The 288,358-nt window shown below is 35.0% G+C and overlaps 7 protein-coding genes across 9 annotated transcripts in view; 4 read left to right on the top strand and 3 right to left on the bottom strand.

Annotated features, from left to right (window-relative positions):
* Positions 1–5,287, top strand: part of LOC120356265 (E3 ubiquitin-protein ligase SPL2-like) — an 8,034-nt gene extending 2,747 nt beyond the window's left edge. Inside the window, exon 2 of the mRNA XM_039445176.1 lies at positions 4,995–5,287. Within this exon, the coding sequence (XP_039301110.1) occupies positions 4,995–5,273 (279 nt within the window). The 3' untranslated portion in view covers positions 5,274–5,287. The remainder of the gene's footprint in view (positions 1–4,994) is intronic.
* A 33,805-nt stretch (positions 5,288–39,092) lies between these two features.
* LOC120354741 (nucleolin-like) lies at positions 39,093–46,499 on the top strand. Its single transcript, XM_039442240.1, has 5 exons — positions 39,093–39,264; positions 41,378–41,563; positions 41,923–42,060; positions 42,326–42,377; positions 46,424–46,499. Exons 1-5 carry the CDS (start codon positions 39,093–39,095, stop codon positions 46,437–46,439), a joined length of 564 nt encoding a protein of 187 aa, XP_039298174.1. The 3' UTR covers positions 46,440–46,499.
* A 1,551-nt stretch (positions 46,500–48,050) lies between these two features.
* On the bottom strand, positions 48,051–74,838 carry LOC111058622 (rRNA N6-adenosine-methyltransferase ZCCHC4-like). 2 transcript variants are annotated; one of them, XM_039445147.1, is made up of 9 exons: positions 74,569–74,838; positions 64,397–64,589; positions 63,624–63,771; positions 62,650–62,847; positions 56,486–56,711; positions 55,296–55,406; positions 53,123–53,277; positions 52,134–52,259; positions 48,051–51,042 (listed from the first exon to the last, which is right to left on the bottom strand). In XM_039445147.1, exons 1-9 carry the CDS (start codon positions 74,672–74,674, stop codon positions 50,911–50,913), a joined length of 1,395 nt encoding a protein of 464 aa, XP_039301081.1. In that variant the 5' UTR covers positions 74,675–74,838; the 3' UTR covers positions 48,051–50,910. The 2 variants fall into 2 exon arrangements, with proteins under 2 accessions (XP_039301081.1, XP_039301090.1); XM_039445156.1 differs by having other exon boundaries at positions 55,296–55,361.
* A 214-nt stretch (positions 74,839–75,052) lies between these two features.
* Positions 75,053–109,798, top strand: LOC111058624 (DNA polymerase theta). The gene is made up of 24 exons (XM_039445142.1): positions 75,053–75,244; positions 77,486–77,597; positions 78,002–78,113; positions 78,345–78,460; positions 80,158–80,282; positions 81,667–81,795; positions 83,404–83,608; positions 84,597–84,729; positions 85,507–85,659; positions 87,386–87,598; positions 88,530–88,663; positions 89,976–90,284; positions 92,034–92,207; positions 92,718–92,868; positions 93,799–94,042; positions 94,856–94,985; positions 96,044–99,617; positions 100,333–100,514; positions 101,015–101,107; positions 101,849–102,011; positions 102,424–102,575; positions 103,359–103,623; positions 108,619–108,770; positions 109,291–109,798. Exons 2-24 carry the CDS (start codon positions 77,517–77,519, stop codon positions 109,432–109,434), a joined length of 7,134 nt encoding a protein of 2,377 aa, XP_039301076.1. The 5' UTR covers positions 75,053–75,244; positions 77,486–77,516; the 3' UTR covers positions 109,435–109,798.
* Positions 109,799–111,991: 2,193 nt separating this feature from the next.
* Positions 111,992–116,576, top strand: LOC111048629 (nuclear transcription factor Y subunit beta). The gene is made up of 3 exons (XM_022334554.2): positions 111,992–112,119; positions 113,612–113,803; positions 115,608–116,576. The coding sequence occupies exons 1-3, from the start codon at positions 112,114–112,116 to the stop codon at positions 116,466–116,468; spliced, it is 1,059 nt and encodes a 352-aa protein (XP_022190246.2). The 5' UTR covers positions 111,992–112,113; the 3' UTR covers positions 116,469–116,576.
* A 719-nt stretch (positions 116,577–117,295) lies between these two features.
* LOC111048630 (organic cation transporter protein) lies at positions 117,296–131,069 on the bottom strand. 2 transcript variants are annotated; one of them, XM_039445117.1, is made up of 10 exons: positions 130,604–131,069; positions 129,113–129,284; positions 128,356–128,459; positions 126,907–127,061; positions 125,512–125,680; positions 124,699–124,840; positions 123,910–124,057; positions 122,864–123,046; positions 119,132–119,316; positions 117,296–117,776 (listed from the first exon to the last, which is right to left on the bottom strand). In XM_039445117.1, exons 1-10 carry the CDS (start codon positions 130,831–130,833, stop codon positions 117,588–117,590), a joined length of 1,677 nt encoding a protein of 558 aa, XP_039301051.1. In that variant the 5' UTR covers positions 130,834–131,069; the 3' UTR covers positions 117,296–117,587. The 2 variants fall into 2 exon arrangements, with proteins under 2 accessions (XP_039301051.1, XP_039301059.1); XM_039445125.1 differs by lacking the exon at positions 122,864–123,046 and having other exon boundaries at positions 130,604–131,061.
* Positions 131,070–143,929: 12,860 nt separating this feature from the next.
* On the bottom strand, positions 143,930–286,700 carry LOC111048632 (ski oncogene). The gene is made up of 5 exons (XM_039445106.1): positions 285,592–286,700; positions 149,295–149,572; positions 147,893–148,043; positions 146,127–146,307; positions 143,930–144,337 (listed from the first exon to the last, which is right to left on the bottom strand). Exons 1-5 carry the CDS (start codon positions 286,447–286,449, stop codon positions 144,087–144,089), a joined length of 1,719 nt encoding a protein of 572 aa, XP_039301040.1. The 5' UTR covers positions 286,450–286,700; the 3' UTR covers positions 143,930–144,086.
* Between the last annotated feature and the right edge of the window lie 1,658 nt (positions 286,701–288,358).

Raw genomic sequence — 288,358 nt, 5'->3', positions numbered from 1 at the left:
AATAGTAACCATGAGAACAACGGAGATTTTCCTCCTTCAACATCTAGTATTGACTTTCCATCATTAAATAATAGTGGACATTATTGCAATATGTTATTATTGCAAAGATATTGCAATTAAGGACTGTATTATAAGAGAAGATGAGTGGAAAACTGTTACAAACAGAAATGGATGTGGTAAAAATAAGACTTATGCCAAATCTGTCGGTAGTAAATACCAAAAAAAATGACAAATCCCCTTACGTAATATTTATAAATATTGTTATGAATGTGTACTCTTCCAGGTCAGATGACAGGTATCCAACCTTAGAATAGAAAAAAATCTTGAAAAATATTCAAGACTAAAAATCGATACGGAGTAAAAATATCGATATCTTCTACTGTCGACACTTGACATTATCGGCTCGGCTTGGTTGTAATTGAAAAATGAATGAAGTGAAACCATAACCTCAATCTTCTAACAAGAAGCCCTATAAAAACAAAAACAAAACAGTTAAAAATATTATTTTTGTATAAATTTGAAAGTGTCGGGGCATTGATTTATAATAATAATAATGCAATATATTTTCGAAGTGATCTGGTTGGAATTCATAAATATATGATGTAGATTACTGTTTGACAATTCTTCAAAAAAGGTGAGTTTTCAAAGTTTCATATTTAGTGTAAAAATTTGATTTTTGGGTAAAATTTGGGCTTCCCAGTTTTATTTTGTTATCCTCTTTCATTTAAAAAAAATTGAGTAGATATCTCTAAAAATAGCTGAGATACAGAGTTTGCTCGCACGGTAAAATTTAGCCAAGAAATTTAATGATAATAATATACTTTGCAGATAAAGAAGCTCACAATAAAGAAGCTCACAATTTAATGATAATGATATACTTTGCAGATAAAGAAGCTCACAATAATTTAAACCCAAAAATAACAAAATAAAGAGCATTCCAGAATGTTTGCTCCTTCAAAATTTTATTAGTATGTGAATATTTCATTTTTTGTGATAATAATGTGTAATATTCTTTCTACGAGGGTTTGGTTTTGAAGCATCTAAATTTGAAAATATTTTAGGGATGAAAATTTTCTGAAGTGAAGAACTACACGACTTAACATAAATTGAAAATTCAGTAAAATTGATAGTACCTATTTAGTTCCAGTATCAATAGGGGAGACCAGTACACAGTGGGCCACCGTACACAGTGGGACACTGTTCAAATATCGCGCTGTATTGCTCACAGCTGATTCATCAGCTGTACCCATAATGCAGTTTGGTCTAGGCCTCCTCCATATTGGAGATCATTGTTGTAACACAAGACAAGCATTCGCTATCCTGAGGTATGTATTTTAGTCATATAAAAGTTAATTTTCAATTGTTTTAATTTACTATGGGAGTGCCCTGACTCCTAGTTGGTATTCTAGTAATGATGGGCATTATCTAAGGTACAAAATCATGTATGAGTTCTTTCCTTCAGATGAAGGGTGACTTCAATATTCACCTTGAAATCCAGAACGAACTAAGCTCCAGGTTTACATGTCTACTCAGAGAATATGGGCTCTACACTGCCAACAAGACGCCAACCAGAGGTACAGCAGTCCTGGATAACATTGCAACTAACCTTGTTGAAGAACAGCAAAAGAAGAAGAGTGAACAACAAAACGATGTAGTTTGCACAAAAGAGTTAGTGTTGCCGAGTACATCTACCTGTAGTGCACCAGCCGAGCTCACTACTTCTCAGCAATCAGGCCTGCAAATGAATGTAGACCTTCCCACAACATCTGAGGCTTCTTCAATCTCACCAGGGAGTTTTGAGTCTCTGCTATTGCAAAAAATAAATAAAAACGACGAGAGACAAGCAGACAAGAAGACGACTGGATACGAGAGCAAAAGTTATTACAAGTGATGAATGGATAGGCCTAGAGACAGAGAAAGAAAAAAGTGGAAAGAAACTGAAAAATCAACCTAAATCCAATAACAAAAAACCAAAAGATCCTACCTTGATTGAGAACATAGACCTAGATGTGGGAATTGCAAGTAAAAAGAAAAATAAAATGTCTAAGAAGAGTGACCTGTGGGCATATTCAGATTCCGAGAGTGATGATGACCTGTGTCAAGACCTTTGTCAAGATGAAAGTGACTGTGATTGGGAGGAATTTCGTAAAATCACTGACATGGGAGAAGAAGAAGACCGAGAATTTGAAGAACTTATTGCCCCACAAGACAATAGTCCAATCATTTACAAGCCTCAACTAAATGATTGGGTTGTTGTCCAATTCCCATTGAAGAAATCAGTGTCTCATTTTGTTGGGCAAATTACAAGTTTTTACGACACAGAACCACAAGTGAAGTTTACAAGAGTAAGAGAGAAAACTTCAACAAGTACGACCTTCAACTGGAAAGAACCAGGAGATTTGTCCATTGTCAAATCTACTGACATTATAGAGCACTTGCCAGAACCCCAGCCTGGGCAAAGGGGAGAACTCATTTTCCCTATGACTTTCGAAAAGTACAACATGCAATAGACCTGAAGAGGAAAATGTAAATAATGTACATATCAAGTTTTATTATTATTAGCCTACTTCCTATTTTAAAAGACTAAAGTGATTTATTAAGAAGAGATGAAAATGACGAATTGGAAGCACTACACTATAAGGCAGAATAATGACACTACACTATGAGGCACAATAACATGATTGAGACACCATCACCATTTTGAGACACCAGATTGAGGTACCAACACCATCACCATCGCCATTTGTTCAGGTATGTAGGCTATCTATCTATGTAGATAATTTAAACTTGCTTTGAAGCATTTTGAAATTGAATAAACTAGTTTTTTACATTGTTAAATCCAGAAAATATTTTAAGTGTCAGTACATGTTTCATTTTATGTCTTGTAGGTTAAATCTGTTATACTCATATTTCACAGCTGTGATAAGTTCTAAATAGTGTGTTTGTCTTTTCGGTCTCAAAATTTTATAGTTTTTCAAAGTTTGGAATTTTCTAATTGATTGTGATTGATTTAATTTAGTTTAGAGGTATTTTTTTAATTTAAACATGATTTTTGTGTTTTGAATTGTAAATTGAATGTGTAATTGATGAATGTTAAGTGACACATAACCTAGCTACATTTGGACTGTTAATTGTATAAATTAGAATTGGAACCGTTTTGTGCTTATAAGCCTTTGGTACTTTTCTGTAAGTTGTGTAATTCTGAATGATTAAAATATAGGTAAATAGATTCCTAACAGTCAAGTAACCTTATTGAACAAAATATTGGATTTACTTCATCTTGAATTGCTCAAGAAGTTTAATTTTGGGTTTAATTCGTCTTGTATTGCTCAATAAATTTAATGATAATGATATACTTTGCAGATAAAGAAGCTCACAATAATTTAAAACCAAAAATAACAAAATAAAGAGCATACCAGAATGTTTGCTCCTTCAAAATTTCATTAGTATGTGAATATTTCATTTTTTGTGATAATAATGTGTAATATTCTTTCTACAAGGGTTTGGTTTTGAAGCATCTAAATTTGAAAATATTTTAGGGATGAAAATTTTATGAAGTGAAGAACTACAAGACTTAACATAAATTGAAAATTCAGTAAAATTGATAGTACCTATTTAATTCCAGTATCAATACTATCCAACTAACCCAACTCGATTCATTGATATAGGTGATCTAGGTTAACTGGTTAACTCAGAGTAAAGTCTAGCCAAATTATATTAAAAATTGATGTAATTTGTGAGCTATTTACACTGCTTTATTGAATGGATGATTTATTGATTACTATTCCCACTTCAGCTATGGGACAATTTTTGGGGGAATTCAGTTGATAGCTACAAAATCTTCATTATCCAGAAGAAGATATTAAGAGTGATTTGTGGATCACGAGCAAGAGACTCTTGTAGACCTTGTAAAGACCTTGACATTCTTACACTGCCTTTTATATACTATCTTATATCAATTGCTAGTTTTTGTTAAACTAAACATTCACCAATTTCACTTGTGCACAAATAACCATGAGTACAATACGCGTCATAGAAACCTGATTGCCTACCCAATTCATAGGCGCACATTCATGGAAAAACTCCCTTTTACGCCGGAATGAGATTTTACAATAACCTACCAGCAGCCATTAGAGACATAAATTCGGTAAAATTTTTCAAAAAAACAGTCAGAAAATTTCTAATTGAAAAAACCGTGTACTCCATTTCATAATTTTAATTTAGTAGAATAGTATATAGACTATATAAATAGTTATTTTGTATATATCAAGGCATCATATGTATAATCATGCATTTATTATTATTTTACTTGACAATACTGTATAGTAATTATATAATAATTTAGATTTAGTAATATTGACATGTCACCAGTCATATGAGTGAAACTCAAAAACTTGATGTAATGTGACAATGCAAAAATAAAAATAAACTAGTAGTTCGGAGAACAGTAGACCTCGCTACACTCACTAACATCTAAATATTATAAATATAGGATCATAAATATAACAAATAGGTTCTACTCTTTGTTTCTACTCATTCGAGTTATCTACTCATCTACATATTTATTTTCTCTTCTGAATGTGGCGATTAACCTGATCTTATCAAGTATTGAAAATTTAAGTAGGTTGGGTTTTTGAAGTAAAATTTCCAAGACTAGTTATGGCTGGAATATCGGATATATCTGATTCATATTTTCACACTCATTATTTCAATTTATCAACTTTTATTTTTTATGAGTTAACTTTCTCACATGCGCAGTCATCCGGTACACTTTGGTATTCTCAGATCCTTTAAGGATTTTGGTTAACTTAATTTTCGTTACGTAGAGTGGAAACTTTCGTTCATCACCTAGATCAAGCATTAGAAAGGCAAAATGTACAAAATCATGTGGTTCATCTTGCGTTGAATATCAGCTACGGTATTAGGGGGAACAGCTTGAATTTCAATTATGTCAAGTTGAATTTCATTCGCTTCACCATCTAATATGTTTGCAGCAAGCCGAACATCTGAGCCAGCGGCAAGTGGAATACCTGGCTGCTATTCCAATCGAGGAAGATGATTCCGTCGCAGGCGAAGACGACCTGGCCTGCATCACCTGCGAAGTCCACAAGCGCTCCTACATTTCAGAGCCTTGTGGACATTTTGTTATGTGCGGAAGGTGCGTGAGTGTACATCGTCACTCGGTGAACGACAATGACTTAGACGTGCCATTAGCAATAACGTGCCCCGTCTGCAGAAGAACCTTGGCGGGGTACCGAAGGATTTACCAATAAAGCTATTTTACCGAGAATGAGTTGTTTTGCTTAAGTAATCTTTCACCTATGTATTTCGAAGCCGCCAGACGCTGACTAAAAATGCCTAAAAACATATTCCTGAAATATCCTGTTGTGATCCAATCCCACCAAAATTAATGATGAGTTCAAAATAATAGAGAGAATAATAGTTAATTTGAATGCAAAATGTTTTTATCTCTCATAGTTTTCCAACTATTACATGAATTTTGGTAAAGTACTCTCACTTTGGGAATATTTCAAGTCTATATTTTCCGTTGATGAACAATATTCAATTGTTAATGTAGCTTTTTGAATACTAGTAGTTCTGCGAACAGTAGACCTCACTCATGAATAGCCTACAACTTTCAAACTAATGAGAAGGGCCATTAAGAAAGTACAGTAAATTGTGAAGATTTATCCATGACTTCTATTATTTTCTCCTTTGAAAGTGCTAAAGACATTGTTTCCAGGGACACTGGACTTATGAAAAGTGGATTCAATGTTATGGCGGCTTGTTATGCCTAAGCAGAATGTTTACAGTAAATTGTGAAGATTTATCCATGACATCTATTATTTTCTCCTTTGAAAGTGCTAAAGATATTGTTTCCAGGGACACTGGACTTATGAAAAGTGGATTCAATGTTATGGCGGCTTGTTATGCCTAAGCAGAATGTTTATGCTCACAAGTCGGTTTCTGATCTCATACTAAAACGAAAACAAGAGCTAACTAACTCACAGCTAAGCTGTTATGTCTCTGGCCGGTTCGGTAGGTCTAGAAACTATTCATCTATGAAACAGGGAAATATCGTGTTGAAAAGGGAAGAAATGGTGCAATCAAGTAAATACAGTATGATTTGGAGCGGCTCAGACGTTTCAAGGTTCACCGCTGACAACTCTTGTCCTCTATCGATAGCATTCCAACAATACCATTCATTCAATACAGCACATTTTAGAGCGGCACAATATTTATATTCAAATTATATTAAAACCGGAGGTCTTATGAAAGATCGTTATACATACGTTTCTGCGCTTTGCTTCAAGAACTTGAATACCAACTTTCATCCAAATCGGACAATAACTGCGACTGTAACTGCGGTACAAACAAACAAACAGACAAAAGCCGATCGAGTCGAAACTAAGACCTCACTTTCGCTTTGGTCAATAAAATTATTATGATTGTCAAATGTGATTGAAATTGATAAATATAAACTATTTAAATGCAATTTTCTATATATCACCATGGTTTCTTGGGCAGAGAAATATTCCCCAATCATAAGTTCCTTCCCAATGGGAATATTCCCGACTCACATTACTACCCTCAAAAATCAGCACTGACTACCCTGGAAATCTCCCCATCTACCCACTACACCCTGTTCCATGCCTACTCCCATCTCTCCCCATCTTCTATCTATCTCACTTGTTTCTAATCGACACAGGAAGCACTAGGTCATTCGTGAGAACATCATAGGTATGGAATGTTACAAAGAAAACTGAATCGAGGAACCTTTTGAAGTAGCAACAGCGCATGGTATTTCACACGAGAAATACAGTACAAAAATGTCTCTATTAGAAAAATCGAAACACACGTTCTATCTTTTCGATTTTCATAGAAATTTTTACCTTCTTCTCGGACTTGACAATATGAAAAAGCTGGAAATAAATTTAGATTACATTAATGACAGTATTGATTTCAATGGAATTAAACGGCCTATTCATTATTTTAACACTGAAAAAAATGATTCAAAAGTGAATTAGCCCTACCAAAAATCAAATGACTCAAGTAAAATCATTTCTGATACAAGCTAGAACTCAATCCATTACAGAAATTCCAATTGAAAATATGAATGAAAGTGAAGCTATAGTATCATACAAAAACATTTCCGGGCTTGAAATTCCTCAGTGTCTAGTGAAAGTGAAAGAAAACAAAGCCTATTGTTATATTTTGAATCCCACTACGTCAGACAAGAACTTTACCATTCACAAACCAATGTCAGTCAAATCGCTTGAAAACTATAATAGTATATAGTAATAGAAAAACTATTTCTAATATTTTCAGATGGGTACCTTACCTAATTATACAATTATTGTATAATTAGGTAAGGTACCTATCTGAAAATATTAGAAATAAGATTCCAATAAAGGAAAATGTAGAATATATAACTGATAATGGTAGTAAAGCAAGAGAAATAGTAAACTATTTGAAATTTATCATCAATCATGTAATAGAAGCTAAGTTAGATATTATTAGTGTGGCTAATGATCTAAAAGAGGACTAGTGAATGGCATAGGAGCCGCAATAAAATTAATACGGGAAATTTGGACTCTTATGATGGTGAAAGATATGATTATTTACATAAACATTGACAACTAATCAAAACAATTTGATTGATCAAATATCAGCCCAATATTCATTGAGTTCAGAACTTATGGCTGAATTTAATCAGACTTTGAAGATTGTTAATTATAATTTTAATGAGTAGTAAATTGAAATTTGTAAATGATAAACATAGAAATTTATAGATGTGTTAAACCAATTGAATATCATTGTATTAAGTTTGATCAAAGATATTGAAAACTCTTTACCATTCTGTAAATTGAATGTTTTACATCCTAGCATTATTTAAACTAAAGAATTGTATTATCAGATAACCAAGATTGCTGGTTATCACCAGAACAAATTACCATTAAACCTGAATTTAAAAATATGTGGGAATTCGAAAATTTGATAGATGTAACTGTAAACTAACGTCTAAAGAAATCATTTAATTTTTGAGCTTACCAATCGTAGATGAATCAAATTATAACTTATACAAGTTGTTTCCTGTACCTAATATGTTTCAAAGAAGGGCTCAATGGAAAAACCAACATAGTCCAAAAAATGGCAAACTGTGTTTATGTTGGCAACCATTACTTTTTCGGATGTAGTTTGACATGACGAAGCATACAGGGGAACAAACAACTCCTTTCTTTGTTTTTAGCAGTTGAAAGATATGTACTACAGTGGAAGAAACAACTCAGTCCAGTTGAAACTGGTGAATAAACAACTCAGTCCAACCCACGTGGCTCTGACGCATGCGCAGTAATGCATCATGTATAGTGTACTGCTGTTTGAAGAAACGTTTGGTTGCGTTTGCGGTTACGGTACGTGCTTTATTTACGTGTATTGTTTACGAATTGTTAGTGGATTGTTAACGCAATGGATAGTGATAGTGATGAAAATGTGTAAGTGAAGTTAATTCATCCAAAAAACTCAAAATAACTGGCAGAGTAACTGATGTTGCTAAGAAGCTTCGTGTTTGTTCGTTTGAAACCGGAGAAGACTGTCGATGTAAACGATTTAAGTGCTTCAAAAACATATCACCTGCAGAGAGAAAAATACTTGATCAAACAGTTCAATGACATTGGTTGTGAGGGGGGTACTGATGCTCAAAATAGTTATTTAGCTGGACTCATATCAATACATCCTGTTCTTCGAAGAAGGTCCAGAAAAGATGAATGTGAAGCAAGATTTAATGACAGCTCTTATTCATATAAAGTAAGATTAGTTCGAGAAGGCTCTGGTGTTGAAGTCCCTGTGTGTTTTAAAGGTTTTCAATCATTGTTTGGGGTTAAGCCTTTCAGATTACATACAATAAAGAGGTCTCTAATTACAACCGGCAAACCACCTAAAGATAACCGAGGGAGACATTCCAATCGACCACACAAACTTACAGAAAAGACACATGAAGCAATCATGACTTTTTTCGGCTCTTTAAAAGGACGCCAAGCCCACTACAGCTTGAAGGACTCAAAAAAGTTTATTTGCCAGAACATTTAAACCTCAAAGACTTGCTCGGGATGTTTCTTAGTATAAATCCGGGAATAGAAATATCATATGAGACATTTCGGCAGATATTTGTGTCCAAATTCAACATATCTTTTGGTTACCCTTGGACAGACACTTGTTGTTTTTGTGATGAACAAAATGTGAAAATTAAAGAAGTTGACAGGGAATTATCAGCTGCAGAAAATAATGTTGAAGAAAAATTAAAACTGGAAGATAAGAAGAAGAAACTAGTTACTGAAAGAACATTACTTTTTGTGTAGTTGAGAAGTTGATATTGTGGTAATTATTCATATTGAATGAAAGAAACCGGTCTTTCTAATTATCAATAAATCAGTGGTTTTTTGACAATTTCTCAGTCTTTTTCATTCAATATGAATAATTACCACAATATCAACTTCTCAACTACACAAAAAGTGAAACTGACAATTTCTCAGTCTTTTTCATTCAATAGAAAGAACATTACACCTGAAGAAAGCTGAGTGGTTCTATAGATTGAAGAAGAAAGCAAAAGAAGAAGCTAGAAAATCTGTAGAAGTTGAAGCCATAGCCATTGATTTCGGAAAAAACCTTCCTACTCCAAACATATCGACAAGTGAGGTCTACTTCAGATGGCAATTGACATTTTATATTTTTAATGTACATAGTGAGGGTCGGTGGTTCAACCTCAAGGAATCTGGATGACAGGAGTTGAATGAATGTCTGCCGGCCAGGATTAAGTTGATGATGATACCACTTCACTTTTATAGCACATTACTTCACAAAACTTCTTATCACGGATTCAAGTCAGAAGTGTTAAGAATTAAAATTCACAGAAAAACCCAAAATTTTGATCATGAATTTTCCTTCACCCATCCCTGTTCGGGCGCCAGTTAAGGTTGTCTAAGAAGACAACAAGTTTTCAAAAACAAATTTTATCCACCAAATTGTCAGACATAACCCCAAAGTTCAGAGTTCAAGAACGAAAACGGACTAAGCATGGTGCACAGGCGGCTAATTGGTTTTCTTGAATACTAATGCTGACTAAGCTCACCACTACTAGCACACCTATAACTTGGGTTCCCATAATAGGCATATTACGGTATTCTAACAGAATCATAATATGTGACAACAGAAACAACAGGTAATAACCCAAATATGCTTCCTCAACACAAAAATAAGACTTGTATACAATTTATTAAAAACAATATAAAATTACTAAAAAAACTGTACTATGAAAAAACTTTGAAAAACACGAGTACATTGAATTATAATATGATTATATGATATGTTTTTATTTGTATTTGGAAATACATACTATAGAAATAGATACTTTTTTGTTATAATCTTTTCTAGATTTGTTATAGTGAGTAGGGATAGATTAATAGTTGGAAAAGTAAGATAGTAGCATACACTGAGAACAACAGGCAGCAGTAAAAGCACTCCTAAATCAAACAAGAGAAAGTGCTAGAGCAACTGTGCCTTATTCTAGTCATCATCTTGAAGCTGAGCAGATTGAGATATTGCCTGTGGTTAAGATAGATTCTGTAGTGCGGGAGATTGTATTTGATGACACAAAGCCAGAAAACACTCTCATGGTACAGAAGATTGTTGTGTGCTTAGGTAGACATCTTGAAAGGTGTTCTCATGAGGTTGCCTTGGAGCTATACCTGAATTTCTTCAAAAAATTTCACTTGACCATATTCCAGCAAGTAGCACCTGATTTAGAGGAATGACATAGACATAGAGGCCATGCCACTGATTGATAATCTGACATGGGCTTTGGACCTTGTCTCTCACGATGATATAGACAAGTATGAGCACTTCAACAACAAACATGCGTGCTGGACTGGGGGGATAATCATGTGTTTTGTAGGGAAATTTCTTGGTGATAAGAATCACAAACAATGGTATGAGAATCGGACAGCTGCATATTGTACCAAGTGTGGAGTACAAAGAGATGACCCTCTGGTAAGAGAGATGAGATTCAGTCTAGCGTGTTGCAGTAGAATCTATGAAGCAATCTCCACAAAGTCAGGCTTGAGAAGGAGATTGTTCCATTTCTTCCGAGGGCGGGCACTCCAGAGTACAGGATTACTTGGAAATGCACTCACTGCCACTATGGTGTTGCTGAGAGGTGCAGACATGAAGTTAGTTTCATGTACATCTCATACTACATTGCCAACTTGCATCCAATCCTTTTTGGATGGAACGAGATGGGAAAATACCTTCCAGCTTACTTGGCTGCCGCTGACAAGTACCACTTTGAGACCGAAGCCCGAGTATAGCTCGGAGCAGCATTTAAAAGCCCATACTAACTGCTCCATGACCTATACTCGTTGTTCAGCTTTCTAGATCGATTCTACTATATTTTCTGAATCCAGTGATACCAACTTTGTCTTTTTCAAGCTTATAGAAGACTTACTACGAACGAAATACAGAAGGCATGTCCCTTCCTCGGTTTTTAGGTTAGAGTTCGAATGCAGTCACGAGAAATGCTTTCGATTCGGTCAGTTCGGGTTGTGCTGTATTGTTTGTTTACGGTTCCAATTTTGAGTATAAAAATTATATGAGTTTTGTTTTTGTTTTTTAATGAGTGATAAGGATTTTGTCTAAGACAACTGCTTATTTTCTGATAAGATAAATTCTTATTTTGTGATAAGACAAATGCTCTGTTTCGATCAGTTTGGTTTCTGCTGTGTTGTTTGTTAATGATTCCAATTTTGTGTATAAATAGACTATTATATGAGTTCAATTATTATTTTATCATGAGTGATAAGAACTTTGAGAGATTTGTAAATAGTTGTTTGTTTGAGGAATCTGATGATGAAATAGTAGGTGATGATAATACTTCAAAAAATGCTGTACTGAATGAAAGACTGAACAAAATATTATTTGACTCAGGATCTGATTGTGAAATTGATGATGATGATAATGATCCTGATTTTACTATACAATCTGATCATTCTGATGAAGAACTGTCAACAGAAAAAATCCCTCCAGTGCAATCAACACCAGACACAATCAATAATCCCACACCTGGACCTTCAGCAACTCCAGCAAGCAAAAGAAGGAAAACCAAGCCATCAGATAGTGACTTAGGATGGACATTTGATGACAGTGATCAACCTGATTTGCCAGAATTTGAAGAATTTAGTGGTATTTCTACAGCTGGTATTGATGAAAGTTCAACCCCACTTGATATTTTTTCTATTTTCATGCCTGAGTCTGTTTTCAAATCTATAAAATCCGAAACCAATAAATATAGCAGAAGTATTGCAGACAGATTGAAGAGAGTGGACAAATTGAGACCTAACAGTGTGTGGGGCAGATGGACAGCTGTAAAACTGCATGAAATCTATTTATTTTTTTCCATAATCCTGCATATGTGTATTGTTCACAAACCAAAAATCCGCGATTATTGGTGCACTGAAAAGTTTGTAAATACTCCTTTTCCATCTAGTGTGATGAGTAGAGACAGATTCCTGGCTATTATGACAAATCTCCATTTGAATGATAATGTTTCGTATATACCATACAATGAACATGGACATGATCCTATGCATAAGATTCGCCCTTTCCTTGACCACTTGCTAAAAAAATTTCCAGAAACATTCTCTCCCTATGAAAATCTAACAATCAATGAAGGTACTTGTGGGTTTAGAGGTAGGATACGTTTCAGAGTATACAACAAGAATAAGCCAGATAAGTATGGCATAAAATTGTATATAGTTTGTGACTCCAAAACTGTGTATGTTCTTCGGCTTGAGGTTTATTCTGGCAAAGGTGCAGAAGACAATGCAATCACCTCTCTTTTTCAACGTTTACTGAAAGATTATCTTGATAAGGGACACCCAATTTTCATGGATCGATTTTACAGTTCACCAGCAGTTTTTGATTTTCTATGGCAGCGAAAATGCAAAGCAGTTGGAACGTGCATGGTAAATAGAAAGGAGTTGCCCCAGACTGTTGTCAAGAAGAAACTAAAAACTTCGGAAATCATCTCCATGCAAAGAAATCATCTACTCTGCACCAAATGGAAAGACACAAGAGATGTTCTCATCCTAATGATGATAATACAGCATTCCAATAGAAAATCCAAACTTCATTTATCACTATTTGATTTCATATTTCTTTTTCATTGGGAATTCAACGGGGATGTAGTCTAAACATTTTAAGTTTGTTTTAATATGTGACTTATTGCTTCAACTTTACGCCAATTTTCTCCAGATCTAATTGCAATTCCGAGGAGTTTGAAATATTCTTTCTGAAATACACTGTGAGGTTGAGGTATGATCAAAGGGGATTCATTTGTTGGGTGGAGGGAAGCAGAGGACCAAGTGCCACTAGTCTGTTCTATGAAAGTTCCATATTATGAATCGTCAATGGAATACAGGAGTACTGTCAGGCCTGATTGGTTTTCACGGTTTTGTGATCACAAGTACCGTATGGCCAATTTTGCAGTCTCTTACTTGACTTCAGAATAACCCCTCAATTATTAGTTCATTGGCCAACAAGGTGGCGAGAACTTTAAGACGAAGTGATCTAATACGAATTAATATGTTGACTTTTGTACAAAGCATGATTAATCATGGACTTTCCTCAACCGTGGTGTTCACTTTCCGAGTAGCTTTTCCTGACACTTATTTAAAAGTTGTATTTAGAGTGGCTATGTTAGTATAGAGTCTAGAGCATTATGATATAAAATAGTAGGCATCATTATTGATTACTGTGAACGTTTCTTATAAGAGTGAAATTGAAGACCATGCTCATTGTGCTCCAAATAATAGCCTTTGATTCGAATGTATCAATATTAATGAAAATAAGAAATAATGCTATAAAATATAAAATGGTTTTCTAAATCAAGCTTTAGTTTGTCCAGTACGCGATTATGAACTTCTGAACTTCAGAGAACTGTCCATTTATAAGAATGAACGTTTCAGAACGGACAGGATGTCCTAAAAACACTCATGGACTTTCCAAACGTTACCCCTGACATTACTTCATGAATAGCAGTAACATAAATTGTATACATTGTGTACATTGCTACACAAATAACAAAACAGATACAAGAGATAGAATAAGCTACAATATTATAAGTTTGTCGGAAAGTCCACGGTTGAATTATTTTATTTCGTACGAAAGTCCATTATGATGGTACTGGTCCAACGTTTGAGCAGTATCAGTTTCTCAAAAATCCGAGAATTATATCTAGTCCAGTCACTATTATACATTGGTGCTTGCTAATTATATTGTAACTCTGACTTTCTAATAGATTGTTTGGATACATCGAAGAAGACCAGGATCATTTTTGCAACGGTCTTCTTCCAGTTCTTATTCTTCAGTTTATGTTACTGCTATTCATGTAGTAATGTCAAGGGTAACGTTTGGAAAGTCCATGAGTGTTTTTAGGACATCCTGTCCGTTCTGAAACGTTCATTCTTATAAATTTATAAATTAAATTTATAAATTTATCCATTAATGAACAGATCTCTGGAGTTCAGAAGTTCATAATCGCGTCATATCAAATCAGTCATAAGACAGAAGAAGTTTACATCCACCTTTTTCTAAGATTACACAATTTTGAGAGCAATGAAATCATCTGCAACTCTCCATATTGAATGAGAACTGAGTTATGATTTTTCAAAAATAAATATGATTGTAGGAAAAATTCAATTCCAGTTTTCAATCAACAATAACTTCTGATTATCACTATCCCCAATGTTTAAACTTGAAGGTTTCCGGATCTAGCTCATCAGTAAAAATTTCACTCACTACTATGAATTAGGTTATTGAACAGATGCTGATGTAGCTCTAAGCTCTAAGGGGTTACTTGATTTACATTTGGTAAACCATAAGCTGCATTTCCTTAGCGACAACTATGACCTGGGAATTTAACCGACAAGTTTCGAAGAAGGGTCTGAATTGTTACAGATGAATTCAAGATTCGGTTCTTGTAAACTTGACTTCAAGTTTGCAATATATTCATTTCACCCAAACGTCAAGAAAACTCGAATTCAAGGAAACTTGAAACTTGACTAATGTGAACGCTACTATACGACGACTTCAGCCTGCGCGATTGAAGTCGTCATAGCTGGAGCGCAAAACCTATATTTATTACATTCTATGATTCATTAGATATCAATCTAATTTATATCGCAGTTAGAATTGTCGCAGTTTGACAATAATAATAATAATAATAATGTGGCGTTTAGTCAAATTTTCTTGACGTTTGTGTGGATTGAATGTATTTTGAGAACTTGAAGTCAAATTTACAAGAACAGTAACTTGAATCCACCATAGCATTGCAGACCCTTCTTCAGGTTTTGTTGATTGAAGTACATAATATTGAACATGATTGACTCTTGGATTCAATTTGAATCTTGAAGGTACAATCCAACCTACAAATTGGTAAATGAGATAAAAACAGTTTTCAGTCAATGTAGGATGTATAATTCCTCAACTTAAATAAAAAAATATGATGCAGATGAAACAGAAACCTTGAGATTAATTAGATTTTCCACTTCATGATATACTTTTGAGGCTATGAAAACTTGAATTCTAATAAACTTGATTTCAAATGTTCAAAATCGTCCATTCAAATCAACCTTAAAAAACTTGAATTGTAGGAAGCCTTATCAATGTAAACGTAGCTTAAGGAATTTCACCATGTGGAGTTATTAATATCAAATTTATTCATTCTATCATTCCAATTCATTTTTTTTAATGATCATTATCACTCATAATTATTTTTATTACTTTAATAATAAAATAATTACTGATAACAGTATATTAACTCCTTAATAAATTATTATTCTCAAATAGGTAAATAATAATCTTCAATCATTTAAGAAAACCTTCTTTTCTAAACATATTAGTCACGTCAAGGAAAGGTTATAGAGGGAAAAGTTGGGAAGACAATTTTCGACCCCGCAGTTCTGTTTAGGGTAGTCAGGAGGTAAACATATCAAAAGTCCTCACCACTACCACAATGTGCTAAGGAGGTGGTGGTGGTTTAAAGGTACCATTTCTTGGTTTCTCGCATAAAACTCAAAAACTTTGTAACTTATCCTAAGGACTTGACTGTCATTTAACAAATTAAAGCTTACATGATTTCCTACAATATTCATTCTACAACTTTCTTTATATCCCCTCTAGTTTTCGAGATATCCGCTCTTGAAGGTGTGACATTTTTGAAAAAAAACACGTTTGGCACCAATGTTTGTCTATTTTTGCTCTTACAACTTTTCAAAAATCGACGGGAAAAATCCATGCTGATTATGAGCTTACAAAGTATTAAATTCTCTTCAATTTGATGTATAACTCAACGCTTTTACGAATTTCCCTTCACCGTTCTCAGCAGCTTTAGTGTTGAGTGTGGAATCTCAATTTTTGCATCAATAGACCAATATTGCCAAAGGAATTTGGAGGGAATGCTTTAAACAAAATTTTCGACTTTGCAGCTTTGTTGAGACTAGTTAGGAGGAGAACATATCATAAGTCCCCATTCCTAACTCATGTGCTAAGGGGATGAGGGTGGTTTAAAAGTAGCATTTTCCAGCGTTTTGCATCCACGTTCATATCTTGAGAATAATGCGTTCAACCGACATAAATAACAATTTATTATTTATTTTATTATTATAATTTTTACAAGAAGCACTGAATGGGAGAGAAAAACTAAGGATACTCCTTGTACTATTCCTCTCCCAAATTTAGATAATAATTTAAATGTCCAAAATGAGATTATGATTCCACTTTTCTGAAATTTAGTTCTTTTTCACTCAAAAACAACTAAAACTAAGAATTTTGAAGGTTGAGAAACTGGATAGGAAACAAAAATATAACACTCACGTAATTTTCACATAATTTTCACGTAATTTTACAAAATTACGCAATAAAAAATAAGGCTTGATAATTTCTCTACACTTTTTGTTCAGTGGAAGTTTGTGATATTCTCAATAGGTCCCGAGACATTTGCTCTTGAACGTGTGTAATTGTTAAAATAGCAAGTTTTTATCCAATGTTTTGCTCTTCCATGGCTTATAACTCTCCAACAATGCATAATAAAAACTGATACTAATCGTAGGTTTGTAGAGCATTGAGTTCTCTTTGGAATGATGGATTATTTCACTATTTCAAGTTTTCCTTTCATTGTTATAGCATTGATATATTTTCAAATATTAAAATACATTGACTCAGTTGTCAATCGAATTTATTCATTGAATTTGCGTTGTACTTATTACACTTGTAGTCCAGGCAATGAATGCTCAAAAAAGGGTATAGAAGGAAATGTTTGGAAGACAATTTTTGCCCCCGCTCACTGTGCTAAGAGAATAGGGGTGGTTAAAAGTGCATAGTTTTTTGAGTTATATGGGAGAAACCAAAGAATTGTATCTTCGAACCACCCCCCCCCCTCTTAGCACAGGGGTTAGGGCTGAGGACTTTTGATATGTTCACCTTCTTACTACCCTGAACAGAACTGCATGGTCAAAAGTTATCTTCCAAACTTTTCCCTCTATAACCCTTCCTTGACTGGACTATTGGGATTATAATAATTATTATACTTGCGGTTGCCAACCTTTAATTTTCATAACCAGTTAGTACTTGGCTAATGTGATTTTCTGATGTGATTTTTCTTCCAACCGTTCTAGAGTTGAAACTTCCTGCATTGGCATGGAGGGGATCTATACAGAACTGGATTTCAACACTATCTTTGAGTTTTTGAAGACAAACAAACTTCCACATCTACACGGCTGGAAAGAGAGGAAATCTTTTCGAAGAAAATGCGTGCCATTTGTTCTGCAGAACAATGAGCTGCATTACAAGAAAAAGGTGAAAGAACCGAATGGTGAGTGCAGATTGGTGCATGTGAGGGTTATTATTGAAAAGGAGGAGCGTAAGAAGATCATCAAGATGGTTCACGAAGGTCTTGATGACAATGTCCATGTGGAAGCCTATCTGCTCATCGTGGAATGTCCACGACATTTGAAATCATATGAAAACGGTTCTATTGGCCGAATTTCTCCGGAGATGTCAAAGAATACATTGGTGGTTGCAGTTCGTGTAGAAATGTGAACCCAAGAAGACTAAAGCTGGTACCAGAGCTGCAACCAATCACAGTCCCACAAAAGGTGATGAGCCAAATTGGGATCGACCTCGTTCAAATGCCTGAGTGCAGAGGCTTGAAATATATTGTTGTGGCAGTAGATTATTTCTCAAAGTGGGTGGAGGCAAGAGCGATTAAAAGCAAAGAAGCTTCAGAAATAGCGAACTTCATTTATGAGGATGTCATTTCTCGTCATGGTTGCCCGGAAGTGCAAATCAACGACCAGGGCAGAGAGTTCGTGAACTGTGTGTATGAGGAGTTGAGGAAATTGGCAGGTATTGAACAACGATCAACCTCTGTATACCACCCACAGGCCAATGGATTAGTAGAGAGGTTGAATAGAACAATAAAAAGTCTCCTGATGAAGACATTGCAGGAGAAAATGGATATGGAATGGCCAGATGCCCTCAATGGTGTTCTTTTTGCAATTCGCACATCAAGGCAAAAAAGTACTGGCTTCTCGCCATTTTACTTACTCTATAACCGAGAACCTAATTTGCCTGTTGACAGACTCTTCAATAGGGATAGAGACGAGCACATCAATAGTGTGCCGAATGAAGAGGAAAGCATGATAGATATGGATGAATTCAGGGCTCGTTTGGATTGCTCTTTGGAGATGAAGGCTGCAACTGAGAAAAAAGCAAAATCCAACATCGCGGTCACATGCCTTTTGTCTCCATGCTCTTATCCCCATCTTTCGGAGATCATCCTCCACTTCATCACTCCATCGGTTGCGTGGTCTCCCCTGTCATCTTCTGCCTTCCATCCTGGCCTTATAAATTGCTCTTGGCATTCGATGTTCTGCCATTCTCTCAACATGACCAACCCAGCGCAATCTTTGTGATTTAATAAAACGGACCACATCCTCACCCCCAAGAATTTCATTGATTTCATTGTTCGATCTTCTTCTCCACACTCCATAGTCATTGACACCCCCATATATTCGCCTGATAATTTTTCTTTCAAAAATTCTTAGTTTAGAGGCATCAACAGCGGTGACGTTCCATGTCTCTGAGCCATAATAGCCCAGTCAATGAAGGTCCAAAAAAGCAGTTTCGATCCGAAGATTAAATAAAAGCTGGATTTCCTACCATCAATAGAACCCTCCCAGAGGGTCATTCTCCCAAAAGTCCCAAAAAATCCCCTTGGAGCTTTCCGCCCCAACCCCCTAAAACAAGAAAAATGCAGGTAAACACGGGAAATCAATTATCTCTGTAACCATTGATCGGAAACAGTTCTATTATATGCCATTCGATTTGTCACATTCCACTGGTTTTTTTCAATAATTGTTACGTTGAAGAGTGAGGCAGTTCAATCCATTTGGAAGTGAAAGGAAATCACAGTGCGATTTGAACAGTGGATAGTAACTTTGAAATTCAGTTGCTCAATCCATTACGGCTTGATACTATCATTTATAATATTATAGTTGATCAGAAATATGGATTGTCTATAATGTTTATATTCCAGTTAGACCAATCTTCTATCACAGTCTCGCTTTCATTCATGAAAATGATAATCCTAAATACGTTGGTTACCTTGAAAATGTAGCTTATCTTACGTCGAACAATGTACAATATAAACAATTTTCATTAAATTACTATTATGATAATCATTGGAATTTCTGCCTGTGATTGAGAGAAAGTCATTTTTGAGCCTTGAAATTCATACCTAGAAAAAGTTGCATTATTACTAGAAATTTTGTTATTTTTACTATTTATTATAGGTACTGTACATTGATTTTTGTGATTATAGAGATCAACTACTTTATTCTGAATCAGGATAAGGATAAATAGGGAAATTGTGAGATGGGGATATCATCCATAGTTACATAGCATCAATTTGAAAGCTCTGATAATAATGATTTGAACGGAACTGCGATTCTGGCTTGGTATTGCCTCTTCATGTTCAGTGAGAATAGTAAGCTTCAGAATAATTCGTTCTCACTACTTGTGATAATATTTGGTAACATTTGTTAATATTTGAACCGAATGTGCAACAAATTAATCTACTTTCAGCTTGAAATTTTTTTTGTTCACGTGATCTGATGTTATTCATTCCATTATCAAGTGTTTAAAAGATAAAGAGTGATGAAACAAGTTGAAACACAAGAAAAGCTAAGAAAATAAATTTTGAATCTTCATTTTTCACAAAATAAGGATAAGATGAAGGAGTCGGACACATAATATATCATGAAACTTCGTTGAAAAACATCAATATCTGAAACTAGAGTTATCAAATTGTGTTACCTCTGACTCGTATGGAGAAGGCACACTTCAAATTAATATAATAAATTCTGTGAGAAAACAACGAAATCCTGATTTTTATCATGAGCATGGTTAAATCAAGAAAATTGTAATATTTTATTGTATTTTAGAGTATTGAAAAGTGGAAATCTATATACAGCGCATGTCAAAACAATAGACAAAATTGATTGTTTCAAGCGCCATACTGTAAATGAGATGCAATGTAGACAGCAGTATTATTCTGTTTACTATGGTGAAGGGAGTCAGCCGCGTCGGCTGTTTCCCCTTCCACAGCGTCAACTTGAATCGCAAATACATAACAATATACATCAATTGATTCGCAATGAATGTGGCAACAATAATTATTCGTCACATTGTTCTTTAAAACTACTTGCTTAGAAGTTAATCGGAGAAAACAAAAAAATCAAATCGAAAAACACCTAAATTTTTACATATATATTATTTTATTAAGGAAACTGTTCGATTTATTGAGGGAATAAATTCGACTAATATTGTAGTCCTTAATTTAACGAATCGAATGGCATATGATAGATTTCTTTCCGATTAATGGTTACAGAGATAATTGATTTCCAGTTTGCTGTTTACTATGGCTAAGAGAGTCAGCCGCGCCGTTCCGCGTCGACTGTTTCCCCTTCCACGGCGTCAAATCGAATCGCAAATACATAACAATATACATCAATGGATTTGCAATAAGAGTGGCTACATTAATTATTTTCTCATTTTTCTTTAAAACTACTTGCTTCGAAGTTAATTGAAGAAAACAAAAAAATCAAATTGCAAACCCCCTAAATTTTTACATATATATTATTTTATCAAGAAAACTGTTAATTTTATTGAAAAAATGAATACAACTCATATTGTAGTCCATAACGTAACGGATCGAAAGGCATATAATAGAGCTGTTTCCGATCAATGGGTACAGAGATAATTGATTTTCCGTGATTACCTGCATTTTTCAACTTTGAGGGGTGCTAGGGGGGAAAGCTCCAAGGGGATTTCTTGGGACTTTTGGGAAAATGACCCTCTGGGAGGGTTCTATCGATGGTAGAAGATTCAGCTTTTATTTAATTTTCGGATCGAAAAAACCTTTATTGACTGGGCTATAAGTGATTATTGGTCGGATCAGCGTTTTGTAAATTTTCAGTTTGGTTGCCCTGGATAGAGACCGAGAGGTGATCAATTTAATATTGGCATAATTGGCACGATTGCCAGCTATTACTCTCTGCTTTATTTCATCACTCAATCTGTTAGCATTATTCACATTGGCACCAAGGTATGAAAATTGCTGTGTACTTTTAAAAGCTAATCCTCCAACCACAAAGTCGTTCACCACTCTTCGTGCAACATTTCTTGACATTGTCATATGCTTTGTCTTTTCCGTATTCACTTCCAGACCCATCCTCTTTCCTGCTGTCAGAAGCTCCTCAAACATTCCTTTCAGCTCTCTCTCGTTCCTGGAAATGAGCACAACATCATCAGCATATGCGCAGATTTGTCGTGATTTGTAGACAATACAGCCTGTGTCGTTAACGCTTTCTAAAACCTTCTGAATAGCAATATTAAACAAAGTCTCCGATAGAGCATCCCCTCTTGACAGCCTGAAGCGAGCTCCACTTCTACTCTCCACAAGTACCTTAGCGCCAGCTTCATTCAGCGTCATTTGGACTAACCTGACAACCTTCTTGGGCACTCCTTTCTGCTCCATATAACAGTATAGACCATAATCCAACATTGATAGAAGCCAAAAATCACAGAAACAGGCATATGATAAGAGACACCGCACAGCAACTGAGAATATCAAAAAAGATGATAAAGTTCTTGTGAGAAACATGAGAAGAGACGACAAAAAAGGGTTGTGGAAACAACTGCCTTGGAAAGGTCCATATACGGTGGTGGAGATGTTCCATACACATTGTGTCCCACACAGCACAAAACCTCCCTGGGACATTCTATTTTGGTTCCCTACATTCTGTAAACGTCCCAGGTCATGTGGGACGTTCAGAAGACCTACATAGAATATTCTCAGAAATACATTTCAACAGACAAATTTTTTTCTGATATGAGATATTATATTAGATGAATGTTAAACATATTTATATAGCACTATATAAGTCAAATTTTACAAGAAATCTCACATAAGTTCCTCATGCTCTGTAAACATCACAGTATACCTAAGGAATGTGCAGATCATGTTCTCGGGAGGTACCACAGAAAGTCATTGTCAAAGTTGATTCGAGATATTTGCACATATGCTGAGAATGTTCGAGGGACATATCATGAGCATGTCTTAGGATATGTGGGATGTTCTGAGGAACTACAATGGATATTGTAAAGAATTTCAACACAAAATTTAAGTTTTTATTATTATATTGCATGTTTATGTAAAACAAAATAAGAAACACTGTGAAATTTTACAAAAAAACTCATATAAATTTCTCATTTTCTGTAAACATCCCAGAACTTGTAGAATGTGCAGATCATGTTCTCAGAAGGTACCACAGAATTTCATTGCCAAAATAAATTTGAGATATTTTGCATATTTATGCTAGGGACGTGTCATGGACCTTCTCTGTTGTGGTGAAGTTGATTGACTTATTTAAAAACTGAGATAGGTACCAGTTTTGGTTATTTACCATTATCAGTTGAGCTATTTGCATGAATATGCTGAGAACGTTCCAGGGACATACTGTAGATACAAAATAAAAATTTTCTGAGTTGAGTCAAGGGATCGAGCTAGAAATATGAAATTCACATCATTCATACAATTTCTATTGTAAAACACAATGGCATTCACAGAATTGATCAATTTGACATTGTTGTTGATATATGAATAGAAGTGGAATTATCCATATTTATATTGTAATAGTTTGTGAAGTTCTTGACAACTTTAAAAAGTTATCCACGTATATTTCCGTCAAACATAATAATTTCATTGCTGAAATAGATTTGAGATATTTGCATATTTGCTGAGAATGTTCTGGGGACGTATCATGGACATATATATATAGGAACCTTCTCTGTATAGTATAGTGATGTTGATGTTATTGTTTTATCTAGCCTATTAGATAAAAAGACTATAGAGGTCATCATTACAACATAAATGTTTATTAGAAAAAATGAGATACCAGGAGATTTCTGCTTGACACAGAGAGATGAACAGATATTCTTCCAATAATATTCTTCATTATTTCGTTGGGCGCTCGTAACTCTTCAACCCCTCATCTGATCAAAGCGAAACTTGGCACACATATAAACCTATATGACATCTAATATGTCTGTAAAGCACGCTCTTATATTCCACCCCTGGTCGTCACAACGGTCCTTCAAAATTTAGCGAAAATATACTTCCAACTTGTGATATAAGCCGGGGTTTGGGCTGAAATTGACATATATGAACTATATTTGAGTGTTATTCTATTTTTAGGACGAGGGGAAGCTAGATTCTAAATATTTGAGGAGTAATGAATTTTCAAATCTCTTATCACTAACAACTTGGAAAATTTAGCCATCACAATTTTTAAATAAGAAAAAATCAAGGCGAAATTATGTGTACTAGATGTAGAATTGCATTGCAAACATTTTTTAATCAGTACATATTTTTGATTAGAGCCATAGTTTTTTAGTAAAAAGCATTTTTGCTTTTTTTGTACATTATTCAATCGAATCAAACAAAAACCATTAAAATTCCATATAGCTTACTTGACTTTCGGTGTACAAAATTGTACTTCTCACTTTTCTACTTAATTCTGTCAATTTGGAAACTTGCCATCTAATATTTTCGAAGTATTCGTCATCAATCAACTGTACAGAGTGATCAAATACCGGTATTTCACTTTTCAAGAAAAAAAAGTTGTATAAATTGAAAACATTGGTTTTGAAAGTCGCGCTACTCGTCTGCGTATGACATCCGACATCAAGTACCAACTGATAAAAATGTCTGTAATTACATTCTTCTAATGTAACTTGATAATAGATAAAACTCAAATTTGGTCAATATTCTTGATTAATGTTCAGATGCTGATCTATTATTTATCTAATCAGTGTTTTTATAATATGAAACGAGTTTGAGTTAGACTTCTGGTTCTGATTTTAATTTTCAATCCTGCTAAATCATGCTACTCTACTGCCAGCCACACCAAACACGACCAAACGTGACCAAACGATCAAACACTACGGGTATTGTGTATAGTGTTTACGGTTGTGTTTTCAAGGTAAGTTTATAATAATTATAATAATATCTATGTTGAATAGTCATTATATTCGAGTAAATAGGCCCATAGGTATTCTATTACAGCTGATACAATTATATTAAAACGTAATTAAGTACTTTAATCTAAGTACATAATTAATTTATTGGTCTTGCACGTTTGAACATAAGATCTTGCTAAGAAAGGATTATTATTTAGAACCTTTTCTAAATTTTTGCCTCATTTTTTTATTACTTTAATAATAGGCTACCATACTCAAATAGTTTAGTTATTCAACAGTTGATTGGCCTCAGCTTCAATATCTTTTATTATAAAGAAATGTGTCAGGTTAGGCATAATAATTATGGTTAAATAGAATCAATTTCAATGTTAGGAAGTGATATTTATCTTAGTAATCAGAATTTGAATAAGTTTTATCCTCCGGTGAAGTTGGGCTAAAAGTTACTTGAATAGTCACTTCAGAATAACCTTTAATTATCAATATTATTGGGGAAAAGCATGAGGTTATGTTGTTAGAAAAAGCCAAGGTAAGCTAAAGGTTAAGTTTAGTATTAGTTGGGTACCGTATTTTGAATATTAGTTGAGTCGAATTAATTCTCAACTCATCCTTCAACTTAACATAACCTTACGCATTTTTGCAATAATTTATTGTTGATTTAAGGTTAATATCACTTTTTGACACTCAAATTGATCAACAAGTGAATCAACAATTATTGTAAAAATGCGCAAGGTTATGTTATTAGGATAAGCTGAAGGATGAGTTTAGAATTAATTCGACTCAACTAATATTCAAAATACGGTATACCCAACTTATACTAAACTAGTCTAACCTAACACCTATATTTCTTTATATAAAAAATTGGTGGTGAGACCACTCAACTGTAGAATTACCAAAGGGGGTATCTTGCTCCCCCCATTAAAAGGCTAAATTATCCTTTACTGGCCAGTTTAAAGTAAAATTTGTAATTGCAATCAATTTAGAATCTTATTCAGATAATTAAACCACATAACTTACTTTTTTAACATAGGCCTACACTTTTAACTTAGGCCCTAGGCTATTATTTTTTAAATGGTCCAAGTTATTGAAATTATTACTTTTAACTGTGCTTCAACTATTAGCAGGCTGCGCCATGCATGTGTTTTTCTGTAATGAGAAAAAAGTTAAATCTGTCATTTATTAGGCGTTAGTTTATTTGACAGGGTGACTTACTTCAGTCCGGGAATTGTTCGGGATTTTTATACTGGCGTGAAATCAATTGGAAATTTCCAGGAATTTAATAATTATAATTGAGCCTCCTGGAATGTAAGCAGAACTTGATCTTCCTTGAGTGTATTTTCCAAAGAAAATGTGTAAATTTAAAAAATACACAATTCCATTCTTGCAATTTTTAAGTAGGCAGCATTACTTTTAAAACATTAAATTAGTGATAAAGATGTGAAATCACCCGAAAGGACATGTTTTGATGAAATTCTATGCTCTCTATTCGATTTATAGTAGCATAGCCACCTCTAACACAAGGCCCCGGCCTATGATATTGCAACGTCGCAGTGTGGGTCTAGAATCTAATACATGATTGGTGAAAAAGATCAGCTGGTATTTTTTTAAATCTTTTTCACCAATCAAGTATTAGATTCTAGGCCTACACTGCGACGTTGCAATATCGTAGGTCGGGGCCTTGTATTAGAGGTACTATGATATTAGTTTTGATAGATTTTTGACCATCAGCAAATCAACATATGTTTATGTAACATATTCAGCTCTGTATAAAAATTATTTAAGTAAACTAATTATTTTTCATTTTTCAGGTTTGCGAAAATATTCAGACATTAAAATAATGCTTGATTTGATTTTGAGCAATCAAAAAATTATTTTGGATCGTTTGCAAAACTCTCCTGTCGGAGCTCAAAATCAGCAGCCATCAGTGGAGCCCCAACTTCACAATGCCATGTCATTGCTGCCATTGAAAAGCTATGAGGATTTGATGGATGTAGAAGAGAAGTTATTGAATGTCAAGGGATTCAAAAGCGAGCTTGTAAGTTTTATAATTATGACTGAAAGTTTTATAATATTATGACTGAAAGGGTTCACACAAATCTGAAAAGTTGGGGGAATTGTATAAAATGTTTCTAAACTCGGGAAAACATTGGTGGAATGATCGAAGAAGTGGGATCCTAAACCTCAAAATCTTATTATTTGAATGAGAATTTTCCAAAATGACTACTGCTGATTGAAACTTATACAGGGTGTTTCAGAAGTAGTGTCGAACATTTTAGGGTAGCCTATTGTTCCTGGATGATAGGAGACTACAAATGTTGTATTTGAAGTGGCCAAAACTCAGTGGTTATCCTTATAGCTGCAATTTTGTTTTTTTTTGTTTTCACTTAGGAATTTTTATCTCAAGATGAAATGTTGTATTGATCTGAAATTGGGCATGAATATTTATGCTATGAAGACTAAGGGTTATGAAGACTATGCTATGAACAGGCAGTTTTGGCCACTTCAAATACAACATTTGTAGTCTCCTATCATCCAGGAACAATACCCTAAAATGTTCGACACTACTTCTGAAACACTGTATAGTGAGGTTTTTGAGAGAGAAACGTTACTGTACTTATTACACCAACAATTGGAAGCCAAAAATTTTCTGGGCTTGTATACTTATTCTTTTTTTTTATTATTATAAAATTTCCTGGGCTTGAATACTTATTCTGATTTGTCCATCATATATTATGTACTTTTCTAAGCAATGAACAGTAGACTGCTGAGAAGTGGGCTCTGTTTCTAGGCTCCCAATAGGTGGTCCCAACAGCCAAGCCGAAGGGGCCCGCAATATTTTAGAATAAAGATTTATTTTACAGTTGTTACTCTTATTTTGACTTTTGGGCTCTTGGCATTATGATTATGGTAAAGTACCAATCATATATTTGTATCACATCAGCTTAGGATTCTTAACCTATTAGGGGCAAGCTAACAAGAAAATGTTCAAGTTCAGGTCTAAGAATAAGTGGGGGTTTCAGTTGGGCTGAAAGAACTGAAGAAGGTAGGGGGACATGATATGAAATCGATAATATATCGTATGCTGCCAGTTCTCCTAAAAAACAATATCGCCGTTATGTACAGTTAGGATGAGAAAAGAAAAAGAGAATTTTCGAAATTGCACCAAGTTATCTTTGGTAAGAAAAACTTTCTATCTAAAAGGTAAATTAACCTTGATAAGGTGTCATAAATTAATGATCACTTTATAAGGTGCCTAAAACTGTCTTCATTACCTCACAGTGATCGAAGCAGAAAAATATTATGCTATTATAGTGAGGTCCATGTTATAGTGGCAATAGATAAAGATAGGACAGCGTTGCTGTTTGTCTGCCTTGATTAATTATATTTCTACATTGTTAAAAACGGATTTGTCAACGTTGCGGAACTAGAAAAGGATAGTTTTATCTGTTTGTCGAATAATAGACAAGGATAGCAGCACCTTTGCTAATCAAACACTGCCATTATAACGTGGACCTCACTATAGCAAAACAAACATTTCTTGAGTTCTGTATAGAAAGCCATTTTGTATTCTGTCCTGTATTATTAGGGCATTGCCAATTATTGGGAAAATGAAGAGATGAACTTTTGGTTTATTATACAATTATACAACTATTGTATAATGTATATTATACAACTGGTTTATAATAACTTCAATATGGAATAACTGTTGAAAAACAACATAGATTTGTATTGATTTTATGAATATTGTATCAATTCATCTGTGTTTCAACACTTTCAAGAAACATTGAACTATTTCAAACAGTATTGATGCTGAAATATGGAAATAATGACTCACTTATGGTACAATATCATTTCACTCTCTAGTCAAAAGCATCCCTTTGATGGACTGGTGCTTTTGACAACATAGTGAAATGGCCATCACGCCAAAACATGTCATTATTTTTCCATATTCAGGTCTCAATAAAGTGTGAAATAGTTCAATATTATATACTTGTGGAAACAAGGATTCCATTAGTTTCAATTTTTTCAGATTCAGCAAGAATTTTAAAAAACGAATAAAACAAAAATAAAACTTCAATCAGCTGCAATTTTGGATACAAGTATCATAGAACGTTTTTTATTGATGTCATCTTTCTTGTTTTAGAAAGGCCTTTAAAATTAGGTACCACGCAATGGGTTTTTACATTTAAATATTCGAGTTACAACCCCTTATGAGGGGTTGAAGTTCATTTGTACGTCAAAAGGAAGAGTATTCGACCAATAACTTATCCTGAAAGTTACAGTATTATATCTACAACAGTCTCCAACTTATTGAAGGGTTCCCGTACATATGACTCACTCTGTATAGTTTATATCTGTTAATATTTGTATGTAGGATTTTTCTATGTGTAGTCGGCAAACCTGGTGACTGGCAACCAGCTTTTGTTCTAAATGAATCCTATCGGTTTATATTGATACCAAACTTGACATAAAACTAGTAGCAAACCACTAGCGAGGATGAGTGCAGACTTTGAGTGACTTCGCTTCAGCTCCTGAGAATAATGTTTTTCATACTATTTCAAGTTTGTTGCATTTTTTAGAGCTCTTGCAAAATCTCACCACTTTGGAAAAATACAATTTCCAGCTATTAATGTCCTGGTTTATTTTAGGTCAACCGTGTTTCTTCTACAAAAATCTGCATTTGCTATAGTTATATTTGCTGATTCAAGGTTTTTTTTCAGGAAGAAGAGCTCAACAACTGAAGAAAATGAATCAGATCATTAGGATATGTAAATACAGCAATAATTGAGGAGCTCCATTCCAAAACCTATCATTAAAAACATAGATTGTTGGCAAATTGGAAAAACTGTGATTTAAGAGGCTGCTTTCAACTACAAGAAACAAAATTATGTCTACTTGAATTTGAATCATATTGCACTTAAATTTCAATCATACTGCACTTATAATAATGAAATTATCTTCTTATAGGTACTGTACATTTTACAATGTTTTGTAAATAAAGTTTTTTGTAATCATTATAAATGATCTTTGATTTCATTCAAATCTCAAATATTCCATCTATTATAAAGTTTTGAATTAATTAATATTATTACAATTTTTAATAATGACTAAAACTCATATAATTTCAATCCAAAATTGGAATATATTCAATATATAAAGCCAATTACTCCAATAATAACTATACATTACATAACATTCATTATCTTATTCATTTTCATACAGTACACAATTCCAATTGAATGCAGTAATTTTTTAATACAGTATTTATGTTTTCAGTCAGTACAGAATAAGGAAATTGTTGAATCCTCAATTTCAAATATAACACTAACAAAAGTCTCAAACATTAAAAAATCACTGCATTCAATTGCAATTGTGTAATGTATCCTATCCTCTACGGTACTATTAAACGAGCAATTCATGTTTATATGTTTTTATTATACCGGATCTCAAAAATGGCTCTAATGATTCTCAAGAAATTTGTAACATTATTATTAATATAGGTTAATAATATAAAAATTATATCGCACTAGGTCTCATCCCTGGGACAACTCGCTGAAGGACATGAAAAGGATAATAATTATTCATCATTGGAAAAACAGCTGATAATTTCGTAGTCTGTGGATAATGGAAGTGAGCGAGTGAGTGTGTCTGTGGAAAATCAAAATATCTCATCCCCGAAATTCACAAGCTGACATATAGGCAGCTGTAAAATATAAGCTTGACCTAAAAGATAAAGAAACCTTAAGGGTTTGAAAGATAAAATTAATCATTATTAATAAAAAAAAACAATCATATTCAAAATAAAAACATATCTTTGCAATGTTTTTGAATTCATCAAAAAAGTTAAATTCTCATTTAGCCCATCAAATCTAATTTTTTTTTAAAAGATGCACTCAGCTGCTGGGGTGGGCTCTTTGCATGTTTATTATTTTGTTTAAAAAGTGGTGAGACCATTTTCAGTGTTCATAGTTTATAAATAACTGTGTTCCAGGGACATTTCAAGGTACATATAGAATGTTCTCAGGATGCCCGCCAACTTCTAGAGAACATCCCTTGAAGACTTACTGAGAATGTCTTAAGAATGTTCCACAACACCCCTGGGATGTGCTCTGAGAATGTCCCTGGAACCTGCTAATTTTGGACATTCGCTCCTTCCAGGGACATCCCCAGGACATTCCAAGGTACATACAGAACGTTCTGGGGATGTCCCTAAACTTCTTAGAGAACGTTCCTAGAAAATGCTCAGAACATACTTGTGCTGTGTGGGGTTCTAATGAATGAAGAAGGGAAGGTGCTGAAACACAGGCAACAGCTGAAGAACTTGAAGAAATGTTCCAAGGAAGTTGTAGAACAAGAGGCACAAGAATTGATTGTTGTGAAGGAGATGAAAAGCGAAAGGCATTACTACCCAGTTGATATCCCATGGCAGAAAAGAAAATGTGAATTATTGAATATTGACTTTGTAAGGCCATACACATGTATATGTTATGGTCGAAAATTGCCTCTAAGAGAACCACCTTTGGGCATAAAGAGTATTATTGGAGATGGCAATCGTTGGTTCCGCGCTATTTCATACCTTGTTAGTGAGAGTGAAGAGAATCACGAAAGGTTTCGTCAGATGATAGTTCAGTACATGTCATCAAATCCCTCCAATAGCCATTTGAAAAAAGCTTTTCCCAATTATAAAGTTTAGTAAAAGTTTCATTAACAAAACGGACGATCACCCAAATGAGTACAGATCACTGTACATTAATAATAGGAGTGGGAATCATTTTGAAGTAGTATATTCGGTGAAACATGTTTAACTCATAGGTACTTGGAGGCAGGTCTATACTGGTTGTGAGCTTCCTCATCTTCTCAAATGCAATTGCAGCAAACAATGAAATGAGTGGTATTGAAGGAAGAAGATAATATGAAAAAATAGAAATAATATAACAGTATTTGAAGCTGCGCCCATAATGCTATACAAATTCAAATGAATACTCCGGAAAAATACAAAAAGTGCAACAAGACACTAAGCTTGATTCAAAGAACTTCTAATATTCTATCAATAGAGTTTAATTTATTTCGTATTTTGAAAGTTTCATGAAGAAAGGAAAAACTCAGTGCTGAGGGGATTCAGGACATCACATTTGAAATCACAACTTCTTTGCATGTTGAGAAAACCAATTTATACATTTCCAATGAATAGGCGACGATTCCATTTTGTAGTATACTTTTCAACAAACATTTTCACCCACCCAAACTTACACTTTGACATTTTCTTGAAATCTATAGCAGCTTACCAAGTTTTGAGATCAAATCCAAAACTGTACAGAACCTTCTAACACCGTTACAAACCTAATTTTACAAAATAAACTGATGAGTTTACTTACTTAACACATTATATAAATATTCAAAAAACATGTTTTTTTTTATTTTAAACAGCATGAATTTTCAAATTTCCATATTAACATTGGTATAATGGGTACCCTACCTACGTTCGCGATGATATGTTTCATGGACCATATTCATTTATTCACCGCGAATTGAGAAAAGTCATTGATAAGCTTTATCTCATGTCACAAGTCCCATATCTGTAAAAATTTCAGGAGCACTCCACCATCTATGCAAAGTTTGATTTTAGATTCCCAATTATCAGGCTTCAGATACAAATTAAACAAAAAACTTCAAGTGGAAAAGATTGAGCTTGAAAATCTCTACAATAATTAATGTTCAGTAACATTTTCACCTAAAATTGAAAATAAGCTCGAAATTCGAGAAAATAAGATTATTCAATTGCAAACTGTTGGCAACTGTTGATTCTATTAAATCATTCACTATGAAGAGATAGCAGACTTTGTGTGTCTGCAGGGTTATTGTCCTGTCACCAGCTGGCTCAGATCTTAGAAAAGTAGACTTGAGATGCGTGGGAACACTATCGTCGGTTGATCAATTTTCATAACGGCAAGGGAAGTTGTGTGAGTGCACCACACAATATTTTTTTAATTGATCCCAATAAATACTACTTTGTTACATCAATAAAATCAATCAATAATTTTCTCAACTTTTTAAGAACACGAACTTAATACGCTCTTTACTAATTCTAAATTTCTTTTCGCCAAATTTTTCTAATACTAGTACAACTTTCTAGTTCTTAAACTGAATTTAAATATAACAAGTTGCCATTTTCAGTAATTATAATAATTTTAACAGTATAATTGGAAATTCTTAAAGTAAACCGTGTTGCTTTCTTTCAAATTGAAAAATATTTAATCTATTATTCCGATTTTGATTCTTCTTTCTAATGTGTTTTCAAGTTCTCATTGTTAAGCTTCTCATATTCTATAGTTTCTTTTATTCCTGTATCAATCAGTTCATTGAGTTTACGCAAAACTTGTGTTTTGTCAGTCTTTCTTATTTCCATGCACCCTATTTCCACTTAATTGCTTATAGTATTATTATATAAGCCTACTCTTTTCAGCCATATTTGGTTTTTTAAGCGAAATAATTTTTGTGCAAGGCAAATAAATTGTTTTTTGTTCCTGTATCGCAGTAGTCCTTGCAAATATTGTGCTGAGGTAAATTTTGTAAACTTGGCACAAGCTTTGCTCTGGATTTTGGTGGTCGGGCTTGGTCTGCTGGAGGACGGAGCACGCGCGATCATACAACAGCGAAATTTCCTAAACTATAAAAGAGAGCCTGTGTAGGTGGATCGTATTGGAAGTAGGAGTGTGGGGAAGTCTGACTCTTGCATTGTGAAATAGTAGCAGTCCTTATCAAACTTATCTCTTGTTGCGATAATAAAGTACTTTCAATTCCTCACTCAGAAATAAACACGTTTTCAACATTCTCTCTTTTAATCACAAAGACTGTCAGTTATTATACTTTGACGTTTAAGAGGAATTGCATTCTCTTTCCCTTTTCTAGATTTAATAAAAAATAAGAATCAATCAATTTAAAGTTTCATAGTTTCAATCAATTTAAAGAAAAAAACCAACATATGTGGGCCTTAAATTCATTAGACAGCTTCCTACTCATTTGGAAAATTGTGAAGATGTCGATGTTTTTGAGGAGTTGAAAAGTTTTTTTATGCTTGGAGTATTCCATACCACAGAAGAGTTTGTGTGTAGAGAGGGTTCCTTTGTGTGATTTTTTTTATTATTTTTTTGTATTACTGTATGTATTATACATTTTTGACAATTCCTATATATGCTCTGATTAGAGTCTCTGGGAAGCTTTAAAAACAAACAAACAAGTCATCATTATACTCAACTAAGAATCAATTCAATAGCTAAAGTTTATCCTCTCCTTGTTTCAATCTCCATGATATGAATGTGAGAATAGTATAAACTATAGTACAGTGCTATAATCCCCACAAATTATTCATATCTTCACATAAAACACAGTGGCTCGTAGTTTGTAAGAACTCAACCGCACGATAATAGTCCGCTGGAAATTGGAACAGATGAGTGCAACGATGTCAAATGACAGTTGATCGAAGATGTCCACAGCAAATTGACAAAACGTTTGGTAAGGCCTATTTGTGCGGGAGGGTGAGGATGACTCGGCTATTCCAATCTCCAGCCGATTGTTTTCGTCGGTTCACTGAAGTGTAATTTTATCTGTGAGCTGGTGGCGATTATAATTATTGTCACAAAATTCCAAAATTGCCCATTTGTCACTGTGCGCTGTGTCCATCGACATGTAGTAACACAAAAAATAACAATTACAGTCGAACCTCTATAACGAACCTCCACTTAACGAAATCCTCTACACAACAAGTTTTCATCTGGTCCCATAACATTTTTGAGTTTTGGCTTCCTATTTACCTCTATTTAACGTATTTGGGACCTCTCAACAACAAAGTTTTATCTTGACTTCAACATACAAAGTGTAGTGTGTATAGGAAGCAGACGGTTGTTTTCAAGGAATTGTTTAGTTTCAGCAGAAAGGTCAATAGACTAAAAATAATGGCAATTCAGGTAGGAAGAAGATAGTCAATAGAGGGTGAAACACATGTCGGAAATTGAATGCAAGTTACTGGAAATTGAATTCCAAGAGCTTGTCATTATTGTAGACCAGGCAGGTGAATGACTGGACTTCCCCATGCTTGCTTTTGTCACACATTTCAATTCTTTAAACTGACTATGATGATGATAGCTGTGACGAACCTGAGGAGAAGAATCCGTCACATCAAAAAGTTCTAGAGGCCTTCCTAATTATCAGGCAAGGATTAAAACTGAAAAATAGTGTACCAGACATGTCTGACTGTTTGAATAGATGTAAGTCGTTTATCAAATATGATTTTTTTATTCAAATGTGAAATTCAGCCGAAAATTACTCACTTTTTCAAATATAAAACAACAAAAAATAGGAAAGTTGAGTTATTAAAAAACATGCAAATATGACACAATAAAAATAATAATTGTTAGGGTTAGTTTGGAAAATCATATCCAAAGAAACAAGCAATACGGATTTATGGTGAATGGAGAGTACTAGCACCAGGTGCATGAAAGTCATTATAAAAAGGAACTTGATTTCTTCTGTATATACTGTGGATATCGCAAATTATGATTGGTTCCTAATTAACCATTTGACAGATTATTTATCTATTCATTTGTCATATCTCGTGAGTATGAACTAGAAGCAGGTGTGAGAGTTTTTATCTCTTTATAATCTGGATGAATTTTAATCAAATGCCCTTTATTTTTTATTTACGAAGATTTGTCATAATTAATATATGTATTTGGGGGCAGGTTTCTACTAATGTGAGTTCACTTCTGTAGATACTGTCTATGGATGGATTTGTTATTCATCATTTTACGTGAATGTCAATATTATTTTCGTAGATTTGTCATAAATATGTGCTTGGAGGAAGTTCTATACTTATGTGGAGGCTTACTTCTTTCAATACTGTTGATGGATGGATTTGTTATTCTTCATTTTACTAGAATGTCAATATTATTTTCGTAGATTTGTCATCAATATATGCTTGGAGGAAGTTCTATACTTATGTGGAGGCTCACTTCTTTCAATACTGTTGATGGATGGATTTTTTATTCTTCATTTTACTAGAATGTCAATATTATTTTCGTAGATTTGTCATAAATATGTACTTGAAGGCAGGTCTATACTGATTTGAGCTTACTTCTTCCAATACAGTTGATGGATGGATTTGTTATTCTTCATTTTACTAGAATGACAATATTATTTTCGTAGAATAGTCATAAATATGTACTTGGAGGCAGGTCTATACTGATGTGAGCTTAGCCCACTTCTTTCAATACTGTTGATGGATGGATTTGTTCATCTTATTGATATTTGCGTATTTGCTTACTGATATACAGTCGAACCTTTGTATAACGAAGTCGATTATCGCTGCAGAGAGGTATTCGATTTTGAGAGGTTCTATCATGAAAACTGCCACGATCCTATGGATCTTATAATATCGTATCACGGCGGTAAATAAATGGATATGGTACATAAAAAATATCATCGCGAACGTAGGTAGGGTACCTATTAGGCCAATATTAATATGGGAAGTTGAAAATTCATGCTATTTAAAAAACATGTTTTTTAAATATTTATAGAATGTAATAAGTAAGTGAACTCACCAATTTATTTCCAGAAAGCTTGATTTGTACTATTAGTAGAGTTCAATCTATTAGATGGAACGCAAAATACGGTTATTTTGTCAATAACTTCACTATAAATACTGTAATAACTCAACTTTCCTATTTTTTAATGTTTTATATTTGAAAAAGTGAGTAATTTTCGGTTGAATTCTGCATTTGAATAAAACATAATGCTCAATAAACGACTCACATCTATTCAAACAGTCGGACATGTCTGGTACACTATTTTTCAGTTTTAATCCTTGCCTGATAATTTTGAAAGCCTCTATAACTGACTTCTTGATCTTGAAGGGTTCTTCTCCTCAGGTTCGTAACCGCCATCATCATCATAGTCAGTTCAAATAATTGAAATGTGTGACAAAAGCAAGAATGGGAAAGTCCAGTCGTTCACCTGTCTGGTCTACAATAATGACAAGTTCTTGGAATTAAATTTCCGACATGTGTTACTCCCTCTATTGACCTATCTTCTCCCTACCTGAATTGCCATTATTTTTAGTCTATTGACCTTTCTGCTGAAACTAAACAATTCCTTGATAATAGTCGTCTGCTTCCTATACACACTACACTTTTGTATGTTAAAGTCAAGAGAAAACTTTGTTGTTGAGAGGTCCGAAATTCGTAAATAGAGGTAAATAAGCAGCCAAATCTCTAAAATGTCATGGGACCAGGTAAAAATTCGTTGTGTAGAGGATTTCATTAAGTGGAGGTTAAAAAAGACAGTGGGCCTAAAGACACAAAGCTTTTTGGTTCGCACGCCAAATAAATTTGAAACAAATTAACATCATGGTTTCTTGAAGAAATTAATAAAACATAGTTTGATCGACTTTTAATAATTTCATTTTATCTGTTAATGAGAAAGTTTTTCCTGGAAAAAATGTGGACGCCCATAATTTGATTTGCATGGTATTTGTTTGCATGCTTAAACCAGCCACTGCTTCATTATTTATGTTTTTTCCACAAAACAGTGCCGGTCCCAAGCCCGGATAAATAGGTGAGGGTTGAGGATATAAAAATAATTTATGTCCTCGTAAAGCAATATTACAGTTACAATATTACTTTTACTATACTACTTATACTCGTATTTCTACTACTACTAATTCTAAATGCTTCCATTCCTAACATTAGTGGCAGTTGCTTGCACAAGTTAATAGATACGCTCATTTTTGTGTACACTATATTTTTTCTATGTTGAAACTATATCTGTACTAAGTAATCATTATTGTCAGAAATAATTTTTATTCAAACCCCCAATCTCATTGTGGGCATACCTGTTTAATGTCTACACGTCTACACACATTTTCCAATTATATTTGAGAAGATATCAATAATTATTGTATTTCATAATAGTCATTTGTAATTGGGAAAACATCAGATTTATTTGAAAACAGACAATTTTATTTGATAAGTAATCACATGTAATTGAGAATAGTTATTTGTAATAAGAAACAGTCGAATGTAAATGAGAAGGTATCTATTGAGAATGAGAAAACTATTTACTTGCTTCATATGTGTTCTACATTACCAACAGCAACAGCACTAATGTACATTATTTCAATGGAAAGCTATCATGTATTCTGTATTTCAATTTGTGAACAAGAATAGCTGGGTTATTAATTTGTTTTCTGAATTACAACTGACATTTTCTCAATTAGAAATCATCTCTAATTAAATTGAAATGATTCTTTCAAAAATACAATTCACTATCCTAAATTACAAGAGTGATAACTTCTCAAATACAATAATTGACTGTTCTCATTCAGCCTATATCATATCTGACATTTTCTCAAATACAAATATTGTTTCCAATTACAATATTACCAATACTTCTTCAAATACAATAATTGGAGAACGTGTAGATCTGAAAGAGAAATATATACTCAAGGAATGTCATAATTTATCTATTTTGTTGTGGTGAGAAATACTGTCACCTGCTAGGCACATTTTCTCTTATAATATTGGCACTACTGCTCACCTAAACGTCATCAGCTGTGACATCCAGATGTCACTGAATATCTCAGTTCTGGAGTAAAAAAAACTGGTTTGACCGGTTGAGGCGAATCCGTAACGGGCACCTACCCTTATATCACGGCCTACCAGAATCTAATGCTACACCGGGCCATGATGAATCGACCCTTGTCTCGGGAGCGGAAGGCCCGATATGTATTGTGGGACCGGAACCTGATGCGGTTGAGTCACCAGATGGAAGCTGGAAACATCAGCATAAAAGATTTCCTATTGGCAGCAGCAGGAACAATCGAGGAGAATCTGAGACATGACGATGAAAATTCATCGTCAGATAATGAAGAAGAGGAGGATGATTTGGGCCCACCAGTGGCGCGCAACCCACCAGTTGGTTAGTGCATTTTATATAATATTTCAAATCTTGAAAGGTGTTCTCATGAGGTTGCCTTGGAGCTATACCTGAATTTCTTCAAAACATTTCACTTGACCAGCAAGTAGCACCTGATTTTGAGGAAAATGACATCGACATAGAGGCCATGCCACTGATTGATTATCTGACATGGGCTTTGGACCTTGTATCCCAAGATGATATAGACAAGTATGAGCACTTCAACTACAAACATGCGTGCTGGACTGGGGGGATAATCGCGTGTTTCATAGGGAAATTTCTTGGTGATAAGAATCACAAACAATGGTATGAGAATCGGACAGCTGCATAATGTACCAGGTGTGGAGTACAAAGAGATGACCCTCTGGTAAGAGAGATGAGATTCAGTCTAGCGTGTTGCAGTAGAATCTATGAAGCAATCTCCACAAAGTCGACAGTCGAAGGCCCGATATCGTTTGTGGGACCGGAATCTGATGCGGTTAAGTCACCAGATGGAAGCTGGAAACATCAGCATAAAAGATTTCCTATTGGCAGCAGGAGGAACAATCGGGGAGAATCTGAGACATGACGATGAAAATTCATCATCAAATAATGAAGAAGAGGAGGATGATTTGGGCCCACCAGTGGCGCGCAACCCACCAGTTGGTTAGTGCATTTTATATAATATTTCAAATATCCTTTCAAATCAATATGGACCTATACAATACTTCTAATAATAATGCATTCTTCAGCATAGAATGATACAAATGCGGAATTTCATATAACTAGTAGTTCTGCGAACAGTAGAGCTCTTGCATTTATAAACTATAGCCTCTTCTAATACGAGAATACCAAGGAATAGTGAGGTCCACGTTGTTGACCGAACGCAGTGAGGTCTGTTTTAATTGAATGGAATTAATAATCTACTTAAAAGCTGATTTATGATGACTAATTCCATAGTCTGATTTTTACGGTAATATTGGCGTCAAAAGGAGACTCCTTTTCCTTTTGTATTATCCTTAAAATGATTTTTTTTAAAACCTTACACACGTCAATGCGAAATCAGAAAGGAACATACCTTCCGACAAAACCTACTGTTTTGAAAGTGCATGTTAACAACACAATTTAGTATAATTAATATCAACAGTTCAAGTAGGATGAAGACAAAAGAAGAAATTGATAATATATTATAAAACACATTTCTTTTTTGTTTATTTTTCAGAGGGCGGTGACAGACACTCAGCCATCACTCAGTGCCTCTTATTTTTCATATGTAGATATATGCGATCATTTGAAGAGATTGGCTGCAAACGCCTTATGAAGGAAGTAGCCCCAGGCTATAAGATTCCTTCTGCCAAATATTGAAAAAAGGCTCATTAATAAGTTTGAATTATTATGTGCTGCCACATATAAATATATGCTTAGCAGTTCAAACAGCATAACAACTGATATTTGGACGGAAACAATGTCTGAAAATAGTTATTTAGATGTCACTGTACTCTTTTTCAAGGGCACAGAAGCCATGAACTTGACATTAGCAGTGAAGGAGTTGAAATTGAGTCACACTGCCGATTATATTTCTGAAGTTTTAAAAGAAATATGTCAAGGATGGGGAATTCAATGGTCAAATATACAATGTGTTGTTACTGACAATGCAGCAAGTATTGTTGCTGCTGCAAAAAGATTGGCAGGGGAGAAGAGCCAACTGCCCTGTTTTGCTCATACATTAAATTTGACATTGGAAATTGCAACATACCATGAATCAATTAAAGATATCATAAAAAAGGTTAGAGAGATAGTAAAGTGGGTAAAAAACAGTGTTAATAATTCCGATAAGATGAGAAAAATTCAAATTGATAATGGAATCGCTGAGAGGGCAACGAAAAAGTTGATACTGGACGTCAAAACACGCTAGAATTAAACTTATTATATGCTAGAGAGATTTCTTGACTTAATGAGAACAGTCTCTGAATTGCTTCTTGGGTGCCGGATATGTTGACATCAACAGAGATTGATGTTCTAACCTCCTCATTCCATCCGTCGACTATGGTCGACATAAAACTTCGTTGTGTTGGGAAAATTTTCTATCAGTACAGACTTAGTTGGTAGACCTGCAAACAGGTTCATTCTACTGTCGAGAGATCGCAGCACATAACCAATGCCTTGAAACGTCAGACTTTTGCCGTTTTTGCTTCAAACCGTTAGTTTGAAAATGGACGAAAAGCAGAGTGGCCGTTCTGAGGGACTTCACCCATGTGAGTATGATTTTTATCGTCCCTTATCAATTTTTTTGTCGATTTGGTGATAGATATTCATTGATAAAGGTTCAAGGAGGATGATAGGATAATAAATTGAGTAATACATTCGTTTCAAAAGCCGTGGTGATGTCTCAAACTTTTATGTCTACTACAGTCGACATTTGGAATAAAGCCACTTAACTAATTGAAAAAGTCTAATTTGTAAAATTTGCTTTTTTCGAAGGATTGTGATGTTTTATCCATCATCAATGACTTTGTTGTGTGAATTTACAATCAACTTAGAATTCCAATAAGAATTCTAATACCTAGTAAGTTTAATTTTATAGTATATTCAGTCCTGATTGTTTTTCTGAAGCAAAAAGTTTGCAAATCAATGAAAGGCAATGAATTCTTACATTTCAGGTATGAAATAATATTTTTCTTATCTGCATTGATTCAAATAGGATTTTAATCTACCATTAATTTTATTTATCATTTGCTCTAGAAATACCATTCTTCAATTGATTGGAATTTATTTTCAGATTCAAAACGATTTGAAGAGTTTGTGGACAATGAACTCAATGACGAAATTAGCGATCTTGATCTATCAGATGATGATGATGCTGATCCTGATTTTCAATTGATTGAGCGTGAAATGGGTGCTGAGGAGCCATCCTCTTCAGACGATGAGAATGAGGACAATAATTCAATATCACAGAACTTGACAGGTGGGTCAATTCTAAGTTCTCAAACTATTAACAGATTTTACAATTTCTTGAATTTTCAAAAGTAGGTTTATAAAAATTTTAATGTTGGGCTGGACTAGTTCAAAAAATTAAAACTTTTTAATTGAAACCAAATTTATTTTCATGAATTTCATATTGTATTCTGTAATAATATTGTAATGAAAAAATAATGTTTTGCCTGAGAATGAATACTCTCATTTCCTGTCACTGTTGTCAAAACGGGTTTCACGTGATTTTTCATAGCATCCAATTTATAATTTTTTCCTTTGATATCCATGTATATTTGACTCAATTTTAGTATTTCTATCCAATAACAAAATTTTCCTCTGTTTTTGTTACAGAGTCAGTGACCTCTCGACCATCAACAAGTGACAGCCAATCAACTGAGCCAGCTGAACCACTTCAAACTAAAAGAGCTTCGAGAACAAGGCGTTCATTTGATCAAGCTACAGGGTCTCGAAATACACGTGATTCCATTGGTAGGTCCAAGTTCAATTTCGTTTAAGATTTTAAATTTTTTTCTAGTAAGTCTTGAGTTTTCAAATGGAAGTTATGTGAATATGATTTTATTTGAAATGAAACTGAAATCATCTTGGATTGGAAAATCATGCAAATGTTGGAAAAATATATATGCTTGAATATCCTCATTGCCTGATTGTATTCAGAAATGATTTTATTTTTGTCTCATGTCATTTGAAATTTGTTACTATTGGCTCTTAATTTATTTTTTGTACTTTTTTCCAGCTCAAGATGGAAGAAGGTTCCAGAGGAAGGTTCCAGCTCAATATGGAAGAAGGTTCCAGAGGCAGTAGAATGCTCGTTTAAGAACGAACGTTTTAAGAAGAAAACGTCTATCCAATACAGTTTAAAAGATGAGACATGGCAAACACAAAATGTATGCAAACGTTTCTTCTTAACAACTTTAGGGTATGAAAGCTTTGGAGAGTTCTGAATCAGCAGACAAAAGACAGTTTTGCTAAACAAGTAGCAAAAAGTTCCTCCACTCAGAAAAAGAATTATGATGAAGATTACATCCCTGAATTACAGTCTTCTAGTGACTCCGACGAAAGTCAGGATTTTTGTGCAATCCAAGGTAGGCCCTATCTCAACAGTACTGACAATCTGCTAGAAAAAGGAAGCCAATCAATTAGTGAATCGGCGAATAATGATGATAAAATGAGTGCAAGTTTTGAAGGTCCTGTTTTAACCGAACTCCAGATTGTGGCTCCAGACATTCCTCAAGAAATAGGCCTAGATGATTTACACAATGACATTAATAGTGAGGAAAGGCGTGCTCCAGAAGATGAACAACAGTATAACAAAAAAGGAACATTAAGGAAGAGGAAAAAGTATGACATTCCTTTAAATGAGAGAAAAAAACAAAAGATTGCTGCAGATGCTGAAAAGCATGCTGTTAAACCAGACTGAGACAATAATTGCTTCCGTAAATGTACTACAAAAATATCCGAGGAAAGACGTTTGGATTTGAATTCTAAATTTTGGAAAATTGAAGACCCAAGGGCCAGAAAAACTTTCATGCTGCATCATGTATCGACTGTTCCTGTAAAACAAAGAACTGTACCTGGAATCCTTGAAGATTTTAAGAAGAAAACGTCTATCCAATACAGTTTAAAAGATGAGACATGGCAAACACAAAATGTATGCAAACGTTTCTTCTTAACAACTTTAGGGTATAACAGCAGAAATGATAGAGTACTACGAACAGCTTTGGAGAGTTCTAAAAACTCTGTCACTGCTAAGAAAGATCAGAGGCAGTATTGAAACACCTTACAATAGAATAGATGATGGGCCAATTGAAAAACATATAAATTCTTTCAGACCAACAATTGCCCCAAATAGGTTATATTTAGCTAGTGACTTATCATTCGTGAAAATGCATGGTGACTTCATATCTAGATATGGAAATGTTTGCTCCTACGAAAAATACCGAACAGTTGCTAGAAAGATGAATATTTCGGTAGTCGAACTTGGACACGAGGAGTGTGAAGGTGAAGGGTGTGAGGAGTTTAATATGCACAGCAACACACACAACAAACAAAATCTGGATGATTCCTGTGAAATTTGTAAGAAATGGAAAAGACACATTGATAGGGCAAAGAACTCAAGAAATTTATACAATTGTGATAAAGAAAAAGATGAAGACGTTTTTTTACGCATATCTTTTTCATCGACGTGGCTATACGTAGTTTCTTACAACGCAATTCGTGCATGCACTTTCCTGTTTCCTTCTTCACACAAATATGGCGTAGCATATCAACATCAACGTTTTCCAGTTCTTCGGTTTTTTGTCACCTTCAATTCAAAATTTTCAATTCTCAGTTTTAAATTCATGTTTATTCAACGTAGAATGTTTCTTCCAGTGCTTTGATAAAGTTTCAGTATTTTCGGTTCGTTAGTTTGTGAAATATCTTCAATCATCAGTATTTGGTATGTTCCAACACGTTTCATTCGTCACGAGTGCTTCGAATTTTTATCTTCAATTTAAATTTATTCACTTCTCAGTGTGAGAACTCAAATCATTTTCATATTACTGATTATGAAAATCAAGTTTCCAGAACATTCAACATTCAGCAACAAGTTTATGATTGAACTGAACATGCATTTAGCGGTAGGCATTTTTGGTAGGGCTTGAGGCCCATTTTCGCTTCATCGTTTCATTGAAGTAATTCTGGTCTCGCGGGACATTATTACTGGTGTGTTGCTTGCATTCCAAGATCACACTCTCATCATTTCACGGTGCAGTCAGACGTTCTGCTCTGTATCCGTTTTGTTAGGTTAGTCAACTAGCTACCTAATCATTCATTGCTAGATCGCAGTATTAGCAATTTTCATGTCTACCCCGTAGATGGTGTATCAGTTTCAACCAGTTCTTTTAGTGATCTACGAACATTTGTTACATTTCATTCACCATGCCAAGCATTTGGATGGTTGTCTATTCAGACATTCACTATAGCATCAGTGTTGTGAATTTTGGCCGTCGCCAACTCAATTAACTTTGCATTTCATTCACCGTGCCTAACTTTTGGACGGTTCATTCAATTCAAATTCAGTGAATCTTCAGCTACGTTACTTTCAAGTTTATGTGTTGCATATCTCAACTGTGTCACACCGTCATTGTGTCAGTCTTGCCCGTATTGCACTGACAATAGTTAACCTGACATTACCCACTCATCGCTGTGTCGCCGCCGTTCCTGTGTCGTCACCACTGAGCCATCGCTGTTGGCTATCCTGATTCGTCACCATTCCAGTCCGGAGTCTGTCGCTCGGATTGATTCTTGTCCTGCCTGCGGGTCATCCTAGTCGCCGCTCTTCATGGTTCGCCGTCCAGTCCAGCTCCGGTAGCTCGCTCTGGTCCGCTCCACTTCGTGGGTCCATCCAGGTCTCCACCATCGTCCGGTATCATCGAGGGGGTCTCGATGTACTGCCCATCCAATTCAAGATTGGATCTCATGCTCTTCATGCATTTGATAAGTATTCTGTATCAATTTTGAATCATTATCAGCATTTTTCATTATTTGTTCAATTGCCTTGTTTGTTTAATTATTATTTGACCTTTTCAGGGTTTACTTGGAATTATTTATTCTAAAGTCGCGATTCCCATTTGTAGACACAACTTTTTACCAATATTTTTGGAAGTATTGCAAGTATTTGTACTTTACATTTTTCATATTGACTTATTTAAATATCGATCAATTTCCAATTAACTTTTTGTTTGTGTATTTAATTTGATCACATTTTATGACTTATGACCTATGTTTTACTTTTATCTTATCATGATATATCTGATCATATCAGACTTATTGATCTATCATTTAAAGTTAGTCTAGGCCATTGTCATTTACGTTCTTGAATACAGTGTCTGTTTCATTTCACTGTATTACCTATTTTATATTGTCTTTAAAATTATTTAATTACATTGAATATATGCTTTTCAATTGACGTTCAACTCATGATTATTTAGTGTATCTAATAAAACCTATCCAGAACTACAAAGGTTTTAATATGTCCTGAAAGCGTTTGTTTATTACTCAACATTTAGTATTTATATTTAATTGTTCTTTATTGTCAAACTACATTTACCTTTTGTATTTTTTGCGATTACTCATTGACCTGACTTTTCTCTATTACTTATTGTCATTTGAAGGTTTATTTTCTCTTTGAATTTATGCACTAGCTCATTACGGAGCATTACATATAGTAGGTTTATACTTATTCATTAGTCACAAATTGTTTTTTAATTTGAATGACGAACGATCTCAATGCTAAAATTATAACATTCAAGTCCCAGAATTTATTACTGTAGGCACTTTATTCATAAATGTATGTTTGCCATATATAATATATAAGTTTTTCAGTTATACATTTTCAGTATTTCAGTACATGCATCATGGTTTGTAATGTATCAATCAATTTCACTAGGAATTTGGTCTTGTACCTAAATTAAATTTCCTGTTATCAAGTCAGCATTTATCAATTGACAATCTCAATTTTTACTGTTTCAATTTTTTACTATGTCATTTTTTATTTCTCGTCAGTCAACTGCCCTGTGTGGCATTTCCTAAATTTAAGACAATATGTCACGTTTCTCAGAGTATATAATAAATCTATTGAACTGTTTTACTTAAACCTTATTTTTTTATTTGGCGTCTTTCCCAGCTACCAGTTTTATTATAAATTATCATTCATTTTTTGGCATGTTGGATTTGTGCAGTAGTACAATAAATATACAATTCATACATCTTAACAATTTTTATTTACAAAAGCATTTCTTACAGTCCACTATTATTTCATTCAGTGGCACAGATCACACAATGGAAGAAGGTTCCAGAGGCAGTAGAATGCTCATGGCAGCACTGAATCAGCACACAAAAGACAGTTTTGCTAAACAAGTAGCAAAAAGTTCCTCCACTCAGAAAAAGAATTATGATGAAGATTACATCCCTGAATTACAGTCTTCTAGTGACTCCGACGAAAGTCAGGATTTTTGTGCAATCCAAGGTAGGCCCTATCTCAACAGTACTGACAATCTGCTAGAAAAAGGAAGCCAATCAATTAGTGAATCGGCGAATAATGATGATAACATGAGTGCAAGTTTTGAAGGTCCTGTTTTAACCGAACTCCAGATTGTGGCTCCAGACATTCCTCAAGAAATAGGCCTAGATGATTTACACAATGACATTGATAGTGAGGAAAGCCGTGCTCCAGAAGATGAACAACAGTATAACAAAAAAGGAACAGTAAGGAAGAGGAAAAAGTATGACATTCCTTTAAATGAGAGAAAAAAACAAAAGATTGCTGCAGATGCTGAAAAGCATGCTGTTAAACCAGGCTGTGACAATAATTGCTTCCGTACTACAAAAAATATCAATGTACTACAATCAATTACAATGTACTACATATCAATTACAATTACTACTCATATCAATTACAATGTACTACAAAAATATCCGAGGAAAGGCGTTTGGATTTGAATTCTGAATTTTGGAAAATTGAAGACCCAAGAGCCAGAAAAACGTTCATGCTGCATCATGTATCGACTGTTCCTGTAAAACAAAGAACTGTACCTGGAATCCTTGAAGATTTTAAGAAGAAAACGTCTATCCAATACAGTTTAAAAGATGAGACATGGCAAACACAAAATGTATGCAAACGTTTCTTCTTAACAACTTTAGGGTATGACAGCAGAAATGATAGAGTACTACGAACAGCTTTGGAGAGTTCTAAAAACTCTGTCACTGCTAAGAAAGATCAAAGAGGCAGTATTCAAACACCTCACAATAAAATAGATGATGGGCCAATTGAAAAACATAAATTCTTTCAGACCAACAATTTCACATTATCGGCGAGAGCATGCCCCAAATAGGTTATATTTAGCTAGTGACTTATCATTCGTAAAAATGCATGGTGACTTCATATCTAGATACGGAAATGTTTGCTCCTACGAAAAATACCGAACAGTTGCTAGAAAGATGAATATTTCGGTAGTCAAACTTGGACACGAGGAGTGTGAAGGGTGTGAGGAGTTTAATATGCACACCAACACACACAACAAAGAAAATCTGGAAGATTCCTGTGAAATTTGTAAGAAATGGAAAAGACACATTACATTGATAGGGCAAAGAACTCAAGAAATTTATACAATTGTGATAAAGAAAAAGATGAAGATTTGACTTCAATAATCTACTGTGCTGACATGGGAAAAATAATTATGTTGCCACGTCTAGATATGTTTAAATCAGCTATATTCACTCACAGAATAATTGCATATAATGAAAGTTTTGTACCTGTTGGTAAGAAACAGAAACATTCAAAGCCCTTCGCTGCTGTTTGGCACGAAGACTTATTTGGAAGAACCAAAGATGAATTGATTAGCACATTCTATCAGTTTTTTCTGGCAAAACGAATTACTCTGTGGCTAGACAATTGCACAGCACAAAATAAGAACTGGTCTTTGTTTTCTTTTTTTTTTGTAATAAATTCTGATGAAATTGCTTGTGATGAAATAATTATACGGTATTTTGAACCAGGGCATACATTCATGGCAGCCGATTCATTTCATCACAGAGTTGAGCTGTCAATGCAGAAAATCGGCAATAAATTGTAAGATTTTGAAGATTTTGTTAAAGCTGTAAAAAATGCATCACCTAACACTGAAGTTTTGGCCTTGGACCTGAAACATTTCTTTGAATGGAAAGACTACTCCTCACAGTACAAGTTGTCCAAGACAAATCCTAGGCCCTACCTCCAGGATATGGTTGGAGTCATATTCACAAGAGGATTAAAAACTATCAAATACAGGAATGACTTCCTCACTGATGAGTACACAGAATTTAACTTCCTGTCTGCTTCTATTACAAAAAGGTATTCTTCCACATCCACAGGAAAAAAACAAATTTATTGGCATAAGTGCAGCGAAAAGACAGAACATTTTGAATAATCTTGGTGGTTTATTCGAGAAGAACCGGATCAAGTTTTGGGAAAAACTACCAGAGAGTCAATAGCAGTATCAATAACAGTACTGATTTTTTACATTGATTATTTTAGTTGTAGATGATTCACGTTGTAATACAAGACTTCAAACTCCTAATGTAATATTTGAAATACAAGATTTTTACTCATAATGTAATGTATTTATCAATGTTTTTTATGGATTTCCTACTTCTATATGAGATACGACTTTATTGCTTACATCATTTCAGCATACAATTCCAATGCACTTACTTAGCCAGAAAGTCGTATCTCATAAATTTTGCAAAAAATAAAGAAATTTGAGATTTTTACGTTATAATTAGTTGTAGAAACACTATTTGATATGATTAGTAAAAAAAACATCAAAATATGTCATTTTACTTTGTGCGGGATAGAGCTGAAGTAAAATCTCTCTGCCCAACAATTACGGTTTTCTGAGATACGTCTTTTACGCTTAGGAGGGCAGTATAGTCGACATCAAATATTTTGGTTAAAAATTGAAAAAAAAAAATAAACTCATCATTTTCTATTTCTTTTGACTGTAAAGAACATAAATGTAATGCAAAAAAAATGATTCAAAGAAAAAAAATCATTTGGAATGAGGAGGATACAACAGTCATTATCTCTGTTTAGGCCGTTTGAATTTGCGAACAAGGAAGTATCAGGTGAGAAGTTTCTCACAATTTCAGAACTGTATGGCATAAGAGTTGGAAAAGTTTAAAACTTCGTCAGTAGATGTGGGACAAGTACAGGACTGCATCAAGAGAGAACTACAAAAGCGATTTGGAGCGATTGAGTATAATCACCATGCGGCTGTGGCTACACTTTTAGATCCACGTTTCAAAAATCTCCAATCCCGAGATGCTCTAGCTTGCAGTAAAGCTATGAGGAAATTGAGAGATTGAAAACCCGAATAAATATATTTCATTATGTTGAAAGCGATGAGCAGGGTGCTGAAATATGTTTCTTTCAAATCCGACCCATTCATCAGTTTGGATAGCGAACAAATATAAATTGAAATACATTGAAGGAAAACCTTATAACATTGGCGTATTTAATACAAAGCGAGTTTAGCTTTGTATTAAACTTAAGTTGTCTTTTAGTTTCAAAATGAATGAGTTTTTTCAATAACACAAAAAATTGTTTTAGCACTTGTGACAACACATTTCGTAAGCGGGCTGGCATAGCTCGAATTGACAGATAGCAAGCAGCGATTACTATCGATAAGATAAGGTGCCAGTCAGCTATCATTTGTTTCATGCAGCTTTAATAAAATAACGATTTTTCTTTTCAATTCTGTGATATAAATGTGAATCTTTCGTGAAATTATTTCTATTTTCAATTATTATTGTATCCTCTCTCGGAAAGGTGTTCTCCAAATTTTCCCTCTGGCTCCATGTTTGATTTTGTTTCACGGAGATACTTGTTATATATCTCACTCAATTGAAGGAGCTTACCCCTCATCTCCATAACTTTGGGGAAGTATCGGCCTTTTCTCTCGTTGTAACGGTACTCTCCCGGCAACTTGGAAGGAGCCCGGCTGTTTCGTTCACTTCTCTTCTAGACTCTTCTCCGGACTCTCGTTATATGTTGAAGTGTGCGGACGGAAATTTATTCGTTAGTGAAAAAATTGAATAAACGTGTATTAGTGCGAGCGTGCTGATAAACTGGAGGACAAATCTGATCCTGATGCTCTACCGACAGAAGCATATCCAGGGGCAAAAAGCTTAATCCGGTGAGTTCTTTCCAATTAATTGAAATATAAGTTACAAAAGGACCCTTAGGTGGAGTCAGTTCCCACTTAAGCTCCTTCAAATTTTCCGAGCTACAGTTCAAGGTTGAAGATTTACGATAATACACTCATAATACTAGATTGCGTTCAGTAATTTGAATAATCCCTCAAGGAACAGTTGAAATTCATTACTTAACAACTAAGTCAAAGAATTTTTAGCTTCTTCTTTTTCAGTTCCCACCAATTATAAGAGAACAATTAAAAGATCGATAATTTTCACCTATAGTAATACTATATCTACGGTAGTAGTTACATATTGATATAATATAGTGATTATTGTTTCATTTCATCTGTTTTTGCAATGTTTTGAACTCTTTTTTGAAAAAGATGAACAATGCGGAATCTTCAAACGTGATAATGTGTACGAGCATTGTAGAATAGTGGAAGTTCTCCATCAGGTTGATGAAAGTAGACATTTCCAGAGGATAACTGAAGAGATTGATTGAATTTACTGAGACATCAGATTCTCATGAACACGGTTTGAAGACAGTGTACCAGGAAAGAATTCAGCAGATGTGGCCAAACGATAAAGTACTTTACCCCGGGATCAGCTGAGATGTTCGATTGGCTTACTTCTTCCATGTGTCTTTTTCCTTTTCTTAGCAGCTTTAGAAGTGTTTGTTGAAGATCTCCTCTTCAATTCAACTGTCTTTTCAACTATTTTCTCCGGCTTTTGAACCTGAAAAATTAAAAGCAATTCAACAAAATGGAAACATAGCACATATATGTGTTCTGGCACAAAAACACATTTCTTTTTAAAAGATAAAGCTAATAATAGGTTTAAAGTACTATGAAGAGTATGTGAACCATGCCTTCTATGAAAACTGGAAAAATGGAATTATAATAAGCAAAGTGAGCATAATTTTCAAAAGGCTATAATTTAACTTTCTCATCATACAGATAACATATTCACAGATTCATTTCTTCAAATGAAAATTGAATAACAACATTTGCATAACACAATAATAGCATCCCGATTGGCAATAGACTACTGGTTGTATTTCATACAGCGAAGATCTAATTAGCACAAATACACCGCGCTGGTGTAGGAATTTTCGTTTTGTAGATTACGCAAAAATGGGTATTTTCCAGGAAATGCTGGAAGCGATGAATTTGAATCGACATAATCTATAGTCAGACTTGAGCTATTTAAATCAAAAGATTACAGTTTTAATTACAATCTAGCATCAAATTGGCTAATTAGCAATATTTGAATGAATGATAATAGACTGCGTGAAAAATCATACATAAGTATCCTCGTTTCAAGTGACATTCCGTGTCAAGTGGTCGGTTGTTGAGTTCGACGTTGGGACAATCCATGGCCTTCTTGATGGTCTTCTCATGTTTTGCAGATGTGTGGGGTAGGCCTATAGCGTTATTCGTTTTTTACTAGCACAAGGCAATAGTTTATCAGAAATTCACCGAATAATGAGTTAGGTTTGAACAGGAAGTATTGTAGTCTAGTGGACCTTCGCCAAAAGGCAAAGCTACAGGACCCGGACTGTACTAGTCTTTCACTGTAAAAGTGAATAAATATCGTCAGCTGACCCGTGAAAAATCTATTTGATAATTACTTTCCAAAAACTCGCCAGTGAAAACTACCAGAAAGCTTTATTTCAACGTTATCATATTCATATCATTAGTTGAGTGATTGGTGAACACGAGTAAGCTTACTATTACTTATTATTACTTATTATAGATTATTATTACTCTCATGGTTTTCAACTTTTATAAGTTTGTTAATGTTAATAGGAATGAAAAAACACACACCTTTGTAGTTTGCCACATGTGACATGGATGGTCTGTGAGCGCACATCTATTACACTCATGACAATGCTGCCATGATTGTTTGACACAACGATTGCAGACATTGCAGTGCTTGTAGGGCTGCCCATTCTGCAACACAACATTCAATACTAAATTATATTATATGAGAACAAAACACAGGCTATTTGAATTTATTTTTTGTCAGTTTTTACGAATATAGTTCAATTCATCATTTTCAATTATGTTCCAGTTTTATGATTCAATGACTCAATGGAGATGGCTTGCAAATACTGTAATGAACTATGACGATCAAGGAAAGAAATTCCAATGATGAGCTTTATTGAATCGAGAAAGAATTAATTATGTAGTAATATTGCAATAATCTAAATTTTCTACAGTTAAAAATATGTCTTCCTAATTTTAACATCGAATAGGTTACAAAGATTGTAAAACTCCGCTTCAATATAGACCTAAATCACTTTGTTGAAATATTTTTAAAAACCTCAACTAATACAAATAATAAAATATTTATAACTCAATTTCATTTTCCATGCCAGACTGTTTCTCAATAGAATCCACTTTAAACACCAAATAGCAGGCCCTACACTTTCCTTACTCCAATATAAACTACGGTTGATCAATGGGTGGCTCGTTGGAGTGTGTGATAACGCGCGGGTCTAATAATCAAGAGAACCCGAGTTCGAATCTCGACCGGGGCACAACAGTTTTTGACCACAGCACAATCACATAGATCGTCTTTCGGAGGAGACGGTAAGCCGTCGGTCCCGACTACCTAAAAATTAGTCGTCATCTCTCATCATCATCCCTCTCACTCATTACCCACGCACAAGCCTATGAGCTTGTGGACACATCACCCTCACTATTATCATTATTAATGTAAATTGATCAATACATGATATCATAGAATGCTAAAAATAATAATTACCAAGCATTTTAATTGGAAACTAGTTCTAATTAAAAACCAAAATCACCTTTGATGGACATATCTTGCACTTGAAACAATGCTTATTATGTTTTGAAATCCAACGATTACACTTTTTACAGTATCGGTACCCTTCACTCTCAGGAAGCACAAATTTTGACGCATCCAGGTTTGTGAACATTCTTATCACAGACGTTTTGTCACCTGTCAATAAGAAAAGTAAACCATGATTTAGAGAAATGCTACCGGTGCTACATTAATGCCTGGTTTCACCAACCGTGGTCAAGGGATTGGTTCTATCTGATGATCAAATCAACAATAACTCGTTCCACCAACGCCAGTTACGTTCAACCACGGTTAAACCGATGATCAAGTTTGACTGCCGCCGAACGGGCAATCAAATTATTTAAACACGGTCAAAAGAATGGTTCGATCAGTTCCTTGCTTGTTTGTAGTGAAAAATGTCAAAATTTTTAGTGCGATTGAATTGCGTTGTAGTAAGTTATTTATTAGGTTCGTTCTCGGACTCTTTTAATTGGTAATTATTATAGTAGGCTATAGAAAATGGAGGAAGATCTTGAGGAAGAAATAATGTACATATAACTTCTTGAAGATATTTCTCGTGACCGCGTGAATCTCAAGAGAAATAACAGAGTTGAATTAAATATTTGCTCTACTCTTTTAGTACACAATATAATATTATTCAATCCTTGGATCAACCTTGATGCTTCAATGCTGCTAATCAGAATTGAATGCTCTTTCGTTGTTTTGTGCATACAAAAAAATGCCAAAATTGATAGTGATTTGTAAATGTCTTTGACTAGAGTATCCAATTATTTATATTTGAAATATTATTATAGATTTGTGACCATAAAAACGTCTGTGTTGCATTGTCAGGAACTTGACATTCTATAACTTACAGAGCAAAACGACTGTGACAGTTAATGTGCATTGCAGTAACCAATGCAATTCGATAAGGCCGGTAATACCAGTGAGTATAGAATGTAATTACATTATGTATTCTATACTCACTGGGTATTACACGGTAATAGTTGATCATAAGAAAATACGAAATCATATTTTCATAATATGATCGAATATAATAATAGAACTTTTTATTTTTATTTTTCAACACATCGCAGTATTTATATATTACTTCAATCAACGCCTGCTTTTCTTCGGGTTTGAAATTTACTCCATTACTGTTTTTTACCTTATCCATTTTGGTTGTTTACACCACAACAGACACGATATATCTATCTGAACATTTGAGTTTTAAAGGTTAGAATACTTGAGCAAAAATATAAGAATCAGATGTAGCCAATAGCAAGCCAGCTAACATGTTAGACAACTTCAGAAAAGTACAGCTACGAGAGTTGACCAAGTTCAGATTTGACCGACGGGGTTTTGAACAATCCCGAGGTTGGTGGAACAGTTATATGTTTCAACGAGTGATCAAATTTTGACTATGGTCTAACTGACCATGGCTAGGCAATATTTTAACAAGGTTGGTGAAACCGGGCATAAAAGATAGTCTTATTCAGAAGTGATTAAGTGATCAATTGAAACATTGCAGAAAATATGATGGAAATAAATATGAATAAGTCTTAAATCTGAGTATTAATGATTCAAATTCTAGAAGGAAAAATTAATGCAACAGCTGATATCACAGCCAGGCAATAACACAACATACGATTATTAAACGAAAATCCCAATTAAATACTGTAAATAACCCCGAAGACTTCTGCTACTGCAAATATTGGCAACAGGGTAAACAACTAGATGGAAATTCGATGAGCGCTACTATACAAAAATTATTTGTCAGCCCGGAAATCGAACCCGGTTCCTCCTAATTGCCGGTCAGGAATGCTTACCCTTGAACCAAACTTACAATCTCTGGATAGCAGCGCTCATTTTATACGAAGCCAGTCTACAAACTATTTACAGCATTCAATTGGGATTTTCGTTCAATAATAATTATTCATTAATTAGCATTTGAACAAAAACTTCCAATTTATTTCCTTCTGTAGTCTGTAGACATACGATTATGATTCACATTACATAGGCCTACAGTAGGTAATAAAGAGGATGAAGATAATACACTGTATACAGTAATACAGTGTATAATCACTAATTTGAAGATTTAGTGGAGGATGTCATATTCATATTACGATGAAAATAAATGATTCAGTAATTAACAAATTTAACAATGATAAACTCACTTTCGTTGAATTTTTTATGGTTTGTATATTTCACGTCATAATCCAACATAACCATATCGTGCCTCGCTGAAACAACGTCATTCTCTTTGAAATACGGAAATATCCACACAACTGAAACATACATAAGCATACAAGAGCATGATCAAGTTCAGTGACAATGGAATTGCATTTCTATAAAATTATTTTTCTTCGTTTAAGTTACAAAATAATATAGATCTGATTTCTAATCGCAACTTGAAAAAACTGCAAATTAAATCAAATCTATTATCAACTCAACACGTACATTTCAAAGTTATAATATGGAATGACAAATGGCCAGAATAGAATAACCTTCCCTCACTCGTATATTAAAAAATACACATTTATTTTTAAAAAACATGTGGATGTTTCATACTCATATTATTGTTGATCAATAATTATAGATTTTTATTTAGTTTTCAACCAAAATTGTTCATAGCCTGAATCATAATATACTGTAAATAACAGTAAATGCTCAACTGAATCCTTTGAAATGAAAAAATTGGACAAATGATTTGTAGGTCACACGTCACACGTATTTCTTAGAAAATGTAATGTTTCTAATTTGTCTAAACAATTCCTCAATGTATAGATTCGTTTACTATTTGTCCAATTACAGAAGTAGTTGGTTCCGTGTTCATTTGATGGTACTTACATTAGTTATACACTAACTTATTTCTCATCATTATACACTCAATAAGCAGGCACAAGCCTAGAGCTTATGGGCGCAACACCCTAGACAAAATAATATAGTTAAGTTTAGTAAGAGGACAAAGCCTACTGTGAATAATTTATTTGGAGATCAATGAAATATTCTATTCAATAATCCATTTTGTACAATATTTTTCCAGGAATAAGCCAAGGAGACTTGAAATACAGCAATTAGAGAAGAATAGATTAACATTTTTATTCAATATTTACTTTCCCTAAGAGCTGTACGTTAAAGTATAATTTTGAGCACATTTACAACGACATTAGCAGTCTAAAGTTTTAGTAAGTAATAGTGAAAACTATTAATAAAACTACAAAAACTTATTGGACTTGAGGTCAGTCTACTGAGAAAGTCAAGTCTAAAAGCGCTCTAAGTGAAGAGTGATAGGTTTTTAGTAAAATTGCATAAAAATGACTGTTATATATTTCTTAGTTTTCAAATTATCTGATATTCCACTTACCAGGTAGAGGATTATCACGCATCTGTTGTTGATAAACGGAGTCTAATTTAGTCAGGGTGTAGGCGAGAGGTTCTGACCGAGCACTGAAAGGTGGATCCATGAGTACGACAACATCGTCGCAATGAAGGAAATCTCTCACCCTATCGAAGGTATGCTGCCCCTTCATAGGAAAGCAATTCATCATGTTGAACCAGCAGAATTGGTGATCACCACTGTAGAACTGGATCTAGGATTGGATAAAAAAATATATATAAGTTTTACAGAGCTTTTTCAAAAGGGTATTGTCGAATGATTTGATTCTTATTTGAGCGACAATCAATGAAAAAATAATAGTTTAGCTTATTAACGTGACAAAGAAAGAAAGAAAGAAATATTTATTGCCAAAATCATTAAACACAACTTTACAAATGTGAAAAATATAAAAATTTTCATATACTTAAAATTAAAATATTTTCCATTTAAACATTGATTATAATATTATCATTGGCGTTACCAGCAAAACTAAATAGTTTGAGCGATGGCAACGAGTAATCAGTCGGCTATAATTAGTGGCTTGAGATTCAGTCGAAAATAGAAAAAATATAATAAAGAAAAAAGAAACATATGGAATGTATGAAAAACTAGAAAAAAAAATAATAAAATTTCAATCCGAAAAGAAGAAGTACTAAGAGTGAAATACTAAGAGAGTAGAAAAACTAGAATGAATTCATAATAATTTAAAAACTCAAAAGAAAAAGAGATGATTCATGTAATTATTAATCTACAATTCACTGTACATATGTAATTATAGTAACATTTAGTAACATAATGTAATTCATTTGTAGCATATATGCAATTCCTTTTGTAAGCAAAAAGAGGAAAACAATACAATACAGTACACATGACACAAAAAATAAAACTTAAACTCAGAGAGAGAAAAATTAATCTGGGAGTATAGCCCTACTAATAATAAATTCAGAGGAACTGAGGAAGACAGTATATGTACATCAAATTAAAATATTTTAGGTATAATATCTTCTGTCTTTATCCAGCTTTCAATTTTTAATTTAAGTGCTTTTGTAGGTTTTCCTGCAATGAAATGTTCTGGCATAAAATTAATAAGCTTTTTTGTTGTATAGTTGAATTGTCTTCTGCATATAGTTAGATCTGTTCGAGGAACAAAGCATCTATTTACTGATCTAAAACTATAATTAGTTGAATGAGGTGTAAAAAGATGTATATGGTTGCTGATATATTTAACAAGATTTCTGATATACAGTTGCCTAACTGACAGAACTCCGAACTCCATAAAAAGTTGCTGGCTAGGGTACCTTCTATGCACTCCTAGTGCTGCCTTGAGTATACTCTTTTGAATAATATTTAGTTTATTGAAATGAGCATTAAAAGCACCACCCCAGACCCTAATTCCATACTGAAAAACTGATTGGGTGTATGCAAGATAGACCATTTTACTTAAAGATTTCTCTTTTAGTAAGCTCAGTTTATAGAATTTATGAATCATGAATTTCATCCTGCTACACATCTTATCTATATGCTTATTCCATCTTAGATTTGGGTCCAAAGTGACACCTAAATACTTTGTTTCAGTTACCCTCTCTAACACAGGACATGGACAACTCATATCATCATTGTTGGGGTCATTCAAGCAAGTCCTTTTATGTACTCTAACTGCATTTACATTATCTATTTTGTCAGTTGGCTGTGTACTCGAGTTCGGAGAAAATGTCATATAAACACTTTTTTTATAATTCAATGTCAAAACATTCTTCACAAGCCAAGACCTCACCCTGCAAAGTCCACTGTTAGCAAGAGATATAACACTGTCCCACGAGGATCCAGTAAAAGCTAATACAGTGTCATCCGCGTAAGACAATATCCTACACCCCTGAATAGGAAGACTCAATAAATCGTCTATGCAAGCTAGAAATAGAATCGGGGATAATACTGTTCCTTGAGGTAGGCCAAATCCTGACAAAGCTATCTTATTCTCCCTTCCATTCAAATTAATCACTTGTGTTCTGTTTTCCAAATAACTAGCAAATAGTCTTAATACTGGACCACGAAAGCCATTTCCTTCAAGTTTCTCAAGCAGGTTTGAATGAGGGATGGTGTCATACGCCTTAGCCAGGTCCAGGAATACAGCTAAAGTTTTTTTATTTGACTTATAGTTATTTGTTATTATATTTACAAGTTCAGCCATGGCATCCTCAGTGCATTTATTTTCTTGAAAACCATATTGATATTTGTTTATTAAATTGAATTTATTCAAGTATGGAACAACCTGTTGTTTTATAATTTTTTCAAAAACTTTGGATATATTACTTATAAGGCTAATTGGACGATAATTGGTTGGGTTTGTTTTATCTCCTGACTTGTGTAATGGAATTATGTTGGCAATTTTAAAATGACTTGGGAAATGCCCTGTTTCCATACATTGATTGAAGATTAAAGTTAGAGGTAGAGCTATGAAGTGGGCTATTCTTTTAAGACAAACGCTACTTAAATTATCGAAACCAGGAGCAGCACTATTTTTTAAACTATTTATCTGATTTATAACTTCATCATAATTTGTGGGACGTATGAAAAATGAATTCAGAAATCGAAAGTTAGAATTATTACCAGTTTCTTGAGGAAAATTTTCATTTTCTTCAAATGGTTTTTCTGCATATGTCTTTCCCACCTGTGAGAAATAATTATTTAATAATTCAGGATCAATATCAGGGGGGAGCTTATGACGTTTAGTGTCTAAAATTTCCTGGATGCAGTTCCATACCTTTTTATTGTTTCCTTCACATGATTTCAGTTTGTTTTTATAGAATTCGAATTTAGCTGATTTAATAAGTTTATTTAATAAGTTTCTATAGGCTATATACCTCTCTTTCAATGTGACATTAAAAGGTTGTTTTTTCAAGGCATTATGCATTTTGTCTCTTGTTCTTATACAATTTACCAGGCCTGAGCTTATCCATTCTTTTAGGGGTCTATTCCTCCTTTTTAATTCTATTTGACTAGTTGATAATTTTATATAAGATAACAACTTATTTACGAAACGGTCAACTATATTATCTAAGTTAGTAGAGTTATCCAATTCTGAAATCTCATCTATCCAGGTTTCTTTTTTTAAAAAATCCAAGAGTTTGTCAAAATTTATTTTTTCAATGAAATTATTGGAGTTATTCGATTTTTCAGATGCCTGTTTTTCTATTCTAATGTGAAAAGTTGTACAATAGTGATCAGTTATAGAAGTCTTTTGAATTACTCCTAGAATGTTTTCTTCACTAATTTTTGCACTTCTATAAAATATATGATCGATACAGGTTTTCGTATTATTCATTACTCTTGTTGGCTTGTTAATAAATGACTTGAGACCGTTTATCTGCATCAAACTTATATATTCATTTGATATTCTACTGTTTTGCAATAGATCTATATTCAAGTCGCCCACCAAGATAATTTTTGTATATCAGTTGTATATCAAGATCAGATAAGAAACCATCAATGTCAGCGGCAGGAGACCTATATACGGCAATCAAATTTATTATTGAACCATTCATTTTTAATTTCATTGTAAGAGTATCCGCTTCTTTGTTTACCCCAGTGACTTCGTTAAATTCTATATTATTCTTTATAAAAACGCATATACCATTACTGTTATTCAGTTGCCCTGGTTTGCTTATTGCAGTAAATCCATCCAAACTATAGTCAAAAAACCCATTATCACTTATCCAAGTTTCTGATAATACTATGATATCATAACTCACTTTACAATTATGTAACATATAGACGAATTCATCAAAATTTCTTCCTATACTCCGAATATTCATATGAATAATATCAAAAAAATCATTGGATAACTCATTCTCAAACTGATTGGGGTGAAAATTTAATATATTATCAATCTCAGCCGTATTGTAACATTCTAAATCTATAAGATCATCGAAACTATAATTATTATTTGTCATATATCTTGAAAGATACCACTATTTTCCTCCGTTTCCTATGTATGTTGTTCCTGCTGCTTGTCCTCCGATCCGTCATTGTTGTCGGTTGATGTTAACTCCTTCAGTGTGTGGGTGTCGTATATCCGAATCGCTCGTGAAGCTTCATCCTTCTTGACAAATATCTTCCCATTCCTTATCCAGTTGAATTTATAGTTGTTCTTCTTTGCCTCCATCTTAGTTTCGTTGAATAGGTGTCTTGTGTGAGGTGTCAGATTTTCGTTTACAAATACCGGTCCGTCTTCAAATTTTTTATCAATGTGAGTGCTCCGCAATCCATTACTGTTGTTTTGTCTCATTTCTTTTTGGTATGCTTTATAGTTTGTTATCCAATTGTCTCTGGTTTTTCTTGACGCGAAAGCAACAATAATAGGAGGCACCTTTCTCCTATCTCTGACAGGAATTCTATGAGCAGCCTCAATTCCCAGATTTCCTTCATTATTTATTTTTAGGACTCTTGTTGTTTCTTCGATTATTTTTTCAATATTCTCATTATTTGTTACCGGTATTCCATGAATTTCCAGGTTTTTCATTCTTCCATATTGCTGGAGCTCTGTTAGGTCTTTTTCCAGCACGAACAATTTTGTTTTCAATACTTGGTTTTCCTTTTCCAAATTAGAGTGATCCACCTTATACTTTTCAATCATTACATTATATTCATCGATTTTATTAGAGAAAAAATCCACCGAGTTTCTTAGGTCAGAAACGTTTTCATTTGTTTTTTTAATCTCAGCTCTTATCTCTTTCATTTCTTCACTTATTGCATCTCTTATTTCTTTTTTTAGTTCAGCGATCAATTCTCTACTTAATGATACCTGGTTGTCTGGCATATTTATTAAATTATTATTCTTAGAAATCTTACATGTATTGCAACGCCACCTACTTGTAGCTTGTTTTGATAGTTTCTTGAAATTACTTTCCGTAAACTTAGCACATAGGTAGTGAAAATGAAGTTTACATGAAGAGCAAATTAATGTAGTTTTTGAATTGAAGACTTTATTACAATTGCACTCGCATCTTTGCATAGCGTGCAATCTTCATGAAACCATTTTTATCTTCTTACTTTTATTTACTATTTGTTAAAGAAAACCCAAAAGTTAAAGGAACACCAATGTTTAACTGCGTTACGGTATAAAGACATCAATTATTAATAAAAGAGGTAAATATTATTTAAGAAAGGTAGAACGTGCGTCAGGAGGGCTATCGAGACGACTTAGGATATTGGAGGCCCCTGAAATACGATGGGATTAAGGAATAGGTGATGACTCAGAAAGGTAATAGAGAAATTAAAAATTTTAATGTAAGTTAATTATTATTGGTAATAATTTATAGAAAGAAGAAATTATTTATAGAAGAAGAAAGCTATTGACTGAAGATTATGACATGAAGTAACCTTACTTTTCGTTCAGTCGATAAGCAGAATTCTCACTGGCACTGGTTAAACACAACACAGATAACAAGCACAACCGAACTGTTCGGCGTCCGAACTGATACTGAACAAGGTTGATGGAGAATCAGAGAATTGGAAAGGGTGAACACAATTAATTGAAGATAGGAGGAAAGAAAACTTCAAATACTAAAATCTGCAAATAATTGATTAAACTAAAAAATGTTCAATTCAACTTTGAAGTTACTGTAGAACTGGATCTAGGATTGGATAAAAAAATGCATATAAGTTTTACAGAACTTTTTCAAAAGGATATTTTCGAATGATGTTAGATTCTTATTTGAACGACAATCAATAAAAAAATAGTTTAGCTTATAGCTTAACGTGACAAGGTTGATGGAGAATCAGAGAATTGGAAAGGGTGAACAGGAGTAAAATTGGAAGAAAGAAAACTTCAAATAAGAAAATCTGCAAATAATTGATTAGGCTAATAAAATGCTCAATTCAACTAAACTTTGAAGTTATTTTAAAAGTACACAACAAACAGCAACATGCTAGAGATTGATAATGAAACAGCAATTTCATCTCAATTCGGGAGTGAAATTACTCAAGATTTGCATTTTCTCTCTTACAATCTATTGTGCTTTATTATAATTATTGCAATGATGATAAGAGAAATGAATGAAACTTTGGTTTGCAATGAAATTCAAAATTGTTCATTCAATGAAACAATAATTTTTTTAAATTAAGACAGTACTTCATATGATTGGAAGACTCACATATCTGTGGTCAATGTCGAGCAGAATCGACTCCATTCCGTCTTTGCACTCCATAACTCTCTCGTGGATGGTTGGAGTCCCAATACAGATTAGTTTTTTGAAGTTGAGAGCTTTGAGTCCACCCAATATCACATCCACTGTATTCACAGAGAACATGAACTGGGCTTCTCGTTTCGAGTCACTCTGGAGTAGAAGTAACTGAAAAAAAATGAAAACAGATGATAAGTTGCAAGCAGATAGTTTTATTAACAAGTTTTTTCACTCCAAAGATGTTAGCAGAATGAATAATTACGTTAAACAATTGAATAGAAATCAGGTTAATTTTTTCAATTAAAATATAAAAGATGTAGTCTTATTTACGTAGAATTTCGTTGTGATATAATATAACTAGTGAATAAAATTATTACACTAATGATATGAGTGAGAGTACCAGTAGTTGTGGATGACTAACTAATTGTAGAAGAATATTTTTATCAAGCATTATTGATAAGCATGATTATGGTTAGATTACATTGCAATATCAAAAAGTCATGTTCACGGTTAGCAGGAGCTAGCCCATAATAATCATTGCATCAATCAAATTAAATATTTCATAATTTATCATGTTTAGGCCTACATGTATACGTCATAGTCCAGATGCTATCATAAGTAATATCTTATTACAATTTTGGTCGAAACAAAATTACATTTCGTGTATTTTTCGAAAGGTGCTCAATTTTATTAGACTAAATTTTATACGACAGTTGAGCCATCTCAAGTCAAGTAGGCCTAAGTCTAATAATTATAAAAGTCATGTCAAGTCCATTCCATCAAATACGTAATATTAAGTCCATTTCTTAAAATAATGTATTAGAATAATTTTAATCAATCTGAATTAAAATTACTAGCAGACTAAACTTTGTCGAGGACATATATAGCGGATAATAGGTTTTATATCAAGAAAACTATCCCGGCATTCTTTTTATTATACTAACCTGAGATGGATGTGTTAATTGATAATCAGTTACATTATTTTTCACACTGTGTTCGGCATGTTTATTCTGCTCTTCCAAGAAAATTAAACAACTGCAAGTAGAGCAGAAAAATCGTTCTGATGGTTCGGCCTTTTTGAGCCTTTTCAACCTGAAAATTACAATTTTGTTATTTTCAAATAGATTATCAGATTAGATTGAAGTTCAGTATTCATATAAGTTTTAATATGTACTCTGGCTTATACACCAATTTACAATGAATTACATTATAGCTATTTATTCAACGAATTTTTCAAGTATGAACGAACAATTATTAATCACAATGAAAGCATTTTGAATATCGACAATAATATTGAAATGTAGCTACATAAATCTACAAAGAATTTACATTAAATGGTTCGACAAATAATTATTGGCTCTCTGTAGAGGATAATATCCTTTCCATGAACTCACGACCGGATATGGTACCGGTATGATTGGTAGAGAATCAACAGGATAAACGCCAAACTGTTTCTCCTAACTTTCATCAGGTCTATCGTCTAAATGATATTATTCAAACACTTCTAATAATAATCACAATAATTTAGAGCACTGAAAGCGTAAGCAATATAGCCAACGCAATACACCTATCATATGATTGCCCAATTTTTCCAATTCCAAGACTCAAATAAATCATAACATTTTATTTGTACGCCAGTTCAATTGAGCAAAGAAATTGCCAAACAAAAGGTTTGATAACCCGAAACCCAGAAAGAATTACACAAAACAAAACTCACCTTTCTCTTAGTTCAGTGACATTGTCTGAGAAAAGTTTTCTCCTTTCTCTGATCACTATTTGCTTTTTCCGTTCCTCTACTGACCTACTTACAAACATGAATGAGCAGTCTTTTCTGTTTTGATAAGAGGAGCACGCATAATACTCTTGAGTCTCTTTGCCATTACTCAGTCTTTTATAGAGTAATGTTGGTCCTGAAAATAAAAAATTCAAGCTATAGTTATAATGGAATATGTTGACATAAAAAAATACAATACTACAACAAATTTTTGAAGATTATACTATAGAACAAGAAGAGTGTTTGTGTGATTAAGGGATTTTGCAGATGAAACCACCTTTATTGATAGTAAAGTTGATGCACTGATGGCTGTAATTTTGGGACCACATTGTGTACGTTCTGTGTACAGTAAATTGTTCCAGTTCCAATCGTAAATTGTTCCATCATGTGACTAGTGCAAAATGTTCCCATGGAACGCCATTTCAAAATCGTTGGTTAAAGCTTTTGGCGCGCACATATAAAGTTGATTTACACTAAAATGTGTCGTTTACTAGCTAGGTGAATGAAGAAAGGCTGTTTTACAAACCTACCGTGTAGAAAAGTGTAAATTTATTTTATTCCATTACTCTCAAATTTTCTATCGAGAAAAAAATCATTTAATGAATGGTTATCAAACATCATATTGTTGGTTATGTATTATATGCTATGGTAAACAAACTATCAGCGCATGCGCAGAGAAGCAAGCAGACTACAATGATCGACCAATGAGAGCTCAGATAGTTGGAACTGTACCATGTCGGACAATTTACCACACTTCGACTGTGGGGCAGAAAGCTGGAGCTGGAACAGGTTTCTGGAACAGAATCTGTCAAAATTCCTCCCATGGAACGCGGAACTTTTCACTTGGTAAATTGTGAATCGGACTATTTACCACATTCCATGTACACAGAACGGGCCCATTGTTTGCCTTGGAATTGTTTTCTGCAAACATTTCCCCTCAATAAAGAAAAACCCCAGTCAATCATATTCAGCCTTAGAAATGAGGATGGGGGTATGATTTTGTGTCTGTTGGGGTTTGTCCTGAATACTGAACTGTAATGTACTGAACACATACAAGGTGTCTCCTGCAGGCTGAGCTGGGTCGTTTCTTGGCTAGGAACATGAATGTCATGTTCCTGCATCTCAAGGTCTACTATTTCTGTTTTTTTTCAGAGTATGATTTTGTATGGCCTCACGCTCTTTGGTGGAATTACAGATGTGATCACAAAGAGATTCTCACATTCTTCTCTCTCTGTATTTCACACGCTCTTTACAGAACACATGTTTATGTGGGGGAGCTTGAAAACAGGCAGATCATCAACCCACACAGAGAGAGTAAAACTGGATGAGCATAAACAAGACTGAGCAGGACACAGTCAGACTAAGCCCATCTATCTGTCAGGCTCTACACTCCTGTACGTTAAAAATCACAACGAGCCCTCCACAGTAGGGGCCAAGTCACACGAAGAGTTTTTTCAGGCGTTTTCAGACGAGTCTGCAGGGCAGGAAGCTCTCAGCTCAGATTTACCAGGTTTCAAGAACGCCAACCAATCAGTCAATCGTAGAGTTCCATGCCCTGCCGACTCGTCTGAAAACGCCCCAATGGCTTCGCCCTAAGGGCCCAAGTCACACGAGGCGTTTTTCAATCAGCCAATCGGTTACTGAGCTTCCTGTCCTGCTGTGCTGGCCAAAAGAAACTCTAGTATGGCTTGGCCCTAAAGCTGGTCACTAAGGGTAGAACATGCTTGTATATGAATGCTTATCATGCACACATATACATGTCCGCATATTTTGTAATCAGTGAGAGGCTTCTTCTAACATAACATGAAAAACCAACAACAATAAATAAACCACAATGGAAGAATACGAATTATAATGATACAAAAATAATTTAACCTCAAATAGAGAAGCGAAGAAAAAACAACATAACAGAGATAGAAAAACCTAACCTCCAAAATTTTGCTTGAAACCATTCGCTGTGATGACACTACAAGGTAAGTATATTAACTGTGTATAATGCATGTTCCACTGCTAGTGACCAGCCTAAGAAGAAAAATTCATAAACACAGTACCAAGAGATAAAACAATATTAACATAAGCCTACCAAGCTGATCAATTTCTAGAGTGGAAGACAGTCTTCCAGCATTAGCAATAAAGATTTTTAAGGAAGCATTGAAGGACATGTACTGGCAAGCCAGGAACACTGGGAACACTGGAATTGAAAGAAAGGTACAAAAATGCTAAACAAAAATACTCTATTTTGCTAAATGATACTAAAAGACACTTTTATAAATCCATGATTGATAGTGCAAAAAATTCAAGCAAGGTATCTTGGTATGTAGTAAGAAACTTAACATCTGATGAGAATATAAATGGTTGCAATTTGAATTTGAAGAGAATAAGAATAAGAATAAGAATTCTTTATTGCCGTTGAACAAAATTAATCGCAATAGGCAGTGTCAATATGCAGTAAAGCTTTAGAATACAAACATACACATAAAAAGTCATATTCAAATATACTTAATAATAAATATAAGTCAGGAAACATTACAATACAATACTATCAAAATATTTAAAAATTCAATAAAATATTATAAAAAAGCAGGCTATTGTAATTATTATTATTTTTGTATGGTACTTGATAAACATCTGGAAAACCACACTGTTACTGATTATACACTAACATTTACTACATTTCAAAGCACCAAACATCATCATGATTTTAAATATTCGTCGACCGAATAGTAACCATTCTGTTTTAAAATCAAACTAACTGCATTTTTAAATCTATTAACAGGCAGGGTTTTAACATTTACTGGCAACTTATTAAACAAAGCGAATTGTAAAAACATGTGACTTTTCAAACTCTTGGTCAGTCTTATTTTAGGGGTAACAATGTTTTCTTTATTCCTTGTATTATAGGTATGGTAATCACTGTGTCTGGGAAAGTTCTGTAATCTTTTTTTCACATGCATAACATTATATAGAATATATAAAGATGGCAAGGTCAGAATACCATGTTTAATGAAGTGTGGCTTACATGATTCTCTCTGGGGAAGGTCTAGGATAGCCCTAATAGCTTTTTTTTGCCATATGAAGACTCTCTTGTGTGTTGTCGAGTTCCCCCACATTCTAACACCATAAGCCAAATGAGAGTGAAAAAGACCATAATATGTCATCATTACTGTATCAGAGCTTACAGAATTTTTCAGTCGCCTCAGAAGATATACTACTCTGGCTAAGCGTTTACATAGACCATCAACATGCTCCTCCCAATTGAGTTTAGCATCCAAGATTATACCCAAAAGTTTCACTGGTTTCAAAACTTCTTTGTCAAGACCTGCTGAGTGTCCCAATTGAAATATTATTTTCTCCGTTTTCTCTTCATTTATCTTAAGCTTATTGGTTGAATACCATGTTTTAGCTTGTACCAAAGATCCATCAAGCTTCTTATTGATATTTTCTATGCTCACATCTGACTGAATTAAGGTGGTGTCATCAGCATACATCACGGAAAGACCCGATACATTGAAGCTAAAATCGTTTACAAATACCAAAAAGAGAAACGGTCCAAGTACCGATCCTTGTGGAACACCAGCATATATATTCAAGAAATTGGAACATTTACCATCTATGATAACCCTTTGCTTCCTACCCTGAAGATAACTTCTTAGGAGACTTAGCTCCTTGCCTACAATACCATAATATTCAAGTTTTTTACATAATATCTCATGCGAAACCAAATCAAAGGCCTTGCTCAGGTCTATTAGACTGGATCCTACCATACATTTCTCCTCAAAGCATTGCAAGATTAGGTCCACAATTTTTTCAACCGCATCAATTGTGGAGTGATTAGGTCGGAAACCATACTGGTAGGGATACAATAAGCTGTTATTCATGAAATATTCATATAATTGTATAAGCAGGCAAAATTCTATAATTTTACTGATAATAGGTATGAGAGAAATCGGTCTGTAGTTCGAAGGGTCATTATGATCTCCTTTCTTTAGAACAGGTGTGACTTTGGACAACTTCAGACAATCAGGGAAGCATCCCATGACAATAATCAGGTTTATAATAAACGTGAGGGGAAGCAGAATAACGTCAGTTATCTCTTTAATTAAATAATTAGAAACTCCATAGAAATCTTCACTACGGGAGTTACTCATTCTATTCACAATTGCTTTAACAGAAATCATATCCACTGTCTTCAATTTAAAGTTATATTTCGATTTAGGAGCTTTGATCAAAAATTCTAAAAATGATGCTTCACTTTGTTCCTGAACCTCATTTTGCATTGTATTCGATATATTAGAAAAATGCTCATTCAAAACGTCAGGAGGGATTGTAATTGGCTTCTTGAAGGTTTCAGTATAAGTTTCTTTTTTTACAATCGACCATGCAGCTTTACATTTATTGTTTGCTTTTTCGATAAATTTACTATTATTTATTATTTTGGCTTCTATCAACTTTTTTCGGTAAAGCTTTCTTACATTCTTATAAATTTTTCTATCATCTTCATTTAAAGTATTTTTAAATTTACTGTAGGATGTCAACAGTAAAATGTGTAATTTTCCAAGTTCAGGTGTGTACCAGTTTGTCACAGATTTTTTCTTGCTTCTACTTTCGAATGACAATCTAGGACAGCTGCTATTCAAACACTCCACTACAATACTTAAAAGAGCTTCAGCTGCCTCATTTACATTATTATTGGATTTGTAAACTTTTTTCCAACAAACATTCACAAGAGACTGTTTCAAATTATCCAACTTTTTCTCCGAAAATAACCTGATAGAAATTGTTTTTCCAGGGCTTTCATCAATTTCATTGCACTTATTTGGAGATGATAGCTTATTTTCTAGATTAAAAGATACACAAACACCCGCATGGTCCGATATCAAACCCTGTTCTAATTGAGAGACTTGAACGTATGCAGCAGAAACATTACTAATTACATTATCCAGACATGATTTGAACCTAGTTGGAGAAGAGTTTGCACAATATAAATCGAATGATCTCAACAAATTCAAGAAATGTTGAGTACTAGGTTCTAGGGTTTTTATTATATCAACATTGAAATCGCCTGCCAGTATTAGGTATTTGAAGCCTTTAATCCTATTGGTAACAAATGTTAATAGCCGCTCTAAATTAGTGATAAACTCTTCAAAATTAGAGCTTGGAGTACGATAAAGACTTATTACTAGGGCATTCCATTTGTTAAGCCTAATAGCTGACGCCTCACAACTAGTCTCACAACAATAAGATGATATGTCAATGTGTTTAAAATCTAGCCCTTCTCTAACTAAGATCGAAGAACCCCCATAAGGAGAACGTCGACAATAGAAGCTAGCCAAAACAAAATTTTGAGGAACATAGAAGCAAATTTCCTCCTCTCTTAGCCAGTGCTCACTCAGGCAGATTACCTCAACTTCCCTTTTATTTATAATAGCCTCCAGTTCAAAAAGCTTCATTCTTAAGGATTGAATATTCAGTGACCATACTATTAAATTTCTCTGAAGGTCCTGTTTTTTGCATTTAGAAATTGGTAGATCGCGAAAGATTTCAACAGGACCAACAATTAGTTTTCCGAGTAGCATTCTCCATACCCTAGTTCAATTATTCTTCTATTATCAACTGAACACTTCATTAATTTGTCAATCTTATCAGCCAGTGCCATCTTCCCTTTCCTATTTAGGTGAAGGCCATGCCTGGTAAACATATCTCTTTGCAGGTCTGAGATATCAATAACCCTCACATTACTAAATTTCCCACACAATTTTTTTATTTTACCATTTATTTTTCTAATTTCAACATTAACACAAGACCAGTCAGGCAGGTCATGTCTGACTGGAATTGTAGATACTAAAACATTAGTGAATACCAACAACTGCAGAACAGTGAGCAGACCTCTCAAAAATTTGGCAGACTGGTTGCAATATACATCATTGGCCCCTCCCATTAGCACAACATGGTCATCACTGGTCATATCAGCACTATCACTTTCAATATTACGGGCAATCGGGCTTAATTTTGCACCCGGCATAATAAACCCACTGACTGAATTAGATTTGCCTGAATCCACACTGTTGAGATAGTGAACCAGGTCACGACCGTGACTGTCACTGAAAATTTTAATCTTATTTTTGTTCCGCTTACCAAGATCAGTATTTGTTAATTTCTTCTCAACAGAACTATTTTTAGTTTTAGAAGTTCTTACCTGTCTAGAAACTGAGAAATTATTATGAATGTCATTACAATTTGTGCCGTACCCTGAACAGTATTTTCTGAATTTCTACATTCTAGTAATCCTAACGACTTGCTAGACATTGTTTTTGGTTTCAGTATCTGACATAAATTACAAAGAATCCTCCATCTATAATTGGCCGCATTAAAATTAGAATCAAAAGAGAGACCCTCTGTTAAATTAGTTATACTGTTTTTTTCACGAAACTTGAACACTTCCTCAAGGAAAAACAGGGCGAATACTCCACAATCATAGTTGTTGTTCTGGCGAGGACAAGGTATATAAGCCAACCTATCTGAATCAAAAATCGAACTTACTCTCCCTATCAGAGCCTCCGCATATTTATCATTGAGTTCACCCATTGAGTCCAGCTTAAAAAACACCTTACCAATTTTATCAAACAGCACAATGCTCCAATGTGAACCACACCAACCATCCCTAGTACTGGAAGGCTGATTATCATTCACCACAAAAGCAATTATATCATTTTTATAGACAATTTCCTTAAGGAAGGACAAATCTGCGTTTTTATCATTAATTATCATGCTAGTTATCGCTGGTAGAACAACATAATTTTTACCTGAAAAAGAATCAATCAAATAGTTACAAAAACAGTCCATATCCGTATCAGTCAGAAGTTCATTTTTAAGAAAATGACTAATCCGATCCATAAGTGTAGCCTCACGAGAAGACGTCTCCTCACTCTCAACTCCCGCAGCCCGCACTCGCGATTCACTCGCCGACACCTCCATCAGTCGAAAGTCGAGCTCCATCGAACGATTGATCGCCGCACTCCATTGCTCCTCGAGAACTTTTATCCTATCTCTCAACTGTAGATTCTCAAGCTCCAAGGCAGATTCATGGGTTGTTTGAGACTTATCACAAATATTAGAATCATTGAAATTGATCTCTTTGCCAACATTAGACGGAGATAATAGCAGCGACTCCTCGTCGGTTTCAATAGATGATATAGCCAGACTATCATGTGTATGCGACCCATTAATTTCTCGAATAATAGATGCACTGCTATTTGTCTTTATCGATACAGAACAGTTTTTGACAAGGCAATGCCAGGTAATATCACCTTTACTTGTGCAAGATCCTTTTCTAAATTTAACATTATTATATAAAATAGCAGGGTTGCCCTTTGACGTTTTGCTCTTTTCTATTGTCGATTTCATATCAATCTTACTCGATTTCACATTAATTGACTGTTTATTTGTTTCAATCGTATAGAGCTAATTCGCATACAAGGAAAAACAATAGAATTTTGATTATGCAATCAATTCTGATTATGCTTATCAAAAGAGTCAAAGGAAGAGTGAGTCAAAGGAGATTAACAGCGCCAAGAGGGCCTTCAAGGCAGGAAACAATTTGGAAGCCCGTGGAAGGAAAGAGTTGGAAAAGACCAAGGATAGTAGCAGACAATCACACGCAAAGATAAGCAAAATTGAAATTCTTTTCCGATTAAGTAAATTAATACGAAGAGAAAGTGACCCGGTGCGTATATTTAAGTATTGGCGCGGCCGGTTTACCGTAGTTATCGTTGGCGTAGGTCAGTTCAGATCAGCTGTTTCGGAATCAAAAGTTACTAACATTCCGTTGTCAAAATAACCAAAAACTCCGGCCACCAAGTATACAATTTACGCCAGTCTATATCTATAGATAGAAACAGAAAGGCCGCTCATCAAATTACCAGCCAGATAAGAGCAAAAGCCTAGTCTCTAGCAAAAACAAGCAGTATTCTCAGTCGCTTGTCAATCAATCTATCACTCTCTCCCTCCTTAATCAGTATACACAGGCACAGACAATCAAAACAGAACACTGCCGAAATACAGTTTGTCACAGTTTAAAAATGAGGTTAGAAACCCTCAATCGCGAATAAAGTGGATATCACAAGTCTTTACTTACAGTTCACAGGGTCTAAGTGTGATTATAATATTGAACGGCACTATTTGGTTAGTATGATAAAATCTAAAACACTTAATTATTCACTTTAACTGGTAAAATCTCTAATAAATGAAGAGCTACTCATAATGTCAACTTCCCTGTACCTGCGCATGCGCAGCTCCCCCGGGAGGGATGATGAACTAATAACAAATCCTAGAAATGTGGCAAACATGTTATATAATAATTTCGTATCTGTGATTGAAAAGCTAACTGGACAGGTAAAAGATGAAACAAAGGTGATGGAGTGTGAAGCACGGAAGGGTGATTTTTGCTTGTGGCCAGTGACTGATGAGGAGATAAAAGGAATCATTCAAATAAGCACTAAAACTAGTGCCGGAGTGGATGAGGTCCCTTGTAATTTGACTACTAGTATTTGTAGTATTTGTACCTTGTATTTGACGTATGAGACTAGGGGTAGACTCAGGCTGGATTTACCCTAGCAGAGGCTGAGCAGAACTCGGACTGGTCTGGCTCATATGTTTATCAGCCTCTATAATAGGCTGCCTCTGTTGGCCAGGGATCTGCCTGCTGTGCGGTCTCTAGGGGCTCTGGGGAGCCTGCTGACGGATCACCCTCTGTACTCACTCCGTGAGTTCTTTATGTTGGAGAGCAGTGTGGTGAGTGCCTATTTTCTTATTTGGTTTCTGCCTCCGGGCAGTTGCTTTTCTTTTATTTTTGACGTGTCCCAGTGGGCTTCACATTAGTGGTCCCTTTTATGGACCTATTTAAATAAATACTAAATAAATTGGCAGCAACATATTGAGTGTCTCTCGACTACGTTAACAGCTGTCTGCTATATGTTGCGCCGTCTTCAACCACTTCTCGACAGGGCAGTTCTTATGAAAGTATACTATGGCTGTTTTCAAAGCATCATTCAGTACGGAATTCCTTTCTGGGGAAACAGCCCGCATATGGAAAGAGTAGGCTATTATTGCTACAAAGAGAATCATAAGAACCATAATGAAGCAACCCTATTTAGCGCATTGTAGGCCCTTGTTCAAGGAAGCTGGCATACTTACCCTGCATGCACTTTTCATCTTGGAAGCAAGTTCAACTGTGAGTAAAAAGCCAAGTGTTTTTCAAGACAACCAACAATATTACCATTAAGACACTAGGCGGAGGAATGATTCTCACGTGTTGGCGGTTCGATCCAGACTGGCCCAGTGTGAACCTAGATATAGGCCTATCTGTACAAAGATTTACAACAGCCTACCAAATGAACTGAAGACTTTGGACAACACAAATCTGTTTGAAAATAGACTTAAAGTTTTCCCGACTAAGAAACCTTAGTACAGCTTGCAAGAGTATTTTGAAGAGATGACTCGCCCAAATCGAGGACTCGAGACAGGATTAGAATGACTTATTAATGACGACCACGGCGCTGATGTGCTTCTAGTGGGAGAACTCCATATATTCAAGTATAAGTAAGTATTAATCGTTTGTCTTTTTTGCCTCATTCTATTAGTTTCAGTACATTCTAGAATGTAATAATTAGGTTGCTGATTGAGAAAAGCTATTACGTTATAAAGCTATTACAAACTGAGTGACCTGATCTCTTGCCAATCATGTTAACTGAGCTTATTTGTAGGCTACATTATGTAACAATTAGTTGGTAGTGTTTGTTTTAAAAACGTAATTTATCCCGTAATACCTATTCATTGATCTAATTCAACATATTACTCTCCTCTCACAACTGTTTGACGCCAAGCAAAACTGACTTGACTTGACAAAGCAAAAGGATGACTAAATGATAAATACAATGCCAATAAAGTACAAGGCTTCTTACCGGTTGAAAAATTAAGGAAAAGAACATTTTTAAAATAGGCCTAAAAAGATTTGCTAAATCTATAATTAAAGATGAGTAAAATTACAAATTATAAACTCCCTTATAAGATAAAGCAAAGCTTGGTACAATAAATTTAGTACATAAAAACCAACTCACCATGTGGACAATGTGGATTATTTTCCAAATTTTCACAGTCAATTTTTAATCCAGTATTGGATTTTGCCGAATTTTTACTTTGTGCCATTTTATAAATATGTTTCATTTGAGAATAAAGTTTTTAAAATACAAAATAATTTATGCAATTATGAAAAATAAAATAGCCAACTGCAACCTGCAACTGAAGGTGGTTGGCTTGTTGGATCAAACACAAGCATGAGCATGGCGATTGGCGATGAGCGCGCAAACAACAATGAACATAACCTTAAAAAGTAGTAATTTGTGATATTTTTTGAAAATTCAAGAATACCTTGTGAATATTAAAAAATGTATTGCAATTCGTTATACTTTTATTATTATAATATATCATAATAATTTTATTTTTCGAATTGTAATTATTTTCAAATTGATTTATACAGTTAGCATTGGTTTACAGCTGACAAATGACAATATAATGGTAAACTAACCTCTAAACAAAACACAAAGTAGTGAGTTATGACAGCATTTGGATTGCTTGAAATACATGGTTAAATGCAGTTATTCTTAAAATTTTTACTAATTCTTTTACAAAATTTAGTTCAGCTTCATTAAATCTACATCATATCGTTGTTATATAAGCTTCACATAAGTTAATTATGTATTTCCATGAATGTTTTCAATTTTATTTGTGAAGAAGGTAAGTTCAAATTTTGTTATGATTCTAATGCTTGTACGATAAACCATATTTTAGAAAGTGCTTTAGGGGCTCTTACACAAGAGGAATAGAATAATATTTACTGCTAACACTTTCAAATAACAACAGTAGCAGTACGCTTGTCCTTCAAATTATTTAACTGTTGCTGCTAGAGAGTAGAGAGGAACATTATACAGGACTAAAGGCTTCAAATTGTTTGACATATTACTAGAAAACTCTTGTCAATCTTATTAGGTTCATTGCAGCTCTCAAAGATGATATTTTGGTTGAAGCATATCCGTACAAATTTAATGCTAGAGAGATCTACTAAAGATATTCTCAGGCTTTCATTGAGTTGATAATATAGACTAGGTAGTTTGTTTTATATTGTAATAAGAGCTGAGGTAAACTTTCTAGAACAAGAAAGTGTATTTTTCCCGTGAAGGGAACCCCATTTGACATGTTGTACACTTTTGAAGCTGTGCTTATTAAATGTGGTATAATAATAACAATAATAGAAGGATCGGATTTTTTTGCTCGTTAACACAATGCATGGTCTCTTATGGTTTGTGACTATTCCGCTTTTGTAATGTTTCCCTTAAGAGACAATGCTTTTTGTTAACGAGTCAAAAATATCCTTTGAGTCTATTCCGCTCCTCGTAGAGTAGGGGCCTTGGACTGCCAAGGGTCATAATCTTCCATTGAAATGAACTCACAAGTATTGAGTATTCTAGTGTCTGTTGACATATTAGACTTACTCAGTGTTTATTAGTGACATCAAAGATGGCTTACTCTTTACACGCAATAACATTATATTCTTGCTGAAGAAGTTTGTAAGTACACTCAATAATTTGTAAAAAGACTTGATAATTTTCACAACAATGACCTTCAGGTTCTAAACTCATGTTTTCAACTATTATCTTCGCTAGAAAACGTAGGTATTTGCAGATGTTGGCAGCCCTAATACTTTTATAATATAATCACAATAACGTACAAAAAAAACAATGTAAGATTCTTTTTTTCTGCAAAAATGTTGCTTATTACTGTAAGAGATCTCAGTAATAATTGTTGAAGAATTTTTAATGCTTGAGCTGGACAGCATTACTCCTTCAAGACAAATTTTATCATGCATTTTACATCGCAAACAAGCACTCATCACAAGAGGGATTGAAAATCTGACATTCGTTGTATGAGTAGATTTTCTACAGATACTTATATAGCATCCCTGTTTTCACAGACATAAGACATAACAGAGCATAAGACGGTTCTCACGCATTTGACTGAGGATATTATAACTATATTTATCTTTCGCGCTTATCAAGGGTTGAATTTATAATGTTTTATGGAGAAACTTTACCTATCTCTTGTTTCCTATCCTTCGATTTTTGATATTGTTGTACTAAAGGCTGATTGTAGCCGCTTTCCCATCTACAACATACACTCTGATTAGATCCAAAAAGGAATGCCTGAGAAATTAGCTTGAAATTTTGAAACCTTAACGAGTAGAGTTTACTGTTGCATGTGTTTATTGCTCCGGAAAATGAGAGGACTTCCTAGTTCCCATAGACTGCTGATGCTGTTTCATGCTGTGTTCAGCTGTCATATCCAGTATGGAATACTTGTGTGGGGTTATTCAGCTCATGCTAAGGACATTCTCCTGCTTCAAAAAAAGGCACTTCGTGTGATGACTTATAGCAAGTTTGATGCTTACTGCCAGCCCATTTTTCAACGTCTGGGCATCAGTCATACTGTGTATGGACTTCACATACTAGCAACACTCTTGCACTTCAAAAAACACCAGTCTATGTTCCCAAGAAGACAGGAAGTGCACACCTACAATACTCGGGGGAGGACCAACTTAGATGTTCCGCGCCGTCGACTGTCTATGGTTAAGGATTGTTTTCCGGTGCTGGCAATCAGGATGTTCAACTACCTGTCGCATTCAGTGAAGGGGAGCTCACATACCGCGTTCAAGAACACCCTATCAAGGTGGCTCATTGAAAGGAGTTTTTATTCTTTAGAGGATTTTTTCAATGATGACTATGCTGGTCTGTGACGCCGCCATCTATGTGAAAAATACAGTTTTAATTTTTGACACGATCTATCCGGGGAAGCCTGGTTATCGATCACGATATTGGATTATTATTATGTACTGATCACATGATAAATTCACCCATTGCTTACTCTGAAGTATTATTTGACTCAAAATTTGTTGATTTAATGCTCCTTCTTACTTTTTGACAGATGAATGATGTAAAAGTATTGTAGATCTGAGATGTCAAAGGATGGTCAAGGATTGAGCACTCAAGAAAAACTGAAATTGGAATCATGGGGATTGCCAAAATTGATATTACAGGTAAGATAATAAAGATTTCCACAGACACTTCATTCTATTAATGGAGGTGCAAGTATCACAGCTAATTTATGATAGCTTACTAATTTTACATTTTACAGTACTACTTCTCCCACATTTTACTATACTACTCATACTTCATTCACACTGCTTCTATTTCTGTTATCACGGAACAGCAACCCTTGTCTATCATTTTCAACCAGTTTATTCATTCCAATAAGTTTTGAAACGTAATTTTTGCTTTTAAAAGTGTAATCTATTTGCTTCAATCTTTTTGCTTTATTGTGTAATCTATTTGTCTTACATTAATCTGTTCAGTCTAAATATAATCTATTTAATCTTAATCTAATCGATATGATCTTTTAATCAATTTGCCTTACCCATATTATGTTTGTCGTTTATTGCAGAAATATATAGAGAAAGGAATAACAACAATGTTCCCTTGGCAGGTGGAATGCCTTTGTTTGCCGAATGTTCTCCATGGTGGGAACCTTGTTTATTCTGCTCCAACATCAGCAGGTAGGTGTCTGTACTACTTTGTATTTCTCTTTTTCAAATGACACCTTCAAAAGAGTTTTATTCTTTATTGAGTGATACAATAAGTACAACATCAAAATAATAAGTACAAATTCATTTACAACTGAATCTGTAAGTCGACAAGTAGGGCGAGCAATGTCCATATATTTTTTCTCAATTAGAATTTTTCCCAATCATCATTATTATTTACTGTTTATATTATTTAATTCACAGGAAAAACATTGGTAGCGGAAATATTGACCATTCAAACGATTATAGAAAGGAGAAAAAAGGCTTTCTTCATTCTTCCATTTATTTCGGTTGTGCGGGAAAAAATGCTCTACTTCAAGGTAAGAAGACTATTTTCAATGTGTGAAAATCAGAATTAGTTTTCTTGTACAACATAATTTGGTTGTCTTTCCAATGATTGAATGTCATCATTTATACGCCCAATTGTCTCATCTAGGGCCAAGCCACACGAAGCGGTTTTTCAGGCGTTTTCAGACGAGTTGGCAGGGTAGGAAACTCTACGATTGGCTGATTATTAGCTGATTCCCGAACGCCAACCCAATAAACCAATCGGTGAGCTTGATGTCCTGCCGACTCGTCTGAAAAATTCTGAAAAACACTTCATATGCCTTGGTTCTTATAGTCTTCACTTTCAATTGTGAAGATCATTTAATTTGTATATTTTAGGCTACTATCACTTCATCAACAGGAAAATATCTCAACCAAGTTCATTCGATACTGCCGTCGTCACTATTGAGTAAAGTTGTCGTAACGTTGAGAAAAGCTTCAAATGAAGTATTTCACACTGCAGCATGTTTGTAATGCGCACTTTATGTCTTGAAGTGTGTACAGACTTTCGCTCAGCTCCGCAATCGAACGTCACTCGAGCAGATCGATTGATGATCGCAGGTGGAGCAAGAGTGGAACGCGAGCAGAGCGTGTAACAGAGTTCGAGCTTGACAAGTTCCCAGGTCAAACTAACCAATAGTTGCGAGCATGCGCAGTCAAGGTTTTTGTTTGTAATGTTTGTTAATAGTTACGATCTCTGTGTTAGCATATAAAATTATCAAGATTAATAATTAATTATTAAATCAACAAAATAAAATAATATATTATGTTAATAGTTACGATCTCTGTGTTAGCATATAAAATTATTAAGATTAATAATTAATTATTAAATCAACAAAATAAAATAATATAAAATTATAAATACATTTTTAATAATAGGTACCAACATAATTTAGAAGAAAGAAGCCAAACTTGTAACCAAGCCTCTCACCTTTCAAACCATTGACCTTTTTTGTGATAAAACATCAACATAAATGCATCAAAGATAATAATTATTATCAATTTATGACATAAACATGATTAATAAACATAATGTATTATTAGGCTGCCCAGCAATCCCCTGGTCAGAATATTTTATTTAGTTTTTGTCACCCTATCAGCTGGATTGAACATTTCAAATTTGTGAGGTTAGGTTGTAGCAAAGTCAACAATACGACAAGCGCACAATCATCCCTCGAACATATTTCAAACCTCTAGCAAACCCTTGCGTAGCATCTCGCGTAACGTTCATGATCGGAGCGAGTGCGGAGCGTGTTCTAGGCGCGTATATCTGTACGCACCTTTAGATATGCAGCCTTGCGACGCTCGTCATATCTGTTACGGTGTAAATTGTTATGTCATTATTTGAAGAAATTTACAGCTTCTACATGAATGTCAAGCACAGATTGATTGTAATGTTGACAGAAGAAATTTTTATTGTACATTTTACCAAACTATTGTCCCATGCTAAAAGTATCAGGTTAAAGACAATCGCTGGAATTTGACAAAGATTATTATTTCCATATTGAGTAAGTAACACTTGTTACTTACTCAATATGGAAATAATAATCTTTGTCAAATCTTCTAACAGTAAATCCAATAATTACAAAGGTGATTTTGTTAGTCTTGAAATTATACTGTGTTTTGACTTATACTACAGGTGAGGAAAATCCACTGCTCATCGTGACATGTATGTTTATTATGTTCTCAGGACCTATTAAAAAGCTCAGGTGTGAGAGTCCATGGGTTTATGGGGAGTCACTCTCCCCCTGGTGGATTGGACGCCTGCAATTTAGCAGTTTGCACCATTGAGAAAGCAAATGGTCTCATCAACAGGTACATTTTTTATAATTACAGTAGTTAACTATAGTCAGATTTATGGAGGGTTTAAGAGAAGGGAGCTGCCCATAATCTCCTGAGGAAAAGCATAACATTTTCTCTTCATAATAAACAGAAGAGCTCATGTTGAAATCCGGTAACAGAAATAAAAATGTTTGAGGGCTCCAGCAGCTACTCCCAGCAATAACAGATTTAATTCAGAAACCTACATTTTAGGAATACTTTGCTAAATTGATTATGTTACATGTAGAATGAGTCGAAATCAAATTAAGGCCCGGTTGCACAACAGCCGATTAAATTTCAACCGTCACAAATTTCTCGAGAACCAATCAGAAAAGACGTTTTTGAAAAGACGGCTTCTCTGATTGGTTCTCGTGGAGTTAATCACGGTTAAAATTTAACCGGCTGTTGTGCAACCGGCACTATGTATGTTGAAAATCTGTAATTTGATTCATCTAATTGACCCTGGATGAACTGTGATATTTTTTCAACACTAACTTGCAAGCATCAATATTCTCTGAATTATTATTTTCTTACGTAGCTACTCCTTGGCAAAACAATCCGTTGACTTTTCCAAAATTCCTCTATATACGTATTTAACAACAGCCCTAGGTCTACATCCTCTGACACCCAATGACCTACGCTCGTCCTAAACATAATCCAGCCCAGGCTTCCATGGATGTCCTCTCAACCTCCTTTCTCCTGGATTTTCTCTGAATTATTTAGTCCCTGTACAATCCTATAGTTTGAGATAGCTAATCTCAAAAATAGACTTAGTACCGGTTGCACAAAAAACGGTTAAATTTTAATCGTGATTAATTCCACGGGAACCAATCAGAGAACTCGTCTTTTCAAAACGCCTTCTCTGATTGGTTCTCATGAAACTAATCACTGTTGAAATTTAATCGGCTTTTGTGCAACCGGGCTGTGTATTGTGAAAGAAAAAATGAACTTCAGTTCATTTATAAAATGTAACTTTATATGCAAAATTTCTTCTCAGTTGACAAATTTAGGTTTTCTGAGATAAAAAAATACTTTCATTTCAATCGTTTCTAATTTTTTCTCATCCGTTCCATTTTGGCAGCTTGCGAACAATAATACCTTATATAATATATGAATACAGAAATGAAAACTAGATGGAATTTCGATTTCATTTTTCAAAAAAAAACACACTAAAATCAAAAACCAATAAAATACTTATTGCAATAGGTTTCTTTCTATTTCAATAGGTTGCTTTCTATTATCGTATAATAATAAATATAATAGGCTTCTGAAAAGTGCGTGCATTTAATGTTTTTCCAGTTTTATACGATAATTTATTCAGAGTTTATAAAATTTGTGTCTCATCGAGTATCAAGTTATTTTTCTTCTATTTTCTCAGGTTAATTGAGGAGAACAGTCTCGAAGACGTAGGATGTGTGGTTGTTGATGAATTGCACCTTCTCGGAGATCCGCATCGAGGCTACTTATTGGAATTGTTGCTCGCTAAATTGAGATATGTTAGCAAAAGGTAAATCTCTCATACTAGTAGTTCTGTGAACAGTAGACCTCATGCAGTATTCTCATCCACAAGTACCTGATTGAAACTATAGTCCTTATGGAAATACAGCAATAGACTGGCTTCTCCACACATCTGTGAATCACTTGTCAGCTGATTTATGATGAATAATTCTATAGTCTGATTTTTACTCTAATATCGGCATATGAAGGAGGCTCCTTTTTCCTTTTATACTATCCTTGAAATGCAAAATTTCCAAAAACCTTGTATATACGTCGACGCGCAATTGAAAAAGGAACATACCTGTCAAATTTCATGAAAATCTATTACCGCGTTTCGCCGTAAATGCGCAACATATAAACATTTAAACATTAAGAGAAATTTCAAACAGTCGACTTGAATCTTAGACCTCACTTCGCTCGGTCAATTAACTTCACACTGTAAATATACAATATCACATTGGAATTGCAGCTTGCAAAATTGAGATATGTTAGCAAAAGGTAAATCTTTCATATTAACTTCACATTGCAAAAGTCACACATATCAGCAAAAGGTGAGTCTTACATTGTAACGGTACAGACCACTGCAAAAATTAACGTCAATCGTAATATTAATATTATTTATATCGAATGAATAAATTTATTCATTTTCTTCTCAAAAAAAACATTACAGAAGTAGAAATTTATATCTTTTTTGAAAGTTCAACTGATCACGTTTCCATGAACGTCAGGTATGGTGGATAATTCATCAAATTTTTTACAAATACATTTAGGTCAAAACTGAAAAATAAGAAAAAAAAACCTAGAATATTGAGTGCTGTAAATTGAATTAACTAGCACTAGCAAATCCAAAATTGTTTTTATACAAAATTAGCCTACACATAATTTCCATAGTTAATGTTTATCAAAGAGCTTATATTAATTATATTATATACTATTACTTACAATCTATTATTAAATTTTAGATGGATTATTGTTGTATTTGTCAAGCTAGACTCTATTTGGTTTCTGTATATGTATTCATGAGTGTGAATAAATTTGAATTTGAATTTGAAAGTTTGTATAGTATGTCTTTGTGAATGTTTAGTGAGTCTTTGTAATTATAGAAAAAAAGAAGTATTGTATAAAGTTATATTTTGAAAAATATTAATTTCCATTTATTTAATGTTATTTTTGAGAAGAAAGGAAGTAATCTATTAATTAAATTCAATTCACTTTTGAACAATATTAAATTACGACATAGCAGTCAGATATTTATAAATAAAAGCTATTAGCTTCTACTCACATTTGCGGAGCGCTTTCAGACACTAGGCCCTTCCTCAACGCTCGTAATTTCATTTTTCAAAAGTGATTATTAACAAGCAGTTTGTAATGGAAACAAACATTGGAGAGTAAATTCAATTGATATTAATATTATTAATAGGGCTACTGGAATTGTTTAATTATTGTAGAAATAACTAGTACCCTTTTTTATTTGTTTTTACTTGAAAACTTCTAGTTTCAGCACTCTTCTCATTATCAGATGTCCTTTATTGTTTTGCCTACATCATGCTTATTCTGTAAAGGTTATCTCACGATGTGTAGTAACCTTATGCATCTATCATTTCAACCATTTTTCTAGGGAGTCACTTGTCAAAGTGCAGATAATTGGCATGTCAGCGACGCTTCCCAATTTGCCGGTGTTGGCTGATTGGCTGGAAGCAGATCTGTACAGCACCGACTTCAGACCTGTGCCTTTGACAGAGTACCTGAAAGTCGACTCAGTTATTTATCGTGCTCACGACATGGACACCAAATCGATGACACTTCCCCAATTCGATATCAAGGTAAATAGAAATGTATTTACTAGAAAAGCCTATTCCAACTTTATTGCTGATTCATTTCAATAGTTTGATTTATTAAAACCTATATTATTCTATAAATTTCCAATGGTATGGAACTAATAACCCAAGTTATTGTTAATAGATATGTAGTGCATTAGGAATTTGAGACAGACTGGATCTATTAATTCATTTTTCTTATTTTAAATAGAAAATCTCTGTAAATTATAAAATAATTATAAACTTTGTTAATTGATTGGGATAAAGTACCCGTAATATAAAATACGAATAACTCATATTTCAGTTTATAATTTATATTGATATTATTCTTCCTTTGCAAATATTCAATCAGCAATAATTGTTATTAGACGAAAATCTAAATTAAATGCTGTACATCACCCTAAAGACTTCTGCTACTGCAAATATTGACAACAGGTTTAACAACTAGATGGAAATTCGGTGAGAGTTACTATACAAAAATTTGGATTTTGTTTAATAATAATTATTCATCAATTAGTAAATGCAATTTCTCATTAATTTCCATCTGTATTCCATCAACTATAATTACAAAAGTTAGTGCCTTATGTGATAATTACAACTATTTGTTTGAAACTATAACTATTTGTGCTTAATTTTCAAATAGAAACATCGTTCATCAAATTAATAGTTTCGCAGTGTAAAAAAATCATTCTAGTATAGTAGATTTTATGAGAAAAATATTATAAGGCAAAAGTTCTTCTTGTCCATGTGAGATTATATCCACTACGGTATCTGAAAAAAGCTATCTTAATAGTTTGAGTTCTCAGTTTTATATTGTTGGTGTTTGATCTCTCATATGCTTAAATGTTCAAAAATTAATATTCTTACAATTTCAAAATCGAAATTGGTCTCTGTTGAATGCATTGATGTATAAAGTATCAAGAGTGCTATGAATTTTCCATCAAAATCGAAAAATGTAGCTCATTTCTCATTTCTCAATATATATGTTTTTCAGGATGATCATGGAAGTATAATAACTTTGTGCATTGATGCGATACTTTCTGGACACTCAGCTCTGGTATTTTGCCCTTCCAAAAATTGGTGTGAGTCATTGGCTCAACAAATAGCTTCAGAAATTTGCAAAATGGGTAAGGCTTCACTTACCATTTAATTTTATTTCGTCCATAGATATTTTTTTACATGGAAATTAGAAAATCCAAGTTATAGTCTACTTTGTTGTCGTTTGAGTGATACTACTATATACGATTCACCAGTATCAGTGGCTACTTAATTTGGAAATATTTTCTTATTGCTCAGTATACTGTTGACAAAGAGAAGAGAAGAGAACAGCCGTATTGCTTAAATTTCATTTTTCTTCATAAATAATCATTTACGTGAATCATTCAAGATTTTTTTATTTCATAAAAAATACTTCGATATATTTGATGATGTAGTTGTGATAGCTGTTGAGTTGATAAATGATTTTTTCAATGAAGTTGAGATTCTTAAAAATTTGCTTTTTAAAGTTTTAGGATCCTCCATATTTCTAAGTTAAATGTATTGTATCGATAATTGTCATGCTTTTAAATGGTTTCAGTTTTGTAATTTATCCATTCCTTTATTCATGTATTCTTATTTGAATTATTCATATTCATCGCTACCTAATCTACATTGAGACATGACTAGATTTCTCAGTAGTTACCGGAAATTGATATTCCAGCTCATATGATCTAAAAAATATTAATTTTAACACAGTGTTTGGTGAGATATAGGTAGTGTTATTCATTCATAATGTAAACACGATGTTCCACTAAAGATGATACCATAGGTGCTTGAACATGTTTGTGTTTTTTTCCAAATAAAATATGTGATAGTTGAGTATATATTTGTGTTTTTATAACAAAATATGAATGCGCTTTGTTTAGGATCTTCTAATACAGCCTACAGCGTACAGCTCAAAGAGCAATTGAAAAGCGCAGAAATTGCAGATTTACTTGAACAATTGAGAAGGTGTCCTGTGGGATTGGAACTTGCTCTTCGGAAGAGCGTTTCGTTTGGAGTTGGATACCATCATGCTGGTATGTACTAACTCTTTCAGTGGACTTATGATTTATCATTTTTATCATTCCAGGATAGATGTTCTCTTTTCTAACTAAATATAATTGATATGAAACTTATTATAATCAAGAAATCTTTGTATTTAATTCGTATGTCTATGTCGCTAACGTGATACTTACACACTCTCCATATGAATAGAATTGAAAATAATTCATGGGTTCTTGAAAAGTAAGAGTAAACATAAATTATGTATACTTTCCTTGGCACTACATGACGTTCTAATTACTGAGATTTGATCATCGTCACTCACATTTTATCGAATAGGTTCTGTTAACTGTCTATCTCGGATGGAGTAAAGCGGTTGTGAGTGCCATTTTGAGGGCTTGAATTACATATTCAGGCTAGCTGAAAACTTTCCTTAATGGATTCCCTACCAACAAAAAGCCATACGAATAATATTTAGGCTAGATGGGAAAGTCTCTTCAGGAACCCTCAACCAACAAAAATCCATACAAATATTAATTCTTCACATAGTCTAACATGAGAAGTTAGCAACTAGAACCTTGTAAATAATACTTTTAAGCTGAATCTTAACATATCAGTATCAGAGTCCGTGTCCAGTTCCGTGAAGATATTCTTCCGGTGAGTTCTAATATTGGACTATGCATACTAGCTCAGTCTTGCTGAGTGGGCATAGTCATATTAGAACTTATGGGTAGAATATTAATTTCCAAGATTTCGGCTTGATGGCCAAAATAGTGACTCATGAGTAGTCCAAGATTTGGACTGAACCAGACGCGGATACTCATCAGATGAAAAATGTATAAGAATGCTTCCCTGGTTGAGAAACCTGAGGGAAGCATTTAACTGCACGTCACAGGAGTGACGTTACGAGCAGCAGTTAACAAAGTTAGAATTACCATGATGATAGCCAACCTCCGTAATGGAGCAGGTACATGAAGAAGAAGAAGATGATTAGATGAAGCTAGAATTAAGGTGAAATAAAAGCGATATTGTCAGTTTCACACAATCTATTATCACACAATCAAACCAAACTAAAGTTTCAATGCACTTAAGGCATCATCAGTGGTATTTTTTGTTAGACTTTGACCAAAGTGATGATGATGCCTCAAGTGCATTGAAACTTAAGTTTGGCTCAAATCAATTATGTGGAACTGACAATATCGCTTTTATTTCACCCTAATATGGAGAAATTCCACAATGTGTCTGCTCATGGTGTAGATTTGAATCAAACGTTGTATGGAATATACAGGAAGCGAAGAAGTTTGCGGATCAAAAAACGAGGATTTGCAGTCAGAGTATAATGGGCAACATAACTTCAAATTTATTTTCAAACAGTTTTTGGAACTTGAAGTGAAATCCATCTTGAATTACATCTCTAATTAAATATAACATGATAATCATTACATAATGATTCATATAACCTCCATATATCAAAATTAGGACGTCCAGGAATATCGAACATTACTTATTCTCCAAGTTATTGCTTTTTTAACAAATAAATAATTCGAGATTCAAAGAAAATTTACACTCAAGGCATCATCATCAGTGGTCTTTTTTAGTTAGACTTTGGCCAGAGTGATGATGATGATGATGACTTAAATGCATGGAACTTTTGTTTGGCTCAGATAAATTATGTGGAACTGACATTCTCTTTTATTTCACCTTAAATTGTTGATTACTGGTATTTTCTCCTAATTTGTTGTTGTGTATGAATTGCTGTAGGTTTGACAATGGACGAGCGGGAGATGCTGGAAACGTCATTCCGGCAGTGCGTTCTTCGAGTGTTGGTGGCGACCTCCACACTTTCATCAGGCGTCAACCTGCCGGCTCGTCGCGTCATCGTACGATCGCCCATGTTTGGCGGGCGGCCGCTCGACGTACTCACCTACAAGCAGATGATCGGCCGAGCCGGACGTATGGGCAGGGACACTGCAGGTAATAATCAACTGTACTGTATTGTCCAGACTATGGGAACCAGGGACGCCTATGGAATTAGCAGGCATGTGAAATTCTCGGGAGGCCAGACCTCCGGACCCAGACTGTCGGAATCGGGTAACGCCTCATTCTCTGGAAGTAGCATCATAGTATGTCGAAAAACCCTCTCACTGGTGATTCTTTCCGAAACGCTCACGTCCCCTTTTGGGAACCTGTGTGGTGGACGTGCAAGCGTCCACACTGGAGACGTATACAATTGAGAACCACAAGTATTTTTCTTGGTCTGTAGACGAGTTAGAGGATACGTCCGGGCTTTGCCTGGCCCACCCACAGCCGGAACTGTATTGTGGTGGTTTCACTCAATTCAGGCTCCTACATGATACTCGCCTATGGACTTGACAGTGCCGTTGGGTAGTAAGTGTCGTTAGTTCGCGTGTCACACCTCACGGGATATGCGAAAAGTAAGTGCCCACTTGGAGTTGTGACATTAAAGTGTGGTGTCGCGGCCAGAACCATGTACTGTGTAGTCCCTGTTAAGCTAATTCACTTGACATAATTTTTCTGTGAAAAATGGACTGTGGTTCATTCACTTTTCTGTACGATACGGACCACTGTGAAATCTGAAAAATTTAACTTTTTGTGAATAAACAAAATTATAATAACAATAAAATTCAAAATATCTTTGATTTTGAGATTCGTCAGTTCTTGAAACAGAATGTGATTCTACACTCATTTACTGAAAAATTGTCTTTTTCATAATACTCAAAATGGAAAAATTTAAACAACCTTTATATAATATAATGAATTGGAGTAATCTACTTTTTAGTGTATTTTGTAATATTTTAATCTACTTGTCAAAACATGCATGAAGAAAAACGAAATATTTCATTTTTAAAACATTTTGTATTCATCTTATCATTTTTTTTCTTAGGTGAGAGTTTCCTCCTGTGTAAAACAACAGAAAGAAGAGTAGGAGAAATGCTAGTGAAGGGGAATTTGCCTGCTGTTCGGAGCTGCCTTGGCCTTGGGGATCTCTCATCTAGTCTCAAAAGAGCAGTACTCGAGGTGAATAAACACTAATTACAACTTAGTTGATTATTGATATAATAACATAGCGGAAGAATTTCTCATTCAACCATCTAATTTGATAATGTTTAGTTAGTTGCCAATTCGTTTTCAATAATTTATTATGGAGTTGTCATGGATTTCCAGAAAAACGTTTCCGATAAAATTTCTCATAGAAACTAGATGCAACAAGGTCACCAACACAAAACTTGTAATTTTATTCAAAAACAACAAGGTCACCAACATAAAACTTGTATTTTTATTCAAAAACTATCTCAAATTAATGAAAAAAAAATCGTATGGTACATGTTCACATCAATATTAAATATCGGGGCACCGAGCTTCGCTCGTTATTTCTATTTATTGATAAACAGAACACAATTCTCTAAAATGATCGTGTTTATATTTCACAGCTGGCTATACGTCATCTTATGAATTTTGGGTATGCGATATTTTTATTTTTCACATACTCACTCGCTCACTCACTTTTTTAATATCCACAGCTGTTTCAGCCAAGGATGAATTATCCTTTTAATGTTGTTCAGCGAGTTTTCCCAAGGATGAGAGACCTAGTGCAATTGAATCTTTATATCATAAACCTACCATGTTCCAAATTTCGTGAGAATCGTTAGAGCCATTTTCGAGATCCGTTGAACATAAATAGCCAGATATAAGAATAACCAGATATATAAATACAGAAATTGCTCGCTTAATATAATAGGATAAGGCTGGCTGTATTTTCTCGCTTGAATGTATCCAATGTCAGTTGAGCATACAGCTGTATGAATTGTTCTTTGACAATAATTTTTTATATTGAGGATTGTTGCTGTGAAGAATGGTACTTTGGCATTATATGAGTAGGCTTATTGAGCCATACTAATTTTGTAAGGTATGTTGTATGGGGAAATTAACATTCCTCACTCCTTACTCTTTCTTTTCCAATAATGAATCCCTCAATCAACCCGGAAAATACAATACCTGTCGATCGTTTAATGTTTCACTCGATCTTTTCAACTATTTGGTTTAATATTTCAGTCCATCGTTTCAACCATTTCATATAATATTTCAGTCGATCTTTTCAACTATTTCAAGTAGTTCTGTAGTTTTACTTATAGTTAAAAGTATTAAGTACTGCTTGAATATACAAAAATTAATTCAATTTATAAACATTTAGTTTTATCAGATCTTTAATAAGATTAATCATTACCATTTCATATTCATTATTCCTATTTGGAATGATATTTTTATTTTTCAATACTTTCCCTCTCTTTCGATATTATACAGTGTTATTAGCTATTTTACTTTTCATCAGGTGATTGCCAGTGGAGTTGTATCATCGCTGAGTGATGTTGAAGAGTACACTGCATGCACACTTTTCGCGGCTTGCCACAGAACAGAGCCCTCAAATAGTATGGATGAGCCCATTTCGGCTTGCTTGAACTTTTTGAAAAGTAACGAATTCATCACAATCTCGGATGATGGACAGATCACTCCGACCAGCTTGGGAGAGGCGTGTCTCAGTGCTTCTCTGCCTCCAGACCAGGCTCTGCGACTGTTGTCCGAGCTGTACAAAGCCCGGCAGTGCTTTGTGCTTGACTCTGAACTGCATATCATCTATCAGGTGAGTCGAAACTTCGATGTTCGATTTGAAATTCTATTGATAAAGGAAAGAATGAATGAATGTTTCCTTTCAATACACTTGTTCATTCACCGTCTCAGCTACAGTCAAAATGAGTGTATTCCAAATCTTTCATAATCTTTTTTATCAATAAGTAGCAGGTGACCCTTTCTCCGCAATGGTCTAATTTAAAACATGTCAAACTGAAAGCTTGACCTACTGAAATAAATATGCCTAGGACCATCCTCGGTAAATTAAAAATGTATATGTAAAATTTCAATCAGTCCAGTAGTTCAGACGTGATGATGAGTCATTCTTGAATTCCCTATCCCGTACGTGTGTAAACCAATTCTTTCATTTATTATAATATAGAAGATAGGAATTGTCTTATACATGTACGGAATAGGAAATACAAGATTGACAGATTTTCACTTATGAAATAATGAACTTATTAACTGATAAAGGCTTATTTTCATTTTTATTAATCAATTAATTATAATTGAATAATTTAAACAAATCAATACAATTTGTGATTCAAAGTTTACGCAACAATAAAAGTCCAACCAAACAGAGCTTTCTCCAAGTGAAAGTAATGGCGTAATTCATGAATGAAAGGTAGCGGATTCGAGACCAATTAAAATCTTTTTTTCTTGCTGAGAATTTTCAACTCTGATGAAGATTATTCATGTAATTTTGACAAAATAATAAATAATTATAACCAAAATAATATTTGGAACGATTTGAGACAAAATTAGGAAATAGAAGAAGTTCTGGGCAATAGCCTGCTTTTTCTTTTCCGACTATTGTATTGTGCTCTATCCAACAAATAAATAAATTATTCCATTTTTTTATGTTTTCTGGGCATAAGTAGATTGCATTTTACAACACAAAATTTTCCCCTGTGCTTGAGTCACCTGCTATAGTCCGTGCAAACCTTAGTTTGCAGCACGGAGCTTTATGGTCAATTTTATCTCAATAGGAGCCACTTTTGCCGTTTACATGATAATTCTATCAGAAAGACCTACGCTCTCTTCTTCGCTCTTTCTCTCACACAATTATTTCACAGGCTCTCTGGATTCTGTGAAATCTGGCAGCACTGAACTCCATGAGACTAATGCTGCAAACTAAGGATTTTACAGACTATAGTAGGTATCATAAATTACTAAATACAATACATGAGTAACACACCTTTACAAAACACAATAAGGGCCGGTTTCCAAGCTCGGGATTTAGCTAAGTTCTAGACTTTAAAAAGCTGGAGTCACAAAATTTGGTAGCTTCTCAAAACGGGGCGTAGTCGCAGTTTTTGTAACAGTAATTGCAGTTTTTATTTTCTCATTTCTATAATTGGAAACGTTTTTCCTTGACGAAATTAAACATTTCTAGATAATTCTAAATACCTGAAACTTTTCTCTATTTTCTCATTATTTTATTTTGTGTTTAATTTTCTAGTTTTTTGAAATTTAATTCAAATGTGACTATGACAATGACTGCGACTACGCCCCGTTTCGGAAAGCCAATTTTCTGACTCCAGCTGTTTAAAGTCTAGAACTTGGCCAAATCCCGAGCTCGGAAACCGGCCCTAAATATCTACTTCAAGGTATATTAAACTACATGGGTATGAAATCTGTTGGTTTACAAAAATGAGGATGAGATGAATGCAGGTTGTGTGACAGATGTACTGATCCTATTCATCTAGAATGTCTGTGCTGGAGGAGATTGATATGAATTGTGCAAATGTTTATTGTCCAGGTGACACCATTCAGTGTGAGTGAGCAATGGCGACAGTTGGACTGGATGAGTGCGTTTGCCCTGTGGGAGGGTCTGTCAGCCAGCATGCAGCGAGTGGGCGAAATGGTCGGCGTCGAGGAGAGATTCCTCGTGCGTGCCATCAGAGGCAACATCAACACAAACTCTTCCGATCAGGTAGGTGATCCTACTCTTGCAATGTTACATATGATTTGATTGAACTTGTCCTGAGAATTATAAGAAATTCCTTCATTGTTCTTGAACTTTTCTTGAGAGTTACAAGGAATTCCTTCATTTTTCTTGAACTTTTCTTGAGAATTACAAGGAATTCCACCATTGTTCTGGTACAATGAGGAAGATACTGTTTGCTCTTTACAGTGTAATATTATCAAAATTTGTTTTTTTTTAAGTAGTTAGATATTTTTCATTATTTCCTGTTCCAATACACCAGAAATTACCTTTACTCTGTTGGTAAAAACACTCTGGAAATGAATTGTTGCACTATACTTATCACACACAATATTCAACAGTGCCTTCTCAATAATTTTATTTTTTATCTACTGCTGTTTTATCCCTCTTGTCTACTTTATAATTAATAATGGAAATATTCAAAAACTGATGTAATTCATAAATAGATAATACATAGAAAATTATTAGGATAATTTATATCTTATATTTTTTTTACAGATGGAAAAACTGTCAATATTCCGTAGATTTTACACTGCACTCGCTCTTCAAGACCTTGTCAATGAGGTGCCTCTGGTCAAAGTTTCAGAAAAGTACAAGTGTTCGAAAGGAATGTTGCAATCGCTTCAACAGTCATCTTCAACATTTGCAGGTATTATGGAAAAATCATTTCAATTATCTACACTACATGGTACTATGGTGATTGACAGGTTCATTCCCCTATATATAATTCCATATAAACACAGCCTTTTATACACGAAGTTAATATTGAATTAGTGGTCTGTTATATGGGAAAGCCAATAATTTATTGTTGAAAATTATGGATGCTAATATATTTAATGATGTTAATATGGATGTTACGGAGTCCGATGGTAGCAAGCATTCAAAATGCACACCAGTGTTTAATGTTATGTTGGGCTTAGGTAAAAAACTTCTGTTCTGTCGTAAATTTGTATTTAATCCACTCCAAACTGAAATTCTAGCAGTAATTCATTTGGAAACAACGAATAGTAGGCAAAAAATGCTGTATGATTATCATCAACTGAGAAGTTCTAATAATTTGGATTGGTGGTTCAAACTGTGTTAAAAAAACATAGAATTATAAGGATTACAGTAGAATTGGGACTCAGCGTTTTTGTTTAAGAATAAATTGAAGGACTGGCTGATCGAAAAACGTTTTTATAGTGTAACGGAACCTTTTGAATTGAGAGGTTTTTAAATTGATGTGACTCTTGTCTTGTCATCTTGTTATTTTAATATCTGAATATTTTTAACCAAATGTTGTAATGTATCAATGTAAATGTGACTACCGTATGTATTTGACTTGTATCATTATTTTATTATTGTACAATGCATGACATGAATAAAATGGAAAAAACTCTTTCTATAGAACCTTTTGAATACGGAGACGAAAATTTCAATTGAATCAGGTTTTACTGCATGCAATGAAGGGTATAAGATAGGAGATGATTTAGCTTTACAACGAAAGTGAAGTTACAGCTTTGGTTCAATTGTAAACTGTACTCTTATTTATTCACTTATTTATTTATTCATTTATCTATTTTATTGATTGTATTTGCAGGTATGGTGACACAGTTCTGCAAGAGATTGGGCTGGTCAAGTATGGAGCTGCTAGTTTCGCAGTTCGCTGACCGACTGCATTTCGGGGTTCACAGGGAACTCATCGACTTACTGCGTGTGGATTGCATGAGCGCAGTGCAAGCGCGAGCCTTATTCAATGCCAAGATTGGGACTCTGTCAAAACTGGCTACCGCCAAAGTCGAAAAGGTCGAAAAGGCACTGAGAAGCGCTATTCCATTTGAAAGGTGAGCAGAAGACGTCTATATAGTTGACGTACCTAAGTGTAGTATAGAAAGTTATCCTATAGACGATACTTTATGTATTGCTAATTAAGTGGCTATCTATATCTTCCACTTTCAAAATGATTGAATGAATTCTTAATGTCAATAATTATAATACTCATTCTTATTATACTCATTCATAATGAGTTGAGAATGATATTGTGATTATCAATGTACGTGTGTATAAATAAATTCGAATAAAGAATTCCTTATATAATGCAAAAAAATCAGAAGTAAGCTACTAGTATTTGGTCATTCGTGCACAAAGTAACGTTTTTAGCTTCAATAATGTAATTATTGTTATGAATGATTTAATATTTAAAGATATGAATGATAGGATATTTCTATGAAGGCTTTAATAATGTAATTATTGTTATGAATGATTTAATATTTAAAGATATGAATGATAGGATATTTCTATGAAGGAGCCATAAGAAAAAACTGCAACAAAATATGATTGTTGAATACTTATTGGTTGTTGCAGATACTTATAACTTCTTGAAGCTCGTTGGTAGATTAAACAAACTCCCTCAGTTTCTTGTAAAATATAGCGGAGATACAGGTTTTAGGAAGTAAGTGTCTTCTAGTGTATCTGCTTAGTACACTGGCAACATCTCACAAGAACTCCATACTACTCTTATGTAATCTACAGATTTTCTCTAAGCTGTGGCACACATTGTCAAGTGTCCAGAGCCAAGAATGAACGTCTTTCATTTAGATAATCCACACAGTTACCGTAATTTATTTGACGATTGTAAATTGTTCTCAATTTTTCAGCAATAAGGTAGAACCAGCAGCGAATAGTGAACACATGAATAGAAAGCATATCTGGCTGACTGGGAGATCCAGTCAAACTGAAAGAGAAGCAGCGCATCTTTTAATACGAGAAGCACGTGAATTTTTGCAGGTACTGTAAAACAAGATTATCGTCTATGAAAAAAGCTTCGAAATTATCGATTTTGAAAAAAATTATAATTATTATTGATCCTTTAAAACAAGATCATCATCATCATCGTTATCTTTGTCTATGAAAACCGTTTGTGAATTATCGATTTTATTATTCAAACTTACGAAGACATTACCTATAGAATTTAGTATATAATTATTTGCGAAAGGATGTCTCACTCAATTCCAAGTACATGAAAGAGATTCGATTGGTTATTTCCCTTTCAACTGGATTTCGAAATAAGTTGTTTCAATTGATAGCAACAAAGTTGAATTCAAGTTGTTATAGCTATAAGTTGATTACAGTTTAAATAAAAAGTTTCCTGCAAGCAATTTAGCACATAATGTACAATATGAATGTCATTGATTTATAAATCGCTCAAATCATTTGTGGAATTATTTGACGGGTGGATTGCTCTGTTAGCTCCATTACATATAGCTTTATTATATACTAGCAGGTAACCCGTGCTCCGCAAGGGTCTAATTGAAAACTTGACCTACTGAAATCTTGAAAATTTTAAATATGCCTATAACCCATCCTTGGTAAATTAAAAATCTATATGCAAAATTCCAATTTAATCAGTCCAATAGTTCGGACGCCATTCATGAATTTCCCATCCCTCACGTGTACAAGCCAATTCTTTCCTTTATTACATTTATGAATTATGATATAGATCCATACACATTAAAAGATTTAATTTCATTTACTGATCTATTGTTCGAATGTCTGATTTACAATTTGCATTTTTAATTATGTGTTTCTTGTCAAAAGACAAAATAATGTTACTATGAGTAGAAGTAACTTCTTTTTAGCTATTTTTTTATTTGGAATATATGTTTTATATTGGGTTATTGATTTTTGCATAATGTTGGTACTAGAAAATCTTTATTATTTTAGTAATCATTAAATTCGTATTACTCTCCCTTAACTGTTTCACAAAACTAATTCACTCTAATTTGACTCATTAGGAAATCAGCTTTATTGAAGATGTTTCTACATTAATTATTTTCTGATTGCAGGCTGAACTGGGATTGGAAACTGCTAAATGGACCGAGGAAAGTTCACTGGCTATAATTGAGAACGAAGGCCAACCATCAAGTGTGAATTCAAATCTTGATACGAATAAAGAGGAAGCAGAAAATTCTGCGGAAGGATCACTCACTCAATTCCAAGTGGATGAAAGAGATTCGACAGCCGGGGACGCAGTGCACATAGGACTTCAGCCCAAAACTGACACGCCTCATAATGATGAAATGAAAATAGCTGAGGATGATACAATACTGGTTACTGGAAATGAAGAAAATGGGGCCCAGGATGCAATACTGATCACTGGAAATGAAGAAAATGGAGTTCAGGATGCAATACTGATCACTGGAAATGAAGAAAATGGAGTTCAGGATACAATACTGGTCACTGGAAATGAAGAAAATGGGGTTCAGGATATAATACTGATCACTGGAAATGAACAAAATACAGACTGTAGAGATAAAGATAATGCCGATGACAGAGTTATTGAGAATTCTCAAATATTTGAACCTGATGTGGATTCTTTGAGTCATTTTAATGCTGCAATAGCTGTCAATTGTGAAAAATATGATGAGGGTAGTCTAATTCCAAATGAAGCTGAACCAGAAACTGATATTGAATTCAACAAACATCAAGAATCATGTGTGAATGACGTTAGTTCTGAGGTGAAAAATATCGAGGGAAATAATTCAAATCAAATTGATGCTGGAATAAAAAGAGTGGAAGAAAATGTTGAGTGTGGTGATGATATAAGAGAGTTGAATGGCGAGAATACCAAAAGCCAAAAAAGTACAAGGCATAGTATTGATTTATTCGAATCATCATGTGAGTCATCATGTAGTTTAAATTTGGAATACACAATCACCCCACCTCCCTCCACTCCAACGTCTACAAAAAACGAGTCGATTCGTGATGGTATTGATAGAGATATTGAAAATCAAGAAGCGCATACTGTTGAAAATCATGAAGATCTTGATATGTTTGAAAATCATGAGATTGATAACAATGATAACTGTGTTCCGGCAGAGAAACCAAAACATGAATTCAAGTTTCCAACGCAGGATGGTGATTTTAGTTTGAGAGATTTGAATTTGAGTGAAGAAATGTTTGGTCGGCCTGATGATACTCGAAGAAGTGATAATTTAAACGATGCTGTAACTATCGATGACGCAAAAGCGAAGAATGTGATAAGCCTATATGAAGCCGATACGGTATTGGTGGAAACGTCTCAAACTATGTTACCAGAAACATCCGTCAATTCTCCTGATGTTTTCTCCTCTAATAGACTGAAATTAATGAGCAATGTTAGAGTTAGTACTCCCTTATCCAATGTTAATATTAATAGAAATATAATGAACATATTTAAACATTCGCCTATCTGTGATAACATAAAAAGTAAGCAAGCAGTTGATATTAGACCAAACTCTCTAGAAGATATGGATAGTAATTGGGGAGGTGGAAGTATATTAGAAAACTCATTCTTGTTTTCAGTTGTTGAAACCAAAAAACGGAAATTGTCATTGCCTTTTGAAGATGATGCCAAACGCTTGAAGACTAGTCATGATGTTGAACAGATGAGGAATAATGAGATGAGTATTTTGCCTGACAAACAGACAAATGCAATAGATCATAAATTAGTCGATGAGAGAGAACCAGCAACAAAGAAAAGGAGGACATCTTTGTTTGATTCATTATCAGTTGATACTCAACTTTTCAATGTGTTGGATCAATTCAGTGGGCCTGGTCCATCTAAACTGAAGACCCCTCCCGTTGAAAAAACAACTCCAAAGAATTATGCTACAGAAATTAAGGAAGCTGATAACTGTGATTCAATTTCTTTCGATGAAGATTTCATCCCCTCTACACCAAATGATAAAATCAGTTCTTCTAGTAATAATTACTGTTCAAACAAACTGTCCTTCTTAACAAAAACACAACTAAAGTCAGTTCAAGATGATGATGATGACGATGATACGGTTGCTGGAACTCCTGTTGAAAAGTGTAGCTCATTGTTGAACAAAAGTATTTCATCGATTCATAGCAGTAGGTTCTCTAGAAAAACACATTTCACCTCTCTCTTTGGAAAATCTGTAGTCACAAACGATTGTTCTATAAAAAATACAGAACCAGCTCCAGTATTGAAAAAATCAGTATCCGAAAGTGTCAAGCCAGAAGAAGTAATGAAGCCACCCATTATTATGGGACCTCCGTCTATAACAGTGAATAGAAGGCATTCTAAAAAACGGGACTCGTTATTATTTCCTGAGCTTCATTTGAAAAGACAGAATGGTTGCAGGCTTCCTGTCAACAATGAGTTATCGAGTTCACTATTAGAGGCAGCTGCTGGGATGCAGTCGATGTATGAGTTCAACAAAACCAATATTAATGACCACAGCTCGTGTCATAACAGTAAACAAGTCAGTATTAATGCTGAAAGTAAAGTTGATGCACCCACAACTAGCGATTTCAATTTAGATGATTATATTTTAAGCTCTCAAGACGATATTTCGCTGATGTCCAGTGGTGTGTACACGAGAGCAATGGCCGCCAAAATGAATTCAAGCTCCGATGTGGCTGTCACTTCCCCTTCACGAATTCAATCTCCATGTAGATATAGAAACAGTGATCAGCCATCTACTTCTAAATCAGTTGGTACGCCTTCAAAGAAAGTCACATCTCCGGTCAACAGGAAAACACAAATTTCAAATACTGACACTACTGAGCATAAGTGCAGTGAATCTCCTTCAAAGAAATTCGCATCTCCAGTCATCAAGAAAACACAGACTTCAAATACATCTGTCACTACTGAGCATGTGAGGAGTGAATCGCCATCAAAGAAATTCGTATCTCCAGTAAATAAGAAGGCACAAACTTCAAATATATCTGTCACTACTGAGCATGCGTGCAGTGAATCGCCTTCAAAGAAATTTGCATCCCCAGGAAATAAGAAAACACAAACTTCAAGTCTATCGGTGACTACGGAACATGTGTGTGGCGATAGTTTGAAATTACAACACTTTGAAAAAGAGTTAGCGAAAAGAAGGATATTGGCGGTTGGTCTAGATGTGATGAAACAGGGGGAATCCAGATCGAAATCCATAGGCGCCCGTATCTTAGGAAACCGTTCGCAAACAAGTGATACAAGCGGCGATTTCTGTTGCGGTAACACTACTCTCATTGGAATAGCCATCTACTGGGGCGAATCATCGCTGTACTACTTGGACTTGAGAAAATCCGACTGTCCATGTGTGCCGATCATAAAAGCATTGTTCAAACAAGAAAACATCACTATAGTCATCTATGATTTGAAACCAACCATTAAACTGCTGAAGAACTGTATGGGAACTGACTTCTGGTGTGAAGGAAGTGATCCCATAATTGCCGACTGGATGTTCACGCCTTTCAGCAGATGTCGGTCTTTACAGAACATGGTGAAAACCAACAACATCAAGTGTCCTCAGTACGACTGCAACGTTACTGTAGGTGCTGACACTATCAAGTTATGGTCATTGAATTTACTGCTCGAGAAGAAATTGAAGCAGGCTGAACTTCTTATGTCATATAAATGTGAGTGAGTACTATAGATATGTTTTTAGATAATTTTAATTTAAAACACTCATTGAGTTCAATCAATCATGGAATATTAAGTATTGAATTTTTCCCATGCTAACCAAATTGAAATTCAAGGAATTTATCTGAAAATAATTATAATATTAGTGACTTTCTTCAAGCTCCATTTATTCATTTTTATTATGTTTTTATTGCGGATGATATTCTCATGAGCTTTTCAACTTCTGCGTGTGTAATGGGATGAGATGATTGTGAGTAACGATTTTCAAAATGCATCAAACCTTGATTTTTATAGCGTTCAATGAAAATCTTTATTTCCAGTCATGATATTTAGAATATTGAACAAATAGTTGTATCTCAATAGTTGATCTATTTGATGCAAAAATTAAATTTGAGTAAGTTTACTGAATTTGATCTGTTCAATGAAAAAAAAGAGAATAACACTTATTCATATTTCCATACTTATCTGCCTAACCCTGTTGTGTAAAGTACCTAAGCTTGTATTATTTGCACTGTATTTTGTTGTACTATTTATAATTTGTTGTCTGGCATTACAACACCATTTTAGTTTGATGGAATTTTCCTCCTATTTATCATTATTTTTTGTTTGGTATTGAAATATTATTTGAGTTAGATGTAATTTTCCTCCTATTTATAATTAGTTGTGTAGTATTATTGATTCATTTGAATAAGATGGAATTTATCACCGCAGCTGTTGAAATGCCGGTACAATTCACACTGAGCCGCATGGAGAGCATTGGCTTCAGATTCGACCGAGAATATGCCGAGCTGTTGATGGATCGTGTCGACATAAAAATGTCCGAACTTCAGGAGACAGCTTTCCAAATTGCTCAAAGAAAATTCAACATGAGATCAAAAGCTGATCTAAACAAGGTATTAAAGATCATTTGATAATTACCATGAAATATCTTTACCGTATTTTAATGGAGCAACACCATTTAAAATTTATTGGATTGTCAAATATTATACCTATCAATAGAGATAAAAAGTAAATAACCAAAATCATTAGCTCAACCGTTGAAGGATTCATTCGGCTAAAATGTTCATAAAGAAGTCTGCAAGTTTGTAATTTGAATTTTGTTAATACTTACATTGTATAAATAATAGAATATAATTACACATTTTTTGGAATCTTCAAAAGCTCACATTTTGTAATTAATTGAGCGTATTGCCAGTTGAAATGATTATTGAAAATTTCCCTATCAAATTCAATATTAATTCTGAAATATTTTTATAAAGAAAACATTTATTATTGAAAAAAACGCGAATCATAGTTACAATAGTATTCATCCAAAGCTAAATATGCAATGTGTTGTATATTTTCACTTGGAAATACTCTACAATTTTCTTCATGCACCTCTTTGATTTTCCAGGTTTTACAACTCTTGGGTGATACACATGAAGGTGAAAATGTGCTATCGGAGACTGTCAAAAAATGGGGTAAACTATATACATTGAAAACAAAGGTATGTAAACATTACAAGCCGCTATAGTTCAGTTTATTTCAGAGTCCTCAACATTTATGAAATATCATTGCTCCGAATCGCTTCCATATTTTATTCTATTCTAATAATTAGGTTTTTGGATAGGTATTTCAAATTTTTTAAAATCAATACAAATCAATAATTTTAAAGTAAACTTATTACTCTTAAGTGTTTGCCAAATGTTTTGCAATATTATATTGAATCATTCAATCATCAAACACAATCTACAATGAAAAGTTTAATTAAATATAATGCAATGTTATGTTGGCATTTATTATTCCTTCTCAATAGTTTATTATGATAGAACCCCATTTTGAATAAAAAGACTTTATATTGTCAAATCACAGATTTTAAAAATCTAGATATCAGTTTCGGTTTCAATCTCTCGTGAAACAGCAATGGATAACAGTTGATATGTGTGAGTGTGTTAGATAAAATACACAGATTATTTAATTTTACTATTTAGATTATTTGTGTCGTAGCGCCATATGCTAAATAAATAAATGGACAACAATATAACCTTCACAACTACTCAGAAGTGATAGAACCCCATGGTTGAAAAATTAATTGCACAATACTGCTTTAACTTGTAAATTAATTTCAATCTGCTTTTACATGACAATATATCATAAAAATCGTATGTCGATGTAAATCAAAGATTTCTATTTAATTTTGCTGGATTCACAGCTATAATTTCAACCGATTCAACTTTTTCTGTTGTAGTCTTTGGGTCCGTTCTTATTAGAAAGTGGAGCAAGACTGTATGGCTGCTACACAACTTGCACGCAAACAGGCAGAGTGTCAATGAAATTACAAAACGTCCCCAAAGATTTACAAATCGATGATGAAGTGTTCAGCTTACGATCTGCCTTTCTACCATCTCCCGGTAAGTTTATCCTAATAAATGAATTGATAATAATCGGGTTTTCACTTTCATTTCAATGACTAGCAGCTCAGTGCTCTAATGCAAGATTTGAAACAATGATGCTCCAAATTTTCACTATATAAATTCAGTTTGATACAAGATGAGCAAAAATGTACCAAACACATATGTATTCCGATACAAACAAAAATATAAATTTGGTTCATATAAAATTGTGATAACATAATGATAGTGTTGAGGTCTATGATCTTTTGGAACAGATACACTAATCATGATAGATATAATGATTGTATCGTGATGAAAATTACATTTCACTCCATCAACAGTACGGTATACAAATAATTAGTTTTTGTAAAAGCTTCATTATCATACACAAATTGAATTCAACCAACTAATGTATTATTCATTTTTGTAGGTTTTGTACTGATATCATCTGATTACTGCCAATTGGAATTGAGATTGCTAGCTCACCTTTCTCAAGATACCTGCCTTCTAGATGCTTTTCGAACGTGCGATGATGTATTCATTAGTATTGCAGCTTCATGGCATTCAATTCCCGACTCTCAGGTAATAAATTTACTGTCAATGTTTTATTATGAGGAGAGTGTCTGCTGAGCTTACCCTTTACTTGACCTCTAAAATTCCTAATACTTATGAAGCTCAAGGTGTTTGAAAGACTGTTCTCCATCAATGTTCAATCTTATGTGTTCTTGATCCACTTTAACCAAGAAAATAATTCTTCCAGAAATAATTTTGGGGATGAGAATTAAACTACATCCCAAAGAAGTAAGCTTGGATATCTCAAATATTCCTAAATGGAAGAGACTGGAAAGATCTAAGCTTGAGATGGCATTTCAGTGGAAGAGCTTTGAAATAATTATCCTTAGAATAGCTGTTTATAGTCATTCTGAAGTGGAAATGTGCTGAATAATTCTTATGTACTATGTTTTCACGGATTTTTTTCATTGAACATTGTTTGCACATTATCTTGTGTATTGTATTGAGCTGTGATGAACCTCCATTACTCATCTCAGAAATCACCACTTACTCAAACATGAATGGATAAAAGCACAATTTATTGAATTGAACAATAATAAATCCAACTATATAATTTAAGTCAGTTCTAGATGGACTTGATCATATAATTGGAAATGTAAACATAGTATCTCCTTTTGGGTCACTACTATCTTGATAGTATTGTCCAACATTATATTTATGTAGACTTTTGAATTTTTGACTATCTCTCTGGGATGGATAGCACCAACATTGCTATTTTTCTCGAGTTTTGTAAGGATAAGAGCGTTCATGCTGTACCTAACAAATAATCATTTTCCCTCCAAACTATTTCAGGTAACTGATGAAATGCGGCACCATACAAAACAGATATGTTATGGGTTGATCTACGGCATGGGTGTGACCAGTTTGGCAGAGCAGCTGGAGTTGACTGAGGCTGATGCAAGGGAGATGATGCGCTCTTTCGAAGAGGCCTATCCTGCTCTGCAGTCCTACTTGGCCAAGGTCGTTGCTCAGTGTCAAGCTACTAAGCAAGTTCGAACCATTCTCAACAGAGTGCGCTATTTGCCTGACATTGCTAGCAAAAACTCATCTCTCAGAAGTAAGTGAAAAATGTTTACATGCAATCGCTTTTCTATCCCGACTTGCTTCTTGACTGATAAGTTTAGTGTTCGATTACATGATGCCATTATTCTCTGTAGAGTTATTGACCTATTAGACTTTGAATAGAATTCATGGTCGCTCTTCGACCCTCAATTTTGATTGTAATTGATTCAGCAGGTCTGTACAAATTAATGTAAATGATTATATAGGGTCTGTCATCCTGAATCGGATGGCTACTAGACTTGGAAGAAAAGTTTGACTTGGAAGATGGTAAGGGTATACGGGATCTACAGTTGTGTCTCTACAAAATTCAAACTCTTATGATCTGGCTATTGAAAAAACCTTCTACCTTGGAAGTCATGTAAAAAAGAGTCAGGGCCACATTCTTAAAATTATCCGTTCTGTGAATATCAGATAGCAGGAACAAACTGCATTGTATATAATCATGACCAATACTTTCATTTTTCATCCATTGTTAAAACATAATCTTTTTTGCCTGTAAAAACTTTGAATAGCCACCATTCAAACCAAATTGTTCACACCACTAGTGTGATACGGTCCAGGCTACCAAATTTGTTCCGATAAAAATAATGTAAGAAGATTATGAAAAAATTCTCGAAGTACCCTTTTTAGGGTCCTCAATTTGAAGAAATGGTACTAAAATACCCTTTAGGGTACTAAATAGATTATATACCTGGTTTTCACTAGTAGAGTTAGTGGTCGAGTAACTGGCATACTAACTGGACCGAGCTAGCTCTATTCTACTTACTTGGTGGAGTAACTGTTTACACTACAATTGAGAATAGTAGGTAAAGTGTGTTGTCTAGTGAACAGAACCAACCTTGAATTGGTACTTATTTACTCTACTCTACTAGCTCGAGACTGTTTTCATTAACATAGTAGTGGTAGAGTAGAGTAAGAAGCGGTGGTGGGAGAAGGCAAGTGGTAGAGTACTATCCCACGGTGCTATCCCACTCGACTCTACTAAAAACTAAAAAAGTACTCTACCATGGTAGAGTAAACTACTAGAGTAAACTACAAAAGTAAAATACTAAAAACGTACTCTACCATTAACGTTTTCATTGAGAGAGCTCACAAGATAGTAAGTACTTTCCCAGGAAACTCTACCATCAACTCTACTAATGAAAACTAGGCTCCTAGGGTAATAAATACTCTACTTAGTAGGGTACTAAATAAAGTTGAAGAAATTGTACTTTAATTTTCAATTTTTACATAAATACGAGTTGCTCGCAAAGAAAGTGAATGTGTAACAAGATTGATTGATTTTTTTATTGATTTATTGATTCATACAATAAGTACAAGATGTAACGAGATTATTCTCTTCTTGAGGATAATATTGAAATATGTCCCAATTGAGTGGCGGCGACAATAAAAAAATTGGACAGAACTTAGTTCGTTTTTTGATCCAGAAATTAAAAGTTCTCTTTAATTTATACGATTTGATGAAGAAAGGGCATAAATCTATCAAGTGTCAGTTCATGTATACTGCGATAATGAACGGCTTCATCAATAAATTTCATAAGTAATTGTATTTCCTATACATCAGAGTCCCAGCTGGATTCATATCTGATTTTCCAAGGAGTTATTGCCGTAATTCAGTTATGATAAAACTAAATTGATATCAGTTAGGGATAACATCTCACAATAATTAGAAACCATGACACAGTACTTTATTAATGGAGACGAGAATCCTCAAGGGGAGAATCATTGCATGTCTCATCACCTATAAATGCAAGTAATTAGCTTTCAGTTGAATTATATCCAGGGTCGGATGAGTTGCTTATAGTTGCATTTATTCAGTACTTTAGTTGAGCATTCAGTACGGTACGAAGAGTTTTTAATCAATGGAAGCTCCAGATGATAGTGTTTCGAAAAACAAGGACAGTTCTGTTCGCGAGGAAGGCCGTAGAAGAAAAAGAAGAAAGAAGATCAACCCGCGTTTGAAGGAGTTTCTGAATAATACCTCCCTCCATGGTGTGAAATACATCATTAACGCGAATAGTAACTGGATAGTGCGTTTCTTTTGGGTCATAGTTTTAACAATTTTCATAATTTCCTTATTAATAATATCTAAAATGAAGTTGTCTCAATGGAAAGAAACACCAATCACAATAGAACTGGCAAATGTTCCCCATGAAATTACTACACTACCAGCTCCCGCAGTAACTTTCTGTGGTGCTACGAAGATTCTATGGCAAAACGTTGAACTTCATTCAGAAAACCCGGATGAAGTGGATTCACTTTACAAAGTAGCTGATATTCTTGGCATGACTGCAGAAACATTCAATCAGGAATACAACATTCATTCCCCACAAAATGGGACTAATGGTGAAAAATTCACAATATCTCATTCGAAATTCATTGATATGTTCACTGATTTGGTGCAAGCGATGCATCTTCTGACCGGCAATTACTATAATTTCGATACACTCTGTTACCACACCTACACTTTCAAAGGACTCTGCACAACTTGCAACTCGTTCCCACCCTCCAAAATGTACAAAAACAATACAATGCATCACTCTTTCTTCAAAGATAATAATATCTATCAATTGAACAATGATACTATTCACGGGTTTCCCTCGTTGATGGTGGATGATGATCGTAAAATTACAACATACCCACTGTTGATACCAAGTCCGTTTATAGGCCTCAAAATGGTTGATATTGTTCGTGAAGAGACGAAAAACAGTACGTTTGCAATTCACAATCCTTGGGATGTTCCAGGTCCCTATATGCGATGGTATAACTCCAAGTATTTTCTTCATTTACAGATAAATATCGATCCAGATCAAACCCTTCTATTTCCGAAGGATGATTATATTATGAGCAAGTTATCTCCCAACAATCAATGCTATTCTACGTCCGGAAAAGAGTTGGATTTCTTCCAGTATTACTCTCGACAGAATTGTTTAGTAGAGTGTGCCACGAAAAAAACGTTGAAACTGTGTGGCTGTGTTCTGTACTATATGCCGCATACTGAAACGACACACATTTGCCCGACTGTAAACAAATCATGTGCGCTGAATGTGTCCATAAGAAAACACTACGACATCAATGATGAATACTCTGTAAATTCATGCGATTGTTTGCCATCATGCAACGACACTGATTACAAAGTTATGTCCATCGAATCGTTCCCCGAAGAATTTGAATCTACCCTTTATGGTGCTAATTTTCTAAAAATCTATTTCAGGAATGACTTATTCTATCCAAAAATTCGTACCTACACGTACGACATATATGACGTGATTGAGAGCTCTGTTTTCTATTTTGACTTATTTTTAGGCTTGACTCTGTTTACTGTCATTGAAACATTGTACTATATTTTGTGGTATATTATTGATCGTATTATGTAGTGAAAGATGAATACGTTTGTGTGAATTGATTGATATGGTGGCAGAACTTGATAAGATATTGGTAACAACTATTCACATGCACCTTGTTTTATAATCAATATATCCTATTAAAATTTTTCAGTAGATGGTCCAAGTGAATATTGTTTTTTATTATTGAACTAACTAGCTTTACCTCGAAAATATCTGAAAAATGAGAATTCACCAACCTTTAAAATATACATCATATATTATACTTATACTTTTAAAAATGTATGTCCAAGAATCTGTGAATACCTCACATTGTAAATCAATATTAAATAAAGTTTCAAGATGATAATAAAAATGTTCTCTTTTGTTCTATTTTTTAAACCTGAAAATGGACAGTTTGAATTTCGGATTCAAGGTTTAAATAAAATAAGGTGACTTGCTGCAGTTCAAATTTCTGTTGCCCCAATAATATTCTCATGAAGAGTCAGTGGGATCCAGCAACTCAGCTCAGAAATTGAGATTCCCACGCAAGGTGGACTTAGCTTAGTTATGGCGATTTAGCCTGTGGTACTTTTCTGTAAGTTGTGTAATTCTGAATGATTGAATGATTGAGCTCATTTAGGATATTATTTCCTTATTTTGTTGTAATGTACATGCATTATAATTATAAAGGAGTGTTGAGTGGAAGGGAGGACCGGCTGCGCCCTAGCTTAAGCCTAACTTTAACCTCAAGTTTAAAATAAAGGCAGCCTATCCATCTATCTATCTATTCCATATCTGTCCGTAAATGCATTATGCCCTCCTAAAAGTTGCCATTTTTAGATAGCTGTGATTCAAGTCTTTACGGTTGATTATTCTTGATATCTCAAAGGTATGATCGCCAAAAAAAATATTTATTTTTTTCATGATGTGACAGTAAAGTTTCATGATTGAGAAGAAATATTGAGTAGTTCATTATATTTCTTCATATCATATAAACAATTTGGCAACAGTGTGAAGTTAGAAAAATCTGCTCTGTCTTATGACTGACAAGGATAGCAAACTACTGATAATCAAGTATTTACTTGAGAACGCAAATCTCACTGTCAAATATAGAAGATTATCTTCCATATTACCAGTGTAGTCATTAGACATTCTTTTCTCCATTGAGTTCCGTTTTACAATCAGAGCTGGAAACATAGCGTGCACACTTATAATGGTGTGTTTCGGAAATTAATGTTAAATTTCTAAATAATTATTAGAGGAAACCCTCATTTGTTTCTCATTTTAATCAACCTGATTGATGACCTATTTTGGAGACACTAATTTAAGTGCACCAGTTCTATCGATAGTATATAATTCCGTAATCGAATAAAAAAACTGGCACTAAAATACCGTACTAGGAGTAGAACTGGAATAAAAAATAATAACTAATTTAACTGATTAACAACAAACCAATAACTAAAAAAAGACTTGATACTCTCAATGTATGTGTTCTCAGGTTCACTTAAAGTAAAGTGCAATCCCGATTTTCTAAAAAATGTTGAAAATTAAGCATATGGCATCACAAAAGTATGTAGGAAAGTTAATCATAATGTTATCCTTGTCGATATCAAGTTGCAAAATCTCGATACCTCCAATATAATAATTCGGTATTTTATATGCAGGTCAGGCGGAAAGACAAGCGGTCAATACAACAGTTCAAGGATCAGCTGCGGACATAGCAAAGCTTGGCATGCTCAAAGTTGAGAGAAAATTGTTGAATTCCTGCCCTGGATCAAATATTCTACTTCAATTACATGATGAACTCATATATGAGGTAATATTTATTTTGTAGTACAAGACTACTACTCTAATACTGTACCATATATAATACTATTCCTTTGTGCTTTCCATTTTATTTATACATTTCAGATAGAATAAGCACCAGAATCAGCATATTCCACGAAAATAAATAATTTATCATTTTCTTATATGTTTCTTCTTGTGAATGGTATAATCATTGTAATTTTGAAAAATGTGTTATTCTGTTGAGAGTTTTCTTTGTACTGTTTTGTTTTGAGCAAAATTCAAACTTTCAATCAGACAATCTTTCCGTCGATTACAATCATCACTTGAATTCCAGTAAAGCCTTATAAAACCTTACGAAAGCCCAATAACATTCTACACACCCTGCTCAACTCGATTACAAACCTCCCATTTCTTCCCGACTCTTAAGAAATTCAACGCATTCTATCTATAGATTAATAAATGGGACTTTCACAATCGATACAATTAGTATTTAATATATTGATTACTCGATAATTTTCATACAATATGAGTATTCACATTTTTTTCAGGTACCCGAGAATCACCTTGAAGATGCAGTAACAATAATCCGCACAGAGATGGAAAACACGAAAACTCTGAGTGTTCCTCTGCCTGTCAAAATCAAAGTTGGGCCTTCCTGGGGACAATTAGCTCTATACAACTTTGTCAATTAATTAATAAGTGTTATGCTACTATATGTATAAAAATTTGAATTTTCTGTATACACTATTATTATTTTACTATTTTAATTATTTATTGTCATACTTCTACAACTCATCTGCATTTATCATAAACTTTCACAAAATCTTCATTTTACATTTACTGAATCTGTATTATCAATGTAGATATTATTAATTTATTGCATGTTTCTTAGAAATATTTTATAATATGGTTTTAATGCAGATACTATTGATTATAGATGTTCAAATTTCAAAGCAATTCCATAAATATTTTTTCAATTAACATTTTTATAGCATGTATAGCATGTATAGATTGTATCATAATGTTGAATAATTGTTATATAAAGTTTTATTGAGTTTTAGTAATGTTTTTACTCATTTAATACCTTACTTACACCTAAAAAAAGGAATTTATGAAAGAAAGATCTTGAAGACCTACTGCTCAACTAAATATTGACCACCGAAGAGATAGAACGTGTGTAATTTATCCAATATTACATACTGTAGCTGAATTGTTTCCCGAATTTCAATTTACATATATTTTTAATTCATCTTTTTATTTTACAGTACTTTTTCAATTTTATCATTTCCTGTAATGTGGTATATGTAATTTATATCGATTGCATTCAGATGAAATTGCATTCAGACATGTCAACTTTGAATCCTATCATACCGTTCACTTAACAAATGATATGATTATGAAGGCTCTAATCTCTAGAGGTTTTCGTATGATTACCTATATTTTTAGCGATATATTTCATTTCCTATTATCTTTTCTCATGTAATAGATCGTTCCTGGTATTTTTTCGTTCATGATCTTTTGTGAATTTTGATAATACTAGAACGCTCGGATGAGATATTATTATGAACTCGTAATAAAACCCATTATTTGATGAATTTATTACTGTTCAGCCAAATCCTCCTAAACCATAGAATAAGAGAGTTATCTAACTTCGATGACAGTATGAATAATTATTGTGTTAGATGAATGCTAGGAATAAAAAAGTGAGGACTATCTATGATAACATCTTTGAAATATTAAAAATTAAATTGCTACAAATATTACATCAAAATAGAGTATAACAAATAAATTGTTATTCTCTTAGTTCTAAGAAGAATTTAGTTTAAGAATGAATCTAATATTTGATACTTAAATGGTTGTATCAGTTGTACACGACCTATTCTATTTACTAAATTTTTATTTTCCTTGCCCTATTACCATAGTTAAGGAAAGTATTGCTCTCCGAAAAAAATTAAGGCACCCCAATTTCTAAATTTCTATACGTTTCAAGGTCCCCTGAGTCCAAAAAAGAGATTTTTGGGTATTGGTCTGCATGTGTGTGTGTATGAGTGTATGTGCGTCTGTGTACACGATATCTCACCTCACAATTAACGGAATGACTTGAAATTTGGAACTTAAGGTCCGTACAATATAAGGATCCGACACGAACAATTTCAATCAAATGAAATTCAAGATGGCGGCTAAAATGGCGAAAATATTGTCAAAAACAGGGTTTTTTCGCGATTTTCTCAAAAACGGCTCCAACGATTTTGATCAAATTCATACCTAAAATAGTCATTGATAAGCTCTATCAACTGCCACAAGTCTCATATCTGTAAAAATTTCAGGAGCTTCGCCCCATCTATGCAAAGTTTGATTCTAGATTCCCAATTATCAGGCTTCAGATACAATTCAAACAAAAAATTTTAAGTGGAAAAGATTGAGCATGAAAATCTCTACAATTAATGTTTTGCAACATTTTCACCTAAAATTGAAAATAAGCTCGAAATTCGATAAAATGTGATTATTTAATTGGAAACTGTTGGCAACTGTTGATTCTATTAGATCATTCACTATGAAGAGATAGCAGACCTCGTGTGTCTCCAGTGTTATTGTCCTGTCACCAGCTGGCTCAAGTCTTTGAATAGTAGACTTGAGATTCGCGTGTACACTAGCGTCAGGTGATCAATTTTCGTAACGGCAAGGAAAGTTTTGTGAGTGCGCCACACCAGATTTTTCATTGTTCATTCCAAATTTCATCAAAGTATCAAGAATGAGCTATAGCAATATTCATCCAATTTTTCTATGAAACATTGAGCATCATACAAAAGCTATTTTTTAACTATTTATTAAGTCGCGTCAGTTTGGAAATACCGTGTCTCCTCTTTCTATTATTATCACAGTAGAAAACTGTTGATAATAATATTATTCATAGGCTATTTATATCAATAAATTAATCGGTAATTATCAATAATTGAGGTTTTTAGCCAACACATTTTCATCTAGTTGAAAAATGATAGTTATTCTATTAATATTCTTCTATGTTACTCATATTTTGTTTTCGAAATTATTTTTAGGCAGTGTCCATGAGCTGATACTTTATTAGGTCTGGTGAATCACATCATTCTTACTTAATCCATGTTCGTAATAGTGTTCACCTGCCAAAAGCTCAAGACCTTGCTGGAGTTCCATTAGTATTGCATATCCAAGCTTTATGGACAATGCGTAACTTCCAGAACCAATGAACAACTTTACTGGGTCAATGTTACTGGCACGTACCAAGCTGTGAAGCAGGAGCACGTACGTCTTCATTCACAAATGCAATTTCAATTTGGTATAAAAAGCTAAGTCGGTTGACAAAATGACATCAGTCACTGATTGACAGCACTAACATGAAGGTGAGTAAACCATCGTATTTGTTGAGTAGTTAGGTAGGTTCAAATTACAATAATTCAATCTGAAGAAAATAATTTTCTTAAGTGTTCTCAAAACGTCACTAATTTTCTAAAGACATTCCGACTTCTAATACATAAACGTATTACTCTCAGTTTCAATTATCATTAGCATCGTAAAATTGAAAAGTGACATTTTTATTCAAGACTTCAAATATAATATACGGTAGCCTACTTGGTTTTCTCCTTTACCAAATATTCATCTGAGACAAACTAATTTACAATTGAATTGTTATTCTCCACTTAAATTTTAACAATTATCTTGTTGAGTCTTAACATTTCTAGAACTATAGTAATGTACATTATTTGTATTTGCTGTCTAATCAGGCATTCTATAATCTATTGAACGGTCTAATATATTTTTCCTATAGACCTACTAGGCTATATCTATCCAATTCCGCCTCACTGTGAGATTGGGACCGATAATATACGACACATTGACTGTTTTTCGAAGTTATCTCTTGTACCAAGTACAGTAAGGTAGTAGCTTTGTCAGCAATTATTCATAAAATTATTTTTCAGCTGAAATTATGTTCTGTGTGATTATTGAAAATTATAAGATAGTCATTCAGTTTCACACGACACTTGTTTAAGCAATAATTTCAATTTAAAATACTCTATTTATTTTCTTCAAACATTTTTATCCTTCATGATGAAGTTTTAGCGGTTCCTAGACATTCAATATTATTGTATATCAGTACCGGTATCTACTTATAAGATCAGGCCGCATAACTAGAATAAACACATCATAGACACTTTGGCCTGATGTAAGTAGGATGATGCGTACATGATGTAAGTTGTACCGTACAACAATTACTGTTGTGATTTTACAATAATATTGACCGCTTACAATAAACATTTGAAATTGTAATGTGGAAATCTGATACTACATCAGATACCGTGAATATATATTATTGTTATAGCATCATGCAGTGCAAGACCAGCATTATTCTCGATTTTTAAGTCTATCAAATAATATTGACATTACATTAGTATTCTACAGTACGCTCACCAGCGAGCAAGTTATTGCTGGTTATCACTATTGCTAGTGATGATTTTTGTTTTCTTTATGTAGTAAATATTAATTTTCGTTATGTATGATGTTGTTTTATGTTGTGAGAAAACGAAAATCTTCAAATTTGATTGATTGATTATGTAGATTTCAGGGTCCAAGTTATGCCAAATAATCAATTACATAGCGTGCAAGTTGTACTTTTACTGGTGATGATTCTTGTTTTCTTTAATGTACTAAATATCCATTTTCATTATGTTTCATGTTGCATCATATTGTGAGAAAATGGAAATCTATAAATTTGATTGTTTGATTATGCAGGGCAAAGGATCCACGATCCACGTTAAATTAGGCTACACATTTCTCAATAATTAGCATTTTTGGATATTTAATCTATATTTTTTGACAATAATTGTGATTTTGTAGACCATTTGCTTGAGCGTCGTTGTGGTGGCTGCTTGCCTGGCAGTGTGCTATGCAGAGGCACCCTCCGCTCCCTACCCCCCCAGTGGCTGGAAGCCGTCCGGTCGCCTCCTCTTGTTGCCTGTCAAGCAGCAGCAACTTGACAACCAGTATGGACCTCCTGCTCCGGTATCCGCGACCTACGCACCTCCTCAGGCAAGTAACTTGCTATGACTACTTTCAGTTCAATCGAATTGAACTTGAAGTTATGTTTATTATTGCTATAATAACGTATGTGAGAGTGAGCCCACTGGTGAATTATGCAATTTACTATTATAGACTTGTAGTTCTGTGAATAGTAGAACTCACGCAGTTTTTTCATCTACAAGTATCTGATTTCACCTGTTTGAAATGTTAACAAACTCAGTTCACGTGTGAATTTGTATTCCATATGATATAATTCATCCAGTTCCGTGATGATCTTTCCATCTGAAGAATATTAATTTTTCACAAACAAAAATATTATAATTTCTTTAGCATTATTTAGTTCATTTGTTATTTTTAATCACCTATTAAATTAGTTTTTTTTTCAAACGTGAGAATATTGATACTGATGGGCACGCATAATAATACCATGACTGCAAAATGACTTTAAAATATTTAAACCAAAGACCTTAAAGATGCATACCTCTTTAAGGTCTTTGATTGAAACTATAGACCTTATAGAAATAGACACGGCTTCTCCAGACATCTGTGTAATCCACTTGTCAGCTGATTGATTATGAATAATTCTATAGTCTAATAATTAATCCTATCTTCAGAGTAGATGATATATATATTTATATATAGTGATATCGGAGTATGGAGGAATTCCTTTTCTTTTCATATTATTATTCCTTTTCTTTTCATATCATAAATGCAAAATTTCAAAAAACCTTGTGTAAACATCGACGCGCAGTTGAAAAAGGAATATTCCTGCCAAATCTCATCGAATTCTATCAACGCGTTCTGTAATTGCGTTGAATACATACATTCATACAGACAAAAGAAAATCCGAGTCAAAACATAGACCTCATTACGTTCGGTTAACTATATTCATGTAGTAGAATGTGTGACTATACAGAACTCTCAGTTCAATCAAATTCCATACTTGATTGAAAGAATAAGACGTTGATATTGTAAATACCACCATATTTGTTCAGAATCAATTTCAATTACAGAACCAGGTTTCATGGTTCGGGTTTCCAGGTTTCTTTTCCCATACAAATTCCATGCACTTTACATGAAAGTTTTATTCATTATTGCTATAACGTGTCTGCCCACTGGTAAATTATACAATATGTTATTACATATTATTTAACAATCACTTTTTAATAATTTTTAAACGACATAGCAGTCTAAAGTTGTGTGAATAATATCTGACAACTATTATCAGTTAGAAAAGAATCAACAATAATTCTTTATGCTATTACCATGTGGAGTGCTTTCGGAGTTTTTTATCATCAATTTATGTTGGCATAACGCACTATTATCATAGAGAAACAATAGCATAAGTAGATATCCCATGGTATAGGGCGTTTATGTCGCAATCTTTACTGTTATCTCAAGCCGATAGTTCATGTAATTCTTACCCGTAGAGCTGTGTGACGCTGGTAGTCTCTCAAATTGTGTCGTTCATACACTCTCACCTCAACAAAACAGTAAAATTCGATAATAATCAACAGTAATCAGCTTGAAATAACAGTAAAAGTTGGGACATAAACGCCCTATACCATGGGATATCTACTTACGCTATTGTTTCTCTATGCTATTATCTTTCCCTACTACTAATCGTCTTATTAGTAATCGGCTTGAGATAACAGTAAAAGTTGCGCCATAAACACCCTATTCCATGGGATATCTACTTACGCTATTGTTTCTCTATCCTATTATCTTTCCTTCTAACTCTTTCCCGGTTGTACGCAAATATTATCGCCAGTATATATGGGCTCTTATAATATAGGCAATTTTTTACTTACAGGCAGAAGAAACAGTAAATGCTTCCTCATTCCCAGCATCTGAGCAGCTGCAGCAACAGCCAGGAGTGACCAGTGGTGTGTACCATGTGCTTTTGCCTGACGGCCGTCTGCAGAGAGTCGAATTCACAACTGCGCCCCTCAACTCAGAGGCAGCCCAAAGCTTCACCAGTCCATCACAACACCAAGAGAGCAATGGACAATACCAGCCTCAACAACAGTCCAGCAATTACCAGATTCAGCAAAGCCAAAATTTCGAAGCAGCTCCTGTTCAACAGTTTGCTTTCCCTGCCGCTTTTCCTCAAACCAACGACCAAAGCTCCAGATTCACACAAGGCCAAACTGCTGGTCAATCCGCGTTCCAAAAGCCAGCCTTCCAACAGAACCAGTTCGGCCTCAACACGTTCCAGCAGTCACAGACCCAGCAGAACCATTTGGGACAGACCAGCTTCCAGCAGAAACCATTCGGCAAATACGAGGATCAAACCAGCCAACAGGATTCATTCAGCACTGGTGATGTGTCTTCAAAGCAGGAGAGACAGTACCTGAGTCCTAGACCCAACTCTACTCCAGAGTCTGAGAACAACTTCAACCAGTACAACACTTTCCAGAGCAATGCTGTTATTTCATCAGGGAAAATAGTTAATGCCCAGCAGCAACAGAACAATCAGCCCCAAGTTTTTGGATACCAACCAGCTTACTCCACCCAGACCCAACAGAGCGAACAGGCAGATGCAGAGACTGTGCCAACCCCACAAACTGGATTTGTGGCCAACGTGCAGTACAAGGATGTTGAACCGATTCCGGGACCTATCTACTCTTACAATCCAGCTCCATTGGTTCGCATTCTACGTAAGACTGAATAAACTCTGACTCCTTCAAAAATGATTATTGGTACTATTGGTTATATGTAATTAAGTGTGCTGATCATGTGAAACTTATCAAGAATAAAGTAATTATACTTAGTGCAGTTATGACTTTGATTGATCGATGATGACCTTCATTAGCAGACTACCGTATCTTATATACAAAGTAAGTGATTTCTTTAAAATCGTGACCACAATAAATTCTTCAAGATAAAAGTAAATGATAAGAAATTTACTCAGTGGAATGTCAAATTTCCCTTAGGTTCCCCATAATCAGTTATTAAGCTATCAGTTTGTTTCTCTTATTGTATAAATTCATTTATAAATTTATTATATAAATTTTTTATATAAATTCATTATATGAATTCAAATTCATTTATTTTTTCCATAAAATAATACAGATTGATAAAATAAATATTCTAACTTAAAAAATGGCACTGATATTGGATTTCAATTCTGTCGCAGTGCCGCCATAGACAAGATAGTATGGTAGCCTAGAAATTCAAACTCCTAAATTTGTGAACGAAATGTTGAAACCAGAATATTACAGCTTGTATTGCTTTCATAATACTGTAGTCCAGTCTAAAATATGGGTTTTGAAGGCTCAATAATTATGTCCAACCAATATTGTAACCGTTCTCATAGCCTATTAATTTCTCAGGTTTTACACAATAATTATACTAAACAGTAAAAATCATCGTTTTGATTACTATTACGACTCAATGATTTTCCTATCTGGATTGCTGCTACTACTTATTTCTCTATTTCCAATTAAACATCGGTTTCAAATTCTACTAGAAGATAGGATAAGTGAAAATTGAATTTTCAATTTAGAAAAAATATCAAAATTAAAGCCTAAAACTTGGAAACTAAATGGAAGCCTATTAAAATTGAAACCAATCAATATTGTAACCTTTTGATTACAAGCCTATTGATTTATCAGGTTTTAATAATACTCCTACATATCAAATAATTCTACATAATTATATGAATTATTTGATTCCTATTTTTCAAGTAGTTGCTTGAATGAAAAATACAAATAAATTATTGAATATTGTTGAATGTATGTTGAATTTTATCTCGTTATACATGGTGCATAGACCATTAAGCTCTATTTTGTCACCAACAGAAACATACAAATTTGAAAAACGACAAAAACGAAACTTTATCTGGTTGGTTTTTTATGTCTTCGACTGTATTAGCCATTGGCTTATCTTTTGTTTCTGGTAGAGAAGCGATGAGTATAGCGGTCAAAATGGACAGGATACCACAAAATGTGCTTGGTAGGAACCAGTACTTCTTTCCTCCCTGAGAAATTAAATTAAAATTATTGGATAAAATGGAATTGGTTGATTTTATTAGATTTCAAGACGAAGAAATTTTGCATCAAAATAAATCTCTACAGTGACTACCTTAATCTGTTTTGAACTATTTCCGACGACACTACAGTCTAAGTTTTGAATATTAGTTATTAGAAACTAGTACCTACTCACATGTGGAGCGCTTTTGGATTTTTCAACACTTGTTGAAAATGTATTTGAAAAAATCTGGTGTGGCGCACTCACACAACTTTCCTTGCCGTTATGAAAATTGATCACCTGACGCTAGTGTTCACGCGCATCTCAAGTCTACTATTCAAAGATTTGAGCCAGCTGGTGACAGGACAATAACGCTGGAGACACACGATGTCTGCTATCTCTTCATAGTGAATGATTTAATAGAATCAATAGTTGTCAACAGTTTGCAATTGAATAATCACATTTTCTCAAATTTCGAGCTTATTTTCAATTTTAGGTGAAAATGTTACTGAACATTAATTGTAGAGATTTTCATGCTCAAACTTTCCACTTGAAATTTTTTGTTTTAATTGTATCTGAAGACTGATAATTGGGAATCTAAAATCAAAATTTGCATAGATGAGGCGGAGCTCCTGAAATTCTTACAGATATGGGAGTTGTGGCAGTTGATAGAGCTCATCAATGACTATTTTAGGTGTAAATTTGATCGAAATCGTTGGAGCTGTTTTCGAGAAAATCGCGAAAAACCCTTTTTTTGACAACATTTTCGCCATCTTGTATTGCACACACACACACACACACATACATACAGACCAATTTTTTGGACTCAGAGGACCTTGAAACGTATAGAAATTTAGAAATCGGGGTACCTTAATTTTTTTCGGAAAGCAATACTTTCCTTACCTATGGTAATAGGGCAAGGAAAGTAAAAAAGGAAGCGCTCCACATATGAGGACTAGTTTTTAATAACTAATATCATAGATAAACATTAGCGTAAGTAGATATCCCATGGTAAAGGGCGTTTATGTCGCAACTTTTACTGTTATCTCAAGCCTATAGTTCATGTAGTTCTTTCCCGTGAAGCTGTGTGACACTGGTAGTCTCTCATATTGTGCCGTTCATACACTCTCACCCCAACAAAACAGTAAAATTCGACAATAATCAACAGTAATCAGCTTGAGATAACAGTAAAAGTTGCGACATAAACGCCCTATACCGTGGCATATCTACTTATGCTATTGTTTCTCTATGCTAATATTCAAAAATTAGAATGTAGTTCAAAACGGATTCCTACTTGCAGTTTGTCATGGATAGTGAATTATATGAGGACTACCATAAATTGAATAAGATATTTGAACAGCTCACCATAAAGTTGACAACATATGGGGCAGCTACAGCTCCCAATTGAGCCACAGTCAAGCTGGTACCGATGGCTGAATTCCTGTTGACGGTAGGAAAAAGCTCCGAAGTTTGTAGAATGATTACTGCAAACACAGCCGATATACAGAACCTCCCAGTCAATGCCATAATGAGAATCGCTATCGGAAAATCTGTGGGTGAAAATAAATAATTGCTATAAGCTATACTTAATAATAATGAATGAAATTGAAACATAACTGAATTGAATTTAAGGAAGCTCGCATTTCACTTTCTTGATCATGATTCCCAATATGGGTATGAAACTAAGGGCCGTTTGCACAGTGAAAGCTTAAACTGAATTCAATCAGCTGTTGGCTTAAACTCAAAATGAATCACATTATAACAAATTATACTTGATACGGATTTAATCCAGTTTAAAATAAAATTTAGTTTTAACTGTCACTGTGCAAACGGCTCTAAGGGTTCAAACATAGAAGGCAGGGAGCAGGTAGCTGAGAGTGTTGAAAATAATGCATCTCCGCTTCCTTCGACCTTCTCTACCCTACCTTAGATGTTACACTATTATGCTCTTACACAGTTAATGCATGTATTACTTTACAACACTCTCAGCTACCCTACCTTCACCGCTCCATCGCTTCACCGCTTGGGGAGTCCGATCTCACTAGGCGTCAAATCTGCAAATCCGTAGAAACCAATCCGAAAAAACAAAACAATTTCCACTTTGTTTTGATCCTTATGCGTGAGATAATAAGACGTACGTGAACAATTATACAATGTAGTCCAGGTGTAGTAAGGATCGAATCCAAAGGGTATTGAGACACATTAATAAATTGCAATATTTGATAATCAAATAATTCCTCTTCAACAATTTGATTGTATTAATACTAAAAACAATAGCATCACTAGATAGATAGATGGATAGGCTGGCTTTATTTTAACCTGGAGGGCGAAGTTGGAGCGCAGCCGGCCCTCTCTCTCCCACTTAACCCTCCTATACAATTCTGATGCATTTACATCACAAAAACATAAGGGAATAATCTCTCAAATAGAATAAGAAATATGATAAAACATTATGAATCAATAGTAATTAAGAAAAAATCATTCAACTTAGAATATATTTTAGACTGAAAAAAGAAGTTAGAAAAAAGCATTTTTCTTAAGCAAGAAACAATAAAATTCCACGCAAACACGCCACGTACACACACTTCCTCATCCTATGCCCCGATCGCCCTCCCTCAACCACGCCAAGACCTCCGCGCCGAACAGTGTCCGCCTCTCCACACTCCTCAAAGATGCGGGTAAGCTATTCCACCGTCTGCAAGCAGTCACACAGAACAACCTATTATATGTCACAGTGTGATGGATGGGAATGCTCAACAGGCTTGCCCCATGTCTCGTATCTCTTCTGTTAATTCCTGCGACGAATTGAAATTTCTGACTCAAGTAGTCAATAGTCAAAATTCTTTATTACATATTCTTCAAGAATAGCAATTGTTGTCAAGGATATATATATATATATATAATTATATATATTTGAATTGTTTGTATTCACAATTATATTTTGTTCACTGCCAGTCTGTCCTGTCTCCTGTTTCAAGAAATTCACACAGTTCGTACATGGGCCTTCCTTTGAGAAAGTCACTAAGTCTTTTTTCAATGTCACACAATCCAGCCTCTTTATCTTCTCCGGTAGGTGATTCCACAGTTTTCTGCCCACGTATGAAGGTTTCTCTTCGAAGATTGCAGTCCTGTGCCTTGGGAGTACATAGTTGTCTGCCTGCCGAGTGACGTATTTATGAACATCTTTGCCTCTCTGGAGATTTAGTCTGCTAACATGGGTGATGACTTCCATGATGTAGATGTTGGTCACCGTCATGATGCCCAGATGACGGAAGGCATCTCGACATGTCTCTCTTTGTTCGAGACTTGCCAGCACTCTTATAGCCCTCTTCTGATGTGTGAGAACCCTCTTTAGATTGCCCGCAGACGATCCCCCCCACACAATAAGCCCATATCTCAGGTGGGACTCTACCAGGGCATGGTATGCTGCTTTTGCCGCTTCCAGTGTTGCAATACACTTCACTCTTCTCACCACATAGATTCCTGAGCCTAGTTTCTTGCATAGGTACTGAATCCACATGTGCGTTCCATGATAGGCCCCTGTCTATTGTAATGCCCAAAAATTCAACCTTGCCCTTATCTATGCTGCATGAGTTTGTTAATTGGACCCCTCTTTTACTGAAATTAACTTCAATTGTTTTTGAGGCATTCATAACAAGATCGTTGACATTACAGTATTCTTGTGTTTTCTGTAGAGAGTTGGCAGCATTTGTGATCAATCCCTCAGCTGTGTTGCTTGAGACTAAAAGTGTTGTATCATCGGCATACATTATGCATTTTGTGTTTTGATCCTCTATGAGTGCAGGGAAGTCATTGACAAAGAGAATGAAGAGAACTGGTCTAAGAACTGACCCTTGTGGGACTCCTCTTGCAACAGGTAGTGGTTTGGATTGGTATGGCCTTGTTAATCCATGAATTGTGCCCTTGATCTCAACCAGTTGTGTTCTGCATGATAGGTAAGTCATTGATCATTTGTGTGCTGTTCCATTAACTCCTAGTAGTTTTAGTTTTTTCTCAATTATGTCATGTCCCAAGCAGTCGAATGCTTTGCTGTAATCCAGTAGAAGTGCTGATATAAATTTTTCATTATCTATTCCATCAATAATGTGTTCGATGAGGCTGATGATTGCGGATGTTGTTGATTTCCCTTTTTGGAAGCCATGCTGTCTGGTGGTTATCAGAGATTGGGTGTTTAAGTATGTCAGTAATCTATGTAAGACAATCTTTTCTATAATTTTTGAGAATGTGGATACCAAAGATATTGAACGATAATTCTTCATTTCAGTTTTTGACCCCTTTTTGTGTTTTGGATAGACCTTTGTTATCTTGAGCAGAGATGGGAATAGGCCAGAGCAGAATGATTTGTTAATAATGGTTACTAGAGGTGGGATCAGTTCGTCTGCACAGTGTTTCACAGTTTATGGTGAGTATTCATCCACTCCACTTGATCCTTTCGATTTCAGAGTGTTAATGACATTCTTCATCTCTTCATAGTTGTTTGGCTCTAGTCTGCAGAATCTATTAGCGTCAGTTCCCTCTTGCTTTTGTGTGTCTATACTTTCGTCATCTTGTGTGGGTTTATTGTTATGCTTGAGTGTCTCCCCTACAACATCTGTAAAGTAGCCATTGAGAAGCTCTGCTACTAAGAGTGGGTTATCTACCTCTTCACCATCTATTCCAAGACATATTTGAGATGTTTGTTGTGGAGTTTTTCTTCCCTTGTAAGTAGAGAGGAGACCCAGTTGCCAGAACCTTGTGGCGGAGGAGCATTAGCACATGATAAATTATGTATCGCCAGCTTATTCAAATGAAATCAATTTTTCATACAATTACAAAGGAAATGACAGAATGCAGAATTTTATTGGACATTTTATAGAATTTACATGTGTTTTGGAAAGGGACTATTCATCTATAAATAGAATGATAAACAATGGATGTAGAGGCAAATATTGTCCAACTCAATACACTTGACCAAGAACCGTAACGTAGGGCTACCTTTATTAATTGATTTAGTTTCAATTCTATTAAATGTTTTCATACACCGTCCTGGATGTTTTTATAAAATATTGTTTCTAATCTTATCAGTTGAATTCTTACCTCGAGGTACAATTAGAATGAGGAGCAATGATAAACCAGTAATGAAAAACAGCAAACTGCTGACTGGCTTTCTTCCAAAAGTCATCAAGCAAAGAAAGGAAAGAACGTATCCAGGTGCTTCTACAGCCCCGTTCAAAGCACAGTATATGTATATGTTTGCTGTGAAATTATCCGCGTTCAATGCTGGAGAATAAAAAATATTATTTTAAAAACTAATTCTTAAAATATTGAATAACATGAATTTATGATTTGTGATGTGTGACATGAATTTATGATTGAAAAAATTGAATGATTATGAGTATAGTGTTCGATACTTCTTATAAATATAAAATGTTAAACTATTATGAATGCATTTTCATATTCAATGCTATTTTCTGGAGTATTCTAAGAAGCACCAAAGGCAACTGAACTAAAAAAAAACTGTAATTGAGTATAACTGATTGAAAAATCAGTGTGATCATGCAAAGTGTATAAGTAACATGGATCATAAAATATTGTATAATAAAGAATAGAATACTGACAGAGAAGTGATACAATGTTGCTAGGGTAAAATTTCACAATTATATCAAACACTGATACTGTATTTCAAGTTTATTTGAAATAAAATAATGTCTTTGCAATTTGAATTGAGAACCAAAGTTCTGAACCTTAAACAAAAGTTATATGTAGACTTTGATTTTAATATATACTTCGAAGAGCCTTTTCTTGATATGAAAATCATGCGAGAACATGAATGAGAAAATTTAGATACATGAAAGACCACACTCATCTCTCTCCCACTCATGAAATAAGGCTAAGTGTTTACTTTCTCCATTCAATCTGAGCATGGCTACCTTTATCCCATAACCATCCTCTCTCCCTAGAACATTTTCGAGAAGAGCAGTGCGGAAGTGTCTATTTCACAAATTCAGAAATTTGTTTATCAAGATTTAGAAAAATTGGTTTATTTAAACCCTAGAGTGAAGTAACTAGATATAGTATTTTTCCCAACTCGGACAAAAAGTAACCGTACAGAGATTGGCTAGAAATAAGTTAGCCCCACTTACCAATTGCATAATATGTTATTGAAGCTGCAAACCAGGCAAAATAACAGATGAATATCCGTTTACATATCTCCACTGAACCAAACAATGACAATATTTCTTCTAGCGAATGAAGTAGCCTTTTGCAACAAGATTTTCTCGCAGCCTGCCCCTGAAATGTGAAATTACTTGTAATGTTACTTGACAATAGAAATGAATTGAAAACTATGTAATAATGTACTTTCTAATGTAAATTATTGCATTGTAATGCTACTTAATAATAGAAATGAATTAGAAACTATGTAATAATTTACTTTATTCTGCATTTATTGAATATCCAATAAAAATTATTTGAATTTAAAATCATACTTAACTGAGAAATTAACCGTATCTTACAAGAATTACTTGATAAAAGAATTACATTGTAATGCTACTTGAGAATAGAAATGAATTAGAAACTATGTAATAATGTCCTTTTCTGTATTTATTGAATAATAAAAATTATTTTAATTTAAAATCATAACTGAGAAATTATCCGTACTTTACAAGAATTACTTGATAAAAGAATTACATTGTAATGCTACTTGAGAATAGAAATAAATTAGAAACTATGTAATGATGTACTTTTTCTGAATTTATTGAATACTGTAATAAAAATAATTTGATTATGAAATCATAACTAAGAAATTATCCGTGTTTTACAAGATTTATTTGATAAAATAATTACAAATTTATAAAGAACATTTTGAATGGGTGGCCTGATCGGTTCTATATTTTCTATTAAAACTTAGAATATTTTATGACCTACTGTACCTGATTCGGCGGAGCAGGTGCGGGTCTATTTTCTTGTCTATTTCTGGCATCTCTGTCGACTCCACCAGATTTTTCTAGAACTTTCCATGCAGCAGCGTTTTTGCCTTTGGATAATAACCAACGTGGAGATTCAGGGAGAAGACTAAAATTCAATCAATTCTATAATGTCAATCCATTCTATTAAATCAATTATATTGAAATGAATAATAATTATGATCTTGGTAATATAATATGCTCTTAAAAAATTTATAGGACTACTGTGAGTCTCTTATTATTATCTATTAAAATTTATAGGACTAGAGAAAACGTGACTACTGTACCTAAAGTAAAACGTAAGTCTTTTATTGTTTTTGCACAAGTATAAAGGGAGATTTAAAAAAGTGGTATTAGTGAAACAGATTAGTGAATCTGTATAAAAGATTAGTGTATTTTGTGAGGAGAATTTGAAATCGCATATTATCTTCCACAAATCGGTCAAATGAAAAAATATCTAGGAGGAAATATAATTAAATATTTTTAATCCAAGCAAAACATTAGAAATACTATCTAGAAATACTATCTCTGCATAGCTAGAAATGTAGTAGTAGAGTACCTATAGTTAGGACAACGTTATAATGGCAGTGGAGAAAGATAGGAGAGCAGCGTTGCCGATTAAGAACACTAAACGACAAAATACTTGGAATATTTTTAATAATTAATATGTAAGAATAAGAGTATTAAGAAAAACGAAAGCATTGTAATTAAAATTGAAGGATTTTCATCATGTGGTTTTTCATAGTTTATGTAGCTACTATAATGTATAAAAACACTGACCAAAAATGCATAACGAGTACCAGAATCGATAGAGATACATAAAGTTGCAATTGCCTCCAATCATGGGATACATAAGCCAATACAGGGAGCAGAATGTAACCCACTGGGTAGGATATGTTGAATACGCAACCAAATAGTGTTCTGTACACCCGAACCGCTATTTCAGTTACTGAAAAATGGAATAGAGCAATTTTGATTTTTCTAGTAGTTTCAAAATTCGAGACGAGTAAAATTATTTGCACTATAAGCTTAGGAAGGGCTAAAACTAAGTTGGGGTGTTTGAATCTATTCAATATATTTTCAAATGCAAAATAGTAGGATTTACTCATCCAATTTTACTTTTAGGTTCTACCAATCAACCGGTAGTTTGACCACCACATTTCTTAATATAAGTAGATCTTTCATTAGATTTGGAGTGTAGCACATTCTCACATGTATTACTTAATTGGAAGCTTATAAAGAAAATTAGATTGTATCAGTTTATAAGATAGCATCATAGTAGGTACCCTTTTTTGAAAAATTTCAAATATAAAATAACAGATTAAAAACACAAATTAGTTTTGATTTGTTTAATTAGTACCTATTAATTTGTGCTTTTAATCTGTTATTTTATATTACAAACTTTTCAAAAAAGAGTGCTATTATGTTATTTTATAAATAAAAACTAGGAAGCAGCCCTGAATACATACATTTTAAGTAGATATTGTATCAGATTTAATAATATACTTTTTCCAAAAATATTCCATGATATCTATCTTTGTAGTAGTATAAATTATATAAAATACTGAACTACCTAATTGTTGAAAATATTGTTTAATGGGTTTTATAGAAACATAGATTGAGAATCACTGCAAAATTGTAGGCTATTTAAAATACGGTACCATAATATCAATCAATATGGATTACAAACATGAAACACAATTAAGAATGTAATGTAGGTCTAATTCACATCACAGTAGTTTCATTAATTAAGAATTTACATGATAATAAAAATTTGTGTAATACATCATTCATTTAGTTCTAATTTACATTAAATTATATAAATTAGAGTATAAATTATATAAAATACTGAAGTAACTAATTGTTGAAGTAAATATTGTTTAATGGGTTTTATAGAAACATAGATTGAGAATCACTGCCGAATTTTATGCTATTTAAAATACCATAATATCAATCAATATGGATTACAAACATGAAACAGAATTATGAATGTGATGTACCTATAGGTCTAATTCACATCACAGTAGTTTTAATAATGAAGAATTCACATGATAATAAAAATTTGTGTAATACATCATTCATTTAGTTCCAATTTACATTAGTCAAACACGTCATCAGTAGCCTAATGAAATTAGTAGTTCTAATGAAATTAGTAGAGTATTTACTAATACTCACGGATGGTGAAGGTTGTTTCATAGACACCAGATCCGGCCATTCCGACTATAAATCTGGTTATATTGAATACCGTGAAACTGGGTACTAGAGCTGCTAAAGGCCCTGCTACGATGTACAGCACTGTTGCAAGTATAAAACTTGTTTTCCTTCCATATCTGTTAAAACAAATATTAGATGAACATCACACACAAAATTTCGAAGTTCAAACACAAACAGTCATTCAACTTTTAAAAGTAATATCCTAAATGTTATGATAAAACGTTAATTGTGATGCGGAAGTTCCACTATTTACCGGTATACTTATAAAAACGAAACAAAATAAATGCATAAAAGCATTTTTATTTCTTTCAACTTATAGGATATTTAAATGGAGAGCATCCTACATACATAATTTTCAAAAATTATGTCTCAAAGACAATAAACATTTCAAAATTGATCCAATTCATCAATGGTATTCAAAAATTTTACTCTCTGGGTACTATTAAGAAAGATCTACTCTCTCGATTTTTGTTAAAAGCTTATTACAAATTACACTGCTGTAATGTAAGCCCATTTGAATTTAAGAATAATTTTAGATCCCTGTTCACTACAAAAATAAATTAGTTATAATTTGATTTTTAATGTACCATTTTATAAATTGATATCTCGTTGAAATTTTATCAATAATAGAACTCAGTTTGAATACAAATTTGTCACTATCTTAACCCTCTAAAGCAGACAAAAAAGAAATGCTTGTAGGAAAGAGTAGCTATTTTTGTCAAGAAGTTTGACTGGAATTTTAATATTTTTTGAAATGTTTATGTGAATGAATGGATACATATTAATCTGCTCTGATAAATATTATTAAAGCAATTTATATTATAAATATAAAATACGTTATGATGGTAATTCATAAGAGTACGGTTCATCCGATGAATGAGTACCGTAGACAGAAAGCAGTATTCAATAGATATGAGATAAAACCAAATTTAATAATATAATATTTAAGAATAGTAGGCATCTAGTGATGCAGTTTACAGCAAGAGTGAGGTCTGAATGTAGTACTGATTCAAAAATTTACTGATATTCAAGTAGGCCTAAACGATTGAATGGTAGAGAATCTGCCATTTTCAAAAATGTGTAAAAATCAAACACCTTTCTTTCCTTAATTAAGTTTGTAGCGTGAATGTTGATGTTGTGGAACTTTTCCATAATTGAATAGACTTAAAACGTTGTCAAAAATCCACTTTAATTAAATAATAAAAATTAATATTTTACAGTAGCATGCTTTCGTGTGTGCTCACACATAATCAGCTGTAAGTTACAGTACAGTTGGGAAGTAGATAGATTCCAACTGACATTTATATATATAATAACGGACATTTCTTTCCGTTATTATATTGAACGGTTACAATCAAAATGCAAAGATTGAAATTGCCTAAGGGTTTCATTTTGTAATTATCAACTCACTTATCAGAAATAGCTCCAAATACGAAACCACCAAAGAACTTTCCAAACGCAATTGTGACTTGAGTAAAAGACCTAAGATGATCTCTGTGGCAAACCAAATTCCACTGAAAAGTATTAATATTTTAAAAAGTACGAAAAATAACCTCTAATAATTCAAAGTCGAATGGATATTAGAATTAAACAAATGTAATAAAAATCAATAGGTATTCATAGAAATAGGAGAGACATGATTGTAAAGCAAGTCTACCATTATAAAGCTAGTAGAAAAAAATGTGATGTGCCAAAATTTAGGGCATAATGTAAACAAGAGAATACATAATTAGTGCACAAGTAAAAAACATTTAAAATAACTATATACATTTAAAGTTTGAAGTTAAAGCTGAATTCAATTTTCAAATAAATCCAGCTCAATCAGTAGAATTTAAAATTGGTTCCAGGTAATTATGCCTTAATCTTTGCAGAACTATATGCTATATTAATGCTATCTATCATTGAAATTCAATCAATCATTAAAACTTAATAATTGAAATTCACCTTCAAACTTTCTTATGAATAATTATTAAAAAATATGCTATCAGAATTATTTACAAAATTTATTTTTGATGAAAGGAATAACGATAAAAACCTTATAGGCCTACTTCGAAATTACCAGACATTTTTATACCGTTAATTTTAATGTGACTAATTTTATTCATTATACGGTACCATAATAATTGCATTGTTTTGTAAAATTTAATAAATTCAAGCTATAGTTCACCTCACTGACAATAGTTGATTTTGGTGTACTTTCTTCATATTCGAATGTCTGGCATTCTATCAACTTTGGTTTTTGCTCCGCTTTACTTATGAAGTCCAATGACCCATTGTAGCCCAAACCAGCCAACTGCGCATAATCCCAATCATATCTAAAGCAGCTATTATCTGAAGCGCTGCAACATTAATACAGTACCAATGTTCGTTGAACTTATATTGAAGCATTAACTTATATTATGTAAAAAAAATTGTTCTGTATAATAGTCAATACTGTTTCTCAGAAGCTGAGAGATTTGTAATATACATTATTATAGTACCACAATAGAATAGAAAAAACGTTAAATGAAATAAATAAAGCTACTTTTTTCAGCAATCCTAGAGGTTTCTTGACTAGAGCTAGAAATCTTCTCAATTTTATTTAACTATCCACATAATAAATATGATTATATGTAAGTAGTTTGTATTTTAAACTAGTCATATTTTCTGTGATGATTTTTACTCTTAATAGGTAGGTAGGCTAAAAGTTACACATTTTTAAATTCTAAATCAGGGCAATAAAAGAGTACCTACTACATTGATTTTAAAAAGTTATCAATTCATTATTTGGAAAGAAATAAAACCATAAGTTAATGTCTTAAGATTCCCTTCCTTTTTCTTATAAAATTATGACCCTTTATATAGAATGATATTCGATAATACACTACTGTATGTAAATTTTATTGAAATCATCAAAACAGTAACAAGGTTTCAACTGTATAAGATAAGACATAAGAGTAGAAATCATTATATATTATTTGCTGGCAATTTGGTATATAAATGTAAATTTATTTTTGAAATCTGTAGGCTAATATGGTACAAACAACAAACTTATAGACTAGCATAATTAATCAAACATTAATCAATTTTACTTCTTCCACCTTTAAATAAAATATATAGGCTATCTATATAATCTATTTTTATAGGCCTATATCTATCTAATTTATTAATTTATATCTATCTAAATAAAATATTAAACAATCAATAGATAATTATTCAAAAGAATGAGTTTCAATTATTTCTTGAAAATTTCAATGCAGTATCTACTAAATCTATCAATGCACTTGAAGTTGTACCCTACTTTATTAATTTTTATTCAACTCCAAGTTGTACTTAATCTTAAAATTTAATACTAGACAGTCTACGTATGATTTTATTTAATCAAACACGCTGGCATTTGTAAATTTAAATATAGGAATTCTATAAAATTATTTTTTATCCCAATTAAAGTCTGGATAAGCCTAATCTTACTCGGAAGAATGTTATAACAACTCGCAACAATGGATGACAAAAGATCCGTTCTCAAATATGACTCTGGATTAGGCTACAGGCGGATAATTAATCAAAACAAAAGCTTTGTGCTCTTCAAATTATGAAACCAACTCAAAACAAAAGTACCGTATTGTGCTCTCCAAAACTATAAAAAGAGAAATTTCCTTTTTTCTGAAAATCAACTCACTCTGGTGATGAGACATTCCTGATCTGTGCATGAGTCCATCCGGCAGAGGTCAACTCATCAACCTTACACCAGTAAGGGGGGACATGGGTGAAGAACACATAGGTCATCATATTCATTGAATTGAAAGCACCAGGCATACTGGTCAAGATAAATACACCCCACAGCCAGCAACTGCTTTTGGAGCCCACTTTTTCCAAGGCAGCTTCTATTGCTGCCGCATCTCGGTCCATCACAACATTTGAATCTAGTAAAAACCTAGTAAATTTGACTGGAAATATAACAAAAAATAATGAGATAGAAATTCAGCAAGTACATATACGAAGATTTTGAAAATCTATCTTTTTTGCCTAATACTTACAATATAGAGTTAGCCTAATTGCTTAACCACAAGAAAGTAAACATTATCAAATTAAAAACATGGGGTCTACTTATACACACAATAAAAAAAAATTATGATTATTTCTCTCTTTGATGTAAATTTGTGTAGGTACTCGAGATAACAAATCACATGATATCACATGTTATCATTGACTCACCTGTCACCGGCAGATTACAAATTTTTGGAGAACTTTACATTGATAAAAAAATTAGCTTCTTCATTGACAATTCGCCTATTATTTTGGGAATAATTTTGCCTATAATTTATTGACCAAAAATTATTTTGAGATATTAGGCCTAAGCCTCTTCATAGTTTAAAGCAAAGTTTATTTCATGATACCTACCAGTAAATTTTAATAAAACTAAAAACTATTAAAAATTCAAATGCTGAAAGAGAGCTTTATCACTGTACCTTAGGCCGGTTACAGAGCTCGACCGACCGTCAGTGCGTATGTAGGCCTACCATCCTGACCGTACGCATCGATGAATCAGTTTTACACATTCAGAGCTCGACCGACCGTCAGTGCGTATGCACCATCCTGACCATACATGACTTTTTCTGACTCACAAAATGGACCCCTTAACAGATTGTTATTGCAGCTTATTATCTTCGTAAACGAAAGATTAAAAGACATAGATATCAAGTTCACCCGATGGTCACCCAAAGAGCATTTCAAAGGGAATTTAGTACCATTATATACATTATTGCTTGGGGTGAAGATACATTTTTCAACTACCTCAGAATGTCCATCAGAAATTTTGATGAGTTATTTCGAGCTTGTATCACCATTGGGAATACTTGCAGTCACTTTGAGATTATGGATCAAATAAATGTAGATAATATTATTAATATATGATTTCCTCAATAAAAAAATTAGAAATGATTGAAGAAATTTATAGAAAAACTCTGAATTCAAATATGACACTATTAATTGAATTCACTCATTATGCTATTCAATTCAATATCAGCTGATTGTCGGGCAGAGGTGTCAGCACATTGGTTATGTTGCTATCGGGCTACTGATCAGTACAGCTCTGAAAGCTTCTATCTGCTTCAATAGCGCGTCAGTCGACCGATGGAACGGATGCGCACGAGCTCGACCGATGGACTTCGTACGCTGTATAAAACTCATGGTCCTGACCGTGCGCATGCGTGCCGTCAGTCCTGCTCTGTACGGATACATGGAATAATCTATAAAAATCTGGTGTGGTACACTCACACAACTTTCCTTGCTCATTGAACTGGAGCCTCATTCTTAAACGACAATAATTTAGAGAAATAACATAATGACAATTGGCGGCAACATAATTATTTGAAACTATGATCAGACTACTGTATATGTGTGTATATAATTGTTTTCAGAATACTTTTTCCTTTGTGTAAATTGTGAAATCCGATGATTTTTTATTGAATCAAACACGCTGACATTCGTAAATTTAAATATAGGAAATTCTATAAAATTATTTTCTTATCTCAATTAAAATCTGGATAGGCCTAATCTTACTCGGAAGAATGTTTCAATAATGGATGACAAAAGATCCGTTCTCAAATTATGAAACCAACTCAAAAGAAAAGTACCGTATTGTGCTCTCCAAAACTATGAAAAGAGAAATTTCCTTTTTTCTGAAAATCAACTCACTCTGGTGATGAGACATTCCTGATCTGTGCATGAGTCCATCCGGCAGAGGTCAACTCATCAACCTTACACCAGTAAGGGGGGACATGGGTGAAGAACACATAGGTCATCATATTCATTGAATTGAAAGCACCAGGCATACTGGTCAAGATAAATACACCCCACAGCCAGCAACTGCTTTTGGAGCCCACTTTTTCCAAGGCAGCTTCTATTGCTGCCGCATCTCGGTCCATCACAACATTTGAATCTAGTGAAAACCTAGTAAATTTGACTGGAAATATAACAAAAAATAATGAGATAGAAATTCAGCAAGTACATGATACGAACATTTTGAAAATCTATCTTTTTTGCCTAATACCGGTACTTACAATATAGAGTTAGCCTAATTGCATAACCACAAGAAAGTAAACATTATCAAATTAAAAACATGGGGTCTACTTATACACACAATAAAAAAAATATTATGATTATTTCTCTCTTTGATGTGAATTTGTGTAGATACTCGAGATAACGAATCACATGTTATCATTGACTCACCTGTCACCGACAGATTATAAATTTTTGGAGAACTTTATCCTGCATTGATAAAAAAAATTAGCTTCTTCATTGACAATCCGCCTATTATTTTGAGTATAGCCTAATTTGTTGACCAAAAATTATTTTGAGATATTAGGCCTAAGCCTCTTTCTTCATAGTTTAAAGCAAAGTTTATTTCATGATACCTACCAGTAAATTTTAATAAAACTAAAAACAATTAAAATTCAAATGATGAAAGAGAGCTTTATCATTGTACCTCAACATAGAATACTGTACTAACATACGGTGAAGCATATAACAGCTGATTCACTGTTTCCTTCACAAATCACTATAAATATATCTACCAATTCCGTAAACTTGTAGTGGAAATGTCATAATATTTGAGAAACATTAAATAAATATTTGAAAAACTTAGATCTCTAATATTATTAAAAAGTATTTTTTCAAGATACCGTACTGAAAATAATAAAGTAATAATTATAAAAATTAATAATTTCATCGTTCATAGCATCACGTTTTCAAGTTTAACCATAGACAAGATTACTGATCCCTGTCGTATAACATGGACTGATAAAATTTATATTACATGTTTGAAGGGACGGATTCAAGGATCCAAAGGTTCAAAGGACCTCACACGTCAACCGGAGTTTATTATTTGTCATTTATGATGTGGTTTATATGTGTGGTAAGAAACAGTTCAAGACCGTGACACTTTGCATGTAGCTTTTCGATCAGAACTCAGATCACAATGGCCTAGCCCTAGAATGATGCATCCCACACATGTCCGTCATATGATTCGTACCCCACAGAAATATCGGACAGCCTGTGGAATCGGACATGAGTAGGATCGGAATGCTACAAGAAAGGTGTGACCCTTACATTATTCGTTAAAATTATTACGCCTTGCATTAAACTGGAAGCGATTTCAGAAAACAACGCTAATAAAATATCATCTATAAATGGACTTAAAATATATAAAATAGATAACGACTGGCAGTCTATTTTATTATAAAAATAGCAGCAGAAACGCCGTCTTCATAACCGGGCTGTATTGGTGATCTCAAAGAAAATGCCGATTTCGTTGTTCAGGTAAGTAGGCCTAATTATAAAGTTGACCTTTTATAAAATATATTGTTATTCATTATACACTTCTTATTTCAAGTGAATGAATGAATAATGATGCGAGTTCGTGATGAAACCCAAGATTCATGAATATCCATGAGCTTTGAGCATACACTACCTTTATTGAAGTCTCCATACTTGCAATAAGAACATAATGTCTGAATGGCGTGTCTTGTAGTTGTTCAATAAAAATAAAAAGTATTAAATATAATAGAACTACGTAATTAATTCATTTTTCCTTGAGTAGACTAAGACGTTGTACCCTTCAGTCTGATAGTGCTGCCTGGTCGCGGGTTCGAATCCCGTCAAATCCCAACGAATAGGCATGGACGTTTGATCATCTCATAAATCACCCTTGCACTTCTCATTACCCTCGCACAAGCAAAACGCTAATGTGGGCATCATCCGCAATAAAAAAAATCAACAAGTACTTTATTCAAAGATCCCGAAATACACAATAAAATTAATAAATTGACTGTTGACAATCGATCTGAGCGCATCAGTCACGAAGGTACCCACTCACAATTTTTTGTTGGTTTTTCTCCAGAAAAACTTTCATATTTTTCAAAATTCAAAAGCTTTCTAATATTATTTTTTGATTGACTTGAATGAGAAAACTTCAAATCACCCATTAAAGTGGCTACTCAAGCATCAAGCAGTAGGCCTACCGTAGCATAAAATTTTCATATTTCACATTTCGTGCAGAACTTATCATACAAATATGTGACGTCATATTGGTTTATTATTGAAATCTATATAATAATATCATAGAGGAAAGAATTGGCTCATACACGTACGGGATAGGAAATGGATGACGCATCATCACGCCTGAACTACTGGACTGATTAACTTGGAATTTCGCATATACATTCTCTATTTACCGAGGGTGGTTATAGGCCTATTTTGAATACTTTAAGATTTTAGTAGGTTAAGTTTTCAGTTTGTCAAGTTTTTAATTAGACCCTTGCGAAGCACGGGTCACCGACTAGTCGAAAATAAAATTGTTATTTCACTGAATAAAGCATCTTTCCTCTTGGCTCTTGAAAATAAGATATTGTATCGATTCAGATAAAATCCTCTGTAGCTGAATATCACTAAAGTAAAATATTTTGGAAAGAGGTGATATAATGAAACAACATAATCACAACAGTTTGTTTTTATTATATAATAATGCCATTTATTTATGTATAAATCATACAGTCAGAGATTGTAACTGGGATTATGAATCAAGATGTTGGTTTAGGTGGTCGAGCGTCCAAAGGATGAAATAGATAACTACAAAATATTCGAATGTGAAATACAATTTTTTCATCATAAAAATGGTGTGCAACAAACTTTTTTGTGAAGCAACAATTAATGTTCATTATTACCAATATGAAATTGAAGATACATTCTTGTACTTTGAGAAAGTGTTATATTTTCTGAAAATTTCAAGGCAATCTTATTTGGTCAACTGTTGAATATGGTCGACCACATCAATCATATCTCAAAGAAAACAATTGGTTGCACCCAAAACGCATTTTATAACACTGCTTATATTATTCAAAAATCATAAGATATTTTTTCATAACACAATTATCCTCATTACCGCTAAAAAGAGCATATCAACAATGCAATGCACATGCGAAATGATTTTCTGAAAAATCTCAGATTAGATTTTAGAAGCTGGCATGAATAATAATTTTCACATATTTCTGTGCAGTGTCTGAAATTATACGAAACTATATTATAATAATCATTCCACTATGGTGAATTTTACTATGATCACTCAGCAAACTGAAAAAGTGTTTTCCAAATAAACAGTTCACAATAAAAGTTGTTTAGGGATGTTACAAAACTTGACTTGAGATGTCGAAAGGCTATGGGATATTTCACATTAAATTAATGTTATCTACTTTATTCACCACTTATTATGTACAGTATGGAGATGCAAAGTTGACTGATTCTTTTCTACAAAGCATATAACAAGCTGTATTGGCACAAAATATAAATTAAAAATCGACTGCAATTTCTCTAGTTTAAAACTTTTTAAACATGGACGACTTGAAAGTGAAGCGACTTTACATGTATGCATCTTGAGAGACCTTTTAAATCATGAACACACAATGGTTTTTAAGGTAAATACTATACCTATATTAATAATAATAAATTTCAACACTTCAGTCGATCGATAAGTTATTCATTTTTCAATTATTCAAGATTCTATACAGACTCTCTTTAGCATTGAGAAATAAATCATTTAATGTATATTTTTCCAATGGATAGTATTTCATTGACAAATTATACCAAAACCATTGTTGAATATATTTATCACAAAACCAAATTCAATTTTTTCCAGTGAATACCGTATTCAATTTCACAAATATTATTTTCCTTCCCATCACAGCCCTCTGGAACAAACCTTAGAATACTCAAATTTAAGTCATAATCTCCCAATTTAAACATTTTCATCAGATTTGTGACTTCACTCTTATTTTCAATCCATCCTTTTGATTACAAATTATCTTAAAACCGCCAAGTATTCAACCGAATGAATCTAAATTCACAACAGCCTTTATAAAAAGCCAGCCACGCAATTTACCTCTTCAGTAAATCATCATCCTCTTAAAGGCACTCGATAATACATTGATGTAAGAATCAGCTAATATTATCATTAATAAGCTATGAGTTTCCAAAGAGTATATAATTCAATTTTAACAATACTAAAAATTCGATATACTTGTTAAATTGATGTAGTACAAGGTTTATAATATAATAAGAGTAGTATTCAAATAAAATTAGGAAAATTTCAACTATGTTTTCGACTGATTCGAAACATGTTAGCTAGAAGCTATCATTTTGATGATGTACTTATTGTAAGTATAAAGAATTGTAAGAGTAAATAAAAAGCTATCAATTCTTTAATTGAGTTTTCATAAGGAAAACTGGATTTTAAACATCGTACTAATTTCGGTTAATCACAAAAATCATTTAAGAATCGAATAGAACAGTATTATATTTAGAAAGTATCATGTATTGAAGAAGTGGCTGTTTTGAATTAATGTTAGAATTTAAAAAAAAAGATAAAACTCACTCAGGCTTGGGCTAACATCTTATCTGCTCGGCTAATAAAAAGCTGATTGTAAAAATTTTCTTTTAAAACAATATAGGTTTTGAGTTACATATATTGTAAGATTAACATATTTGAGGAATCTCATATTGAAACTGGGTTTGACTCTCCTCTTATGATTCTGTATATTAGCGAACCAAAAGTATTTTTTTCATGTAAAGGAATGAGAAATTTATTATTACTATGTATGCGAATTCCTATCAAAGGTTCTCTTTATTGTTCTTGATCATTATTAGAGCTGCTGTAATATTACTGTCACATATGAGTTTTGAAATATTTTTTGAAATTCAATCTCTTATTTAATGTAAGCAAATAAAAAAGAGGCTATCGGGACATGGCTTCAATTCAACAGCAATCAAATACTACATTCTACGGTATGCCAAATTTTCAATTGACTGCCAATTACTTCACTACATTAGCATTTACAATCATTTATAGTTTTCAACTTGTAAAACTTAACTTGGGCAATACGGGAACATTTTGTCTAATTTCATCCATACAATATCCTATTATATACAAATCAACTCACTCTTAACTTAATATAAAAACAATTGGCCCAAAATGGGCTTTTCGATTTTTCTTAAATAACTTGTGCTAAGCTTCCCTATAACAACAATATCAACTTTATGTACATCGATTTATATTCATAAAAACAAACTTCATATTAAAATGTTTACAAAAGATGGGAAGTTTTCTTGATATTATTGAAAAGGTCTTTTGGTTAGGCTTGAACATTATTGGTTATTCTGTGTTATAGCTATTGCTTTACAGGTGAGCACAAATCAGTGAAGTGAAATGGATTAACCTAGTAATTTTTCGCATTAAACTACTTTATTACATGTTACAGAAAAATGTATCATAGATTATGTTATATGAATGTCAGGTACATGTTCAAATAATTCATCATTACAATGCTTTTGAATAATCCACATCATAGATACAATCCCATTCATTTTATTGAGAGAAGAAAGCATTCACTCAATGCCGATAAGCTTCTCATTATTGTGAATGAGTAAAGCTCAGTTTTTTGATAAGTTTCTAGAATACTACAATAATCTAGTTCTTGTATTATAGAAATAAGTTTTGTTAATAATAACAAAGAAAACTATAGCTAAAAACACTCAGCTGAAGAGGAATTAGATACTAGGCCTAATACCTTGGGAAATTTATAATTTATATGAGATGTTATTTGGAATACGGTAAGATAGTAGAGTTTAGAGTTGAAAACTGGTCATTTATGATTGATTCGTAATTCTGTAGATAAGACTCCAGAGTGTTATAGAAGAGAATTCTATCAACAATGAGTGAATACATTATTCAAGCCAACAGATGTCATGTACCATATCAAGAAAGTTATATAGTATACACTTTTATCAAGTTGGCAGTGCTAGAAATAAAAACTAGCAAATTTATAAAATACATTCGATACAAAGGATGAATCACAAATTTTCATAAAATTGCAAAACATATAGGACCAGCCTAACATGTGAAAAGTGCAAAATATTATGATGAGATTCTCCAGCCTTGTCCAAAAATGTAATTTTTACAGTGTATGATAAGTTACGTTTCGTTGGAGCTAACTTGAAATAGTGTAATATTAGATTTGAGAATCAATGATGAAACATTGTAGTAGGCCTACATATCTTACAAAACCAGCAAAGCTCAACAATAAAGTAATAAGGAAGATATTTGGCAAGGTAATATCTTACATTTGGCAAGATAAGTGTAGACTACAAGAGAAGAGGCATAATGTCATAATTGCAGAATTTTGTTCCCCTAATTTCACAAGATGAGACGTGAAACTCCCACAGTGAGATTTCACAAGAGAAACTCTCATTAGAACGCAAAATTTATTATGAAAATATATTGATTAACCATGACTTGAGTGATCTACTCTCAATTTATTAGAAATAAAAAGTCAAAATCCCCAAGTTCCTACTTTGAAAATAGGTGTAATGCTGCATCTAATTGCACTATTAATGACTAGCAAATAAGTTGGTATTAATCAATGCAGAGAGGATTGAGGTTGAAGAGATGTCAGAATTTGATTGAATGATGATCGATTGAAAAATAGATGAACACTTTTATAATGAATAGTTTTGGGAAAGTTATTTCATTGTTCATGGAGAGTAATTTTTATTGGAGAGTAGGCCTAATATATATTATGACGTACTAAAATACTTTATGAGCTAAAATATTAGTCCATATTTCAACAACTGTATTGATTAGTAAATCTACTTTTGCATTTTACGTTAATCTACAACATTATTAGGTAGATGTGATCCAATTTGCGCTGCGCACACTCGTTATTACGTCAAGAGGTAGTTGAATTTTGATTGTCAGGTCCACTTATATTAAAAAGTAAGTTATCTAGTTGGCCAATTATACAAATGGAATTATCATTAATCAACAATATCTCAAACAATCAATACACTGTATGTAAAAATTGTGAAAATGATTAATTGCACTCCTAATACTACAATTATTTTAAAGCAAATTGGATCATTAACTGTTTTTATTAGAATTATGTAATAACTATCATGGCACAGAGAAGAGCTATTTTACAAAATCGTATATTGATTTAGCAAAATAGCAGTAGTATATAGTACATGTTATTGAACTAATATTATATCAATTATCAGATATTTAAGATCATCAGTTCAATTTTGATCCCGATCATCGAATTCCCTAAGAATGGCAGGATCTATCCAACCAAAATAGAAAATTTTCAATAATCCATTAATATATTCCTTTCAATATCAATGGTATTCATATATAGAAATGAAAAATGGACTAAGAACTATAAACTATTGAGCTTTGCTGGTCTAAAAAATTTCCTATCTCTTTTTACTTTACTGCTTCTATTTATTTTGATACTATACTTCAAGTATCGATTATTATCATCAATGATATTATTTGCAATAAATTAGAAAAAAATTAACTGATCCCTCATCAGAATCACAAAAATATCCAGTACTATTTTCTAGTGCGGAACTTGCCCCAATTGCATTGAGAACTAAATTCAATTTTCTTGTTAGAATAATTGTTTGAAAAAATACTGTAATATTATAATCATCAGATGAGATTACTACTACTTGTGAGCTAGTATAAGTTCAGGTTAAGCTTAAAATTAAACTTTTTGAGATAGCAGTTTATATTTTTCAATCCAAATTGATTCATCTAAAAATGTAGTAGAAACTCATTGAATTTATAGAACTTGGAAATTCGAAAAATGAACAAACTGAACGTTCTTTGGCACTGCAATTATACAAGTATGAAGGCTAGAGAATGAGAAAATCAAAACAATGAGGAATTATCAAAGTGAAAATGTAATCTGAATGAGAACAGAGACAAAGTACGTACACAATAACATCCTGAGATCACAAAATAATATTCAAAGTATGGAAAATTGGGATGAAGTAGAAAAATATTAAGATAATGCAAGATAAATAACTGTACTATTCTGGAGCTAGTTGAATGAAAGGTAGTAGCATAAAATATATATTATTATGTAATGTATAAATATCAATATTTACAAACAAATACATAAACATAACTACAGAAAATAAGTGCCCATTAATTAAAATGATCAGCACCTAACATATTTGTACTCTTTATAATTATTCAATCTTATCAATTCAAGATAAACAACAAAGTCCTTACAATGCTCATTTCTTGAACCATTACTTCAATTGTGAACAAAATGACACCACAGTGCGAATTCAATGAATTTATAACAAAACCACCAATACAAATACAACTCATTGAAAATTCTTCACAACTCTTCAAACCAATTGTGATAGCAAAATCAATATTATTATCATTAATATACCTAAATCCACATAAATTCAGAAGTCTATTCACTTTGAAGCTTTGGAGCCAAAACTGATGATATTCTGTCCTTTAGGAGAAACAGATAGAATCAAATGTCAAATATAAAACAGCATTTTTTTTTTATAATATCAAAAGCGAATTATTCTTAAATTATTTAATTGCTATACATTTGTACTTTTTAATAGTATCTATTGATTATTTAGATATAGTATGGTTAAGTGTGTATTTTCAAAGGAAGTTTAGAATTTAGAATTTCCCAGACAAGATTTCTCTTCAAAAAAGAAAATAATTTTGAACGTAGGAGTAAAAAAAATATATATTAACTCAGATGGCAGCGTTATTTCGTGTTTTTTCAACATGTTGTTAAACGCTATTATTGTCATATCAATTTAACTCTTTCAGCATAACCCATCAGCCAGCATTCAATTATAGAACTTCTCAATCTTTCTTCCATCTTTCAAAACAATTGGAGAAATAAGCATTGTTAAAACAAACTTTTACATTGTAGTGTATCAACATCATAGAATTGTACTATACAATTCTGTATTTTGTAGATTTTTTAGAATTTTATACTACAATTCTATGATTTATACAAATATATAAAAAAATTGTTTTATGCAATAGGTCTGCAAAATTATCTTACTACTCGTAAGTTTAAAAAGAAACTATACTGAATTTTTCGAAGATCCAGAAACTGGACTATATTTTCTAAAATGAAAATGACAATGAAAAGTAATGGCTAAGAACAATTGATTGTTTCAACCCCAAAACAACATGGACTCGACCAATAAAAAATACGAATTAATTAGTTTTAAACTATTCAAGGCACCATCTGATTAGGTTTATAGCCAATATTTGCTAATAACATGGTCAAGTCAACCCAATAGTTTTATTTCAAGGATTATAGTTGTAATTTCGCTACACAGTAATGAAAAGCTTATGCTTTATCATATGAATAATATTTTCAATTATTACCATCAGTACTGGGACCTATCAACCCAAAATGTAAATAGACGACATATTTTGATGATTATAATATCTATAATATAATTTAATTTTTAAAAACTATGTTATGAGAGGCTTTATGGATAAACTCAAATTAAAGACAACGTACTCATTTTGTTAGACAAAAGACTCAATTATTTGAATTTGATGAGAATTTAGGAACTTCAATACCTACCCTAGTCCTGGATATTCTAATCCAGATAATAATGAGTATAAAACACAATAGTATTCTACTACCTTAAAGCTTCCATCGATTTAATAAGAGAACCGAATTAAGAATGGTTGAAACAGTACAATATTAGCCATTACTTGACATCATCATACAGAAAAATTAAAGCTATTTCGAGTGCATTCAAATATTTTTGACTGATTGAGAATTGGAAAAGATTCAAATGATGTGAGTAAACATTTTAGAATAATTTTGAATACATCGTTATGAAAGGAGACAGTAAAATGTTCATGTAATGCTTATTTCTTGAATAAAAAACAAATCTTTAATTAAATCATTCGCGACAAGCTAGCATTAATTTTACAATCGAATTTACACTGCACACAATGCGCTTACCTGATATTTAAAATATTATAATTTTTATGATCAATTAATCTTACTATCACAAAAATATCCATTTACATTGTCATAATAATTTATAGATATAAAAAAGATTTCTACTTTACAGCCAATCGGTTCCCTTATCATTTCCTTTTTTTCAATTGTTTATTCTCTTGCTGTAGGACTTTTGCTTCATCGATTCAATTCCAGTTATTCCCAAGGAAATTAATAAATTATATAACTTATATAAATTATATATGAAACAAATTTATTAAATAGATTTATGGACTAAATTAATAAATTTGAACCACCTCAAATGTGATCTAACCTCTTCACCAAGCGCATCAGGAGAAAGCACCTGGCTGCCATCTTGAAACAATTTCCAACAATGGAAACCAGGGTCCTTCTCTAGTTTACTAGGTGCAGTTGCAATTTTTCATAGGAATTGGTAAATTTCAATCAACTCGAAAAATGTGTTCCATCACGATAGTGACACCATTGATTTTTTACAAGGAATTTATTAATTCGAACCACCTCAAACGTGATCAAAGCTTTAGTAGTAGAGCCAAAGAGAATATAATAATATAGAGAGAAGATAGCATAAGCTATAAGCTCACATAACTTCTTGGAAAAGAACTACTAGAACTATAGGCTTGAGTTAAGGCAGTTCGGTACACTTTTTTTATTTAAATTGGATAATCTTCTTTAATATAATTCAGGTCATTATAAGAGTGAGAAAAAGTGGCAACTGAAATTTGTAAGTGGTCTAATAAGCGAGTTATGTGTTGTTGAAAGTGCTAACTCCGTTTTCTTTCCAGATCATAAACGATTTCGAATTTTCCATTGGAGTTTTTCTTAATATATTCAGTATATCATTGGCTTTGTTCTAATATGCGTTTTTTCGCGATTTATGGCAAAATAAACAAGTTATCAAATTCACTAAAAATGTTACTTTTCTATTTATGAACGATATGGGGAATAAAATGTTTTAGTTTGGAAAGATACATTTTTTGAATTTTTAAGAGAAGTTTTGTTAATATAGTCGAAACCGTTACTTCAACAACCCATAACTCGCTTATTAGACCACTTAAACATTTCAAATGCCAATTTTTCTCACTCCTATAAATGATCTTAACAATTATATTGAAAAAGATTATCCAATTTAAATGAAAGAAAAAAGTGTACCGAACTGCCTTAACAGTGAAATTTAGAGCAAAATTTCCCTATGGATACCTTCTCATGCTACCTTCTCTCTACGATAATGATAATACTCTCTATTAGATACAAATATACTTTGTAGTTGATATTTTTCTATGGTAGAGCCATTGATTGCATTTCATAAAAGAAAGAGATAGGCTGATAGTTTTTGTGGAAACTTACACTTTCTATTTCTTTTTTGAGCTGTTGATTTTCTTGCTGTAGGAGCCTGTTGTCGGCCTCTATTCGATCGAGCCTTAACGCTAACCGCTCGACGAGGCCGATCACCCTCTGCCTTGTCGTCTCCTTGGCGTCACTCAACGCGTCAAGCACCGCAGCCACTTGCTCCACCACGCTCCCAACTCCTGCCAACAACGTCACATTTAATTAATCACATTTACATTGAGTGCATGGAATTTGTTATTTCAGAAATCAAGTGTTATAAATTGATCACAACATCCGCATTGCATTCAGTGTATATCAAGGAACCTAGAATGTATTCTAGATACATTGGTGTATTATATGAATTGCATTTACAAAAGATTACTAGTACCTTTATTTTGTCATACACTATATTTTTATTTTCATGTCTGAAATATGAAATAAGGGTAATTCTTTGTGATTAAACATTCAAGTAGAAAGATAGATATTTTATTGCAACGACTTTTGAGTTTTTCAGAAGTAAGCAATTCTCAAAATAATACAAATAATACTTTACAAGATAATGTTATAATATGGATATTAATCAGTATTGAAATTCTTGTGACCTGGTCTATATTCTATCAAAATTCGAGTAGCCCTATAAAATTTCTCAAAAAATGAAGAAATAAATAAAATCCCAACTAGGCCTATAGTTGGGAGGTTAGAAGCTGCGAGGTGCAGCTTCCGTCAGGGACTCTTCTTCTATTAGTGCGTCTCCTATCGGAGGTTCGCTATCAGCACAGAAATCCGGATCTTATTCACTGCCGCTCGAAACAAGTCTTTGCTGCTGCAGTCAAACCAATCCCTCAAATTTTTAAGCCATGAAACACGTCGCCTTCCAACATTCCTTTTTCCGCTGATTTTTCCTTGAACTATATTCTGCAGAGTTATATATTTGTGGCTTCTAATTAGATGTCCAAGATACAGGAGTTTTCTCTTTTTTATGGTGTAAACAATTTCACATTGTTTCTTCATTTTGCCTAGGACTTGCATGTTGGTGACTCTATCCGTCAGGGACTATCCACCAATAAAAGTCATACATGTTAAACTGTTTAATACTAGAGCTTGCTCTTTTGGGGAAGTAGTTATAGTTATTAATGAATGCTCAAAAAAGGTATAGAGGGAAAAGTTTGAAACTCAATTTTTGAACCCGCAGCTCTTTTAAGGATAGTAAGGGGGTAAAAATATCAAAAGTCCTTACTCCCAACCCCTGGGATAAGGGAGTGGGGGTGCTTTGAAAGTACCATATTTTGGTTTTTTTCACATATCTCGAACAATATGCGTCTTTCGGTAATTTTTGTCGAGATGCGTAGGAGGATGCGAGGGAGATGCTTAAAATAATGAAAAAATATATTAAATTGAAGGGAATATGATGCTCTATGAGCTCATTATTAGCACGGAAATCATCGTTAAAAAAGTTATAAGGCCAACAAGATGAAAAATCGGAGCCGGAAGGATTTTTCTTGAAAATGTGACACGTTCGAGAGTTAATACCTAGAAAACCAAAAAAGATATGGGAAAATGTTACGAATGAAACTTGTAGGCTAATTTGTAAGCCAAGTTTGTATTCGACAAAAATTACCGAAAGACGCATATTGTTCGAGATATGTGCAAAAAACCAAAGTATAGTACTTTGAAATCACCCCCACCCCCTAGCACAGGTAGAAGTGAGGACTTTTGATATGTTTACCCCCTTACTATTCCTTAGAGGAGATGCGAGGTCAAAAATTTTGTTCAAAACTTTTCCCTAAATAATCTTTTGTTGACTGGACTATATTAGTTATTTGTGGGATAATTTTATTATTACAGTGGATACTGTCTAGTTTATTGATTTAGTTTTTAATTTATGGGGAATGAATGAATAATATGATAAATAAATACAAATATGATTATTATTATTAATGTAACATTGTAAAATTAATTTTGATTCGGGTGCCTAGTTTTGGTTGTTACCTGAATCAGGCGTCGCTTCAGAAGCACTGTCATCGGTATCGGTGGACAGTTCCATTTCAGGGTTGAAGAGCGCATGCGCAGCAGTGCCATTGACAGCCCCTGCCAGCTTAGTGCCGCCCGTAACCGGCGGCCTCTTCTCCTTCCCCTTCCCCTCCCGCTCCACTCCCGCCTCCGTCTTCACCTGCAACGCATTCGCAACACAACTGGTCACATGACAATTCCTACTCACAAATAATTGAAAAATTCAATAAAATAATAAATAACTCCAATGAAGAAGATGGAGGAATAACTGGAGATACCATTAATATGCCAAATTCACTTGCGTTCATTTTGATCGAGTCAGCCGAAACGCCGACATTCACAGAGACCTGGAGGTGGAGTTTGTTGCAACAGAGATTGGGCGCTTCGCACGCAAGCATGCAGACAGGATCGAACGCCATGAAAATGAAGAAGTCGCTCAGCTACTTGACAGCAAACAATTCTGGTTTTAGCCATCGAAGAAATCGTCAAGTTGTCTTCATCATTTCAATGGCATAGTACTCCAAATAATGTAAGTTATGAATAAAAATCTTTATATATGCTGCGCAGATTGAAGCGGACCAAACCCTTCGAGTTGTGTAGTGTTGTGGAGTGAAAATCTCAAAAGCAGAGCAGTGTTGATAGTGTGAATGTGTATATTATAATACATGATAATTTATTTATATATTACTATTGTTATCTTTTGTTAATTTCAAATTAGTTGCTAGAAGTAGTAGTCCTTGTGAGAACTACCTATCTTATTAATATTTAACCGATTATTATATTAGGAAAAAATTGCTCATTAGTCTTTTTAGACTTGATTGCAATGGGTAGAAAAAAATTGATCGAGTCAAATAACTAGAGAATATATTTTGAAAAATTTCACCGAGGAAAATCGGAAAAAATAACTGCAATAAAGAAATTAGACTGGAGGAATGAATAGCTAAATGAATTTCATGTGAGATACCATTAATAAACCTAATTCATTTGTATTCATTTTGCGTTCACTTTGATCTATTGACCAATCTAATAAATTAAAAAAATATAAAATGAATTTCATAGGAATTGACCAGAATAAAATAATATGTAATCTACAATTTAGACTGGAGAATAACTAGAAAACAAAAATATCATCAACAAATGGTTCGTCAACCATTTATTGTCATGAGTACTGAAAATGTTGAAATGGTTTAAGAAAATTATAATTGTACGGAAAACTTCCACGAGTTATCAAACATTCTAAAATCTTCTCCAAGTATTGTCAAGAAGGCAATTGCTAGATACAGACATAGAGAAAAGTTAGCATCATAAGACATGCATCTGCTATTAATAGCATAATGCTATTTTTCTCTATGGTACACGTAAGTGATACATAACTTATGTGATTTTTCAAAATACCAGAAATTGAATGGGTCGCTAGTGTTTAATTGATGAACGCCAGTAACTTATATCTCGAAATGTTCTTTGAATCGTGTTTGGAGAAAAACCTTAATTATATGAAAATAAAACATTATGGTTCAGTTGCACAAAAGTCTGTTGATTTTTAACCGTGATTAATTACCATGAGAACTAATCAGAGAAACCTTCTATCCAAAAACGTCTTCTCTGATAGTTTTGTGACATTAAATCATGATTAAAATTCAACAGACTTTTGTGCAATCGGGCCTAGGTAGAAAAGACAACATAATGTTGTGTTTTTATTCAATCTGATTCTTATGGTGAGAAATGTGATATTAGTATGGCCTTACCTCGACCTTTTCGTGGGGAAACCGGTGAGCAAGTGGAGCCAACGCCACGTTCGGCTGGAACGTCCTCTCGAAGCATTCCGACTGCGACAGGGGTACCACCCGTTCCGGATGCAGCAACACTGGAGGATCGTGGCTCAGGTACGACGGCACACTGTCAATCAATCAATCAATCAATCAAGGATGGTAGAAACTATGCTGTTATTGGAAAAAAAGCTATGTTGAACAAGTTGAGAAAAGATTTATTGATTGCATCTAGTCATCTAGGAAAGAGATAAACATTTATTTGAAGATGCAATGCTAAACAAGATAAGAAAAGATTTATTGGATGCATCTAGTCATAAATAGTATATCCAATAATTGGATACTTAGCACACTTGCTCTTGTCGGGAATCAATCTTATTATATCCATGGTATGTAAGTAGGCCTATATATCCAAGAAGTAAGTCTGAGTTTCTTTTGTATTTTCAAAGAATTTCAATTAATACAGTATTTTCCAGTTATCAGTGATAATTTGATGATTCACACATATTTTAGGTTTAGGTCTCCAGTGCATACTATACAATACCTTTATGCAATACTGTTAGTGCAGTTATGACTTCTGATACCAATAGAGCAGTTGACTTTCAAAAGCAACCTAATGATTATTGGTTCCATTTTCCTAGTTTCAATGGTATTTGATTTATTCATAAATCGTACACTGGTTGCACTGGAAATTAAAAGTTCTCCTCAAAAAAACAAATCATGTGAATAGTAATAGTACAGGCTCAGCCTAGTTTTTCCTCCAATGTCATGATTGTATTATGATTATAGTATTTTATACAATTTTTATTATACAACTTAACAACATAAAAAATAAGGTCCTTGTATGTATACCACAACTTGAAATTCAAATCTATCCAATGTGAAATCACTTTATTTGAGAAATTATTTTTCATTTTATTATTATTAATGTGAAAATTATCTTTATAACCGAATTCTATGTAAAATTTTCGAAAATTATGCTATTCATTGAGATTGCTGCATAACTATTTACAAATTACAAATTCAATATAGAAATTCGAACTATTATTTACAGCCGAATTCTCTATAGAATTTTTGACAATTATGCTATTTCTTTGACACTTATTTCCAAATTACATTTTCAATACAGAAATTCACAGCCATATTGAAATGGGCGGCAAACTGAAACTGGTTTGAGACAAACAGCAATTCATCGGTTTTTGAAAAAGTCAACTTTCCAATAATCTCCAATGATAATCCATTTTGAAAGTGGAACGATCATTGTGGATGATGCCCACATGAGCATTTATTTTTTCCATTTATTGGATTCTATTTTCAAGCAAAGTGAGAAGTTTATAGTGGATGCTGCCATTATGGACATTTATTTAGTTTGATGACTGACCTCTCCCTGAGAGCATGCTTGGTAAGCGCGGCCGGCCAGGGCTTGAAGGCGGACATGCTTCGCGCCCACAGGTCCCAGCTGAAGTAGTGGAACGAGTCGTAGGGCTGCAGGTAGGCCGCATTACAGTACCCGCCTCCGCCGCCATCTTCCAGCTTCTTCTTCTTGACGGCCGCCAGCTCCTCCTCTTCGGCCGCACTCACCACCGCAACCGCCGATGCTTTCTCCAATACTTTTTCCGGCTGTGATGTCTGCTTTTCCGTACTGCTACTGTCCGACACCTGCAACACAAATTATGCAACCAATATAGTACAATGGAATATTGGGCCTAACTTTCAAACTTGCTTCAGTTATCTAGGTTGAGTCTTCTAATCTAGGTTTAGTTTTCTACTTTCTAGGTTTAGTTTGTCTACTTTCTTGGTCTAGTTTTTCTAGGTTTAGTTTTCAAACTTGAAGTAAATAAATCGAGAGTATGAAACTATATAGAATGGATTGATGCAAATATCTCATGACTCACAATATAATATCGGGGCACCGAGCTACGCTCGTTATTTTTATTCATTGATAAACAGAAAACAATTATTTGAAATTATCGTGTTTATATTTTACAGCTGGCTATATGTCAGCTTATGAATTCCGGGGATGAGATATTTTGATTTTCCACAGACCGAGTGCGTCTCACCCACTTTTTTATTATCCACAGACGACGAAAGTCTCAGCTGTTTTCCCAAGGATGAAAATTATCCTTTTAATGTCGTTCAGCAAGTTTTCCCTGGGATGAGACCTAGTGCAATTGAATTTTTATATCATAAACCTACTACGTTCCAAATTTCGTGAAAATCGTTATAGCCGTTTTCGAGATCCGTTGAACATAAATAACCATAAATATTAATATAAATAACCAAATATAAGAATATATACAGATATACAGAAATTGCTCGCTTAATATAGTAGGATAATCACTAGTTTCCATACTTTCGACTGTTTTGAAATGTGATTATAATTCAATGCAATTAAACAATTTGAAATGATAGATGTTGACTTTTTCACTTTTCTGAAAGAGTGAATGGAATCATAGAGAAAAGATGGAACTCATCATTATTCGTCTATGATGGAATTCGTCACTACTATCTTTGTAGAGTAATCTCTACTCTGGTAGAGGAGTTAGTCCTATCTGTCATTTCTCATTCCCATAGCGCCTAATCCCTATTATATTGGAAAATTATAAGCATGTAGCTTATTTTGCATTTGACATAACTGTATTTTATTCGAAATGATAGAGAAGATTTATCTCATGAAAATTTGCTTTGTCATCAATATGGGTTGTATATTATTTGTATTTCATGTCTCGTTAATCCTTGATTTTGTTTACTAAGGAAAAATCTACATTACTAACATGTAGCCTTCGTTTTTCGTCCTTCGGTTTTTGATATTTTCTTGCCTCTATCTTATTTCGGTCTCAATAATTTCTCTGATAAAGATGATAATTTACTTCAATGTCATCAATAACACACATACTACTACTTATCACTTTTTCTCATTTGTCTACACCCTTCACTTGATACAGTTATTGCAACACTACTAAGACGAGTCGAATTGATGTCATTGTGGCGTTGAAGGTTATAATACCATAAATCACTGCAAGTTCTGGGCGAGAGAAAGAGAGAAAGAGAGAAAGAGAGAGAGAGAGGGAAAAGAGGCGCGTAGGCTCGCATGTGAGCGTGCGTGAGTGAGTGAGTGAGTTGGTCGGGAGGAGACAGACGTCCATTGATGCAGGCGTCGGTTGCCATGGCAACGGCCGAGTGAATGAAGCGCCGCGCCGCTCTAGCCTACAGACGTCGCGGCGGTGGTGCAAGTATTACAGGCCTATAATGCCCAGCTCACCCTTGGCCCGTAAACAGAGACCCCTCTTGTCCCCCCTCGTCATGGATTCCCCTCCATTGCTGCAAAGCATGACGCCAATCTCCCTCAACCCCCTACCACCAACACCTTCGCACACTATCAAAATCAACAAGAATAATAATTCTGCAAACCAGTAATTTTGTTCCAGGAAAATCATTAACACAAGCTGAAACCTTATTCTGAAAATTGAAAATTTAAGTACCATTATTCAAAACTTTACTTTATCACTCACGACATGTTTTGACATATTAATGCCATTAGTGCCAAGTATTAAATGAAAAAGAGTACTATGATTTTTCTATTTTCAAATTAATACGAGTTGCCCTCACCACATGGGGAGTCCGGTCCCACAAGGTGTCAAACTATGAATCCGTGAGCTGCAATGAATAAATAAATAACAAAAAAAATAGCATGAAACATTATGTATATTGCTTCAGGGAGACAATAATTCTTTGGCACACTTCCCAAAATCAAATGTTCATAACAGCAGAATTGTTTTGGAAAATCATAAACATGGGAGGAAATACTATGAACATTGTCTTATTCACATGAATTTGTAATTTAAATAGAAAAATTACACATAATATTGTAACATTGATTAAAAGAGACAATACAGTAAGTACAGTAGTTGAAAATCAGGGATTTCAAATCTGTTTAGAACAAATAAGAATCTTTCAGTAATGTATGAATTTAATATTGTTTTGTCGTGTCATCAAAAGATAATGTTGATTCATTATTGAGATACTTGTCACATCAAATCAGTCATCAATTCAATCCATTTAATAATCTTATAAAATACATTTTCAATCAAGAAGAAATCAATCACAAGGGAATCTGTGAAAATTCAATAGTGGAAATTCTAAAAACTTCTACATCGATTAATATAAACTGAAATTATAGCTATTAGCTAAGGGAGAAGCTAGAGAAGACGTTAACCCACTCTAATATGATGTTGGAGCCATCAAAAATAGCTTTAATTGTGCTAGTCAAGCTCTAATTTAAAGGTAATAACTACTGTCCTAATCTAATAGACATAACAGTTTTAAATATTTACGGAAATGTTAACAGAGCTATGAGATCAATAATTGAATGGCTGAAAGAAGTAGAAATGCTCGTTATGAATGGATATGGAAATCAACTAGGTTTATTCACGGTGTTGGTTTCTGAACGAAACTGGTAAAACAATAATCCCAAAATAAGGCCACAAGGGAAATTCTGACAAGATTCGATAAAATGGGCAACTTATATCGGGCGAAAATACTGACAACAGGTGTATAGCCAGCACGCGATCATATATAATTACCGAGCTCAGCTCTTGTGGCATTGCATGGAACATTCCACCATTTTTATGACAATTCACAATACTCGACTCCACCAATAGCGGGCAGCACTTTCTGACAGGCAAGTGAACACTGGAGTTTATCGAAACTGCAAGCTAGGATTACACGACCAAGGGAAAATACAACCTTCTCCTGTACACACCACAACACTCTTTCCAGCTGAAAAGTGGAGGATTGTTCGAAAGGCCATAAATTGGGAGATTGAAATAAAAACCAAAGTCACGAAACTTGAGAATTTACTACTAGTGTACAACTTTCATTTACTATTCAATTTACGTTTGAATAGTCCGTTTTCTTACTCCACACTTCTCCCATTTATTTACATAATCTACTTGTCTTGGAGATTCCTATGTTGTTTTTCATGAACTGCTCAATAATAACTATATCATAGTTTTGTGAAATTGTGTGTGAGTTTTCAAAGTTAATAAAGTAAAATCACTCTATCAATAAGAGAAGTTGAACTGATAGCCTCAAGATTGATGAATTGAAAACGGTTAGAAAGCTATAAAAAAATGGTAAATCGTGGAAATTCATAAACTTTTATTGAGAAATGTTTCTTCTAGTCTAGGTGATGAGAACTCTTCCATCTTCGAGTAAGAACTACCTAGTAAGTCAATATCAACTGCAAAACGATTGAGACTGAGAAACTCAGTTGAGGGTGAATTGTAGAAATTTGTCTTTATCGAGGAAAAGAGGAGAAAACAACATTCATTGCAATTTCACAGCCTTCATTGTGGAAATGTGAACTTCTAGGGACGATTTCTAATGGAGGAAACAATGCGATTCCCAATTCTTTCTCCACGAGGGAATTCGAAGAAACCAATTAAGGTATTCGGTATTCACCTATACAAAGAATAGAAGAGAAGAATTCGAACGATTCTGTGGGGCAGAGAAAGCATTCTGGTTATCAAGAAAACAATGGAGAAGACAAAAATTTAGAGGTTTTTGAACTCACGAAGTTTGTTTGCTGAATCGCAACTACAAGCCAAACAAACTCACTGGCTGAAGTCATGAGGAGAAAACATCAGTGTTGAAACAAGCAAGCCATGCAAATTATTTCCTTAGAAAATGTTTTCAAGCACAACGAATTTGATTATTGCCTTCTGAACAGTCTTGGATAAAGTACTAGATTTTTCTGAAACAATACTAGGATTTAAAATAAAACCAGTACTTAATCGAGAATAATGATTCTTTTCTGTTTAGGTAAATAATGATCTTTTTGTATCTTTTCTGTTTAGGGCAACTTGTAATATAAATAGAAATGAAAACTCAGTACCCTTTTTTGAATTATTTTATCACAACATTAATGTCATTTTCAAGTACATGTCAAATCTTTTATAAAATAAAAGAAACTGAATCAAGTTAATAACCAATTGATTTATTTATAATCTGATAATACATTGTATTCGAACACCATCATTTCCGTGCCTACTTGAAAATGGCATGAATGTTGAAACATGTTGTGATAAAATAATTCAAAAAAGGGTACTGAGTTTTCATTTCTATTTAAATGATTCTTTTTTATTGTAGTTCCACTTGACAAAAGGTTTGATATAGTAGTATTCTAAACTTTACTTTTGAAAGGTCCAATCCTTGTGATTTGGTGTTATCGGCGAGTGTTTGAAATATACATGAATAATAGACGACATGGTAGTGGTGAAAGAACTGGAAATACTCATTAGTTTAATGGATTTGTGTATACAAATCTATAACAATGCAAAAAATGAATACAAACATTCATAGAATGTTTAAAATGGAGATGAGAGAAAATTAATTATTCAGAACGAAAAAGATAATAGCGTCTTGAAACCATGCAGAATACAGTGTATTAGAATATTCCAATAGAAGCAGCGAAATAAGGATGACAGAAAGACGTCATGACAATGGAACTTTTTCCGAAGCAAACAAGGGGAAATGAAAAAATAATATTCCAAGGAGTTCACAAGAAAAAAAATGAGAGAATACCTGTGAGAGGGATTAATAAATGGAAGGAGTCTAGAGACTGGGCAACGAACGGAGAAGGAAGGTGAAAAAGCAACAGTGGAAAGGAAATCCGTCGCAAAAAATGAGGGAGAGGAAGCTTTGTTCGCGCAGACAGGGTTGAATGAGAAAGGGACAAAAAGAAAGTTATGGCGGGGGAAAGTGGCGGTGGAGGAAGTGACGTGGAAAGGAGAGAGTCGATAAGGGGTTGGGAATGTGGAAATGAAGAAGTGAAGGTTGGGGAGGTTGAGAGGGACAAGGAAGGAGACCGGTTAATCAGTCGTGGTGGTGGAGGGAGTGGGGGAAAGCATCGGGGATCGATAGTCGGGCGTCGCGACACTGGCATGGGAGGGAGGGTGGTCGGAGGGGTTTAGGGGTGAAGAGACGCCGACCGGTCGATGGACAGAAAGTAGGCCACGCGTGCAGCAAACCCCCCACCCGCACCCGACCCGGGACACCCCAAACCCTTATGCATGCTCCATCTAGGCCTACAACTGTCTATGCAAATGTTTGCTTTGCTTTCGTGTCCCGGACGTCGGCACATCCAGCACGTGCTACCAAATCACTTCTCCGCTGCTTTATTACTTGCTGACTCTAATCTAGTCTACGATAAAGGCTGCCTGCTTGTCAGTCTGTGACACAGTCAGCACCTTACTGAACACGCCAAGACAAATTACCTCCAATAATCCGATCTTATGCCCCATTATCCCTAAACGTGTCTCCAATGTAATTTTCGTTCTGGGTCTATTTGGTTCAAGATCGTTCCCAGTTCGAAGAACTCATTGTACCTTCGAGCACTACCCTTTCACGTACACGTGTACTGCTGTAAGCTTCTTAGAAGCTGGTGTAGGACGAAAGCTTTAAAACTATTCCAATAGTCTATGTGTAATGCGGTCTAGCAATACATGGAATCTTGCTCTTGAGAAACCCATAAAGTTATTGATTGTAGCTAGACTATTCTACAGAAGAATAAGACACCTCCCTCCTCGTATTTTGACTAAAGCGAAGATACTATGGAAGAGAAATTTTTTTACATTGCACTCGAATGATATTTTTGTCATTTCATTTATATTTGAATAAAAATTACGATATTATTGGAAACTGATAAATCGCATGTGATACCATTCTCAGTATGAAATTATTTGATTGGAGCTTGTAAACTCTTCTCCTTCTTCCACCTCTCTATCATGATGCTTCTATGAAGTATAGAAGTTGAAAACATATTCTAAGTTTCATAGCGGTCACTTTAGCAACTCATTCAAAAGAACATGCTTTGACAGAACTGCAGAGAACACAGATTTCCAAATTATTATGCCCAATTAGTTCCACATCAAATTCGATTCACTGTACTCCTTTCTTAGGGGAGAAGGGTGGCATTCCAACTTGTGAAGCGACTCATCAAAGCGGGTACTTGTTTTTCGGATGAGTGTCTTACGTAATTATCAGCCAAGGTTTAAATAGTCCTCATTACCAACTTTTCCCATTGCAGATGTTCAGCGTTTAAAGTAAAAACTTTCTGATCAGGATGGAGTGTTGGTGGGGGGGGGGGGTGAGATACGGCAGACAGCAGCGCAGATTACAAGGGACTGTTCCCACAAAAAGTGGAGAGCTCATTAGCATGAGAACAGCTTGCCAGCCTAGTATTCAACAAAGCCTCTTAACAGAATGCAAAATATTTAGAAGTACAGCCGCAGCATTAATCGCACAGTTTAGCCCTGCAATTCGACTTCAAATATCATCACTGTAATGAGTTTTTGATTATCTTCCCGAAATAGAATAAATATGGTAATGGATGGTGAGTTGAATTGCGTGGGTTGTTAATATACAGTATAGGAGAATCATTGAAAACCCAATAAGGTTCCTGCAAGAAGAAAAGCAGCACGTTGTCACGAAGGAGAGCCTTGATTGGCTATCGGATTCAGTTACCGATAGAGAAATCGAAATTATCTGCACCCGAAAAAAGACACTAGCTATAATAACAATTTCTCAAACGCCCATTCATTATAACCATGCAACTATTTTAACCATGGCTAGAATTTCTTTCGTTGAAGAAGATGCTCCACCAAAACTGATTTAGGAATAATCTACCAATGATAGGAAACCAATAATGTACCTGATAGGAAACTGATGTACCAATACCTTGGAGGATGGATAGATGATTGATCAGATTTGATAAATTGATAGTTTTGGAAGGTATTGCACTTATCAGTATAGATATTTACAACCAGTTTGCGCTCTACATAATTTAATCTATAATACTGGACTAGATTATTGCAAACTTATAATCCGAGAGATTATTCAGAATCAAAATAGGGAATAGGTCAGATTGTGGTACTTGCAATGCATGTATGAAGTCGAAAATTCTTACAATCTATTTCATAATATTGATTGATGAAGAACCTTCAGAATATACACCTCAAACTGACGATTAATATCCAATATTTAGGGACAACTTTCATACATCTTAATTGGTAGAGCAACCAGCATCAGAATACATAGCGACAACAATATTTAAAGCCAGCCCAGCGTTCTGGTTTTTACGTTTTAATTGCCGAGTTGTATGCACAATCTGTTGCCAGTGAAATTTCCAAGTAGTCATGCAAAAAGTGGTTAGTGCTCGTCGCATGTAAAACAGGGGCGTAAGCTGATATCTGCTGCTGCTGCTGCTGTTGTTTCTGCTGCTTTTCTGTTGTCATTGCTTGCAAGTTCTGCACGTGTGAGCAAAGAGACCAGTCTACAGAACAGGGACTCCCCGCTGTTAGCAAGCACAATCTTCTCTTCTTTCCCTCACATCATAGGACCTAATTTTCCTCCAACCTAGATTCGGAATGGTAATGACACTGTGGATTCCATTCAAATGAATGGTTCTTTCTGTCAATTGAACTTGCTTTAATTCACTATACTAGAGGATCCAGTAGGGAATATGAATTCACTTTTGAAAACGACGGTTTGAGCAATTCTAAAGAATTGAACTAGGAAAAGAATTGACTTTCAGTCACTGACCATAGAACTGTAGAGACATTACTGGATCGTATCCAAGCTATTTGAGTGATATTCTAGTCTCAAATTAGGATTTTCTATTTTATATAAGAACTTATTAAAAATTGAGACTTGAATAACCTAAATCTCTGTTTTAAATGTCAATAATTGGATTCTTCTCTATGAGGAATACTGTAGGTTAGTGGAAGTATTTGTTGTGTCTACGACAACATGAAAAGATGAATATTAGAAATGAACATCTTTCATAATTAATTATTTGATAATTTTGAGAACATGCATCAATAATAATAAGAGTGTAATATAGTAAGAAAAATGTATGGTAGGTAGGGTAACAGACACTCTAAAGAAAGCCTTAATGTTGGACATAGAGCTTTTCTATCCCTCAAAATTCTTCAAATCCACTTCCTTAATAGCTTTGAGAAGTATGTTCCTGAAGTTCCTTAATAGGTGTGATGAATTGTTTTCTAGTGAAATACAAGTTGAATGAATAAGGTAATTCTATTAAGATTATTGAAAATTTATAAAAGGAAATTGAAAATATCTGTTGTTGGTATTATTGATTATGAATACTGGACTTCTATTGTTTTTCTAATACTATTTTATCACCATTGGTTTTCATCAATCCTAATTATATCTCCAACTGAGATCTCCTCTCACTAATTTTCTAATACTTCTCTTTCTAATTTTACCTCTGCCTAACATACAAAAATCAGCTACAAGTTGAAACATCAAACTGCACTGCATTGTGCATAATCCGAATATTTTGAGGAGTGAAAAAATTAGTTGAAAGGGAGAGAAAGGGTAGGTGATGGGGGGGGACTTCGCCCACTCTGGAGCAGAGCAGAGCATAAGTGAACCAAGTTGGCCACTTGGCCGGCTCGTGGCCAAAATTAGCGACCTCGGAGCGTTCACCCCAACTTGCATTCGTCAACAAATTTCTGTTCACTTTCGCACTGCTACACTAACTCACTTCAAACTATTCTCAGAAGCATGTACCACCACCCACTCGACTAGAAACAAGCAGAAGGAATGTTACGAAAAGAGTATTTATATAACTCGATCTAGTGTTTTCAATGTCCGAGTATTCTCGTTGTTTCAGCGGTCACATTAATTTCTGTCCCATAGAAAAAGCGCTATTACCGAATTGTGTAAGAATAAATTAACTCAACCGAAGAAAATCACGTCACAATCAAACTTCAAGAAATTAGTTGTACTAAAATCTAGTTGTTACAAGGTAATTTTTTCAAACTCTCTTTTTGGTGAAGAAGTTATAATAATATTGAAATATACTCCCTACTTCCAAATCTAACAATCTCATTTCAAAAGTGAATGAGAATTACCTCACTATAAATGATGATTGAAAGTTTCAATATCAACTCGGCCAGTACAATTATTCAATGACTAAAAGCTGATATCTGATATACATTTGAAAGAAATGTGCCGGGCACTCTCTTTAATTCAGGCCTTTTCCCACGTTATAATAGTAAATTTAATACGCAATAGACTAGAGCCATTATTGTAAGTGAGTTAGCGAAATAAATTATTTTCTCTCTCTATTATGAACGGCCATGACTTCGAGTTTCCCATGATAGATATTTAAAAATGGTGGCTCCGAGTCGTCGAGGAATGTAGATTATGGAATTATCTCTAAAACTTAGCCTTCTTGTCGCGACATAAAATGCGATAAGTTGGAAAACAGCAAGCATTGAAATTATAACAACTACCGATTTTGCAGTTACTATTTGGTCCAAAGGCTGTAGAAGCCACGCGACGATTGGTCAAATTGATTCCATTCGCCCAATAGGAGACCTGTTTCTAAATACAGTAGTGGGGATTCCCCAGTCGAGAGACCAGATTACGTTCCGGAGGACACTTTGCTAGGAGCACTACGAGAGTAAAGATGTAGTCACTATGTTTCCCCCTTTTTGGGCAAATTTATAAGTTTATTTCAGTAGTTAATGTAGGAGCTAGTTTTATTTTTTATTAATGTTTAAATTTACTAGTAGTGCCATGTCCTGAAAGGTTTAATTGCGTTTCTTCATCATGTACGAATAATTGTTTCTTCAATAACCGCTAAGAGGTTCATGTGTGTCCCCAAACCAACTTCTTGTACTACCACCCCTTTGGTTCCGCAACTTTATGTAACACCGCTTCAAGACACCCGTTCAGACGACAGGTCTAGGGACGTAAGAGGACGTCGCCGTCCAGCCAAATTCAACCGGTAAAAGCTCACCGCCAAAAACAAGGTACTGTAACCCCGACGATAAAGCAACGTACAAACCAACGAAAGTGCAGTGTAGTGAAACAAAGGTTCATTCGAGAATGTCAATCAAAAGTGGGGATTCAAAATTATTATGAAACGGGTTATATGGGTTACTATCGACGAAATTTGGGTTCAACGGGTTTTTTCTTTCTTGAGTAATTTCATGTTGAAATTGATTGGTTATTTTATGACTGATCTTGTTTGGTTTTGTGACGTATTGCTATCTAAACGGGGATAGTAATGTGCCCCCGAATCAGATGAAGAATGTCAACAAAGTAACATGATATTGTTGTTTCTGTTGTTCGATTTTAGTTGCCAATGTTTATTGAAGCTGTTTGTATTTTTCAATTATTTCAAATTGTAGTGATTTTCTATAGTATAAACCTATTAAATCAGGCATGGCAAGATTAATTGAAGTTTTCTTGACTCTAGCCCGTTCACCTGCATGAATTAGGTATAGACTCAGGTATTTTCTAGATGTGCCGGCCTATTTCTAAATTCTAAATTTTATTCAAAATTATCTTCTTAGGCACACAACTGCGCCACTCTGCTATCTAGAGATATTTAAATCTCTGGAATTCAAATTTTCTAAAAAATTAAATTTTTCATAACTTACTCTAATCATACTAGATCAATTTTTCTGAGTCTATACTTAATAATTCATTCTGTGAACGTGTTAACTGTCAATATTTTAGGTTTGGAGTTGAATGAATAATTTATAGTTGCTACTCCAATTTTTCTGATGTTTAAATAATTGTAGATGAAATAGGGAAGTTATTAAGTTCAGTAAATCCATTGAAATGAAAATCTTTTGAAGTGCTTAAAGATAAAGTTAGGTATCATTGAAGCTCAAGTTGAAAGTATTCTAAAACTTTATATTGAAATTGATTGACAAATTGAAGGTTTAACGGTAGAATAAAAATTGGTAGAAGAAACTAGCATAGGTGAAAAACAACTGATTCTAAGTGCTGAATAAAATTCTTGCATTCTGTAATTCCGTGAATGATGATAGAAATTATTGTGATGTCTACGTACGTATTCTGGTCTCACGCATCGGGTACTTGAGTATCATCATAGTATAGTAGTAGTGAAAGTGAATATTGAGATTTTAAAGGTCAACCCAAGTAAATTAGGAAAATTCGGAAATTATTATGGGAGAATGTTTGAGGAAAATAGGAAATTTTTTTGATAAGTTTAGGTAGATCGAAGGTAATCAGAGAATAAATAGGAAACTGTTTTATTAGTTATTGTTGATATGTAGTTTTGAAAAGTTGATGAGTAGTTTTGGCCTTGAGATGTTTAAACTAAATAATTGGGTATTGTACGTAGATTAAAGTTGAAACGATGATCAAATCCTTGGGAATTTGTATGAAAATAAGTTGATTCAGATGAGGTTGTTAAGTCCCTTTATCAGTAATGTTTATTCTCGAAAAGGTGAATCAGTTTTATTATTGGAAAAATTTTTTTTAGGTGTGATTTTTGCGGTAGGCATGCGTAGTGATAGTGTAAAGATCCGTTGTGTTGGTGACGTTTCCTGTAGACTGTGGGGAATTTTTTTGTTTGTTTAGTTGAGACTCAAGATTTAGAGGAGGACAAGGGGATGTCCTGCCTATGTGTGTTGTTGTTGAATTTAGGTAATCGGCGCGAGTGTAGGTCCGTGTCCAGAGAGAACGGAGCACTGCCCGAAAGTTGTCCATGTAACAAATCAAGGAATTTAGCTGTGACTAACCTTGCAAATTTGTACGGTGGAATTGTATAATTTTAGCAAAAGGCACCGAAGATGGTGTGAGCTAAGATTTTTTTGTATCTAGTAAACGGTCTGGTTCATTCGAGAGTTATGGGGCTCGTCAGTAGAATAACGTAAACCGAAATCTAGAATATTTAGTGAGTCTTCGTAGTGATTGTAAGGAAAACAATCAGTGTAATGCAGTTTAGGGAAGCCCAGTCAAAAGGTTCGTTAATGTTTGGTAGGAAAGTCAGCCGCAAAAACACAAGTAAAAATTGGTAAAAAAAGGGGTATTATTGAGTTTAAAGTTGCTTAGAAATTTGGTATGGTAACGAAAATTGAAGGTTTTAGACAATGAATATTTAAAGTGATTAGTTAAGGTATACAAATAAAATAACAGAAAAACTTTTCGAGTACCTAGGTAAGGTTAAAATGGTTATCAGTGAAAGTAGAAATAAATATTGGAACACTAATGAACGGGTTAAATTAAAATAAATTAACAGTGAAATTCTTCTAGTTGAATTTGAAATGAAAAGGGAAAAATCTCTTGAGTTAAGCATGAGTTTAAATTATTCTGTAGTTGAGAGTTGAAAGGTTGATTAAAAATTGAAATGGGGATATAAGGTAGAAATATGTAGGAAAATTCGTGTCAAAAAGGAAATAGAATTTTTGTTGGGAAAATTAAATTGAGGTAATTAACAGTAGTAGGACCCTTTAGAGATAAGTAGTCAAAAAGTATTAATAAATAAAAAAAAAAAGGAAAATCTTTAATGAAATGATCAATTTTTTTTAATGATGAATAGTAAAATTGCAATCAAGTTTACCATGTGAATAAGTTGGGATATTTTGAGATCTATTAGAGTAATTGAAACTAGTTGGATATGAAGTTTATTGTTGAGAAGTAATTATGTGAGGCTCCAGTAAGGTTGAAAATGTCAGTGAACTTGAGAATCAGTAATAGTGTAATAGTAGTCTATTAATGTGTTAGTGTATTGGTAAATTCAATAATGTTGATAATCAGAAGTCAAGCAGTAGCAGTCCAATGCTAAGATAGTTGTTCCAGTTGAATTTTCTTATTATTAAATCATGCGATGAAAAGTATGCTTCCAGTGTTTAGAGAAAATGTCACGTACTTTGAGTTTGCGATAAATAATAGCCTAGCACTCGATCATAATTTTGTTTTGACTAGCGTTCTGTCGTAAAGCTTTCCTACTGGAATATTATAATGAAAAGTGTTTTTCTCATGATTGTGGAATGCAAAATCGCGCTTGTGTCATATAGCTCTCGCGTTGATCCAATAATGCAGTTTCAACCATTGTTATCTTTGAATCGTAGCCTATGTAGAATAGTCTTGCCTATTGAATTGCTTTATATTGTTAAAAATATGTTGCACTCTCAACTCTATAGTAATGATAGTTAGATTTCAATACATTCAGCAGAGTGAAAAAGTTTCATCCTTTACTATTATGATCAACGTACTTCATATTTTACAACAGCAGAGTAACATAGGACCAATTAAAACTATGATGTCTTTTAAACGTTTTCCCTTGTTAGAGTTTGCCAAGAAAATAACCAGGGACTCAATAAAGTGATTGAAGTATTCAAGATTATTATACTCGGTCCGTCTTTAGTACCTACTTAAAAGGTGGACACGTCCATATTGTTTTGTCCTGACTCTTGCCACAGTTTTAAAGACTCTTGCCACAAATCTCAATTAGTTATACATTTTGCTGAATTTCGGAATGATTAAAGAGATTCCTTTTGAAGAGGGCCTGCTTCAAATTGGATCCTACTATCAATCCAGAAATTCGACTCTCCAAATCATACAGAATGCCTCTATGGTACCATATCCTGATTAGATTTCTTTTTGCGTGTTTCACACCGGAAGGAAGGGGAGTGTGCCGGGCACTCTCTTTAATTCAGGCCTTTTCCCACGTTATAATAGTAAATTTAATACGCAATAGACTAGAGCCATTATTGTAAGTGAGTTAGCGAAATAAATTATTTTCTCTCTCTATTATGAACGGCCATGACTTCGAGTTTCCCATGATAGATATTTAAAAATGGTGGCTCCGAGTCGTCGAGGAATGTAGATTATGGAATTATCTCTAAAACTTAGCCTTCGTGTCGCGACATAAAATGCGATAAGTTGGAAAACAGCAAGCATTGAAATTATAACAAACTACCGATTTTGCAGTTACTATTTGGTCCAAAGGCTGTAGAAGCCACGCGACGATTGGTCAAATTGATTCCATTCGCCCAATAGGAGACCTGTTTCTAAATACAGTAGTGGGGATTCCCCAGTCGAGAGACCAGATTACGTTCCGGAGGACACTTTGCTAGGAGCACTACGAGAGTAAAGATGTAGTCACTATGTTTCCCCCTTTTTGGGCAAATTTATAAGTTTATTTCAGTAGTTAATGTAGGAGCTAGTTTTATTTTTTATTAATGTTTAAATTTACTAGTAGTGCCATGTCCTGAAAGGTTTAATTGCGTTTCTTCATCATGTACGAATAATTGTTTCTTCAAATAACCGCTAAGAGGTTCATGTGTGTCCCCAAACCAACTTCTTGTACTACCACCCCTTTGGTTCCGCAACTTTATGTAACACCGCTTCAAGACACCCGTTCAGACGACAGGTCTAGGGACGTAAGAGGACGTCGCCGTCCAGCCAAATTCAACCGGTAAAAGCTCACCGCCAAAAACAAGGTACTGTAACCCCGACGATAAAGCAACGTACAAACCAACGAAAGTGCAGTGTAGTGAAACAAAGGTTCATTCGAGAATGTCAATCAAAAGTGGGGATTCAAAATTATTATGAAACGGGTTATATGGGTTACTATCGACGAAATTTGGGTTCAACGGGTTTTTTCTTTCTTGAGTAATTTCATGTTGAAATTGATTGGTTATTTTATGACTGATCTTGTTTGGTTTTGTGACGTATTGCTATCTAAACGGGGATAGTAATGCGCCCCCGAATCAGATGAAGAATGTCAACAAAGTAACATGATATTGTTGTTTCTGTTGTTCGATTTTAGTTGCCAATGTTCATTGAAGCTGTTTGTATTTTTCAATTATTTCAAATTGTAGTGATTTTCTATAGTATAAACCTATTAAATCAGGCATGGCAAGATTAATTGAAGTTTTCTTGACTCTAGCCCGTTCACCTGCATGAATTAGGTATAGACTCAGGTATTTTCTAGATGTGCCGGCCTATTTCTAAATTCTAAATTTTATTCAAAATTATCTTATCTATTATCTTTTAAAAAGTCCAGGCACAGAAAATAATGATTACCGCGGAAGGATTGCAATACTCATGGGAATATTTGATGAGATCCATCCATTCGTACTACTTACTAATTTATGAATTTCTCTCATTCCCACTAATCAATTTATGAGTTTCTTTCGTTGGATGGTCGGACAGAATGTGAAAAATAGAACTAATAAGACAACATGTTCTTAATAGCATACCACTTGGTGGGTGAGTGTACAGGGAGCAAAGTGAAACGATATACTCAAACAAAGCTACTCGGCCATTGCAATGGTTGTTTTGCAATGGAACTTCCAATGAAACTCATGAACATTCCAATATCAACTCAATCATTACATTAGATTCGTGATTCACATTACATTGTTGTAAATATTGCAATACATCCACATTACATTCTGTCAACTGTTGTACAACATAAAAGCATGTTGTTATAACTGATCACAACATTAATATATGCCTCGAACAAAACATGTGCCCTCTACAGTGAAAATACTTCATTAAAACGGAGAAGAGTTTGATATTTTCCACAACAGTGAACGAATATAGATCAACCCTCATCCAAATAGAAAATAGTGCATTTTCCTTGGCATGCCGACTGGTTTACAGCGTGCTTTTTTTTGTTCTATAACAAGGTGCCAGTACAACGCGTCCAATTATCGGTAGACGCGTGTGTGCAAAGCACGGGCGCCGACGCGTGTGTATGTGTGTGCATCCAGCAGTGAAAGGACTTTTTGGCTTGTGTGTGTGTGTGTGTGTGTGTGTGTGTGTGTGTGTGGTGTGTGTGTGTGTGTGAGCGTCGCCGTTTTAGTGCCTTTATTCGTTGGCAGGAACACGGTTGGTCGCCTGAATGGTCTTTTAAGGATTTCTGGCGCGGAAAATACTAACGGAGTGGAAACGGCGCGATAGAAGCGGTCTCCCAGCTCCCAACAAGGGTCGCACGGGGTTCACAACAGACAACACACCAATACTTCGCTTCTTGTGCACCGCACTCCACCCGTCTCCCCTAGCTCTAATCCTAAAAGGGTAGACTTCCATCAATCAATTCCACCAGGGCTTCTTGTCAACTCTCTTGTTAGGTTGGTGGTTCTCCGACCAAGACATTCAGTCTGTCCAATTATTGGAGACCAATGCGCTGGAGCAATTTAATCGCACGTTAATTGGTGTTTCACTCCACTGGTCTTCAGTTTCTATTCAGAGACATTCAGAAACATAAAGTACACAGTAATTTATTAATTTCTATTCTTCAATTAACTTTCCATTGCGAGATTCTTAGTTTTCAATGATTCAATATTCTATACGTTATCCACTAGTTTCCCAATTCATCATTATAATAGTTTAGAATCTCGTTGATCACATTATTTTAAAATGCGAGTATTCTTCAAACAAACCAGTGTAGCTCAGAATCTTTCAAATTCAGTCCCCTCCTCTTATTATCACTGCACCGATCATGGGGTGGATTTCTACTCCCATCTTCATCCTTCATCATATTATGCAAAAAAACATTTCAAAGTTTTCCATTTGTTTCACACTGATAAACCTTGTACAAACCTATGCGATTCGCATGACGGCAACGATTTCAACCATTCAACCACTGGTTAACAATGGTCCCGCTCTCGTCGCTGTCATTGCAGTGGTGTGCACAAGGCTTGAATCCAAAATATGTGATTTTTTTAATGTTCGTCAGGATTTTCTATATAGATCTAAATACAATTCATAAAGCTATCATGAGTGTAATTGTGGAAATTCTGTCTTGAAACTCGCATCAAACATTATCAATGTAAAACATTCGCTATCTATTGCGATCGTAGCCAACAATGCAATGATGGCTGAAGCTGAGTTCTCGTTCCACCTGGAAAAGATGAAGCGATAAACGACCAACGCAACGTAACGTCGACAAAGAGAGTGAGAGAGACAGAGAGGGACTATCTGCCTCCACCGAAAGAGAGTGACAGAGACAGAGGGAGACTATCTGCCGCCACCGCTTGTCTACAATTTATGGCAGCTCATCTGTAAACAAAGTCTACTGAGGACATGAATCGCGATTGCAAAATCGAACCGTCGACAATAATAAACTCGTACGTCTCCTGTCAAGAGATCGCATCCGATCGATGTGTTTCTTTTGCTAGGATCGGTTCCTCCTCCTCTTTATTCCCTTTTCTTCCTCACACTTCCCACCACCCTCTTCGCTCGGCTGGAGCGGACGGTTTTGCAAACGACTTCCTACTTTGTAGCAGACACGTGGAGAAGAATCGAAGCCGATGACTTGACCTTTCGAACTCCTAGGAACAATGGATGCGACTGAACCGAATGAAAATAGACGCCAACAAAGAACTGCCAGAGATGTACGAACTAGTAACGAACTATTTTTAACGCTCTTTCGTAGACTGTGTATGGAGAGTGATGACGAGGAGGACGGGGAGCATCCACAAATTATTGCAGCTTCCTGCTACGTCGCTCAGCCAGACGAGCCACGCATCGCTACTGATAACTCACTTCAACACAATGCCAAAACTCTTTGTTACACAAATTTCAACTATTTACAGAACAAAGTACTGGACGTTATCCAGTACGTAAGTAAATGTGGGTTAATTGAACTAGAGATATACGGTAGTGTTTATGAGGCGATGGTGTTCCTGTATTTCAGATAATGTACATCCTAAGGATGTACGTCAGGATGCAGTTAACAAGAATTAATAGGTAAATTCAAGAATAGCTGATATACTAATAGACATTGAAACTATTGAATTCCATCTTTTCTCAACTCACAATACAGGCAAAGGAAAAGTTCTTTAGTAATTCATATATAGTAATTTCTTCATTAAATTATTAATTAATTATGTGTCATTCTGTTATAATCAGGTTCTTTTCATGGCTTTGAAAAGTTTTCTGATAGTAGTTACTAAGTACGAAATAAAATAGTAGACAAATATGATGACTAGGTTGATTGAAAATTAAATCAGGCGATGTATATGATGAATTCTTCAGTGTATAAATTGGATGATTGGGTAAATAGTAAAAAAATACAGGTATCAAGACTTGACGGGATCAAAACAATCAACTCAGAAAAATATTATATATTAGATATTAGTTCAAATAATTAGTAATCAGTGAAGAGAAATAAAAAATAAAAAAATCATAGGTTACATGATACTCCACAACATTATTACTGTATTAGATCTTTCTCACCAACATGAAACGTCCTCTGAACTTTGAAAAACTCCCTACTGATCTAGCTTCTGCCAAAAGAGAAACACTATTGGAACTTGTAGTGCTCATAATCGTAGTGTAGTGCCATAAACTATGGTGCTATAATCTTTACATAGTGTCAAACTGCATAGTGTCCTGTTTTTGAACGCATACATTCAAATCGCCAAGTGAAAAAAGGCAACGGTTAGGTCCATGAGCCCAGCTAGAGCTGGAGCCAACCGCGCCTGTGCTTTATGCCTCGTGTAGTTTGGAGTTGTGTAGTGTGTGATGCCTCGCGTCGGACGAGTCCACACCTTTGTCTGTGGCCAAATCGTTACAGCCACACAATGGAAGCAGCCGCAGTCGCATCACCATTCTTTCGGTTCAGGTGTCATTTTCATTCTTGGCGAAACAACGACCGAAGCTTTTTCGTGCTATCTTCCATTTCGGTTTCGGTTCGAATTTATACAGCTGCGCCAAACGAGCTTCGACACACGAGATTTGAATTCTAAAACTGTACTAGTTCTAGGTTATGTTATTCCAATTCCAAATACTGTACCACGTAGGACTGAATCGATCGGTCAAAATATCAATAGTGCTACATTAATAATATGTTCAGTTGAATTTGTAATGATATTGTGAAATTGAATTTGAATTGAATTCAATTATTTCAGACCTACTAATGTATCTCCACTTGAATTAATGAATGAATCTCATACTGATTTCATTCATGCAATGATATGAGTCTCATTGATTTGAGAACGCTGTGCTTTTCAATTAAGAGTCCTAGAATGAAAACCTACAGTCAGATTTGCTCTTTGAGAGATTGGTTTCATTCAGCCTCATTCATTCACTTTATATTCAATTGAATTTTCCAGGAATTGGAAAAAGGATTTGTATGAGTGAAAGAGTTATTCATGAGAGCTTGCCCCATGTTTTTCTTATACCCCGCTACATTCTTATTTACAGCTTCAAAAATGTGACTTCTGATTACCAATGATCGAGTATTACAAACAATAAACTTGTTAATTGAAAGTTGAAAATGCGAGTGAAATTTGCAGAATTTCATTATTAAATGATACTGTATGAGAAACCAACACACTTTATGGATTTTGAATGTGTGTGAGAGAAAGAGATCGATTGATTGTATGGCTTTATGCCTTTTATCAGGGCGGAGTTAGGACTCCAAGTCCTCTCTGCCAAACAACTCTAAGATTGAGAGATCTAAAAATTCATGAGATTACTGTAGTTCACAAATTATAAATCTCAATTCATTGAGCAGTTCATTAGTGAGTTTCAGTTTCTCAACGTTGATTAGAAGTAACGAATTGTTGATTCCCATGTGAATATTTGATAGTATACACTCACCATTCCAATTTGAATGTGCAATACAACATTATTATTTATGCAAGTGAGAATAGATTTTTTTAGAATGTTAAATGAAGATATGGTTGAGTTCTGAGCTGTCAGTGCCTGATGCTGTGCATTAATGCATTTTTAATTTATGCGTTTCATGTAGGCTGCAAGTTCATGAAGTGAATGCATGCATTGCACAGGGTGAGGCTAATGCTGGCCTCATAACTGCCGAGGCGTTTTAATAGAAGATGTGCACTTGAATCGTTAACAAGGCACTGACATGATTATTTATTACAACTCTGTCAAGGTCATGAGTTGCACTAATAACTGAACGCTCTGTGGTTTTGAAAGCTACGAAATCTGATGGATTTCCCAATCCAAATGCCAACTAATAAAATGGGAATGGACAACACGAGAATCCATTCTGAACTTACAATTTTGCTGGTAATTTATTGTGATTCATGATATTTTATGAGCAAATAAAAACTAAGAAATCTCATCAACTAACACTTCCGAACTCAATTGTTGAACTATGTTTCTGTAAGCTACTGATTGAAACTTGACTTCGATGTTTACAGCTTCCAACTTTGCATTTTCGTTCAATGATAATTACGTGGTATTCATTGATTATTTTGGTATGATAGATAATTGAGTTGATGAATGATTTAATTTTGAGGGAGCATCACATGAGCCAGAATCAGAAATTTAAAATAATATTAATATTCAATATTTTTATTTTTTTTAATCAGAAATTTAAAACTGTAAATTCATCACTTCCTATTTCAAACTGGAATTTATAGTGTGAAAATTGGACAAATTTATCAATTGCAAATTTCATAGAAACCATTATTCATAACTCTTTTCATCTCTTTCCAACTCTTTTCAAAAATACCTCTCCATTCTGTTGAAAGCATTCTCGTTGAAAAGCCCCATGTAATTTACTCATGTACTCTCCATTATGGCATGCGAAGCTGATGAAATATTCAATACACCTGTCCATTACAATCGCTACGCCAGTGGACTTTCATTTAGCTTTCCATTTTGGGAAGTGGAGGGGTTGCAAAAACGCGAGATAGGGGTGTTGCCCGGACGGGGGCAGACTTTCGCCATCGATTTGTCATGACCTTGAACTTGAACCAGCGCTCCCTCCCTCACCCCCCAGCATTCGAGCGTCGGGAAATTGGCGGTGTGGGGGGGGGGCGAAGGGAAAGGGACGCTGCAAAGGGCGAGCCAGCTCAGTTCGCCTAGGGTGGAAAGTCGGCGGCTGAAAATACGCACTCACTCACTCACGCACATACTGACCCCGCTCACGCACTCCATGCGTCTGCTCAACCCCTCAAACTAGTGAGTGGCGGGGGAATGAGGGAAGCCTATAGCGTCATCGCCGCTTTTCCACTTCTACCACCCACCCCATCATCACCCAGTCGCACCTTGTAACGAATGTCGACGGCGCGATTATAAATTACGCTTTTCTCGACGCACTCAACAATCAACGTCTTCGTCTTTCGACATCCCCCAACCAATGTGCGAGACAAGGATGGATAGAGTTGGTGAGGGGTGGGAGTGGTACGTGTACCTGGCCTAGAACTGTGGCGCACTCACTAACACCCCCTCCAACGGCGCGTGCGCAATCTCTCCTCTCTTTGTCAGCAGCACCCTCCCTCTCTCACAACCCCAGACCGGCCGGCCGGCACTAAGCCACCCCCTATATGAATATATAGGTCACCGATCAATAATACTATGCCCGTACTACGAGCACCTTCCGTCTGCAATTTTTCCTCAGGTTGTCCTCCTCAGTTTTGGCTGGCTGTGTTACCACACCCCACTTTTCCCGGGATACGCGATACTACACCAAACTGGGCCGGCCACCTGCCGACTAGTGCAAATATCAATCGAACGCCGCCTAAAAATCGAGCTCGCCTACACAGGTGAACATCAACTTCCCCCTAGAAACATCACATCGAGAATTCAAACTGAGAACATTATTGCATTACCTCGCTGGATGAGACGGTAGATCCTCGTCAACATAAAGGTGAATCATTCAAGACAACAGTCAATATCTACGGAAGAACCATTCAACCATTAAACATAAGTAAAAATTGTGCTTTTTGCACAAAGAAAAAAGGTAAAAATTGATACTGGGAAAAGTTCGATTATGATAAATGTGCAGATATTGCTTGCAAAATTGCATTGAGAGGTGAAAAATATTCCTTGAATTTCTTCCTAGAATATGATCATAATCATCTGCATTTATGAATCGGGAACAAGCAGTCATGACTAGGTTTCTTTCTGAGAAAATGTGACTACTTTGAAAAAGAAACAGGGACAAATCTCTCTGGAGAAAGAAGAACTGGAACAGATTCCTCTTGAATTTATCACATTATCAGTTCTTTAGATTTTACTTATATGAATTTACATTTCTAATTATCAAATTTTCTATTCAAAAGAAATTAGACCACTCACTCTATAGATGACTGAAATGTAGGTGAAAGGGGGAATAATTGTGACATGATGGATACATGGTACAAGGGACAAGATGATTCAGATGAATAAAGATGAATTGGTTGGAAGAAAAACCGGAGGGAATATTGAATGTTCTCAAAAAGTCGCCAAAAAGCGTCACTATGGTATGAAAAACCATCTTTGATGTAAACAATGGGCCTTTCTTTCACCATCCATCTAATATCACCAAATAATTCAATTTGGCAGAGCCTCATCTCGTACGGTAGACCAACCTCTGTTGTTTATTCATAACATGAAAATTATGGTTTCCTTATGAAAAAAGAGGACGAAAAATCTCAATTTCGAGTTCAACAACGTTGGGAATGGTATCACGAAGTTTCATCAGTCTTGCCAAAAGCCAATATTTGCATCTCCCGGAAGCAATACCTTGAACAGACTGGATCGTTCAAAGCGAAGCCTTCAAAGAAAAGACGAAAGCTAGAGTATTTACTCACAGCGCGGGTCAAATAACAACAAGGGGACTGAAATACCTGATAAACTCCAAGAGAGAAAAGAATAAACAGCTAAGGGCTACTCCTTTTTGGCTGGCAACAGCCAAAATTCAAGAGAAACTACCCTCATAGTTTTCAATCATAGATATACGAGTAGATTGAAAAGTTGGAGTGAAGATGGGGAAAAGAAGAACCTAAGATGATATCGTACTGTATACACATTGTATAGACCACCAGTGTATTTGAGTGCAAGCTGTTCTCTGCCAGTCTGAAGAAAAAACAAGTATCAATGGAGTACTGGAAATAAATTGAACCTTGTTCAAAAAGGGCAATTACTTGTACTTGTAAGTTTATTTGGGGCAATTGAAGACTAATGATTTCGTTGGGAATAAGTGAATGCTTGTAATGGAATGGATTAAAAGCTAATAGTACAGTTAATAGCTAATAGTCTTGTAAACTTTTGAATTTTGAGCAGATAACTTGTGCAGTTTATCTTGAAAATCCTGAAATTCATTCTGAGTGATGAAGATCAAGTAAACGTTTTTGAATAACAGATATCAATTATTCAATGTGATAAGTTCAGGTTCCAAGAATGAAATGTTATTCGGAAGAAGTGTAAATTTAAGAACTACAAGATTTAATCTATTTCGGACTATGTGTTTCGTTATCTAAATTTGGGAGAGGAATAGCACAAGGTTACCTTATTTTTCCTCTCCCTATCATTCCGATAATGTACTTAATTGTATAAATGAATAAAGAGACCAATAAATTTTGGAATATGTCATCTGAGTGGGAATAAACCAAAAGATTTGGAACTATTAGCATATAGCTGTCAAACTTTACTCAATAAAGAAATGACAGAATATTGAGGATGTAAATCAACATTGGGGAACAATTATTTCCACAACCTTTCGCTACATGGATGTATCGTTGCAAAAGGCACAAATTGAGATGAGAAGAGGAGTGGAGAGGAAGCTCACATCTCTCATCCTCTCATCCCTTACGGTGCGGAGATAGCCGCAATGGGATTTATTGACTGAAAGGATGAAATGGACTTCCCATGTCTGGCCTAATCGAATCAATGCGAATGGTTATTTCGAAAACGGGAAGAAAGAAAAGTCGGTTAATCTGATAAAAATGAGGCTGATACACAAAGTGGGAGGGCCACGCCCAGCAATGGATGGCCGATGCCTCCAAGGACTCCGAGAGGATGGATGACATCGAATGGAGAGGTCTACAAATAGACATGCGATTGCAAACACCATAAACATCCATCGTATCGTCCGGTATCTGGCCTGTTGATTCTTCCCACATTTTGTTAGATACTAGAGATCCTTTATCCATCTCAATCGTGATTCTACTACTAGAAATTAAATAAATTGCTCAATTTCTAGTGAAATTTCGCAACCTCATACCTCAATCTCTGTTATCTGTCACTATTATATCTTTCTGCACTCTTATCCACCTTGACGTTAGTTCTATAACATTTTATTTTTATCGAAGAATCAAACATTATTTTCACAAGAGCTCGACGAGTTCCATCCTTGAGCAATAAGATGAATAACAATCGAAAATGCTCAGACCCGGATTTGAAAATACCAGAGCAGAGATCCTTAAGGTATTAGAGGATTGAAAAAAGTTGGAAAGCACAAATTCATGTACTGTATTGGTTATACATTCAAAACGTAGCATTCAAAATGTTTTCGACTCGATTATGTTTATTACGTTGAAAACCTCATAAGAGCGGGTGTTTTTTGATAATACAACCCTTTATTGTTGGTGATGGTTTCTTGATCTATTCCGAGCTGCGATGTATTAACACACTTTTTCCTATGTATTTCACACGACATGCAGTCAAATATTGAAGTAAATAATCAAAATCTTTTACTTACTGACTGTAGTACTTTCGACCGTCTCTCATTTTCAACAGTGTTTGTGATTGTTGAAACTGATCGCGAGACGGTCGAAAGTACTACTGTCACAGTAAGTAGAAGATTTAGATTATTTACTTCAATATTAGACTGCATGTCTTGTGAAATACATAGAAAAAAGTGTGCCTTTATTGTTCTTCCTTACTTGTATTTAGAATAATGAATGCATTGTCCCAAGCTCCCAAGAAGTTATTCTGTGACCATACATAAAAAGCAGGGAAAATAGGTAAAATAGGAAATATTTTGAGAAGTAGAAAACAATGTTCATTTTGATAATGAGCTTATTGACTAATAATATATAGTAAGTTCATTAAGTTTATGATTGGTGAATTTGCTCATGCTGAAATTGAATATTATAATCATGCAAAACAGAAGAGGAAAGGTACCTATACTAAGCAATTTCACACAATACTGCACTATTAACCATTTTTACATCATTATTTCACATAATGCACTACAGCACATTATAACACTATTCACATTTTTGAATCCTATACCATTTTAATATAAAATATAAATAGAAGTAGACCGCCTATTGGAGGTAGCAGTTCTGTAAACTCGAGACTACGGAATACTATTATAATACTATAAACTAACCACTAGCCGCTCACCCACTGGTAGGCCTATTTATTGGTAAGCATACTGCAGAAAGGAAAGTGATGAATGGTTCAGAGTATAGTTGAAATACTGTTACTATAGTCTGATTGGTTGTCCCACGAATGATAGGGGTAGACCTACACAAAAAAGCTGCTCATTTCTTGTCAAGTGTCTAATAAACAACCACATTCATATCCAACCATCATCTGGTATGGGGAAAATGAATCCGATATGATATGTATTTCTAAATGGAGAAGATGATTTGGTTATCCCCATCAATGCATTAATAGACTCAACATAGGATTGAATCTGCATAGTTTGGCAACATTTTATACGATGTTGCAACATTTAGCAGCCAAGTTGGGACAATGATAGTGATAGTGATGGGTAGTTGAGTTGAGGGTCAGGGTGGCCAACTATTGCAACGGCGCTAGTTTGCTTGAATGTTGTAGTGGAGCAGTTGCACTACGTGGCAACAGGGGCAAGTAAATCAATATGAGAGGAGCTGGGCCACAGCCTCTTTCTCTCGACATGGCCACTATCTCTCTTACTCGGCCACGTCGATCGCTATCTCTGTCCTGCTCGTGCTATCCCGCCACCGCAGATAAATGAGCATGCACTCCTACACACACACACACACACACATACGTAGTGCTAGCTTGGCTGGTGCCTCCTCCCCCACTCTGGTGCCCCCTTCGCAACATAGCCATCGCCGCTCTTCCTAGGGACGTTCCGATACCGCCATTCTTTCGATACTTGGTATCGAATCGGTATCGAAAGGAGAGTATCGATATTAGTAAAGTATTGAAAGAAAAGTATCGATACCACGAGTATCGAAAGAAAAGTATCGATACCGATACCACAAGCATCGAGTGAGCATTAAGTATCGGAATTACCAACTAAAATACTTATCTACTAACTGCAAAACTGCAATCTATCAAGAATAGTCTCAATAGTCTGTCGAAACAAAGAAGACCCTCTGGCAAGATGGAAATGACTCCAGCTTGGTCAATAAGGGTATCAATACGTTTCTTTCGATACTTTACTGATAATGATACCCTCCTTTCGATACCAAGTATTGAAAGAAAGGTTTTTCAGAGAACAACAAATCAAATCAAATCAAGCGTGCTCCTGAAAACGTCTTTTCTCGCGAATTGAAGATCACTTTCTGAAGGGTTTCTCACATCTGCAATTGCCATACTTTGAGAGGTTTGTAGAAGTCTGAATTCAGGGGAAAGTTGCAAATTGGTATGGTTGATGCAATGCATTCTGTAATTATGATAAAAATCTTCAACTTTTCAATTTATGGAACTCATAAAAAACCGTTCCTATCTGATAGAACAATTGAATAATTGGGGGGTATCTGCAATGAATATAAATTACTATAATAATAGGAAAACACATTCTTATGCCAGCGCCACACTCTCGTAAATTGCCATGTCGCAGTCGCTTGCCAAGCGGCTGGCTGTATACACCTATACTGGCGGAGTGAAGGTGAGCGGTGGCATAGTAGCCATCCACACTCTCGCGCCCATCGACATTTGTTACGCACTTGGCAAGAGAGTGGAAGCGGCATTAATCCTTCCAAGCACTTTCCTAAGATAATAGGTACTACATTATGAGGATGGACAACTCAAACGAGTGCAATTCGTTAATATTTAATACATGGAAGTGCAAAATCAAAAGCGACAGATTTTCGAAGAGTCCTGACAGAGATGAAATATATAAATAATTTAGGCTGTCAGTGTCGAGAAGGGGACATAGCTGAAAGCTGTCTGCGATTGGCGTTGCAAAAGAACCGGAGGATGCCATTACCAGCAGCCAGCAGCCACAGTTGACAGACAGACAGCACGGTTTAATTAGGTCCGGGGCGCGAACCCAGGCCTTATCACATCACGTGTGCCAGAGACAGACGATGATACGAGGCGCGGAGACAGGATAGGATCCGAAGGTCAGTTCAAGGACAAGTTTTCTCCTTGCCGTCGGCGTAGACAGCGCGGGCAGGTGAGGGCGATGACGTCACGCGCAGATCACGCCACGCCCACTCATCGCTGCCCAAAGGAAGCTCACTAGCAACACTGCAATCATCGCGCGCTCACTAGTTGCAACGCCAATACAATTGATAGAATCCTATTAGTTATTTACAGGATGAAATACAGGGACCACATCAATTTCAATGCCCTAATGATGTGTGACAATCATGAAGCGGACAGGAAATGGAAATGTTGAAAGCATCTAGAGTTTCTAGAGAATATCAGTTGTACTCTCGGAATTAGCACAGGTCCTCAATACGGTGAAGGTGTTGACTCAAAATTTGTTGTCTAGAGACCAGAGAAGCTTCTAGGTCTAGATTGAAGCTGACTATTGGAATCCAAACTGTTGTTATTACACTATTATGATTACTACACTGACAGTTGAGAGCTTCAAAATAAATGTTTTTGAACCACTTAATCCTTTAGGCTCTCATCTCTTATCAACTTTCTCATTACACAGACACAGTTTATGATTCTTTAAAGAATATTATAATTTTATGGCGTACCAGCTAAATAATATCTATCAATCATTCATGAAGAACTCAAGTTCTTGGATGATATTATTATTGTCATAGATTAGCTCTACATGGGCAACGTGGAATTATCCAAAGTAATTTACTGTTGAAGCATAAATCACATCTAAAACTAATAAATGAAACACTCAAGTTCTGGGATGATATTATTTTCACAGGTTGGCTCTACATGGGCAACGTACAATCATCACAATTAATTCATTCATGAAGGATAAATCACGTCTGAAATGAAAAACAACATTCAGTATTATAATCATGATTACAATCATATTTGCAAACTATTATAAAATCCATTTACGAGAAGGCACACTTATTATTTGGGGACTTCCCCAGAAGAGAGCAATATTTTACAAAATCAAACTCTGTGTCTAACTAGAATTAGTTAAATGGCCGAAATGAAGCCACAGACTCAGAGCGAAGTGGGCCTAATGTTGTGGTCTCTGACCCTGGGCTAGCCCGTAAAGCCCCTCTGTGAATCATTCCCCAGCAACTAGACTAGCATCAGCCTCAGAGAGCTTCAGTTGACCGTAGACTACAAATGCAAGCTGTTTGTTTATTTGGCTAATCATGGCAGGGCGGCTTATAGGCGCTGTTCTGCTGTGCCAGCTTTCCCGAGTGGTCACTCTAAACCTAGAAACAACCCCAGAGCCTTGTACTGCGCTGATGAATTTCTCTCCCCAGCGCTTGTTGGCTGGCTGGCTCTCCTTCCACGTGTCCACTTTCCCAATCCACTAGAACACAATTCTGGTTATAAATTAGAAATAGTTTCGGGACAGTGATGAATACCATCGGAATCTATCGTTTCATGTACTGCCTTCGAATCTAAATAAATTTAAAAATTGAGACTGCTTCTCGGAGAAAAAGTCAAATCAAAGTAGGAAATCAATCATCCAGCAAAGGAGAAAATAAAATACTCCCTAGAATGGTAGCCTGGCAAATACGGAAACGGAGTTTTCAATCATTATTGAGCTCCAAAGTTTTAATGAGAAATTGATGCCAAACATCAGTCCTATGTTCTATCAAAATTTGATTTGTACGGACATTGAAGAGTGGAGGTTTGAATGCTTTGAGTCACGTAATTTGAACAAAATATCAAACAAAGAATAACCTGAAGCATTTAAATTTCTAATGAACTTATCAGCCACCCTAAAACTACAAAGTTGGCATGAAGCTATGGTTCAAATATAATTTGGAAATTGGATGAATGCTGAAAATATTCTATTTCTTCGTGTTGACTACACAATAGTATTTAATTTCAATGGTACGGCAATATTCCTAAAAAAAGACAAGAGTATCTGATCAATTAAATGTTGATTGTATCTGAAAAACATTGCACAAGCTACAAAAGCAATATTTTCATGGAAAACCCATCGTTTTTCATCAATATATTTTTTGGGTGAAGTATCCATTGAAAATCAAAGTGGACCATGCATTATAATGAGAGTGTGAGCTTGAGCCAGTGAGGTGTTGGAACCAATAGTCCAGTTGGATGCACGCGCACCTATTCGAGTGTTAACTGACAGCTCCACTCCTCAGTTGAAGGGTCGAATCAAAATCTATCTAGAAACTCTCATTAAAACTTCACAAAGGGACGGGAGAGAAAAAATATAATGGCTTTGTTTGACACTCTGTTTCTGCCGGAGCCATTTGGAGCGGCTCGTTAAAAAAATGTTGGCAAACATTTTATGGCACGTTGTTAAATTAAACATCGCCTCGTAGACCGTAGTCGATGCTCAGCATAAATGCGCAAATGTGATTACTAAAACAAAATTCCCAGAACTCTGCTGTTGGATGGCAGGTGCAGAACAAAAGACCACAAAATAAAAACTCATCTTTTAATGATTTAATGCTAGTAATTCATTTCTGTTTTATTACTCGATTCCATTTCCAATTTTCCAGCATGGAGTTTAGTCTGTCAATTCTAAGAATATTAATTTCTAAAATACAGCTCCACAATTATTCATCAGCCTGATGACGGTAATTCAAATTATTCGAATTCAATTACTGGATTTCAAAAATAATAATGATGATTATAAAAGAAGCAATCAACCATTGTAGAATGTTAGCAGGGGAAATGTAAATAGGCATGGCTTCATAAAATTATTGGATAGTAAGATTTTATGAATCAAAAACATGCAATTGAAATGTTGAAAGAGTAGGGTAATGTGAAAATGAGTGAAAAATAAATGAACAAAACTCAAGAATAGATAGAGCACGATGAACATCTATGTTAAGCATGACGATGAGTGTAACGATTAAGGCAGATATGAGGATATGAGCTGACTGAATCAGGACATCGTGCCATAGATTACCCGAAGCCCTATTTTCGAATTTCCATAAATTATTGATAAAATCAGTAGAAATGAGTAGTGATTCTACCCTACAATATACTACGATAATGACGAGTATCATGATTAAACAGTGAGCTATCAACAAAGAAGAGGCGTAAATGTTCGTGCCCACTCTGCAATACGAAATTGATGTGACCTTGACACAAGCCATTGGTGAGGAGGAGAGGAGCTAAGTCAAAGTGTCTTGAACCAGAGCTGAGCCAATAGGCAGGCGAATCCACTACATTCATACAATAGATGATTTCTTCATTTTTATTCAGATGACCGAATTCCTGGAAAAGGTTTGTAACCTTTCGCACCAGTTCCAAGAAACTGTTTGTAGAACTTTGAATATTTGATGGGTCACGATTAGTTCAAGAATCAATGCCAGTACAATAACAGCCATTCAAAAAGAAGGAGAAGGTGTGGTTATCGCGAAAATTCACAACTCTGATGAACGCTGCTGGCCAACTGAGTAATTGAGGCTTGCCGGTCGAACAATCGTAAAATCTGTAATTTGCGATCACTCAGCAATCTAAAATATAAAATGTCTTATCAAGCCTCTCGGGAAAAGTTTTATTTATGTCAAACAGTGGTATTTTCCCCGCAGCAAATTGATAACTCCGCTTCGAGTATATAATTTATTAACCAAAGCTGTATTAAAAATAGTACTACGATGGAAATCAATAACAGCTGACGTAAAAAGATTGTTTAATAAATCAAAGAGGTCATGATACGGTCGAGAATGGATCATCTATCAATAGATGGCAACAAAACGTTATGAATTTCCCACCTTCAAGTAATTGAAGAAATCCCATTCAAGCACTAAATCTTCGGAAAAACACTGATCGAATCTTCAGTGATGAATATGAAATAGTAAGATGGAAAAGTAGATGACTAATTTGAATTATACTGAGCTTCTCTCAAGTGTTGCAAAAATACAGAGGGAAGGCACCAAAAATCGTCCAGTTTGACAATCAGTAAATCAACTCATGATTTTATTGGAAACACCTCATAAATTTAGAAATTTTAGAATCTCCTGTCTTCGCCTCACGATAAACAGAGGCACAGTAACTCAATATTTTTGAATTTGAACAAAATCATTATTAACAGGATAGAACAGCATACACAAAAATAATGTTTTTGAACTTGTGACCAGGCTAGGTTTATCAGATATTCAAAAGCAGGTAATGTTCGGCTAAATATTTTGATAGTTGTGATAAAGTGGTAGCGAAATAGTAGTCTACATTGTGCACGACGAGCAGACTATTTACATAATTTATCAATTCATATACGCAGCCCATAACATAGTAGATATTTATACACGTCTGAATAATTGATAATGGCGTACGCAGAGTTGATGGTTCCAGACTGAAAGCCATTTGGAGAACCAGTTACAATGGAACCCTGCGGCTAGGCAGGCCAGCTACCAATAATACTCGAAAATCGTTTCAGATCCATTCTACTTTGTGAATTTGCATTTGTACGGCAGGATCTAATTTAAATTTCTAACAGCTTCTGACTGTACGGAAGGGATTATAATATGCTATATTCGTTTATCGACGCTAAAATGAACGTTGAATGCCCATTTTAAATTATAAGATTATTTGGTTTGCAGCCAAAGGAAAATTCAAGTTGGATTAATCCAGAATCATAAAAAGAACTGAAGAGTGCAGGATTTGTACTTACATCATCCTTATAATGGGAACGATTTTTTGGAAATCCAACAAAGCTTACCTGAAAAAAATAGCACAAAATTAGTGAAAAATGAATTTCAACGAAACGCAGCTGGTAAGATTTAACATTTGTTATTAGAACCAGTAAGAAATTCTAATAAATAGTGCAGTACAGTTGCAAACTGAATAGAGAGAACAATTTGTTTTGTTGGATTTTAAATCTAGTTTTTGTAATGCAGTAACCCAATAATATGTACAATTTTGAACACTATTCTGAGCAATCATGGGTTTGGAATTCACTTGTACAATTTATGCATTTGTTCCATAGTATCGGATGCTATGAGCCTTGAAAATTAAGATCCATATAATTTGGAAACCTTTCTATTCTGACCTGTTGTCATTCCCTACAATCATACACATTCTCATTTGAGCATAATTATTTCTAGTTTGAAATAGTGTAGATCCTGAAACCAGATCTCATTATTTATCTTATCTATTCCATATTAGAATGTTAACTGAGGTATTGCCACAGAAAAAATGAGACAAATCGTAAATTTTTCTCGTTAACTTTCAGCCATAGCTTTCAATGACAGGTGTTGAACGTTCATGAAATATGCAAATAGTGCATAATAAATAATTTGATAAATATATCTTCAGCATTGCATGGTATATGAATAGGAGTATTCAGTCAATAATATATTTATTCTATGGTGGGCATAGTCATATCTTTACTTGTTGCTTGTTATTATTGATATCTCAAGTGTTTAATGATTGTAAATAAAGGCTCTCTGAATAATTGAATTATAAGAATCAACCGTATTTATTGATCATGTTCGCATGTAGCTAACTCATGATTATTTATCGGAATGTATATTTGAAAGTTCGCCATGAATTTACTGTTATGATAATAGACTAATAATTTTAATTGGTGAGAGGTTTTTTGCGTAGAGAATACAAACTTGAAGAAACCTAGGATAGTTATATTCCTTTCACTACTCATGGCTCGCACTCATAAACATGTATTTTTTCAGGGCTTGAAGATTGTCAGAAGAGTGGTTGACGATCAGAGCGAATGTAGGTGAGGCAGGGGTGTGTAAGCGGGGGGGGGAGAGGTCCAGGAGTGGCAAGTTTCGCAACATCCGACAGACCAAGACGCAAGACAATCCTCCCAACAGAGTTCGCCATTAAAATGCATTTACGACAAGCAAGCATCAAACACGCGGAACTGGCAACTCGGTTCGCTTGGCTCTGCCCGTAATTACCAACTCCACACGTGGGCTCGTAAACATAAACTATGAATTTCCATTTCAAAGCCAAGGCCAATATCGTTGCACAAAACTACTGTACTATGAACGCAGCTGAACTTTTTCACAGCCTGCACTTGTTCCCCGGGTTCTGAATCCAAGCCAGTTGAAGAATTAGTGCAGACTGCCACTAATAGGCTGTTGAAGAAATTGAAATAATTGGTTGAATTTCTTCAACCGTGACGAGGAAATTCAAGTTGCAGTCACAAACTGAGAGACAGAAAAAAATGGAGAGGATAGAAAATTTAAAAATATGTAACCTAGAAAAATCCCTATCACAAAATCTTACTCTCAGGAAATAAAATAAAATGAACAAGAATGTTACTGGAATAAGAAGTAAAAACCCTATCTAGATCTAGAATGCTTCATTCCATATACAGTACTGTATTGCTAACAATTCCCTAACAAACTCTAATCTGGCATCTGGCACTTTACAGGAGAATATAGTTTCAACATTCAAGAATTGAAATTAGGATTTGATAACTATAACTCTGGCTAGATCTTAACCTGATTCTAAGCTGATTTTGGTAAATGATCCCTACAACCTTATTTTTAAGAGATCAATATCAATTTAGAATTCAATTTGGTATTTGTTGCTCGTTTTAGGCCTCAACAAAATTAATTGGATGATAACATTTCCACAACATTATTAGCTATTGACTTGGAGGAAATTCGAAAAATTATCAGATAAAGAAAGGATAGAAAAGTATCATTTTCTTCAACCAAAAGGCTTGCAGACTTTGAAATTGATTTGTAATAAAAAAGTGTTGTTTGGAACACCGGAACCAAACAATTAATTGGCTTATTAAGTAGCAAATGGAGCAAGTTTGTTTCGGCTGGATAGAAGATTCATTGGATGAAGTATGGTAATTATTTAGCAGATGCAAAAGGTGGAGAGGAAATGAGCTTGACTTATTCCCGAATTGGCAGACATGAATGAATTTAGTAAGCGATGATTGCTATCTCTCGCTGCAAGAAAATGTAGCGATGCAGCTGAAGTGTTGAGAAGGAGCAGCTGTTACAATCGATTTAATCTTCCATTGCCTTTGGCCGGCTGCTGCATCACAGGTTGTTGACCTATGGTGCAACAGAAATTACACTTCCAATTTCCCCGATGGTGTCTTCTAGATTCTAGAGAATTGCCAATTAAAATAACAACTACTTATGCAAACTCACGCCGACACTTCAACAGCTATCATTTATGGTCACAGACCCTCAACAGCCAAGATAACAGTACGTATTTATAGTTGAATTACAACAATTTCACTTTACTTGGTGTGAAGTAGGAAGAAACACTTCACAAGTCGTCGTTCAAAATTATAGTTGTTAAGATCAGCAATATTTTCTTTTCGCTGAAAGTTTCTTGATCGTGAACGAAATGCTTGCTTTCAGAATCGCTTGATGCTATACTATTTCGCAATTTGCACTCGACAAAATAAATTTCTAGAACATGAAAGTGGAATACAGACGACTTCAACAAACAAAAACTGTAAGAACTTTCAAACCCCACAAATATTATGGAACAAGCACTATCTTATTTTCTGTAAAAGGAATTGACAAAGACATTCTCTTCAGTGCAGAGACAAGGTGTCATCCGAGAAAAAATTATGATTCTGGTTACCTTCCCATTACAGATTACACTACTATGATGTCTCATGCACATCTACGTATTCAATCGGGAATAGAAGAGCAGATAAATCTTCCTTTGTACTCGATGACCATACCTTGTTGCAATCACCAATACTTCTTTCCACCTTGTTGCAATAGTTCTAATCCGTTTTTTTTAAATTAATAATCTTCTTATAAACAATATTTAACATTGAATATTACATTGAACAACAATTAATGGTAGTGATAGTTATACAAATTCCACATTTATTTATTAAATTCATCAATACACAATAATTATAATATATCACAGCTTTCCATAACTAAGCCTACATCCCACACATTCTTAGATGATTTTCAACAGTCGAGGAATACATTCTATGCATACAAGAAAAAATCACAAGGGTACTGAAAATCTCGTAAATAAACGTGAAACATGAGACCAGAATTATTCTGCGGAAGGAAAGAGAAAGTTTCATGAGTAAATTTACTTTTTGAAAAATAGGGAAGAATGAATTGAGGATTGATGGCAGTGCGGTGATTGTAACTGTCAAGTCATGCCACTCCCCTCTACTCAAACACAGAGCGGTGGAAGAGAGATGAGCCGCACAGTTTTATGCGGAGGGGTTGAGAAGAAACTACCGGTCGCTGTTTACAACAATTACTAGGGTAATTTATGGATCAGGTTCACTTGACGTGAGTGGAGAAAAGGTCCTTCCTATTTGGCAGGAGGATCGCTGCGTTTCTGCTGTCAGCTCGGTTTTTGGGAAAAATAAAATGTATCGAAACCGACCAAGAAGGGGTGAGAAGCAGGCATTGCCCCGCATAAACTTACACATAGATGGACAGACAGCGGGTGGAAGGACTGACCGCGCGCGAACCATGCACCATGAGTACGTGAAACCTTTCTTCTTTTCTGTCTGCTAGTGGATAAAGTCTCCTCTCTCGGTCTTTGGCCTCCCTTCTTTCTTCTGTTCATCTTTTGTCAGCGAGACACGAGGTCTCACGCAGCGCCAAGATGGACAGCAGAAGAAAAAACTCCCGACATTATTCCGAAAAACACGTAGTTTTTGAGAGTTGACTTTGTAAGGCTCACACTGGTCTCTAGATTCCTTTACAACTTTTAACGATGACAACCGAAAGAATACAAATTGACAAAAGATGTACGTACAAGTTTACGAGCAAAAGCATTAACCAAAGCTGGAGTTATTGAGCGAAGGTGTCAGAAAAACATGGTTGCTTTGTCCTCCTACACAATGAGGAGGTGAGACTATAAATGAGCGTTTACTTCCCAGAACAATTGAAAACAACAGGGGGTTATAGTGATATAGTAAAAAAATCAACAGGGGGTCATAGTGTTATAGAAAGAAATTCAACAGTGACAGAACTGAAACCTCATTCAGTTTTCAAATCACTATTGATTATATGGGTATGAGAACCAATGCATTACAGCCATTCAAATTGGTGAATTTTTAATCATGATGAATGGATATGGATATTATTGAATGAAGAATGAGATAATTACTGGATATTTAATGCATAAATTTCTCAAAAAATTTGTTGAAATATATGGAGTCAAAATATAGTGAAGAATAGAAAGTAGTTGGAACACAGCATCAAATGTTGAGTAACATGGTGCATTAGTGATTTAGCAAACAATTAATAAGATTCGTCTGGATAAAATGATTGAAAAGGGTGTAAAATTTGGTGCAGTATCCCCAAGTTTTGTCAGTAGAAGTGAGTGAAATATGAATTGGGGAATTATGTAAAAGGATACACGGATGTAAAGTATTTTTGAACAGGAATCAACGAGCAAGAAAAGGAATTTAGTAAACACGAGTACCAGCTGGGAAAAATTAGAATATCAATCAAATTCTATTTTTTCTCATCAAATAAGCTCTCTAATATTAATCGATAGCTTATCAAGAAAATGGATTTGAAAATGAAAAACACCATAAAATTAAAAATCTGTCAATTTGTTTTTGATTGGAATAGTGGTGTGACTGAGTGTTTACCAACCAGACAAGAATACTCTTGAACCTTTCAAGTGATATGAGAATACTTACCATACTCGACTGATAACAAGAACTCATAACTCTCGTATTAGTGATAGGATAATAGTGAAGTGTTGATACAATTTTTTATGAAATCAAATCGCATACGCGGTAGCCAATTATGGTACGGGCCTCTTCATATCCACAATTAATTATTTTTCCACTCTGTTTTATCTAGGATTGTACATCCTCCTTCATGTGAGGGATGAGTATTAATAATGGATTGTGAGTTGAATATATTATGAGAAAAGTACAATCGATAAAAACAATGAGCTCTCAGAAAATCTATCGTTAGATGATGAATTGTTTCATTTTGTTATCATCCAGTACGTTGGAATTAATACATTCGTAGTCTGAAAAAGGGATAGCCTACATATAATTTAATATTCATTTATAATTAACAATATAGCTCACGTATCAATCAAAATTGATGTTGAAGCAGTACAAATTATGATCACCTCTTCTCACGATAATCATTAAGAATCACCAATCACGTGATTCGGATGGACACGATAATCCGTCGGTCCCGGCTGCCTAAAAAGCAGTCGTTAGCTCATGTCAGAGGCCCTGAAAATGATCAGTTGCGACCTGAAAACTCTGACACAGGCCTGAGCTAGCCAGGTCACTCGATATCATTATTGCTAATCACGCGTACATTCAAAAATGGAAAAATCAAATATTTGGTACCTGTTCATGATTGTCTAGTTACAGAAAACCTGTATACTCATAGAAGAATTGGCCAAAGGTGCGGGATGGTACAGTGTAGTACTAGTTTCAATGGTGGAAGGGATATGGAATGAAAAATTATGAAGGGAACAGGATAGAGGTGGAAAGTAGTGAGGCGTAGGGGGAAAAGGAATAGCGAAAAAATTTGTTGTATCGGATGACGGAATGGGATGGGAACCATTCTCGCACCGGATCTCAGTGAACGATAGTGCAGTAGTTGGGGCTTGGGGGTGGTTTTTCCATACCGATTCTATTCAAATGGGGAGTTCTACAGACCACTGTTTACTTAGTACAATTGCCACGGACAGCTATAAATCAACGCGAAACCAGTCAGTCAATTAAAAGATGGTAAAAAGTTATCAACTCTTTCTGAGTGCGACAGGTTGTATAGGGGAATCGGAGTGAGGGTGCTCCGTGAAGAATAACACTATTAGCATTGGTGGTTGTAGCTGCTTAAACAAATTGCCAGTAGCCGAAGCTGTAAATCATTCATTACCCCGGATTCGCAGCTAGACAAAAGTGCATGTGCATGTGGGGAGGGAATCGATGTGGGGCGTTGGAGGAAAAATATAGTTGCATCTCTAGCGAGAAGACAGCCGGCTTTGTCTAGTGAAGGGAGCTCACACTATTCCAGCTGATCAACGGCTTCACCCTTTGTGAGCGCACAATACTCATCATTCGTTCCCCTTCGCAAGGAGCCTCGATTTTTGACGAAAATTTTTCCTAGGTCCAGTTCCCGGACCGGACCGATTTTTAAACGTGTCGAAAGCAGCTATACGCCTGTCCTGGACGATTACTCTCGACTGTTTGACGGGCCAAACTAGTACTCCTCCCCCACGATATGGATGTCTAGTTGCACCTAGACACCAACTTGTGAATAATAGCACTGCACGTTGCGAAAACCCGTTGCATAACAGCCTCTGGCTCTAGAAGATTTACAGCTCTGCAAAACTTCTCACCGATCGTCTCTAATAACAGCCGATGAATAATAATAATCTCAACTATCTAGCAAAACCTGAAGTGCATGGAATAAAAGTGTCTAATCTTCAACTGAAGGCAATAATTTCTGTCCAACTTATGATAATTTTTCCTCAAGTATTTTTACGATCATTTCTTACATGAGAAGGCTATCACATCATGATATTTATTATCACATTAATTAATGTAATGAATGATTCATGGAAAATGAATACTGAATAAGAAATATTATAATGAATATTTTGTTAATGAACGAAGGAATGGAGGTATGAATACATTGAATAAAAACTAGAATAGTGAAGTACTTTGGGATTGTAGGCAATAGTAGTGATGAATATTACTTGTATATTGATATCATGATGATACGATGTGACCAATCTTGTAGTTTATTTCCAAGTTCAAGTCCAGGAACACAGAAACAGTTGTCAACCAGAGAGCAAAACGAAGTTTCCACTCATTAAATTTGAAGAGCTTTTTTCAATTAGAGTACTTCAGGGATGGAATAAATCTTTGGAAATGGCTTCAATTTGAACGTAGTATAGAGGAGGAGAAGAACTGGTCAAGTGGATATGTTCGTAATTTCTTTGTTAGTTTTAAAGCCACGTCCACCTGATAAAGTGAATAAAATTCACGTTTACTCGGTCAAAATCATGATTAGGACAAACGTTTGACTACATTTATTCAAATACTTATTGAAATCGTATATTTACATCCAACTTGGATGAAAGTCGCATTCCAGTTAACTGTAACTTATTTATCAACAAGGTAAATTTATTTATTTATCCCTCTTCTCAGTGGTATTTTCAATTATTCCAGTACAACTGTGAATTCAATCCGGAGTTGTGGATGCACTTTAATCCAACGAAGCGTTTCCATCAGGATAACAGGAAAGAGGTACATAAATTTCGAACAAAGTAAATAGTCTTTAACGAAGCACTTGAACGAGACAGTGCAAATCCAATAACCGTTTATAAAGCGCATGGGATAGTTGGCAAGCTTTCTAACCCAGATGCACAGTGGGTTGCCGCAGAAAAAGTTGTGGTCTTGAAGTTGCAACAGGAATGTAGGAGAATTTGTCGTTAAAAAGATAGAGTTGGTGCAGGTGGAGCGAAAGATAGCGACCAGCGAATGTATAAAATTGTGGGATAGGTGGAGCGGTAATGATTGTGAGAGGTATTATGAGTCTCAATTGGATTGTTTATGATGTTGGTAAGGCTTCCTGCACAGATCCGGACTTAGTTCATTACGTATCAGGCTGGCCGGCACTGTTATCTGGGCGGGCTTATCTCGGTCGCATCCTCTTCTTGAAGCCACCCTCTCTCTCCCGCACCCTCCAGAGGTCACCATCCTCTGTCGCATCCGATAAGAGCAGAGCGCGGTCCACGCCGAAACGAGTTTACGACACGTAGAGTAGTTGGGGTCCCTGACCGTCGCCGCAGTCTCTGGGCCTGCACACACTTGCACGGACTTGCACACATTACATTATCCCATTTCAGCACGCAACGCCTATCATCTCTTCTCCACTCACCTGATATTTTCCGTTTTCCAAACCAGGATGTGTGTTTTCGTGTTTGTGAACAAAGTTCGTAGCTCATCCCAAGAGGGAAATGGATTCAGATATTTATTTCACAAATAAGATTTGGTGAATTACTGATTATTGGAAACAAAACTTTCCTTCCCCAAAATGAGGAGATATTTGGGTAAAATCGAAAAAGAACAAAATGGATAGGTTAGTATTTTCTGCCATGAATCATCATTTTTTTTTAAATTATTACTTTTTAACTCGGATGAGTTGAAAACTTAATAATTTGATTGATTGATATCCACTATGCATTGTGGATCACTGATTTAGTGATTGAAAGATACACGTTTTCTATACTGAACCATTCTGGGAAACAAAATATCAAGGCAGACTCACAACGAAGAAATTTAGTAGATTAATATTGATGATCGTTTCAGTGACAAGGTCAAAGATCGAAATCTACAAAATGAATATATTCAAGTTTCCGGCTCAATAAATTCTAAATACTAAAAATGTGTTAAATATTCTCAATAGATACCCCTAACACAATTCACTAGAAACCAACTCTGTTTTTTCCCTAGGGTTTCTATGTTGATTAGAGTTTTCGTTGCTAATGAGAAGCTTGAACTGCATATAAATAGAATATTGAACCGGGAAAACATATTTCATACAAACTAGTCGAATTTGCATATGAGATAAGTTAGTCTATCTATTTTAAGCCTAAATTCGATATTTCCTTCTCTGACAGTTCTATGATTTTTCAATATAGCATAAGCTGATTCGTTGGCACCTGACAAGCAGAAAAAATATTCAAAACACACTACAAACTTTTCATCTCAGTGAACTAGTTTTCCTTATGCATTTTGAAGACATCTTTACATTCCTTCTATGGGACTCCATACCACCTGACAGGAAGTAATGGATTGTTTGGTTAAAATACAAAATTTTCAATTCTAACTCATATTTCCTAGTTCATTTTTTGTTTCGCATGAAGTACTGGAAAAGTCACAGCATAGCTGAATGAAGTTCAACAGTACAACAGTGGAAATTATAAGTAATGTTCCAGTTCGGAAAAAGGGCTGAAACAAGCACTTCGTTCTTGCGTGTTTCGGACGCTATTTTCCAACCGATAATCATGAAAATGGTACCAAATTGTTCAGAAAGATTTGAACATCTTGCGCCTTACCTCCAAACTTTCATATCACTTACAAAAATTGTTCTATTGAACGTCAAACTTTGACAAATTTTCTCCAAGTTCATCGGCTAGAAAATTAGAATTTTGAGGTAGAAATATAAACATAAATAAAATAAGGGCTGTGACAGAAGAGATCACATCAGGAAGGAGGATATACGGAAGGAGCTAAATATCTTCTGCCTGAATGAGAGTTGCATCGTATCGTCAGCGATAGAAAGAGAGCATGTGGGACGAATGTCAGCTGATAGGCTTCCACTGAGAAAATCAAGAGTATAGTATACACCGGTAGGCAAAAGAGACATAGGCAGGCCACGAAAAAGATCGCAAAGATCATTATTTATTATAAAATAAAAAACAGTAGATTATAGTGATGCTTATGATGATAGTTATATTATTAGATTAGATTAGATTATAGTTATGTTATTTTTTTATTCTAATTACAAACTGAATGTGAGTCGGAACAGGCAATAGCCTAATCCCTGTTTGAAAGAAGAAGAAGAAAAATAAACATTTTTTTCAAGTTTACTTTATCCTACGAAATTTCTTTTGGAATATAATTTCTCATTCTACTCTATTATTTTTATATGATTTATTTTTTACTGACCATATTTTGAAAAGGGTTACACCAGTACCAGTGCTCCCTTGGGCAAATATTATCAAGTATAAGTTATGTCTCAATATTCTCTCGAGTTCCATCCCGAATCCTAGAAACCGGATCCTAAGAATAGAGTAATTAGTACCGGGAGGAAAATGAATCTGGTGTAATATCAGTTGATGAAGTTCCATGGAAAGTCGTTACTTTTCTAGTGGTTTACTTGGTCTTTGTCAGCATGATACTTTCTCTCTCCACCCCAACCCTAAACAGAGATCATCACTCCTCGAAGCTTTCCCTTGGAACGTGAAATATTTGGGCTTGGATTTTATTGCCAGCCTTTATTAAAACTCGGGGTTTATTAAATGTGGACAACGAACGCCTGGGATGCGGCAACTCTATCTGCTCATCAGCAAACCCCTAGAACAGGGGAACATTTTTCATGAGATGCAGCAGAGAAAAAATGTAGAATATGTTTCGGTAACTGTCATTCAAATCGTCTGATACATAGTTTATTCACTGCAATAAGCACTTAGCGTACATAACTTATTCATGACTATTTATGAGTTTTTACTGTTCCCCGTCAGCCCGTCGCGGATCATGTGATTCATACAGCTTTCATAAATCAGAAAATATTTTGAAACATTCGCTATATTCCAACTTTAACTTTTGATGCAGCAAGCAGCTGAACTATCAAGTATTCATGAGTCAAAATTGAAAAAAAAACTCAAAAAGTAGATAATTTTTTTTTACTTACGAACAGTAACCAACAAAGAATTGATTTTCAACATTTTGAAAAATTCATTCAAATTAAGACTAGGGAAATTCTAAAATATTCAAAAATATAAAAATAGAGACTCTCCTGATATAACCGGTAAATAGAAATAAATAAAGATAATATTAGTTTTAAAACGTACAACCAGAGTGAACATTTATGCGGTAATTTCTTATACCAACCACCAGTACATTACAAAAAATTCAACCGTTCTCCACACAAACAATCTTCCGTTATTGGAATACTTGTACATCATAAGTCCAGTTGTTATTGTCAGAAGAGGTCTGGGGCCAACAGCTAACAACAACAACGATTTCGAACAGTTCTTTCACCACTTTATGACCTCTTCTTAATCGAGACTAAACGTCGGATCCCACACACGCGTTAATTTTCTCATTTTCCAATTGAAACCGAGCACTGGTACAAAGTTGACGACATTTTATTGAGGTCGTGACTGTCTGGCCGGCCGTCTGAATCGTTTGGCTACAATCGATGAGAATACAAACAAACGGCTCAGCCCACACTGAGAGAGTGGAAGACCGTCGTCTACCAGGTGATAGTTTTCCTCAGCGATTTGGACCAGATCCAACCGCCGGAAATGGAGGGCTGTTGTCAACCGCTCGAAAACAACGGAACCAAACTAATGAGAACGGGAAAACAGCGAGCCGATCAACACTCGAAAAAAGTTCCAAGCCAACGTGTGAATGTTTACGTGCATTGACCATATGCTCCAATCTCATTCTATTTTATTGGACGACATTCCTTCGGCTCGCCGAGTCCAAGTCGTGTCGCTGAATCTTTCCCTGAGACTTTTTGTCGTCAACGGCACGAAACATGGTCGCTCGGCCCATTCAGCTCGGCGACAGTTTCACAACTACAGAGAAGCTATTTCCAATTTCAGCCAGCGTTGAACTGAACGCCTAATTAGAAAAGTGTGTTTATTGACAGAACTGTTCTTGTTTCAACATAGTGTTATGAAATTTCCATTAATCTATAAAAACTGGGGAGTTGATGCAGGTGATTGAACAGCTTGGCATTTGAAGTTGATCAACATTAAAGAGTGTAGGCCCAACAAATTGTGACAACATTTGCAGGGATTTAACTTTGTTTGTTAAAAAAGTCAAACTATGATAATTTAAATAAATCACATTTTTAGTACAACCGTTCCTTTAGAAAGTTCCTTTGTATACTGTACTATTCAACTCACAATCTAGTTCACCTAGTTCATAGAATAAATCAATTTATTGAATACTGATTAGTCTCACTAAAAGCATAATTGGGAACGGTTGACCTTACAATAGTGTAAAATATTAAATGTAAGAACAATTTCATTCATTCGTAGATTTAAATAAGAGATTCAAATGTATATTATTAATGGGAAGCATTTTTGATTTTCAGTAATGTAACGAGTAAATGATAAAATTTCTTGATTTGTATCCATGATGAATTTCAAAAATATGACAATCCTTTCCAAATTGTTTATTGCATATTGCATGGTTATCGGTAAATAACTAGCATATGAACATTAGAAGAAAAGAACTTCCCAACTTGGTCTGGCACTTGTTACCTCTTATGTTGAATTGATGAATACATTTCTGTCGGAATAAGAACAATCTAGATGCCACAGAAACGGTTACAGGCAAAGTGAAAAGTTGTTGGAAATTGAAAATAAAATTGAAAAGTGCGGAGCGTCACCCTCGCACTGTTGGCTGAGTCAGTGGCTTTGTAGTTTGACATGTGAACAGACAGGATAACAGCATTCCGCAACCCTTTTAGGCACAACTCCCTCGCAAAGTGTCGACTGCCCGGGTAGAGCATAGAGGAGAGCCAGCAATATTTTTACTCAGCCTGTCACCCTTTGCAAGAGTGACAGGCTAGTTACGGTCGCCACTCACGTACATAATTATATTGTTGCACCCTTTTGTGGCACTTTCAACCCCCAAATGGACCAACCGGACTCATCTAGGAAGCCCTTGCATACGAATAGAGTGTCACGCTCGATTTTCGTCACTTGGTCCTGGAAAGAGCTACTTGCATGCAAGCAGCTGATGAACAACGATCTATTCATGTTCCAGCTATCTAGTCCCTGTAGCTTTGCATAATGTAGTGCTCTATCTTGATGGAACTGATCTAATGCATATTGAAGAGTAGGAGTTCAGACTGACTGATCAGATTGAATTATAATGAAGCATTGAACCTGAAATCATATTCTAGAAAGATAGTTCTGATTTTATCAAGTAGTGGAGATTTAAAAGAAAACAACTTCAAGATTTCAAACTATTAAAATTAAGTGACCATGAACTTGGACTTCCTTCTATAGTGAAGAAATAGTACTCTAGATTGAAGGAATTTAATATTTCTATTTTTTTTGTGTAGTTGAGAAGTTGATATTGTGGTAATTATTCATATTGAATGAAAAGGACTAAGAAATTGTCAAAAACCACAGATTTATTGATACTTAAAAAGACCGGTTTCGGTTATTACACCATTGTCAATCTCTGATAAACCTTTGTTTAGAGATTGACAATGGTGTAATAACCGAAACCGGTCTTTCTAAGTATCAATATATCTGTGGTTTTTGACAATTTCTAAGTCCTTTTCATTCAATAATATTTCTATCATCACATGGATGTATAAGATAATAAAGATTTTATTTCAGCATAATTATTTGATTCATTTACTCAATCACACATAGACCTGATCAGAGAAAACTTCTATACTAGATTGTTTATTCTCTATAGAATGTTTATTCTGAGACTTGATGTAGCAAAATTTAGCAATTCAAATTTATAGTCTGCTCATTCTGTATAGTTTGATACAGATTACACTCTCCATTACATGATTCCGTTTTTTCTTTCTTCAATTTCAATCAAATCCTCAAGTCTATTGTAACTTACTGGTCTTGGTAAAATGATTCATATACTGGCGAAATAAATTTCAGAATTATACATTTTAACCATTCGAAACAGAATAAATTATTGTATAGAAATCTTTCAGTTGATTACCTCTGAGAGAAAATCTAGGAACAGTTAGGAGTCCAGCCCAAGTTACTGCTCTACGATAGCCTAGTAGTTGATATACAAAAGAAAAACTGACAATCTCTAAAATTTATCTAGTTAATATGAATGGCGAAGAAGTTTGGAGGATCAAAAACCAGAAAAACATAAACAAGCGCAGTCAGAGTTCACACATACATGTTACATAAGTATCATAAACTTAGTTTTGTGAATACAAGCAACTAGTAGAGTTGGGAAGGAATAAGTAATTTTTGCACTATCATTAAAAACAGCCAGAGTTTACAACATCGTGACAGGCAGCAAAGCAACATACAAAGGGCAGTTAATTGACGTATCTCAGGAATAGGTGTAAAGTGCTCGTGACCAAGTGTTGTAATGCCACTTCACAGGCTACCGCTCCCATCAACTATACAACGAGAAGGAACCAGTCATCAGCATAATCATCACTTGTCTTATTCTCCGCTGAATGCTTTTTCAATGCTCATTAGAAGCTGCAACTTGGACCAAAACTATACACCACGCCTTCTGGCTTTTGTTAGCCGTACACCACTCACTCACTCCTACACTGTTCCCTATCTAACACTAGTTGAGAGATAACTGTTCTTCAAAAGGTGAGCTAGCCTCTTCATCTTATCAAACACAACACCGTGTTATAAATTTAGAATTCATCATGTCTGACATCCATCATCTAGCCTCTAACATGATTCCAAATACAAATGCCTGAAAGCATTCTGCCGTCCTTCATGGAAAAATATAGGACTATCAAAAAATCTACTATAAAAGTTTGTGATCTATAAGGCAGAAGTAGAACTGAAGAGAAACTTGTAGAACATGTTGGAAAGAAATATTGATTAGACAGATATGAGATTTCAAAAAAATAATAATAATAAGAGAATTACTCAGTGAGTATAGAATGTAATTACATTCTATACTCACTGGAATTACTCCGTCTCAAACAACCTGACTATACTAACTTGAGGGTAACGCAAATCCTTAGCATAGAACTTGTAATGTTGGAAAAGGCTAGTCGTTACTCAGTGTTTTCTCGAATAAATTTTCCTGAATTTCCAGTCGGTTACCAGATATTTATGCTTTTTAAATATTAAACATGAAATTTGCTAGAAAAATGACAGGTTTATGGAGCTGAAACCATCCAAAAATAACAACTCACATTATGAAACTCAACAAAAATCGCATTAATCGAATGAATGAGTCGGATGAAATATTCTTCATAAAAAACAAGCTCTTTTGTTACAAGTAGATGCGAAACAAATTCCAACGAATTAAAAGCGTAATTTGGTGAATTCGGTGCTCATCACATTGAGAGCTTGCCTGCAAGCGACAGTATTATTGCGAATACGGAGAAAAATGTGATTCACTCGAGGACTGGCTTTAGACGGCGGTGATATGCGGAAAAAAGAAGACGAAATGAGCATCTGCAAAGGACAGAAGCACAATTAGAGTGTTTTAATCAATTTTCGAGCTCTTTAAAACACTCTTAAAAAGAAGAGAAGTCGTTAACTAAGCTGTTAGGTAAGCAGTAGGCGTTCAGAGGAGAGCGTTATGTCTAAACGAGTGAGTTGTGAGAGTCAGTTTTCTTCTGATGCTTGAAAAGTAATGAATACGACGAACTCCACCCTCTCAACAGCTTCCGCTCATTTGCAGCCCAATCTCTCGGAAGGTGGGCGATTTTTACTAGTCGGTCGGCCCTGCATTCGTTCACTTCGAGTCGCTAACGAGATCGTCGATAAAACATTTGTGAACTGCACAAACGCTCGTCTAAACTCAAATATTGTAAATTGCTCTCATCAACACCAGTAACCAGGTTTCGCTCAAAAAGCATGTAACTGAACTAGTTAACGAAACACCTATTGAATTTAATAGCTGTTCAATGTTTATTCCTTCTACATTGAAGATAATAATATTTATTTACCTAACAGGCCTTGAATGAACACATTAGATACCCCCACTGCAGACAGAGAAGTTGTGAAATTTGTTCCCCCTCAATAATACAAGTAAAATATAGGAAGGGCAATCAATATAGAATTCCATTTATGTCAGTTACAATTATTTCTTCCCAGAAATTCAATATCGTACTGATGATTTTCCAAGTTAGATCAATATAATGTATGCTCATAGTAATTTTGAAAGAGGCTAGCCACAATTCCCATTAATCCGTCCATTGTGATGGAACTTCAAAACTACTGTGAGAATATTTGACCCCTATACATTTGTAGTAACATAATGCTACTCGACAGGAGTGCCTAACGCAAAAAATTGTAATTTTCGATTCATTGTCCAGTAATGCAACAAAAAACATGTCATGAATGATTAAAATAAACAAACAAGTTTTTTTCGCCTAGATACGCAGCAACAAAAGCACTCAAGCACCAACGATTCTATTCTTTCGTTCGCAATTTATCGAAGTGAAAATAAATAATAGACGATTGGCAAAAAAAGGGGGTTGAAGAGGAGAAAGAAGGGTTGAATGAAGCAATGTAGGGCGGTGCCGAGGCGGAAGGGAATTGGCCAAGGTGGCCTTCTCGTCAGCAGAGAGGACGTGCAGTGTCACCGGGTCAACACACCAAAGAGTGAAAGAGGTGGGTGGCTCTTCTGCGGTCGTCACCACTACTCTCTCCACATTGTTCCGCGCCGGAAGGGTGAACGCATCAAAGCCTGTCCATCACCGACATCTTCCAGGGACCAGATTAGCCGCCCTTCCTTGGGGGGTGGTCGGATTAGAATATTTTGCAACCCTCCGCACAACACAAAATCATATTTGATGGCATAATAGCGTGACGATGTGTACGCCTAGTTAAAGGTGGATAGGACCGGTCCTTCCCCTCACCCACTCCACCCCTTCACCGGCATAATTGATACTAATGCACTCGAGAAGTTCTCGCTCTATTTAAAGCCACTTCATATTACGGCGATATGCAACAGTTTCTCTTTTGTCAGGTCTATTCAAAATATTGCTAGCAAAGAGTGTACATCTAGTTTTGATCGGAGCACTCATCGCCTAATCCTAGAGGTCCTGAAAGGGCTGCAGCCCACCCCGCTCTCCCCAATACCGGCTTGACAGCGCAAGAATGAAGATTTTTATTACAGATATAACTTAATATAATAATTCGCTGGATTCGTATAATAATAGAACTGGAACCGGAGGCAGGCTAGAGGCTACAGTTGAGGCGGCGCAAAATATAATAACCGACTAAGCCTCCAGATGTATTATTCAGACTTGAGTCGGAAGCCCTGCTTCGGTTTCTAGCATTGAAATAGCCGGCTTGCTGGCCAGTTATCGTCATTATCATTACTTATGGCTGGCGCAAAAATTGCTGCTCGGTCGGCCAATCCTGAAATAAGCGACGCTCCACGGATAACACCAGCTCGTCCCGCCTCTTCTTCAAAGTTCAAAGGCCAATTTTCTACGGAAATAAACCATCTTCATCGCGCAAACAAAGCATCAACGTTTAAAAGCAGAATATCTTCAATAATTCACCTTTTGAAAACAATGCCTCCAATTTGGAATTATAATGCTTAGCTTGCTAGACGGGAATATGAACAACTACAAATCTGCGGCTGATATAGAGCTTTGTGATGGAAATTCGTTCCTTTTTTATAAACCAATATTTTCTAATATGACGTATCAAATAAATTATAGACTGATCCTCATTATACTGGAATATTGTTTTGAACAAATTGAAAAAGGGATAAGGGATTTAATATTCATTAAAGCTTTAGAAAAATATTTCTCTCAGAACAATCGGACATTGAATACTGTATATGCAAAGGTATCTTGTTTGTTTGATTGCTAGTTGATATACCTTTTCCAAATAGTAGGCCTAGACTTTTATAGATGATTATGTCAACTGGTCTTCAGTATTCTACTGTTAATTTACTTCTTTATATAAAAATAACTTCTTTTGTGTATTCAATAATTTGTTTATATGGATACTACATAAGATTTCAGATAGTATCCCTGAGAAACTGGTTATAGAACATGTCTCTTGCAAGGGAAGCGTAATTTTTGCCATAATTCATATAATTCATAATGAATTTCTAAAGGAAAATTCATTACGAATTATATACAGGGAAGGGTACTCAGAATTATAAGGGAAGCGTAATTTTTGCCAGTATATAATTCATAATGAATTTCTAAAGGGAAATTCAGGTAAGTAAATTCATGGTGAATATTATTCTGAAGCTCAATATTCAGGAGAAAAGCTTGAATTGAAGGAAAGAAAACTGTGATTCTCAAACAATGAAGTATGTTCGGTAATTTAGTAGAAAAGGTGATCTAGTGCAAAGCTTTTTCACGAACTGGGAGGAGTTGAAAGGGTAGGGAATACTGATGACAGAAGGGGCAGATGGTCATAAAAGTCGTTTTTCATCAGTCTGAGAGGAAACCAATCGGAGAATTTCTTTCAGCCAATCAAACAGAAACCATTCTGACGGACTTGGCACTGAAAAAAGATCTTCCACTAGTGAGTTTTCACCACGTTTTCTGTATATTTCCGTTTCATAAAAAAATAATGGCAATGGATCTTTATTATATGAAGACGTACTAAATAGATTATAAAAATTGGTTATGGAAGAGGCAAGATTTTCTTACGAAAATTTAGAAATCAAAACACCTTCACGATGTTGTTATAACTATAATGTAGTAAGGCTTAACAGACGGATATTGTCACAAACAGTATTGAGAACAAATCGGAGAAGATTATAACCGGTTCGACTGTGATCAGTTCCATAAATGTTTTTGAAATAACACAATATAAGCTTCATTTGATAATTAATGACTGTCTATTTCCTATAGAATTTCACACATCAATAGTCGATTTGTTATTGGATGATATTGGTTTAAATCATGGCCAATTTTCATGATTATGATAACGCTAATGATCATATTATGATAATGACAGCAGTAATGAGAAGGGAAAAACAAACAGAAATGAGAAAAACGTTGCGTGCAATCGAGTGTGTTGTAATTTTCGCCCACCATTGTCTCTAGGCTAAGTGCAGATGAGGCAGCCGCTTCCTTGCAGGCTTACAGACTTCCGCGCGTCGTTGGCCAAGGTCGACTCCAAGCTAAATCTGACGAAAGGCTGGCTAAAGCTGCTCCTCTTGGAGCCTGGAGAGCGAAAAATCTGTCTGACATGCCCCTCTATTCATTTGACAGGCTAACGAAAAATTGTTTATTGGGTCACAATCACAGTAGGATGTCTACACGCACGCATCCCTTCTCGCACAACTCATCTCACTCATAAACTAATCCATAAAAATAAATCGTCTGCATATCGGACAGACCAGCGATCGAGAGAGCTGCGTGTTTTATTCGGCCAAGTTGACTGACGATGAATTTACGATTGCTATCTAACAGAACACTCATTTGTGTAGCGACTTCCAAACGAATAACAACGTCTATAAATTTCATCAAGGATGTTTTATTGCAATACATCCACGATGTGAAAAGTTATTTTAGGCAGTTGAAGGGCATCTTTGTAACTTTTCAAACGAATAATAAATTCGAAACATGGGTTTAGAGATAAGACGATGGACAAAGTGTTCAAGTGAGTGTCTATTCCAACATCGCATTTCCATTATCCTTTCTATTCAAAGTTTCAATTCAGTTTATTGATAACACGGCAACCAAAACAGGAGTGACATGACTCCCAGCTATCAGAACCAACTCGACCGTTAAATTGTGAAGGAAATTGGAGAAACTGATAAGGATATACTTAATTAAAATAATGTTGTACACTATAAAAAACTATAAAAATGAAGAACTATCGAAGATGGTAGAATATTATACTACAGTGTTATTAGAAGTTGATTAATGATAAATTTCTGATATAGAATGATCATTGATGTTCTAGTGATAAAATTTCAAACTCACATATTATGCATGTTCTCTACAGTCTCTAAGAAATTGGAGTATGCCACAAACCTGAAACAGATATATAGAAAAATTAATCATTAGATCTGAATTGATGATTCATATACCAAAGTGTATTGAATTCATTAAAAATATGTAAAATTGAAGCATTGGGACAATTTCGAACAGGTGGAAATAACTGAATTCAGTTTGCAATGATACAAGAGAAAGTAATCATTAACTAGAAAATGAACTTTCTCGATTGAAAATGAAATGAAACATATTGAAATCAACTCATGAAGTACTTTCAGGTTTTAATGGGGAATTTGATCAGCAGTATTCAATAACATGATATATTACAATAGAGGAGTAAATTCAAGCATCTTACAGCATGGAGTACAATGGAAACATGTCAGTAGGAAATTATCTCTACAATAATCAATAGTGCTGTGAATTTCTGTATGACTGGGCATGTTCTGCCCGACATATTCATTCACATTCACATGTAATATTTATTCACTACATATGTTCATAACTGACTGGTTGTGTATGAAAATATTATTCACTAATATAACTAAATCAACCCTTGATACATTGAAGTCCAAACTCGCACCTAAGTACTAAAAAAAATCAGCAAACTCCACCCAATTCCACTATAGTATCCAATTACAACAAGATGTATTACAATGCAGCAGTTCTCATAACTTATACGATCACGGACGAAAAGCTTGACGCTGGTTGAAGTTGGCTGGCACATAAATTAAGTTGCAAACATGGAGGCTGGAGGGCCATTCAAATTCAGCCATAAGCCGCACTCAAGGACAAGCATGCACCAGTGCAGGGCAGAGCAGAGCAGAAAGGGTTTGGCTCAGCTCCTTGACCTCTATACACATCCGGCGAGCTTCCTGCGTGTAATTATCCTCCAGATTCCCCTCGCAATTCCCCCCCAACCCCCCTAGGGGGTCCTGAGACCTCTCCTCCCCACCATCAACCAACACCTGCGTCCGTGTACAGAAATCAAGCCGTTCCGACCCTTAGGCGCTCAATGTCTTAATGACCACCATAATTTACCAATTATACACGAAATCCCATTACAGTAGCACGTGCTGTAAATTTCAGCCAAATACCCATAATGAACAGCGCTATAATACAACACAGCACACAATCGAAGCTCGTCGAATTATTACTGATAGTGTATCATTGTTACACATATAATGGTCTTATCCTTAAGATCCTTGAATTTAAAGACGTCTTTGTACTGTGAAATACGATCCTTACCCAAAACCGTAACTTATAAGAGATTTCACGCAGATGTGTGTTTATTGTAATTCAACTTGGTAGATTCATTAGTGTTGAAGAAATCTCAAAGTTACTGGAGATACCAATTATTCTTTAATAGTATTTTACTGCTAAGATTTCAAAATCGGGAGTACAAAACAGAAATGGATGAAATCTACTTTATTCGTTTTTTCCATGTATTGAATGTACTCTATCACGACTCATTTTAGGAAATACTGTATTTCAGGAAACTTTCCCTTATGTACAGTAAGTTACCTGATAAAAATCTATAGAGTTCGCCACGATTCAAACTCAACTTACTGTGTTTATAGAAAAATTTGAAGAGAAATTGCGGGATGTACAAAACAGAGAACTAATAAAAAATATATTTCCCTAGAACCACAGTAACCAAGCTACTCACAACATGCAACTGATCGAGCAGATTGAGCTAATCGTAGAAACCTCCTCATTGGTTCATTGTTGCATTTGTAATCTATGATCAGTTAGTTATCTGGAATTAAAGGTAACTAGCATGTATTACTGATGAATGATTTTTACTTTCGCTTAGGGTGATGCACAAAATAAGCTGCAGGATTATGATGGGAGATGTGTTTTCATGCAGAACATTACATTACCACAATCCTCAAATGCTAGACAACTGATCATAGATTACAAAGGCAACCATAAATCAATGGAATCAAAGTTTATTTATAGATCGGTGCGGAGAACCTGCTTTTTCCACAAGTTAAATTCGGAACAGCAGTTGATTGTGGCTGCGTGCCGTTATTAACTTGTAACTGTTTGGTGGCTACCGCCCTCACGGCTCATGGCGGATGTAAGTGAAGGCCCAACTAAATCATATCCGATGATGAAGAAGAGGAGGAGGAGGAGGATGAAGGTGAAAGAGGAGGAGGTGAACGAAACAGAGCTGCAGGCTGACGCTCGCTGAGAGCGCGGCCCAATTTTCTGCAGCAATATAATTAATGGCACCGGCGCTCTGGCGCTAGTGACAAAGATAAACGTTCGATCCGCATCCGCGCTAAATTCATCAGGTAGATTAATAAAATCATCCGCAGTCCTCCTCACGGCTGCTGCAGCTCCTCCTCACCGCCTCCTCCGTGATTTGTAGATTCGCTCCTCTTGTCTCTTCTGCCTCCCGTTGCCACACGCCGAACGCAGCATGACTCTCCCGGAGCGGTTTCTGCTCTCGTAGGCAACCAAAATAAACCGAGACCTCTAGAGGTAACAAGGCATCGAGAGTATGGGTGGAGAGAGCATAGATCGTGCAAATATACCAAGAATTTCAATCAAGACAAATGTTGGTGTTCCAAGAGATAGTGGAACACCTCTCTCATTCTCTCTCTTTACTTGAGTTATACAGAATCTTATGGTACCACACTTCTGGCTTTAGAATGTTACTGACATTATATGTATAACATTCTGTTACTGACTGAATACTTGCATTACTGGCATCTGACTTCATTACTGACATCTGACTTCATTACTGACATCTTACTTCATTACTGACATCTAAATACCATCAATAAAAGAAAAAATGGTATAGATAGGAGGAGTACAGCCAACTTATCTTTCTCATCCTTGAATTGTTTTATAATTATTTAATAATATTGGGTATGGTAGCTTTGCCAACAACAGCAAGGTGTGTAGAAATAGAGAAAAAATTAATAAGCCTACATCGAATTAACAATCTCCTTGGTATACTTTTTAGTTCAATGCACTTGTGTTTAAAGTTCAAACAGCATTTCTATTGAGATTTATAACATTTCATAGTTTCATACTTTTGTAGAGTGAATCAAACTGATGATTAATTTCTCACTTCCTTTAATTTTCTCCAACGTGTATGTTACCAGGTTTTGGTTATCATGAATTCATGTTACTAATAATAATTTCTCTGGATGTTGGACGACACATCCAGAGGAGTTTATTCATACTTTGAATGCGTTTTATATGTTTATTGTGAATCTTATATTACGGTACCTACCGTACCGAATTAGGTACTAGATTTCAGTTACCTAATATCTACACTTCATTCAGGCTTTTCCAAAATTTCCGAAAATTCTTGTTACAGATTGATTGATATACAGCCATCATATAAATCACACCATACACAATTTGAATCAAAATCCATATAAATTTAATATCCATTCCATTTAAGAAATATATTTGAAAATCATTTCATCTCATTATTTCAAACCAGTTTTCGTATTCTAGTCTGGTTTACCAAGTCACTTAGAACTCCTGAAATGCGCTTTCTCAGACCTGGTACAGTCAAAGTATATTCTGTACTCTTTGGGTACAATCAACCAAATACAGTAGATGTATCCAATGTCCTTTTAAATCAACCGTTTCAAAGTGGGCCATGACATCAAACAAAAGCAATAAATTCAGATGTGAGATATTATCATCATCCTTATATCACTTACAAAGCGAATTACGACTGTAGATTCCACTCAGAAAAAAATAACACACACAATTATTCATCACACACGAGCTGTCATATATGTTATTTTCATGCTGATGATCATGTTCATGAGAGTCCTAGAGTTGTCCTTGGAAGAATGAATGATGAGAGTTGACATAGAATAGATGAGAAAGCCAATGAAATTATCAAATAATGAATACATTCATTGAAGTTTACTTCTAACTTTGGATTCAATTACAATAAAAGTCAAGATACATCACCATTATCATAATAATGTGCACTCGTTCTTGTAGAATCAGAATCATACGATCTTGCAAAGCCATAAACGACTAATTTATGAAACCCAGTACAGGAAATCTCAAGGTCTGTCTTGTGGTAAAAGCATAAAGATTTTATTGGCATTGATGAGGGAGATACCTTCAACAGTTGATATACACCTATGAGATGGAAAAGCCATTAGAATGTCTTCAAGTCATTCGAAGTAGCAAAGTACAGTGAAGCTCTAAAGATACCGCAACACGATTACAGTTGAATCAAGTCTTAGTTCTTGACAGTTCACCAAGAACTGATCGAAAGACTGCGGTCAACTTCAATGTAATGAGTTTACCGCATGTAAATAGTACTGAGGAGGTTGCTATTCCAGAGATGTGAGATTTTATGGTTGAACAGTAGCAAGAAACGATAATGATAGTCCATGTAAATAACACAACTACAAATTAGCAATCATGGGTTGACCGCATAATATACGACTCGCCTCATTAAGATATGAGTACTGCAGAAAAGTAATTAGAAATGATCTTGAAATCTCAGTTCCTCATTGTTTCCAATCGATGTTCTCCTACTTTGAAACATAGATTTTCGTCTTCAAAGTACGGTACAACAATCAGTTGATATGGATTTCAGCCGAGATTACCAATCACTCTGTTCTAATCATTTTTTCAGTTCGATGTGTTCAAATTGAACGTACAGTCATCATTATTTTTTATGGAGTTCATCATTTCATTACGCTACTAAATTATCGAAAATGAAGGATTTTTCAATTTCGATTTATGGAGGAACACATCTACAAAGTTGTTGATGGAAGTAGGTTGGGAATAATAATTTCAACATGGAAAAGAATTCAAGTTGGCCTGAACATGGGTGGATCACTGACTAGAATAGGCTTTGATTGGGATACGCTTACACAATTGAAAACCACGGACCTGCCTAATGACATCCTTGGACCACAACTATCTATCTGCATTTATTGCTTTTTTACGACACGTTCGTCTTTATGGTTAATAAAAGAAACGAAGAATTACAGAATTCAGTGTTACAGAAAAATAATAGTGCCACGTACAGATGAATGGGGGGGAAATGAAAAATCGATAGTTGGTCGCAAAAGAACAGAGGAACGAATGACGACTGACTGGGAAGAGAAAAAATAGAATGACTACAAAATATAGGTTCATCTCCGATGCGGTTTCGGCAAGATTTCCCTCTAATAAATCACGTTCGTGAATGCTCTGAAGGCCGTGCGATTTCCTACGGTCATTTTCGGTCGTAAAAAATAATTGAAACCTGCACCGTCTGTCTGTCAGTATGCAACCGACTGACGAGAATCCCGCCTCAAATCCTTCAATTTTTGGTGCTGTTTGTGGCCAGGGAATTTCGTGAGACCACAGAGTCTGAATTCAGAATTATTCCTCCTTCCTCCGTCGGTTGTGTATTTGAATTTGGAAACCAAACGTATAGAAATAAAAAATATGTTGTACTCTTGTTCGGTACCACAGACAAACTATAGATAAACTCTAGATGTTACCATAGAGTAAATTGATAAAACAATATTGAAACTTGAAGTACCCTTTATTATTTAAAATATTACAACGACTAGTTTCGACCATAGGTCATATAGGTCATAGGTCTATTGTTTTACCATAGAGTAAATATACCGTTGAATTGATTATTTGTCTCTGATAGTAGCCTACTATACTAACTATTGCACACTGGATATTCATTTCTGGAATTTTCCCAAGTTAAACTAAGTTTACAAAGCTGAATAAGGAGCTTTTAAAAATCCTGGAGGCTTGGAATAAGCCTATTTTTCGAAAATTTCAACCTCGTTCTAAATACATCAAATCAACACGTAATTAAAGAATCGAACGTCGTTCTCAAATTTTAACCTCGTAACTATGGTCAGCACACCACTATATGTGTGGAATTATATCATGATAATGGAAATATAGTCTAGCATGAAAGTTTTGCGAATTGATGATGTAGGTAAGAGGCATGAAGCTGGGTTGTAGTAGGCGAGTGCTTTCGACTGACGCCATCGTTAACAGCATTGACCTTCCGAGTTTAAACTCACGTACTTCATTCAAGATGAAGCAATTTGAGAGAGGCGAGTGCAAGTTGGGCACTAGAAACCTGACCTCAGGCCAAATTGCTTGTACTGAATTTCTCGAATATTGTTATGGAGTAATTAAAACCTGTAAACTCAATTACAAAGGCTGTCGAGAGACCGGTTCTTGGAGTTTGGAGAGCGGGCAGCGCTAGTGGACGATTTCAAAAATTGAATGCCATAAAAAGCGGCCGGCTTCTAAATTACAAAACTTTATGGAAATTCGTTCACGAGCTGAACACTGGGGACTATAGGTTTGACATTTTACGAGCAGATACCAGCACGGTCTTTTGGAGTTGGTGTTTGGCAGGGGGTGGTAGAAGGGTTGCCATAAAACAGGGTTAATGACATAGAAAGGATACACTCTCGTGTTTTATATATCACGGTCTAAAAAGCGAGCCACCACGATTATTAACTGACGGCTTTTCCAAAACAAGGAAAGAATTGGATGGCAAGATGACCCCCACCCATCCGCAACCAGCATATGATTCGGTGCTTATGCCGAATATAACTGTTCCATACGATGGATGTTCATGCTTTTTTTATGGAACGCTTTCACAAAAAGCAGTTCCATACATCCCATAACTGGAAACATGTTCCTACTAGATAATGGTTCCTCTCATTCAAAATACAAATTATTGTAGATATCATATGTGAGGGTCGGCTACATTGAAATAATGCTTCTTCAGAAAAACGTTATCCGCTCATCCACCATAGCTCGAAATTTTCAAGTATGCTGAAAATAAAACACTTGACCATTAATGGTAAGATGGCCACTCTGAGCGTTTACATAAATTATCAAACACATATGGTAGTTGGCTGGAGGAGTGTAGCATTTTCAAATTACAATTCATACACTTGAAGTAGGACCTCCATCACCCTATTTCTCCAGTGTTCCACTCACAATGCATTAAAAGTATTCAGTGGTATGATTTCACATACTATACTTCATAGAATTGGGCCTATTGTATTTTTTCCAAATATCTTAATAATCTATAGGGTGATTGATAATCTATAAGTGATTGTGACAAAAGATCCCCATTCAAATTACACATCAATCAAAGTATTCAGCTTTATTTATGAATTTATTATGTATTGAATGAAAATATTCAAAGAGCTCAAGCAGCTATCCCTCAAGAAGCCCTCAGTCAAACATCTAACACACCAAAGGGCGTAAGGGAAGATCTGAAAAATAATTATTGTCGTTAATGACAATAACTTCTGAACCCTATTAATTGGCAATAGTTATATTCTGATTCATTATTGTTGATAGACTATTTATATTTATCTCATACCGGTTAAGAGAATTTTGTTAAAATATTTGTGACAATTGAAATCAAAATCTCTGATTTCAAGCTTCTGATATAAGATATGGCATGTGTAATATTAATATTCTCTTATCAAATGATCACTCTCATGGCATTCAAAATTACAAGCATTTTGATCTATGTGAATGGGATTATGTAAAGGAAACCACAAATGTTGGAACAGAGAGAATATTTGCATTCAGCGAATTGAATTGAATTGTCCGGTTAGAAATGGGGAACGCCGTGAGAAGTGCAGCTGCTGTTCTGTTCTGTTGGGCCAACAATCGGTTCCTTGGCTTGTATGCATGTAATAAGGAGGGGAAGAGAAATGCTCCAAGATCGCACACTGGATAAAAATCTGGTTCGTAATAAAATTCTGCAATAATCAAAATCATATTGCAAAGGAAGTGCAGGGTGGAAGCAGTGCAGTGGAGATGTTTATCTGTGAACTTGGCAGGAATTGCCGTTTAAAAGGCGCATCACTCTCGCTAAGTCTCGTTGCGTATGCGTGAGCACAATTGCATTCAATTGATGTACGACAATCGCAATTTTACAGGCCGCAAAAAAACGGACAATGTTAATAAGATAAAAACAAGTTTTGCATCCTGTAGAATACCGTTGGAGTGACAGGCGGTCCTTTCTTTTCCAGGGGGAAGAGAGAGCCGATTAAGGAGATAATCCACCGCCCGCTGGGTGCAGCCTGCAATTCCCGTCCTAATTATGCACGAGCAGGTACTACTACATGAGTAACAGCAACGATACAAATGAAGCCAAACCAGGTAAAGTGCACGAGTTGGTTTGTAGCTACGGGGCCTGAGATTGCATTTCCTTCTCATCAGTATCCCCATGCGGAAATGCATGATGGGGTACTTCAATATTCTAATGGCGAAAGTCTTTCGGTTGTTTCTTTTGAATGGAATCGCATCATTGAGAAGGGGAAAGTTCAAGTATCGCGCCTCCTCACTTCGGCGCGGCGCGGACTACCCGCTACAAAAATAAACACGAGTACTCGAGCCCTTTGTTGAATAGGGGAAGGGCAGGGGAGGGGGAAGCACTGGGTGACCGTTCGAGGGGAACCGGCCGAGTGTGAAGAGATACGTAAACATGCCAAAGCGAAAGGGGCTCGGCGAGAGTAAACAAATAAAACGCTATCTCTTTGTGATCGGATCCTGTTATCGGCATTTGCCATCTGAGAGGGAGAAGCTGCACTTCTGGACATCGTCGACATGCACCAACACTGAACACGGCAACTGCTTCCCAGGGCAACTACCCTCGTCTATAATATTTCGTTTTGGTTTCCTCCAAGACACGGCAGATTATTGATGTCATGCGAGTTCAAAAATGACCTGATAGAACAAGACAATAATCTGCAGAAATACTGTGAGTGAAACCATAATATCAATTAGATAGGTCTGACCTAAGAATATGGACAGTTGATGATTCCTCAATGTCTTTAAAAAGTGATATAAACTAGAAGTGGGAATAATACGATATTTTTCTTTCAGTCATCTCATTCATTAGACAATAGTTTTCATGAATTACAAAGTATTTACAAATTTCTAGTCAGTAACGGGCAGCTACAACCATTTACAACTTTCCCCAGAAATAGTGCAGCTAATATATTACTAAGAATACTCAATCTTCAGAGTGACCTTATCACTCTTGATCGATGCTTAAATAGTTTAATGATCAATAAATTTCAGAGTGTCATCTAAGGATCGGACATTATTATTCAGCGTTAGATATTCTACGTGAGAAGATCACTGACACCGAAGATTTATTTCATGAAAATCGCATTTATCTTGAAGAGTTGCTACACGAGCATGCTAGTGGAACTGAGTGAATAAGACATCTTATTTATTCATTTAGAATTACACAGCTTACAGAAAATTACCACAGGCTTATAAGCCCAAAACGGTTCCAATTCTAATTTATGCAACAGTCCAAATGTAGCTAGGTTATGTGAACTAAGAACTATGTCTTTAACTTAAGAATAGAATAAAAAAAGGCCAAGAATACGAGCAGCTATAATTATTTTATAAAATCGCATTACTTTCATAGTTATGCTGAACACGAGCTAACGACTTGCCAAAGTTTCATATAATTTAATGTAGTTAAATTGTATATACAGTACATGGCTCAATGTTGGGGGAAAGCTTCAGATTGCAGCGGCCTCAGGGTCTCTTTACACTTGATCACACTTACACTTACACTTGATCTTTACACTTACTTCCACATAGTGTATATGTGAAATGTCATAGACATACACTACCGATTGCAGTCATAGACTACAGTTCATGAAGCATCGAGATGTTCCACATTATAGAATCATCCAGACTGACTCATCAGACAGTTGTAGAACGACTAGGAGCGAGCAGGGACTCGTTTGGGGCAGAAAGAAGGCTGTGGCGTGATGTGGTTTCAGGTTTGTGATGTGGCTGCCCGTCCTGACCACTGACCGCCAGACCGCTGATCGCCGGACCGCGTACAACAGACCAACTGGGAGAGACAGGATTAGGTGCAGAGACAGGGACAGGCAAACCAGTTAGCCTTGGCTGGACACGCTTAAATTATTACTGTTCTGCCCAGACGAGGGGCACCAACAGTACGCTCGCAATTTCCAGCCATAATTACAAGGCACACACACAACTGAACTCTACGGAAATTATTCCAATCAGAAAACTTGCGTTTCATCTTGGGCCCAAAATATGGATGCTCATGCTCAGAAGATAAGGTTTATTAGGAAATGAGGCACGACTGTGGTTATACACAGAATCTATTCCAAGTACAGCAATTAAATTCGAATCAATTCGTTACTCTTTCTTTCTTCAAGAGAATTTGGGGTTTAGTTGGTGAGTCAAATCGTCATCATTCAAGGACATGATCGAAGATAATAAGACAGCATTTTTCAGTACAGTATGGATTAAATTAATACTCGACCAAGAAGAACGCACAAAAATAAATGATATACCAGGAACATTCTTTGAAAGTTGGTACTTTAAATTAAGGATTAAATTGATTGTAGATTAAGGAAGCATCTCAAGGCTTGTTTTGATACTGTTTTTCACAATAATCTTTCTACATTTAGACTTGAAATTTTGTCAAAAATCCACTTTATTTTTATAAAAATTATGATTTCACAGGAGCATGCTTTCGTGTGTGCTCACACATCATCATAATCATCCGAAAGCTCCACAACATCAACAATTCACTCTACAATCTTTCTACATTCCAGTATGCTACCGAAAACCCAGTTTCTGTAACACCCATATTTTTGGAATCCTAAACACTCTGAATTATATTACAAACGTTTTTCTGTCATTAGTTACATATTTCTAGCCACGCCAATTATTTAACAAAAAGTATTTATTTATTTTCTTGTAGCATTGTTGTTAATTGGTGAATAAATTTGATTTGATTTCTCGAATTGAAAAATGTGATAAGCAAAATGTTGAACATCATTACTTGTCCGAACTCTTATTGCTAAAGAATAATTTGTCAAACTTTGTAAAATATAATTTAGAAATCCTTTTTAATTATAATTAGAAATTTATTTTAGAAATACATATCATGTATTTTGTATTTTAGAAAGGATTTAGAGATCCTTTTTGATAATAAATTAGAAATGTATTTTAGAAATCCTTCACAACGATCCATCAACAGCTGGTAATATTCAATACTTTAAATTAGAGACAACAAAACATGAGGTGAAAATCACTCCTAGCAGAAAGATGGATACAATGAAGGTGGAAGAGAAGACAGTATAATAGCAGTGAAAAGAGATGTTGATTATGAGGACATTCTGAGGTTTCAAAGTAAAGTAATGAATGGAAGGAGGTGGAGAAGCGGGAACCTCAGAAGGAGGAGGAGAGCGGATGAAGTTTGGAATATGATTAAAAATATGCAAAGAGGGATGAATTTAATGGAGGGGGAGGAAGGTTTAGAGGACGGTAACTTTTTCAATTTACTTTTGTGCGTGATGTTGCATGAGAGGCGGTGAAAATGGAATGGAAAGGCCTTCAGCCCATTCTGATGATTGAAGAAGAGGCTGGACTGGACGCCACGAGTGGCTGACAGCACTCTTACCATTTATTTCACTTTTATGGTCCATTACAACAAAAGCACTCTACCTTTCTAATAAAACTATACGCTTCAAAACTTCAGAAATATTTTGATGTGATGTTATGGCAGAGACATACAATAAAAGTGAAGTTTTCAAAATTATATGAAGATCCTTGAATGATAAATGAAGCCTCATTCATTTTGTCTGTCAATTTTATCTGAATAGTCCAGTACTGTATAAATAATATTCATTGTTTAGCAGAGAATATAGCATTTCAAAATAATTAGAGAAAACAATACATACAATACAATCAGAGTAGATTTTTTGAATTGGTAATGGCTTGACAAATTTTTGTTATTTCACTCTTTCAAAATGCATTATCATATTTGTATGACGTGATTAAGCTTTCACTGAACTTCCATAACATTATAAAATATTATGTAGTATCCCAGAATTTATAATGCATTGATTTGATTATGCATTGATAATTCATTATAAGAATCTATCAATGCTATACAATTAGCTAAAATCAATCCCATTAGATGTGAAATTATGAAATTAAGATGTTTAATTTTGAAAGATGTGTTCATTCATAAATGGAAAAATTATCGTTAACAATATTGATAGTTTTAATTATTATTACTTGTACTAGAAATGTCAATTAAATCGACCCTCTATAACTCAATGTTGTTTGATAATTACATAACTAGCCTAACTCTGTAGAATATAATTCTCATTTGGTTTGGTCCCCCGCAAATGCTGAATCATGTTTAAAAAAACCACTGAAATGAGTTTTTAACAGTAAAAATTCTTAACTATGCAACTAATATGCAAGTGAGACCATCATGTGGTCAGGTCAAGTATCACTTATGAACAGATAAGAAGTGATCTCAATGCATTGAAAGGTTACAAGTAGATATTGTTATCAGAATGTTATTACTTTTTGTCTGCTCTGAATGTCTCTAGAGCAGTTATTACAGTAATTACTGTATTGTGCAATGATAGAATGAACAAGAAAAATTACTGATAGCTAAGAGCAGTCAGTAGTGCTGATAAATCAAACGTACAAGTACGTATTTCACTCATAATTATTGTTTTCATGAAATATTGTACGCTATATTAATACAGAGGATGAATCAAAATTATATTAAAATGCAGTTCAATTTAATGAATGGACTGCAATAATTGGTTTGCAATTTAATTACATGTCACAAAAAATCATATTATGCTGCTGCTTATCATGCAACATCATTCATTTTCTAAATCAGTCCTGCTTTTCATCATCACTGTGAAACAAAAATGTCTATGTTATTCATTTTTTTTATTTTACTCCTGCATTCAGATTTCGATACTCAGGTGATGCAAGTTTTTTCCATGCAACGAATAAAATACATCCACCTATTCAAAGCTCTTCTACAGTCTAGTGGAGTTTATATTACACATCACATAGAACTGTATCACATTAGAACATAGAACATGTTGAAAAATTGTTGAATTCACAGGTTTATTTTACAACGAGTAACTTTGGACGTCCAAGATTTGCACTAAAATCTCTACGCAATCTTCATTCTTTTCGCATACATTTCCAACATACAGCACATAACATGGAAATCATGTTTGAATGCTAAATCATATTTACATGTATGGCAGTGATAAGGCGAGAAATATACTGCGGGTATTCTGAGGCCAAGCGACTGTACTTTTTTTAATTGCTTGCTGTTGCTGTTTCAGTCTGGCTAAAATTCCAAAACAACCAAAGTACCGAAAACAAATATTAGCAAACAATATGCAAAGACAGTGTTGTTTCTGTCAATTCGTAGGATTGGGGAAAATTTGAGAAACATTATTCATCTTTTTCACATAACGGCACGTTCAACGATAATATTGCATTGAAAATATTCAGGTGTTTAACAATTGGAATAAATTACAACCGCACCTTAAAACAGTCTGTTCACATAATATTTTCGACAGTCAGTTAGGTCACACCAGGTAAAGCGAGAGACAAGCTAGTTATTGTCTAGACGAGACGAGAACTGAAGGACAGACAAGTCTGAGTGAGACAGACTAAGTCGAAACTTGCATACTTCCTTTTCTTAATTTATGGTTGGCTGCTCAACAACAGCATGCAGACCCGCCAATGTAATCCCACCTCCGTACATCGATTGACCTCAATTCGGCAGTTGCCGTCCTTGTCTCGCCCGCTGGCACGATGCGAACTCGCTCTCTGTCGCTCTCTAGGCCGGTGAAAGAGCGATGACCGCTTTGATCGGGCGGTCTGAATGACATCCTACCAAGGACACGTCTGCCAGTTCCTCATTAAAATCACCTCTGCATCTGCCTCGACCTCCCCCCCCCCACAGCTCAACCACCCACCCACCAACTCACAATCAATCAAAAGAATCTATTTCGGTTCGAAAGAAAACATTCGAAAATATACACGCCAGTCTATTTATAGAGAGCTCTTATGCCGGAACGTCAAGGCGAATTACTATATAAACAGATGCTTTTAAGGTTTTGGTTTCGTTGGAATGGACCACGATACAACTACGAAAATAAACGACCGCTCTTCGTTGGATTGGATAGTGCAATTAATAAGAGAAGCCGGCGGCCACCACTTACGATACCCAAATTACTTATTGGCGGCCACAGATTATTGATTTAGATACACTTGAGAATACAGTATAGTGTAACCAATCATTTATAGATATGATCGTATAGTTTATTTTCGTTCAGTCGGACTTGGCCTACAAATGCGAAGCTCTCTCAGCTCTACTTGAGCGAATACAAACATTATGTGTTGTTCTCCTAGCGAATCAAGAATAAAGTTTTCAGCAATTTCAAAGAGCTTTTTTGGAAATGAAACTAGAGATCCAAGTTATTGCGATCAGAATACAATAAAGCAATGGATAACTTCAGTAAATCTTAAAATAGACGGTCCCGGCTGCCTAAATAGCAGTCGTTAGGTCATGTCAGAGACCCTGAAATTGAACAGTTGCGACCTGAAAACTCTGACACCAGACCTGAGCCAGCCAGGTCACTCGAGATATTATATTATTAGTAAACCTGAAGATTCCAAGACTTCAAATTTCATTCTTCGGGAGTTATTAGTCAATAATAATGGTTTAGGTCTACAATACAAGATTACAGTACATCATACATGTACATTCCATGAGAGTAGTCAAGTTCTAAGGTAACATTGTTGACTTCTTACCATGAAAACGCTTCATAGTATGTTGATAGCTTAATGAGTCATACCTGAAACAAAAGAAAAATAATTTAGCAATGATGTTTTACTTTTAAATCAGTAAGTGCATTCTCAAGATGTCGTATACATTTCACATGTTCTGGATATCCTTAGTTCTAAGCACACTGACATACCTATATTTATATAGAAGATTCTGATAAAGTAGTTTTGGAGGAGTTTGGTGAAGGATGATTCAATTGTAGCTGAAACCACCCAGAAAAATCTGACATATTCGAAAAGTTGCCCTATTTTTTTTAAATCGCGTGCTACATACTGTAAACCAAGGTAGGCTACCTAGATTGTATTCTAGGTACATTGCTGTAAACCATTACTATGAAACAATATTTCAAACCATTACTATATTGTAAACAATAACATGATCATGAGCTGCTTCCTCGTAATCATTTTCAGAGATCTCGAAAACTTCCAACAACAAATTTATTTGGTTGTTCTAGTATTCTATTGGTTGTCCACTTTGGTTGAAGATCTGGAAAATGTCCAATTACAAATCAATTTCCATGTTCTAGTATTCTAAAGATTGTTCACTTTGGTTGTGTTGAATGTAGCGCAAGTCGCCATCGCTTCAAGCAAAACGCAAATAAGTTGGACTTCCAACTCCTAGCCGTTCTAGTACACATATTTATAGCATGGAAGTTTGGAAGCGATGTAGGCCTCCTACTGCCAGACAAAGGTCGTTTGGTAGCTGAGGAGAAAGAGAGCTGCTACAGGCCTCAGAGCTGAATAAATATGCATATAGTTGTGTCCAACTGCATGAACATTGTATACATATAGAAGGCATGCAGAACGGGTCAGACGACCGTCGACCGCCAACCGTCTGCGTCTGGCGTCAGAGCAGATAACTGGATGCCCGAATCACATCCCAGACCCGATTTGCAGACGGTCCATAGATATAGTCCAGTCTCTACCAACTGGAGTCTTCTTTCTCCATAGTCTTCAATAGCTATATTCTTCACCGCTTCATATTATATAGTATTCACTAGCTACTATCCATAGAAATAGTGAAATCTCTACTAGCTATATGTTCAGTGGAGTCTTCTTTCTCCATAGTCTTCAATAGCTATATTCTTCACCGCTTCATAATTATATAGTATTCACTTGCCACTATCCATAGAAATACTGAAGTCTTTAATATATATATGTAGAGTGGAGTATTCTTTATCTATAGCCATAGTAGAATATTCAATAGCTGTAGATTACAATGTAGACTTCTCTATGAATAGGTATAGTAAAGTATACAACAACTATAGGTACAGTGTGCAGTGGAGACCTCTCTATCTATAGTTATTGTAGTGGATGCTTCTGTGTCTATAGGTATTGTATGGATGCTTCTCTATCTATAGATATGTACTGGAGGCTTCTCTATCTATAGATATTTACTGGAGGCTTCTCTATCTATAGATATTTACTGGAGGCTTCTCTATCTATAGATATTTACTGGAGGCTTCCCTATCTATGAATATTGTGGTGGAGTCCTCTATCTATAGATATTGAAGTGTAGTCTTCTTCCCTTCTCTAGTGAAGTGAGCTCTTCTCCATATATAGTTATTGTGAATTCCTCAACGGCTACAGAATACTGTGTACACTTCTTTATATATATAGGTATTTGTAAAATGAAGCATTAACTCACTATACTTGGTTTAGTGGAGTCTTATTCACCTATAGGTATAATAGTAGAGTATAAACCTACCATAGTTTCTTTAGAGTCTCTCTATAGATATCGTTTCTCGTCATTATCTGCAGGCTATAGTGGACTCCCTCGTATCTACAGTATAGGTATATAAAGTGGATTTTAGTTCATACAGGTATAGTGAAGTACTAATCCACTATAGTTTCCTTGGAGTCTTCTCTATCTATAGATATATAGTGGAATCGAGTGTATATCGTAAGGCTGGTATAAATAGGTATAGGAGAGTGTAGAGGCGTCGTCGCCGTCTGGAGTGTAGCCGAGAGGCAGAACGAGGTCGTTTGGCGGCCTCATCTAGTTTCGTTTTGTGCGTAGCGAGTGCACGTGCCTGTGCGTGCTGGCACCAACTGCCAACTGCATCCAGTGGAGGTCGGTCGACTGGCTGGACGTCCAAATCTCGAGTCGAAGGCGCCACTTGACCCCATAGTAGGCCTAGCCTCCTCGCGACCAGCTCGGTCACCCCCGCTGATAGTCTAACTATCATGAGTAATTTCTATGTGTGATTATCATGCAAGTTCTATGACTTGCATACAATTATGTAAAAATTCAATGTTTAGCATATAACCACGACAAATTCAATTGTAGATAGATTCATGATATTTAGTTCAAGAACTCTGTGTGATTATAATGCAAGTTCTATGTCTTGTATACAATTAGAAGTCCTGAGTTAGATAGAAGTCCTGCTGCTATCAACAACCCTAGAGACTTATTCAACTTTAAACATAAACAACAGAGAGCCTAGCTAGAGGTAAATATTCTAGTTAATAAACTACCTTGAAGACTATACAATCAACCGCCCTGAAAACTTCTGGAACTGGGAATATTGACAACAGGGAGAATAACTGAAATGAAATTCTAGTTGATATGCTTTAAACTGAATTGACATTGACAACAGAGAACATTGCTAGATGATATACTACCTTATAATATATTCTAGTTGTTATATGTACTACCATGCAGGCTCCTTGAATACTATTCTATCAACTACCCTGAATACTTCTGGAACTGGGAATATTGACAACAGGGAGAATAACTGAAAGGAAATTCTAGATGATATGTGTCATTAGCTACCCTGTAACTGTAAATACCACAACAGGGAGAAAGGGGACTCGATGAGTGCTAGCACACAAAAGTTTTGTGCCATCTTTTAAACGAGTCTATGCTGGTCTGACTCCTCCATTCCCGGAAGGGTCAGTTTTATCTCAACAAGTTTTATCTTGAGTATTGTTCTCAGTTTCCACTCGATTGCACTTCTCAATAGTCCTTTAAAGGGTGCTTCAACTGGTCATCCATCGCAGTGATACTAAAGAGTGCACTATACATTTGCTACACTATACCTAATTACGAAATAGTGTCATGTTTCCAGCTTTTTTATATAGTGTTATCTTACTTGCCAAATTTTTATACTTTTCCTATTTATGGGCCCGTTTCTCCCAATGCTCCTGTTTACACCGTCTGACAATCTCGGGATTTCGGATTTTCTTCTACCTATTCTTCGACACTCTTCTAAATCATTAACTCATAGAGAAGCTTCACCTCTTTTCCTTCTTTCTGAAGTCAATATTTGCTGTTGCAAGGGTCTATGTGTGGTTTACGTAATTCAATTATTTTTCAAGTAATCTAATTCATATCGCAGACTGTTTTGTACCATGAACTTCTCTTGCGAATGGACGAAAAGTCCATGACTTCTTATAAAACTAATGACTAGCGAAGAATTCACATTCTACTTTTCAGATCAAGTGTTCAACAGCAAAATATTTTGAATTTCCCTCATGTTTACTACATTAAAGTCCTGGACTCAAATAAGTCGAGAACTCAATAGACCCCGGAGTTTAGAAGATAAAACCCTGACTCAGAAAGTCGATGTAGACCCGAGAGCTTATTTCAGTCCTGGACTCTGTAAGTCCATAACTTATAGATCCCGAGCTCGGAAACCGGCCCTTTAATCAACTTAATTCATCCCTGTAATAATGATAGCTTTGTCATGGTCCATTCTGATTGGGAAGAATCGAGAAGTTCTACTCAAAATACTGTGTCTTCCTTTTTCCAATATTTTATAGTAGTATCAATATTACAAGTTTTTTCTAATTACAAGTGAGCCTAGATATTATTCTACTCAATTCATTGTTATCTATCAACAAGTAGTAGGCTATCTCTTCATCAATCTTTCTATATTCCTCAATAGCTATGTTCTCATACAACATACAAATTCATGCATCTGTTTGCAAAAATTTAGAACAGTAAAGAACTGTAGTTCTTATATGATACTCTATTCGCACTCTTCACTAAGAATCCTTAAGGGGAATTTTACAAGGAAAACAGCCAGAAATCAAGATATGATCGGAATGCTGGGAGATGGAAGACCTCGGAAAAAGTTAGGCGAGATTGAGGAGGAAGCAGATGGATGTTATTGTTCTACTGGCTCCACATTTTCCTTGATGAGAGAAGATAACTCCACATTATAACTCCACATTGTGAGAAGATAACCTCACAGAAAACTCCAACATTAAACGACAAAAGCAGAACAGTATAAGACACTCAATCGAAGTGAGAGAAGCTAACAATTTGGATGTGCAGAAACAAACAATGGGAATATGATGTGAAGTAGGTTGAACGCTTCAGATGCTGGAATTTATGATTACAATATTGCACAGCAGAGTAGGAAAAATTGATACTTTATTACAAGTTTTATCTTGTACCTCGTACTACGTTTCATATTAGCTTTTTTGTTGGTGAAGATTTCAGTGTTATTTTCTAAAATAAAATATTCCCCAAATCGAATTTTTTATCTATTATTGATGTAATTTGACAGTTAACTGTGATTCTCTTCGCAGAATTCATCATTATATACTTAATCCTACAATATTATTATATAACTTATTATAAATTATCATACTGCTCTGCAAATGTACCTGGAATATGAAGCCAGTTACACACAAATAGATTTTTGCCGTGCTTGTAAATTCTATCAGATTAAACGGAACTTGACTAACATCATCTGTTTGATCCAATAGAATTTATAAGGACGAAAAAATATCGTACGTTTAAAATTCTATGTGTTTGTAACTGATTTAACGCTTTTCTGTATTATTTGGAATATCTCTTTCTACTGTATTCAAAATAGCTAGCAATCTAGTAACTCCCACCACCTTCCTGGTTTCTGTTCAAGCAAGGAGTTATCGATTGTAGTCAAGTGCAGTTGTCGCTGTAATTAGGCAACGTCTTATTCACTTGTCGTCTGGCAGACAATTGAATCCAGCGAGTAGTGAGCTAGAGTTGTGCTAAGTGAAATTCACGTCAACCTGTCAGCTGTGCCAGGATGGGAAGCGGTAGAGAGGACAGGACAGTGTGGCAGTGAATCTGAGTGAGTGCGAAACACATAGCTGCAGCGGAAACGTGTCGTATGCGCGTGCGTATTTGCATGCATTTGAAGGCTCAGCTCAGCGCTACGACAACTGCATGAGAATACCAACAACTACAACAATAGAAATACGCCGAAATAATACGAAGAACTGAGCGCGGCCGCATAGAACAAACACTGCCGACAAAACTAACATGCAGTTAGTGCGTGTCAGAAGGAAGTGGGGGGGGGGGAGAAAGAGAATTTATTGTGAAGAGGGGGGAAGAGAATTTATGGGTGGAAAGTGAGCAACAAATGGTGGAAGGGGGAACAGCCGTGACACGTTCAAGAAGATTCCCAAAAGAGAATCTGATTACGAGGTGGAAGATCTCAGTGTCCTGATCCCCTAACGACTGGCGAGTAGTCTCAAACCAGTTTTGGAAATTCGAAATGGGTGAGATGAGAAGAAAAGATTTCTGGGCCACGTACCTTTGTGGTTCAATGTGAACGACAAGATTATCGGACTAAGATAATTGGGATGCGAAATTCTGTCGGTATATTCCAATGAGTTAACATGGTTTCGTTAGTGGTTATTCATCTGCAATACAATTTTAGTAGGTAGTGATAACATAATGTTAACGACAAGATTATCGGACTACGATAATTGGGATGCGAAATTCTGTCGGTATATTCCAATGAGGAAAAATGGTATCTTTAATTATTATACATCTGCAATACAATTTCAGAAGTGATAACTTGATATTATCCTTCAAAATTATTATCTGGGAACCTTGATCAATGAGAAATGGGATCATTCTCAAGAGGTAAAATGCAGAATAGAAAAAGCAAGGGCTGCATTCAATCAAATGGCGAAACTGTTGAAGAGTCACAACCTTGAAATGCACATCAAAATCAAACTCCTCCACTGCTACATTTTCTCAATACTCTTCTATGGGATGGAGTCATGGACATTGACCAAGTCAACTGAGAAAAAGATTCGAGGCTTTAGAGATGTAGCTGTATAGAAGAGTGTTGAGAATTTCATGGATGGACAGAGTGAACAACAAAGCTGTATTGTAGCGAATGGATAAGGATTTGGAAGTGATGAACATCATCAAGAGCAGGAAGCTTGCATATTTCGGCCATATCATGTGCAATGAAGAAAAATACGGCCTGCTGAAATCCATTCTCCAAGGAAAGATCTATGGCAGAAGAGGACCAGGAAGAAGGAGAATATCATGGCTGAATAACCTGCGTACCTGGTTCTCCAAGACTAACTACAAAAGAACTTTTCAGGATGGCTGTAAATAAGATATCCATAGTCAGGCTGATCGCCAATATTCGGAACATATAGGCACTAGCAGAAGAAGAATCCTTCAAAATCGATGTTTACTACACAGTAAAAATGAAGTTGGAATTCATCTACAATACAACCTACATATTTTTTTTTCAATATTTCAACTTTTGAAGCTGGTTTCAGAAATTGGATAATATTTTCCCAAGCTCAGTAGTAAGAATCTGAGCAAGTGTGTAGTGCTTGACATGAAAGTACTTGAGAGCATTTATTTGGACAATTAACTCAAGAGGTAACAAAGAAGATAAGATATTAGAATTAGATATTAGATACTAGATTAGATACTAGAAAACGGGTACTTGGACGTATCAGAAGACTGAATGAAATTCTATAGAAAATTAATTATATAGAGAAGAGAAACTTCCAAACCAACCATCATGTATGTGAAAATAGTTGAATGTTCATTTATTCGTAATGTTGACTGTAACGAGTTCGAGACTAATATTGATGGATGATTTTTTGAAAGTGGTGTTAAACACTATTTACTACATTTATTTTACTACTCTACTACTCTCTGTTTACTACAGAAAAATCAATACAGTATTGAATTAAAACGTTCATCTGCGAAATTCAAAGGTTTTCCTAATACAGTTATCAATTGAACCGAAGCCAATTAGTTGAAGGAAATTTGAAATAATAAGTTGTCTTCCAAGTTTAATTGAAATATTCAACTATTTTATTTATCTCTTCAGAAATCTCGAATATTAGCTTGGATCGTTTCATGAATTTCAAATTTACACTAATAATAACAAAAATATAAATAGCGAATTGATGGTGGCGCAGAGCGGTTGGCTACGATTCAACACTCGTTAAGCTTGTATTACAATTTTTACCTGGCTGTTAAACTTGATATTGAGGAAGGTCATGTTCATGGCCGCCTATTATTATTACTAGTAGAAGCTCTAGTACTTGCACAGCTGTCCCACTTGATATTGCGGAAGGTCATGATAAGCCATTCAATTAGCATAGCATTGCGAGTGAGTATCACATGCACTGCACACAGATGCAGCTTAATAGGCTGTCAGTCTGTTATCAGTAGCTCGTAAATGAAGTCTCATATAATGCAACTTATCAATTGCAATTGCACTGAGTGACGTTGTAGGCTGCCGCCTAGATATCAGTTGCATAACACCTAGCACCTAGGTGAAGGTGTAGTGTTTAGATAAGCTCCTCTATAATGTCAACTAGTTAATTTATGAGAAAAATAGTATTGTAATATTGATTTTTGATGATTTATGGGGGAAAAGGTTTTTTGACACAATATTGTAGGCTAGTGAAGACTATATTATAATAACTATAATATGAATTTATTTTGTGGATATTGTGTGGGGAAGTAGAAACAGATCATTATTGCCGATAAAAGGAAGGTTTTCCTAATACATGGATATCCATAGTTGGAAAAACCCTTCAATCTTCCACCCTTTTTTGCACCACTTTCTTTTTATTTTGTTTTAATATGTATTGGTGTTTTTGTTGTTGTTTGCATGTGTTCTTTTTGTTAATCTTTGTATCAAACTTGTATGTGAGTGTAAAAATTAATTGAAAATTCCTCAAACAATTATTATGTTATATAAAATTTCAAGATATTGAAAAGAAAATTTTTACATCATTTGACTTAATGTTTCTTGATTTTATTCCATTTAAATTTTTCACAATTTTTTATTATTTCAATTCAATAAAATTTCATCATTTGTACCTAATCACATTTGTCACACTCAATTTATTTATGAAATTTGTTGAGAATAGAAAATAGGAAATTTTAGACTTTAAAATAGTTCAAGTCTCTCAAATACTCAGGAATTATTGCTTCTTCCAAATCCATCGCAATAATTATGCCCAAACTCATTACGTATCCCAGTCTTCACATTCAATTACAGTTTCAGTCACTTATTGCTTGGAATAATGAATTTGAACATTTTATTATATCAATTGAAATGAGCTATTTGTTATACGAAGGTGAAATGAACTGTATTATTTCTTATCAATACCAGTTGCAATCTCTGTATAAAAAAATGTGAAGAAATAGGCTGTATTATTTCTGAAATTATTTATTTATTTATCGATACTAGTTACAATCTGTACTTGAATTATATGTAAAGGGTTGAACTGAATTATTTCTCATCAATATGTGTAACCTTATCTAAATTTGGGAGAGGAATAGCACAAATTTACCTTATTTTTTCTCTCCCTATTATTTTGATTATGTACTTAGTGTATGAATCAATAAAGAGTAAAGTAAGTATAAATGAATAGAGTGCAAAATATTGGTTGCAATCATTGAACATGATTTCACACTTGTGAAAATTTCACAGGAATGTTACCCATTCCTATAATTCCACGAGAATCAACACAGGAATGTAATTTTCGTATGTTGATTCATGATTGAATATGGATTCCGTAGCTCCATAGCTCATTGCGAACAGAAGCCACCGGAAAGAGGAAGAATGGGGGAAAACGTGAAGAAATTGATTTACGTTCCACAATGGAGTAGATCTCAGTCGTCGCAAAGAACAAGAGAAAATATTGCTTCCTACAGGAAATTAACTTCAGGTCGAGGCACGAATGCTTAAAGTCAGATATCCTGATTCACGAATGTTGCTAGCCAAGGCCATTCTGAAACTGCTAAGGAATAGAACGCACCGATTGCTATTTCTCGTATTTCACGGGAAGTCAACCACATATTCTGGAATCGATCTGTGTACGCCTACCATAAAGTACAAATGAGTAATTGAATGAAGTGAAAAAAAATCGTTATTAGGTGAAGTTGGAAATTTCAAGTCCTCTCTACCACTCAAGCTCGAAAACCTCAACCTTGAATGTGATTCTGAGACATGGTATCAATTCCAAGTTGGAGGAACCGGTCTCCCTCATTTCATACTCATCATAAACTAATTTATGATAGATGATTTGTAATAATTATCAACTGATAACAGTGTTTCATTTAGTCGGCTGAAATATTAATTTTAATCATTAATTTATAAATTGATCTATGATAATTAATTGAATTAATTTATAAATTATTAAGTTATTAATGTTTATTGAAATAAAGTGGATTTTGACAACATTTCAAGTCTCTTCAATTAGCTGAAATAGTTTCGGATATGAAAACCTCGGTTGGTACTTGAGTTTTGGATGAAACATTCAGGTGAAAAATATTTAGCTCTGAAACAAGTTCTATCACAACAGCATATCAATCACACATGAGATAAAAATTTGATCTGTGTTTGTAGCATTCATGAATCCAGTAATAAATCATCAATAAAAATATTTAGCTGCTATCATACAATTTTAATCACAACAGCTTATCAATTACGAATGAGCTACTAGTTTGATCTGTGTTTTGGAGCATTCATGAATCCATAGTCCATGAAAGTATTAAATGCTGAATAAGTGTATGTCCGCATATTTGCAATCACTCATACAGAAACTGAAGAAAGAACACTGGTTGATAAACGTGATCGCAACGCAATACTCTGAGCTCTGAGCATCGATACTGAACGTCGCTTTGTTTTATTTCTGTGTGGAAATAGTGATTATTTTCTGCGCCAGGAAGGTTGTCGCTTGTTGTTGGATAGTGCTCGGTTTCATGCTTGATCTGGTCTGGATGTCATCCACTCGTCTCGTCACACAGAATGCCGTCTGTGTCTGGCAGACCTTGGAATTGAACGGTGAAGCAGAGAAAAGACACTTTTAGATTTGCACCTGAGCGTAGAGTGATGGCAAGATGCATAGGGTCGGTGGCTGTGCGGTGGGGAGGGGAGTAGATTGATTGGGGGTGGGGTGGAGGTAGTCTATTTGAGGAGGCTCCACTCTCCGTCCGGGGGCAGCGCAAAAATAGCATTGCCGGGGGTGGCGACGACAACCCAAGTCCCAAGCCGTCTGCCGAGTCACTTCCTTTTATTTCCCACCGCCATAAAATAAAACAATCTTATAAGTTTTCTCTGCCACCGCGTGAAGTAGTAGATTCACAAACAGCAACAGTTTTAATTTATATACATTTTCAAATTGAATAGCCAATTTCAATTGACCAAGAATATTCTACTTTTCTAACTACATATTGTGTTTTATGGACAGTAAAAAACTCATAGATTAGAATTTTCCTTGAGCATTGGTTTATTTTTTCAGATTGATTTCTACAGTGACGCTGGTTTACAGAATGGTCATATAATACTACAAAGATTTGCCTCACTGGTGTCAATGGTGATTCTACATTTTTAATAAATACATGATATGGATAAAAATGTCCTGATAGCGAATGGAAAATTAAGATTATAGCTGTAAAGTGTGTATTGTAAGTTCTACTATAAGTAATGAACAAAACATCTAGATATCTGGCTGGTTAGGCCACGAAATTTGGTACTGTTTTGAATGTGGATAGACCTGATAATAAAAATGAGGTTGGCAACATACACGTTGTACATTGAATAAATCATAATTAATAACTCTTATACCGGTAGATATTTTTAAATCGTAATAAAATGAAAATCGTTCATGATGAGAACAACTAGGGAATAAAATACCTTAATTTTTATATTGAAAATACAACTGTAACCTTAATTTTCCTTCTCAAATGGAACTTTTTCTTTTGGAATGTACCATTTTTCAATTAGTAGGCTAAAGAGCGTTCTGAAGTGAGTCGAGTATAATCTGGTCTGTAAGTTTGCTATGAAGATAGTGATGACGCCTTCCGCCTTCAGTTATTTAGCATAAATACTTCTCGAATGTCACTTTATATGCAAAATGCGATAAACAGAAAGAACGTTGATATGTGCCAAGATGAAGGAAAAAACTGAGTTGAAGAAGGTCAGTTAAGATTGAACCAGTGAGTGATTGCACATATGCTAAATTGATAGGGAGTGTATTTTACATTACTGGGCCCATCCTATACTGAGGTCCACTTAGAGAATGTCAGTATTGGCAGAATGAAAACCATTGATGTAATTCATACAGAATACTGAAAGTTCAATGTGAATCTCACTGAATGTATTCTATGTTTTGCATTCATTGGACATTGAAGTCTAAGACGGACTTGATGAGAATTCTCCACTCGGAATCCAAATGGATTCAAATGCATCAAGGAAATTCAATGATTTGCTTTTGATGTCACGAAATAATTTGCTCTTGATTTGAAGTTTCTTTGATGTCACATTTAGAGTTAAAATATGAAGTACAGACTACAAACTATATAAATAGTTACCACAGGAATACTCGTAAAGCCTCAACATTTAATTTATTTCAATAACAGGATATGATGTTTTTCTTCTATATTTTCACATTAGCTCTCCTTCCATTGATTCAACGTTCTAATCTAAATTTCATAAAATATTTCAAGATATCTACTCCATAGAACAGAAATTCCAAATGGTTTGAGAATGAAAGAAAGTAATTGTACAAAGTATAAGGAGAAAATATCAGGAAATACGTTTGAAGAAGAACCGCAAACTGGCATTTAGTAGGAACATGCGAAAAGTTATGGAAATAGCTGAAGTTATCAGGATGATTCAGCATACAGTGCTAAGTGGAAGAACAAACTAAAATGAATATTTTTGCACAGAACAATATTGATAGCAATTGGTGGGAAATCTCACATTCATGTTTTCTGTTGAATTAAAATAAATCATACTCAAAGCTTATACTCAGAGCTCGATAAACCAATTTTATAATCAGAACCCCAAATTGGATTCCAATACTTGAAAGAAACTCGTAATATTTTATATTATAATTCTGGGAAAGAATTAATTATTAGCTGGGAAATTATATATTATAAATATGAGGTTCTCTTACAATAATAATAAGTGAAACCATTTCAACTAGAAATTTGAGAGATCATCGAGAGAAAGATAAAAGCTATTAAAAAACATCAACTAAAAGTATGAAAAATAAAGTATATATCCATATATTTTGAAAAAAGAGTTACACACACGGTTTATACATTAAATAGGACTCTTTTTTATTATTTTCATGGTGTTTAGTGGGATTTTTTCAATTTCAATTCATTGAAATACTGAAATTCTTGGACTAAAATTGTAGAAGTGAGAAACATGTACTTTTTGGACTACTATTATGAAATTTTGGGGAAGGAACAGATTTGGGCTGAATCTATTGTTCCTTTCATTTCAAACTTTATTTTTTCATTTTTATCGGAAATCTAAGTCTGAGCGGATTCAAAATATTCCAACTATGATTATTCTCATATTATTCCTACTCTGACTTCTTCTCTTTTTCTATTTATTTATCGAGGACATTTGTGTTAAGAAATAATTTTCAGCTTAATCTAAATAAAAGAAGATAATAGAGTTAGTATCAGACAGCAGAGTTTTTCATGTAATTAATTACTAATTTTTTTATTATTTTAAAACTTATATACCAAGTAATTCTCACACAGAAATGTTGAAGAAGTGCATCCAGCCAACCGGTATTGGAATATCACGGGAAAAATCGAAAAAATAAGTGGAATAGAAGAGGTTTGTTGGACACGAAGAGGTGTCTGCTGAGGCTCCGGCTCTGCAATAACGGCTGTACTAAGGATTTGCCATGGGCAATTGCACGTTCGTAAGGAGGGCAATGCTCCGCTCGCTCGCTGCTACGCTAAGCTGTATCCTCTTTCTTATTATACCTTTTCCTCTTTCTCACTATTTATTTCTTGCTTCTTGTTCAAAAAAACCAGGCTACAACCAACAACCTTCCAAGCTACATCTGCATGTCTTGTTTAGTTTGCTGATCACCATTGAAATAGAGCCAGTTCAGTCAGTAGCATACTTAGAAACAGAATATAGTTATTGAAAGAATAAACGTCCCATTTAATAACTAATTGGAAAAACCTCTCATACAATCAAATTATCAAAAAGCCGCATTACTTTTACAAAAAGCTACATAACATTCATCTATCATAAGGATGTAATTATAAAATATACAATCTAGATATATTTATGATTTTTGTTCTTACTTACAAACAGTGTAGCCTACAGGAGTGACAAGCAAAGATAACTCACCTGAAACAAAAATACAACATGAAATTATAATTTATTGCAAAACTACCTGATGTAGCTATAAGAATTTTTTTGAAGGTGCAGACTTGTAGTAGGAAGAAAAATTATTCTACAGGAATTATCTTTTCCAGATTATCTAGAGACCAACCATTTAATTGAATAAAGGATAAATTATTCTAAGAGGAGTGGCTGAACGTGACATCTAATGAGACAATAGTGCCCTACGTTGTAGGAGAAAAACTTCTCCAATATAGTTCATTTGGACTGTTGTAAAAATTAGAATTGGAACCGTTTTGGGCGTAAGTTAGCTTGTGGTACTTTTCTGTAAGTTATATAATTTTGAATGATTGAATAAATAAATAATAAATAATACTGTTGTACCATTCTAGAATACAGTACCTGCTCTCCCTCCATGTACTGTACATTAGAACGTGATCAGTGTTTTGGCAACTCTATGTTTCCTAAATTATAGCCCAAACACTATAAAACTTTCAGATTCGAAAAACCCTTGAAACCAATACGACACTTGACCTATCAGTTACTTCCGTGTTACATGCTTCACCCAAGCTATTTTTTCAAGCAGGCAGCACGTTGTTAGGATTGGTGAAGGGTGAGCTGGAGAGAGAGAGTGGACAAAAAAATATTGTGCAAGTGTTGTTTACTGTGGCCGGTGTCTGATGTACGAACAACAGCAACAGCAACAACACCAGCACCTCAATCATCATCATCAGCAGCAGAAGGAAGAAGGAGGTCGCGGCCGAAGCGATCAGGAGAGAGGAGAGAGAGAGAGGAGAGAGTCACTGACCTCCATTGCTGTTCTGCCTGAGGCTTGTTTCTGCCAAGACGATAGCAATGAACAATCTCCCTCCGACCCCCTCCTCAATCACACTGTACCCAACATGCCAACATCCTCCGCACTTCGCAAATGCATTCCCCTCCACCACCCTCACCCACCCACATCACAACTGGTCTCCTCTCCTTGCCACTCCACACAATCCACCAAAATGGGCAGACTGTTTTGTCGCTACAACCATACAGAAAAGGTAGCATAGTTGTCTGCTACAACTCCATCAGTCCATAAAATTGCTGTGTTCCTCCTCAGAGTCAGACGACAGCGAAAACCATCTCAGACTTCAGACGACCGACCGCTGCGTGCGCATCGTCTTGACATCTTCCTAGTACACTGCAACCAAATCAAGTACAGGAGCAGAATGTCAGCCGGAAGCATTTCTGCCCAACAATCCAGTCTATTTTCCAGTACAGCCGTCAGTTTCGGTTGGTTTGTCCCCGTTTTCCCGGAACTTAGACTTCCATCGTTCATGAATGATATTCATTTTCTTGAGCTTTCAGCGGAAGATACCTTGTTATCCCGCCGTCTACCTCAGAGAGTATGGACTTAACTACATTCTAGATTCTATACTCTGATCTATTTCCCTATTGGTCGTTAGAACAGTGTAACTATACGGATACACCTGTATTATTTTTTGTCTCTGGTGTAACCAAGTCAGATTAGCAGGTGTTTCAACAAACTCAATACGTGTATCACATTACAATAGATGGAATTGGAGAATGGTTTAATACTTTGTCTATTCAGATTTGGATCAAAACCAACTCTGATAGAATCATCCTACATCGGATACTGCTTTTCTTTATTTGATGTAGCCCACCATGTAGCCTGTTTCTTTGTTTGTATTATTATTTTGTATGATATTGTTTTTGAATAGTCTTCAATATTTGAATGTTTATTGCTTGCATTGATACAAAAGATAGCTGGTATTGGTTTCTCAACTGGTCCAGGAAAACTGAATCCATGTAACTATTGTGTAACCTTTGCAATAAGGATATATGTTACTGGAGATTGCAGAAATGATCTATTTTGGTTATTGATAAGTCTGAGCTTGTAAAATACACCTGGAATATCCAACGTTCAGGATGAACGTCATACCTTTTGCATAGCTCTCTGCGTTGGGTGAACAAGTCAGGCATCTTCTTTGGAGTTTCATCCCCTCATTCCTTCTTCTTCTTCTATATGCCGGCTCCGCGACGGAGATTGGCGATCATCAATGCAATCTGGATTCTATTGACTGCAGCTCGGAACAGGGATGTTGAGTCGATGTTGAACCACTCTCTCGGGTTCATCAACCAGGATGTTTTCCTTCTTTCAGGCCGGCGTCTTCCTTCAATCTTGCCCTCCATGATCAGCTGATCAGTAGCCTAGGTATGCCTTATTCACTGACTGATAACATCGTTCGTGCTTGACGATTTCTTGATATAAAAACGCTACCCTTTACACCATTTTTGGCATAAATGGCATCGAATTATATTGCGAAGCACTGGTAGAACTCATATGGAAACACCATTTACATCAGAGGTAACAAGCGTTTGTTAGAATCCAAAACACTACCTGATTGTTTCTGCCGTACCAAGTCTGCAACCAATTTACTAGCAATTTCACAAAATCACAAAATAATCCCCATTTTATAACGTATATTGAGGAAAATTATTGTTATATTCTCAAAGGATGTGTGAAATTCAACGTGTTTTCATACATGGATGTAATAGGGGAAATTATTGTGTTGGCTGGCAATTGGTGAAGGATGGGGAGGGGATTATACGGCTTGTCGTAGTAAAGTATTTTGTTTATTTTCTGGCAGGAGCATATTCCGCATAAATTAGCCGGAATTGTTTCTGAACGCTTATATTTTAGGCCGTAACGGAGTGGGCTAATGTCGGTGAGGCTTGATGGACTTTGGTCACGCAAGGCTGTGAGGCGCGTTTACTTTCCCTCACGCGCGCGCACGCACGCACGCGGCAGGCGACCGATCAGGCAAGAAGTCGCGAGTGAGTGTGTGTTATCCGTCTGGCAGTTAAGCAGGGCGGCCGGCGTTTCGGACGTTTCCTAATCTCGCCGTCGCCGCGGCAGCTTGTTCCGTTCAGCTTGACCTTCCGTGCTGTGCTGTTAGACAAACTCTTTCACTCTTATTACAAGGTATTAAGCTTTGCTCCAACTACCAGCCAACTCCATAAAGAAACGCACATTTCTAATCATGCGTTTTCCCTGATAACATATGGAACGAAATGACCCGAATTTTCCAAATTGCAGAGCACTGTTATTTATATACATAAAAAATGACCTGTTCACACCGGCATTCCGTGAAAGCTTATTCGCCGTCAAATGGAGGCTAGAAAATTGGTATTCACAGAACAATTGGGAATAGTTATTATTCCCGGATGAATATTGAAGAGACTGAATTTCCAGTACATTGCGAACATTACGAACCACCCCCAAAATTCAATGATCAATATTAATATATGTCATAATCTATAGGGCACTCTATACTCTTCGAGTACTACGCTGGTGGTTTGTACCAGATAATAATAGAGGAGAATTGGCATTAATTAATCTATCAGATGTTCATATTTGGTTCAATCTCACACTGTGCGATCCAAGTCTAATGATTTGGTGTGAGATGGTGATATTTGAATTGTATAGCTACTTATTAGAGATCGCTGAGGATTGAGGATTGCTGATAAGATAAAAGCATATGAGAAAGTAGTACCATGGAAAAAAGAGTGTATTAACTTCCTATCTCCTATCCTCTTCTTCTTTTGCTGGGGGTGATGCCCACATGGGCATGAGCGTGGGTAATGAGGCAGAGTTTTAGGTGGGTTCCGAACCACCGGCAAGCGATTTTACATCTCATACAGAGGAGTTTGGCTCAAGCGGTCACCCTTCCAACGGGACTACCAAGCGCATGATTCTCAACTTATCTTTCATAGTATCTTACTCTGTATCCAAAAGTATATAAACCCATGAATCTATTCACTTTCTCAGTTGACTATTTCAACCGCAAATGGCACTAGGTCACAAATTTAACTCAATAAAATCCTTTCGAATTGAAATGTAGAGCACATCACCTTTTTCTTCCATTAACTGCTGTTCTCTCTCTAATATTACTAGAATACTGTTACCAAGTTATAAACATAGTATAAAAGTAACACATTTGTACTGAACATAGTGTTCTACTAGGTGGATGGCCAGAGTTTAAAGGCCTGATTGTGATAAGAACGTCTGTAATTGAGCTAGGACTCAAAACAATTTATAAGTGTATATCATAAATAACAGAATAAGGTATGGTAGAAAGCATGGAAAGCTCTTTTTATTCGGAGCAAATTCAGATAACGTTTTTAAATGAGCTAGGACTCAAAACGATTTATACGTGTATTTCATAAAATAAATAACAGAATATGGTATGATAGAAGGCATGGAAAACTCTTTATATTTGGAGCACATCTGGTAAACATACTTTAATATTTATCTATCTCTTTTCTGTATAGGGCTACTTTTTATAGAAATGGAAAGAAAAATAAAAGTACCCTTTTTATTCTAAAAGTATTTAAGTGTAAAGTATTTATTTAAAAGTAAAATAAGTGTTTGCCTTATCTCAAAAGGGTACTGAGATTTTTATTTTTCTTTCCATTTTTAATATTTATTTATTTATTGTATGAAATACTATAATCATAATACAATTAATAGATGGAATAAAATGCTTTTTTACTGTTGATTGAATGCAAGGTGAAAAACTGTAAGGGTTGAAGGTTCAAGTCAAGGATTAGTCGTTGACTCTCTAGCAATGTATTGAAAGCAAGCAGGTTGATAATGGAACAAGGACAGGTTGAAATGTGTCTCGTGCTCCAAGTGGGGTGATTGTCGCACTTGGGGAGTTCACCCACCCCTAACTACACTTACGCTACCACAGAGCTACTACTACTGCTCTATTGGGGTTTTAGAGCCTAAATAAAACACAGGCCAATTGCATTATTTATCGTAGAATCGGCTTTGTTTGGAAAAGTCTAATGCCTATTGACCTAATGACGACATGGGGATTAGGCGGCTTACAAGTGCATCTCAAAGCTTCACTAGTGTTCGTTGTTTATTTATTTTGTTGAATAAATGAGAGTTGGGATCAGTGCAACGTTGGAGACTGAGAGACTCTCTAGTTGGAAACTAAGCGACTGTGCCGTTGCCAGAAATTTGTGACACAAGAAGGGAAAATCTATCAGTTATTCATATTCTACAGCAATGGATCAGCTAATGGATAATTCATCTGACGCAACAAATTGTGATTCAAAATTGAAACATTTGATTCAACACATGGATACAGCGAGTTAGTTTGACTATTCCCAATTCATCAATTATGAGAAATTTTCTACAATGTATTATCCTATAATGATTGAATTCTAATTAGGTTATTCTAATTATTCTGGTTATTCTGATTAGGTTAAAAACTATCAGTCGATCATTATGTAATATATAAATAGCTATTGTTAACACTCATGAAGAACACTCATGATATCATGAAGAACACTAACTGGTAAAAATACTGTAACATCATTCAAATTCGCCTCGAATCTACTAATATTGGGTCAACAATTCACCTCCACTATAATTCTCCATAATTTACTTCAAATTTCAGTGAATGTAATTGACGGTTCCCGGCCAGATTTCGAGACGCTGGATGGGAAAAGGGCTGATGATATTTGAATGCATAATTCATAAGATGAGGCGTTAGTGTGAGCAATTAGGAGGGTCCGTCTGGGGTCTAGGTCCCGACTCAACTATGGAGAGCCTTCAAAAATCAGCGAACAAAGTGACCCTTCTTCACCTGGAGCAAGTGACACGCTTTCCTGACTGGTCCCAGTATCCCAGTTTATATTAATAATACTCTTACAAATGTGTTAATAAACATTATTAAACTGTTAGTTTCACTGTCAAAGCTTTGTCTGATATATTTGTTGTATGAAAGATATGAACTTGAATCCAATATAATCTCTACACACAATCTGCATTGATCTGTGGCATTATCTGGTCTACCCTACCTATCTTCAAAACCATTTAGGCTACACTGTTCCCGAATCAAACCTGAAACAAACCCGAATCCAATATTTATACATTATCTTTAATAATTTAGTGATTGTCAAGTTAATCCTACAAAATGTTCGAAACTATTTACACTATTTACACAACGAGCAGCTGTAAATACAATAAATGTACTTTCTATCATCAGATAATGTCATCTTATGTAATATCATCTTATAATGCCAATACAACTATAATTTAGAAATATGTTTCCAGATACAAAATGACGATAGGTAGGAGACATAGATTACACGGAAAATTGTTTGGAAGGAAACTTCCGTGATTTGAAAAATTAGGGTTATGATGAAGGGGGAGATGAAAGGAAAACGGGGAGAGATGATGAAGGGTAAAAGGGGAACTTATTCTACCAGGTCTACAACAACGTTCAGTATTATTTTTCACCTTTGTAGGTATAGGCCTGCCTGGCTACCACCCCCACCTCCACCGCAGCCGAAACAGCTTTGTACATTATCGGGAGGCCGGATCCCAGCAGGCACATTAATTATTCAGCACAACAGCATTGCGTCCGATTTTAATTGACCTGCTTGTCAAAGGAGACTGGAGACCGGAGACAGCCGATGAAAGGCCGCTCAGCCGAGGGTGAGAGGGTGGAGACACCCCAGCAGCCTGAGGAGATCATGGCCGGGCGCATTTAGGCTCACCACAACATCAAATGAAAATGTCTTCGGTGCAAATTTGCGTTACAATGACAATCTACCTCAGTTATTCTGAGAGCGATAAATAGTTAACCTTAACTAGTAACAAGAGGTGGTTTTAATGATATTTCAAAATACACAGGGAATTCAGTTCCCAGATTTATCAAATTTAGAGCTAATAAGCTAGACAATATTCTGATTTTTTATGTGATTCTAATTGGATAGGATTACTGGATTAACTTGCTTCGAGTTCAATACCGTAATGCTGTACAAACAAAAGGGGAAACTAAGGAATACAGATGCAGTGAATGTGAACAATGTGAGATGCCACAAACTTATTATGTTCGAAGAGGGACAACCAATTAGTATCAAATGTTTAAATTGAATTTTTGGAACTTTTAAAACCCTTGGTATTTTAATAAATAGTGTAGATACTATTTTTCCAATTTCGGTTCATTCTATGAGGTAGTCCAACTTATAAATCTTTGACCAATGATGTCAATAGATTTCAACCATTTTTCAGCCTAATTCAACATTTTAACCTAATTAATTCAGCCTAATACATCCATTTTTCAGCCTAATTCAACATTTTAACCTAATTAATTCAGCCTAATACATTCATTTTTCAGCCTAATTCAACATTTTTCTCATCTGACTGCATACGTTTTCAACATTTCTCATTCGACTACATACGTTTTCTCAAGTTTTATGTGGATGAAGGAAGCAGAAAACTTTCAGTATAATGTACAGATGAAGAATTACGACGAAGTCAGTTAGAGCCGCGACAAAGGACAATAATACAATGATGACGTTGATAGTAGAGAGAATTTTTGCAGCAGAGTGTCATGAGATAGAAAGAGAAGAGTTGAAGAGGGAGAGAGATGAGTGCAGATCATGTCACGTTCGCAGAGAACATGATGACTGTATACGTGTCTGTTCAGCTATGAAGAAGAGGAGGGGAGATGGATGAGAGAGTGTGAGTGAAAAAGTAAATAGAGTGAGGAAGAGTGTGAAGGGAGGTCGATCCTCTTCAGTCGACAGCTCACGCTACTTCTCTCTAAGTTTTCTTCTTATTCTTGTTTTTTTTTTCATTTCCACCTTCTTCTCATCTCGTCTCAGAAGAGCAAAAAGCAGTCCGCTATCACATATATTTGCTGTCTGTTTCCTGCAATGTAAATATGCATCACTTCAGCTGAACATCTTCCTAGCTGCAAAGCGCCAAGCCACACACCGAAAGCAAGCTTTCAAACCGCTGTTCAGCTGTCTGCTTGTCTTCGCGAACGCTTCAGAGCTAACCAGTGTTACACCGTGGTAGAAGATAATCATTCTGGTAAGGTAAAGCTATCAAAGTGCAGAAAGAGAAAATAAAAATAAGTTCTGCTTTTGATTTGAGTAGTGCCATAGCAATCTCTAGTTGGAAGAAGACAGTCTGAAGCCAACATAGAGAAGGCTGTGTTCTGCAAGTGCCCATGAATTTAGAAAATTGCGTTGCACCACCGGGATGAATTATTATTTTGTATTAGCTGATCATAACTTCTATGCTAATCCTGAATTCCTTAATGAACCCCGATTGAACTAGCACAAGGGCCTTAAAACAGGAAAGGAGATAGAAGAATAATATTTTATGTACCAGGGGAAGAAAAGTCGAATCTTCTAGAATTGTAGTGTTTAATCTTAGTCAATTCGATTCAAATTCATTTCCCCAAAAATCATGCATGATACACGATAATAAAATACAAGAAACAACATTTTTGGGATCCCTACTTAGTAGTCTACGTAGGTGCTGTACTACACACAGATGGATAGTCAAGTAGGGGGATTCCAAAAATGTTGTATCATGTTCACCTCATGAATTGTTATGAATAAACCATAAGACTAACTCCTTGAATATTAGATTTGAATGTTTGATAAATTGGAGATAGTTTTTGAACACTACAAAGCCAGAAAACTTTAGTATCCTTCAAGGATGAAATAACAATCCCCAGTGAAAGAACACTTCTGCTTTTTGAAATGTTGTTCAATTAGTAACAGGAAAGTACATCGAGAAAAATGTTTTGTAGACTAATAATTGAACAGTTTCGGATGCTCACGTGAACCCGATAAGTTCTGGTCGTATTCCAATCACCTCATCTCATTACCTACGCACACGCTATAAGAAGCCTATGTAGAATTCATTAACAATGGGAAGAAGACTGAAAGAATGGTTGAAACGCGAAATTACATCAGATAGAAGACGAAACGAGCGTTTCCTAGCCTATAATTAAAAGAGGAAGGTCGGAATTTTTACATTCAGATTGTCGGCTGTATTAGCATTATTAATTGACAAGTACGGGTATAATTAATGCGGCCATTCCATTGAGAGTCGAGAACCGTCTCGTCCGTCGGTTGCAGCTATTAATTACGTCGCGAGCCGTGCCCGGCCACGGCCTATGTCCAGTCGGGCTGCATAATCAACACCAGACACGGCGCAGGCGCAGCTTTACATAAATTCAGTCTCGGTCGACTTTGTCAGTCAATTCAATAGAACCATTTCCATTCTAGATATGGCAACCACTCCAATCCAACAATATGGCACTGAATATCTGCCGCACATTTATCATTGGTTGATGTCATATTTGAGATGATTTCAACATCACATAACTGACTTTCATCAAATACTCTTTTAATAACTTATATCATTCATAATGTTTTTTTTTCAATATTTCACGCTTTCAAGATAAATTACAGCTGTAAATGATTTTCAGTTTCAATTCCAACCCCTTTTGATGAAGTATTCTAATAGGGCTCCTTGGATGTTCAATATTATTGAAAGTAACTAGTACGGTACTCATGTAATATTTTTCAAATTAAACACAACTAGTTTCGACATTTGTTATTCTCAAGTGTTGTGTTTTCAAAGAAGTCTACAAGTTATTTTCTATAATATTGATGAATCCCTTTTATTTGCAAAAGCCTTCAATAATTGCATTCGAACAAATTCACATAGTAAGGTTCATGTAACTTTGTAGTGCGTACATCATGTACTGTCGTGTTTACCTGTTACATTGTTGCCAATATTATCATGCTCTTTATTATGCTCTATATTATCATGGCTTTAAAGGAAAGTACCCAATAAGATCGAAGATTGTGATAGACAATAAGGTATTGGAGCAGGTGTCTCAGTTCACATACCTATTTGTTTTGTGAAATTAGTTATAAAGATGAATTGGATGTAGAGAAGAAGGTAGGAAGGTTCCAAATGACTTGTGGAAGTATCAGTAGGACATTGGGAAAGAAAGCTACCACAAGCACGATAATGAAATTTTATAAGACAATGGCAGCTCCACTACTACTCTATGGTAGTGAATCGTGGGTAACATCAAAGCCACTTGAGAATAAAGTGCAGGCAGCTGAGATGATATTTCTTCGCAGAACTGAGGAATGAGGATATTTCATCAGGAATGAGGATATACGGAAAGAGCTGAATAAGTGAAGAATATCTTCTGCCTGAATGAGAGAGTTGCATCTTATCGTCAGCAATGGAAAGAGCATGTGGAACGAATGTCAGCTGATAGGCTTCCTCGCAGAATTTTCAAGTATAAACCGGTAGGCAAAAGAGACATAGGCAGGTCACGAAAAAGATGACAATGATCATTATATTTATTATAAAATAAAAACAGTAGATTGTAGTGATGCTTATGATGATATTAGATTAGATTATATTGATGTTATTAATTTATAGATTTTAATCATTATTATTTTTTTATTCTAATTACAAGCTGAATGTGAGTCGGAACAGGCAATAGCCTAATCCCTGATTGAAAGAAGAAGAAGAAGATTATCAATAGTTACACTTCAAAGTGAACTGATACACCGATCTGAATAACAAGACCGTCTTCCAGCATCTCAATTTGGTGGTGGGAAAGTCAATACGAAATTGAGAAAGAGTACAGTATAATTCGATTTGACGACTGCTTCCACATTATTCTGCTACAGGCTTTCACAAATGATAAGTAACTCATTAAACTGTCATTGGATGTCGACTAGCAAATGTCAATGCCTTTTGTGCAGCTTGTTGTTCTCTGTTTTCTTGTGGTGACTGCTCTGCTCTTCTGCGCTGTTCGGCGACCATTCTTCAGGCCATTACGTGTTCTGGGTCACAGCGCTCTTCTCACGAGCCAACCGAGAAACGAAACCGCAACACTAGAGACTCACAACATCCATGTCCATGAAGGACTTCCATTGGACAACAATTCCGGTGGCGAAAATATTCCAATAGGTTCATCCGGAATGTGAAAATATACTTTAGATCTAGATGGACGGACTATATCTTCCATTATACAAGAAATTTCAAAATTTCAGTGGAGGAAATATTCAGTAGTATCCAAGTTCATCTGGAATGTGAATAAAATCTCGATGGACCAACTAATAGAATGCAGCTCAATTAAATCTAGATGCAGAAACGATTTTTAAACCTGTCATTCTTAATTTAGGAGATTGATTTTATTAGACGTTGGCAAGGAATTTTCTGGTGGATGAAGAAAATGAATAATAGTAGGTCAATCATCGGAATTACAATAAATTTCATTGATGCAGGAAAACTCACTGAATAAATCATTGCTTACTTCTAAATACTTTACAGTAGGTAGGTTGGTAAAATTTACCTACCTACAGTATTTAATACTGTACAGTAGGTAGTAGGGCAGAGGGTGTAGATGTAAACTCTCTGTCTTTTCTAGCGTTATGATATCCATAATGTTTTCCTGAAAAATCGGAATGTTGAGAAAGAGATACAGCTACAAGAAAATTGGATCAGAAATATTTTTTGTTAAATAGAAAGAGAAATAAAAATATCAGTACCCTTTTTTGAATTATTTAATCACCTAATGTGATTAATAAAAATGACAAAAATAATTCAAAAAGAGTAATGTGATTTTTATTTTTCTTCCTATTTATATTAAAAGTAGCCCTATACAGAAAAGATATAAATAATTCTTGTTATTCAATGTCAATGTTTCCCTGAAAAATCGGAGTGTTGAAAAAAGATCCACCTACAAGAAAATTGAATCTGAAGTATTTGTTATTCCATGCCTGTTCCAGTAATTCGAATATGAGACAAAAATTATTCGATGATTGAACAGTTGATATTGCAATAATTATAACATTTCAAGAGCTACATCTTGATGCATCATGAAATTTTGAGTTTTCCTTATCAAATATTATTTATTCAAGAACCCTTAGCTCTAAGTTCTTGAATGAACACTGGGGAAACCTGCCTATACGGAGGCGCATTCAAGTCCAAAGTGCAATGGCCAACACCCATAATGACAGCAGCCAAGTTGTAAGCTAACACAGACCAGGAAAATGCTCCTTTTTGTGTCCATTTCCACCAGATACTTCCTACACATCGCCTTTCCCTCCTTCCATTTAGAAATGTTTAATGATAGTTTGCCGTTTCTGTTACATGTTATTACAAGAACGTGCAGCGTTCTACATTTTTTAACGTTGAAATAACTACTGCATGTCTTATTAAGTTAATTGATCTCAAAGAAAGAAGACTATTCGCTTTTTAATAGCTTGGTTGAGAGGCTTTCTTGATAAGGAAAAATGTTCTGGATTTTCAGTTCGAGTTTCCTGATAATACTAAAACTAGCGGAAGGTGATAGTAGAGGTTGAAATAAAAAGGGGCAATTAAAATTCAGGGAATTGAAATGAAAAGTAATAACCCGAAGAAGTTATGCCTTTTGATTCTCTATCATTTTCAAGTGGTGTTGATAGAGATAGAATACTGGATCACGGTGGAATTATTGCTCACTTGAACTTTGATACAATTTCTATATATCTTTCTTGTAAAAATTAGTATTTTCAAAAATCAATTACTGAGTACTCCTCTATGGACATTGAAAATGTTTTTCCCTTGCATACTGCATATTACGGTTACTATGCTCTACGGTTACTAAGATTGCAAAGAGCTGAAGAGTACTGTTACAATACGCAATTAGTTTCGAAATTTTTTTCCCGACATTTCAAAAGCTCGGACAATGCATAGCAGCCAGCCAGACGACTACAGGCTACAGTGGTTGAGCAGTTGACTGCCAAGTGGATGGATCACAAGTTGTTGCCGTGTACAGAATCCCAATGCATTTGTGCATTCCGGAATTCGACAGTTTGATACAATGTAGCACCGCTGACTGATCTATTATTTATAATTGCACAACGAAAGCAGAGTGTTGGCAGTGAATTTGACACATCTGGCATAGAACAGCACTTGTTTGGCGAACCAATTGACCTTCCAATGTCAAGGAAGGCTAATAATATAATCGAGAGTTAATTATTTGTATACATATATTGTAGACCTTGACCTGAGTGGGCCGCTATCACTGCAAAGCCAGAGGCTGGATTTCTCTGCCAAGTGGAAAATTTATTCCTCATCCAATCACATAATGTATGTATGCAGCAATGTATGTTAGCAGTGAATTGGAGCATTTCCCAGAATAAGTCTACAATAAAAATCACTCAATACGTCTAATGATATTTAGACAACTGATAAGATGAACTCTTTGTAAATTCAACTAGTTTTATAATAGTGTGATTACTGATGAAAAACAGAATTTATAAAAACAATAATCTTGATTTGAAATTCCAATATAAAAACTGCTATTGCGATTTAATCTATATTGCATTTACTGTCTGGGCAGTTTTGAACAGTGCAGTTATCAAAGTGCATCCCAGTTGAATCAAATATACTATAATAGGTCAGATTTATTAATAAATAATTTGATAAGACAGGAGAGCACACATTGAACGACACAACACATTGCATATGAAGTTCATGCTCCATCTACTTTATTAGTTTTCACGAAAATTAGGGATACAAATGCATTTCTTTGCTCAGCATCTTTATTTCCAGTTTGACATAGATCTCTGTTCCAAATTAGATACTTTATCACATCAAAAAATATTAGCATTGTGATCACTATAATTCACATTGATTATTAAATGATAATTGTATATGTCAAGTTCATTGAGTCTTTGAACTAATATCGACATATTTGTTGTATAGTTGAGAAAATTCTACTATTACAGATATATTTCAGTAACACAAATTACACTATGTAATGATATTTTATGACTACTTCAAGTTCCACAGCAACCGTTTAACAAACATTCATTTAACATCTATTCTGTTCGACACCATTAGAAAAGGTGTTTCAATTTTTTTGTACTCAAAAATCTATATTCGCCTACCACACATCATGTTCTTTTTCAAAAGCTAGTAGCATCTTATAAGAATAGCAAATAGGATACCTATTGCTAATAATGCAAATTTAGATGCATCACTATGAGATGTATTATTGGAGATTGTAGCCAACTCTCCTAATGACGTGTACAAGATGGAAGATAGTGACAAATTAGCTGATAAATATCCTGACCATAAGTACCTGTAATCTTGGCGGTAATTGGTTAACATGTTTTCTCTTTCATCGATGGCAGCAGACACAAATTTCAAATTGTCAAAGTCACTGATTTTATTACTGACCTTCGCAATATCATACAGCCAACTTGATAATGACAATGGTGAATTGTGTTTGCATAACACCTTTCTACATTATTTAAATATGATCTCAATCATTTCCTTGTAGGTGTCATGTTTTATTTGATGTACTGAAGTTCACTGTACTGATCGATAGCCTATTATAGAAACAATATCTCACCTCTTGACACAATGCATTTGCTTATTGAGCAATACTTGACACGAACTTTCTACGAAATTCAGATATCCAATACTACTTGTACATTTGAAATCGAGCCAACTTATTCAATTTCTCCAATGGATAAACTTAAATGAAAGGAGACTACTTGACATATGTCACGTTCAATCAAACAATTAACGATAATCTAATTTTTTAATTAAATTTTTTAAATAATCTTCATCATTTGATTCATATTGTCAATAATAATGCTAATTCATCATTCCTATCGCTATCATTCCTACTTGGAAACACGCTTTGTACACTATGTAAAATGCTAATTTATCATTCCTGTAATTAGTTACATTTTCATGATTAGTTAGTTAACTTTGAAACATGATTTAAAATAAAACATGCGCTTGCCTGAAGTTATTCAATACTAAATAAAAGTCGATATTTGCAGAAAATCTGGTAGAGCCTTAGAATGATGGTACATTGTATCACAAGATCGTATTTGAAGAAATCACCATCCATTGACATCCATGCAAGTAAAAAAAGGGAATTTTATAAACAAAGAGTTTCACTACTTCACTTAGTGAATGTACTTACTTGGATGCATAAAATTAAAAAAATGCTCACAGCATTATAATTGTATTTCTAGAATATGATATTCTAGACAGATTCTATATTCATGACATTTCTAATATAATATTCTAGACAGATATTCCAAAACGGAAGTGAAAATTGAAGTTATATCGCTCGGATACCGATACGAGAAAAATACGCAAAAAATGAATGATACAAAAAAGGGAAAATACATTAAATGAAGAATGACTGGGAATTCAGGGAGTCAGATCAGTGATTTTTTATCGTATTCAGATCAATTACGTCATCAGTTTGCGGATCAGAAAAAAATATGATAGCCAATAACAAATATTACTCCATATAAATGACCATCAATTTTGATCCCTTTTCCAATTAATTTTCCACTCAGAAGCAAGAGGATGGAGAGAGGGAGTGTGAGTGTCTGCCTACCTGTTCCCCTAAGCACGCATTTTCCATTTTCATTGCATATGCCAGAACACAGCTTTGCGGCTTTTTGGTCTGTCGTTCTCAGAAAGTGGACTCATATTGCACAATCCGCTGGCAATTCCACCTGACAGACCAGACTTAGTCATCCCTTTGAACCCTGCCTGCTCAACGCACAACGCACATGACACTAATCACAAACAACATTCTCCCTTCCAAAGTCTAATCCACGTCTTATTTGAAATGAAGTAGCTTATAATACTGCACGTGTCATTCCCAGCTCTTTGTCAACATAAGTTCCTCTTTTCAACTTTCCAATTCATGAAAGAATCTGTTTATTATAATTCCTTGATTAGAAATATATTCCACACATTCCAATTTTCAAATTCAGGAAACAGTAATTAAAATTCCAAAAACAGTAATTAAAAATTCCTTCCTAACAAAATTGTTACGGAGAATATCAATTGATTCATTTTCCTTTCATTTTATACGTCATATTCTAGACATATAGACATATTCTATACATCAGATCATCTAGAGTCAACTCTTTGATTAATGGCGAATGTGAATTATTTTTCGTGCACACTGAACTAGACTAACCAACTATTCTTGAAGAAGAATTCAAGAGTCCAAGTCAAGAATTTATTCTGATTTTATTTTCTTTGAGAAGTAACTTTAGATTTTACTATTTCTAAGTTTTAAATAAAGTCCAAAGTAACTAACAAACTTGTAAAATAAGACGATATTTGTGCCAATGGGAGATTTAAAACTGATTATGGCTGGCAGAGGTTATTAAATTCCTTTCTCTCTTTTCTGGAGAGGCGAAACGATATTTTACAACTCTCGTGGGCCTACTTCTGCCTAATAGATTAAATTCCCAATTCGCCATACCCTCTTTTTGTTCCTTTTTTCAATTTTTCAGCGCTACTGGAAATTGAAACCCACTTTAACTCACCCTATACATTTGCTTCTCTTTCATATATTTTCTTGGAGATGAATATTCATTTTAGGCGAGTTGGAGCCAGATTCTTACATTAGGGACTTTTCAACCGGTCATTTCTTTTTTGAATCCGTGTATCATTACACATAATAAAAATGTCTAAATATATAAATACTAATTTCTAGCGCATTATGTAGATTCACTCTGCTGTTGATTAGTTAAAATGAATATTCAAAAGCAGAAATCACATTTTTCTTCCGGCATAAAAAAAGCCTGAACAAAATCTTACTTGACTTTCACGACAGACAGAATTTTCATTTCAATTTACATTAATTTTGTATGAAATGATATTTCTCCTAATGAGAATCATTAATGAGAGAGATACACTGTACATCTAAAAAACCGTTACTTAATTCCCAAAACAAGAAATACTACGCACTTTATAAATATAGTGATAAAAATCCGTTATAAAACAGAATTGGATTAATCTAAGAAGACTACCATATCAGTTTGATTCTAATTAAAGAAAATGATAGTTTGAAATAGATTATAGATTCATGAGCACTAGATAAGTATCTTTGAGATATGAATCACTTCATTTTACGATCTAGCATCACATGATGAAATGAAAAAAGAGATTAACCAGGAATTTCACAGTGAAATGAGCGTTGATAACGAACAGACCGACCAGCAATCAAAGTTTGTCAATATAGACGAATGCAAAGTGAAAGAACAACAGCGCCGCATTCCATTCCGTGAAGGGGAAAAAGATGGGAATTTCGGTCTACGTGCTGTCTGGCTCTGCCAGTGATAGCTGCATTATTTGGGACGATTAGAGATAAGACTCGATCTATAGACTGTCAGAACGTGCTCACATAAGATGATCAACCGCCAGTTCAAACTCGTGATAACAATACTGCTGGAGCCCCCACTTCAAACACATTTCTCTTATATCACAATTTATTTTAGAGCTAATAATACACTTCTGAAACTCATGGACAAAACTAGACGCTGATACTGCCTACAAACCATAAGATATAATGCTTATCTGTAAACTCAAATATTAAATGCTATCAAATATGTGTTTTACATTCCCTAGAAATATTATATAGTTTGTTCTGGTAATAATGGAAATTTGATATTGTCTGTACTACGCATGATTACAATTGAATAACATTGGATTTATTTTATCAGAGAAATTTGTTCATGAACGAATACAGTAACAATTTTTATAAGAGTCAAGTTTTTATAGAGTTTAACTATATAATTGATTTTTCAATACACATCAATTATCTCTTAGTATCAATCGTGAACACTAATGTAGGTGTAGAATAATAAAATGAAATTGATGCCACTTATCTCTTGCATTAGACTAGAAGGATGACAAATTTATTGGAAGATAATTCCATACTATCACTTAACAATATCCATTATTAAATTTATCTATGCAAACTATATTAGCTTTGTTAATTTGAATGCTACACGGTGAAAAACAATTTCCTCTGTGATTTTCATGAATTTATCACTATCACCTTATCTGATGTATTGATATTAAACTGGAATGAAATATCATCAAAATATCATAATTGAAGTCATTTTCATGTGTAATAATTCATTGTTTCACCTTCTGATTAGCTTAGATAGAAATTTTGTAGTATAATGTATATTTGGAATGTAAATTTTTGTGATCATTATAAGAAATGTTAACCTCATTCTGAAACTTTCTATCAAAATTGGGGAGAGAAACAGTTTTGGGTTTAAACTGTTGATTCTCTTGCAATCATCAATAATTTAATGTTGTGACTGTGGAATGAAATAAAATGAATAAATGGAAATTATGAAATACAGTGGCAGGATTGGTAGAGTACTTGAAATTTCATATGTGCCTATGGAACTGTGTTATGGTTATGAATTTTTTCATTATAATCCAACAATTTATTTGAATCTCACGAACAGATCTGGAGAGAATTAAAATTGTAATTCTCATCGAATTGTGACAAATATTGACTGACGTACATTGAATGATTTCAATTTTCAAAGCAAATACTTCAGGCTCACCGACAAGGCTCAGTTGTAGGGCTTCAGGCATGTAATGCTATTACCGCTTATTGTCTACACGAGTACAGTATAAATACTGAATTAACACTGAAAACTTGAAGGAAAGTTTTAATGCACTTGTTTCGAAATAATTACAAATATGAAAAGCTATATGTGGGAGAAAGAATTGACCTGAATTGTGATCAAATACTATACAACAATTGAAAATATTGGAAAAAAATCCCAATTGTCCTACTTGAAAGATCATAAAATAATTTAAAAATTTTCCCAATGCTCCTCCTCAAACGACTATAAAAATAATTGACCGAGCGAAGTGAGGTCTAAGATTCAAGACGACGGTTTGGCATTTCTCTTAATGTTTGAATGTTTATATGTTTTTATGTTGCGCATTTACGGCGAAACGCGGTAATAGATTTTCATGAAATTTGACAGGTATGTTCCTTTTTAAATTGCGCATCGATGTATATACAAGGTTTTTGGAAATTTTGCATTTCAAGGATAATATAAAAGAAAAAAGAGCCTCCTTCATACGCCAATATTAGAGTAAAAATCAGACTATAGAATGATTCATCATAAATCAGCTGTCTAGTGGACTATAATACTACCCGTTCAAAAACATCCAACATCTTGAAAATGTATCTTTACATCAAGGTTGTAGACAGTTGCAGCCAGACCTGATAACAGCGCTCACGTTCACATTCCGGGACGATACGTCACGGTACGATAGAAAAAAAAGCTCTATGTTTATTTAGGATTTTTTCTAGACAATTTAAATTGATAAATTATTTATTATTTTTTGAGAAAACATAACAACAGGTCAATGTAACTTACTGAGCGCGAGGTCTACTGTTCTCAGAATTACTAGTTCAAGTATCACAAGCTCCAATAGTTTTGGGCTAGGCCTTTTGGTTCTTTTCTAATCATGTATTTGATTGGTTAATGTAGATGAATGAATAAATGAATAACTGAACCTTCTAGAACAAAGTTAATGTTTTTTAATCATTGAAACATATGTTAAGCTTCCTTGCTCTCCTTCAAAGATTACAATAATATAATTTCCAGCTTTCTGTTTCTAAAAAGTTTGCTTCTACAAGAACATATCACTTGTGTTACAGTTATAATAAAATTAAATTTCAATTTTTCGGGTCGCCATTTAAATTTGATCGAAATCGAATTATGGATATAGGATAATCTCCGGATCTGAACAAAAAAGCTTGTATTGAATTTTCTGTGCGAGGCTTATTTAAATGTGTCGAAAAAAATTGGGGGGCTCTAGGGGTGCCAGGGGGGTGAACTTTTCGTGATTTGGAGGTTTTCCCATAGCCTCCAGTGTGTTCCCTAACTGATTTCGAGAATGATTCTCCGATACAATCAGCCGTATTGGCTGAGAGTTTTTTGTAATTGTTTGTCTTTTGCAGCTTTAATATAATAAGATTCCAAGTCGATTTTAGAATCAACAGAATACTTTGAAGGTATACCTGACACCACATCTTGGATTATCTCTTGGTATTGACTTCACTACTCTCTCTATAATAGCTTCTTAATTGCTTAGCTTTCTAGAGGTAGAGAATCCAGATTATGTGGTTCGAATTGCAATAAATTATGAAACGTAGTTGGAACAAAATTTTCAATATCCTGTTTCTATGAAGTCGACAAATCGAAATGTTTCTGAGAAGAGTGATGACACCACAGCTTGCAAGTGTGAGATGGCTGAACAGAGAGAGATGTTTCCACACAGAGGCGCTTGACATAAGGCCAAGGGGGGCTTAAGGGCTATGGGCCGTAAATCAAATTTGGCCCATTAGGAGAACCGCACTGCAGCCCCCCCCCCACCATCATCCACGGTTGGCGCCACTGTACATAAATCAGCTGCGTGAAGTACTACAATACTATAACTACAACATTGCATATAACACCCCTTCACCGAAAACCTTCTACATACTGAAAGGCTCTGAGTAATTTCCTATTCACTGTGCACTGAGCCACAGCTCCCCATCTGCTGTTATTGCAAGACAAGATCAGATGCTGGAAGGAGAGAGCCTGTTCGCCAGCAGAGGACCACCACGACATATGGCCCACTCACTTTGTTTACACTTTGTGAAACCAGTGAAAAAAAACTTGCGAAAGTCAATTTAGGATCTGGAATCTAGCAGGAAATAAGCAATCTCCGGTTTTTGATTCTAAACAAAGTCCAAAAGCATTGATACAGAGTATGGTTGCTCTGATAAGGAACATTGAATTAATTATGTCGTTATACATCTCTCATACATAAGTGATAGTGAAGATGACTCCAAAAACTTGGATAAAAGCATTCAATCAGTTGGAGAAGGAAGCAAGATAACAGTAGTTCCAGTAGTTTGATTATTTCTAATAAAATATACTGGTCCAGAAAAATAATAATACTGTATTGAGCAAATATTGAAAGTTTAGAGACATTGTGTCTTATAACCTTCCAATTTCGCTGAAAAGGAATGGAGGTGATAATCAATCTATGGTTTGTTGAAAGGTTTTAATTTTTTGTATATTTCATTGGCTATATTTTGCATACCAAAACACTCTATTGCTAAGCTGTAGGGGGAGCTCCATTGGCAATATAATATTAATCAATTATTGCTTTTCTCATATCATATTTTTCGTCAGTTTTTGTATCTAGTGGCTGAAATTGGGCGAACTATATCATCACTTGTTGATTAACTAATTTTCCCTTAATTTTTGTGTACATTCTGCACATAATTTCATATAATATAATTTTGCGCATTAGATTTCACAGTATATCTATTATTACAGGCTGTTTTGCATACTAAAGACTTTATTGCCAACCTCTAAGGGTCAATTGTTTTTCTCATTTTTTTCCTCATTTTTAATCAAAATCACAAATTCAATAAAAATATTCTTGATATTTTACTCAAGGATTCAGGCTTCCAGGCAAATTTCTGTAGCCACCACAATCCATTATGTGCTCAACAAGACTAATGTAAACTAATCACAACTACTGCTTTCTGTTTGTCATCAAAGGAGTCCCCAGAAGCCTCACAAACACACTTTGACAATCGCGAACAACACTACACAAGGAGCTTATATCTATTATTGGACGAATTTTCGTTTAGCATGATGAAAGATGAGATTTACATAATCAAATAATGTTTGACATGAAGGTAGTACCCAGCACAAGCAGCCTCATTCAACACACTGTGACAGTCGTGGAGAGTTCCGTGTTTAGGGGTTATCGGATTAACATGACTTGTTGGCAGAATATGATACAGTCTTATCAAATGATGTTTGGCTTCTGGACAATGCTAGTGGGGGGGTTCCGTGGGTACTATCTGGTTGACATGGCTTGTTGAATGTAAATGATATTATCAAATGTTCGACTTCAAAGTGATAACCAGCAGCTCACTACTCGGACAACACTACGACACGTATGACTGGTTTCCGTGGAGTTAGTTTCGGTTTAGCATGGCTAGTTGGCGAAAGACGGGCCTGATTTAGTTAGTGGGACGTCTTGAGCCATGCGCTAAGTAGCAACGAGCGAAGCGTTGACCTCTCAGGGATGCATCGTCTCGGCCCTCGGCTCTCGGCCCTCCTTCATTCGATTAGCGATACGCGCGTTACATCGACCAAGCCGAAGCAAAGCTTGTCGCACTAATGCAATTACCTCAACCAGGCTACTAGCTACCTGTAAAACTTCAACTCGCCGACCCCTCGGGAGACACCGGTCGACCTAATCTTATTTCTGCTGACATAAGGTAATTAGTCCTTGACGCAGCCGTCACCAACACGCGGATCTACCCTAACCCAGTTCAAAAAACTCGCCAAATATACGAAAGGCAGTGTGCATGTAATCCGTTATCAAAATCGATATACTCAAATCTGTAACATACCGATTGTGGGTTAGATTCATATGACTTTTTCCTATCAATATAAATAGTTTATTTCTGTAACACTGAATCAATTCAGTAAGTTCAATGAGATTTTTATTTTATGGTAACTCATGGGACAGTTTATAACCCATGACCTATAATACTCATAAATCTTTTATTTCATATCTGGGTATATAAAGCCATTTACAATGCATTGTATCCTAGGTACTTTGGCAATATAAGTTTTGTTATGTATAATAACAAACTGTACACGGTATTTTTTGTTTTATGGCGAACTCATTGATTGTAAAATGTCTGGAAAAATAAAGAATTTAATTTGATACTGGTCCCTGTTACTTGATCTTCTATTATCGCAAACACAGTTTACAAAAAAAAATAAATAATAAGACGCCTCCTACAAATTACATTGAGATCAATCAATGCAAAGGGCATAGCAATTTCCACACTGAAATACAGGAGTAAATTCTGTCCAGAAATCTACAACACTCTGAACTATTATTAAGACAATTAAATTTTTAGAGAAGATATGTTAAACATAGACCAAATGCTATAGAGATAGTTTGTTTGCAGTTTGATAATTCTAATGAGTTACTAAATAAATAATTGGTAAATGAATTATTGAAGTTTCATGCCATAAATAATAGTTTCAGCTTATCTTTCCTATCGGAAATTGATTGATTGAGTTACATTTAAAAACTTTATTTTTCACATTGGTAATTGATTATATTATTTCAAAGGACATTGAATTATTTGTAACGCAAAACCTACCACAATATTCATAAATAATAAGTTGTTGATAGAAGAATAATTAATTATAATGTTTGAACATAACTTTGTATAAAAATGTAGATAACGAATAACTTTTGCACAGTGATAACTTATTGACACTGTGCTGTGAGCTGATTTCAACATGTTCGTCCCACGCCGTATTTCAATTGAACGCACCCAATTAGAGCACATTCAGATGCACACAATGTGCAAGTCCGCACAACCGGTCCACTGTGCACTGAGCACTGCTTGACGAGTTGACGTCATTGATAACAGACTGTAAAATGTTTCGAGATTACAAGGGAGTTGACACCACCCTCTACTAGCAACAATGAGGGTGTACACTTTACACAAGGGAAAAAAGCTTGGTGGTTACTAATAGACCTTTATGAGAAGAATGAACACAGTGTTTGATCTTTGAGCATTCATAATTTTATTATTATTCACCCCGACTTTGGAGATTTTTTTCGAAACCCTTGCACGTTTCGCTGGGCAAGAGAAAGGGGCCAGGGGCGACAGCGACAGCACAACAAGAGACTCGCGTTTTTTGTCTCCGAATGTGCTACTGTGCTTCTGTACTCGTTGTTCTTCGTTTCTGCACTGCAATGAAAAAGTGCGTGAATGTGTGTGAGTGTTTATTTATACAAGAGTGCCTCGCTTTGTGTGAAGGGTTGGTGCGAAGGAGAGGGAGCGAGTTGTAATGAGCAAGTGGGTGTTCGGACAACAGAAATACGGTGAAAGAGATGAAAGCGCCAACTAGGGGATGCGATAAGAAAGGAGCAACTTGTAATTCGACAGGTCGTTCAGTGTTGTAGCCCTATCATGTCTCGTCTATTACTCACGCGGTCCCATCTTTTCAAAATCGATCAGAGGGTCACTAAATGGATTATTGTTTAGTCCTTGTCCTGTGGGAAGAGCTCATTACATTGTCCATTCTCTCGACGAGCAGGGAGGCAAGGAAGCCCAGTGGGAGTGACACAGCGCTAGAATTGGCAAAGTTTGCGCTTCTCTCTCTCTCTCAACATCACCCTTCACCAGGTAGGCCTACACTCTCAGCTTGATCCAATTAAAAAAAAGCTGTTCAACGTTCTCAGAGATTCCTCTATGGTATTCCTTTCGCAAACAAGCAGCAATTCTTGATCATTGGCGAATATTATGATAATAACGCCCACCACATCCTTGCAATCTTTTCAACGGCTAATAGCACACATCCGATGACCGGTCCATTGAAAGCAAGTGCAGTAGGAGTGTAGGACCACTGTTCACTTCACCTTATACAAATAGACGGCTAATTGTGGAATGTTTGTACAACTGATTCAATGATCAATGTTGTCGAACTGCTCTCATGGGATCAATACGGACAACTCATACAATGTTATTCGCCAGCCTGCTATTAGGCCTACAGGTTTGTTTGAATCCCAATGAAAATAAAGGGGATGTTAAAAAAATATTTTTGCGAATATTCTTAATTTCTTATCCAATAGAGGATGACAATAAAAGGGAATATCATACATGTTATTCAAATTGAAAACCTGTGTTACTAAAAAACCTGCGGAATGGAGTTCATAGACGTTTTAATAAACAAATAAGTAGTTTTTCTTCTTTAGGGCTACTTTTAATATAAATAAAAATATGAATCTGAGTACCCTTTTAAATTATTTTTTATGACATGTTTCGGCTACTAATGCCATTCTCAAGTCTTGACTTGACGAAATAATTTAAAAGGGTACTCATATTTATATTTTTATTTATTACAAACTATACGAAGTACATTCAACGAACAGTGTCTAATTGAGAAATGAGGAACAATGATTATACGATGAATCTTAAGTAGACCTAGTCAGTCAATTATATTCAAATTTAAACTTATTTACTAGTATTACTCTATTTGATAGGATACAGTTGAAATTATCTTAAATGATTTCGGGTAAATCAAGATTTTGTTTTAGAAACTCTAGAACAAACTAGTTAAACTTACTGCGACCAATTACACGGATGAGCTCACCTGCAAAAAAGATAAAAGTAATGAGTACGATGCAAAAACAAAACGCTTCTTGTTTGTGTCAGAGCAATGCTAATGGATAAAAACGTTTGATAAAAAGCTAGATATGTTTCTCGTCAACTGCTACTGTCGGCGAATCCTTTCATTGCATCTGTGAACTCCGAAAGAGATGCTGACAAAAAACTTATTTTGGGTTTTAAAGAGCATAAAAAACTGTTAGATTGATGCTCCTTATTAGTTTATAGTGTGTCGCTCAGTAACTAACAAGCAATAACTGGCTGGATGCTGGATGCACATCCAAAACCAGCGCTCTGGAACCGAGCTCACACACATGCTGTGGAAGCAAGCATTTTTGAGTAACATATTTTTCAAATTATTCAAATCGTGGGACCACATCTGGTGTTGACGGTTCGCAAGGTTGCCACTGAAGAAAACATTACATATACATCAGCCTAGTAACTAAATTTGAAATTATAGCATTTTATAATACAAGCTAATTTATAACGCGTTTTGGGGCACCAAATTGAGTTCAATCACTGTTGATCCAAATTACAAATTGAAAAAATCAAAGCTCGTTGTAACTGATATTTTTTACTCAAGCTCAAGATGCATGGTAATGTTTGTTGCATACTTGGCGATCAAGGGCCAATGACAATGAATTATTCACAGAAGCATTCATTATTTATCTCGTCCATTACCTGGTTCTACCACATCCCATTCAAGAAATCAATTTTTTAAATAAATACTGCCTTCCAACCCAACATTCAGATATTCTGTGAAACTGTCACTACTCCAAATGATAGATTTCAAGGTAATAATTCTCACTCCACTATACTAGTAATACATTCAATCAGCTTCAAAAAGGGAATCGTCTACGAGGTGGAATTGAATAATCTAGTTAAAATTATCTGTAACTAAGGATTTGGCACCTTGATTCATTTGACAACCAGTAAATAGTGGTTGCTGTACTTTGGGAAGGAAACGAGTAGCATCAATCTCAATGAAGGAATACGTTGAAGGCATTACATTAATAAACAATGGTGGATTCAAATCGACATGTTAATGAATCCATTTCACTGTCTTTGAAAAATCAAACTATTGGGAGAAAAAGGCAGAGCTACCATATTTGCAAAACTTGAGTCATTCGTTCAGAAGATGAGGATCATTAGTGACACGCCTATCATCCGAATGATTGCAGCTGTGATATTTCAATGTCAATTTATTCATTCATTTACACACTCAATATAAAATATAACTTTACAAAATATACAAATGAATACAAGCAAATACGATAACAACAATCATTATACTGAACAAGAACTGTGGTGCAAAAAAGGGGGAGGATTGAGAGGTTTTCCAACTATGGTTAACCATGTAGGCTACTAGCAAAACCTTCAATCCTTGAGATACTTGATATTCATCAAGGATGGCGATGATCAACCCAGTAGCTGCTGTGAACAGAACTCTTTTCGAATAGTTGAGTTGGTTGAAGAGTAGGAAAAACAATGGACCACACAGAATAGCGAAGAGCAACGAAATAGACAGCAGAGCAGAGCAGAGCTGAGAAGGGAAGAGAAGCAGTGATTGCTGCACAACAATGCCAGACCGACCGGTCCTGTCTGTAGCGTCACAAATAATTTAGATTTGGTTCTCAAACTGTCAGAAAATAGTACGAGAGGTCCGGTTTTGTCCAGACTCAGTCCGATTTGTGTCTCGCAGTGGGGGGAAGAAGCCAGCGAAAAAACAACAAAGCGCTCAAGCCTGGCATACAATGACAACCAACTTGAAAAACCCAAACTGAACAGCACTGTTCAATAATAAATACAAAATAAACAAAGAGGACGAAGCTTTTCTTGAGTTGTTTTTAGTAAAATCTTCTCCAGACTTGAACAGTGGTGCTAGCAGCTAGCACACAAAAAGCCTAGATCTTCGAAACGATGTATAAATTTGTCACCGTCATCTGAAAATGGGAGGCAGCTTGTTTTTGGTGTTTCGTGCAACACCTTTTTCCAACAACCTCAACTCTACTTGCACGATGCGATGCGATGCACGACTCGACTCGACCACTGATATCCGCAGCCCATACATCTAACCTGTCTTGTCTGTCCGTTTAGAATTTAGAATAAATGCTGGCAACACCCGGTGCGCTGTGCTGATCATCTAACAGATTGGATAATCCGACCACAATTCCAACCCATAAATAAACCTTAATGGGCTCGTCCATCTGTACATCCGGATTAAAACGATTTTCTCCAAAAACGGTTCCAGTGAAATTCAAAAGTAAGAGAAATGGCCATTGCCTTATCAGTTAAATTTATATGCCGACATGGAATGTGTTGAAACCCATAGACACAATCACTTTCCGAATTTTTCACCACATAAAACATTGCACAACATGATCGATGTACTATCATTTCCATTTTAGAGTTATCTCGTATCCGATTTCCAAGAGAATAGAGTGAATTTATAATTCCTATAACAGTCAATATCAAGTATTTTTTTAAGAAACTGCATTCAATTGCCTGCAATATCAAGTTTACATTCTATACTCTCTGATGAGTACATAGAAATGTTTGAATAGTAATTTTATACTAATTTTATATTTTAATCAGTAATTTCCAAAAATCTTTTAAATCTCCAACCAGGTACTGGAATACCATTCAATCATATGAAGAATAATGAGAGATAATGAAACTTTGAAGATTTTCTCAAAATGATCACTATAATGGTATTTATTTTTGTAGCTGATTATCAAGAAAATCATATTCAACTAGTGATATACAAAGTGGAGTTAAATAAATAAGAAGAAATAGAATGTTTAGGAGTTTGGATATAAATTGCAATGAATGACGCAGTTTCATTCCTAGGACTAAAACGATGAAAAATGTACTATTTCGATCATAACCCACTCCCAGCTGCAGTTAGTTTATTGTGAATGTGCCTACTTGAATATTCTAAATAAGATAATGGCGTGATCGATCATGGATCATATTCATTGTCACAACACAAACTGCGTTACTACATTTGAGCAGCAAGATCTGCATACGCTAGGTGACGACAATAACATGAACAAAGATAGCTGCTACATGCAAATACGATATTATGCACTCGGAATGCAACAGCTGCAGTTTTAATTATGACATGACATAAACACATCAATTCAAGATAATAGTTATGTTAAAAACAATAAACAGTTTCCAATAAAACAGGACTCGAGCTGCAGATGCATAAATGATTCATTTTTTTTAGATAGGAGCGGCGCAATTCGCTAGGTGCATGCTCTCAATGAGGCCGGACTTTTCCGCAATGGAAAATTCAAGGACAAGTTGAGATGCACTTGGACAAAGCACTCAGCGCTTTGCAAATATAGCGAACGCGTACTACCTGACTCCGATCACGTTATGATTGATGGATCATCATTCAGACGTATTGAGAACAAACACAATGAATTATTACTTGTAGCACGGTATTCACGTATCAGCTTATCTTATCCCATAAGCTGAGACTGGGACTCATAGTAGGTTACTGCATTGAATGTGTTTCATTCTCTTCCGCCAACTTCAAAAATATAAAATCAATTCTGCAATCTACTCCATTGCCTTTCTAAAAAATAAACTACTATTCTAGGCTACAACTAAAGATAGAATACTGACAATCCTCCATTGAGATTGAACCATCTTCCCAACATTGGAAATTTTTAGATAAATGGGCATATGAGAAGAAATACTTGTATTTTAACAAACATTTTTCTTTGCCCAAAAATAAAACAGCCGTGAGATACACTAATATTATTCAGAATCCTGCCAATTGACGCATTCCCACGTTCCTCAGATCTCCTCAGTCGAATTATGTGTGATGGTTTGAAATGAACTGGCAATAATCATAGATTTTTCTCTCAGAATAGAGGAATATTGTGAGAGCGAGCCGACAAGAAAATGAAGCCACTTGGAATGCTGGATTCGGGTAATTTACACGAAATCGACGATTCGGACATGATAACAGCATTGAATCGTTAGCAGACCTTGCAAATGTTATTCACCTTTCCTTTCATCCTGAGTTATACACATTCTATGGGGCAGAGAGGCATGCGGCATGGCAAGTGGCAAGGCAATAGGTCGCCCAATTGTCCTTGAGTAGGCCAAGCTGAGTTGAAGGCAAAGGCAATAACATCTCTCACGCTCAACCTCAATTTGCCCCACCCAATCAATAGCAACAAACAAATGAGGCACTAGCTGTCCAACTCAAGGACTCGAATTTGTTTCAGGATTATCCAGAAAATTTTTAAAATCAAGTTTTAGATTATGTAGGAAAAATTTAAGGAAATTCAATGAAAACTGAAAATTCTACAAATTTCAAATGTTGGGAAAATCGTCAGATGTTGAAGGATCGTCAGTAATCTAAATTTCCTGTTTGGTGAATCAAGCTATGCTCTGTAGGCCTACATTGAAACAGGGTCAGTAATATTTGAATGTAACTATATATCTTCAACCTATTTCTAGAAAAAAATTTTGAAAAATGTGATTGTTCTCTTTTTTGTAAAGCAAATGACGTAAAAAATTGTTAATTAACCCACCAAACCTCTCAACTGTGACATTGATTTAAATCACAAACATGGGGCATTGATAGAGATTATAGACATAAACATCAAACTATCCAATGAATATATCAAAATATCCTTTTAAAAATACAAAACAGTACTTTTCGATAATCACAAGACTTACGATTACTACATGATTATGAAGAAAGTAGCTATTCTAAAGTTGTAGCGAGCAAATACAGTACAAGGATTGTCGCATGAACAATGGAAGAATACAGTATCATAATACTGTTCATAAATGAGTATTACACATATTGATATATTATTATGAGTTTGAATTTCAACGGAATACAGTAGTATCTTATCTGAGCAGTTTCAATATGAATATTATTTTAAACTGGTACTGTAAAAACACAAAAATTACCTATAATATCTCACAGCAATTTTTCCGAACAGAAAGGTGGAATATAAAGTGAATAATGACTGCTATTTAAATGTTGTCACCGACAATAATACGTGGTCAGCAGTGGAGGACGTTAACCCATAATTGAAATGTCTATCACAGCGGAAATATGAATGTATGCTAAACGAATTCAATCTATAAGCTGATTCTAAACAATTTATTTGTTACGATTAGAATTCTAGATTACTAAAAAGTAACACTTTGCCATGTGCCACTGCCGAAAGTAATTGATATTACAAACCTACTGGTTCATTTCGGAGAAATTTCTCTACGAAGCAAATTTTGACTGGTTCACTATAAGTTGGTTTTCATGGTAGAAGCTTGGAGGAACTTGACAACTTATTGTTTTCACAGTAAAATGAAGAGACTGAAGAGACTTAATTTGAAGAGACTGAAGAGACTTAATTTGAAGAGTATTCAAGAGCAAGATTAGTGACTACCCTACAATCATAGACTAATTAAACAGCCTTCATTTGGTTGTTAGTCTTTATTTATTTCGTTGTTTATTTAGCCTATGCTTCAATTCAAGGAATCCAGTAAGAGAGCTTCGACCTCAAAAATATGTAATAAAATGTGGAAAGAAAAATTTATAGAGCTGATTTTTGTCTGAATCTTGTCTGATCCCATCTGAATCCTAGATTGGATCAAATTATAACGGGGTTTCTTCTTCTGTTTAGTCAATTATGGTGGAACAATAGTGGAAGGGATACCGGTACGTAAAGTGTTAATTAACTTACAAATTTATTATACCAATAAATGTGTACTGATGACTGATACTCGAAATTATACAGTACTGTATTTCGATAACATCACTGGAATAACAAAGTAATACTGAACAAGTTAGGCAGTAAACATAACATTAAATGTTGCAACAAAACAGAATTTCACATTTACAGTGAATAAGAGTGACAATAACGATCTTAATGGTGTGATAATCCCAAGTCCGATTCCCGAAGACGCACTAAGAATAGTTCTACAACTGCCATCGGTCAGTTAAGTGTGCACTAAAATGTTGGACCGAACGTTTTAGAGTTGGAAACGAGAGTTTCAGAGCTTCATAGTATCATTAGATGGTCCTGAGAGCTGCGATTCTACGTTTGTATATAGTGAAAACACTGCTAGTTCAATTTCCTTCACGGAAAGCTCTGCCGAAAGGCTTGGATAGCCATCGGGTCCGGATAAATATGGTAATATAAAGTCGTCGAGAAGAAATAGAGATAGATAACAGCTGAAAACGACGACGTCAACAACGAGAGCCCAGAATTAGAAGAGAAAAGCAGATCAGATACAGCCACAGTTCTTCCTAGTCTGTATTGGAATCGATAAAATTGACAGTAAAATCTCGTTCATCGCTCGCAAGAATGAGAATATAATTTTTAACGATCATCCACTTAGTGCGGAAAGAGAAAAAGATGCAAGGACAGAACAAAATTGAATGACATACGAAGCAACAAAGGTCGGAGTTAGAGTGGAGCCGCTATAAACACGCATCATCCAGCCGAGCATACGAGAGAGACGCTTCCCAGAGGGACGACGGACGGACGGACGCCTAGAGCATTTTATTGATAGCAATAAAAGTTTAGTATAATGACATAACCAGTCGCCGACCCCACGGTAATAAAACTACAGAGTGGAGGGAGGGCACGATTAAAAAGGACAGGTAGAATGCTTCTTGGCTATGCTAATTCACAGCCGGCTCAAATGTTTCAAAATAAGAGAGCAGCAACACAATTGTAATGAATTTGTATCATTCAGGATAGTGTTATTGCAAGGATGGTGCGATGAATAATAATTTCCCACTAAGCAAAAAAGGGTCAGAGGAGTGCAATAAAATTGTGCAAGAAATGAACAGGAGATTTAGGTTTCCAAGTAGTGCATAAGGAGCAAGGGAAGAGGTTAAATGAGAAAAATGACAATGAGAGGCTGAGAATGAATAAGATTTTTGTTCGCGGAGCCCTTCCGTTTTTTTGAAAAGGAGACGCCGGGACTGAGTGAAGGGAAGGACAGGGCAGGGGTGAGTTTTGGTTAGCGCGTGTAGAAACGGTCCTTGCGAAGTGAACTGTACCTTCTGCCTTGCCAATGCCCTAGCTCTAGCCCTAGTCAATGGAGAGACCAGTTCATTCACTTGCACTCTACAGCACCGGAAGCAAAGCTCCAACTGCACCTGCTGAGGCAGAGGCACTTCACGCCACGCCACGCCATGCAGACCACACCACCGCAAACCAAAGTCCACTATAATTTACCCGACCCGATTAAAATGTGATGGCCCCCAATAGCCTCGGTCACCCGATACTAAGGCTGCAGACCCGCCTTAGTATCTATCAAAAAGATACCACGCATTTCCGCGTCTCATGAAATAGTACAAAAAATACCTATTCGTTTGGAATAAATTGATGTTTAGAGTCTTGTACAACAATTGATATTTAGTGAAGCCTTTGGAGCAATTTGCAAAAAAACAAAAATTGGTCATATTGTAGTATGAGACATGCTTCATTCACATCCATTAATTTGCGAATCTAAGCTTCCACAACTTATCAACCCGGAAATAGAACTTCAAAAAATTCCTTTTTACGAGGCGGTTGAATCTGATAGTAATCATGATCTAAAGAATAAAGTTAAATCTGTTAATGAATAATAATCTGAAATTATTAGAATTGTGGAAGCTCTGAATGTTTCGCAAATTCCTAACCAAACAAGTTTTATGAGAAGCACTCTCCAAGATAAACTCTGTGCATTTTTATACCACTAAAACTAATGCTGAGTCAAGGTAAGCTGGGCTGTAAACCGCTCCCAAGGGTCAAAGTAGCCAACCAAATGCAAATTTCAGATTAGTGGAGGAATTAAAAATATTCTTTCAAGATAAGATGAGTGAGTTTCTTTGTTTGATCAGAAAGTTGTAATCTACAGCGCCAAAAAGGTGTCTTGGTTTGAAGCATCAACATGAAATGGATATGGCAAACATGATTAGCAGAATAGCTACTATTTTATGAGGGCCCATTTCCTCTATCACATATACCAAACAAGTTTACAAGATTAATAACAGTTACTAAAGCAGAAAAACGTGAAAAGTTGAATTGAAAATGAGAACTTTTTGATCGACAAGCTTCAAATCCAAGAAATTAGGAAAATCTACTTTATATCAAGCATGCTCAATTTGATTTGATTACGATGTGAACAATTTTAGCTTTATTGAAGGTACAGTATACTTGTTATAGAATATTTTTACCATACGGTATTGAACAAGATCAATACTAAGCTAGCAATTCTTGATAATTATGCTTAGAATTCTAATGTAACATTCAACATCTTCATACTGTAGAAATACTCCACCCATATTTTTCTTTCAGCTGCATTTGTTCAGCGGATAACATGACAGTAACTGGCAAAGAGTTCGGTGTAGAGCAGCTAGGTTGTTCGAAAAGCAATTTGGCGATGCCTTTTGATTTGACCGGAGAAAGGGTTGTGAAGTAGTACCTGAACTTTCTAGGAGGGGGAAACAAACATCGAGAGTTATAAAAAGGGGATAGAGCGAGCGGAGAGGTTCCCCCACGCATTATAAACCATCCGGGGCTCGGTCTGTTCCCCGAGTATTTTCCACTTGATCATCGATTCCTTGTAGAATGTAGAAGCCGTATTACTGCAACACCCGATAAGGTGGAAAGGGTTGACTGGGGGGGAATGAGCAAAACAAGTTGAGCCCCGACGCACTTGTAAGAATGAAATCGCAACCATGCAGAAGCAGCCACTGTATGATGAAGTCCTAATCCGTTAACTGAATTAGGGCGCAAGCAAGTTGGCTTGCTCAACAACTTGCCTCTACTTACAATCTTCAGCCAGCAATAAATCATCCAGGTCATTATCATGGGTTATCACCACTCCAACATTTACCACCAAAGGTAAGTTCCAAAAGGCCCAAATCTGGATTTCCGTTTCAGATTTTGTCCAGTTTGTTCACAGAAAAGTGGAGTTCAGTGCTTTTCAGGGTTCATTTTAAATAGGTGGTCCAGCTCGAGCCTTACTTGGTAATTATTATAAAGGACATGAAAGGGCTGTAGGAATATTAAAGGGTAGCAAAAGTCTCTAAATAGTCTGTTGATTAGAGAAGATTGAAACTGATGCAAGAGGGTTTAAAAACAAATCACAAAAATCATTTCCCTTTTTCAACGTTCTTTTTTTTAACAAGATTGTGCATATCATCTCAATCGTATCTAACAATAAAGCATACTCTTTTCAAGCATCTTTGATGTTGAAAAGAGAACGCAACTTTCAAAGTCAAATCCTCTATTTATATGAGAGATTCATAATTCTCACTACATCAAATGCATATAGTTACGATAGTATGAAATTCTTTAAAAATTCATCCACCATATTTTTTTCAAATATAGGTTCAATGCTATGAAAATGATGATTTGATTGCCATAACATGCAGGAACCATGACTGGCACAACCCATTCCCCCTAACCACATTTAATAATGAACCTCGTGGAACGCATTAGTTGACCAGCAGACCAGGACACTGCGAAATAAGAATTCAACAAGTAATGACTTGACTGTTTTTGCAAGTTCTACTGTATTAACTTCCATCTAGATTGAAAACACAAATAAAGTATTTTTTCAGATTTCATGAAATTCTTCACCATTTTGTCAGCAGAGACTAGTAAGGATTCCCACTGCAAATCATTGCTCAGTTACACTCAGAAAATATATTCTAATTCGTCCAAGATAACAGAGTTTAAACAGTGATTTTTTGCTTTACAATGAAAGGTAATCCAAGGCTACATGAATATTAATTTTGAATGCTGTAGCTGCGAGTCTCATAGCCCGAAGACTCCCCTCGTTTTCTATTTGGTAAACTTTGGTGGAGTTCATTAAAAATGGCAGACTGCTCTGAACCAAACACTCTTGGTCTGCAACTTGTTGAAAACTTTTTCACAAGTATTCTCTTCTGCGTTGAATTCCTCAGCATGGGGCCATCACTCAGCCTCTTCCTTATCATAACTCAAGTACACACAAACTCAACCACCCTCCACCATCATCTCTTCATTCTCTGCTTTGAAATAAACTCGTCCCCCAAGACGAGAAACTGATTTTCTCAAACCTGAAGATTCATTCCCCTGAACTGATCGCCCAAGAGGAAGTTAAAAATAATTATCATAAGAAAATATATATCCTTCATTACATGGTTCATGAAACGAAGTTAAATATAATAAAGAAGTCGTTTCTGGTTCACCAAGCACAAAAAACTGGAAATTGTGAGTTTAGAAAAACAATACAAAATGAAAAAGGTATTGTACGTATTCGGAATAATTAATCGCAAAGATGATAATAGAAAAATGTTGTTTTCCATGAACAAGACTTTCGATTGATCAGTTCGCATAATAAAAAAATGAAATCAAAATACATCCTCAATACTTCTTGTCAGTTAGCTTGATAGAAGATCTTGATAAATTTTCAATACAACAACAACTGTATCAGTACTCTAGGGTTCTATATTTGGTCCTATATTTTTACATTTTGAAAATCTTCATTTGGTATATTCTCACGTTTTGGAGATGATATAGTGAAAGTTCATAGTTCACTGAAAGGGTTCACTCAACCACCAGAATAGCCTAAACTCTCCAACTCATCAACCATGAAAAAAGGGCATTGAATTATTCATCCGCAATTCACCCTTCTATTTTGTTGCTTTGTTTCTGGAGCAATGAATTTTTTATTACGATCATAGTCGCAGTTCAAAAGCCTATTCAAATCACCAAGCATGATATATACTCTAGTATGAATTTACTAACTGACAGGTCATTAAAAATTAACTGCTTCAGCTTCTATAAGGTCAAAAGTTAGAGTCCTCCACTCTTGAAGAACAAAACTAGCATGGATTCATTCCCTAGTTCAATGATGCCCCTACAAACAAAGGAGAAGTTTATTGAGAATCTTGAGTAAGACCGTTGAAGAAGTGGAAGGTGAAAGGTATGGAGTAACAAAGAAAGACAAATTCCAGTAAAATTTTGTCAATAATCAAATTCAATTCAACTAACATAAGAGTACAGTTATTTGATTATACTCGAACACAGATATACAAATACAAAACACAGAACACAAATATACAAAATACAGAACACAAAAATATACTCGAACATAGTGATTTAATGTTTTCCCATTCAAAACCTTTATTTCTCCAGTTTCATTTGAAAAACATATTGATTCTTCTTTGTTGTCTGAAAGATTGCTAACAAAGTCCATTACTCTAGCTCTAGAATAGACAGGACCGTCCAGACGTCTAGACACTCTACAATACACTTCAGCACACTTTTAGTACAGTACACACACTTTCATCATTCAACTGTGCACACTTGTACTACAACAGTCGAATGTATACACAATTTTCAACGAATGTATACACAAATCTATACCGAATTATGCGTAAAGTAACAGAATATTCGTTATTCTATCAAGGAATTTCAGATGATATACAACAATGCATTGACATTGATATCTTTGGTGAATTGCAAATCTCCGGGTAATTTCATTAGAAATGTTGTATGATGACATGAATTGGTTATTTATATCACGAACAAAACCTGATTGACATTACAATGGGAAACTTGAAATTGATATTTGATTGACGTTGAACTTGATGCTCGACATGTGCGCGGTGTGAGATTGATTTGTTTAATCAGAATCATTCCTGGAAGCGTCTACGTGAAAGTGACGGACTCACAGATTGATAATATTATGTGTGTGTTTGCTGGGAAGAAAGTCGCTGGAGGCCAGACGTAAGCTGGCTGTGAAAGGGAATGTGTTACAAGGGTGGCATTCCAAGACGGGCCAAAACTACAAGGGGGAGGCGAATCTAGGTAGACAGTTCTTGGAACTCGAGTCTTTGGGGAGGGCTGGAGGGGAAGGAGGGGGCAGCCCTCTCCCTCACACACACATACAGCCCTATAGCCCTGTCTCGGCACATTTGGTTCCCATCAGGCTCACTGCTTACGTTCTGCACGGCGATTACCGCATAAAGACCCCCCCTCCCCCACCGACCCGGGATGATCACTGGTCGACAGCCTCCGTTCCGTCTCCAGCGCAGAGCAGCGGATAGATCCTTTTCCGCCTCGGAAAACAAAAAGGCCTATTCCAGGAAAAGGGCGCCTCATCTTGCCAACGCTCTCACCTCCAACTAACAACAAAACTCTACCCTCTTCTACTTGCCACAGTTCTCTTATATTCCAGGAAATATAAATGAGAAACTCTAACTGAGTTCTCAAAGTAGAAAACGAAACTTGAGCAATCCCCAGTTGTACAAATACTGAACAGAGGTACAACTGTACTTAAATGTGACGTACACGTACCATATATAATGAAATAGGTTATAGAGGTATACCAAGGTGTAACAAGTAGAGTAATAAACTGGTTACTACTAGTAGTTAACTAGTTAATGATAGATTAAACTGCGATTCAATGGCCTCAACTGAATTTGCGATTCATTCTACTGTTCAGGATCATATTATGAGAATAAAACTTCAATTAGCTCTAATCTGTATCCATGTATCTACTTCCAATTCCGATCCCATAAATAGGATGTCCTTAATATAATAATCCATGAACCAAGATGAAATTGAAATTGGTCAGACACTATTGTGTGTGACAATATCAGTGTGAAATGTCTTGCTGTTTATTTAGGATTCAGAACATTCATATTGCTTATTGCTGTAGGTGTTTAATTAATCTGTACTGGGGTTTTCTACATTATCTACTCACCAAATATTATAGAAATGTGATGCTCGAATTCTGGACTCACCTGCGACAAGAAAAAAAAAATTAAATCAGTGCTCCAGTGAAGATATAATTGTCAGTTTTTACAGTTCCTTAGTTACTAATACAAAACATTTTTCAAGTCAAAAGTTTCCTAGCATGAACCTTATAAACCCTTCAAATTACGTAATCTATGAATAAAGTATCCTAAAAAATATAAATGGTAAAAAACGTTTTATGCAGTAGCAGATTATTTAGGATCTCGAATAAACATATTATCGCTTATCAACACTAGAGCACATTATTACGTTTATTTGCTCATCTTCTAAAAATATGAATAATTGAATACACTATTTCTTTCATATACTCTAATCACCTACTGAAAAAACAACACTGAAAATAGGTGAGAATACTGAGTTAAAATCCATCAATTTTACTGCAAAATTTCATTGAAATAATAGGCCAGATCTGGTCATACTATCTTGAGTTGTTCTGCCACGTCATCTAGTCACAGAGTTTATTATTGCAATAAGAAGCGGGAATGATAGTATTTTGCATTTTGTAATGTTCAATACACTTCAATTTACTTGTAATTCACATCAAATTGACTGACGTTTCTGATGGCCAATGTCCAAAGTTCATCAACAGATGATGACCAACAGAGACATTTTTTTACCAAATACAATATTTATTAAATAAGTCTACATAATGTACAAAATGCAGTGCATACTGTTAACTACAGTAGTGAACACAGTAACTGTCGATGCTAAAGCCAACAACGTCCGTTAGCAGGAAAATGTGCATTGATACATTCATATATTTATCAATTCCACAACATAACAGAGTACATTACATCTTTTCTATTTGTGAATTTGTCTACTGAATACAGTATATTATTTACTTGGTAATTCATCAGAAAATTTGTATTTATTCATCCGTCCATCTATTCCACATTGCAGAGTACAAAACATATTTTATATTATTGTCCAATGAAAACGGTACAGCATTTACTTGATAATTTTACAGAAGCTACAAACTACAGTATACACTGTAAACTACAGTGTAGACATACTAATAATATCTGAAGCCGAATCAGAAATTATTTCAGATGGAAGAGTGGCTTATTTAGACTGCTATTGAGATTAGCAGACAAAAGGAAGGGACATTGCGTGAATAAGTAGGTCGGAGGCAGTGCAGTGCAAAGGGACTGTAGACTATGGCGTCAAGGTTGGCCACAAGGTCGAGTCATTCCAACCAGCAGCAGCCGAGCAGCAGGCGATGTTTGAAAAGTAAATATTGGATGCCGTAGTTGAGTCGAGCAGCGAGTGTGTTCGACTTGGCAACAGCGCGCGATCGCTGCTCGCGAGACAAAACGGCGAGAAGTGGCGAATCCGCTGAGGGAACTCTCTGCCCTGCCGCCAGACAACACTACAAGCATCTAAAAAGAACCTCTAGCCTCCTCCTCATCATCATGTCCAGGTCCGCAAACCAAGACAGGCATAGCAAAAGAGTGGAGACTACAGAGACCACTTCCCCTTGCCGTCACCCGCACTGCCTACAAAAGGCGACCAACACACGCACGCACATACACACACACTCACGTACTTCGTGCAATGCAATTTGTTCGCGGGCAGCCTAGCAGGCAATCCTGTTCTGCTGTTTCTTTCGTTTGCGTAATAATAAATGAACAGAGAAGTTGGGAGACCAGCTGCACCAAACTATGATTTTCAAGGGATTGGTTTGGAGTGATTTCTTGATTCAGGTTTCAATATGAAAAAAGTTAAAAGTATGAAAAAAGAAGTACAAATAATGAAGTAGAAGAAAATGAAGTGAAAAGAGATTGGAGAATATTCATGGAGAAAAGATTTTTCAAGGCGAAAATAGAATATAACATGTGTATTGCCAGATGCCAGGGGGTTTTCATCTACAACCTCGCAAAAATGTTCGTATATTGTTTAAGTCTAAATATTATTGTATTATGCAGTTATGCAATTGAAATTCAATAATAAACATAGCTAGTAATACCGTTTTTACGCTGGAAACGTAGATTGAAGTTTTTAACAACTTAATTTTCTAAACCTGTTTCAGGATATAAGACCTTTTGACACGCATAATAGAAATAAGGGCCAAATCAGTGTTAGATTCTACTACAACTAGTTTACATTGAAGGAAGCCTAGCCAATAATATTACCAGTAATATTCCAATATCAATACAAAATTATTTTCCCTATTCTGAAAGATTTTTCAAGCGCATTTTTCCATCCTTTGTAAGACCCTGATTGATGGCTCTCCCTATACGTATCAGACACTCGATTCAATTTTATTTACCAGGATCATAGCTTCAAAAATGTTTCCGATATCAGTTTCACGATTATTAAAGTTGTCGAGAACAAAGCATCTTATCACAAAATGAAAATCTATTTCAATCAATAATAATTGAGACCGCGTTGAATCACAAGCGAAAATAGAGAAAGGGAATGAAAATTTCTGAGTGGAAAACGAACAGATAAAAACGAGCTTCATCCGCCTGTCACTTGCATAGCATAGCTCGTGCAGTTGGATAAACAATCTAATGCAGGATTAATTATAAATTTATCAGAGAGTAAAATTGGAAAGAACTTTCTGTGTGATAACCGTGCTCACTAATCGAGAAAAGTCAATGTTCCGATAAATATTATTGAAATTTTACATCAATGTTCATGCATAACATGGCTCATTCATTTATATGAATATATTCCGAATAACTCTACCGTGAATATCAAGAGATGATAAGAATTTTGAATTATACGTGTACATTGAGCTATAAAGTCAGCTCTAGTGGAGAATGTGCACTACCCTCTCACTAGTGGTGTTATAGTAGATCTTCAGGGCACTGAAGACTTCCAGAGTGATTAAAGGGTTGCATAACTCATCTCGTGAATTATATCAACAAAAACTAAATAAATTGTCATATCTTATTGGAAAGCTCTGGTTATTGGATCCAGGGTTCTCTAAAATCGCCAATAAGAATACCAATTCACTTTTAAAAAACCTCCTGGATAATCAGTCATTAAACTTGAGTCTATTAACTTGAGTCATTAACTTGTAAGGGTACTAGTACATGTGAAGGTAATAATTGATATTATTAATTCTTCACAAACATTCATGAAGCCCTATCACAATACGTAAACTTGATGAATTTTGAATTAATTTTATAATGGATTGATATTTGGGAATATGATGTTCTGGTAAACGGCAATAAGACAGCCTGTACTTGCAGGTTGCAATAAACGACCACAGATTGACTGAAATCAGGAATAAAGCAGAAATGTCAGAATGGAGTAACAGACAGAATATAGGAGAAGAGGAGTTTATTGGACGATCGGCAAGAGTCAGCTCAGGCCTCAGGAGTCAGAGCTGTAAGCACGAGACAAAAAAGGAAGGCGAAGTGGCATGGCGAAAGTTCAGTGACACGAACGGCGACAGTGGAGCCGTGAAAGCAGCCGAGATGGTCAGCAAAAAAGCAAACTGATGGAGGAGAGAAAAAAGAATGAGGTGGAGGATAAGAGGAAGACGAAGAAGAAGAAGAAGGAGGTAAAGAAGAAAAAGAAATCGTCGGATTACGCCCCCGTGTCACAAGTCGCCAGTGTCATCCTCGAATAAATCGCCAACCACCATAATCGCCCACACACTGGTCCAATCAGCACAGCGCTAGCCGGTTACCAAAAGCAGACAAACGCGCCTCACGATTGCAAGATTACCTCTGCTTTGGTGTGGCTTGAGAGAAGCACTCTGATAAAGTATTATCTACATAAAAAAGCGTGTCGAAATTTGTTGCTTATAAATTGTTAGTTTGTTTGCGGGGTGACATGTGGAGAGAGTTGCTCTTTCAGGCAGTGGAGGAGAGGAAGGGGAAAGGCGTTGGTGGAGGAAGGTGAAGAGACTTTGAAGTGAGGGAGAAAGAACTAAATGAAGGAGATGGTGAAGAAGAGGAATGATAACTACTGTGAATATAATGATGATGATGATAGTTGTGATTTTGTGATAACAGACAAAGAAGTAGTGAAGAATTGGGAAAGATAGAGGAAAATGGTGAGGTGTTGGATACATAGAAGAAGAGTAGATGGTACTGAAGGAATAACAATATTTAATCAAGTTAATATAATTCTAAATATTTTTATAGTACAATTTTATCTCATGGAATTGAATAAGATTATCATTTTTATTTTCAACAGGAAGAGTTAGAAAAATGATTTTAAATTCACAATTATTATGAATGAAGTACAGTAAAATATTAATTGATGATAATTTTTTTTCAGCTTCAAGATAAGTGAAATTTTAATAATGTACGAGTACGATTATGATAACTGTGTTTGAAAAGTGAACATTGAAAATCCTTCAATTGTATGCGAGATACTACACTATGAACCAAATGCACTTTCTCAACTTTAACGAGGATTGATCCCGGTATTGGTTTAAACCTCGGATGTAACACATTGTAATGTAAAATGAATGTGATCATCTACATTATGATAGCGGTTCAGCCTGAACGCATATGAACCGTATTTCTAAACAATCCTTAGCTTTTCCTTAGCTAGGCAAAGTTTGAATGCTTAGCAACCATGTACTATAATCATATTATTATTATTAATTGTTTATTAATACGGCCTTGAAAAAAATTGATATTCTCTTACCTGAATTAACTATTGTAAATATGTAAAATCTATTGTAAATATGTAATTTCTGTCAACCAGAAACGTACCTCATTTAGAGAGGCTTTTGTTCAATTGTGAATGTAAATGAATCTTTGTTATTATTATTATTATACGGCGTTAAAATGTAAAGATTCAGAGTCAATCACAGTGTGGAATGGAATAGAGTCGAAATTCCAAAATGAAGTACTTTCAGAATAAAGTCCAAGCAGCTAACGTTCCGAAATTGAGAGTAGCAAGCGACCAGGGAATTTTGGGATAAGCTCATTTACTAAAAATAGCATCCACGAAATATTCTGTGGAGCGGCACAACTATTCCATAATATCTCACATAACTGAATAAAAATACGCTGAACTCTCACGTGTTTGCTTCAGAATATAGTGAGCACTCTACGGTAAACACACTATGCTCTACTAGAGCTGAATTTTTTAAAAACCATGTTCAATATACAAGTTTTATGCTGCGTTCAAGCGGTTCAAATCCAAGTTCAAATCGAGAGACGAGACTTTTACACAGGATTGTACTGAAATCAATTTTATTCCAGAACTATATCCCAAAGAATAGAATCTAAAACTACACCATAATACTGTACAACGACGTGAATATAAATTCACAACAAAACCGTTGATTTCTCATTTCTTCATCATTGTTTTATTGGCAACATTCAAGAAGTAAAAATACATTCAAAATTATGCTTGATAAAACGGTTTTGGAAAAAAAATTCAGCCGCAAACAAAAAAAACATTCAAAAGAAATTTAAATGGAATGAAATTACATTTTTTACTGTCAAAAATATACAGCAAAACTTGTACTGTATATGAAGAAACTTGCATTCAATGAAAAAAATGTTGAACCGGTACATGATAGAAAAAAGAGAATTTATTGTTGGAAATATCCATCTCAGAGCGTTGTTAATTTTATCCAACATAAAATTTAATTACTCTGGTCTTGTTTTGTGTTATATTTTTTTATATAACTACAACCCACAATCCTGAGGGAGGATATGGGCCACGAAACTCATCGCTCATAAACTGTAGACGATAAATTGAATTAATTAACAATTGAATCGAATGTTATAAACGGAAAACAAGGCTGGCAAACAGTGGATGACAACAATTAATTGACGAATTTCATTCTATTCGCAACGTTCATGCGCGCGTAATGAATGGAAAACATTTGATCCCAAATAATAGGTAATGGACTTGTGCATGTACAGTTTCTGCCTGCGGTTCACAACACAATTGCCAACGGAAACAAACCTACATGATATAAACACACATGAAGAGAGAGAGTGAGTGAGTGAGAGAGAGTGAGAGAAGCACGTGTCGATCTGCGAATTCAGATTGAGCTGAATATTCATTCGTGACAATGGCAAAGTGGAAATAGTTATTTCTGGTGGAGGGTGGAATTGAAATTGATGAATGCATGCACAATTCGGTGGCAGATAGATGGGCGACCATGTTAATACAGTTATATTCTTCGGTTCAATAGTTGCCGGGCCACTAAGCGTATATTAGTTATGTAACCGACTCTGTTATGAATATTTATCGTCGCATAGGATTAATTCGTAATTGAGTTTGGGAAAGCCGTCTATTTACAAAACCAAAACTAGATAATCTTATGACGAGTGTGGAGCGAGCGAGCGATCGAGCGTGTGTGAGAGAGAGAGAGAAAGCCGTGAAATGGCTGCAGTGCGAAAACGGAAAACAAGTGATATTGTTATCGGGAAATGGGCGCCTGATAGGAAGGTCACTTCTGATATATGGCGATTGCCATACAAACACATGGATGGAATATTCATATTTCACAGACAAAATGTTAGCTTTTCTGGAGATTACTTACAAGATAAAATACTAATATACTAAACAAAATCTAAGTTGCTAAAATTATTGTTGAAAGAGATAACAACAAATGGCCGTTCTTCGTCGAATCAGATAATTTTAATAATTTCGAAAATTACATTCGAGAGTACGTGGACTTCATTCAGTATTATGAATAATCTGAAATAATAATTCACATTATTGACAAGTGAATATTCATAAAGCGATGTGATACTTTTAAAAATCGTTTTGAAAAGATAAGATAATCGACAATGTCTAGTACGGAGCGACAGAACCTATAATTATTTCAAAAATTATTGATGAATTTTTTTGGTAGAAGGAAATGAACCGGCATTCAACTTTCAATGATGTCTATTCAATGGGGCACTCAGAATTATTGTAAATGTCTCAACATAAAGAAATCCCTTTCAAAAATAAATATTCAATTATTCATGATTGTTATTCTACTATTTGAATTATTTCAAACGGGAATTAAACATTATTATGTAATCAAACATTGACCATTATTACGCGACATAAGAATAATTATTGAAATGAGTTTGTCATTTTTGATTTGGAAATAATCAATCACATGAGGAATAGCTTTGAAGAATAAAAACATTTTTGAAAAAAAAGGATTATGATTATTTCCAAGTATTTTACTGTACTGTACTAATAGGAATAAACAGCAGACAGTTCAAAAAGTATTTTTATTTTGTCTGATACCAAATTTAATTTGAATACAGATTAGTATTGATGAAAATAATGGGTAGTGACGCATGAGTAATGAATGATAAGATATATGACGTGGTATATCTCTCATTGTTCCTACCATTCGATAACTTGTCATGAGAAAAGATTCTGTCGAATTTGTTGGGAGTTATATATAGCTAGGAACAATGAGTGGAGATAATAAACCAAATTAATAAAAAAATGAATATCCTATTTTTGCTTAGTGGGGTGAACTTACTGAAATAAGTTCAAGAACATAAAATATTGAATTTTAATCGAAATAAGAGTGAAAAACTATTATGCTCAATCACAGATTGACGCATTCATAATGTAAAATTAGCAAAAATGACCCAAAAAGGATTGAATGAATTTTCAAATTCACAAGCACACGATGTATATTATATTATATTTGCAGCTTTATTTCCTTCTACCAAATTCATCAATATTTTTTGAAATAATTATAGGTTCTGTCGCTCCGTACCAGAGAAATAATTGTCGATTATCTTATCTTTTCAAAAAGATTTTTTAAACTTCCACATCGGCTTCCGAATATTCACTTGTCAATAATATGAATTATATTTTAGTTTATATTTGAATGTATATTTTTTCGTGTATTGTATGAGATAGTATAAACTTTGGGAAAAAGGAAGAACATCAATGGATTTTGTGAAGAAGATTGGATTATTGAAAAATGTTGTTTTGTATGAGAGAAAGTTGAGTATTGACACTAAGTATCAACTAAACTTTGGAGTGAAGAAGTTGAATTTCATATAATTGGTAAATGAAAATTTCTAAACTAGGAATCGCAATCATGTAAATAATAAATTATGACGTATTGGAAGGAAAGGAGTGAGGATACACTTAGTTTAGTATTGTTCTAACCCATCAGAGGAGTCAGAAACAGAAGAAAGAATAGAAAATGACAAAACAGAACTCGTTAATGTCGCTACTATTTTCTAAATGTCATTTAATTCCAGATTGTAGCAGGCAGTTTGTGCCATTGTTCCTTACTGAAGCCATTCCTTTGTCTTCTCTACAAATGGTCCAATTAGTTTCCAAAGAACAAAATTGAGACCAGTTTGTTCCTGACGCATCCTTCTTTTTTCAAACACAATGAATAATTGGTTGCTAAAAGCAGAGAGCTTCTTCCTCCTCTGCGCTCGTCTAGCTATTTCTAATTTCATTTTCCTTGGAAAAAAAGGAAACGATTATTTAGATGTGGAAACGTCCGGAAAGGGCCGGCCCAGAGCTAATTTTTGAGCCAGCTTTCCAGTCTCCTAAATGTATTTTCTGAAATTACATTGGACACAGATTTTGTGCAAATCCTATGGCATAAAGCTATTGCAAGTTTGGATTGGCTTGTAGAATTCCAAAAGTGAATGGCACAAATCAAATTGTTGACTGAAATTGTTGGAATACCGATCTCAATTCAACCAGAAACGAAACCCAAAATCAGTTTTCTAGTAGGTACCAATCTCCCAATTTCCAATCATCTTTTTTCAATAACCATAAACTTGGGCCAGCGCAGTCATTTATCATTCTCTTGTGGAATTTATTGTTGTTGAGATCGATGAACGATTCCAGGATGGTTTCAGTTTTTCAAATCTGTTGAGGTTTCTAAATCGAGTCTCACTTCAGCATCAAGTCCTATGTAGCAATAAATGTTCTCTATTCATGATACCAATTCTCTCAAGTTTAGAGTATTATTCACCTTTCCTATTAAAAACTATTAGGAAGGTACTTCCTAGTTTGATAAAATTAGTTGAATATTTTCACAATAATTGATGACAGATTAATTGTCTTTTCAATGAAAAACTATTGAAAATAGCACTTTTGAAATAAATAAAAAATATTTTTATCGTTGATGTACTGGAAATTGGAAGGTAATACACGATAGGTGTGGCCCAAGACCCAAGACGACAAAGGGCCAAAAAGAGTTGGATTTTCGGGTTGAAATCTAGAAAATAGCAGAGCACAGCTAGAAATAGTGCTGTAGTGTCTAAGTATAGCGAGACCAGTAGCGCTAGGAAGTTGTTGGTTGCCAAATAGCGGACCAGAGCAGAAAGCAGAGAGCAGAGAGCGAAGCACACACCAGTCGAGTGGACCACCCCATTTCAGCCAAACTAGACTTTCATCTCGCTTTTTTTCGTACACACTCCCGCGCTTAAATGCTGACAACCTTCCAAACATTCCGATTCCGTGGGAAACCGAATCTAGTGGAACATACTCTATTCTTTATGGAGATGCTTTCTCTATAGTTCCTATTCTATTTTTTCTATTGATGATTTGAAACTCAAACCAATAGATCTAATACCCTATTAATTCAAAATCTTGATAAAACGTAGATCTATTTCTTATGTTGTTCATTTCATAAACAATAAAATTATGCTGTATTTCTTTCTATTTCCTTCTATTGTTTGAGGATGTATTTTTTGTATGACAAAATATTTTTTTTTTCATTTAAATGTTCCCTTCCGCATATTCCACGTCCAATTGTAAGTGTGTGAACTGAAGGACTTAGGGGAAAATATCATACGAGAAAATGTTTTTATTTAATTATTTATACATTGATGGATACAATATCATTCTCAACTATGAATGATTGGGAAAGGAACAACAGGCTTAAAGCCCAAAACTGTTCCTTTCCAAAATTTAGATAGATAATTCCTATAATTGTCCAAAAATAGGTTATGTTTACACTTTATAATTTTTGTCCAATTTTGAGTCCAAAGTATTTATAAACTAGGAATTCATCCTAGTTATTAAAACTGCAAATCAAGGAGTTTCCAAGCTAATAGGTAACCTTCATGCTAATGCTATCTGAACTGCCCAACACCGAACTGAAATAATAAACTGAAACCTGTATTGAGTGTATTGAGAAACCTGAGTACCATGTATTAACGAACATAGAACTGAATGTCTAGTCAATTTTTTACTACACATGATTGAAGGGATATGGATTTGAATGGAGGAATATTTTGTTCATTAATTTATTTTTTGGGCACACATATTAGTTGTTTAATCTCTATTGCCTAATATTAACCAATATGCAGTTTTATTTTTGAAGTAGATACAGTCATAATTTCCTTTCAGCTTTCGAATTCTACTGATTTAGTCATAAAATAATGTTACTATTATGAGTTATAGCACTATATTATCCAGGTACTGTAATGTAATATTGCTAGCGGAATGTTGTTTCACTACTTTTTCCTAATCTACAAATTTTCAAGCTTCGAGATTCATTTTGCGGTTCGTCTTCATATTCGTAAAGAGCTAGTTATTACACAATAGATAGTAAAAGGAATATCTATTCTAAATAATGGAAGAGTCTATTTATTTCATTCTTGAAACCACGAAAATAGAATATCCCTGACAATGTGGAATTCAGACGACCGCATATCTAATCGTACAGTGCTGTGGTGAGTCACATATTCATTCTCAGATACAATGAATAGAGATAATACAGTTACCACCAACCAGCTTTTTATTCTAAAACAAGCCAAATGAACAATTATTCGAATTCGTGGTATTGTAAGTTATTGTGGACTGAATAAGAGGTTTATAAATTTGGATTTTTATGTCCTAGATCTTTTTTGAGCAATCTTCATATGATAGTGTGAACTCTTTTCCGATTCATGACTTTTGCTAGTAGGTGTGATTGTAATAATAATGATGATAAAATAGTATAGAATGAGATTCTATTTCCCTCACTCTATTTATATGTTTTGCCCGGCGCCAATCAATCACATTATTATTATTATTACACTATACCCACTATTATTATCATCATTATCATCAAACCTAGCAAAAGTCAAAAATCGGGAAAGAGTTCAAGTGGTACAATAGAATACTAATTCATGAGATTCCAGAAGAGATTTCATTTTCAATCAATCCCACTTTGGTTAGAATATTACTCCAACGATAAAAATATGAAATATGTTGAACTAAAATATAAAATATACAATACCATCACTTCAAGATATCAGCAGACCTATACAGTATACAGTACACTGATTATTTTTGTGATAATGCACAATGAAATGATGGTAAGATACAAAAAAACATTCTTACCAGAATCTGATTCAATCCCAAACTTAAACTGTCTAAAGTTGAAGGTATTGAAAGACAATAAACTTTGGCTGTCTTTCTATTATTTCTAAATGCTCAAAGGATGGGATAATATGGGTTTCTTTTCTAGTGCACCTGAATAATGAATGGCACAGACTATTTCAGACGGTATTATTTGTAGTGAAAGTTGCGTCATCGCCAGGCGTCTGATGCTCAGATCAGGGACAAACAGCCGTCATCACATCAGACATCAGCCGAAGGCCACGCAATATCTCACGCATCTTCCATGTCATTTGACCTTTTCGCTTTTCGGTGACTGAGCATTGTCATTACACAGGTCGTCGCCATTACTCTAGGCAGAGCAAATTCTGAACGAATATGCTGAGTCAGTGAGCATCTTTCCTTTGGAAAAAACGGGAATTCACGTCACAGACTGCAAAATGAAAAGAGAAACGATGAAGATGTTCTTCATCATTCGTATATGATATTACTTTTGACTAGGCAAGATTCAAGTTTCATATTAATTTTTCAGATCTACATACAGTAGTATGAAAAGAAGGTAGGTTAGTAGATTATACATGAACACTTGATTGATTCATTATTTCTCATGTTATATTCCGCCTTAAGTAATACAACAAATAATTATGAATCTTACCATATAATTGACCGAGCGAAGTGAGGTCTAAGATTCAAGTTGACGGTTTTGCATTCCTCTTTATGTTTATATTTATGTTTTATGTTCCACATTTACAGCGAAACGCAGCAATAGATTTTCATGAAATTTGACAGGTATGTTCCTTTTTGAATTTCGCGTCGACTTATACATACGGTTTTTTGAAATTTTGCATTTTAAGTATAATACAAAAGGAAAAGGAGTCTCCTTTTAACGCCAATATTACCGTAAAAATCAGAATTTAGAATTATTCATCATAAATCAGTTGTCTAGTGGACTATAATACTACCCGTTCAAAAACATCGAACATCTTGAAAATGTATCTTTCCACCATCGTTGTAGACAGTTGCAGCCAGACCTGATAACAGTGCTCACACTCACATTCCGGGACGACACGTCACGGTACGATAGGACAGAAAGCTCTATGCTTGTTTAGGATTTTTTCTAGACATTTTAAATTGATAAATTATTTATTAATTCTTGAGAAAACATAACAACAGGTCAATGTAACTTACTGAACGCGAGGTCTACTGTTCACAGAACTACTAGTATAAACGTGCTATAAATCATAATGAATTGTAAAAGAATAAGCAAATCCAAATGAACAGTATTAGACATTGATTCACTCTATAAAGGTGTCACAATCGATCACATTATAGAGCATAGCAATTCATTATCCATTAGACAGCGCTACATTCTAAAGGCTGTACATCAAACAAAGACAAAGGAGGTGCACTATTTGATTATTTTTTATATGTTCTTGATAGGAATACAAGTGGTGAAAGTAATCAATTCATGAATGTCTATGAGGAATTCTGTCGCGAAAAAATTAGGGCAGGTTGTCATTATGTAGCTTATCCCTCATTTATTCTGTATTTTATACTGTTTCTATTAGAATCCTATGTTTCTGAAATAAAACAGTTGTCCCTTTTAAAATTCAAGTTATGTTATGCATTCCACTCATACATTTTGAACACTGTCCACACAATCTCTTTTGAAATAGTCCAGACTAGATAGATAGAGTAGAGAGGGAAAGAGAGAGAGTCAGTGACTGATGTGATGGAAAGCGTCCCCAAATCGCAGACAGATGAATTGTGGATGCTCGGTCTCTGTCCACTGTCCACCCACGCTGAGCAGTGTTTTTTCACGGAATGTGGGACATCTAGCAGCCAGCTATCTGGCAATGCAGCCAGCCTTGCGAGAGTCGCTTCTGCTGCGTAAGACACTATAAATCTGGCCCACCAAGGGATTCCGATTGATATAAATTCTCTCTTGTCTGGCATTCGGCACCACCAGCACACACACATACGCACGCGTGCGCACGCACGTTCACGCTCGACCGCTTCAGACGGAAATAAGATTATTGCTTATTCACCAGTCCCTAAATCTAACATTTCTATTCTCACTGCGGTAATAAACGCTTAAAACGCTTGTACTGAACAAGTTCATTGCAGCGTAGAGCCGTAGAGCATATTATCATTTTGTTACATGCAAATTATGGGCAGTTCACAACTTTTCAACTGCATATATCTCGTTAAACCTCTCAGAAATGTTTGGTGCGGGTTGCTGCTATGTGAACAGAATAATATTTTACTAGAAAAATACACTACTCCTATTGTTTTATGAATCACTGCCAGAACAAACATATCATAATAAAACTTGTTGACTATCTGCAATATTGGAAAATGAATGGAATGAAATGATCTGCGATAATAAGAAGTAATAAGAGGACTGAAAAAAATAATTTGAAATATTAATTCGATTTTTGATTCAATAAACAATCTGTCGATCATTCATTTCATTCATAATATCGAGTGAATCATAAATTTTGAGATAAAAATAGTCAAATCTAGTGTTGAAGTAAAAAACTTCTTGATAAGCACATTGTGCAACTATGCACTTGATAAATATATTATTCATATTTGATATTTAAAGATTGTATTTATTTTCTATGCTTATATTTGTTTTTCTGCTGTAATTTTTCTTGTAAGATTGATGTTGAACCGTTGGAAGTTGAACAAATATATAGATGAATTTCATTGATCATTACTTATTTTTCGAAACATAAAATCCACGGCTGGATTATAATTGAATCTACAAACCTCACAGCCCTATTCGGAACTAATCACCCACGCCTTCACCATTAGTGCAGAATTACATAATTTACAGCCAGTGAGATTCCGTTCATACATGGAGGATACCTTTGATAATAGACTTGGTTATTGATAGACACGAAATTTCCCAGCTACTTGTTACGGAAATTAGCATGTAGGCAGTGCAATTGGAATGAAAGTTATGAGGCTGGTGCATTTTCGAAGCAGCAGCAGATATCATAGCGAGTAGCAAACACATCAGGCAAAGCGCAAAGGGAACAAGCACAGGCACAGGCACAGGCACAAGGCACAAGGCACCGGTGATCTATTTTGGTTACGATGGCAGAGGCAGCAGGGAGCAACGGACTCTGAGGTCTGAGGCTAGATAAAGTTCAAACTATTCCATATTCATGTAGCAGTGCCCCTTGCACTCAGTGCACTGTAATGCACATCAGTGCTTGGCGCAAATTCGCCATACAACTGCACTTCACTGCCACAGCCATCTGAATCTCCCACTTCCATCTCCATTCCTCCAATCGCTCCACCAAGTTCACTCGGTTCAATGATTATTATCATGCAAATGAAAGGGACTGTGCTGCTGCTGCTATTCAAAGCAGCCTGCAATAGACAAACATGGACAAATAGCTCTCAACCTCAATACAGTGTTGATGCTCACTAAATCCATATTTCAAACTATACTGTGGAGTACGTTGTTTCCTGTTTATGTCTTAGCTCAGAGGCAAATAGATCCAAACATTATTTATAACAACAAATGACTGGTGAGATGAATGAGTGGGGGTAGAACTAATATACTCTATCACAATAATGTATCAAAGGATCAAAGCAATAATATAATAATAATTATTGGCGACTATCAATTCAGTTTCAGTTCATCTATTCTGTTTCACTATAGACATTTATTACTATCCAATACTGTATTTCAATTTCATGAATCGAAATCGTCGCCCCAATATTGTATATGGAATTTGACTGCAAAGTTTAGATACAAAAAAGCATACCCAACTAGGCTACATAAAACATGAGCTGACATGCGTGCCAGTTGATAGTAATCGACTATTTGAACGATTTGATTTTCACTTTGTGCAAAATAGAACCTTTATAAAAAGAACTGAAAAGCATGGCTAAACTTGAAAAGAAAGAAAACCCATTTTGAGAGAAACGAGAACTGAGATAAATGGTGTTGTATTCTGAACCAAGCCTCTGAGCTTCACATCTTTGAGCAGCATGTAGCGAAACTGGAATGCAATAATTTGTTACCAGAAAATATTCTAAAAATATCCTAGTTGGAAGATTGTGAGACGCCTTTCAAACGATCACTATTTCAAATATAGTTTGTGATTTATTGGCATGAATTTAGGAGCAGTTTGTAACTAAATGACTAACAATGTTATGGCTACAACAAGCGAGGCTATTTGCTGAAATTTCCGTCAGGAATGATAAAGATCAAACGAGACAGACGACGTCTAGGAGCAGTCTATAACGCCTGGCCAACAGTTCCAGTCCAGCAGATTCTGAAGAAATAAAACCTGTCTATCTGGAATATGGAAGGTGTGTCAGTATGACCTTGAGCTAGCAATTTAAACTCTCTCACTCGATTACTTATCTTTCTCATGCACACTCATCCTCTCACTCTTTCTCCATCACGATGCTATCTCTGCTATATCTGCAACAGATATAAACCTTTGGCGTTGACTTTACGAAATAGCTGTGAGCTGTTCGATGAAGAAAGTTGCAACGATAGACGTTGTGATTTCTTTTGTAGTTCTGGAACTATATTTAATGAAATACAGTTGTGTGTTGAGGTTGTTAATTATTTGAAGGGTATGCACGTATTTTGAAATTATAATATTCCTATTAAGAATTTCTCATTAGATATAAGTATTAGAGTTTAGAGAATATAAAATGTTGTTTCAAAGTACATTAGCCATTATTAATTCGATGAAGAATGTTCAATGATTGGTGATTGAACGATGTTCATTCAATACAAAAGTATTGTTTTAATCCAAGTAGTCAAATGTAATCAATAAATAAGGTCTGTAAAACTAGGAAAAAGTGAAAAACGATCTCTCTTTAATAAGTACAATCAACAACGGCAAACATATCCTAGTTGATTTTCACAACTTGTGAATGGTTTTGATCAGTAAAAGCTGACAAAATATTATTCTTGGTAAAAACTTGATTCAGCCAAGTTAGATGTACAAAACCACTTGAAACCAAACCACTTCATAGATTTAGATTTAGAAAGCCACTTCAAACAGTATTATTGAAAATGGTTTCTGTCGTATCTCAATTTGTGGTAACAGAAAGGTACTATTTTCTTATTCTTTGTTCACTTTCGATTACCCATTTAAAAAAAAACGTTTGGTAAGATGTTCAGTGCAAAAATTCAAAACAATAACTCCAGCTAGGTACCAAGAAAATGTCTCACTCTCCTGAGAGTTTCAACTAAAATCTTCAAGTTGAGGTCATTCATTATTGTCTCCTTTGCAGTGTTTGCTAGCTTATTACAGAAGAGCACATTCTCTGTATGAGCGGATAAGCCAGCCATAAGTATCAAGAGATAAGAGAGTCGTTTTCCGCCATCGCAAGTTGAGCAAATGAGCAATGAAGCAGACAAAGACTGCAAGGCACGCATCTCCTCGCCAATACGGCTCACCAGCTGCAACTGACATCTTGAAACTTTTCCTTCTCAGATACACTGGCTGGTTTCGTCAGTTATTTCAGTAGAATGGACGAAAGAAGATAGCGTTTCAGTGAAAAAAGGTCTAGTAGCATACCAAGATTTCCAAGTTTCAAGGAAAATGCAGCTTGCATTGCTCACAATGAAGACAATATTGACTGATTATGCTACAGTACACATCTTCATAGTACTATATTTTGTAGGGACTCTTCATAGTGAGACTTCTAATAATCAAGTGGAATAAAATATTATACCAGGAATAATACTTCTGATAAAATCTTGTAGTTTTTATAAAATATTGTATTTTTTAGTCATTTACGAAATAAAATACTCTTGATAACAAATAACATTTAAAATCAACAGAAATTAAAGTTTCCATTTCTATTCGACGAAAATTCAATCCAACTAACTACAGATGACAAGGTTCAATTTGAATAAAACATAAATTTCATCATAATATGAACATGACATGAATAAACTCATTGTTCAATATCATAGAGAAAAGATAGCATCTCTTGCTATCATTATTATGCTATCTTTTCTCTATGATGATTATGCATCTTATGCCAGTTACATTATCAAAGTATTTTTTCAATTATAAAAATAAAATAATTCACTTGTAAAATATACTTATTCCTGTAGAACTACAACAAAAACAATATTCCACATTAATAAACACCATTGATTTTTTAATAAAAACTCTTATTTCTCAATAAGTGGAACACTCTCCTGAATTTAGCACGATGAACATTCTAAATTGACAAAGGAATGTTTTCACAGACGTCCAAGGCTGAGGCAGAGAAAATAGAACAGAATCTGTTAATGGATTCAGCAGATTTCAAAATAAATGTGAAAAGTCACTGTCGGCGTAAAAAGGCCTTGCAACGATTTAAAACATAACGAACAGTATCTTGATTTGTCAGATTGTTGGAAGCATCGAAGCATTTAAAAATTGTTCGGTAAACTTCCTGCAAATCAAATTGGTTCAATTTCTACTAGTCTAGATGAGAGAGGAGTTGATGAGATAGCATTGTTGAATTCAATGATAATAGCCAGAATATGTGAACTCGTTTGTTTATTTTATCTGCCGTAGGCTATGTGATATTATTTCACAAGAACAGTAGTAAAGTTTAGAATAATTATTGAACTCCTTCTTGTCTATGATATCATAATAGATTCCAAAGAGTGTTTGAAATTTGTCGTCGTCAACAGTGCAATACAGAGAACTTATATATTTTCATGTCTTTCACTCCTATCTTTAAATAACTAAGAAAATAAAATGGTCTGTTGTTTGGAATAGCCTTCTATTGAGTTTACGTCATGGGTGTTGTCAACTCTCCATTCTCAGGGACAACTCATCCATTGAATCCCAAACTAAGTAGTTATTATCCTTCTATTATTCACGCCTCTGACCTATTGTATATTTCTACAATAATAGTGTGTTTTTCACCTCAGCCATTTAGTGGTCACAGTTTCTCGAATTACAAAATCATTATTATTGTGAAGTACAATATCGTATAAATTATGTCTGATCTAAATATATAGTGATTTATAAGGGAATATACCTATTGATTAATAAAATGCGACAAATAATGTCAAACATTATGGGAAAATGTACGATAAAAAATGCAAACTATCTACAGTTTTTGTCAACGTTCCTCTTCCTACAGGTCTGAAATGTCCTTGAAAAGTTGAAAAAATCAGAAGAAGGGAGTTTTTTCAAGTAGGCTGTCTCATAGGGCAACGAACCCCGTGACCCCTGTAGAGCTGTTTCTTTAGTTTTTATTGCTTTGTTCAATTTGGAAAATGCAAAAGACTCATCAATCTGTGTCATCAATCTCATGATTCATCAATCAAAATGTGTTACGCATCATGTAGGCTACACTGTATATATAACTAACTTATACATTTAGTAAAATTGTTCTGGCAAATAAAGAATCTTGAATCTTGTCTCATTGCACGGTACTAATATATTCGTTAATTCGTAATCGTATACTGATGATGATATTTGAGTTGTGACTGACCTGTTTCCGTTTGTTGCCAGTGGAGGTGAAGCTGTGCAGCTTGAAGCGGTCGAGGAGGGTGGCAAGGTGCTCGAGATCGGCCTGGTCCTGGCAGAGCAGCAGGTAGGCACGCCAGTTGGACGAGTCGAAGCCCCAGTGACAGGTGCGGTTCTCGTGCGGCCGATGTGCGTGGCACACGAAGCGCTGCGGCGAGAACAGGCCGTCACACTCCTGGCATTGGATGCAGCCGGCCGCCGCATCTGTGTATAGTTCTGGCACGCACACTCCGCGACACTTGCCGAAGCACTCGTGGTAGACTTCGAACGTGACACCGGCCTTGACCGCAACCGGCGCCGCGGCGATCGGCCGGTGCAGCAACGCCGAGCACAGTCGCTCGGCGTCCGTCTTCGTGATCAGTCCGCAGGAGGGCGCCGTCAGCGGCAGGATGCCCGACACCTTTAGTTCTTCGAGCTGCTCGGGCGTGCACCGCGAACAGTAGATCTGCAGCTCGTCGCACACCTGGTTGATTTGAGCCAAACTAAAGTCACCGAGCACTATGTTGAGGATCTGTGGCAAACAGAGTCGCCGTTCACCGCCCACTTCGAAGCACGAGATGCGCTCGCCTTCCAGGTCAGTCTCTGCCCGCTCGCCCCTCGACCGGTCGGGGGTGGTGAGGATGGGCAGCTGGAGGCGAGGCGAAGTGGCTGGCGGTGGAGGCGGCGGCTGTACTGGTTCGGCGGCCGCACTCGAGTCGTTGGCTACGGCGGCCAACGCAGTGTTGGGGCCCTGCAAACTCTTGACGGCACTCAGCCGATAGGTCTTTAGCACCTTCTTGAGGTGCGGACTGTAGGGCTGCGTCTGTCCCGCGAGGCCTTCCATGGCCTGAACTCGCGTCTAGCACTAGGCCACGTGCCGGCCGCACTCATTTCCCGACGACGACGACCTACAGCACTGCCACGCACTAGACATGTCTCACACGCACACAACTACCACAAACAATACTGTACAACTACAAGTAGATGATGTAGCGACGCATAGGGACCAGCGCGAAGGACCGGTCTGGTCCGACTAAGAGTGAACCAACCTCTAGCCACGGCACACTGCACTGCACTGAATCGGCCAGACGGACGACGTCGCCACAGACCTGTCTGCCCTGCCCCACCCGTCTCACCAATCCCCACCACCGAGCCGAACCGCGCCGCCGTCAAAATAGCCCAGTGGAGGGGGAACGCCAGTCTCCGTCACTCTCTAACGCAAGCGCTCACGCCGGCGCCACAACTACAACACCACTGCGCTCTATGTATCTCTTTTCCCATTCTGTATCATGCAACGCTCCTTTTCTCTCGGCTAACCAGTACTATACACCAATGCAAATCCTCCTTTCCCTTCTCATCTTTTTAACTTTTTTCCCCTCATCTTTTCATTCTCTTCTACACCCGCACAGATACGTTTCTTTCAGAAATAATGAACTTTGTTCGAAAATATATTACAAAAATAAGAGAATTGGTGTCTACACACCACTAACTTAATAAATTTATATTAAAAATGTTTGATACTGCTGGTCGTGTTTGGTATGGTGTATGCCTTATTTCTAAATTACTTATATTTTTATTTAAATGCGAAACAATCTTTATCACATATAACTGCCTAAGTGTGGGTACCCTTAGTTCTTCAAAAATTTTCCTACTCGGGTATCGCCTTGCTTTACCCAGTGCTGCCCTTATAAGATGCTTTTGCAATGTAAAGACTTTATTAAAATGAGTATCAAATGCACCACCCCATGCCTCAATTGCATATTGAAACAATGAGTGGGCATAAGCGAAATAAATTGATCTCCTTATGTCAAGGTCTTTTAATTGATTAATTTTGTAAAAGTTGTATATAAGAAATTTAAGTTTAGAACACAAATAATTAATATGAGAATCCCATTTCAAATGTCTATCCACCATTATTCCCAAGTATTTTATAGACATGACTTTCTCAACTTGTTGGCATAAACAATTTATCCTGATATTTGAACAGAGTGAATCAGTATGCATTTTTAATTTTAATGAATCATCAGGTTGACCCGCTAATGTTGGAGAAAAAGTAATATATTTTGTCTTTTTCAAGTTGACTGTTAAAATATGGTCATCCATCCAATTTTTCATAATTTTTAGGCCATCATTAGCACTTTTATACACCTGTGGCCATGATTCACCCGAAAATACTAATGCTGTATCATCAGCAAAAGAAATCTTTGAATAGCTTCTCTAAAATTATGGAAAAGATTATTAAAAAAAGAATGTTAAATTACCTAGACATCAATAATTTCCTAGAGAAAAATCAATTTGGTTTTCAGCATGGAAAGTCTACAACTGATGCAGTTATCCTCCTAACTAAATTGATAGATGAAAACTTCAACTCTAAACAAAAAACATTGGCTGTATTCTTAGATCTAGCAAAAGCGTTTGATACCGTCCCTCATAGAATTTTATTGAAGAAATTAAATAATTGTGGGATAAGAGGCTTATGTAATGAACTTCTGAAAAGCTACCTTCAGGACAGAAACAAACATTAAACTTGAATGGTACATCAGTTACAGATCAATCATCTAGTTTTGGTCTCCCGCAGGGTACAGTTCTGTCCCCGGTATTATTTTTGATCTACTTGAACGATGCTCTAAAATTAAAAATACCACATTGTACCCAAATTTCATTTGCTGATGATACAGCCTTAGTTTTTTCGGGTGAATCCTGGCACCAAGTATACCAATCTGCTAATGAGGGTTTAAAAATTATGAAGAATT

Source organism: Nilaparvata lugens, chromosome 1 (genome assembly GCF_014356525.2).
Source record: "Nilaparvata lugens isolate BPH chromosome 1, ASM1435652v1, whole genome shotgun sequence".
NCBI classification, from domain to species: Eukaryota; Metazoa; Arthropoda; class Insecta; order Hemiptera; family Delphacidae; genus Nilaparvata; species Nilaparvata lugens.
Note: the sequence above shows the minus strand (reverse complement) of the source record. Positions and strands in the feature narration are given on the sequence as shown.

Coding starts and splice junctions, on each gene's coding strand:
- LOC120354741 (XM_039442240.1), top strand. CDS start 39,093: ATGCGGTTAAGTCACCAGATGGAAGCTGGAAACATCAGCATAAAAGAT. Junction 39,265..41,377: donor GGCGCGCAACCCACCAGTTG/GTTAGTGCATTT, acceptor ATTTATTTTCAG/ATTCAAAACGATTTGAAGAG. Junction 41,564..41,922: donor AATATCACAGAACTTGACAG/GTGGGTCAATTC, acceptor TTTTTGTTACAG/AGTCAGTGACCTCTCGACCA.
- LOC111058622 (XM_039445147.1), bottom strand. CDS start 74,674: ATGAAACATATTTATAAAATGGCACAAAGTAAAAATTCGGCAAAATCC. Junction 64,590..74,568: donor TAATCCACATTGTCCACATG/GTGAGTTGGTTT, acceptor TTTTATTTTCAG/GACCAACATTACTCTATAAA. Junction 53,278..55,295: donor CCATAAAAAATTCAACGAAA/GTGAGTTTATCA, acceptor TCTTATTGACAG/GTGACAAAACGTCTGTGATA.
- LOC111058624 (XM_039445142.1), top strand. CDS start 77,517: ATGTCAAAGGATGGTCAAGGATTGAGCACTCAAGAAAAACTGAAATTG. Junction 87,599..88,529: donor TATGGGCAGGGACACTGCAG/GTAATAATCAAC, acceptor TTTTTTTCTTAG/GTGAGAGTTTCCTCCTGTGT. Junction 92,869..93,798: donor GTCATCTTCAACATTTGCAG/GTATTATGGAAA, acceptor TTGTATTTGCAG/GTATGGTGACACAGTTCTGC.
- LOC111048629 (XM_022334554.2), top strand. Junction 113,804..115,607: donor CGACCTACGCACCTCCTCAG/GCAAGTAACTTG, acceptor TTTTACTTACAG/GCAGAAGAAACAGTAAATGC.
- LOC111048630 (XM_039445117.1), bottom strand. CDS start 130,833: ATGGACCGAGATGCGGCAGCAATAGAAGCTGCCTTGGAAAAAGTGGGC. Junction 119,317..122,863: donor CATTCTAATTGTACCTCGAG/GTAAGAATTCAA, acceptor TTTCACCCACAG/ATTTTCCGATAGCGATTCTC. Junction 117,777..119,131: donor CATATGTTGTCAACTTTATG/GTGAGCTGTTCA, acceptor TTAATTTCTCAG/GGAGGAAAGAAGTACTGGTT.
- LOC111048632 (XM_039445106.1), bottom strand. CDS start 286,449: ATGGAAGGCCTCGCGGGACAGACGCAGCCCTACAGTCCGCACCTCAAG. Junction 146,308..147,892: donor TTCCCCACGAAAAGGTCGAG/GTAAGGCCATAC, acceptor AATGCGTTGCAG/GTGAAGACGGAGGCGGGAGT. Junction 144,338..146,126: donor TGAAGCGACGCCTGATTCAG/GTAACAACCAAA, acceptor CGTTGTTGGCAG/GAGTTGGGAGCGTGGTGGAG.